Below are 241,996 nucleotides of genomic sequence, written 5' to 3' on the forward strand. Positions count from 1 at the left end.
TTGTGATGATATCACCTTCTGGAGTCTCAGAAAGCTTACATATTACTTTGCCTTGCTGGGGGGCAGGTTTTTATCCCAGCAGGCCAGGCGGAGGTACAGGATGTGGCTACTTGTCATGTCTGATCTCTGCTCCGGTTGGAAGATTCCAGATAGATGAAGGAGAATGTAGAGCATTTCCTGCTATGTGTCAATGTCAGAGGTGCAGTGTTAAGCACTGGGAACCAAACAGTGGATTAAAGGAAACTTTTTTGAACTAAGGGAAGGTGCTGGTTTGTTAATTAGTTTAAATACTAGAACTCGTGGCCATAGGTGGAAATTAGCGGGAAAACATCCATCCATCCATCCATCCATCCATCCATCCATCCATCCATCCATCCATCCATCCATCTTCCAAACTGCTTATCCTACTGGGTCATGGGGGGTCTGGAGCCTATCCTGGAAGCAATGGGCACGAGACAGGGAACAACCCAGGATGGGGGGCCAGCCCATCGCAGGGCACACTCACACACCATTCACTCACACGTGCACACCTACGGGCAATTTAGCAACTCCAATTAGCCTCAGCATGTCCTTGGGCTGTGGGGGAGACCGGAGTACCCGGAGGAAACCCCACGACGACATGGGGAGAACATGCAAACACTGCACACATGTGACCCAGGCGGAGACTCGAACCTGGATCTACTGGGTCGTGGGGGTCCGGAGCCTAAGCGGAGAAACTTTTAAAATGGATTTGAGGAAGCACTTCTTTACACAGCGTGTAGTTAGAGTATGGAATAGTCTTCCTCCTAGTGTAGCGTGAGCTAAAACCCTGGGTTCCTTTAAATCAACTCTGAGCTATTAGTTAAGTTCTCCCCAAATGGGCCCAATGGCCTCTTCTCGGTTGTAAATTTCTTATGTTCTTATGTTAATGACTATGTACCATGAATATGACTATGTACAGCTAAGGGGGGATATGGACCATTTTGTGGGACATAAATAGCTGGTAAAGGACAAGATGAGTGTACAATCCAGGTAGCAGCAGTTTAGTTGAAAGTCGAACCGCAAACATGCTCAGTTGCCACAATGATCCGATTGTGGAGCAAAGTAAAGCAACCAACAATCAAAGTCCAGAATCTAGGACACAGAGGTCGGAAAGGCGAAGGCCAATGGAGTTTAAGTCAAAATACAAAGGCAGAGTTGATAAAAGAAACCGTCGAGAAAACAGGTGGGCAAAACAGCGTTCGAAACAAAATTCAAAATTAGAATCCGTTAGCAGAAACAGGTCAGAGAGCAGGCAGTGAGGCAAAACAGAAAAGGCTCAGTAATGGATGAACACACAGTACCGCACCAAGGTTTTAAGGCGAGGAAGTGGGTCTCTATACAGTATGTGTCGATTAATTAGAAACAGGTCATCTCAATAATCAGGTGAAGCACAGCGTGGGAGCACTAAGCTGGGCGTGATGGAAGTTCCGGGCTGGATATCGGATCTGGATTTTTGATATCTGTCTTTTCTCTGTATACTTAGTGCCTAGGCTATGGTTATTTTTAATGTCAAGCCGTCAATCTCCAAAATTCTATGTGGGAATCGGGAAATGTAAAGCTGGAAATGTGGCAACTTCAAGAACCTCCTTCTCACAATCTCACTTGCCTGGTAGTAAACATGACATACATGAATTTTGTCGCCTGCTTGGCCAGTGCATCGCTTTTGGCTCCAGTGTTCCCAGACTGTGGTCCACAGTAGCAGTAAAACCCAGTTAACGTCACAGCTTCACCTCTGAAGATCCTGTTTTTTTTTTCATGTGTTCCTACTGGGCTTTGTTTTCAATTCACTGAGCTGTTCAAGTCAATCAGATTCTTCACCCATTCTCCTAACTCTTTACACCACAAAACTACTCTGTACTCTGTCAGTTTATCCAGTGTTTATAGTTATTTTGCAGCTTTTGATGTTTCGAATTTATATCACATATCCTGAATAAGTCTAACTGTCCTCAATAGGCTGCATGAGTATCATTTGGCACAGTGTTTTCCAATCCGGCAAAATCGTGGACTGCCTGTGGGTCCCCAGGGACCGGATTGGGAAACACTGATTTAGCGTGTCAGCAGCTGTTCTCAGGATTGTAAAGTGTGAATACAGTTCTCAACAGAAGTAAACTATATATGTCTGGTCAGCACTACTGCTGTATGCAGTATATGAAGCTGTGCTTATGCTGCAAGGAAGTACATCAGATCACAAATTCAGGTAGCATACTTGTGGAATGTTGAATTTTGCTTTTTCCGTCAGGTAACTTTAATATAGTACCAGTGACATAAAAGTCATTTATGTCGCTGATAGATTTTCCTTAATGTCCTAAAATTTCTATTCCGGTTCACATTAATATTTGAACGAGGTAGTTACTTCCATTCTTTTTACAGCTGGCAGTGAAATATGATTGGTAAGCACGTCTGAGGTGATTGTGTCACACATATACACAAAACCTTGATCAGTATGTCTCCACCTGTTGTTATATTATCGCTCCATTATTCTATATTTAAAATCAATAAATCAATATTTCAAATCAAATGTGCTTCGTGGTTAGGAAAACACTCCTACTGTAGATGTCATATCCATGTTTAAGGTCACTGAAACATCCATACGTTTACTAATTATCCTGCAATTGTCATAATAAGTTCATAAAATGCAAATAAAGAACCTTCAGCTGGATGCTTGGAATTCTCTAAGCATATAGTTCATTATCATTCGCCCTCAGAACCAGTATCTTTTTTCAGAATAATTGCATGTCTGGAATCCCCTTAAAGATATTCTAACTCTCTACCACGTAGGCTAGCAGTCAGTGCATAACAGTGGTCACAATTCCACATCCTAATTCTTAATACGACTTGGACAATATTGATGTTTTAGGTCACTGTATATCAGAGAGATGCCTTTAAAACAGCCCTCTAAGGAAATTAACTGTTTTGGTGAGATGCAGTGGGTATTCATACAATGGGTGGTGCAGCGCCTACGGGTGTGAGATGGATGCAGTGCTCCAAAAAGCCGACCCATTTGGCGTCAGTGGTGACCTTTCGGGTCTCCCTGCTGCTCTCTGTCATGCCTCCTGTAACCCCTGGCCAAACCCTCCCCCCCATGCTTAGCTGATGAGGAAATGGCAGCTGCTGTTCATAAGGCCAAAGCGTCCACCACAGTGCCATAGGTGTGTTTGATTAAACCAGGACTCAAGTCAGGTAGCAGCAGACCTCATACTGCTCATGTAACCAGGGTGTCCAACGCCATGGGAAATAAAATAAAATAAATAAATAATAATGGATGCTTGGTTTGTAGCTCCATATTACTGTGAGGTGGCTCCTGCCATCTTGCGCAATCACCAATTTTATTGAATCTGGTTACCAGAAAAAGGCATGAAAACACTTAAGTGGCCTTAGATATAACACATGTTTATTGAAAGAATATAACACTGAATACATAACACTGAGTATAACATCTGAGCATATAACACTGAGTATAACACTGAATACATAACACCGAGTATAACATTGAGTATAACACTGAATACATAACACCGAGTATAACATTGAGTATAACACTGAGTATAACACTGAGTATAACACTGAATACATAACACTGAGTATAATATCTGAGCATATAACACTGAGTATAACACTGAATACATAACACCGAGTATAACACTGAGTATATAATGCTGAGTATAACTCTTTTATGGACAGACACTGACCAAGCTATATTATCCTGAAGTTCCTTTAGCCAAAACATCACTTCTGTACACCTTTTTAATAAAATAAAAACATATATATTATTAACATATATGTCTTTTCTATGAGGACACAAGGCAGGAAGACCTTTAACTTTTCAACCAATGAAAATAAAAGGTTTGTTATAATTATAAATAAATAATAATAATAATTTTTATTAAGGTGGATGGAAAACAATGCAATTTAAATAATGATGTTTCATTGATACTTAAATGGCCAAACGTACAGTCGAGCGCGTGAGTCGGGGGGGCGGCTCCGAGGCACGCGAGCGGAAGGGCCGGTACGGTGGGACATGAGGCAGGAGACGAAGTGCACAAAAAGGGGAGGAACCTGAAGGAGGCATAAACAATTACAAAACGAAACACCGCCTAGCCAAAAGTGGCAATGAAACGTGAATCTCTACATGCAGCAGACTAAAGTTGCTCATTAGCGAAGGAGCCATCGGGCCGCCGTCAAGGCGGAAAGTCCAGATCTGAGGAGCGCCTGTATCGTACAAGCGGCGCCACTTTACTTCTGAAGCTTCTGCTCGCTCCTGTCATCTTTAGTCTGAACACTGGCTTCAATAGACGAAAACTCTTGCTTTCAGCACCCGAAGTGCGGACAGTTCCCTTCTCTCCCTCGTATGTACCATAGACGAGCTTCTTCTTTGTTATTTTTAGGGCAGTCAGTTCTGACTCAGCGTTTCTCTTCCAGTTCAGAAAGACTTTGCACATATGAACACCTTCAGTGAATTAATGTTGAAAACACTCAAATAAGGGACATTTCCGACTGGAGAAGAACCGATCTGACTTTACACTCAATATGTACCAGGGGCACTTGCAGGTAAGATGTTTGACGAGTGTGTCGTGTCTTTGCAGAATATACGTGAATTGCGATTAAATTGTCGATGCCACGTTTAAATAAGTATTAAAAAATAAGCTTCGAGGTGCGTTTCAAGGCAAGGGCACCTTCTGTTGAAGAGTGTAAGGTAAACGGGATGTAAGCGAAAACTGTGAACCTAGATTTCCGCAATTAACAGTGAATTCGGCGCAAGCCATCTTTAATGGTACGTGTGTGTTAACGTGTGCGTGTTTATTCTCGTTATTCTGCCCCGTTTTAGGAATTGGCGAGCATCCCTGTCATTTAACCATTCTCATTTTTATTTACTATACCAATTTGTGTGTATAGTTTCAAAAGCGCACGCTTGCTATTTTAAACAGACCTCGGTAGCTTGACGGATTTCATTTGGGAAAATGATGCGACCGGCCGGAAAGCGCCTGAATGGGAATCATTCACTGAAGAAGTCGGCAGAGACGGAGCGCTTTTAACCGGCATTAGTTTGAGGGACGCAAAAAAGCTCGGATACTCTCATTATCTGCTCATTTCTATAGATCTTCAATAGATTCACTCACATTTCTGAACAAAATCAGCTATTACACATAGCATACATAGACCTATACACGCGAATACACACATTTATGGACAATGGAAAAATAGTTTCCCCCCCTTTAAAACTGAGTGCTTCACGATGTGGCAAGACATCAGTAAGCAGGCAAACCACGCAACAGGAGGGTTATATATCAATATACATGTCGAAGTTTAGGACATAGCGCTGTTTTCTGTGTTTCCTTTGTGCGTTACTTGTTCTAGGCTATGGATATGATTATATTTAATTCGTGGTTAATTACTTTATGTCCCATTCCGGTTTTAATTTGGTATTTATTAATGATATTACATATAAACAGCTGATATATAGACACACTATAATACTTCTGAGCTGATTCTTTATGGCACTGCTGACAACATTTATAACTGACAATTCACTGTGTTGGTTTAAAGAAAACATGTTAACATGCTAGATGGGAAAAATGCGAATCGTCCGAAACTCCAGCCGTAATGCATACATGACTAATTTATTTAATCTTGAAAAATCAATGCCGGTGCTTTAATCAAATGCCTTCCACAAAATTTCACAACTACGCTGTCTTCAACAACATTATATATGGAATACTTGAACTTCGTTGATTTAAATTGCATTAGGAATTTTTTACACCCAACGTTGCAAGTGGCGGCGTGGAAATTCCTCATTAATAGGTTAATTTTCTGTATATCTGTAAACACCTTCACAGTTAGTATAGACCTATACAATATTTGTTTTTGGACTTTTATTGGGGTGCGGTTCGGGATCGTATAATGAATTAATGGGCGGGGCAACATGAAGCGTTTAAAGTGACAGGTAAACTAGTGTGTGTGTGGGAGGCTGTGTATGCTCACTTGTGTTTTTATCACCAGGACTTTGCTTCCCTTTACAGCCGTGTTTCATTTAAAATTAATTGCCTAAATTTGACAGCTAAGTCAAAGAGACCTGTACATATCTGATTTACAGCGTACCATCTGTGAAGGCTTTGGTAACACTCCAGAACAAATGTGTACTCTTTAGAGTCATCGCTTCATAAAAGCTGGACGAGCGGATGAAAAGCTGGAGCCTCTCTCATGACCTAATTAATAATTGGTTCAGTTTGACAGGAATTAGACACAGCAGCACTTACACTGGTAATTAGGTAGATCATATTGTGTGTGTGTGTGTGTGTGTGTGTGTGAGTGTGTGTGTGTTTCCTTGCACCTTCTGCCTCTGCAGTCTTTAGAGCGAGGTCCCACCTTAAGGATGGACATGATCTCATCAGGATTGTCCTTTAATGGTTACCTTTATTCCCATCCACTTATGATTATTTATTATGGAGTTTAACTGAACATGAATAAAATCTGTCACTGCGAACTCTATTGCAGCCCTGAAACACTTATCTGATGGGTTAGAAATATGTGCTTCAATAGTTATGTTATATCCAGAAAAGCTGGGCCGTTACGATCACTGAAGAGCGGCTTTACTGCTTGTTATTCTATTGTAATTCCATGTATCAACACAGACTCAGAAACTGGCACGTTTTTGTATGGAAACTTAGCCACTGAATGTCGCCCTGTTTAAATACTTCCAGAAAAAAACACTGATGTTTGTAGAGAGTGACCTTAGATCTGAGTTAGTGTAGATCCAGGATTTCAATCTCTCTCTCAGATTATACATCTGCAGGCACTGTTTGCTCGCCCCCCCCCTCCCCCCCCACATCACAACAATCACACAGGAATGAAAATCCCCCAAGAAGCAGAATGATTGCGCGTATGAATTTTTTTAATAAATATATCCCATTGCCTTGTGGCACATCGGCAAATAATTGTTTCCTTGAACTTGGCGTATACATATTTCACAAATACGGAGGAACTGTTGCTGTCATCCATCCATCTTCCAAGTACGTATCCATTACAGCTTCCCGGGGGGCCTGAAGCCCTTCCCAGATGGCGTAGGGCGCGAGGCAGGGGAACAACCTGGCCGGAAGGCCAATGCATTAGAACACACAAACACTATGGGCGTTTCAGAGACACCAGCTCACCTGTTTTTGAACTGCAGGAGGAAGCCAGTGCCACTTAGGGAGAACATGCACACAAATGCAGAATGGCAGCGAGATTCAAACCCAGCCCTGGAGATGTGAGGTACCAGTACTAGCCTCAGAGCTAATGAGTATTTTTTACATTGTCTCTATTACTAGTTAGTTGGTTGCATAATGATGTGCATAATCTCAGCATCTTACATGTGGAGCAGTTGGCAGTGTAACGATGCTCCATGGATCTCTGGCCAAAACATCTGCCTTCTCCGGTTCACCCTAATTATCCAGGGAGAGGAAACCTTGTGCCCCTCTCCTTTGGTGTCTTTCTGCTGAGACGGAAAAATGACTTTCACGTTATGGGATCACGTTGACTGCTGGTCTGACTCTTACCCTGCAAATACGTTCGATCCACATGGAATAGATGTTTTTTTCTCCTTTTAATTATCTTATGGCCAAATGTAGCTCCACTAAAAGGATTATTTTGTTATTACAGTCAACAAACAGCCTTTATTTCTGTTAAACAAAAACGCTTTTCATAGAATTATCCATATCATAACTTAAGAATTATCTCATAATGTTACAGTATGGATCAAAATAACATGTAAAATTTGACTTCAGTTAGTAATTTAAATATGGTATTAAAAGTTCCTAAAGTCGCTTTGACTTCATTGGTTAAGTGGCCTGAAAGCAGAAACATACAATATACATTTTGGGGGGGGGGGGTAAGGTTCCCTGATTTCCTCTTCGCCAGCACTGCAAATACAAAAATGAAGTGTTCCACGAGTGCGACACAGCTGACTCAGGTCTCAGTAACTGGAGTAACAGGAATAACACTGGTCCAGCCGCGATGCTTCCGGGAAGCAGAGCAGAGAGGCAGAATGAATGTTCTGCAAGGTTTCGGTGCACTTTCACTTTTGGTTTATTATCTGTTACTCCTGTTTCCTGGAAAACTCTCCACCACGGCATAGTATCCCAAAATGTTTTGAATGGTGACTAGGACTTTAAACAGCTATGGTATCTAGTGTAGTAAATACCTTCATATTATTTTTGAATGTTTTAACCCGAAGCAACACAAAGCATTAATTTGTCCTTTTTACTGCAACAAGTCCTGAATAATGTTCTAATTTGGAAGATGCTCTAATTATCTCAACAGTTGTCACTTCACTTTTGCTTTCAGGAGATAAATATTAACTCTACTATCAGTTGACCCAAATGCATGCCATTGGTACGTCATAAACGTCTCCAGACATGTAATTGAATTACATGTACATTACATTGCATTAAAACAAGACCGTACTTGCAGTTGTATGCCGGACAATAATAGGCGATATGTACATTGAATGTGCACTACATTATATTACACTGTAAGTAATGGGTTCACCAATTCTTTTAGCTTTGCCCATTCGAATACCTGATGTATGACTAGATAAGCAAATTAGATCACAATCAACTTAATGTAAAAACCTCAGCTGCAATGCAGTAAGCTTAGCCTTTATCAAAGTGGAAGTGGGGCTCCACGAGGAGGGCTTTTCTCTTTATGTATCCTTGAATAGATTCAGCAACTTAAAAAGATCGGCCTTGCGGAAAATGGGATGAATTATCAGTCAGGGAAAAGCCTTTTATTACTCTCGTGCAAAGGCAAACCTCCAGTGAAATAAAGAGGTTTGCTTTTCACAGAGGTAACTGGACCACGATTTGCTGCACCGCAAAATTAATTTGGTCAACAGTGAGTCTTGCTCAAAGACCCAGAAAGAGCACTTTGCAATCGTGGAGAACCCCAGCATTGTTTCATCCAGCCGGAGTAATTTGATGGTATTCAGACCACAGCTGAAGGCCTGAGCTGCAATTCATTGGGTATTCCTAGTACGTTATTCTCGTGTGACTGCGTATTGCCATTTATAGTTTTTTTTTTTTTGAAAGGTCCTGCTCAAACCAGGTAAAGGAAAATCCATCCAGTTTTGATAACAATTACTGGACTGGAGCTCGCAGATGATGGCTTAGACATGGGCAGGAAGCCAGAGCACCTGGGAGCTCAGCAACCTCAAGTTCTCCTGAGCCACGTGAATCTGGAAGCTGGAAGACGGAACCGAACGCTAACGCTGTGCCTGTACATGCAGCTCGTACTTCCAGCTCATAAATACGTAGTAATACTCAGAATTAGGTAATGCTGGGGCAAACGGTGCCAGCAGAGATGTCATTTTTATAATAAGAAGTATAGGAAGGGACAAATACAGCTCGTAGACATATTGATGTCTCCCGTTTTGGCATCTATTAAATATATATAAATTACTTGTATACTTTCAGGTACAGTCAGTCCTGCGCCACAATACAATTAATGAGAAAAACATGACATACTGAAATACACATGTCCAATGGGCAAAATGGGATTAAGGGAATGCAACTCCAAAACAGTAACTAATGCAAAGTAAAATGAATTAAATAATGCAAACAGTGATACCAGTGGCCAATAATGTGATTATATGCATTTTAAATAAGAAATAAAAATAATACATTAACCAGTTTCGGGTCATGAGTCTGACGAGACGCGACTGGTAGCCGCTTCAACTGAACTTGCTAACTTTTCGATTGCTGAGAGCCAGGGGTAGTGAATCATAACAGCTAGGAATGCAGCAGATTGCGGTATGCGGAGTGGCACTGAAGGCAACACGGTTACAGACAGTTTACAAAAAGTAAATGCAAGATATTTTTAGATTTTTAGAATTTAACACTTTCACCTGTGCAATTCATGGATGCATCAAAAGTTAGATTTTTTTTAGATCTGAAAACCAGTTCGACCGATTCACTGAAAAGAATCGGTTCAAAAGAATAATTTGGTCCCGGATTGGACATCACTATCATACGCTTGGATAGCTGTTTTTGCATGCAAGTAGTATTTCTCACATAGATCAAAAAGCTGGAATGATTTCAGTTTAGAAACATATTGTTCTGTTACTTTTGTCAGAAACTGAATCATGAAACATCAAAGAGATACTGAATTACTGAGGCACTGAATTACTTTTAAAATGCTGCATACTCTTGTTTAAACAACAACGATTAATATTTAGAGTTAAATAATTGCTGTTTTGTATGTTATTAATGTTAAGTAAAGTAACTATGCAACCGTTCCGTGCTAAAATAACCACATGTCTTTCTTTCTGTACCCAAATTTATCCCCAGTCAAATGAAAATGCACGGGTGTTTTCACAGAACCTTGAAGTCGCTCCAGGGCTGCGGGTTCGAGTCTTGGCTCTTGGCCTGCTGATTTAGCATGTCCTCCCTGTGTTTGTCTGTGGGTTTTACTGAGGTGCTCTGGATTCTGGCCACCCGCCTCAGAGATACGCTTCAGGTGAACCGGTGAATCCAAGGGAAATTGTCCTTAGTGTGAGCAGTGTTGGGTGTGTTTCAATGCCCTGTAATGGACTGGCATCCCGTCCTGGCTGATGCTCTGCCTTATCCCATACAGTCTCTGGGATAGGCACTGTACCACAGCCCCTGCAATTAAAAAAAATATATGCTCTATAAAAAACACATCTATATATTTTCACATTGGGGTTAAGAGACCATCCCATCCCATTGGTGAAGAGATAGTATTTTGCCAGATATTAATAGTAAGTGGCAAGTAACTTTATCTAATATAGCAGAATTTTCTTTATTCACTGATCGAGCTTAATATGGTGAAGATAAAAAGGAAGCAGTTTTTCTTCCCCGATTCCCTCTTCATACCGCTTACATGACCCTCCATTACTCCATTAGTCTTTATTTTTATATCTTATTCAGGGCAGCAATTAATTAAGTAAATATTTTAGCCACAGTGTGCAGCCTTGCTGTCTCATCGTTGAACTTATTTCACTTGTGACTGGAAAGTTACCACGTTATTTGCTCAAGGTCCTAAACATATAACCTTTATCATTTGTGTTAAGAAACAAGCATGCAGTATGACACGTTGGCATTTAATATCTGCACAATGCATGTTTTCCCTGTTTAGACACTCCCCCTTTTATAGCAATTCATGCTAGAGAAGAGAAATAGGGGACTCGTGCATAAGTGGTAGGCGTAGTGTTTTGGTGGAGTCCGATCTTGTCAATGAACCATATTTTTCTCAGAATAACCGACCTTTGACCTGTAGTCTCCATGAACACGGTACCCATAATCATTACATGAGGAACTACATTCAGCCCTGACAGCGAAGTGTTTTTTTGTACACAATCAGACCTTAGCATGCTGCTTAATCAATCCCTGCCGCTTCATTTGCCTCGCTGCCTTTTCACGTAATGGGACGAGCTTAGTAATCAGCGGGATCAAGTCTGCGCAGAAATCCAGTCGCACCTCAGAGGTGACATGGCAGTGCCGGTTCGTGACTCTTTGAGACTGTTGAAAATTGGCTTTCCCCTAAATTCCAGTTATTTATTTTGCAGTTGTTCCTGTCCAGACAAAAACGTACCAACTCATCATGGATACCATAGATATAACAATACAAGTTACAACTTAATGAACTACGTGCCGAATCAGCATCAGAGATTTTACTGGTGTTAAAAACAACATTAGCATTATAACAGAGATCCATACAAAAAGGGAATATATGGGGAAAAGGAATATATATATATATATATATATATATATATATATATATATGCATATGTTTAATAAAAGTATTACTGTAGTTAGGAATTGGGCAATATTTTGTGCTTGGAATCATACGCAAGGAAGAAAATATGAACAAGCCAGTGGCAGAGAGCAAACTAATAGTCTAAGGGTTGATCATTCTATGCAATATAATAGATCTATACCATCTATATAATAATAGAAGAGTAACAGTGGACAATATGTGGTCTCCACATCTATGATACCAAATCTGTAGTCCTGCCAGTCATTTATTTATTACCCAGTGCACAGAACTAGACTGCCGGTTCAGTCACTGTTCTCTGTCCTCTGTTCCATGTCCATCACAGAATATCTTGCTCTGACAGTCTTGCAACATTTATGGTCCCAGTCAACTCCAGTCCAACGCACTTACACTCGCATGTAGCATGTTAATGAATGCACATGGCAATAGGTTCTGCCTCAATCTGTCTGCTCCCTGTTATTTTAGGTCATAAAAATAAACAGTTCACTTTTATTGAAACAAGTAAAGTATCACACAAGACATGTAGGCCACCCTCACACATCATCAAGCACGTCGGAACCTTATTTTTCCCAGGTTAACGGATGACTATGGATTAAATTATTGAGTGCTGATGTGAGTGGTTCTGCACACATCATAAATAGAGCGGCGTGCACTTTAAACCATCCACAGTGTCATTGTCGCTGATGCCCTGAGTCACGCTGCTCCTCTGAACATGGGTCCCAAGGACAGGATTTTATGTGGCCCTAAAATCTTAAATGTCTCTCGCTGCCTTCTAGCTTGTAATCAGGTATTAAATGGAGGAGAGAAGGGGCTGGAGTCAGCTGAGAGCATGTTCTTTAATAATCGCATATATGTGGCTGGGCATATCACTACTAAAATATTATGGTGCATAGCTACACTTAAATTAACTACCACATTATAATGTAGTATAAATGAATTTCTGGTAGGTCATTACTATCTTTTTCCCTTTCGGGCCATTACTATCTTTACTAACCATTGTGTAATATTAATATTTTACTATAATTACACTGTGTTTTTTTATTATTCTGGTTGTCCGTCCTGTGTGCCCATACTGCCTGCTGTGTATTTGTTTTTAACCTGTAATGATGTCGTACTTCATACAGTTTGAAGAAAGGGAATGGGGCAGGATAAGTTTAGCAGGTTGTCGATTTAAAAGTTAAAGAAATTGGCAACAACGTCTAGGGCAAAAGGAGGAAAAGACTCAACGCAATTCTCATTGCGCTCCTATGCGCTTAATCGCCAGTTTGCTTGGTATTCTTCCTTGCTTGCTCCAGCAGACTGGTCCCAGGAACAGAAAATCATGTGATTGTGACTCAGTATATAAGGCGTGCAGATACAGCTACAGTCGGGATTTTTGTGAACATTCAACAATGGATGGAATGGACAATCCAAGCAATTTCAAAGGTGTGATGACTGCTGGTGGCAAACATGGCGGACCCAGCATCTCTGAAACATCCGCCCTCCTGGTATCCACACACTACAGTGTCGAGTTTACAGAGGGATGGTGCGAATAGCAAAAACATCCAGTCAGCCGCAGTCTGGCTGCCGAAAACAGCAGAGGAGAAAAGGCAGACTCATTAAGGCCAACAGGAGAGCTGCTCGCGCAAAGACGCCATGGAGCTAACACCATCAGAACATTCTCCCACGTCTTGTTGAATCCATACCTTGAAGAATTCAAGCTGTTCTGTAGACACAAACATTCCTTCCCGGTACTAGGCAGGTGTAGCTAATACATTTGCCCAGAGGATTATATAAAGCTTACCTTTAGAACACAGTGTACATTTATTCACTTCATTAAAACTTTATATATATATATATTGTCTTACAACACAATATGTGGAACTTGGGGTGAATGTAGTGCAACAATTTTTAAGTTAAGATCTTTACCTTCATTTTCAAATGCTGGGAGAAATGAATATACCTGCTCCTGGATTAACTGGGACAGGAAGCCAATCGCTTTCACTTTTAGGGCTTGAGTATCCGCCACATATGCATTAGCTGCTGGAGTGATGGGAAGGGCGCATCGTTTAAGGAGGAGCGAGATGAGACCTGGGAACGAGAGCGTGGAAGAGAAACTGTCAGACAGGGGTCCGGTTTCAGTCTCTGTCTTTCCAGCGGGATGCCTTCAGGGGGAGCGGGAAAGCAATGAGCGGCAGTGTTTGTTTTAAAAGCTGCAAAGCTGAGCGAAACTGACCGATTGTTTAATAGGATATTTCATTTCCAATATAAGGAGAGAATCTTTAACAACGCTCTACAGAATGAACTACGGAACACTGCTGATGGTATGACAATTGAACATTTTATATGACTCTTTGATCACTTGTTGGTTTACTGCTGACCTCTTATGTATACATTTTGCTCTGAGCTGCAGTATAAATCTTGTTCAAAGTACCAGGTCAGACCTACTTATTTCTTCTGGGGGGACACTGATTCATTCATCTTCAACACCCCCATTCTTGAAAGCGAGATGTATGATCTGTACCCGAGCCAAGTCATCAGTGGCGTATGCAACCTATGCATAAATGCAGGTGAGATAAGAAATGGATGGTGCTGCTACCTATGGGGAAGCGTTTGGGGGCTGTTGCATGTTGCAGGCAGCGAGATGGCGGTGGAGATGTCCACAATGCTGCAGAGTGGATCAGTGATGGCAAACTCATGTCTCCCAGAAAACATTTTGGTAGTAGCTTATTGATGCTGAGGAGTAAGTACTAAACAGAGATAATGTTGCAGTTATTTGGTGAATGCAATATTAGTAGCCTGTGCAAAAGAAAACAGGAAATTAGATATGCATATTTTATAATGCCAGCTAAGGTTTTTAATGAGGAGCTGGGTAATATTGCAGTGGTGGCATTAAGTGTCTTGAATGGCGTATGGTAGCAAGTACATCATTTAAAGCACATATGTCACACAGGTTGAACAAGCACTCGACCCCATGTCTACAGCTGCTGTTTGTTAAGGGCTCTGAACATGACATCTAATATGTCTTGGTAAAAATATCCAACTGCATAAAAGAAGCCACTATTTAAGTTTAAATGGCCCATTTAATGAACACAAATATGCAGATTTGCATAGACAAAAGTCAAGTAGACTGTTTGATATTAAGGATGCATTAGCGCAAGATCTTCTGGGGAGTTAACAACGGAATGCTTTGGAGGATCGGCTGTCCTCTTTGGGGGGGGGGGGGGGGGCAGCTGAGCACTACCATGGGGGTTTAGGGCGCGGCCCCTGGAAAAACAGGTCAGGGTAGTCAGGGCGCTTAAACCCCAGAAAATACACCTGCTGGAGGGGGCCAGCTACTGCCCCAGTGATTAACGTCTAGGAAGGAGGGTTTCGCTGATTCTGTAAGATCTGGGGAGCTGGGGGGGGGGTCCGGACCCCTTGGGGGCTGTCCCTTTTTCTCTGTGATGAATGAAACCCCCCCCCCAGACATTGTGCCATGGGGAGCGAGGTGTCTAAGGACATGAGGTGACCAGCCATCCCCGTGACAGGGCTGGGGGCAGAGCCCTCAGAGGCTCAGCGGGGTCTGGCTGCTCGTCTGGGCACTGATTACGCAAACGGGTGCCCCAGCACTTACAGCATGTTCTTCTCTAGCCTCTTGACTTACACGCCAGGCCAGGCTGTCATGCCCTGCAGCATCCAACAGAAAGCCTGCCCTCATCACACAAACGTGGCTGATGTTGAGGGTAGCAGAAACCTATGATTGCAGCCACTTGTTTCCCCTTCTTTCCTCCCTGCTCCTGTGGTACTCGTGACTATGCACAGTCTTCCATGTCTTCTATACATCCGTAGTGGTATTGAACATGAAAGGCATTCCAGTGCCTCTTCTCAGCAGACGGAGCGTCGTCTTTATTGCTTTCAAAGTGATTTTTAGGCGTCAGGTCGTATTGGGTAACTTAACGGCGTACAGTGAACCCCGTCAGTTGTCTTAAGTAGTCGCAAATCTACGGCCACCAGACACTATGATATTAGAGCTTGATCCTCCACACGCCAGTGACAGAGGGAAGATGAAAAACAGGTATAATCCTCAGATTACAGTAAAAGCACCCAGTTATTTTATGGTCGGGTACCTTTACCAATGAGGCAACTCACAGCCTAGTATTTAAACTTCACCGACATATTTTATTTCCCGCACGCAGTTTTTTTTTTTGTTAATTTGCTTTCATTCCAGTCTGATGGCATATCGGAGACAACCTATTCAGTTCTGGCTGAAATATATTATTAAAACTCACGGTGTGATTGAAGACCCCACATTAAAATAACAAAGAGGGCTATAAGAATCGATTTATTCTTTTCTCTGGCAAAAGTTCAGTCCGTCCGAAATGCCGCCTGCTTCTGTGGTCATTAGAGTTCTGGCTGGGGACAAGTACAAAAATAGCCATGACTGGGCAAGTGAAAAGCACTTGCTGACCAGACACAAAAGTTTGTTGTAAGCTGGATTTTTCTGTGCTTATTTAACCGCTGTGAGCTGCTGCATCTATAGGGTGACGCAACTGAACAAAATCAAATTCCTGTAAATTAAGTGAATGAGTTTTGAGGTAAATAAACATGTAAAACTATCTGTGGGGTGTAAACCGATGGAAGCGAGAAGGAGGATTCTTGTTTGATTTGTGTTTTTTTTTATATTTTATTTTTATTTCGACGTACACTGTAGGAATGTAAGTGAGGAACTTGGCATGAGCCTGCATTTCTGAATGCATCCGTACAGAAGGCTGTGTTTTTGCGAGGGAGCATGTTTCCAAATCTGGGAATTAAGCTTGGGGTAGGGTCATTGCAAGATGGATGGGGCTAATGTGGAGTTAAGGCTAACCGTCCATCCATATCTGCTAAGCTTAATACGGAACAGTGGTGAGAGGAAGGCAGTGAGCAGCTGAGTTGGCCTTCCTGCCATGAGCCTTTGGCAGCTATATTACAGACAATCCCAGCAGGTCCCAGGTCACAGTGGTTTACGGGGGAATTACAGCAGCCTCACTCATCTCCTCGCTGAGACCATTCATTCTGCAAATAAACACGGCGACTACAGAGAGGGGAATCAATCCTGTCTTGTGTCACCCTGTGCAAGGTAAGCAGCCGGAAGATGGTTGGATGGATGATGGACGGATCGATGCTTTTGCTGTTTGTTATGTATGAGTCATGCTTTTCTATGTTTACGAAAACTGGTAAACTGAGAAGCCAAAAGGCAGAATTCCTGGACTTCAGGTAAAGATTATATACCATCGTGAGACTGGTAAGGTCTAATAGATCAAAAGAATAAAGTTTTTTTTATTTTTTTTTGTCAAATATCACCACGCCATTACATTGAACACCATTGAACACTTCAAAAAATTATGTGACAGCTATAATAGTACAGACAGTGCATTTTGAGAGTGCTGTGGCTAAACTGTGAAGTACACAGTGTACTGCGTCAATAAACCCTAAAGGCGATGGATACCTGTCAGAGATATAAATCTCGTTACTCCACACCTGTCCTGAAACACTATATCCCTATATACCTGTCGTATCAATTAAGCATTGTCCTTACCGGTGATTATTTTTCTTGCCAGAGGAGCATGCACGGAAAAGGTCAGTCCTGTCTGTAGCCTAGGAGAAAGATTCTCTTGTCAGAAGAGATAGACATTATCTAGAGAAAAATGCAGACACACTTTCTTACTTATTAAACTTTCCCCAAATCCCTGAAGTGATATCATTTGGAATCCCTGTGATTGGAATTTCAGACTATCTGTATTCCCTTTAATTAGCAATTAAAGGCCAAAATGACAGGGTAATAAAAACTTTATCAGTTGAGCAGCTGCTCTGTTACAATACTACAATACCCTGTCTTAATGCGCGTTCATCCTGTATGGCTGCAGAATTTCTAGCTGTTGCTGTGGCAATTTCAATAATGTTGTCATGGTATCCTTTTAAAATTTGCTTTTGTTCAGAAGTCCATTACCTAACACCCTATTCAGTGTTATGCTGGTGTAAACAATAAAGCAAAAACCAAGACAGACAATTGGTAATATTTTTAAATGTCTGGATTTTTTTCTTTGCACCCAGTGTCTCTTGGTGGTATCAGCTTGAGCAGAAATGTGAGCCGTCTGAGAGTGATCAGGACCGTCAAAGTCCCATGACCCCTTATGCAGTCGGGCTACAATTTAATCGGAAGTGAAGATGATCTTATTTATTTGGGATGAAAAATGAGAATGAATTTGTCAGTAGGGTGGTGTGCGTGTGGTGAATTACTCAGCAAAGCTCAAAGTGATTTTCGGAGGATCTCATTTACCCTCCACATCTACTTTGTTAGGACTGAATTGCTCTAGTTTTGCCTCTAACTCTGTTTATTGGTGCTTAAGTCAAAAATGACTCTTTATTCACTGATTCAACGTCACCCCATAAGGCCAGTTAAACACGGCCCAGCAGCAAGAAAAAATGTCCCTGTGATGATTTCCGAGCCCTTCAGGTGGGGTCCCGTGTGTGCAGCAGAATAGGCGAAGAGACCCAAGTTCAATATCGCATTTGAGAAGGTGAAAGCCATTTAGTACCTGTATTCTGGGAGGTGGATGTTTGGGTCGAGTCCAAGTACCATACTGGATCTACAGAAGCTGGTGAGGAGGGAATGCCGTAGACTAAATCTCTGCGCTATAAACAGATATGGTGTCCAGTTCCAGATACCCTTTAGCGGGAGGTTATTGGCAGAATATGTCAGTCAAAGTCACAGTGCAGGGGTAGATGAGGGCTGTGCGTCCCACAAACGCGGCAGTCATTCTCCATTACGGGAGAAGTCCTGCATTACATTACTGAGCTATTTTCAGCTGTTTAGGAAGCCTGGGGCTATCGATCTGTTGTTAAATCCACTATAACGGGGGAGCGGCATCACTGAACGGCTTCCTTTCCATCCCTGAGCATTCAAGAGTGAGAGAGAAGCATATTACAAGGAATGATGGGAAAACATTAGATATATCTAGTAGGCGTGATTACAGGGAGAGCAAAAGATGATGTCATCTGGATATTAAGCATAATTATGGGAGTTTTTGTACCTGCATTATCTGCGTAGCTAGTGTCAGCTTCTCTTTAAACTGGTAAACCATAAGCTCGCTGTTTGCTTATGTGATTCTGGGAGGTCAGTCTCATGGTGACTGCTTATAAATGCAGGAAGTGCTGAGTCACTGCTTTGCAGGGAAAGTATGACTGTGCGTCTCTCATATGGGAATAAATTATATGGTTATAAATAACGCCTGCATGCAGCTTTACCCCGGAGCGTTTTGCAATATCACGTATTGTTCTTTTTTTAGAAAAATCTATACATTGAATTTAGGGCTGTGATTCTCTGCATGTTTACATCGTGTTTTGCTTCTGTTAAGGCTCCCCTAAGTCCCTGATAAGCTTTTGGGAGGCAGCTGTGTAAACATGAACCCGCGTAAACAGATCTCACGACACAATTTGAGAATTTAAGGGGATGTCACTCTGTCCAAGGTGCTGAAAAGCTGCCATCAAAGTGTGACACGACACTGACATTCCGTCCGGTCTGTTAATCATCAGATATCGTTTCTTCTGCAGAAGAATATTTCATGTTTCTGACTGAGCTGTTTCCAGGACTTGTTCTGTTGATCAGTGTAAGAAAAAAATATTGTGACACTTTTAACATATTGTTTGTCAGAGCTGCTATACCTCTACAACATGTATATTAAAGTTATTTTGCTGAAGATTAATTAGCGAAAGTCTTGAAGTTTTTGTACAATAGTTGTAACTGAAGACACTGTATGGGAACACTGTCTGTAGTGCATCAGCATGTCTCTGTCTGTAAAGGAACTCTTCCTATTTTGCTTGCAGTGTCAATGTTTATCTTGTTTTATTTTGATGTACTAGACAGGAATATAAATTTGGAGCCGGGTACCAAATCAGCCAGCTCTGTTCCCTCCTGCTAATTCGGAACTTTTTCAGCACTTTGTGGCTTCACGCCACACTACACTAATCTGTCTAATGATTTAACGTAGCTAAGATGGCCATTCATAAACCGTATGGAGAAGATCACTGAGAATATCCTTTTGCACTTTTTTTTACCATTATAGTAGCTTCGGTGAAATAGATAGGGGACTCGTTTTGACGGGGACTTCCTGAGCACTGGCTGAATCCTGACAAGAGCAGACGGTGACCTGCATCAGCTTCTGAAATTCCAAACAGCTTCCCAAGTGGTGTGCGGGATGCCTTCAGTGAAGGCACCTTGACGCAGGGTTCCCTGAACCACCTCCAGTTGCTGATGGTAAAAGGACCCGGCAGTTCAAAGTGTGAGTTATGCGCCATATGAATAATAATAGATTACAAAAAAAAAACAAATAGGAAAAATTAACTGTTATCAGGTGACTGCGCTCCCACAGATGCATTATTCGCTGTTTAAAAATAAAATTGGACTGTTTGTGTTCTTTTTATACTGAGCCAAACTTGGCAAGGTTGGGCATTTAGCAAAGAGCTATGACTGTGGACCATTAGCGTCTGGCATCCTGCTTCCGAGCTAGCTGATGGGTTTCAGTAGTGTTTGCTTAATCACTTGGATCTGGCTGCAGTGTCAGAGTCCAAAGTCTATTTGGGCAGATTTTACATCTGCTGCTACAGAGCATTATTGCAAACGTCAGCAGGAGTTCATCTGCGATTACTAAGAGGGTAGTAATGGGACCTAAATGGACTGGGAGGGAAATGCGTTTGGTTTGACAATTACAGGTAGGGGCGATTTAATGTGTAAGTGTTTTAATTTTGAGGAAATGGAATGTTAACCTTTAAGCAGTGTTCAATGTGTTAAAACAGGAGTGAGTCACAGAGTTTCATCTGAAAAGCAGAACTGTTATCCGTGGTAGCTGTCCCTTCTGATTTGTATTACGGATACCTGGTCAGCTTTTGAATTCAAATAATCATGGTTAGTCGCCAGTATTTCATACGCTGCAGCAGATTACTCGAAAGGCAAAAGGCTGAGAATATTTTTGCTTTTCTAATACAGTATATTTACAGTACCAGTCAAACGTTTAAACACACTTACTGAAAATCACCTGCTGAAAATCATATTGACCCTAAGCATACCCTGAGGTTAATATATTATTTTGTGAAGAAGGATAGAGGTGGAGTGCTATGACAGATGACCTGGCCCCCACAATCCCCTGACCTAAACCCTACAGAGCTGGTTTGGGATGAGTTGGATCGAAGAGTAAGAGCAAGGCAGCCAACTTGTGCGCAGAACTTGTTGAACATTCCTTCAGGACCATTGGAGAAGCATTCCAGATGGCTACATCTGGGAACTGGCTGAAAGAAAGCCAAGAGTCTGCAGTGCTGTAATCGAGGCAAAAGGAGGCTATTTTGAAGAGTCTGAAATTTGAGAAAATGTGGAGATGTTGACCACTGCTCTTGGTCACTGCAATATTTCATATGTATTACTTCATTGCCTCGAGGCTTTTTAGTCTAAGGTGAATATCAGCTGAAATAGAGACAACTGTATTAAAAGCAGGTGTTTCCAAACTTTTGGCTGCTACTGCATATAACAGAGGCTGTGATTTCAGACCCACAACTAAAAAGCAGACAGCAGGATTTATAATTATTCACTGGAGTCTTATGTACAAAGCCACGTCTGCATATGGTTTCAAAACTAATGGAGAAGAGATTCACATCATTGCATCAGACAGGAGAACAGGAGAAGAGTCATGAATGTGGATAGATGGGCAGCCCAAGCACTGTCTGCTTCTTCAGGGCCACTAACAGCAGGCTGCTACAGATAACGCTCAGGGCTACTGTCTCTGCTCCACGGCCTAATTGCATGATGTCAATTCAGGTAACCCAAGTCGGCCCTTAGCCCAGGCAGCGACAAGGCTCCAGGTGACACTGGGATACCTCCCAGGGGCCGCACGTAGGAGGGCCAAACTGCACAGGGTTTCCCATGTGAAATCCCACGGGCAGACTCTCTGGTGACCCCAAATCCAAACTCGAAAGTTCACGCCCCACAAAAGACGTTGTTCAGTCTAGCTAAATTTCATGAGATATTTTTTGCTTTCTGAAAAAAAAAACTATTTCCATTTAATTAATTAAAATGTGACATAGATAACTGCAAGTGACATCTAGATGGTTAGTTTTCAAAATGGAAACATTTAATAAAAATATATTGTGGTATAGTTGTTTCTTTGCGGGTTTAAAATGAATGTCAGTAAACTTTGTCTTTGTTTAGTTTAACTAGAGCTTATTTTTGTTCTGGTGCGACCCTGCATTATAAATAATGGATGATTTTATTTTTCTTCTCTTGTATTATTTTTCACCAGTGTACAGACATATTTGTACTTCTGACAGTAGTCTTACGTATTTTTTACCGAGTCATTTTCATCACATGCGGAGTTTTAATGCACATCTGTTGGGTTGATTTCACTATCAAAGTGACAGGAATTGTTGGCTGGCATGGTCGCCTGTGGAAGGGAAGGGCCGGCGTCGCACGACGGGATGCGCAGGATGTTTACCGCTGGTGTGAGAGAGATGCACGGCGGAGCTGCATGTGCATCGAGTGCGGAGCGCAAGTGAGCAACCCAATCGCTGTGTGGAAGTAGGACAGCGAGCGTTAGGTCACTAATGAAAATGAATTGCCATTTGTGAGGGGAGGTAATCAGGTTACGCCCGGAGCTGCCGAGGATCCCTCCCCCCAGAGCAGTTTACGTGGCCCAGCTCTGCGTTAATATGAGAAGCTGCAGCGTGAGCAGAAACAGGAGCTACTGGTAATGAGCCCACTCCGGAGGAGCGGAAAGCACTGTCTTAGGGCGTGTGATCGCCGGAAAAAGGCCTTGATGTGACGATTGGAAAAGGGGGTGGGGGTGGGGGGTGATCAAAGCTGGGAGACTCCTGATGCAAGGGGAGAATCAGCATATGGAGGAAGGAAGTGCTTCTCCATCCGCCATCCGCCACCCACCCCCCCACCCCCCCGGCTCTCGCCACCAAACTCCCATGTCCTTACTCTTGATCCTCTGTGGACGATAATCCTAGCAACCGTTTCCGAGCTAAAAAGGCACAGAGGAGTGATGTGCAGAGATGCAGAAGCTACTCACAGGGATCCACAGATGCTGCAACAACAAAGGCACAGAGAAAGCAATTAAAAATCCAGCTCTTTTGGACCGTTATTAAGGTAGCTAAAGCCAAATGCGAAGATGAAATGTTTATTTACATTACAGCACAGTGTTTGTATGCATTCGTTAAATGAAATTTGTTAATCTACTTGGTGAATATAATTTGCAAAGATGAGAGGATCTTTCAATCGACACAGGAGAAAGATTATCCATTAGACTTGGACCGCGCAGAAAAGATTACTTTGTTTTAAAACTCTCGTGCTTAATCTTGGCTGAGCTCAGACATGATTGTGAGTTACAATGGAAATATAAACGGAATTAGATCCAAGTAAATCAATAAAATTACTTCATGTAAAGCCATTATTCCCTTGGCGGCGATGAATCGGTGAAGGTTCGGTGTGATTTATGAACCTCCCGGTGGCAGGTAGTATAGCATCACGGCAAGGTCAGCCTCGTCCCTTCATTGTGTGTCAACAACTTCATGTGACGTACAGGGTCAGTTCAGTAGTGGGCGTCGTGTCAATCACAAATCAACAGCTGTGATAGGCCGAGACACAGGCGAGAAGCTACTTCCTGTGTATGGGCTCAAAGGCTAACGATCACTTACTGTATTATAAGCCCCCGTTTCCTGGAGACTCCCAAACCGAGGAGAGACGGTGGACAAACCATTAGAAAATCGCTCGTTGGATAATGGCACTCTGTGTGTTATAGACACTTCATGTTTACCTTCCGTAATAAGAAGAGCAAGTGAGCTTGCCTAAAATATTCCCTCCATTAGCCTATTTACTTTGTTTATATCTCACTCCCCCCCCCCCCCCCCTCAACCGGCCTCCGAAAGAAGAGCAATGGCCTTCCCAAATAGCACTTCCTATTTAAAATTACAGACCTTTGCATTTTTCATTGTATAAGCCTGTCTAATGGACTTTATGCTTCCTTGTGGTTAACAATTAACTTCGGAACCCTTCTTAAATTAGGTTCTCAACCATCCCGCCGCTCTTCAGAATTTGCTGTTCAGATACTGATATCGGAGTCACTGTCGGACAAGGGTAGACATTTATCTACTGATCCTGTGGTTAAGTAGCTAGAATCCAGAAGATTCTCGACAAAGGCTAGTGCAAGATACTGGAGACGGGAAAAGTACGCTGTGGAGGAAAAGGCCATAAAAGGTTGATGTTGCTTGGATCACATTAGGCACATGTGGGGGGGGAGTGAGTCTATGTCACTGGTTCAAGTCCTAGCCTCAGCAGGACAGCCACATGTCCACGGGCCCTTGAGCAAGGCCCTTAACCACCCCCCAACCCCAGGTGTGCTGCTCATTGGCTGACCCTGTGCTGTAACCCCCACACTATGGAGAGCAAGTACTTGTGCAGATGGCAAATAAAGCATATTCAAGAAATTCAGCATTTGTGCAACTCACTAATATTACAACAACAAGTTTGGCCCAGCATTTGACTCTTTGGAACACTTACTTACTTCATGTTAAAATATGCATATTTATTAGTGCCGATTATCACATCTCTTTTATAGGTGACACATTCTGCCATTTGTCATTCATGGTAAAATGACTCAGCATTGTAGCTGTGTTTGTAATTGTGATTTAGTTACTTTTTTCATTTGGTGTTTCCGTTATTTTGTCCAACTCCCATATTTAATGTCCTGCTATATAGCTAAATTGGTGGAAGTGTTAAATGCAAGCTATTTAATTTGCTTCCAATAAAAGCTCCTTCGAATGCAATAAAGTTATAGAGCGCGCCAGCACCCCCTACTATACGGATGCAACCATTTGCTGCTAGTGCCTGGCTGTAAAGTACAGCACTGCGCGTTAGGGGTGAAGCAGCTCCCATATGACCAGATTCTTCAAAAATAAGTGCCACAGACAACTATCATTTTCATCGCCACAAAGAAAATCATCATGCTCTCCCTTTGTCTCACAATCACCAGTCAAAATGCCTTTTACTAATCAGCCTAATGTCAGTCTTGATCTCCCTCTCTGGGAAGAGATGGGGCAAACAAGATGAGGGAAAGCATTCTGGCTGACCGTCTCAGTAATAATGAAAACAAACAAGGAATGAAGAAGATCTGCTGTGCAAGATGAAGTGTAGTGATGATATACACCCACCACGGTGATATTAGCTCAGAATATGGGAGCATGTTCAGCATGCATGGAGTCCAAGTCTTCTTCCAGCAAGACCCTTACCTGTATATGTTTTAACTGGGAGATTTTGTATTTAATATTTCCAAGGCTGCTTCTCTTGCTGTTTGCTGTGGGAAGTGACTACTCTTCAGAGCAGTGAAGTCTAAGATCTCAGAATGATTCTACAAACATCTACCTATGGGAAACTAATTCCCTGCATTTCAGTGTACAGTTCCGGAATATGGACCCTGGTGCCTTTGGTACACCATCTCCAGAGCTGATGTCCAGTTTGTTTCCCTGAACGTTTCAGTTGTGACGAGGTCAGAACGGCTGAATGCTTCTTTGTTAAGCTCACCTCAACTCACCTGTCGCCCCAACCCTGTCACGTGGAATATAGTGTTATAAACTTCTATAACTGACTAAAAGCTGAAGAATAAAACTGTGAAGGTTTTGTATATGGTGCTTTTTAAAAGATAATGTCATTTGTGCATCATGGCAGCATGAGAATGCGCTCAGGTCATGAAACCTTGAGCGTATCACGTCTTGCTTGTTTAATAACATTGAATCTTGTCATTTGTGTCACAGCAATTTGTCAGCCATTCCTTTGATTACCAGCAACAATCAGTCTGATTAACAGCAGCATATTAAAGGCCGAGAACATGACATTGCATTAACTAAGGACAATAAAATCAAGCCTTGCATGCCACTGTCAAAAGGCGGTTAATGTTTAATACACAGCAGCTCAAATTCAAATACTACAAGCTGAAACACAAGAACCTTGTGTCTTTGGTTCAGGAAATTCTAGGGTTGGCTTGATGTGCTGAGTGGATGACCCACACACCCCCAAGTGTAAGGAATTGCACTCACACTTTTCCTGGAACCTTTGCTTTAAATGCATCCAGCAGATCTTTACTCTGGTTCGAGGAGGGCTTGAAATGTCAATGTCAGGTTTATGGCGGAGAGTTGAAGTAACTGGCAAAAAATAACAAAACTAAATAACTAGTGTTACCACTATAGCAGGATGAGCAATAATGCACTTTTGCTGGAGTTCAACAAACTCCACAAATAACATTGCGAGTGAACCTCATATGTGGTGCTGAAGGGATTCTTATTAAACTGTTGTTGCCTGGGCTTGTTTGAGCTCAAAGATGGTCTGTTTTGCCCATTTCCGGTTCCACAATATTTACTCCATCCTCGTAGAAGTCCCTAAAACTTAGGTGAAACTGATAACGAAGCTGATTACTGACCAGAGGTATCATTGTCTGTGTTATGGTAGCATTTTCGCCTTTTTTATTTTGCAAGCCTTAGACCATTCTTAAAAAGATCAGGTTATGAAAAGATCAGGAGCTCAGGATATGATCCGGAAAGATCAGGTTATGAAAAGATCAGGATCTTAATTCACGATGTGATATTTCATTGTGACATGTAGTTAGAGCCAGATGCCTGTGTAATTAACTTAAAATAAATTAGATTTAAGGACGCACTGCTCATATTCGTACTGAAAAATGTTGCATCGAATTCTGATGCAAAAGTTGAGAGAGCTGTTTAAGGACATCAGTCCGTCAGTGCGGCAGAGTTATCAAGATGAGTCCTGCTTTATTACGGCCCATTGTTATGCAGATTGGAAATTCTTCACGGGACTTCCAGGCAGTCTGTATGTCCCGATGATTCTAATGCGATCCTCGCAGAATGGCTCGGTGACTCGAACCCTTTGTTTAGGAGGTGGCGGTGCCAGTTTTAATAGCTGCAGCAGAAGCAGAGTGCCCCACTTTGAGATGTGAGACAGCCATGTTCTTTCTAGATCTTTCTCTCTCTTCCTGTCTTTGCTTGGCAAAATATCACCAACTATAATCCATCTTGTAATTTAGAGGTTGTATTACTTTAAGTCTCTTTTTTTCATCTTTGCTACATACAGTATGATACGCTAATGTCGTTCAAGGGAATTTTTGCACTGAGCAGGGAAAATCGTCGACGCACACCTCCCCCAGCACCATTTATAAAGCTCCAAGCCCAACCTTTGTCTGTTGACTTAGACAAATGGGTCTGTGCAAAGTATTTCTGTTATTAAGATGTGTTTTTCTAGCATCTGTCTGTTCTTTATTTGATAACAATTGATTTAATCATTTGTTTAATTTCCCCCGATCGATACGAAGGGGAAGCCACTTGAAGGTATCGACTAGGCAGAGCGCGACATTATCACACAATTGAAGTATTCTTTGATTTTGTGTCAATCTGTAAGATTAAATAACTGCAATAACGGTGTCGGTGTACCTTTGATGCAAACTGATACTTGTTTTGCTGAATTTTGAGCAGCAAATGAACTAATATAATTTAATTCTCATAAAATAAAACCAGAGGCTGTTCTGTGTTGTATATTCAATGTATATGAATTCTATCAAACGTTATACTTTTACCAAACTTAAGTAGTGTTTTTTAAAACGCTTTGGTATAAATATTTCTGAAGTGAGAACAGCACATGCTGGCATAATCACAGGTACCCCGGCTATCGTTTGCGGAGTCCAGAGTACGGATGTACTTCTTATATTCGCTGCTCTTTCTGAGCAGAAACTCTTAGAATTATCCTTTATCCTTTCGATTTGACACAATTGTGGCACCTGATTCAGCGTATGATATTCAACAGACAGATTGTCATATATATGTTTATATGTACAGACTCTCCTCTACTTAGGACGCTCCTCTCTACTGGCAAGAGTCGCCAAATATTTAGCTACAGCTGCCCGACCGTGAATATTGACCCTGTCTATCTCCTGCTGAACAGTTTTTGTGGAAACAGGAGAGCTGAGGTGCACATTTAATTCTGCAGCAAGATGGGCAGCTGTGGTTTTATGTTTTTTGGATACAATCCGGATGAGTAACCGGACATCCCTTTCTGACAGCTTGTTGGATGCGGTCTATGCTTTGTGGTGGTATGCCAACATTACCCTGGATACTGTAGCTCTTGATACACAAGAAATAATTGCTGTCCTGGTCACAGATGCACCAGCGAGATGCACATCTACAATTTGTCCTCTTTTGAACTGTGATATGTCTCCCATTTTGCTGTGTGGATTTGCAATATTTTATGTACAGCTGTGCTATTTGTTACGCCCCAACCCTAGACTGGGGCTCGTAACAGTATTGCTCTGCTAATTGAACCTTCGCACTATGCTCTTACTGATTGAATGCGCAATCAGTGAAGATTGGCCACCAGGCTGCGCATATGTAAACGTAAAACTTCACACGTTTTTGGCCAGTGTTTCAGTTTCATTCAGTGCAACCCCTGTACACACAGGCACACACACACACACAGGTTTGTAATGTGAGGACTCTCCATATATTTCTGTGGGGAAAACTCTAATCCCAACATGATGACCTTAACCCCTACCCAGCCCTAACATTAACCATGAGTAACCAAATTAAGTATGAAACTTTTAGCTTTTTGACTGCATTCACCGATCTTTGTTGGGACCTGAAAAATGGCCACCACAGTGTCAAAATAATAGGTTTGATCACACTGAAGGACATTTGGACAGTGTAATATTAATCTAATCCACACACACACACACACCACACAGACACACAGATAGATAGATAGATAGATAGATAGATAGATAGATAGATAGATAGATAGATAGATAGATAGATAGATAGATAGATAGATAGATAGATAGATTGATTGACTGATTGATTGAATGATTTGCTAGTGTGATTATTGAGAAAAACAGGATCTCCATCTGGTCCATTTTATGACATTCCTGTGGGGGCCTGATATTTCTCTAATATCCATGAGTATATATGACATACCCAGGCCTTCCATTGAGCTTCCCTCATCTTCATGTTCTACTGATCTTCCATTATGGGTTTACCTAGAAAGTGCAGCACCTAACTAATATTGCTTTATTAATGGCCAGTAAGGTGCAGCATACTGGCATTTACTTTCCCTTAAATCAGGTCTTGATCTGGATTTTGTGGGCCGGTGTGGAAACGCTAAGACCCGCAACTGCAATACAAATTAGGTACCACACATGACAGGAACATTCGATGCATGACCCTTCTATCCTTTGATCTACTGCCCGTCGAGTAAGAATCCTCAAATAACTGTCGCCACAAATGATGGGTCCTTGACAACGTGCCACTGACCCGGAGCAGGACGGGGCTCACTCGTGTCGCTTTAATTCGAGTGCGAGCGGCGCCTCTGTGCCCAGAGATCCGAGGCCTCCTTTGGGGCCGGCTGGCTTCCGAAGCTCCTTGTTATTGCCTTTTATCCCCACTGTGTCAAGCGGCTTGCTCAGCTGTCCTCAGAGGAACCAATTTCAGTCTTACTCCCTATTATGGAGCATTACTGTCTGCTCTGCTGTTAGTGTCAACAAAAAGAAGGAGGAGGAGGAAGTGCGTTTCCTGTTTGCAGCCACAGAATACGTTCAGATGTACAGTGGAGCAGAAAACGCAGCCCTGATGAAAGGTCGGCACTGCATGTTACGCGTCCCAAGCGCATGGTGGGATATGTCACGATACTTCCAGCAGTGCCCTAAGCAGCAGTGGCTCACTGCGCTCCAGGGAATACGGTGGTAATAAATTGCACATTGCTTGCCTGTTGTTTAGAGTTTACATTTACCATTTATTTATATATGTGTATTTTATATGCCTTTTGAGTAAACTGCAAAAAACTGGAGCCACGTTGTTTTGTCTCGCCGCATGTTAGATGACACTAAAATGGCACAACACACAGGTGGCACTGCAACCACGGTGACTTACAGGGAATCCAAAAAGTTCAGTGTTCATGCAGATTTTATCATAAGGATGCACGGGTCCGCTCGCCGCCTTCGTGCTTCAGCAGTCGGGCCCCGTGGCTTTTTCCAGCTCACTGGTCTAACATTTGCACCACACTTGATCAGCATGCAGAAACGCTTTATAAGGACTTTGTTTGCACTTTGTCTGCCAGCTCTCCTTCTGCAAATAGCTTCACATCAGCCTCGAGAGACTTGAACCCTTTGGACACTGAGACCCATGGTTAGTTATCCCAGAGTTGTATAAAATAGATTTCTCAGCCCACCAAGCCATTTAATGTGGGGAAATCCCAGGATGCTTTTTGACAAATGGCCCCCAAGCCTTTGTTGACAGAGGGATTTAAAACAGCCCCGAAGCTTATCGCCATAGCACTGCCTGTCCCAGAGGTCTGCAAAGCATTCCCGTCAGGCAAACAGCATTCCCTCCATTCCACCGAACATTCACCCACTTTGGTAGCAGAAACTGGTGAGCTGGGTAGCAACATTTCTTCTGTGGAGTGTAAATATCTATTGACTTTTATATTAAGTTTGGACAGTCTTAGGTGAGAAGTAGAAATCTTTTAACCCTGACTGCTGTGGAATTATATCGAACAGCAACACAGACAATCGGTCTGGTAACCAGTGTAGTTGAATTTAACTGTACAGCATACGGCATGGACACTTAATAACTGGCAGTAATATCATTTATTATAGTTATTGAAGCAGGGTACCAGAAGTAATAATAAGAGTTTATTTCCATACATAAATATTTTCACGATATTGCATGACTTCTTTACTTTAAATCGCTGGATTGTGCCTATTCCTGAACGCGACTCTTGGGTGCTCATCAGTTCTTGCTTTAAACCAGGTCTTTTTTTTTTTATTGGAAACTGAGGATGATAAAAATATTCACACTTCTCTGCTCTCTAAGTGGCTCAATGCCCCTTGTGGAAAGCCTGCTAAAAGGATGTGCACCAGGAGACTCTGTCGTGAGATGTGCTGTGCGTCATAAACTCCCAGCCGTCTGTACGGGCGGTCCCGCTGCTGTCAGAGAGAGCCCAGCTGGTTCCGTTTCTCTGGGCTGCATCTGGATCGATCGGAGAGAGGCATTGGACTCCCGTTATGCTACGACAGAGGCCCAGGTGTGGCGGGCGAAAGCTTGACAGATTCAGGCGGCAGCTCAGGTGACGTTCTGGCTCCCATTAGACAGCTGAACTTCGTAGCTCAGCGGGGTTGTTCCCAGCACCCGTCTCTGCAGGACTCATTAGCTCTGCCTCACGTAAACTTATAAAAGGGGAGCAGCCGGCTAAGAGAATCTAAAGCTTTTCTCTAAAAGGCGGAGGAGATGCTCAGCAGGGGCGTGTCACACCACAGGCTTAGCCTGTGTGGCTCAGCGTGCAAAGCCCTGAGTCAGACCGTGGGAAAAGAAAGCGCCAATAGTTTTCAGTGAAGTGCATAAGCCAGACAGCAGTAGAATGATAGAAACAAGTTTCAAGAGTGTCCAAGGCCAAATGGCTGAGGACATTTCTGAGCCTCGCTCCAGAGCCCAATGGTGAAACCGCTCTGCCGGCACCAGGATTCGAACCCGCGACTTTACGGTCATGGCACAGAGTCACGCAACACACCAGACATTAATCTGATAGACCAATCCTGTGGTATGGTCATCTGGCCTGTCCTATACTTCCTTTTCAGGTGCATTTCTCACAGTAAACTACTGTTTATAGTACAGCTTGAGTCATCTGTTTGAATCCAGGGGGGTGTTTCACAGAGCAGGATTTCTCAGTCAGATGGGTTAACTTAAGCCAGAAATCGTTATTTTCCAATAAGAGTTTAGGTAAGTAGCATTCCTATTGGACAATCATAAGTTTTAGCTTAAGTTAATCCAGCTAACTGTGAAATTCTGCTTTGTGGAACACCTGGCTGGTCTAGTTTCTTTGGTATGGGAAGTTGGAGATTATATATGTTCTTTTCTCAGTACTTCAGACTTTGGGTGAGAATATCTATGATTGCGGTTTCCTTTAAGATCTGTTTGAGGCTTTGGGGCTGTGGCATGCTGGCCTACAGTATGTAATGCCAGGCTGTATTAGCTTGGGTGGTTCCATTCTGTTCTGTTACTGAGCCCTGTAATATCAGCAATCAAAAGCAACAGCATTACTTTGCTCTAGGCTGGAAACCCAGTTTTTTCATTAAATTATTTTCATACAAGCTCAGTTACATTAAAAGTTAATCACTAAATTATCAGCTAGTAAGCATTTCGTTCGTCACACGCATGGTTTGATTTTGGTTATTAAATTGCTCATTATAAGTCAAGACATAAATTTGTATTGATGCTCTGAACGTTTAAACATGAATTATTGTGCAACAGTTTGGTGCAATTAAAGAAAGCAGTGAAAAATGCACCATATTTATTGGTGCATTAAGTTCCTGCACAATAATGAACTTTCAAATAACTGGAATTGAAATGAATGTGTACAGCGGTGGTGTAGTGATTCAGTACGTTAACGTCTCCCCTCCCGGGATGGGGGCTTGGCTCTCTGTCTATGAAGTATGCATGTACGTCTGGGTTATTATCTCACACTCCAAATTACTGGGTTAGGTAAAGTCTTTGACTGTAGACCTTGCGTTGGGATGGCGCCCCCTTCAGGGCATTCCCTGCCTGCGTGCTCCGGGGTCGGCCATGGCGCTGTGCTGGATAAGGAATACAGAAGATGGATGGATGGCTCAGTACGTACGAGAGCTTTCTACCTCAGACCCAGCAGCGACCTAGACTTTCTGCACCCTTTCAGGAAAGACGCTTCCTCCACAAAGTTTTATTCTGGTATGGAGCAGGAACCTTGAGCTCTTGCCGACTGTCAGCCTGATATATACTTACTTTAAATAAACTTGGCTGACTTTGTTTGAACGCGGACGCAGGTGGCTGTTTTGGTCTATTAGGTCCAATAACCTCAGCTGAGAACCTCCCTTGAGGCTCGTCTTAGACGTCTGCCACATGATCAGAGGAGACAGCTGAATGCAAACTAGAAGAAGAAATCTGTGCGTAAACATCCAAGATTACCTTGTTCAAAATGTTGGACTATTGTAACATGTTTGCTAGCTATCTGTGCTCTGGGTCTCCTATCCCATATTATTCCGCCGTAGCATTAAGTTTCGTAGCTTTGTATTGTGTGGACTGTGCGCTTACATTCACTTAAGGATTTTTCATAATATCACGCTTAAATGATGTTCAATAAGAACAACTGATACCAGTGGTAGAACTTTATATATTAGATACTTAGAAATTAGATGATTCCTTTAAATTCCATTGGGGTAATTGAGTTAAATTAAGAGGCAATGAGCTTTTAATGTGAATCTGATTTTTTAAATAGCCCTGTAGAAGTCAATTACACTGGCCCCTTCTCATGAGGAGGTTTACATTGCGAAGTAAATCACTAAATCTCCTCTGGGGAACCTCCACTGCAGTCACAGCAACGACTAAAATAAACAAGCAGAATTAACCTTTTGTGGTAGGCCTGCCTTTTCTGCCTGATTGTGGCCTGTATTGTAATGCATCCAAATCACTGAGCTGGGGCCTGTGTACTTTAACCCATCCATGATGTTTGTTGCGTCTTATGAATTTTTGAAATGGATATTGCTGTGTTTTAGCCTATTTGGCATTTTACTTACGCAAAATAGTTCAGAGGGCAGAGCAAATGTTTGGTTCAGAGACATAAAGAATCAGATTGTAGAGAAGGTGGATCCAAGCAACTAGAGGAGGCAGAATCAAGACATTAGTTGCTTGGAGCCACCTCCTTTACAATCTGATTGCTTAGCTCTCTGAACCAAACATTCTTCCTTCTGCCCTCAGAACAGTTTTGTGTAAGTGAAACTCCCGTGAGTGTTTTCTGGATGGGAAAAAGTAGTAGCAATTATGAGATTCTGTTTTTAAGTTTAAGTTTCCTTTCTTAGAGGGAAGACAACTCTGAACAAATGAACAAATTGTCCTGACACGAGTCATTGTTGATTTCACTGTTGTAGGGAAAAGACTCTAGAACGACAGATAAGGGCGTTGCCATGGTGCTGAAGGAGATACCAAGTAAAGCGTCTTCAGAAGGAAGACCCCTCCTCACAGTGACAACCAAGGTGGGCGGAACCACTGCCGAGAACCAGCAAAAAGTAATTCCTTGTTTGATAGCTAAAAAATCGATAACATAGCCAGTAAGATTTTCAAAAACCATTTTCAAAACTCCATTATAGCACATATGTTGAATCACTCATTGTAAAAAAACACTGTTAAGTTTCATCAAAACACCTAAATATGTTTTAAACGGACTGATGTGGACATAAAATGTCTCGGTGACATTCCAGACTTTGTTGCTGGTAGAGCTAAAGCCGGTAAGTTAGGCACTGGGCAATATTTCATGGCATCTTCCCTCCCACCAGCATGCAGCTGATATCTCTTATGTGCCAAACACACCAAATCTTACAACCATCTCTGATAATGCTTTGGCCTTTTGCTTACTCATTTTAATAAGAGCACTCCTGGCGTGTCGATTTGCGATGTAATTTCTGGCACTGTAGCATAATTATGCATTGGACAAACAGGTAAAACTGTTTAACACCTTTCTGTGTGAAAGCCTGAAATAAATCAATTACACCCATCCTATTTATTACAGTATCCAGTACTTTGCTGTTAAACTGTCTGTCATTTTTGAGGCTGATGTGTTTTTCATTCATTTCTGCACAGTTCTATGCATTATGTAATGTAGTGCTATAATATATTACTTTGAATGTTAAAAGCTGCTTTATTGTTATTTCCTGCCTTTGTTAGACACACCCTTTTCCCTCCACGTTGCGTTATGACTCGTGTGGCCTTCTCTGATTGAGATGCTTATCTAGCTTCCGCCTCTGTTCCCCTGGAAGCTCATCAGTGCAGTGCGTTCCCTTATTAGTTCAGCCAGCTTCCCCACTATCCTGTGACTCTTTGCTCCTCATCTAGGTCTTTATTTCGCTTTCAGCGCCTGTTTTGTGTCCCCTCCCCCCTTCCCCCCCTCTGTCCATCATTAGGCATTCTGGATATCGACATGCGTGTAAAGGTGCTTGTCATGTGAACAAAGGTACGGACGGCCGCTCTGCCCAGTTCTTTGGCTTCTGATAAAGGACTCCAGACTGAATCTGGGCTGTTTTTCTGCCTTTTTGTTAGGTGACATTTACGACATTGTGTTATTCCTTGTCAGGGCTATGGAGTCAGCTATGGGTAAATTAGATTGGTGCCCTATGACGGGTACGGAAGCCCATCATTTAGAGGATTGACTATAAAAGTGTAACACCCACAAGGGCCTAATTATAAATGCATTCCAGATGTCCCTCATTACATAGGGCTCTGCTTTTTACCCTCCACCCCTTAAAATTCGTGTGAATGTAACCAGTTCAGGGCTCCCTCGACATCAACATCTAAGACATCGCACTTGGAGTCATGCCCAGGCAGAACAATTATCCGAAGTTTTCCATGACATAATTCCAGGGTTACGCCTCAAGCCCTTGTAAGCTGAGTGCCACACACAGGACTAGAGCATAAAGTACAATGAGCTAAAATTTTTGCACCCAAAGGGAAAGCAGGGGCTGTAAACAAGCCCATTATATTATAGGCTGATACGGGCCTGAGACTCAGGGATTTTGCAGTGCTCTGTAATGGTCCACGGAAAGCACAAAACACTTTCACTTAAGTATTTCCTCCACGTTAACGAGATGGGCAACTGCTAACATGAGGAATTCATGCATGCAAATGATGCAAATATGTGTAATGTGCCAACAGTCTACGATCCACCAGGGATTAGGACTGGTTAATGCAAAAAGTCACCAGTTACGATTGCTACTGGTGATTTTATTTTATTTTGTTTTGTTTTACTTACCTGTTTACTGCTCATTGATTTACCAGTTGAAAACTACTGTTTTCATTGTCCATGCATGTTTAACAGTTTAGGGCAGAACAAAGGCACTGAATTTGAGTGTTTTCTCCATGCTGTTGAGTTTCCTGTTTCCCCCTACAGTTCAACAATGTACTAAGGTAATTGTAAATGGTGTGTGTGTGTGTGTGTGTGTGTGTGTGTGTGTGTGTGTGTGTGTTACCCTGCAATGGGTTGGCACCCTGTCCTGGGTTATTCCCTGCTTTGTACCCGTAGCTTCCAGCATAAGCTCAGGACCCCTGCACAGAACAGGAGGGTTACGGGGAATGGATGTTTAATGCCTTCTCACTTGTGCTTTGAAATAGTGTAAAAGAACTTTTTAATGTAACCTTTAAACAGTTTATCTCAGAAAAGTTTTTTTCAAGAGTGATTATATTAGCATATGTATTTTCTCACACATGCTGCGGGCAGATTAATATATCGCACACGTGCAGAAAACTGGGAATGACAACTAGCATATTTTTGTTAGAGAGCCTCCAGAAAGCATTTTTTTTTTTTTAAACTGTTTTCTGTTGGGTTCTGTTGTGAACTTTCACCTCACTCAGCACCCTGAGAAGTCTGAAATGAAAAAGTCTGTATGAAAAATAAGGTTCCAAAGTTAATTTAAAAGCCATACTAATCAAATGTATTGTACACTGCTAAACATTATTGCACTTTATTTATTTTTTTATGCACTCTATTACAAATACTACAAATGCTTCAGTCTGTTGCAGTTTAATCTTTTATTCAATATAAATTTATTGTTGCATTTATTCCAATTTGACATTCTGAACAATCGTGGACAGTCATTTTGGCTAAAATGGAAGCGCTGTGTTAATTATTCAACTTTTAATCACTGTCTGAAATGTGTTATGTGATCTGTGACCTGCATTGTGCTTGCTATAATGTATTTATTCTTGCCTCTTTGTAATTTGTGTAATTCCAGTATGAGTGAAGGTATACTGACATTACAGTATGATAATACGCTTCCTTTTTCAATTCATCTTCGCCATTTGCAATTGATTATCAAAAGATTGCCCATATGAACAGATGTGCAATCAGTGGTCTAGGATAGAGTTTGATATTGGGGGGGGGGGGCACCACTCAATAATTTAAATACAGATGTGTACTTATAGGGGGAATGTCCTCCCCATCCAGCCCAGTCTGGGGCAACATAAAGGTGGGGGGAGTAAGGATAATTTCAAGGCCCCCGGAGTGACAGGAATTGTAAAAAAAGATTTGAAGTATGAAAGTTTATATATGGAAATGCCATAGACATCAGTGGTTTCCGAATACAGGCTTCGTAATTGTGAAGGCACAGTGATAGTGTCCATAGGTAAATACAGTGGCATGAAGTTACAATAATTGCTAAGGGAGTCATTTCGCTTCTCTGAGATACAGTATTAGTGTCTATAAGATAAGTATTAGTGTCTTTAGGTATTAGTGTAGATAAGTATTAGTGTCTTTGCACAAACATGAGACGTGACGCGTACGTGACACTCTTACGTCAGCGGTCCAGCTGCTCGTTCTTTTATCTAGCTATTTTACTTTTGCGCTTATTTTCTGATCTACACACATGTTTTTATATAAGGAATGCTTAATAATAGCATACAATAAAGCCAAATGGGATCTTCATGTGCTTTTGTAACTGTTCGTTTTTGTGCTCACCTGCTATAATTCATTACTGTGATAGACATTTTAAATGAGCCTGTTACCACTAGATAGCTATTGATCAGTTGTTGAATACAATCAGTTAAATCAATTAAACTACTGTACAGGTCATTGGTCTAGCATGGAAGTTTCAAAGTTAGTAATGAAATTTAATTTACCTGACATTTTTGGAGGTATGCTCTGTATTTTATCATGCAGTTACTTTCATTCATCCACAGAGAGCAGGAAAATGCCACCTGTGATGGAAATTTCCATCTGTCTCCATCGTTTTCCATAGCTGGGGTAGTAGCGGTGGAGGCAAGGGGGTGGGACCCTCATGGCAGAGCGCCTATGGCAGAGGGTCTGCAGCAAAATATACCAAGAGGACCCCCCCACCTCCCAGCAAATTTTACACAAGTGCCCTTTTTGATACCTGAGAGTCATGCAAAATTTGTGTTTTTAATCGAGGGGTTCCCACCCCCCTCCCTCATGAGACCCCCTCCCTGCAGCCTATCCCAGAAGCTATAGGTGCAAGACAGGAATCATAATGATTTTATTTGTAGCGCTTTTCAAGATCTCAAAGATCCTTACTAGAATAATGGTGAAGTGACACTGGATAGGGCGTCTACCCATCGCAGGGCACCCATCGCCTTACCATGTTTTTGGACTGTGAAAATCTATTGGCAGTGCTAACCACTGTACCAGCCTGCCACCCTGCTTATGGAAACCTGGCAGTGCTAACCACTGTACCAGCGTGCCACCCTGCTTATGGAAACCTGGCAGTGCTAACCACTGTACCAGCCTGCCACCCTGCTTATGGAAACCTGGCAGTGCTAACCACTGTACCAGCCTGCCACCCGGCTTATGGAAACCTGGCAGTGCTAACCACTGTACCAGCGTGCCACTCTGCGTATGGAAGCCTGGCAGTGCTAACCACTGTACCAGCATGCCACCCTGCTTATGGAAACCTGGCAGTGCTAACCACTGTACCAGCGTGCCACCCTGCTTATGGAAACCTGGCAGTGCTAACCACTGTACCAGCGTGCCACCCTGCTTATGGAAACCTGGCAGTGCTAACCACTGTACCAGCGTGCCACCCTGCTTATGGAAGCCTGGCAGTGCTAACCACTGTACCAGCGTGCCACCCTGCTTATGGAAACCTGCCAGTGCTAACCACTGTACCAGCGTGCCACCCTGCTTTTGGAAACCTGGCAGTGCTAACCCCTATACAAGGACAAATAAATCAGCCGTAGGGGACCCCGTCAAAATAAAGTTCCAATACCACTGCCTTAATGGCTCTCCATTCTTTATTTTCTGAATTTATAAATCAAATTATATTCCATAAAATCTTCCTTCAGCTGCACATTACTACTTCAGACATTTTTGATGGGAAAATATGTAAGACTTTCTTAAATCATGTGTTTCATTGTGTCTGAAGCAGTTGATAACTGATGAGGGAAGGAAGGTCAACTGTAATATTTGTGTCTACAGAAAGTTCATTCTATAGAGAATGCAGTACTATGTATAAATCACCACGTCTGCTTTCATGCTGAGTTTATTCCCCACTGATATTTTCATATTCGATGGTTGTTTATCTAATCTGAGATATACTTTTTAAAAAATGTTCGATGAATAAACACGTAAGTGTTATTGTATAGGGTATAATAGGGTGCTTTTAGCTCAATGGAACTAAAATAAAAATTCATGGGTTGGCTTGACCTGAATTATGTTGCATGAAGCAAATAAGCTAAATTTATCAAAATACCAAGAACTGGTATAGGTTTCACTGATAGCAGAGAATGATTTATTTTAAATTGTTATATTTTTCATTGTAGATGCACATATGTTTATGTATATATCATACATTTTGTAATATTTATGCTATTTGGAAATGCTGAATTAGATTGTCCTCCAGAACAGTAAGATGATGGGAGAGATGCGTAGGAGAAACGCATGAGTGACAAAAGATGTGAGGACTCCTTTCAGGCAACAGGTGTCATATAAAAAGACTGAATTTTAAGGCCTTCTGTATGGCCTACTGAGCACGAGAAGTGGTAGGTGGTGACTGATGGCTTTCTTGTGATTGTAGGCAGGGCCCCAGCTGCAGGGCATCTTCTCCAGCAGTTGCAGTACCTCTGTGAGCCCTTAACAGTCGATAGACAGATGGTCTGCCAGGACTGCGCTCGTATTTTGATTGTGTCTGCAAACTGGTTGTGTTGACAACTTTGGTCAGCTGACTGGCGTGAGATTTTCGGTTTGCATGAGTTTTATAACCTTGTAAATGGTATGTAGGGTTTGCCAACTACCCCAATGCTTTTGATGTAGCTACGTTTAGGTCTATGATGGAATAACAGAGATTTTTGCCATAAGATTTTGCGCGTGAACGTGAGAGTCAGGAAGCGCGTCACAGCAGATGTGTGTGAGTTGGCAACGCTGGGTTAGTGAGGTGCATGTGAACATCACCGTAAGGAAAGTCCCCTTAAACTTGCTGTTTTCACTGGGACCTGCTTTAAAATTGAGGGAAGAAGAAGCTACGGTGGTGGTTAATGGGCTGAGTGCTGGAAGCAGAGCAGTAGCTGCAATGGCGGGAAGTCACCCGAACCGCTGTGCAATCTGGTCATTTTTCTGCTCATGCAGAGAGGAGGAATGGTGCCACGTATGCTAATTTATGAGGAATACCCTTGTTCGGTTCCAATTTGCAGCTGGTGACTGAGCAGCAAGAGAGCCGGCCCCTATTGAGCCCCTCCATTGATGACTTCCTCTGTGAAACAAAGTGCGATGCGACCACACGTCCTGTGACGTCCAACACGGCAGGTACCGTGCCTGCAGCTCCCCGTTTTCTTTAAGATGTTTCTCTCCCCACAATTTTCCTGTTGTTTCTGTTATGGTCACGATTGCTCTTTCAATAACATGTAGACCAGGGGTTCACAGTCTTTTTCATTCAAAGAAGCCTCCGATTTTTGTTCAGAATCAAAGATCCGGAACACTTTTCAATAACAAGACAGTATCTTACAAATTTTTATGAATTAATAATGACTTTTGACATAAACATCAATATATAACAGAAACAATATATAAAAGAAATTTTAATGCTCACTGATCATTTGGGTGGGGCGGCAGGAAGGGGGATTATGACCTTACGTTACTCGCATTGATTCATAAGGTGCATTATTGCTTATGGGAGTTTTACACAAAAATATTCTGAGGGCAGAAAGAAAGATGATTGGTTCAGAGAGATAACCAGTCATATTGTAGAGGAGGTGGGCCCAAGAAGCTAGATGAGGAAGGACCAACCAATCAGATGTCTTGGTCCTGCCCCATGAAGTTGCTTGGACCCGCCTCCTCTAAAGTCTGATTATCTCTCTGAAATAGTCATTTTTCGTTCTGCCCTCAGAACATTTTTGTGCAAGTAGAACTCCTGCGAGCTGCGTCACTGGCTGGGTCCAGATTAAGTAATGCAACTGCTGGAAAGAAAGAATCTTAGCACTGTTTGTGACCATCTGTTTTTAAGGCACGATGAAAAGCTCAGCTACTGATACGTGAAAAACCAAGAAAAGACATTGATTTCTGGCTGTTCTACTTCAGGTATAAATACAACATATGTTCCTTGTAAAAAATAAATGCAGGTTTATAAAAAAATAAAGCCTAACAACAGCCATTTTGGACCACTATTTTGTTTTGCGCATGCTGTATTTTTCAGTCAAAAGGCCAGCTGCAGCACTGAGAAGTTCTGCAGTGATATAGACGGTATGAAGTGGAAGTGTCAGCTTTAGAATTCTTAAGGCTGTTTTTTTTCTCCCTCTCAGCTCTCAGCTTTCATGTTTGATGCCCTGCTGTACCAGAGGTAGACTGGAATGATTTGATATGACAGATATTTAGATATTCAGTTACAGGCTTCGAAGGTCAGCTCTGCTCTGGGAAAAAAAACCTCAGCTTCAGTAAACAATGAAAAAAGACTAAATCAAAATAAAAAGTCATTCAAATACCCCAGGAATACATATTCACAAGCAATATATTAATATTGGAGTTGTTCCTAACGTTTGTGTTGTTTTTAGGTAAATGAAACCATAGTTTTGGTATTGCTGTTATTGGCAGGTAACACGTGGTATAAGATCATGGGTGGCATTGTGGGTGTCCTGAGGTTAATTAGAGCTGGCAAATTGCCCGTAGGTGTGCTTGTGTGAGTGAATGGTGTGTGAGTGTCTGTTCCCTGCGATAGGCTGGCCCCCCATCCTGCATTGTTCCCTGCCTTGCACCCATAGGCTCCAGACCCCCCTCGACCCTGAATAGAACAAGCATTTTCAGGAAATGGATATCATCTGCAGGAATATATGTCACACAAAATACCTATACATAAGGCAGCTGCAGATTTTAAATATGCTCTACACTTTTGGTGTGTCACAAATTGTATCCGCTGGCATTATGAAAAAAAATCTGATTTTGTCATAAATTTCTAGAGCAAAATCTGCAAATCATTTATTATATCGCAGGCTAATTTTGCCAGTAGTGTGTCACATGCTTGTTTGTTCATACCTGGGTTATGATTTAGGTTTTAAAAAGAAACAATATTAGTAATCTAGCAGGTTATATGTACAATCAAATAATCTGAACTAGATTATCTTGAACAGCTATTAAGCTGCTATGGATGCTGAAACTGCCATGGCAATTTTCGAGTATTACAGACCTCAGATTTACTGTTTACGTATCATGTGGGGGAGTGTGTTTGTTTTAGCCCATGAGTCGACATCGAATGCATTACCCATTTATATGTAATTGCACAGATCTGTGGTCAGACTTCGGCAGGGGGATCTTATTTGCCAAAGCATTTTAACTGTAAGATCAACTCAAGAACAAGAATAAGGCTTCTGAAAAATGCACCAAGTAGATATTACTGTATCTATCCGATTTCTCTTTGCTAATCCAGGGTGTCCAGCTCTCACACATCTGGCGTAACACTCACACTTTCAAACTCTGACGCTCACGCAAGAAATCTTATGGCAAATCCATATTATTCCATTATAAACCATTAGTTACATCTTGGGCAATGGGGCAATTTTCAAACCCCACAGAGTAATGAGCATAGGTGAAAAATGCATGAAAATGCGTGTGCATGTGTGTGCAGACTCTTCTGGAATCAAAACTCTCACTCCAGCCAGCTGACCGAAGTTGACATCTCTGCAGTCAGAACCACACAAGCCACCGCAATGCGAAGCTTTAACAAGCAGAATTTCATTTTGTTGCAGTCAAATTCAGTTTTCATTTACTTATATTTATTGACTTGTAATCGAGTGAAAAATTAAGGAAAATATCTCTTAAAATATATATCACTTAAAATGCAGCTATCAAGGCAGAGAGATCAGTTAGGGATTAGCTGTTAGCCTTGGAATACAAACCTCCTGACTGGCACGTTTTGAAAAAAGCTAAATACGCTAATTTGCAGTGCGTGGTCTGGAAAGTACAGCCGTATTTCCAAAGCATACAGTCCTGCAGTTTGAATTACATCAGTTAGCTCTAAGGAAATTTAATATTGCCACAAGTGCCAAGGCTCTGGTATTTATTTCCTAATTTGGACGTGATGCTTTAATGCAGAGGCTTATGATGATGAAACTTGTCTAAAACTAATGTTTGCTTGTAGAGCAGTAAGGGATAATGTTTTGCTAAAAATCAATTAAAACATGATAGAAATACAATAAAAAAAAAGAATACATGATGGTTAAAGAGACACCATCTTAGCCAGCTTGGGGGATAAATTCCCCATTGGACCAAGATACCCTTTTAACATTAAATCTCTAATGTCTGTCTATTTAAAGAGACGGCGTAACACCGCTGACCTTCAGTACAGGTCATATGGTCATTTATCACATGGTTACACTGATGACGGCGTCATTAAATGCCGCCATTAAATCTGAGGGGGACATTTCATAATTATTCGTTTGGACCCCCTCCCATTTAACATAAAATATTAGTTTTATGCCAGTGTGTCCCTCCACATTCAGAATGCTTCTGACAACCATAATCCACATGGTTGTGGTGTGCTTCAGAATTCAAGGCCAAATTTGGCAGCATTTGGAATTTTTTTTTTTATGTATTTCCTTGTAATGCTAAAAGGCTATATTCAAAATCCACGAATATTCCTACAGTCATTTCATTTCTTGTGTCTAGTTCTGTCCTCAACCTTGGACTTGCTGGACCTCAGTGATCCCAACGAGAGGAAAAACAGCAACGAGAGGAACAATCTAATGGCTATGAGCGGAGAAGGCCTCAAGAGCGCCCCCCACAGGAAGAGACCCGATGAGACGGAGCTGATCCAGGTGGACGTTGAACAAAGTGCCACTTGCTGCCAGACACCTGAGAGGATGGCGCTGGACTCAGGTGCTGAGTCTCTGCACTGACGCCGAATGGTGCAATCAAAAATTACTCAGTCTTAATAAGTAACAAAGGAATGACTCAGTGACAGTTACAGTCCGCAGAAGTTTTGGATTTACTTTCTGTAGACTATATAGCGTAATGTTTCACCATTAGCGTTCAGCTTGAATGTCGCAAAAATACTTTTAGAGCTGTGAAAGGGCTGTCGTGCTATTGGTTGTACGAATAAATTTAAATAAATAAATAGGAGCTGTCTAGATTTACTTTTTTTAATTGAATGCGTGTGTGCTTGCATATGTGCCTGCTTGTTAGGGACTGACAGGTCGGAACTTCAAATAACAGGTAATATGGGTTCATTTAAAACTGTCTATGCCAGACAAAATGCATCATAATAAGAAAAAAATGTAATAAGACATTATATCTCTTACAGGATACTGATACAGCAACTTTATACCGATGTTGTGGGTCTTATAACTTGAATGATTGTCCTTTTTCAAGGTTTTTGCAGAAGTTAATGTCCTATCATGAATCTTGCATGATGCCACTTGGACTTGAAGTTTCAGCAATAAACCAGCAACTTGATTTCCTCATGGTATATTTCAGTCAATAATTCCTGTCCCTTGGAGAAATGGGAGGAGCTGAACCTCTACCCTGAGAGGAACAGCAGCAGGAAATGGAAACTGGAAAAAAGGCATTCATCGAAAAACTCCTCAAACGAATTCCTTTGGTAAGCAGTGCTCTCCCGCACAGAATTTCAGCCGGCAGGTCCTTCCCTTAGTGTCTTGTGTTCCTTTGCGATTACAAACTCACACCGGCTTCAAGTAAAATGGCACAGATTTGTATTTATATAAAAGCTCAAAAACAATGAATTGCAGAAATAATGACCTGTACTAGAGAGTATGTGTAATTTGTCAGAAGTAACACATATGGTTATGACATATATGGTTATGACATATAACGTTCATTGTTCTTCATAACTACTCATGATGACTACCTGCCATTCTGTTTCAGATGATTGTATATATTTGTTAAGCATTCACACAATACTAATTCCCATAAACTGTGTATATGTAGATCAAATATAAGTGTAATATAATAGTATGATTAGTACGCAATTTCCTCTTATTCCTATTATATATAACTTTTCCCTTTTAATGTCAAATAGGACGTGTATAATAATTAGTACAGACACTCCTCTGCTTACAAATGAGATACGTTCCGAATGGCCGTTCGTAACTTGAAATGTTCGTAAGTCGTTATTCAACATCATTTTAAGGGCATATGCAAGTACAAAGAACTAGGATGCTGGGAGTACGCACGCTACGCTGCTGCGCGGCAGGAGTAGCAGCCAGAAGTCGTACTAGGAGGAATTGGCACGCAGAAAAAAAAATGATGTCGCGGACAGTGAACGGGAGCCCAAGGAACACAATTTGGACTTACAGTCCTCTTTGTTTGTATGTCTGAAAGTTCGTAAGTTGAAAGTTCGTAAGTAGAGGAGCGTCTGTATATTGGATTGGATTGGATTGGAAAAGCCCTTTATTGCTGATGCAATATACCATGGCACCAGTCACAAGTACCGGTGAAGAGCAGGCCATCAACCAACCTTACATATACACAGACATCACAGTAGGGGGAAGACCGGCCGGGAGACAGGGGAAGTGAGAAGAATAGAAACAAGATAACATGGTGGGAGAGGAGGAGAATAAAAAAACACCCCCCAGATTGCACTCCAGTAGGGAGTACATTGTGGGAACCGAAAAAAACACCTCAGCAACATAAGCACATGGGCACTACACCTTACATAAAAATGACACGACTTGCAACGGGTAGGGGAAAGGGGGTGTGGAGGTGACCCAGCAGAGACAGACAGCCATCCGGTCCTGCTGCCATAGAAACGGCGCTGGTCAGACCCGCCTGTTCACGCTGGGGGTATGAAGCGGCGGAGGCGTGGGATGGGGGGAGGGTAAGTCCTTGGGATTGGGGGAGAGGAATGCAAGAGAGTCTCACTGCCTTGTTCTTCTGGGGGAGTTGTTAGTTCCAGCAGCAGCCTTGGCCAAGGCCAGTGCTGATATGGGGGAGCCAAATACTTGATAGAATAAGGTTGTTTGGGTTTCCATGCGAGGAGCTGAAATTTCCAGCTCCTCTAATGTCCACGCTGATCTCCGCCATCCAATAATTTTTGCAAAGCTGTTAGCTTCTCCACGATGTTATCCAGTTTGCGATCCATTTGCACAGTCTGCACAGTCTGAGTGCTAACAGCTCTGCCCACTCCATCAATCATTCCGGCCAGCCTAGTGGGGCTTTGAGAGGCTGTCAACGTCTTCTTCAATCTTTGATAAACCAGGGCAATGCCTAATCCAATCAGCATAATACCTGTAATCATGGTTCCGAATAAGTAGATGTCTTCAATGTCCTCCACGGAAAGAGCTGCCAGGCACACGACCCTCCACCGCTCCCATCCGTCCATCGTGTAGCCAGCTGCGTACGTTCCTGCAGGACAGTCAGGTTCCCCCGACCCTAGGCTTCTCGTCGAGAAGATGGTGTCATTTTTTTTTTTTTTTTTTGTATATAATAATCTCTTGAAAGTTTGAGCAACCTAAACGATTTAATAAAACTATTAAGCAGAAGCTTGAACAATCTCTAAAAGTCTTTAATTTCCAGGTTGAATATACCCAGACGTGAGCGAGAATCTGCAGAGATTAACATCTAATACCCCTGAAATCGAACATTTCTTTCTGTTCTGAAAACTCTAATTTCACAATGGATTTTACAATTATAAAGGTGCATTTGCACCTATGAAAATGTATGGTGTCCCCTAAAGTGTGGTTACAGAAATATGGCAGGTCGTCGCTGAAAGCAATTCCACGCAGAAAGAGGCGATTCATGATTTTATTTTATTATTTTTGTGCAGGTCCTCAGAGTACAAAACTCCATCAGATTCAGCCACAAGAAACACACTTGAAATTAACGCCAATGCTGAAGCGGAGCCTCTACATTTTTCTCAGGTAAACACTTTTCTGGCATGATCTGCATGGCCATTATTTATGATAAATAATGAAACACCCACTCTGAATAGTGTCACCTCATTATTTTAAAATGCATTGAAAATCTCCCCCAGCTTAGAAAAAAGTTTAGGTCAGTGTTTCTCAACCCGGTCCTCAGGGACCTCCCAGGCGGTCCATGTTTTTGCTCCCTCCCAGCTCCTTGCCAGACAGTCTTACCGGGAGGGAGCAAAAACATGGACCATCTGGCGGGGAGCTGGGAGGGGGCAAAACTGTGAACCGTCTGTGCATCCCTGAGGACTGAATTGAGAAACATTCGTTTAGGTAAATCTAGGCCTTCGGTTCTGTACCCCATGTACAATTGTCTTCTGTTTGGAACCTATAAGTCATGTATTGAGAACCTTGAACAAAGTAAGCAGCCTTATCAGAAAACCTGTCTGACACCTGCCAGGGCCGCTTGAGCAAGGAGCAAAGGTGGGGCAGCACGCTACTGTCCCGAAACCAGTCCTTGGAAGAGGAGTTTGAGCGAGCCAAAGCGGCAGTAGAGGTAAGCGTCCCTTTGGTCGTTAAGGCGGTACTTAATTACATTAATCCAGTCTGATATTCAGCAAACATTTAGACAGTCTATAAATACAGATGGCCATTTTTAAAAATAAGGGTTATTACCATGCTTGAGGGTATTAATGGAAAGTGTTTCTTTCTAAGGAAATTTACTGATCATATAATTAAAGCCAGAAAGACCATACTTTTTAGAGTAAGTGCTATGGTCCAGTGTGTAATAGTGCTTCCCTCCCCAGGATTAGTGCTTCCCTCCCCAGGATTAGTGCTTCCCTCCCCAGGATATGCACCTCCCATATTTCTTGCTATACTTGTGATACCCTTTCTTTACAGTCTTTTTGGCTTTAATAACACCTGGAACTTTTGTGGGAGGAATTATTGCTTTCGGCTGAATTTCCGGCACTGGATGGAAATATAAATAGCACATAGCATGAATGATCTCACATGACATCTGAAGGGAATGGGACGCATTTCCATCATACAATAACGGGAGGGTTAATTAGGTCCGATATATCTGTACCGAACATATCAGTTTCAGGCCCTGTTCCAGTTACAGTAATCGGACGCCACATACTTGTTTATCGCAAGGCTCTGGTCCACAAATTGCAGCTCTAGGTTCTAGAACTTATATTTACTATTGAGCAGAGTAGCAGTATATAAAAATCTGATGTGAAATACACTTGGATACAAACTCCTTTAAAGTGTTTTTCACTGCGTTTTTATTTTCTTTCCTGTACACATCGTATTTGCTACTCGCATTCTTATTGGGCTCCTGCTCTCCTGTCCTTCGAATGCGTCTCCATTCACGAGCACTGCTATCGTTCGTCACGAGGGCCGGTGAAAATGAAACTGCATGGATGACATGGGCAGTGGGGCCCTGCTTGTGAAAAAGTGCTGTTGCCTGAAATTTTGTCATGTCATGACTGCACCAGGAAGCATTCACCAATGCTTTATAACTTTCTCCACAAATCTTCGCAAGACTTTTACATCCGTTGCTTTTTCTTGTGACCAAAACTGGAAATAGATGAAGTTCCTTCTGTGTTCGCCGTAGAGGAAGCAGGTTGCACAGTGTTCCATGCTCCTTGCTGTAGCCATGATAAATCACCTTATGCTGAGCACCACTGTGCACGGAAGGTACAGGCACCGGGGTCCTGGAACCATGCTAGAGCAACATTTGAAGCTACCTGTTCAGGTCCAGGTTTGTGCAAAGCCTGGATGATGGCCTGCGTCCTTTATCGTCACAGACTTCTCAAAATAACATGCTCTGCACAGTACCTTCGTCCATCTGCTTGCTCCATACAGAGTTATCATAAGCCTGGAGCCCTACCCAGGAAGTACATTGGTAGGGGGGTTCCTGAATGGGAGGCCAGTTCATTACAAGGTTCAGAGACATCGATTCACCTAAAGTTTTTGCACAGGGGAGATGATCTCCTTGGAGTACTGGGGACTTCATAGCTCAGGGTCAGCCAGTATACAGCATCCCAGTAGCTGAGGGGGGGCTAAATGGGGCATCGGTCTGCCAGCCCCAAGATTCAACCCACAAACCTTCCAGTCAGGGGTACAGAGCCCAAAGCTACTGTGCCATACACTGTTGCCGAAATTCAAAGGTGATCTTTACAAAGGCAGTGCATCTGCCGAATGGCCTTTAAAGTGAACATGTAAGCTCAGAGCTGGGAATCAAACACAACCTCGAGATGCAAGGCTACAGCGCTACCCACAGAAGCAGCGCGCCACCCCTGCCTACTTATGTTTAATGTGTATTTTACAACAGTGCAACTGGTAAATCTGTCAAAGACCTGCCTTTTCTCTTGGAAACTGAATACAGAGGCATATGTAGATATCCATCTACTGATTTATTCATTCATTCACCCTAATTACCTTATGAATGGAGTTTATAATATTTGAGTAGCAAGTTTAAATTCCCAAAATGTCCATCATGTAAGAATAGTTACAGTTGCTATCCATTTAACATAGAAATATTAACAGAGGAAGATAACATAGAAATTACCTCTGAGAAAAGACGATCATAGCATTTCATTTACAGTGAAACTGAGGGCAAGGGGAAGGCAGGGATCTCACTGGTTAAACTATTTGGGATTATGGAAATTATTATAAAGAAGGAAGTCATTCTATTTAAAAAAAAAGGACATGAGGGGTTATTATAAAATCCACGAGCTTAGCTCAGTGGATGGGTGTTTTCTGGCGTGTAGAGATAGCATAGAAGTATTCGCGGCAAAGGCAAGATGATCTTAAGGCTGAGCCTCACATTCGATTAAAATAGTAGGAAAAGGCTCACCTTTTGGTACCTGGAAGATCCTTACTGAGTGCTTAAAGGGGGCCACCACTATGTCAGCACATGATTCACTACAGCAGCTGGTTATTGGCCTTTATTAGGAAGGTGGGGGGACAGTGGAAGAATTCTTTCTAGGTAAAAAGTTAGATTCAGGAAACTGAGGGTAATTGAGCATAAGTGGATGTTTATCCTAGAACCAAAAATGCCAAACTTGTTATTTTTTTTATGTCTGAGCACTACGGAGATCCAGCCCATATCCGACTTGTTATTCCAGTGACAAAGCTATGGTTAAGTACTAAAAGATTTATCAGAGACTGGAAATGCGCAAAAACGAGACTCTAAAACTTATTTTGTCCTTCTTCACCTTTTCTGTTGAACATCCAAATACATTTGATACACACAAATGTACCTTCAAATATTTATTACATACTATAAATGACTGCAGTTATTCTTATTTTTGCATTACTAACGATGCTGAACTTGAAAGGATATGTTGAATGAATGATTGATAGCGCCCCCTGCAGGAGAGACCTCTCGTTCCATGGAAGAGCTTGCCACCAAAAAGCAGGCACAGAAAACATGGGGATGGTCGGGTATATCTATGTATATATTTTTTGCAGATGGAGAGAACATGTGGAGACAAATGTTTATTTAAATACAGTGATTTAGAGATTTACCTTTTTTTACCATGATTCAGAATATATATATAGAACTAATTTCCAAATAATTACAGTATATCAATGTTACTATTAAAATGACTTATTGTATTTTCATGACATTTTTTAGAATTCAATATACTTTCTTTTGGACGCTGTGCACCTAGATGGTGTTAAATTAGTTTAGAAATGATAGCTGAATCTGTTTCATTATGTAACTGCCTCTTTCATTTAATTAAATCAGAACTGCATGTGTTCCAATCTGCTATGCTGCTGTTAATATGCAAGAATCTACTTATAGATACACACAGACATGGGCTGTGGTTTGACAGTGACACCAGGGAACACCTATGAACCTATGCAGGTTCCCAAGAACACTGATCATTCTGTGTGTGTGTGTCTGTGCGTGTGTGCATCTGTGTGTGTGTGTGTGTGTGTGTGTGTGAGGAAATAGCCCATGTTATGTTTCCGTTCTGGCTTGATTGTCACTTGCTACTTGTAAATTACTGCTTTTCACGGCCAGACATGATCATTTGGGCAAATAACATGTGCTACTAAACATTTATGGTGTAAATTTCTGCCCATTTTGCCAAATTTCTGATTGCTGAGGTTCGCCTCTGCTGAATACACCAGCCGCAGAGTTTAGAGAAAATGTAATTAGGACTTCAAATCAGAAGCACTTCAGTTATTTTTGTGAACAGACATTTTCCCCTCAGCTTTAGCATATATGGTGAATGAGTGGCAGGAACAGCATCGATAGACTTTTTTATTAAGGAATCGCCTGTAGAATCTTGATTGATGATGTACTTATTTCCTTCTGTTATGGGTGCTGAGAAAAGCACATTAAAACTGCTGTCAGTGAGGTTTGTGTGAACGAGGCATTGGCAGGTACAGACAGTACGTGGCACACATCACATCTCACGTTCACACATCAAAGGTGTGATGGAGGTCAACCTGTGGATGAGTGATGGGAGGCTTTGGCTAGAATAGGGCACTGTGAATATGACACTGTGAACATGGCACTATGAATATGACACTGTGAATATGACACTATAAATATGACACTGTGAATATGACACTGTGAATATGACACTGTGAATAAACAGTCTTTTGTTGGAAGTGGTATGGTTCATTTCAAATGTATTTGTTTATTTTTATTTTTATTGCGCAAAGGTGTAAAAAAAAACATTTTGACCAGGTTGCAGTTTGTTAAGTTTGGTGATCAACTGTGATAAAACGGCGCACTCAAGAACAACAAGAAGGAGGCACTGTCTATCGTTCAGGGCAGAAGGGGTGGGTGTTCAGGGACACACAGTAATCCCCTGCAATTCCCTGTTTGTCGCTACAACATGAAACACTTAGGCATTCTCCCAGAGTCAAAATATTGGCATCCCATACAGGGTGTCCTATGTCTCATCCCGGGTGAAAAAGATGAGTGTATGAAATGCTTGTCATGTTTAATTTTTTTAATATAGCAACTTAAACTACAGTGTCGGGTTTTAGTCCCATTGGCTGTTGATCTATAGGCTTCATCCTCCATGTGGAGCCGTGGGCCAGGGATCACTGCAGTCTGGCCCCATAAGTCCTCAACTCGCCATCACACTGGGGAATGCTAACGCACCTCATGAAGAAGCCGGCAATTTGTTCCATCTCGCAGCTACCAATTAAGGGGCAACTTTCACCCCCAGTGTGAGAGAGCTGCCGGGCTGTAAGTCACAGGGCCCCAAGTGCAAGGCAGTGATCCTCGGGGCACCACTGGCTAAGCAGACCGTTATATCCAGGCAACAGCTCCGCATCTCTGACTTTCTCAGTGTGATATTCCTCTAATCACACACGGGAAGCCCTGGCTGATTATGAGAGAAAGGAAGAAGGGAAACAGGGTCTGTGACTGTAGGAATTGAACAAAAGACATTAGTGTGGTAGCTTCCTTGTCCAGTATCAGCTCTAAATCAACGTGATGGTTAATGGCAGGACACTAAGCTGGAAGACTGGAGATTTGGGCCTCTACCTCAGTCGCGGTTTATCTTTCTCCACCGGCGATATGTTTAGCGAAGATTTCAGTGTGGAATGACACGTTACTTACAGTATTGTCCTGACTGACACTGCTACGGCTTTTTAATACGCAGAGCCTCCCGATCCTGGCCTGCGCTGGGGGCATCCTGCATTTTTATTTAAAATGAAACCCAGCAAAATAATTGATCCCTTAAGGGGAGCAAGACATTAGATGCCTGGCAGTATAAAATGGAAGAATTTACACTGTGTGCTCCCTGAAACTGTTCTTCAAAGGGGAATAATTCTGGAATGAACCGCTAATCTGTGCATGAATGCATCTCTTTAAGAAAAGACAAATTGAAACTTTAATAGCTAATGGAAATAAAAGTGGATACATTGTTCTCTTGCTTAAACAGCCATCACTGGAGAGTACCCACTGAAGCCCTGCTATATGTTACAGAAGCTAATTAAAGAACATACCCAAGCTCACAATGCTGGTTTCCAATGATAACATTCTAAACTCCAATATCTCCCTCCTCGGTTTTCACCACGAATGCAAAATTTACGTCATGTTACTCTGCAGTTCATTAATCTAATGGTTTTTAGCACTGAGGGTAGCGCATTGCCTGCGATCAAACACTTACTAATTATTTTCTTAACTCAAAGCTGTAGTGAAGAAATTATCCACTGGACCACAGGCAAACCTGAGGAGAGTCATACTAAATCATTTTCATGTGACAAGAGTGTCAGACATGCTCTTTTTGATAAACCATGATCACTGATAGAGGTCTTCAGTTAAATTTATGATTAAGCCGTACAGGCCATGCCGGCTTTTCAGCCACGTTTACAGGCTTTGATCTCTGTGTGTCTTTCATTACGGTGCAATTGAATTGTTTCGCAATAAAAAATCAATCGTATTTTGTGCATCTACAAGCCTAACACTGCCCCTCTATGCACATGTAGAGCTTAGCATCTTAAAAGCACAAGAATTATTGTACTCTATGTAGTGTAAGGTAGCTGGTGGTACAGTACACCAGAGGTGGAGGACTGGATGTTCTGTCATTAAAACAATTGAATGCTGCCTGCCTGCCTGCTCATTGGTCGTTTTATAAAAATTAATCTCAGCTGACTTTTACTGGATTATATTATCTGGTGACTATTTGTACCAGCAGGGAGGCATGGAAGGTCACTTCCCTGAGCAAAGAGGCTGGCTGATTGGCCTTCTGCCTGCAGTTTGGGTGCTACTGGTCTGTTACTTATTGTCCATTTCTTCATTTGATATAAGCAGTTGTCTCATGCGCAGCAATCAAAGCTTCTATGATTCTAAGCATTTTAACAATAACAGCTTTGCCGCGTGTTAATACGTATGACCCTCCCAACATGACAATGATCCATCGTGGGCCGCCATTGTTACCTCAGAAAAAAAACGCAATATAACAACAGAACACCAACATTTTTTTCTTCTCTCTGAGAAGTTACTAATATCTTGTTTGATGCCTATATGTCACACCGTTTCAGTTCCCAAACCTCTCCTCAGGGGCACCTCAGCCATTCCATGTTTTCGTTGTATTTCACAACCAGCTCACTTAATTAAGATCGTTTAACAAGTCAATGAGATGTTGATTAGCTGAACAAGGTGTGCTAGGTGTCAAGTAAAAAAAAAAACTTGGGTATATTGGATAGTTGCTGCAAATACTGGGGTGACTTTAGGAGAGGTCTTGAAATGGCTAAGATGACACAATTTTAAAGACATATCAGTTTTACACCAACATGAAGATAAATTAGACATCTTTTTTTATTGATTGCTTGAGCCTTATGAAACTAAGGGCTTTGCTCATTGTAAAGTTGCATGTGTGAAATATCTCTCAGTACACTGATAGTTCCGTGAAGTGAGTATGGTTGCAGAGGGTTGGATTTTGGAGGTTTGGGAACATGTGTATTGGATGCTCACCATTCTAGGGAGTGGCATTCCCCACAGAACAGCGTATCCCATTGCCTTCTGCTGCCTTTTCCTCCACCCCCCCCACCCCCCCATACCACTGTACAGTCAGACACGGAGTTTTGGGACAAGATGCAGGCTGAGTGGGAGGAGCTGGCTCGCAGAAACTGGCTGACGGAGAGCGACCAGGCCCAGATCCCTTCCAGCGTCTCACCTCACGAGAAGGTGCCTCTCTCAGCTTGCTGTGACACTCTAAACTAGGGGTTCTCAAATTTTTGATCAAAGGACCGGAGTTCCAGAACATCTTCCAAGAACAAGCATTTGATGAGCTTTAATCAATTAACAAAGAGCTAACTTTTGGTATAGACATCAACATATATTAATAAAGGGAACTTAAAGATTAGTTTAATGTTCACTGATCGTTTTGACTGTCATGGGGGTGGGGGCTGTTATGATGCGTTATGTGTAAGTTTGATAGTTCTACATTGTATTTTTGTTATTCAAGCCCCGTAAATCCTTTTCACGTTAATCACATTGATTAATAAGGTACATTACCAACTGGATCCAACTTGTGGTTCGGTGCGCATCCAGACTGCGGTCCGGACATTGCGAACCCCTGGTCTATACAATGCATAGTGTGTGACAATGCAACCTCACATCTCCCATTCACACACACATCACCAAGCTTATCACTGTACAGTCATTGCAGTATGTAAACGGCATACGCTGAGCTGATACATTAAGCTGGGTGAAAGATGCACTAAATCACATGTTGAGTTGGGGGTTCACTGGGAATATGTCACAAGCAATGAGTGTCTCATGTATTACTTTTAATATTTATGTTTAACAGTGGAATTAATACTGGTTAACTGTAATAGCGTTTCATGTCAGCCAATCTGAGATGTAATTGGGTGGAAAACACTGCTGAACTAATCATGACTGGAGTATTTGGGTGGCACGTAAAAATTAAAAAGTCAAATATTTGAAAATGATCCTTGACTCTCTTAGGCTTTGACCCGAAGTCAGATACTTTCGGCACGTTGAATTATACGCTACTGTTCCCACTAAGGTTTACCAGGATTGTTGAGTTTTGTTTTGTACCAATTCCCTGTGGGTTGCTAGGGCTACTATTTCCACACGGATAATCCGTACAAAGACTGGCCCAACGCGTTTGAAGATGGGATGAAGAAGGCTCACGAGGGGGACCTGCCCAACGCGGTGCTGCTCCTGGAGGCTGCCGTCCTGCAGGACCCACAGGACTCTGAGGTGAGCGGGGGACCCGCACCCTGCTGAGGACACGTCCCCTCTGAGGACACACACCCCCACCATTCAGCCTTCCTCAGCATGCCTCTGGGCACAGACCTGTTCCACTTCAATTTGGAGCAATATGCACTGATAATACAGCAGCCTGGAGACTCCTGGGACAGGGAGAGGGACAGGTGACATTCTCTACAGATTTTTACCCTACCACAGTGTTTCCCAGCCCTGGCTTTGGGGACCCACAGACAGTCAATGTTTTCGCTCCCTCCCAGCTCCCTGCCAGACTGAAATGTCTGAGGGTCCCTGACCACCGAGTGGAGAAACATTGTGCTGAGTCAAACACTGCCCTAGCAAAGACCGATCTGGATTTATTTTTCAATGATCTATTTACAGTGATAAAACTAGCACTTTCTATATTATATTCTACAAAGATGTTTTTTCTACATTAAAGTTTACATGCACATTACAGTGACAGGGTGGCTCGGCGTGTATCACATTTGCCTCACACCTCCAGGATGGGGGGGGGAGGTTGAACCCCAGCTCTGTTTGGTACTGATGCCCAATTGAAGCTTCATGAACCATTTGCTGTATTTATAGACCCCACTAGATGGTGGTCTTGGCTTGCTTTGGGCCATGCTTTGAGCCCTTTTTTGAACAGAGAGCACCATCTAGTGGGGGCAGAAAGTACAGCAAATGGTTCATGAAGCTTCATTTGGCCATTATCACTGCTTGGTGTGTGAGGTGTTTGCAGGTGCTCCCTGTGTGACTCAGGTTTCCTGCTGCAGTTCTGAGATGTGCAGTTAGACTTAGAGTTAGAGTTGGCATTTATTATAGTATTTTCTATACTCTGTGTCTGGGTTTGGAGCCCATGAAGCTCTGTCATTCAGGTGACCCCCAGGCTTGTTCACTGGGCTCCCTGGGATGGGCTCCAGGTCTATCTGTGACAGGATAAATGAATGGATGGAGGTACATTACAGTTTACACCTTCAAGAATATTTAGTTGAATATGCTCTTTTTCTAGTAAAGATGGTACATCTCCCAAGGTGAATAATTTGATTTGAATCATTCTCCTGACATGATTAAGCAGCAGTCTATACTCTGTTAGAGACCTTGGGGAGATTTCGTAAGCCCCTCGTCTACGCTCATCTCAGGAACGTTTCATTAATAGCATTTTAATGCATCACTAATTGAATCTGAGAGTCGCAACATGGAATCATGTGCCGTCCTGATTAGCTCATGGTGCGTAGCTGCGGCATGGAGACGGCTCAGAATTCCCCGTCATTCTCCATCAGAGCCTTTAGAGTTTGTTCCAGACCCAGACAGAGCTGCCAGCTGCATGGTCCTATCTTGCGAATATTGTGCAATAATAAAATCAAGAAAGAGTTTGGCTCAGCTTTTGCAGCCACCAAGTCCTGCTTACTGAAACATTTTCACTCGTCCCCACACCAGGTCCCATTAGTCAGAGATGCAGAATCATACGCTTCCCTGGCAGATTTTTATGGCAGTTCTAAAACAATCAGGCTAATTTTAACTTACAATAGCAGACCTGCAGACACAGGAAATTAAGCTTATTACTTCTCTTCCAGTTTGTCCATTGTTTCCTGAAATATTGCTCTATGCTTTTGGAACGCTTTATTCAGTATTATGTATCCTTGAGGTTGTATTTTTATGTTGTTGCATAGCTAGGTCTAAAGGACAGACATATACAAAATCAGAATTTATTAATATCGATTTTGGGTACATGTAGCGTCTCAGTGAGTCATATATAAATTATGCTGTGGCTTGACTTTGCCTCCTGGGACATGCCACCAATCTTATGGGTCACACCTGGGTGATGACCTTATCTTTCAGTCCTACTTTCTCCCTAGGCTTGGCAGGTTCTGGGAACCACACAGGCGGAGAACGAGAACGAGCAAGCAGCCATTGTCTCCCTCCAGAGGTGAGAAGGTGTTACTGCATAACATTCTCAGCACCTTGAGATAAAGATCAGTCCCATCAATCTGTTGTTTTGCTTAAGTATAATTTGGTCACAACCAAAATGGGAACAGAGTGTGATTGAATATGATTTTTTCAACAGAAAGATTTGATTTGCCTCATGACGCAAACAGAATGCATGATATACTCTTGTTCAAACATCCATCCTTCCATCCATCCATTATTTGCTGCTAATTCAGGGTCGGGTCACAGGGGCAGCAGTCGAAGCAGGGATGCCCAGACCTCCCTCTCATCAGCCACTTCCTCCAGCTCAATACCAAAATGTTCCCAGGCCAGCCGAGAGACAATCTCTCCGGCGTATTCTGGGTTTGCCCTGGGGTCTCCTCCCCCCGGTTGGACATGCCCAAAACACCTCCCCTGTTAGCTGTCCATCAGGCGTCCTAGATAGATGCCCGAACCACCTCGACTGGCTCCTTTCGATGCGGAGGAGCAGCGGCTCCACTCTGAGCCCCTCCCAAATGTCCGAGCTCCTCATCCTGTCTCTAAGCCTGAGCCCAGACACCCTGCAGAGGAAACTCATTTCTGCCGCTTGTATCTGAGGTCACCACCCCGAGCTCATGACCGTAGATGAGGGCAGGAGGGTGTTCACTTGCTGCTGTTCAAAAATTCTATCTGTAATTGAGGTGAATTCATGTCAGTAGATTCTGATATAATAAAAATAGATTATTGGTGCAGTATCAATAGTTTTTGATTCCAGCAGTTACACCTGCATCTATACCCTGCTACAAGTCATTACTGCAGTCACCGCACGGTCCTGTTCCACGCTTGAGTGGAAATAGCACGTAATGTAACGTTGGTACTTGACGGCTGTCTCTGAGGAAAGACTTGTTGATAACGTGATTAGCCTCAGCATGAGTCAGTTCCCTGTAACACTGCCCAGCAGGTTAGCACTGAGTAATGGTGACAGTCACACATCACGCCAGAGAAGGCGAAGCCTTTGGGCGTTAACATCAAAATGGAGCTGGAGGGAATTGTGTTGATATTCGAGATTCACAAAATAGATCTGTGGTTTAGTAACAGAATGGACCACTCTTTCAGAGGCTTTTATGGTCTCTGAAGCTTGCTGTCTAGTCAAATATTCTAGATTCAAAAGAATAAACAAAAGATCACATTAACTTGAATTTTCTAGGATCATACATGATGGGCCGATGGATGCAGTGACTTACAGAAAGTTACATTCATAGCCACTTGATCCCTGAAGCACTAAACTACCTCCTCAGAGATTTTTTTTATATGACTTCTAAAAAAAAGATAGTACTTCCATGGTGGGCTGGTCTTAAAATACTGGTGTACAGATTACTGATCTGATGTATTCTTCCTTTAAAATTTTTTTTTCTTATAATAACATTACCTTAGCAAGGTTGCAAGTTTCAAGAAAGTTTGGACATTTAATAAATCTGAGGCACATCATTTATACATGGCAAAAGGCTGGCTTGGATTCATGTGCTTTCCTTTGCAATACACTGGGCATGACCTACAAACTGTATCCAATATCCAGTAACAGCTCTGAGTTCAGGCTCATAGAACTTGCTGTAAAACACAATTGTTGTTGATTATCATCCGGGAGGGGACACTGCATACTGGAAACGTTATGGCAGAGGAAAGAGAGGAAGGCAAAGGTGAAAAGCATGAAGCAGACTAAATGTCTCAGCTTTTCATTTAATTGGATGTTGGAATTATCACTGATGTATGCAATATAGCTGTGCGCTGTCAGATCCTCCACCGTGTTTACATTATTAGTTTTAATCTAGCACATAAATCACGTAGATCATGGCGACGGATTCTTCTCTCAGGGTCCCTGGGGGAAGCGGTCGCCGTGACATTATTTAAATGCTAATGAAAGCTCTTACACAGCACCTACAAACAAAGGAGTGAATATCAGCGGCAATATAAGAAGCCTTAGGAAATCATTTGTGTAAAAGCTTCATCATGCCAGCTGATGTATTCTGTTGCAGTGGCTGTGTTCAAAGATAAGAAGGGAGGAGTCTCCCTGGCCTTGCTCTCGAATAATGAGGGACAACGTAGCAGTAAGTCTTATAGAAGTGTCCCTCACCTGGTTCTGCTTGCAGGTGTCTGGAGCTGCACCCCAACAACCTGCAGGCGCTGATGGCGCTGGCCGTGAGCCTGACCAACACGGGAATGCAGCAGGAGGCATGCGAAGCCCTCCTCAGCTGGCTGCGGCACCACCCCAAGTACAAGTATCTGCTGAAGGGGAGGAGCCATGTCGGGGGCTCACCAGGGTCCCAGCGCAAAATGCTCTCTGCCTCCAGCACGAGCAGGTACGGGGTCAGCGTGCATTTGACCGCGTGGTCCCCGAATCCTGCCAATACCGGGGGCGTCCCCAGATTTATGCCAGCTGTCTTTTAATAATGTTTCGCTTGACTGTACTGCAAATTTGCAATGGCCAAATGAAGCTTTTTGAACCACCTGCTGTATTTTTTTGTGCCACTAGGTGGTGATTTTCTCTTGTTTTGGAGCACGCTTTGTGCCCTTTTTTGGCCAGAGAGCGCTGTCCAGTGGGGTCAGAAAATACAGCGAGTGGTTCATGATGCTTCAATTGGGCATCGGTACCAAGCAGAGCTGGGGTTCAACCCCCCCCCCCCCATCCTGGAGGTGTGAAGCTTTACTTGGCCATTGCAAATGTCATATAGGAGTTGTGTCTCGACTGTGAGATGCCAGGCAGAAATGCTTTGTCTGTGTTTTAAAGTGTTACGGGTATCTTTGTGTAAATAAAACATTTACTGTGTTATGTTGCTTCTTGCACATCAAAAGGTCGGCATAATTAAAAATGTTTTATTGTTTAGTTAACTACAGGATGCTGCAAATTTAAACATCTTAAGCAAGAGTTTGTAGGTAATTAAATTACTGGTAGCAGTGTGATAGTACAGCTAAGGTTTTGCTGATCTGCCTACCATTTTGCTAATCTTCCCGTCTCTGCTCTCCTCCCCAGCGCCCTGCTGGTAGATGTGAAGGAGCTCTTTTTAGAGGCTGCCCAGAAGAATGCAGATGTGATTGACCCAGACCTGCAGACCGGCCTGGGTGTGCTCTTCAATCTCAGCTGCGAGTTTAACAGAGCCGTGGAGGCCTTCAATAAAGCGCTGTCTGTCCGACCACAAGTAAGAAGTGGCCCTCAGGCCAACCGACACTGCCAGTCAGTGTTTGTCGCATTTGCATAATACGATCTTGTGTTGATCAAATCAGTGAACCACGTGGGTGTTTCTCTAGGACTACCTGCTGTGGAACCGCCTGGGGGCCACGCTGGCGAACGGGGACCGCAGTGAGGAGGCCGTGGACGCCTACACCAAGGCCCTGGAGCTGCAGCCAGGCTTCATCAGGTCGCGCTACAACCTGGGCATCAGCTGCATCAATCTGGGGGCCCACAGGTCAGTGTGGTCAGGGCCGCAGGGAAGCATGGGAATGCACAGCGGCACATCACTGGGGATAACGCGCAGCTCAAGGCTGCGGCAATGCATGTCCTGATTTTGCAGAGTTCGATGTGTCCCTGTGTCAACAAGGGAGGGGCTTGTGTTTCACTTACTTAACCAATCACAGTCATCATCAGATGACAGCATCACATTAAAACCAGTGTTTCCTGTTAAGCGGCAAGATGCACAGATTTGTAAAGTACCTGTTTTATTTTGTCTGCCTTTTTTTAAGGACATAAACATAGACACAAGATAGGGGCATGTTTACCTGCAAAGGCAGTACGGGCCAATGTAAGGGTCTGTCTTTGTTTCATGATGGTAACAGTAGTATTGATGGCCAAATGATGCTTCATGAATGAGGTTGGCTGAATTTTTTTACACTACTAGATAATGCCCCTGGCTTGCTTTGGGACATGCATTCAGCCCTTTTTTTGAATATGAATGATCTAGTGCAGGGGTCTCCAACTCCGGTCCTAGAGAGGTACCATGCAGGAGGTTTTCTATCCTACCTGGCTTCTGATGAGCCACATTTGCTCTCAGGCAAACACCAGGAGCAGGGTAGGATAGAAAACCTACTGGATGGTAGCTCTTCAGGACCGGAATTGGAGACCCCTGATCTAGTGGGATCAGAAAATACAGCAAGTGGTTTATGAAGCTTCATTTGGCTCTCACTAAATTATAGTAATAAAAATATCAGGGCTTGAACTAACATCCTTTTGATCGCAAGCACAGAGGCTTAGCCTACAGAGCCACACAGTACCCATGGCTTGCTGGGTGCAAGCGATGAGTTCGAAAATGAGAAAAAAATGGACCAATCTGCAGATGTTACGCAATGACGACTGTGATTGTTTAAAGAAGTGAAATACAAGCCACTCTCTTGTTGACTCAGGGATGCGTCAAACGCAGCGAAATCAGGATGTCCCTGCGTCAATACGCAGCAAAGGATAATGGGGAGTGAATTATAAGTCTGACATAATACTTTTTACCGCCGTCTCCAGAAGGGTCATGGAACTTTTGCTTGTCTTTGACAGGGAGGCAGCCAGTAACTTCCTCACAGCCCTTAACTTACAGAGGAAGAGCAAGAGTCGGCAGCTCTCTCACCAGGTCATGTCTGGCAACATCTGGGCTGCCCTTAGAATAGCTCTGTCCATGATGGACCGGCCTGAGCTCTTCCAAGCTGCCAGTATAGGGGACCTGGACCTTCTCATGAAGGCCTTTAAGCTGGACATATGAGCTGGACTCACTGACTGCTACAGGAGCCAAGCATCCAAAGCTGGATATATATTTAAAGGAGATATATCAATTCTTTTTTTCATATTAAACCCGACAGTTTTGCTGAGCACTTTTTCAGTCCTAGATACGTGCTTCAAGAGAGTCATTAGTGATGGATTTACACTGTTTTCTTGAAGATCACAAATACAGGTGGGAATACATTATGCCTTAGATAATAGACTAATAAAGTACAAAAAAGACATTCTTACAAAAAACTGGGCATTCTGCAGTTCTGACTTTTTATGACCTGACATCCAGTTACTTCCAGTGTGCTTTGGTAATACAATAAATGAGAAGGAATGACTACCCATGTAGCGCAATTACATTCTGCCTATTTAAATTCTCATTTTCCTCGCTAGGACCGGCAACTTCTTGTGCTTACAAGGTGGTCAACATTTTTATTTCTGTGACCTGTAATTTTTTTTTTCACATCAAAAAGTTAACTCCATCTCTCTGGGGACAGCAAGCTCTTTCCTCTCCATCTCTGCACTTTGCATCTCTGCCAAGAGCCAAATTAATCGTCTTCAGGCCATTTCTTCAGCCCCCATCTTTCTTTGGATCAAGCAGGCACCTTAAGCACCTCTGCAACAGCAGGCCAGTTCTTGGCTAATTTGTTACATTAATTCCAGTCCAGGCGTTAAGTGGCTCATTTTTTTCATATACTCTTTCGAAAGGAAGTCTTTCCTATCGATCTCCTCCTCGGGAGCTTGAGTCTTAAGACACAGGTTTGATTTTTTTGTCAGGCACACAGCTAACAAGACGGATGCTGAGCTTGATGGATTACACTGACTCACAAGCCGCTGCACCACAAGTAATCGCAACCAACCTGTTACTTTCAACAAACTCATCAAGTGTTGAGTATCGGAACTATAAATCGGTTTGAAATGACCCCAGGTCATCTCATGGAACTAATAGTCAAAGGTATTCTGTACCGAAACAAAAACGGTCAATGAAACGACAACAGAAATCGTGTTTAGGCTCGTTCACAATTTAGTAAAACTTCCCAAACAAATGAGACACATGCTGCAATATGACTACAATTCAATCAAGTTACTCTACCATGTTAGGGATAATGACAATGTAATGGATAGAAAAATATTCTCTGAAAAGGAAAAAAACAACACAGAGCCTAATTTTTCTGACAGTTACTCACTGGAATTGAGATGTAGAGATGTACAATTTCTAGATGTAGAAATGGCTGAAATTGCATTTATTTGTCAGCTTCTAGGCGTTGAAAATGCACATTAGCAATAGCTTTCCACTTGCATTTTAAACTGCATGCCCAGATGGAGAAGGTAATATGTTCGATTTTAAGAACCTATGCAAAAGATCGCGTCATGGTGCAGTCCTTCAGCTTGAGTCCACTAACCAAAAAGATTTTTTTTTTCTAATAAGCTATCCTAGCAAATCGTAAAATGTTTAGCTTTATTTTTATAGTTTCTACATGAACGTTGAGCTCTCCAGAAGGAGAAGGAGTGGTTTTGTCAGTGTTGCTGGAATGTAAGTGCTTACTGATTACTCATTATTTATTGCAGGGGTGTCTGCTCTGTTCCCTGTGTCCCACACGGTACGGTATCAACCTTTTTGCTTCAATTGAGCTGGATGACTATCATTTGAAGTGATGTTAAACTGAATTTGTGCATTTTCTGAAAACTGTTACATGTACGGTTTTCTTAATCAAATGAACTCTGTGGTAGTTACTTGTGAATAATAATATGTATTATACTTGATTTTGTGGAATCAAGTATTTATTGAGTATTTGCATAGTTATTAAACGGTTGAGAAGTCAATATTTTTGAAACATCGTTAAAGTTTTATTATTTTAGGTATAATTTTGGCATTAACACTATAGAAACATTATAGCAAGTCTGAAAACACATTTAGTTTAACATGATTTACTATAGGCAATTTGTTGAGGAGCTCAATTAAAGCAAAAAGATTAATTAAGAGTTTTTCTGGTTCTCATTCCAGCACAAACTTCCACGCAGGAGGACCGGAGTCTGTCAGCCTGATGCATTACATGAATTCTCTGTTAATGATGGTGGTGCGTCAGCAAAAAAAAACAAATGACTTAGCAATATGATGAAAGCAATTTCTGAGCACTAAAATACGGAGGCAGATTGTGCACACTTTTTAAAATAAGTGGAGCCTCCATATTTTGTAAACTTTCGGTCTGACACAAAATCTATGGATGCAGTTTGGATGGACAGGGGGTGAGACTGAGATTTATGTGGCTTCTCTGAACACCGGTGCTGTTTACAGTCAGCATGCTGAAATGAATTAATTCAACCTGCTTTACAATGACCATTAAATAGTCACCGAAGTGGAAGCCAGCTTGGCGTGAAGGTTTTGGGCTGAAGACTTCAAACAGCCTTCTATGGCAGACAACCACTGTGGTCACGTTTAAAAATCAGAACGATGAAGGTGTGTTTTGATCATAGAAGATATGAGGACCCCGACCCCCAATTCACATCAATTCCAACTCCAATATAATGTAACTGTAAATTAAGAACACTAACTGCAGGACAAAAGCAATTAATCAGTATGTGATCACATCACAGAAATGTGCGCTTTGCATGCCCCTTAGAGTAGATCAAACCCCATCCAGCCCTTCTCTTGCCAGTAGTTTCCGCACCAAGCCGGCATGCTGCTCTCACTGTGCATTAAAGAGAAAGGTGTTACTGCCGACGCAGCCCGCGGACCCTCTGCAAGTCACCCTCAGATCTCCCACGGGCACATTTATGAATAGTTTCTAGATTTTAATTTCTAATAATAACACGGCACCTGAAAAGAAAGTTATTTTTTTAAATATAGAATTTTAGGCTTAGTCTTGAATTCTGCTGTAGAATAGTGATGTCGATTTAGAAACCGAAAGACCTTTTTTCGTAGAACTTCCCTTATACTGTCTCAGGTGTGGTAACTTACCTGTAAGCATGCTCCAAAAAAATTGGGTACCATGAAGGCTGCATGCCAGATGTATATTTATTTTTAAAATCCAGTTCATTTATAAGCATGGAGTTTCTTTTTTTTTCTCTTTGTATACATAATATTTATCTATAACAAATTATAATATTTCTCATAATGCACTTTTGTTCTTTCAGTATCTGTATTGAATTACCTAGAGTGAAAACTGCTTTGATGAACAAAATACCTACTGTAGATATAGAAAACTGTAAAAACTTTATAATCTGCGTATAATGGATGCTCTTTATTCTCCCAAGATACATCAAAATTATAGGTTTCAGGTATATTGTATGGATAAGACTTTTAAAATAAAATGTTGCAATACAGACAGATTATAAATGTATGTCTTTAGTTGCTTTGAGCTGTTTGTGCCTTTATTATTGCATTTGGCTGTACTTATGGAAAATGGTATGCATAACAGACTTATTTGTATAATCTAATGCGGTCCAGTTCCCTGGCCCATTCACAGAACAGGGCCATAAATACCACTGGACTGATATCCAACGAAAGTTTTTATTTTTTTCTCCAGTTACTCAGGATCCAATTTTGCATGTCTTTGTTCCACTGAAATTATTATATTCAAACTTAAATTGTTTTAATCAAAAGTGTGGAAGGCCACCCTGAATCCATCCATTCATCTATCGATCCATCTTCTGTGCCCACTTATCCTATTCAGGGTCATCGGGGGTCTGGAGCCTATGGGCACAAAGCAGGGAACAAGCCAGGACGGGGTGCCGGACACACACACTTACTCACACAAGCACACCTATGGGCAATGTGGTAATGCCAATTAGCCTCAGCAAGTTTTTAGACTGTGGGGGGGGGACTGGAGTACCTGAAGGAAACCCCACAACAGAAGAGAACGTGCAAAGTCCACACACCAGCAGAGATGTGAACGCAGGTCCCAGAGGTGTGAGGTGACAGCACTTACCCACTGCACCACCATGCCACTCTGAATACTTATTAGATAATATTTTTTTCTTAAATTATTTTTACTTTACGCATATTATAAAGTAATACAAAATAAATCCAGTTCTTATAATTAGTAAATGTATTCTGAATATTTTTGGTACATCCCACCAAAACATGTCCTCCTCACTTTAACGACAGGTTTCACTTTAAAGAATGACTGATAATGTCAACAGTTTGCAGTTTATTGATCCATCCCAATATCGCAAGTAAGCAGCACCAAGGGTTTGATTTTCTTTCAACATACACCCTCCCAATTAATATGCATAACTTTTCAACACTGAAACAAACTAATTTCCATCAGCTTGTCGCACAGCAGACTGTTGACAATGATTAAAAAAAATTTGGCATAGTCACGTTTGAAAAAAATATGGTGAAATAAAATAGACAGCAAGTGGTGCGTTATGGGAAGCTTCAGTTAAATAACCGAATCGACAGAAACACGTCAAGATCGCTGCAGAAAAAAAACATCACAGTAGAGTACACAGATAGAAAAGATCATTTTGTAAAAGAGAAAAGTGGTGTGTGTTTGTGCGTGCAGGCCAACATGACGGAAGGCAGCCGTTGTCAAAAGGGGCATCAGTGTGAATCTGCCATAAAAAAATGTCATGAATTAAAAGTAGAATATATTAAGGTACAATTGCACATATGTAAGTTACACTTTAGTCTCAGATTGCATTTCATATATGACATTCAAAATTCAAGAGGCCAGAATAGTGACACCACAGAAATTCTTGACTCCGTCAGATTTTCCGACCCTTAAAGTAACCTGATTTACTTTGTCCCGCTGGGGAAAAAAGAAAAAAACATAAACCGTACAAATGTCCGCATTTAATTTGGTATGAACTAGGGACAGTGCTTATCCACAATTATATAAAATAAACATGGCCACAAAAATCCATTTGCTTTAACAAAGTCTGTCGTGCCAAATATATTGTGCAAAATGAAATATATACACGTATGAGATGAATTAAAGGTAAACTAACATGGCAGCACAATAAATAACTTCAGGATTTCCTTTGAGAATAAACTGTCCAGCAATGTCTTATAACAATGAGCACCCAAAGCAATACATTCAGTGGATATGTCTCTTACAGACTGTATCCGTACATAGATAAAGCCTCAGTTTGAGTAATGAACTGCATATTTGTCAGAAGAACCAATGTCCTTCTCTTGTCATGGCATATTGCTATAGTAATTAACAACAAAACACTGCTCATTTATGTATGGTAACGGTTTCATTTTAAAGGCTTTTGGAGAAGATGCATCAATGCAGTATTAAACAGTAGCACTCCCTGCTTTGAAACGATGTGCAGTTACTTCAAATATTAGTCTAGTAACTACAGGTCGTCACATTTTGTATACAGAGAACTGTGACCAGCAAAAAAACTATACGAATAAAATAACGAACAAGAGGGATTGCACTTATAGCAATGCATCCCGCTGTACGGCCGTTATAATAACAGGTAGTCATGTGACTGCCTCATTCGAAGGGAAGCCATCTATCCTCTGCAAAAATGAGCTTTTGTTTATTTATTTTTAACTGGTAAATATCGGTGTAACTCACCCTTTGAAAATGATTCTGCTTGCCATCTCTTTGTTATTAACTCATTTTCTCCTAGCAACATACTAGTGGATAAAGTTTGAGAACGGAATAAAATGCAAGACTCATTTAGTTCAGGTGTTTAAGATAATACTGCGCTTATTAATATTTAGGACTTCGTCCGCAGAAATTTGTGTGTGTGTGTTTTAAATTTATATTTTTTTATAACATGGACTTAGGAGAAACTGGAATTTTGCCAGTTCTCCTTAATGATACATTTTTTTGTGATAAATCATAAAGTTTTTTTTTTAAATAGGATTTCAAAAATGAGATGAATTCATTATCAAAATGTTGGTTTTAAAGTGTCCATTTTTCATTAAAAATAACAGGGCAACTGTGCGCAACAATACTGCAAACAAAACTAAATGCTTTGGTTTGAACAAAATTGCTTAGATGCAAAACAAACATGCCTTTGAAATCAGTTCAAGAAATGCATCCGAATGAATGATGCAGATAATCTGAATGAAAACCAAACTGCAGACATGAGGACGTGGGGAAGTGAAAGTCCAGCACACTGAATTCTTATGCCCAGTTGATGTGATACACCCCCAGCAGAGGTGGAGTGTTCAGGTCCAGAGAGTACAAATCCAGACCAAGATTGTGCTTCAACCAACCAGTTGAGTCCTCTGTCACTGTGAGTCTTTATACGCAAATGGTTGAAGCAAAATCTTGGTCTGGATTTGCACTCTCTGGGCCTGAAATCTCTACCTCTGACCCCCAGTACCATTTAACGTAAATGTTTGAATCCCTCTGTTTTTCATGTCTCTCTAGCATAACCAGCCTGAAGTCCCCCCTAGCCAGCTTGCTAAATATACATGGCTCCCACTAGCGAAGGCGCGGGAAGACGTTTTGAGCTAAGGGTGTCGAAAGGACAGTGCTTTTGTATCGACAGTTAAAAATGGCAGTCTTTTCGGAGGAATACTCACAAAGTTGCCTTTGAGCAACTGTGAGATTAATACAGACCTTTTTTTACCCCATTGATGAAACCGATTATCAGCATCCCTACTTCCAGCTCTACCGCCCACTAGTGTTCAAAAAGAATAACTTATTCTGGCAAGTACAGAAAATGCACTCTTAGTCCACTTCAAGAGCTGGATTGTTAAACTGGTGCGCTCAAAATTAGTCATATCCTCAAGCATGAAAATATCTTTCCTATAGATTTGAAGGCATACAAGATATGTAATACTGTAGAACTTGGGATACCATTTCAGTAACCCAGATCGCACACTGGGGTCTCACCCCAATCCATCCACACTATTAACAAAAACACAAAAAGAAACCAATGAACAAAATGACAGGTACCATACTTTCTCCTTTGACTATGTATGTTCGGCAGCGTTTGACTTCAGCCCCTCGTTGTCCACAAGTCCTTCTCCTTGCTGGTTTGGTTTTGACATTTTCATTGCTTTCCTTTGTTACATGTGCTCATTTGGGGTAGAAGTCGGTGGTACTTTTTTGAGGTTAGTGCGTGCAAATTTGATCTAGCTTCTAGACAGCCGATGGTAAAAGTACATGTAGGCCATGTCCTTTGGAGGTCTTTCTGACAGACAGACTTTGTGGTCGTTGTATATCACCCACCTACAGGGGAAAAAGGTCATTATTTAAAGACCAATTTACAATTAAAATAGCTTACTTGATTAATGTACTGTAACATATAGAGCAGCATTTCCCAGTATAGTCTACATTTTTGCTCCCTCCCAGCTCCCAGCCAGACAATCCACTTTTTTGCTCCCTCCTAGCTCCCAGGAGCAGAAACATATACAATCCGCGGTTCCCTGAGAACTAAATTGGGAAACACTGATATAGAGTTTTATAAATTTGGATTTCTGGAGATTAATAACTTAATCTTTGCAGTTCTACATATGTGAGACTGAGTTGGATTTTATCAAATCCCAAACCGCCGAAGTGCTGCTTGCTTACCTTCCCTCCTTCTTAATGTGACATACGTAATGCCCAGACATTGTTGAAGTTCCCATGTGACTTATAAAAGCGAAAAGTTCATATCCTGTAAAAGAGAAAAAAAAAAATGAAATTCATAAAAATTTAAAATGCAGAATATAAAGCACCATCTGGTTCCAAAAATAACTGTCCATAAAAGCATAATGAGATATTTATGTTTGATATTTCATAAGCGGTTCCACATGCAGATCCTGGTAAGGGCAAGATGGGCAGTCGCCCAGGACAGCGAGCTTCACTGCGGGCTACTACCATCCAAGACAGTGTGGATTTGGGCAATGGAGGGGGAGACGATCACACCAGCAAATCTTAACCCCTTCAAGGACACATTTAAAGTCAAGTTCATTCAGTAAAACAGCCAAGTGTACACGTTCACTTATAACAGTCCTAGTTCACCTAGTAAACACTATCCAGTGATATATGCTTTAAGGCCAGTTGTGTGATCAGGGTTGATAAATTAAGGTGGTAAAAATCAGTATTGTGCGTGTTAGTGGATTTCCTAATGTACCTTGTACTGTTTGTGGCGGTTTTGAATAACACCAGCTGTGTTTAGCCTATGAAGAGAACAGCTTCGTCTCAGCAATTATTCCTTCTTTACAGAACCTGAAAGGCCATCAGCCTAACAAGCTAGCATTAGCTAGCACAGTCTGAACTCCCTCTGAATTTCTGAAAATCGGCGAGTAGGTAAAACAACAAACATGTTAACATGTGGAATACCATTTTTTTGATTCGGACAGATATTTTCACTCATCATTAACCTAAAAGGGCAAATGACTACTGGAATATTCTTAATCGACACCAATGATAAATGACTGTGCCAATGACTGTGCCAATGACTGTGTCAATAATCAGGCTATGTTAGGACTTCTTCACAGATGGTCATTATAACAGCCTGGATCCTGCAAAGTGCATTAAGATGTTTTTAAGCACCTTGCTATTGGACAGAAGCCTCACTCAGGTGATATGAATCCCAAATCCCCAGCCAACAGGCATTAGGCATTGATTCTATGAGAACTTTTAAATCATTATGGTCTTGATTTCCTTTTTAATAGCAGCAGTTTTTTTCAGCCATCTACAGTACATCTCCAGTTCCAAGAAAGTCCATAGCAGGACACTCACGGCCAGGTCCGTCTTTGATCCTGGGCCCAGCCGGGTCCTGATCAGGGGACAGCGTGGAGTCGCTATGTGCGTTGGCGCTGGAGAAGGCATTGTCATTGGGTTCTGTGTCGGCCATGTCAGACGCAGACCCGCTGTCCTCCTCGCTGTCAGGGTGCGTGAAGATCCAGTCCAGAGCTCGCTCTAGATTGTTGTTCTGAAAAACATCCAGTAAAACTGCTGTCAATGAAAGCTTCTGAAGTCCATCCATGCAGGGTCCCCAGCCTAAGCGCCACACTTCCTGGAACTGGCAACCCATCACAAATTCATCAGAATAATAGAGATCATTTAGGATTCTGATTAAACACAGACACTAAGCCTCAAATGGTGGCCAACCTGTCTGAGTGATTTGCTAAACAATCAGACAGTTTCTCCTAATTCTTGTAAATCCAATGTAACAAACACCTCTTGGACCAGGATTCGAGTCTCTGCCATGGCTCCGAGGGTGGAGTTTTCACGTTCTCCCCATGTCATCTTGGGGTTTCCTCTGTGTAATCTGCACCCCTCCCCCCCAAAATCCAAAAACATTCTGTGGTATGAACATTTGAGTGACTGAATGTGTGAGCGTGCTCTGTGGTGGGTTGGCACCCCCTCCTGGGTGGATCCCTGCCTTACACCCCCGCAATCCTAAATAGGGCAAGTGCTTAAAGAAAACTGATTTAAGGCAGATTAATGCAAAATGCAATAAACAGTATTCCATGAAAATCTGGATCCTCAGATGTTGTGAATCTTGGACTCAAAGTTGCACAAATGTTTTATTTAAATATTATCGTTTTAATATAATTTCATAAAACTGCAGAAATATGCATTACCGGTGAGATATTGACAGAATACAGGTGTGGTGGTACTTTGGCAGTCCCAGACAATATGTATTTAGAGTGAAGAACACAATCTGTCCACCCATTTTCATAAATGTTTACTCAGTACTGGGTCACACTGAGGCAGGAAGTACAAGCATATCAGTCCACCGCAGCACTCAAATTCATGCCTTAGAACAATGGTTCTCCAAGTGCGGACCAAACTGCAAGTTACTGTGGACCCAGCTGGTAAGTACAAAACTACAGTGTAAAACCATCAAACTCACACACATCGCTCATCACGACCAAGCCCCCCCCCCCCCAAACCTGACAGAAGGCATTAAACCAGTTTTTCTGTTAACTTTCCATTTTTCTGATATGTCTGTATCGAAAGTTATTGTTAATTCAAGTTCATGAAATGCGGTTTTGTTTCTGAAAATTGTAATGAACTTCTGACTTTGAGCAAAAATCTGATATGGACCTTTGATATAAAAGTCGGGGAAACCCCTTATGCAAGAGACAACTGTATGTCTTTGGACTGTGGGAGGAGACTCATGCAAACTCAGGCCCAAAGAGCCAGGGACTGGAATCAAACCTACAACCCTGGAAGTTCTTAGCCTCAGCTCTTCTCCTGATGCATCACATTCACGTCAGCTGTCCTTTGAGTTTTTAACCCATAGTGGACAAAAATTAGACTAAAAAGTCTATAATAAGGTAGAAATGCAATAAAAAAGATCATAAAATGTATCTCTCAGCAGTGTAATTTTGAGGAAACTCACTGTGGCTTTGAGGGCGCGGACAGCCTGTCTTCTGGGAAAGCCCATGGAGGTCAGGATGGCCACACTCTCCTCGGGGGGCTGGCTGTCCGCAGAGGGAGCCTGACTTGCACTGGAAGGACCCGAATCAGAGAGGGAGGGCGCTACTAACGGCTCTGCAAAGTCTGCAGGGGAGACGTGGAAATTCCCCATCAGCACGAGACCTTCAAGGGCACAGCAATAAGCAATGAAGAGTGATCCATTAGCTGCACTGCGGTACCAGCTTACTTAATACCACGAGCGACGCCATCAGAAACACAAATGCAACTTCAGAAAAATCCAGCAACAGGACTTCATAATGAGAGCGACACCAGTACAGTGGAGTTAAATATGCCGCATAAATCCAAAACTAAGAAGTTAACTAGAAATCAATACATGGAGTTCTTACACTCTTCTCTACCCTCATTATCGAATGTCTACACCCAGCTGTAACTGCTCACACTATAAATGATATGAGAAAAGGTCACTGTTGTTTAACACTAACATCATCATTTCAAAACATTGTCAAATTAAGGGTTAAAGTTTTTCTGAAAAAACTGTGAGCGGAAATGGTGTAATCTGGATATCCCACGCTCACTTCCGGAGTGTCCGACTTCGGCTCTCGTTTGATGGGAAGTGGTAAAACTTAGGTATGGTGTTTCTTGTTCTAGGTGATGCGTTAAGACTGAAGACCTGGTGTCACATTTCCATGCTAACACAACTTGAGGTGCTGAGATGCACCGAGTCTGAACTGTTTTGTCTCAAAAATGAGACGTTATACCATGTATTGTTATCAATCCTCTCGGGAGTTAGGACTCCGTATGTGGCTGAAGGCACAAGATATCGATATAATCTCAAAGTACAGATTTGTTCGGGTAGGATAAATGTCAGCCAAGGCTGTGCAATTGGAGAGTGAGATTCATGCAGTCAGTTAGAGATTTCTTCAAACCATCCCAGTAAAATTCCAGCAGAGCTGAACTGGCCACCTGGCTTAATGGCATTTTCCCAGTGGAAATGCATGTATGGTAACCTTTAATGGACAAAAGTCCTGGGCTGATTTTTAATCCCAGCCTGCATTCTAGTGAGAACCAGTAACCCCTGTGTCACCCACTGCTGATGGCGGTAAGCGATGTACTGGACCTCTGTCACCAGATAGAGTCAAATGTGAATCATGGAAGAAGACAAAAACGTGAGCAATTTCATCTCCCGTTGACAGAATTACTGCAGTGACTAAGTAAGCTAAAGGTTAAATGGTGTTTAAATCGGGTTTAAAATATACTCATGGGAGTTTTACTTACAAAAACATGTTCTGAGGTCAGAAGGAAAAATGATTAATTCAAAGAGATAACCAATCAGATTGTAGAGGAGGCAGGTCCAAGCAACCAGAGCAGGCAGGACCTACAAATCAGATGTCTTTGTCCCGCCTCCTTTAGTTGCTTGGACCCGCCTCCTCTACAATATGATTGGTTCTCTCTCTCATTTTTATTTGCAAGCTGTAATGTTAAAAACATAACCTACACAGTGTTTTTGCTCCATAAAAGCATTTTGCGACAGACACCATGATCCACGTGTGAACAGGCTGACGATCCCTGGTGATGCTGCTACCCGACATGGAAGTGACTGCACTCCAAAACCAGTGTATACTGTTCCATGAAAACAAACTCTGCATCCCAGTGGTATTTATCAGAGCCGCTTATGAGGGAGGAAGAAGAGCAGATACTCGGCTCCTAGGTGGCTTGGCCTGGTTGACAAGACCCCCCACCCTGACAGTCTCCCTGACAAATGGCCGTGGTTCTATCACACAAGCCTCGTTAGCATGATGCATGGCACCCGCAGGCTCCTTCGCAGGCCGGGCCGCGTTTAGGGAGGTCTTACCGGGCTCCTCCATATGGGCTATAATCCAGTTGAAGGCCATCTCTGCCCCCATATTTCCTGTGTAATACACGGCTTTCCGACAGGCTTCCAGGGGAAAGCCCATTTCTGCCAGCTGCATCACGGCAGACTCATCTATTTCTGGAGCTAAGACAGACATAACACACACACACACACACACACACACAATGCACTACTATCAGACACAGTATTATTAACGTGAGAAAGTTTGCTTTCTAATTCTGGGTACTAGTCAATGTGAGAAAGGCCTGACACTGAATTATTATGACTGATAAAAAGGAAAATAAACATTTTTTTTTAATGTGAAGGCATGCTTAAAATGTATATAATGATTCATAGGACTAAAATAATAAATGATATAACAATATATTAATACTTACAATCTGTCATTGAACTATCTGGGAATAAAAAGAGAAAGTGGATGTGATTAAAACAAACAAAAAAAACTTTTAAAAAGCATTTGTAATACAATCATTTTCTTTTACTTAAGTCAATATGAGGTAAAACTAACCCTAAATAACAGCGAGGAAAGTGGAAACAAAGTGATTTCAGAGGGAGGAGCTTGAATGCTAAGAAAGTTTATTACTTTTCATAACTTTATTCCCTGTCCACTGCAAGAACAATAACGAATTTCTGCACTGGCAAAAGGGAGCTCATATCGCACTACTGCAACAACAGACCGGTGGAAGAAGGACAACACTGCAAATTCACACTCTTCCTAACATCTGCTGCCACCATTTTAAGGCATCCAATCTGTATTACAGATGTCATTATATCCACAAATGCATCTGTATTCCTATCCAGTCCTGCAGTACCTGGCCGCAGGGCACAAGGCGGTGGGAGTGCACCATGGACGGGATCCCCAGTCCATCATAGAGCTCAAATGGTCACTGTTACCACTCTTTTGGACTGCGGGGAGACGAGGCTACGTGTAGGAATCCCAGAGGGTGACAGTGGGAACATGCAGACTCCCCAGACACAGGGCTGGGGTGAGATACGAAAGCCAGTCCTGGGGGTGTCAGGCTACGGGGTGACCTACTGAGCCACGATAATGATATGAACACAATAGATATATCCAGGTGTATAAGATTCTAACAGGTCGAGATGCTGTTCAGCCAAATGGCTACTTCAATATTAGTTTAAATATTAGAACTCGTGGCCATAAGTGGAAATTAGCGGGAGAACATTTTAAAACGAGTTTGAGGAAGCACTTCTTTACACAGCGTGTAGTTGGAGTATGGAATAGTCTTCCTGCTAGTGTAGTGCAAGCTAAAACTCTGGGTTCCTTTAAATCAGAACTAGATAAGATTTTACCAACTCTGAGCTATTAGTTAAGTTCTCCCCAGACGAGCTTGATGGGCCGAATGGCCTCCTCTCGTTTGTGAATTTCTTATGTTCTTATGTAGGCCCATTCAGAATAAAACAGGAAGTAATAGCAGTATTTCCTGATATCAAACCAGAACAGGACTGACAAGGAATTGAATATATTTAGCAATGTATGCCTGTAGCTAAGCGTGTACAATTGGCATGGCATTCAGTTGCACTTCTGGCTTTGAGATGTTAACTTATAACCTTGCAGTTCCGCTGAGTGAGGTTAGGGTTCAGACTGACCAGTGGGGTGACAGGCTCCTACCTCGAGTGTCTTCAGGAAGGACGATGGGTGGCATGAGATCAGGAAGCTCCTCTTCTCCTGCTTGCAGTCCCGTGGCACGAAGGCGAGTTAGATCTAGGAAGTCTGGCATGTCTATGGAGAGGTCTGTAAGGGCAGGAAACCACACGCACACGCATACACACACACACACACACACACACACACACACATGCACACACACGAACACACACACATACACACACACAGCCACATTCAGTACGGTCAGCAGGATGGCCTACACACAGAAAAATGCTGATGATTTAAAATCATATTTATGAATTATGAACACTGTCATCTTCACATTCAATTGCATTTAAACAAAATGCAAGGCAGGGCTTATTCTGATTTTACACAGTTTTCTGGAAGGAAAAAAATCAGAACAGCCTATTTTTTTTGTAATTAGATGAAAGATGCACAACCAAGAAATACTATTTTTAAAACTCACAAATGAGAAATCACATAGTACATACTTGGTACTTCTGCTATGAGAATATGTTGTAGTCAACAATCTTTTCATTTTTCAATGTTGATAGCTTAACAGTCTACTGTAATTCTGTTCTGGCAGAGCTACACAGGAGTTGGTAGGAACACGAATGCAGTGTTAGGGGTTTATTTTGTGCCAAAAACTAAAAAGCATCATAATCTCCCTTGATCCACCTTTCTGTTTTAGAAAGACTTTTATAAAGAACGTTCCTCGGCACGTTTTTCTAAATTGCCTTGTCTAGTACATTTCAGGACGCGGAGACTATGAACTGTTACGTCCTTGTGTGTTGCATTAGCCCCCTCTGCTGGCCATTAGAGTTACTAGCGCTGCTCAAACCGTGGGTTTTGACGCTTTTTAGCCAGTTATAAAAATTACTTCGAGTACAAACCGTACAACTACAAACCTTAAATACGGCTTTTATAAAAGCTCTACAGTAATAAGGGCGGTATGCTTTAAGAATGCTAACTTGCAATAAATCTATGCATTAATTATGACGTGTCCTAGAACATTACGTTCACATTGGTTGGCCGTTATGTAGCCCAAACGAAACCATGGCACCTTGCCACATACTCACCAATTTTCTTGGGCACCCAGTCAAGCCCAAACGTGAACTTCTTGATCTGCAGAACCAGATACTCAGGGAATGACACAAATCGGGACGTCCTGCACAGAAACAGCGTTTGTAGAAGCTGAGCAAAGTGTTCATAGAAACGCCGCTCAAACTAACACTGACTACAAACCTGGTCTGTCTGGCATTATAGGCATATGCTTGTTTTGATCTTGCTGCTGTTTGCACCAGAAATTCCCCACTGGGAGCAGTTAAGTTAATCTTAATTTTAATCTAAATGTTATGTAAGGAAATTTGAAAGAGGGAGGAAAGCCTGACACAGCAAAAGAAACTTAAAGACAATTAACATGGGCTTCAGATTCTCAGATGCTCCCCCTACAGTCCTACATTGTGTGCCCAACCCCCCCACCCCCGCATAAGGGGGCCCTACACACCATCCCACCATCAGACTGCAAGCAGACTGGGTGTCTGACTGCCCATAAACCTTCGAATGCCGATTACCTGTCTGGGTGAATCCGTTAAGCATCAAGCAACTGATTTACACACAATGTCAAAACAACAGGTTTTTTTTATGACATTGTGGAGACATTTGGTCCCCACAATGTAATCTACACGTGACCCACAAAAAGTCATCAGGATCATAGGATGTAACTTCCTACTCACCAACTGTAAAATAGGATTTATTCAAGTATTGCAGTAATAAATGTAGGCCAAATAGGAAATGTAGACCTGCCAAAAGGGAATACCTGCCAAAAGGCCTGTGTCTGGGAAGTATGTAACTCCAGCTCTCCCTCTGCCTCTCTCCCCCTTTCCTTACCTTCACTTCATGCTCTTCCCTGAAGCTCATAATATTGGACAATGCCCTCTACAGACCAAAAGCTACACAAACAGCATGTGGAATCTTTAAAGTAATTTGACTGGTGCTTCTAATATTATATTTCAAGCTGGTAGAAACTAATTCATTCACACTGAACGCAAATCGATCATAGCAATTTTATTCACTGCTGCTTCACAGACAGCAGCCGAACTCTTCCCGATAATCGTGTTTAAGCGATAACACACTTCTAGATCCATCCCGTTCCACGTATCACTTTGCTCGTGCCTCATATGTGTCTTACTCTGCTGTTTGCTGTGACTGGTGTATCACTGGTGTATTACTTAGGCTAGGCTTGTAAGCTAGCTGTAGTTGTTTTTAAAAAATGTTTTGTAAGTTTGTTATGCTTAATTTTCTTTGCATTGTTGGAATATGCACTGTTAACTACCGACCTGTACAGTAACCACTTTGCCCCAGTTGGCCACCCAGTTGGAACTTGTAACTAGATGTAAGTCACTAGACGGGTAAGTAATCAAAATATGTAAAATAATAATCATTCTTTCCTCTTTTATTTAAGTAGTTACTTCTAACAAACAACCAGTTGAGTGCTCTGTGACTGTGACTCTTTATACTCAAGTGGTTGGTTGGAACACAAATCTTGGGTTGGACTTTTATGCTATGGACCTGAATTAGCCAACTCTGACAAACGCATATTTGAAAGCAGTTGCTGACCATTACGAGAAACTCTTCAGAGCAGGAACCCTCGCTTACTTCACTCCGGCCGATTTGGCCTGCAGGGCGGAGCTCCAGAAGTCCGGCACGTTCTCCGGCTCGGAGAACGCCTGCAGGCAGGCTGTGAAGGGGACTCTGGCCCTCACCGGCTCCGGAGAAGCTGTCATCTTCTCCTGCGCTTCCTGCCGCTTGGCTTCGTACGCAATCAGCTCCTCTGGGATAAAATAATAAGCGGCACGCCTTAAAATTGCTCCAAAGCCTTACCTGTCCGCATAGGAGCTATTCTGGGGGATATTTAGAGGAGAGGTGCTGGGGGGGGGGGGGGGGGGGTGATGCCAATGAGAAACACTTACATCTGTTTCGCTTCAGGTCACGTTTCTGTGGTGTCCCTCATTTTAAATGACCTGACCATTAAATCAAATTAAATAACAATCACTGATCACAGACCCAGCGCGTGACTGGATTACATTCCAACAGATGGGTCCCATGTTGAAATGGACGTATGCTGGGATAACATGACCGTATGTCATGTTATATTTATGTGTGAGAATGAGATGGGAAGAGGCAGGGATGGTCGCCCTGTCTTACAGTACAAACAAACAAACGTGCTTTATTTGCCATTTGCACAAGCACTGCTTCTCTTTGCCAAGCCCAGCTTGCCCTTCATAGCTGGGGGGTCACCGTGCAGGGTCAGCCAACGTGCCCTTGACCCCAATTGCTGCAGGGACTGGCTGACCCCGTTCTCTCATCCTCACTCGTGCGACCGTTTGAATAAGTAAATGTTTAAGTATATGACTGGCATCACTGAAATGCCCCCCATGGCCGCTCTGTCTGTGAGTACTTTAAAGGACGGACCCATACAAGGTTCCCCCGCTGGCTTGTGTCCCCTGCATGCCAGGACAGGTTCCGGCTCACTGTAAACCTCCACAAATAAACCTGTACGTGAAAGTGCCAGTTCAGTGGATACGGAGGAACTAAATACTGCCGATGACCTAGACCTCAGACTCATCCACCCGCAAGGCCACGGCACGTCAGCCGCACCTCTATTAGTGGCAGCCTCCACGGGGGCCGGCAGCTGCATGACGTAGTCCACCCTCTGGGTGTAGCGCACCTTCCGGGACTGGCAGCACTGGATCCTCTCCTCCACCAGGAAGCGGAACACGTCGCTGGGGTTCTCTGAGCCAGCGCTGTTCCTCTACAGAAACGCACCCCCCCCCCATGTCAAAGCCAAGTCACAGTCACACCCCACCTGCCCCATCTTACGGATTCAAACAGAACACGAGAAACAAATGGACCATGAAGGGTCAAATACAAAAAAAGGTAAATAACAAAATTAAGGCAGGGAGCAACACAGGAACAACCATAGGAACAGCAGCAAACAACAAACGTATCAACAACAGCTACAGACACAATGACCAACTAAGGACCAGAATGAGAGCTGGCACTTAAATTAACAGACTACAGACTATAACAAGGAATATATGAGGGGCAGGTGCAGATCATAACAATTAACCATTAACTGAACCTGATACCTGTACCCTTAGACATACTGTAGAGGGCACTGCACCAACTGTCAAGAGTTAAGTAGCTGAAGTATAGCGTTAAATTAAGGTCATAAAATAAATGGACATCAGGATTATGGGGAAGCGCAACGCTTGTTATTCCAGAAACAAATATGAATTATTAAAAAAGTTAGAAAACGGACAAAGAATAAACTGAGGACTGACTGAACAATTCAAAGTAGCAACTAAACCATTCAGATGAAGACTTTCCTGTTGATGGAGTTACATACAATCAACCGTCATGCAATAAGAAATGAATCTATATAGAGATGGGAATATGGATTTATTCGGAGACACTAAATGCGAGGACAACACAGGGGAATATCTGTGGACAGCTGGGATTATAAGTAGCCAGTGCAAATGCTCAAGTGCTTATTTCAGGAGTCTGCTGGGCGCGGTCTGCTAGGAAGCTCTCCTCCTCTATTCTCAGAGGTTCTGGAAACACTCCTCTCTGGCGTCGGTCATTCATTTGCTTCAAAAACACCGGCGTTCCACTAAGCAAATTTGCTAATGGATTCAAATCGCAAAGGCTTATTTTATCTGCCACTTTTCAATTTACCAGGCCCTCTACAGCTAAACCAGAACTTAGTAATCCTGAGAAGAGAGGAGCACAAACAGTAATATGTTTGTGTCATAAACTTAAAAATGTAAAAATGCAAAACATTTTGCCACAAACACATTTTTGCTCCCTGTCAGCTCCCTAGCAAAAATGTGGACTGTCTGGCAGGAAGTTGGGAGGGAGCAAAAACATGGACTGTCTGTGGTTCCCCGAGGTTGGGAAACACTGCAATAGAGGAAAATACAGAAGTGAATTCGGGAAATTCAAAGCAGCAGCAGGTTTATGTCTGAGCATGTTTGATATAACCAGGAGAGAAATAGAAAGTGCTAGCTATCTGCTGTGGGGTAGCGAGATCTTTTTTTAGGCCGGTGAGAAAGTCACTTCAGAGCATGAGTGCATGTGTGCCAGTGGCGGGATCTCTGACCCGAGGTTGACAGATTCCAATATGACAAGGGGGGGGCAGGCACGTCACCAAAACTGACACAGCAAGAACAAGCACCCCAAAGCCCAGTTCACCTCCATAAACCCCGACACCACTGAAAAAGACACCTTCTTACCTTCTGCTGCAAAATGTTATGAAGTGCACTCAAGAACTATTAATCAGCCTACTGTAGATTCAGCCTGTTAGTCTTTAAAGAAACACTCATACAGTCTAAGAACGATGCGACACACACCTCTACTAGATTGATTATGTGAAGCAGGAACTCGAGGGCATCTTGCTGTCTGTTGGAGGAGAATTCAGGGTGGCCTTTACTGACTGAAGCCTTGAACATCCGTGGACAGATTCCTTTCTGTTGGTGCTGGAATGAGAAGGTAAAATAAAATGAGGGAGTAGGGGTTTCATGTATTACACGTCAATGCATCATATATACACGTCATATGACGGAGCAAACCATAAAAACAATTCGGTATATATTAATTATGACAGATCAGCTCAATACACCAATAAGTGTTCATTATTTCTGAACAGTAGCCTACTTGATGAAAATCGGTCTAATTGTTTAGAGAATCAGTTAGAATTAGAACTAACTATATTTAATAAAACATTGAATGACCTTGTATTGATGGCAGCAAATGATTTATTCATTTAAACCTATATCATAATTTATTAAAGCTACCGATATTTTGGTGACTGATTTCCCAGGTGTCAGGACATCGTAATCGGTGCTGAACAAGTGGCGTCATATTACTGCCCAACGAACAGACCCAGAAGGGCGATTTCGAAAGCTCTACGATCCACTTTATGCTTCTCCATGTGTGTAGGTAACATTCAAAATTACAGTCTCAGCAAGGCTGAGGGGGCCGTTATTGGACAAGGCCTTTGCAGTGCTGGGTGCATAAATCACCCTGACCATCGACAAAGGAAAAAAAGCTGAACAAATATTTAAGCGCGTGCTCGCCCTACGTGGGATCAGAGTCAAAGTAACAAAAAGTTAAAAGCCATTCTTGTATTTCTTGATTTTCATTCATGTAAATTTCTCAAAGAAATACAGACCAGGCAACCCCAGCGGGCCAGCAAGAGAAGAAGCAATCATTTTAATGTGTGAAATCAGTCTCCCTTTAAAAAGAGAAAGGACCACTGAGCCATCTGTCAGGAAGGCTTTTACACAAACCCCGCACTGCACATACCCAGGCTACCACCTTGTGCTCTTCATTCATCACCTGTTCAATGAGTTCGGATTTCACAGGAGGCTTTGAGTATTGGCCTGAAAGCAAACCATGTCCCAGCTTTGCCCTGTAAAGGAGGCAACATCTAAGTCACCTTCATCATCAATTTCACTCCCTAGAGAAAGAACAATGTTCGGAAAATTCATGCAAGCATTAGTGAACTGGAAAATAACAAGAAATAACATTTTTGCACACTGAGGACATTTATCTATCAAATAAATCATTTGGACCATGAGTCTGCTTTATATATTGTGTATGTTTTACATTTGATGAGCTGGAAGAGAAGCATTCCAATGTACCTGTCGTATTTGTGCTAATGGCAAATAAACTATTTAATCATGGTCAATGAAACGCTACCTGTCACAGTAGCCAACATCCAGTACCTGCTGCGTACGTTGCATGCTTGCAGGCTTTTCAAAACATTTTCAGTCGCGCAGAGGTTAAAAAAATACTTACATCTGCGTGCTGAAGTCTTGCGTGGGATCAAGTGGTGAGTAATCAAATATTCTCTGAAGGTTTCCCACATACCTGGAGCAGTGCCACAGGAGCAGAGCGGACAGAGTAACGTGAAATGAGAGCAAAACAGGAGCCACATCTACCAGGAACTAAACGCATGCAGAAGAAGGGCGGGCTGTGTTTATGCAGGGAGAGTCTCATTAGAATTTTTGTTTTGATTTAAAAAAAAATAAAATAGTATATAGTTGTATTTAGCAATTTTAAATACATACTGTAAGTCAAATCACACTGCTTCAATTGTCCTGTATAAGGCTAAAATATCTTACAAACAAATATGAACTAATCTCAGACAGACAGAGGTACTGTACAGGGTTAGGTTTCCCAGTTGAGGTCCTGGAGGGTCAGTCTGTGACACAGTTTGCAGATTTTCCTGCTCAGACACGCCCAATAAACTTGGCAATTAGCTGGTGAGCTGAATAAGATGTGCTGCAAACTGGCCATCCAGAACTGGAATTGTGGAAGGCTGGTATAGGGGTACAGAGGGATATACCGCCAGTGCCCCAAAGGTGCCGGGTACTCACGCTCTCTGGAATTCCGGGATGCTGAAGAGGACTTGCATAGTGGTTCCTAGATAGCAGCAGTTGCCCAGGTTTTTGATCCCAGTGTAACCAGGACCGTAGACTGCTTTGAGCTTAGAGCCCGACTCCTGGATCACCTCCCACTCAGTCACGCGTGGCCTCGCCTCATTGTCCACATGACCGTTCTCCGTCTGTGTGAAACGGAGAGGCCCGGAAAGGCAGCGCAGGTCCTCGTGAAACATAGCGCCAAACACACTGATGCGAAGCACGTAACTGCTCTCTGTTTTTGTGGTTTGGAAAACATATTTCAAAACTGCATTGCAAGAGAAATGTAGAGCAGACCCAAATGCAGCTTTGACAGCTCCAGATAAGAACATTCAAAAAACACAAACCTTTTGCATTAGTAACATATCTATTCCAAAATGTGCTAAATGGTCGGAGATATGTGGATCTAAAACAGCCTCTTCTTCATCAAAAGAATAAATATCTGTAAAAAAAAACATGTCATATTATTCTGATACTTTTAACAGGGACGTTAAATGGATAAGAAAAGCAATGTAACCGTCTTTATGACATCACAGCATATGTCATCTGGATAAATGGACCTGCCCTGCGCAGTCAGCACCAGTGAACCACTGACCTGCTCCATCTGGAGTTATTGTGCCCAGCTTGACCGCCAAGGGGAAGCTGGTTTCTCTGTAGTGTTCCAGGGCGTGTCCATTACCACCATTACCATCAAAGAACCACTTCCCACAAAGCACTGACCCATCTGTAAGGTTCAGCCACAGGTTCTCCCTCATCTCACATTTGGTACACTTCCAGCCACTGGGGAGAGAGAGTGTTATGACATCAGATTTCACCGTGTCATGTAGTGCATGAGTGCCTTAGGACTTTAGGTCAGGGAGTGTTATGTTACTATATATTGTATACATTGTGTGTGCGGCTCTAGTTTCACACGCAGCTGTTTGTGTGTCTGCTTAAATATCAATAGCTATTAGATCTGGTTAGTCTTCAGTTTTAATGACTGATGTTTATGCGTCCGCGTCGTCACAAATTAGCATGTTTGCTACTCTACTCTGCTCACAAAATCCGACAGGCAACACTCATTTGCCAACAGATCAAAAATAATTATATATATATATCTTTAAAAACAATGTTTGCTTTAATGGACTCCTTTTCGAAAAAATGTTAAGTCACACAAAGAGAGAAAAGGTCTTTATGATTCAGTGCGGCACATCCCAGCTTAATGTGCAGTTACCTCATCAATGCATATTACCATAGTAACCCTATAACTTTGTGCAGTATTATATGTAGTTTTTACACCCGCTACACATTAGGCGTGGAGACTGAACCTGACAGGGTCTGGATGGAGACAGGTTACCTTGGCGGGATTCGAACCCCATTGTCCAGCTGTCGGAGACTCCTAGCATGCTTTGACACCTGGATCTCCTCCTCCCAGGAGTCTTGATCCTGTTTCCGGAATCCGCAGGGAGCGTTGAGCACAGCATCGCAGGCTATTGTCACCTTAGAGTGATGGAGGGAGCACCGGTTCACAAAGACTCAATACATTAAAGCCTATTGCCAATCGTCACGTAAAAAAACGTGCGACTGAAGCCTCACATCATACCGTGAAGCAGCATTGTGGTCATCGTTGTATTGCATAATAATATAGAAATAAAGTAGGAAACTACTCATAGTAAACAGTCGTATACTAGATGCACTATAGCACTAACAATTACATATGCAAGTGCTATGGTACATAAAAAGCTTTATCAGAGACATGGTGGTTTAAGTAGAATAGAGGAGAAGGCAACGCTTATTACAATGCTGAGCAAACCGAGCTGACGGGGGCATTTTCCACAGTGCAAATTAGAAAAAGTCTAACCTTAAACCCCCCTTCTGCATGCACGGCAAAGAGAGATTTGGGACACACTCACTGACCAGTGCAGGCAACTCCTCAATATTTGGCAAGGGGATCTCGAAGTGGTCTGGGAATATCACGAGCTTTGCTTCATCTTCGTATTCATAATCATCGCCGTTATAATTCTGGTGAAGTTCTAGATCTTACAGAAGGGGGCACAAGCTTCAGTTATAAGGACAATATCCCTGTGCATCAGATTTCGAAGGTTAAATGACTGGCAGGTGTGGGTCAGCACTCATGACCCCGGTCTGCATCAAAGGTCACAGCTGCTGAGTGTGTGGGCCGGATACAGTGTCAACATTACCATAGCAAGCATCCAATTATGCTGATAGGTCCTAAACACTGCAGAGTTCGTACTTATTTAAAAAAAATAGTGCAGTTTATAGTGAAGCAAAACCAGAACAGGAAGCAAGGACATTTAATACAAATCTTCATGTTAGAAAAGCATAGGCACAGCAAAACAATAAAACAATAGATGCTGATCAGAAAAATTTCGCTGGGAAATAATGAACTGATAGAGTACTCTGTAAGTGTCTGCAATGCTTAAGACATTATTTGTGTAGACATTTTACGGGTGAGTGCCAACGCGCTTGATAAGCCCATAGAAGCAGGGCTTGCAAAATAAGCACAACATCTACTGTACAGTTTTGTAGGGAACTGTCACTGCACTGTGTCTCTTCTGCGGATCCCCCTCACCCCATAGAGCCACGCCGCCCCAAAATCAGGTTAATCCGGATGCCCACCAGGCCCTGGTCTCGCCTAACGGTGAGCATGAGGAGAGAGAGGGCGTGAGGCAGGCAGGGAGCCACGCCACTGAGCAGCCAGCCATCGAGCCAGAGAAACGGCCCGGATCATTTAAGCCACCGTCAGCAAGAGTGGGTCCCGCTTGGCTCGGCTTGTCTGCAGCGAGATACCGATGCCAGTGCACTGGAGCTCTGTGGGGCTTGACAGAGCGAAGCAGCTGATGGAGGGGAAATGACAGGCGGAAGAGCCCACTGCAAGCCAAATCCCGCAGCCTACGAGCGCAGTGCGGCCGGCCAGGCAAAGCGGCTCCGAAGATTTTGAACAGCTACTAGCTGAGCAGTAAAGCTCTAAATTTAGCAGACACAGAGCAGACACTAAACAAAGCCATGTGTCACTTTCCAGATAGAGTGGCTGGGGACATGACACCCTTGGTCAAACTATGGCCCACTCATATCCATTCCTACAAATGGTAGTTCTGTGTCAAGTGGGGGCGTCGGAGGGGCATGGAAAACCAGGCAGACTCAGGGGGCCCAACGCTTGAAGACGATGCCTTTCTAGGTATGGCCTTAGGCCCACATGAGAGCATCTGAAAATGATCAGCCCTGCAAAACACTCTAGAGATCACAGGATTCTCCCGGCAGAATGACACAGAGTGACTTTAACTGTCTTACCAAGGAATGTCTTCCCATTTTGCCTCCTCGGCACAGCACCTCCAGTAGCACCTGTGGCTTTCTGTGATGAAAACGGATCCATATCATTCATCACGGACCAAGAGAACATACCATCACGGTTACATTGATGTTATGCCGATTACATTCTACAATACAGAAACACAATACGTAATATGACTAAAATGATAATCATTATTAATAATTAATTACCATTAAAACCATACCTCTGCAAAGAAATGCCATTTGTAAACAGCACTTTTATTCAGCATTTAAATATATCACTCTTTGAGCTATAAAATGACAGCTAACAAAACTAAAAACCATAATGAGAGGATTTCTATTATGATATGCAGCATTTTGTAACAGCCTCTCATTGAGTTCAAGGAGAAACACTTTACTATGATAGCAATGACACATTTCTCGTTATAATGAGGTAATTTTCACATGAAACACCTCTCATTATAACGAGAAACTGGGCAAATCTCCATATTCTCAGGAGTTTAATTGGGGAACTTAGAAAGGATGCCAACTACCTAACTGAGATGAGTGACTTAAAATAAAAAGGTGATTGTTAAACATGTAGTTTCAAAAACAGGATCTAACCGGTAATGCAGGACTGAAAAGCCCAGAAGCCAGAACAGGCAGTGAAACAGTGTATTCATTTAGAGCCGTAAAAACTGCTGCAGGTCAGACTCCTGACGATATTTAATCCAATCAGATCCAATCATGCTTTCATATTAACAGCTTTCAGCAAAGACGGAAACCAGGAGACGCAGGAATTTTCCCAGCTGCCAGAGGAGAATTCAGACATAACGACACTTACTGAGGCTAATCTATGGCTTATCTGGGGTCGGTTAGGATAAACAGTATTATAAGGAACACTTATAGGTAAACGTTTATTCTGTGTGTTGACTATTCAGAAAATGGGAGCACATAAATCATAAGAACATAAGAAATTTACAAACGAGAGGAAGCCATTCGACTCATCAAGCTCGTCTGGGGAGAACTGAACATAGCTCAGAGCTGTTAAAATCTTATCTAGCTCTGATTTAAAGGAACCCAGGCTTTTAGCTTGCGCTACACGAACAGGAAGACTATTCCATGCTCTAACTACACGCTGTGTAAAGCAGTGCTTCCTCAAATTCGTTTTAAAATGTTCTCCCGCTAATTTCCACTTATGGCCACGAGTTCCTGCATTTAACGTGAAGACATTTTACGCAGGAATCAGCAGCTGGAAGTAAACCTAAGCCAGCTGTCCATAACACACAGGAGAATAAGCTTTCAGTGTACCAGGGAGCGTCCTGACATGAAGCAGGTACTGAGTATTACGCTTAGTGTAAAAAGGCTGAACACACTGATGGGATAATTAGACATAAGACATGAGTAAATATGACCACGGTGAGTAGTGATGCAGCCCTCAGGGCCTTTAAATCCCCCTGGCACTGATTGCAGAGGGACTCTGCATGTCCTTTCTGTCTTTCAGCTCGTTTCCTACTGCACTTGCGCCATTAAGGTGAGCTGGTGCCTTTAAACTTCCCATAGTGTGAGTGTGTACCGTGCTGGACTGACATCACGCCTGCTTGTGCTCTAAGTCAACAGCGGGATCCTGTGTTGAATAAAGAGGTTGTGAAAAAAAAAGATAAAAATCAGCTAGACAATGGTCTGGTCCTAAAACCTCAAATGTTACGCCTCTTAATTTCAGTGTGAAAAAACAACACTCTCTCTGCTTTTGGTACTATTGAGTCAATCACTGAATTCCTGCTGTTTTCCTACCCTAGTACCTTTTAAATATTAAAGTAAAATAAGGCATCCAACATGAACCATTATATTCAATAATTTTTTAAATCATTCACTGACAGTCTTCCTTCTTGTATGGTTAAGACTTTTTACACCAGTTAAAATAAGATGTTATTTAAATGTATATATGAAAAGACAAGATGCTCTTTGTACGGAGCACCTATTGTATAACTGAGGGCGAGTAAGTTAATGTGCTGAGGCGTGCATGTTTCTCATGTAATACTCATTATTTCACTTCAGAAGTTTGCGTGCTGATTTAGTGTTGCATTAAGAGAATTAATCCAAGAATGGCCTGGTAGGATGGTGTCAGAGTATAAATATAAAACATAATTCTGAGGCAAACGACTATACATCAGTGACAGCAGGTGGCTTAGTGGTTATGTACACATAACAAGGCAATTCCTGAAGATGCCCTGTAGGATCTCAGCACCTCTGAAAATAGGTTTTCAAAATGGATATTTTTAAAGTATTATTGGTGCTGAATTTTTGTGCCGAATAAAAGCATATGTGACACTAAATGTTTTTTAGGCAGATGAAATATTTGTCAAAAAATGTCAAGGCATGTCATCCTACCTCAAAAGTGACTGAGAGGTCCCAGACCCCAGGAGGTTTGAAGCAAGATATTTAACTTGAATTTATAGAGTAAAAATTGCAGCCAAGTAAGAATGACTTGGCTGAGGATCTTTTGGAAAAGAAAACAGCTACGTAGGATGTAAACGACTGGAACGTCTGCGGAAGACAGAAAGCATGTGGCATGGCGAACCCCTGCGCCTACCTTCTTAACAGTCCGCTTCAGATGCATGTAAATGCTCTGCCCAGTTTTGCGGTAGTGCCTCTCCACATGTTCTCTGCCAAAACCCAAGAATGTGTTCATACACACGTAGAGGCCCCCATCAGACTCCTGGACAAATACGGAAAGAGAAATGATTGCAGTGCAGTCAACATCGTGACCACATCAGCGGACAAGTGTAAGAGCACGAGTTACCGATAGTTTTATGTTATCCTATAACGCATCGTTTCAGGTCTGTGTCTAAAACAAAAGGGGCGAGGAGCAGAAGACCGGGATGAGGAGCGAGGTGATGATGTTCCACTGAGGATGCAGGTCAGAGATACTACAATCGGGGGGCGGGGAGGGGAGGGGGGGCAGCTCTACTAGCCTGTGCCCATATGAAGCGAGCAATATGAGAGGGAAGGTGTCCAAAGCAGATTATGTATGAAGAATAAACTTCATTTGCCAATGAGCTAAAAATAACCTCAGAGTATTACTGCCAGAGATGGGGTTCAGGTGTAAAATTAACAAGCACGTATTTCAAAATACTACATGAAAGAGGGGTGCAGGCCGAAGGCCAGACTGATGCTGCTGTCAGCCTTCGGAGCGGCACATGGGACTCGGCACTTTGGTCCAGTGCATCAATCCTCTCATTTGTGCCCCTCGAGGAAATGTGACACGCATCCACACATCCCCACATCCTCACACCTATGAAGCTCATGTCACATTAAACCCATTCACAAAGTGCATGCAAATGAAATCTTTTGCAGACTGGAACATATCAGTTTCCAGTAAACGATGCTTAAAAGTGTGCAGAGTTTTAGTGTTACCTTTGTTGACATTTACAAGGTCTTTATTAGTAATGTTTTGGTTTCATACTTTTTAAGGGAATACATTGCATTAATTACATTCAAATGATAGGTAAATATTTCATAGACAATGTTTTATGAAGGGCTTTAATAGTGGAAATAGCAATAATTCCACCAGAAACATGTGACTGAAATTCTTCATGTTGGACAGCCGAATCTCTGAAAACATGTGAAATGTTACGTGAATTTAACGTTAAATAAATTACCGGTATTATGGACTGGGGGCCATTCTGTCCCCCCCACCCACGGTAAGACCTTAAGCGTGCGTGATTCTCGATTGCACACTATTATTTACCATAGCGTACCAGCAGCTTCCCAAGACTGATACAACTCGGCATTAAAGTAACTAAAGCATTTACTGTTAAACTGTATCATTCACATTATTTTATACTTAGTACAGACGAGCCCTAAAGGAGTTCAGTGTGATACACGAGCTCCCAGCAGCGGAGTAAAAATAACCCATCTTCAGTTAGATATGATGAACTCCAGACAGCTGAGTCACCGTTAAAATTACTACAACAGATAAAACATTACATGTGGATTTCTAGTCGTTAACGTAATTCCAAAAACACCCAAGATATCTCAGGATTACAACTATGCACCACCGCCATGAATTGTTTTATTTTATTTTATTTTATTTAGCCTACAAATCTACAATGATTATACTTGCAGCTTGAAAACCTCGGTGTGTTGAGTATAATAATTACTTGCAGGAGGAAAACGTAAAGGCGCTAAGGAGTAAATGTGAGCACAACTTTTTAAATGTTGATCGTGTCATATTGTATTTTCTGTGGGGAGTTAGAACATTCATATTGTCCAACATCTCCCCAAGAAGAGCAACGCCGGAGACCCGATCGGTATTTCCAGGTAGAGCAATGCGAAGGTGCCGGTCACTGTCAATGGAAAATCTCAGCTATCGGTTTGCCGTATAATTAGTTGCTGAATAATTAGTTTACGGAGGCTGTATATGTCACAGTGAGTAACTAATAATTCAATAATAAAAAGAATAGATTTCAGTGGCAAGCATGGATTCGCAATAATCGGGGGTAGCATTGGTCGATTACAAATGCCAGTGTGTGGTTTAAAAGAGAATTACATGCTTAACAAAATGAAATCTGATTTTTGGGGTTAACACGGCAGTGTAAACATTACATATGCCATACTCTCCGCAGAAGTACAAAGGGAAGGCGGCGTGGACCCCCGGCTGCCCCCCGGAACTGCGCAGCTTTTCACGTGCAGTAAAACGGCAGGCAGGGTCGCCCTGTACATGCGATACTTAAATCGGAGGCACTTACGGGGGAATCGTAGGAAAAGGCACATTCACTCTTGAAAACCCGATCTCCAGTCCTGGGAACCCTGATGGTGGGCATGTAGGGAACCAGTAGCTCTCCTAGATCTGCAGCCATCTTCGCATTCCTGCTTCTGTCCCCACAGCGCTGCTGTTTGCGAAAGAGTTACTGGAGCAGGCTGTCAGGAAAGAAGATGATGCTATTTTTAAATCACACAGTCCCGACATTCCTGCTGGATTCGGGGATGTGTCGCTTCAAAATGTTACGCACAATAAAAAAACATCTGTTTGATTCTTATTTGTAAACAATTCCGACCGTTAATTGGGGGCGATAAGGAAATTAAGGAAATAAACGCTGGTGTTGCGGTCGTAGGCGTTATTGACGATTTGCAGTTTTCCGGAACTGGAAGAATTTTCTTCTCATGGATTTGGGTTTTTTTTTTTTTTTAAGGCCCACGTTGAATGGTTTGCAATGATGTCTGCGCTGCTACATCTGCGCGCCTCTTACCCAGTATAACAGGACCACGCCTATTAACCCTCTTGGAAGGCGATGATAACACGGCAGAGCGGCTGCCTGCAACATCTGGAATCGATATCTGAATATTATTTGCAATACATCTGGAGGTCAATGCAGAACAGCCGTGAAACGAGATTAATAGCTCATAAAGGAATTGTTTTCCTACAGAGGGGAAGAAATGTTCAGTCACCAATGGTACTATAGAACTGTTTCAGTAGATATTAAGACACCCAGCAAAACTAGATGCAGTTTTTGGGAACAAAGTTTTCAAAAGTTTTATTTTTTATGTATGTTTTTTATTTTTGGATTATGCGTAATGCAAGATTATAGAATTAATTATGATTATTGTAATGGGGAAACACTGCAGTTTTTGCCAACTAAAAGCAATTATCACGTGTGATGTATCAAATATTATATTAACATATTTACTTGCTCCTTTGTCATCTTGAATGTCTAAAGATAACCCAGTACATTAATCTGCTCTGTACCAGATTATGCGTTATATACAATATCCAAGTGAGAACATATACATTTATTTTGGAATTTTGTTTTCCAAAGAATCCCTGATATTAGGGTGCATTTAATTTCCAGATTATATTGTGGTCCTATGGGTAGGGAAATGTATATACTGTACAATTAGTACTTCCCTCATCTAAATGTTTAACACTTGCTAGAGGTATTCATGTCGTTGCACAATGAGACGTGAATATTATATATTATTATATATAGAAAATGACTGGGTGCCCTAGTCCCTGGTGAAGTAAAATATGATGGTTAGTCTGACTCATGGAAAATTGTTCACTGAAAAATTGTAATTATATTTATTTAGCAGATAAATTCCAAATTTCACATTTATACAGGCCCATGAAACAACAGAGGAAAGCTATAATCCAAAGCCCTTAATTTAGTTAATGCAGGTAGTAATGGGGAGAACGAGAGAAACTCTCAAATAAGTTTCATATCAATTTCAGCTATCAGGAAGGTGGGCTGAAAGTCTATATGCTGTTAACAATCAACCCATCTTCTAACCACTTATTCTGAAGAGGGTTGCGGGGGGGAAGGGGGGCGGAGCCCACCCCAGGCAGTACGGGATACAACATCCGAAGGCTGGGGTACGTCAGTGATGGGATGCCAGTCCATCACTTTTCACCCACAGTTATACACACTGCAGGGAACGTAGAGGCTTTGAGTCTCCACCCAGGTAAAATGTGTGGTTTCTCTGGTTTTTCCTGCAGTCCAAACACTTGGTCTGCTGAGTTGGAGTTGCCATATTGTTGGTAGGTGTGAGACTGAGAGTGAGTGTGAACACTCTGTGATGGGATGGTGTCCTGCCCAGGGTTATTCTCCGACCCCCACAAGCCTGCACAGGACAAGCGCGTATGCAAAATGAATGAATACATATTGGTCATTAATAAATCTGTATTCATCATTTACTATTATAACAAAATATCAATCATTTCAAAATGAAATGTTAATGCTGGCTGTACAACATTTCCTGCACCTGAATCTAACAGACATTGGAGTGGCAAAGTCATGGAAGATTTACTGTACAATTACCAAGCACATGCCACAAAGGTCACTTATGTCAGTAACCGGTATAACATGAAATACAGAAAGGAACTTACAATTACTGTAAACCTATCTGATTAATGGAAAAGGGCGTATCTTTTATTTTAAGGAGGTCATAACTGCCATTAATATACCGTTGATTGCGTCATCTTTATTTATATTAATTATTATTTTATTCCATTGGAAACAGTTCAGATTCAGTTCTGTTGCAAGAGCATTAAATGCAGAAAAGGTTATACGTCTACTTGATAAGGTCAGGGGAATTGTGATTGGATCAAAAGAACGAATTATGAATGTATAAACCTGTGCATGTACGTGTGTATATAATATAATATATAATGTAATATTATATAATATGTGTGTATCTATAGCTTTTAACGAATCATCCATGCGAAATACGATTCTTTTCTAATGATAGAAAGAGTGAACCACCGTGATGCATGTTGGGTAAACGTCACAGATCCAAGATGGCTGCCATCAGTGGAGGACGTGTTTTGTCACTTTGCCGTCAGTTTCAGTCAGGATTTAGGATATCAACTTTACCTCTCCAGCGTCCGCATGTTTTGACCAAACTCTGTCCACTGAGGTAAAATATTGTTTTAAAAATATGTACATATTTATTAACACGTGGCATAACCTAACAGCTTTTTCCCTGCTGTTTTCTTTCACTTGTTCTTTCCCAAACGAAGTCCCTGTCCTCAGACTCATGTGAGGCTGCTTGTACATCAGTGCCGGTCACTGTACACGTCCAGCTGCAGAAAAGGACTGGATGAGTTTTTTGACATTCCCGAAAACTGGGGCGAGCCAACTGTCAAGTCAGGTAAAAATTCAGTGCTTCCATGTCGTATCTTGCATGACGTCTTGTGTATGTTATATTTGTTAAACCTTAAATTCTGCTAATTGCCTGGTTTATCTCGCTGGTTGTTCGCCTAACGGTCGATGTATTCTTCATAGGGGCACCTTGGACTGCAAAACAACTAAGGACTAAAAGTAATGAAGATTTACACAAGCTATGGTACGCTGCATACTTAATGTCAATAATTTGCCATGTGTTTGGCGAAAGTAATTCTATATGGATTCAGAAAGCAGTGCATTTCGGGGTAAGTGGACTGCCAGTATAACCGCAGATTTTCTCTGCAGGTACGTGCTGCTCAAAGAGAAGAACATGTTGCTGACTGTTGAACAAGAGGCGAAGAGACAAAGGGTCCCGATGCCGAGCCCGGAGCGTCTGAGGAAGGTGAAAACGGAGCGTCCGGGCTGCTTGCTCGGGTGACGCCTTTCCTGACAGTGTTGTCGCTTTAGAGAGCATAATGTTTGATACTGTGATTCTGTGACTTTTGTCTCTGAGCAATGGAAATGTTAAAAATATATACATTAAATGACCTGGTCATTTTATTTCAGGTGGACAGGTCTATGATAAGGCTTGAGACTGTAGTCAGGGAGAGAGAGGATGCCATCCGGTTGCTGCAGACTGGCCAGGAGAGAGCTCGTCCAGGTGCTTGGAGAAGAGACCTCTTTGGAAGAACTTACTGGTATGGATGGAAAATGCAGTTTCAGTTGTCCAACAGAATAGCAGTTTGCCTTTATATGGAAGAAATTGCCACTTAGAAATGTACACATTTTCAGAATTGGATTTTGAACAGGGTTAAATGTACATTTCTGGTAAACTAGATTAAATTCCTGGCTAAGGGCCATTGTTATGCCCTTGGGTACAAAGCATGAAAATATACAGCTTCCAAAAATATGCGTCCTCTATTAATTGCCAAATATTTCATTGCTCGCATTGGTTAGCTGCTGTCACACTTTATTTTTTCCCATAACTGTAAAATAACTCCCTCACAGAAGTTCTGAAAAGACCTGTGTTTGCATGGGCTGGGAAGTGCTACAGCGTTGTCATTTTGCAAATAATGTTCACCTGTTTATGTGCCAGCGTGTGAAGAAGCTGACGTTGCCTTGACCAACTTCTCAGACCTGATTATTACCCGATACATTAGTGAACTGTTTCTGTGGACTTGGCAGGTACAGATTTAAGGAGTACCCCATTCCATGGTACCTGAACACAAGATACAAGAGAAAGCGATTCTTCTCAGCACCTTTCGTTAACGACTTCATAAGGTGAGTGAGCATCTTGGTAATAAGGACCACACCTGCTAGACGTCATTAATTTTAATTATTACATTGATCCAAAGATTTTCCGGTATTTCTTTGGGAACGCTAGGGGGAAAAAAACTATGAATTTTATTTTACTTATTATGCATATGCAAAGGCTATTTCTTATTACATGCATAATAGTCACTGAATTTCTGTACCGTTGATTTAAGCAGAGTAAGAGTCAGCCATGTCACTTTTCAATCTATAAGCATCTTTTTTTTTGTTACACCAGTATCACATGTAAAGTCGCCCTTTAAATTATTCAGGTAATTGATCAGCCCATTGAGGTGTGTCTCTGGTGGAATCGAACACTTATCACTTGATTCTGTGACACACTAGTAGGTGCTCTCTATTCTTAAAAGGGCTCAAGAGCACCACCTATTGGGGTCAGAAAATACAGCAAATGGTTCACGAGACCTCATTTGCTCATCACTAGCAACTAGCAGTTGTGATTTACACAATTTCAATGAAATTTCTTTCAGTTGTTAGATTAAAAAAACCTGCAAGTAGCAAAAATATAGCTTGGGATAAGTATTCCTTGGTTGCTGATCTTTATAATCAGTACATTTTTGTATTTGTGACTCAGGCTTCGCATAGAACAACACATGCGAAGACAACGAAGGAAGCGGTTGGCCGAAGCCAAAAGGCACAGCAAACTGATGGAGAAATTCCCAAACATGGTCTCCAAAGCATGAGGCACTAAGAACATGCTTGGAACATCATGAACGTGTGACTGATGTATGCCTTTAGATAACAATGAAGTCTTTTTTTTGCTTTTTTTTTTTAATAGCCAAAACACACACATGAGATTAATTCTGCAATTCATGCAGTCTCGCAGCTCTTAAATCTCAAATAAAAATTTACCTCAAATGCAGTTCATTGTTTTCAGCTAGTTCTATGTCTTACAATAAAAGCACTGAATATCATACATAAAAGAACATCCTCTGTGAATATTCTTACTTTCACAGTCCACTAGAGGGCAGGTCATTCAACATATAATGCAGCTGTATTTCAAATCTAGACAAGTGAGGTGAGAATGAAATTCCTGTTAACAGGTGATGTTTTTTGATCGCATGTAATGCAATGTCATACAAAGGTATATACAATGCATTTTTGTCGATCACTGCTGTTTAAAATGAACATGGCATAATTAAAGACTGATTGTATAAAATGATTAATCAGTGCTTTATCAAAATATAATTATAAAAGGCTTACAACTCTTGAACTCTAACAGCAATTTGCCTGAGTGGGGATCTGAAAACTAACACCTCATAAAATAACTCGATAAAAGGAAAACAATTTTAAATGCCATTGGAGGGGGGGGAAAAGCCATTATAGGATGTTCCTGAGTCCAGAGGAAAGACTAGCCTTTTCTGTAAAGAGTGTTGCAGCCAATCAAGGACACTTCCTGTCCACACACTGCTTGCCCCCTTCCTCGTACTCCTGCTTTGAGATCCACATTTGCTGGAAGGTTCCCTGCAAAACAGCATTTAGGAAGAAAGCGGTAGGAAACACATACACACCAGCCATCCGAATTACTCCATAAAAAGTGTGAAATGCAGGTATATGAAGTAAAACTCAAACATCCGTAAGTATAACAAAAACCTTACCAGAGACGCAAGGATGGAGCCACCAATCCAGGCGCTGAACCTGCGTTCCACTGTGGTGTTATTGGCTATCAGCTTGAGACGCATACTCTAAACACAGAGAGGACATTTAACCAGAACGAAATAATATCCTTTTGGCTGATTTAAAAAAAATGTAAGTGAATTGAATTTTAACTGACTAGTATTGAGGCACATCACTGTCAAATTTCAGGTATGTTCCACACATAAAATAATGTGACGATATTCCTACTCAGAAGATGGACACATGAATCACAAAACAAGGCATGAAAAAAATAGTAAAAAATACACTAATTTTAGATGGTTAAAAGCACGAGTGCCGGAACTATTCTGCAAAGTGGTATTTGATGGACTACTTCTGGCTTTAGTGTACAGAAATGCATCCCAGGGTAGGGACAGTGCTCACTGGGGGTGTCTTCTGGGACAGTTCCCTGTTGAGCCGGTCGGTGAAGCCTTGGATCAGCGTGTTTCCCCCCGTGACGACGACACTGCCGTACAGGCCCTGGGAAGACAGGCAGGATCACTGATCTGTGTCTTTCTCCAGTGGTGGTTTTCCACTGCCACCGAGAACCGAGCCGCACCACAAACTAATGGTTTTCCATTGTGAATTATCTGAGCTGGACCCAGCGTGACCCTGCTTACTAGCAGTGCCAAAATTGCAACCAAACAAAGCTGGTTATGTTGCCACCAAATGACTGATTATTAGTAGTATCGCATGTGGCGATGCATTGATGCATTTCCAATGACTCGGAACCTGAAGATTTCCAACCTCTTACTTAAAAAAAAATTACTATAGAGCAGCTAAAAGGAATGGATTCCTAATCCCACTTACGCTAGCACGCTAGCATTTGGTGCTAACATATCATAGGGATTCTCACTGATGTACCAACAAAATTTATGACATAGTAAATTATGTGGTACACCATGTGAACAGTAAATAAGCGTCTCTTTAGGTTTATGTTCCTGTCACTCTCCAAACCCAGCGACCCCTTTAACGAGCCGACCCTTCTGCAGTGGAAAACCGAAGTGAGCTGGAACCGCACTGTATCCCACTGCACTTAGACCTGAACTTTTTCTAGGTGTGAGATGCGTCACAACCTCACTCCCTGACCTCACTAGGAACAAGATGGTCATAACACATCATCTCACATGTGAACCTACCGGTCGGATATCGATGTCACACATCCCTACGCTTGTTGTCACCACGTGACCCACGCCCAACATGGTATTCCCCGACAGACCCTGCAGAGAGAGATACGTGGGATCAGATAAGTGAAGGAGTTCCCCTTAGGGAGTTCAGCTTTCTTCAACACCTTCTGAGATGAACTTGGGTGTCAAACCTTGGCATTGGAGGGATCAAACAAACCCTCGGGGATCCTTAGCCTCTCTGCTCCAAAGTCACAGTTGTAGCCGTTGGGTAACTCGTAATGCACCGTGGGCATCTGGGCAGCCACCCTGCAGGGGAACAGGTCCACCATCATGCAGCACTAATACCATAAATGCAGGGACTCTTTTATTCTATTATCGTACCAAGTCTCCTGCAAAACCACAATGAAGTCCATCCATCTATCCATTTTCTAAAACCGTCCTATTCATGGTTGCGGGGAGTCCGGAGCCTATGCCGGAGGCTACAGGCACAAGTCACACATGCGTACCTAAGGATAATTTGGCAACTCCAGCTAACCTCAGCATGTTTGTGGACTGTGGGGGGGAAACGTGAGTGCCCTGAGGAAACGCCACGATACCACGGGGAGAACATGCAAACTGCACACACATGGAGCCCTGGGGGAGACTCAAACGCTGGTCCTGGAGGTGTGAGGCGACAGTGCTAATCACTGCACCACTCTCACAGTGACGTGATTCTGGGCAATAAGAATACCGATCGATCGATTAGACTTACTGCTCATCATATGGCGAATCAGAAACCTGCAGTACAGACGCTTGGAAATCCTGGATCACAGTCTGGGAAAAAAGAAAATAAATAATTAATACATGACATCACCATCAGGTGAGGTATGTGCATGATAAGCAACCAACTTGTGAAATAAATCCCCAGGAGGCTGGTCAGCATGCAGTTGGTCAGCTGCTTACATTACACATGTAGTTGTGCCAGGAACGCCTCACTTGCGGTAGTTTCTCCCTCTTCCTCCAGCTGGCAGATGCACCTTCACGGACCTCATCCTAAAACGTCACGGGGAAACATCAGACCGGATCGTGCAGTGGGACATAGGAGCACGGCTCGAACACCGAGGGGGGGGCTGCGGGCCGCACCTTCGCCGCGATCATGTACGGAGGGATTATCTCCACGCCCAGCTCCTGGAAAAGCTCCCTGCACTGCATGCTCATGAAGTCGCCGGCGAGGGGCGATTTCACGATACCTGAAGGAATAAGAGACGCGTAACACATACAGCAACCAGATGTGAGTGAGAATGAAATGAAATGAAAATGCAGATCAGGATTTTGTTTCAACCAACCAGCTGAGTACTCAGTGACTCAGTGCTCAACTGGTTCGTTGAAACACAATCTTGGTCTGGACTTTCGCTCTCTGGACCTGAACTTAACCACCTCTGAGAATAACTAAGCCGAGCAGGGAAAAAAAAAACAATTAAATTAGAGATAAGAGAAATAGCAGAGTCCTAGAAAATGAATTTAAAGGAACGAGCTGAGAGGTGGCCGACTCAGGTTGTTAGGGAGGATCAATACCTTGCTGCAGGACATATCCATCATGGACTGGGATGGCGGTTGTGTGTGTGGCGCCGCTGTCTAGCACCAGACCTGTGGATCGGCCGTTGGCAAATCTGTGGAACTAATTAAAGGTAACAAGGGTAACGAAGCTCAGAGGATTAAACAGCCGGACATCAACGGAAGGGTTTTATTTTCTCCCTAGTTCTGTTAATTGAGATTTCTAAATTACCGAAACTGTAATTCAGCACCTTTTCCACTTAAAAACTCCTCTCTGGCAGGACAATCAGAGGACAAATGCTAATCACACTCAAAAGAACTACATTAGAAATGACAGCAACCATCAAACATTTTTACAGCCGTCTTGTCAGGTGAATACTACTCTCTGTCTCCACTGTCAATCAAACCACCCATCCAGAAATCTCCAAACTTGTGGCTCCAGGAAAGGATACGCGGACAGGACAGCGGTTTTGCACAGAAAGAAGGCGGGGATGTTGTAGTGTTCGAACATCAACTCGGTCAGCTTCTCTCTCTTCACCCGCGTGTTCCACTGCACACAAACAACAAAAAAAAAAACTACAGATTAGACAGTGACAACCAGACTAGGGGCAAAATGTTCATCTAGAAAGAGGAAAGAAAAACATCTGCAGAAAGTGAGACACATTTGCACTCAATTATTTGCATGCATCCATGACTGAGGTGTGGCAGTCATATTTGGCAAATCAGTCAATTTCACTGTAAAATCTGAAAAGGCGAAGAACACTGGAAAGCAGCTCCAGTGAACTTTAGGGGTGATGGTTAACTGCTAGCACTGCCATTCTCTTTTTTTCTGATCATATAACTGCACTGGAGGGGAAAAAAATAGCAACATAACTGTCATGGGGATCAACGACTCACCGAGGCCTCGGACATAAGCACGGGATGCAGGCTTGGCTCAGACTTGAAGTGCATCTTGTAGGTATGATCCAAAACAGCTTGAAAGCTGTCCCAGTTGTCAACTTCAGTCAGTCAAGGAAGCAAAAGCAATTATTGGTCATTTTAGAGACACAACTCTAAAACTCACTGCCACACTCGACCGTTTCCCTCTCCAACTTGAGTGCTTCAAATGCCCCTAAGACACATAATACCTTTTTCTTGCTATAAAAGACAACCGTATTACACATTAGTGTGTCAGTTTTAGTTTCCTAGGTAAAACTATGACCACCCTATTTTTAATCCTGTTAAAACATGCAAATGATTATCATTAATATCCATATATGACCCGTGACATCTTTTAATATATGACTTAAAAACAATTTGGTTGTGACTTAAAGTGACAGCATGAGTCCTGAGACAAAGCCAGCTGTGAACCACTTCATCTAAATTCTACTGACTATCGGGTCAACCGGATCCCATCGTATACATACACACAAGTACACGCATACATGTTTGGGTAAGACACCATAACTTCGTGTTCTGATTACTCTCCTGAAACATAAGAACAAACTATTTGTGATCCAATCAGCCCAGAGCTGGTCAGGTAAACTCACATTATCTCGCATACAAGAACTTACTCATGCCGTTTTTGAGAGGGGACATAACTTCCATGTTCTCACGTGGAACCCTGAGCTGGTTTGTGTCTATATAGTATGTGTGGCCACTCTGCTTGCCCTTGTCCATGTCGGTCTCCATGGGGGTGGTCCCATCCTCCCTGTCCAAAGTTACGCCGATCACAGTGGGGAAGTCAGCCTGCGGACCAACAAAGCATTGCACACCAGCTTCTCGCTCTCAATTCAGCTACAGTCAGTATGGTCAAGGTCATTTATGGGGGAAATGAAGGGCGGGGAACGTAAAGATTTTATATTGCGGAGCTCACCTTGGGACAGTCCTCCCCAGCATATCCTGCCCTTACACTGTAAGATCCAATATCGAAGACCAGAGCTCCAACCTCATCTACAGAATAAAAGAAAAATTGTATGTCTTGTAAAATAACACTGCAATCACAGGTAGGATTCCAAATTCCAGTCAATGCTAAAACAGTAAAACAGTAAACACCATCCAATTAAAATAAAACCCGCGTCCGTTTCATGAATCTTAAAACTATCGCATATGACGTCTGAGGTACAATGCAAATATACACACAAGTGTTAAGTCAGCTAAATCTACACAATTTACAGATATGAGTTTAATGCAAAGCCTGCCCACGACTTCTTCGATGTTTATTTGGTTAAGATATAATGATTTTAAAGGGTTTAAACGTTAAAGCTGTGCCGATATCTGGGTCCTGCGAATACATCATATTAATGAGGGGGAAGCGAACGTGCGGACCGACGTCCCGTCAAGGATGCCGATCTCAGCGAATCGGTTGTTAAAAGTGGGCGGATGGATGGATGGATGGATGTGAACTTGCGAAGGGTCACAGTATCATAATATCGCCGTTCTTGGACTGAACGGGGTCCAGACGAACTGTGCACCCATCCAGAGACACTGACTTTGCGTTAGAAAACGTGGAAACGGCGTTCACGAACATGGATTTAGACAACTACCGAAACACGTAAAAGGACGAGACCGCTTCCGATTACGGACATATACGCCAAGTACGGAACATCTTTCCAGAGCAAGATAGCAAAATAAAAAGAACAACGTGGCAAGTTCGTTGATTCATCGCATCTCAAAACTAAACTTACCTCCTCCATACACCCCACCGCTCATTCTTGGTTTTGGTTATAATGATGGAAGAGAGAAAAGTAATGTTTTTATCTTAATATATATATATTTAAAACCACGACGCTTAACAATAGAAACTAGAGCGTACTCATCACATTGATGGAGCGACACCGTACGTAAGGCGCCATTGCCACACGTAACCAATCAGAGCATAGAACCTTTTGGCCACGCCTTCTCTGCGTAATTCTATTGGTGGATACCAGGTGCGTCACTAAGACAAAAAAAAACTGGAGTTGTAGTTTGCCCGGTGTTTGGAGGAAATGATGGAGATGTCAACATATAAGAAAACGTCCGACAACTTACTCTGTTCATTTTCATTTATTTATACTTTTAAACCTTTCGTTTAGTTACCTATCCGCTGTGACCGGCTTCAGCTGCAATAGGTCACGATAATTGCGAGACTGTCCACGGAGCTCCTTTGTTTCTATCATTTCTTAGTCAACACGTTAGTTGCACGTTTCGTTTTTTTACCCAGATAAAGCGTCAGTAGACGTAACGGGGTAAACTAACATTCTGCATTAGTACACCGTGTGCATATTCGAGAATATATATATATTTTGGGACACATGTTTTTAAGAAACATTTGAATTTTTCCTTTCTAGTCCTGTTCTGCCCCAGTGCCTTGTCGTGTATCTGCTCTTCATTTTGCTGCATCTCCACCGTGAAGAGGGAACTGAAACCGTTCATTTTGCAATGCCTTTATAAAAAGGCTTCCTGGGCATTCATTTGTTTTGGGAAAATCGTCTTTGGGTAAAAGGTTAGTCTTTATCTGTTCAAATCCTTGGGTTTGGTTAATGTGTGTTAATCAACACAGAAACGAAAAAGTTTTGAAGAACTGCACTAGTACGTATCTGAGGTGAGTACAGACCAGCATCATTGCCCCAACTACAACAAATTATAACATATGTTTTAGGAATAGGAAGAAGAAAAGGAAAATGCCCAGTTTTTTTAAAGACTACAGGTGAAGTTCATGAAAATTTGTTTAGTTTGTGAAACAAAGAAGAAAATGGTACATTTTCTACCTATGCAACCTTCTGTTTACATTCTGTGTTATGTACATTAAAACAATAATAAGGAAAAAGATGTATACAGCGCTGACAGAAAGTCTTGGGACACTTTCCTAATTCTATAAAAATGTTGCAAAGTCATTGCTTTTATAACAAAAGTCCTTCGATAAGCAATGTGTAACATATCTACACAAATCCCTCCAGACAATTTCTTAAGTGTCATTCAGTTGTGTTTTTGTCATATTGCTATGAATTACAATTATATTCTTTGGCTCCCAAAGGGAAACTGAACACTGATGTTTGGTGTTCGTTGTAGCAAAATGTTGCTTATTAAAAAGTCCCCAATGAGACTGCTTGTCAATGGACTTTTTTATCTCACAACAGCTCTTTTAGAACTGTAATTTGGGTTTCGTATAATCCGTATAATAATTTCTTTCCTGCATCTTAGAGAGAGTGTGATGTACGTGTACAAACAATGTGCATTAAGTGACACCTACAGTTTGTGGAGGTCGGTGGGATTCCCCTGGATTTCTGCATTGTGCCAGACTCTCACTTCTCTTTACAGTCGATCACCCATTCACAAATAAGTTCAAGCTTTCATTTATAAAAGCCCGCTGCATCAAACTTAGTGATTCTGTGATTTGTAAAAGATGGCCTTTTAGTATATTAATATTAATCAAGGTTGGAATAAATCTCGTCCTAGTTATGTGTGTATTTTGTCAGCACGTGTACAACTGCCATTACTGCCAATCCGCAATAGGCACAATCAATTAGAAGGGAACAGACCGTAATGGAATAATGTGTACGTGGACTATAATTGATTTTACAGAAACACATGGTATCCTGGAAATGATCAGATTTTGTTGCTTTTGTTTAGGCAAACATCCTCTGTGAATCGATTTGTATGCTTTATGCATAGCTTCTGTGTCATGGAGATTCGGTAAATGCCGGGGAGAGGGACACGAAGATGTGAAGCATGTCACTGACTGGTAGGAGGGTTGTAAAATAAACAGTTATGTGTTTACAGTAAATTTAAAGAAAATATTTGCTAATAAAAAAAAAATGCTTTATGCTTGGTGGTGCAGGTGCAGCACTCATGTCACCCCGCCAGTTTTGGGGGTTTGAGTCCCGTCTCCGCTGTGTGTGTGAGGAGTTTGCATCTTCACCCTTTGCCATGTGAGTTTCCTCCAGGTGCCCCCCAGTCCAAAGACATGCAGTTAGTTTATCCAGCCACTGTAAATTGCACGTAGTGTTTGAATCTATGTATGGTGTGTATGTGTGATATGTGCTGTGCCATGGACCGGAATTTCCATCCAGTGTGTGCCCCATGAAGCTGGGGGCAGGCCACATGACCCCCATCCTGTAAGCCTGTCCAGAATAAGCAACTGATGGATTAGTAGATAGGAGGGCGGACAGACTGTTTGTTGGATGGTTTTAAGATGACTTCTGCCATGAAAACTAGTAATGAATAGTATGTTTTATTTTTAAAAACGACGACATAGAAGTTTTACCTGTCGTGTAATGAATGTCATGATTGACCGTCACGTTTTTATTTGGAAGATCATCTGCATGCAATTTGCTTTTGAAATGCATATCTTGATTTAGGTGTTTACATGTGCTTGTATTTCTGTTATTTCATTAGTAAACATCTTGATGTGAATTGTCATTGACTTTGGATATTAATTAGAAAAACCTTTCTGGGTGAACCTTTTACAGAATAAATGTAATATATTGTCATATGGGATACCTTAACATGAATTTATATGTAGGTGCAGCCAGGATATGTATAGCTCATAATCTGTTGATGAATGTTACCTTCTACTTGACTTTGGTGTATTTTAAACATTAGCGTCGCTCAAGTAAGTCTGTTTTGAATGATCCATTATGCATAGTAGCTCCTGATCTCTGTGATATTTCTACCTTTTTGACGTCAGTTGCCATTTGTAATTGTTACCCAGGCAACGGCCAGCCTCCCCTAGAGATAAGTCGAGGGGATAAGACCACTCTGATTTTTTTTCCCTCCCTTTTTAGGTTTAAATCAGTTTCTATGTATCGGTAATTTAATTTCGTTTCACTTCTGTATTACATCTCCAATCTGATATCTACTCATTTTGTTCAGATCAGTTTCTTGCTAGTTCCCCATTTTAAGGTGTTGCATCCAACACACAGTATAGCATCTATAGTATTTATTTTTGTTCTGCTGAGTGCAGGAATATCGTAACGACATCTCAGTTTACGGACAGTTGTTGCCTTTATGTATGGCCTCTTACTTGCCCCCATTCCTTGTGTTTGCAAGCGGTGCTTCAGTAATGTCAGATTAACTTTTATCAGAAAACGGTAGGACCAGCCAGACCAGATAGCAGCTATGACTTTTTTTTTAATGCAGATGTTCCCCTGGTTGCACAAGCTGTTGTGTATAGCCAAAGCACCTTCACCTATGGTGTACGCTTAAGAAGTAAGCCAACACGGCTGTACACAACACCAAGCTTCGGGGCTATTTATAGCCTGTGCTCTATGCTTTTTTTTAGCAACCAAGCTATTGATGTGCTCCTCCCTTACAAATGTTTTTTTTTTTTTTTTGCATGACAAAAATTGATCTAAGATTAGATTAATAGGAGTTGCTGAATGCGCCTGACCAAAATAAAGGCTGTCTGATTCAATTAACTTTTTTTAAAGATTATGGAAGAAATTATACAGCCTCTCCCAAGGTTAAAATGGGGTTACGTTCCGATAAACCTATCGTAAGTCAAAAATATTGTAAATGCATTTTAATGCAGTTCACCTAACCCAACAAACAACATAGCCTAGCCGAGCCCACCTTAAACACTTAGAACACTTACATTAGCTTACAGTTGGGCAAAATCATTAACACAAAGCCTATTTTATAATAAAGTGTTGAATATCTCATTTATTGAATACCGTACTGAATGTGAAAAACATTTACCTATCGTAAAGTCGAAATATCGTAACACAGATCATCCTGGGGAACATCTGTGCCCTATAATTGCTTCATACCAAAATGCTTCAAGGATCTGCAGCACTGTAACTCTGATAGCAGTAAAACACCGTAAGGAAGTGGGATGTCCTTCAATGTACAGAGAACATGCATTCAAATCACATAGCATCAGGTGCATCGGAGGGGCATGGGACCCCTGACAGATTCAGGGAGACCAACATCTGACAGGGACCCTTGGATACATAAAGGTATTACGCAGAATTGGGAGGGGATCCTGCTTAGCAGATATCTATTTACCTTTAATATAGATGTATAAAGGGGTAGAAAATGTGTCATGAATATATCATAAATGTTGCAAATGAAAGATTGCATAGTTTGTATTGTATCACATCCATCCATCCATATTCCAAACTGCTTATCCTACTGGGTTGTGGGGGGTCCGGAGCCTATCCCGGAGCCTATCCCGGAAGCAATGGGCACGAGGCAGGGAACAACCCAGGATGGGGGGCCAGCTCATCGCAGGGCACACTCACACACCACCATGCCACCCCTATTGTATCACATGTGGGTATTAATCTAAAACTAAAATATAAATATGCAGTAAAGTTATAACACCAACTTTAATATTTATTATACTGTTTCCAGTATAGGGGCGGCATGGTGGTGGAGTGGTTAGCACTGTTGCCTCACACCTCTGGGACCCGGGTTCGAGTCTCCACCTGGGTTGTTCCCTGCCTCGTGCCCATTGCTTCTGGGATAGGCTCCGGACCCTCCGCGACCCAGTAGGATAAGCAGTTTGGAAAATGGATGGATGTTTCCAGTCTAACTCCACACATACTGGTAGGAGTAGTTTCATCCTAGTTTCATCACAAGCAGCATGAGGCGACAGAGCAAGAGAATGGGCCAAAATCTCACCTGGACACTCTGAGGCTGGCTACTGTGTACAGAAAGCATCTCCAAGCTGTCATTGTAAACAGCAAAGGCTTCCCCACTATGTATTATATATATTTTACTTACCGTTTCCATGAGTCTATCCACTTTTCTATGGATTGGAATGTTACGTTATTTCCCCCAATGTATGAACCAGAGTGATTGTGCGGTGATTATGCTATTTAATGTTTTTAAATACTTACAGTATTTACAAGTGTAGCATTACTGCTATTAATTTTCCATGTGTTGCATTTTTTTTCATATGCCTGAAGCATATTCAGTTATATAATTTAAGAGGGTCATGTTATAAATTGTATTCATGCATTGTATTGTCAAACAATGTTTTCACCTCTACATTAATATATTTGAATACAAGGACTATTTATGTAGTGCATTAATTAAACTGGATTATGTTGGGGAAACTATTTAGGTTGTTCTTATAATAATAAAAAAATGATTAAATTACGCTGGAAATACCATTCTAGAACTCTCAATATTTTGTGACATCAGTTCACAAGTAGGAACTTACTTCTCACATTTGGCATGCTCTGATGAACAATGTGACTGGAAAGCAGCTTGCCATTTTCAGTATTACGATGGTCAATCTGTTGCCACCTGCATTAAGCAAGATTTAATCTGCCCCCCCCCCCAATGGCAATTCAAAAGGGACCAACAAGAGCTGGCTCTCTTTCATCTCTTCATCATTGATTACAAGTCTCACAGAGATGAGGGAAAGACCCTCCCACTGTGCACTTTTATTGGCTGCATTAACAATTCAGGAGTTCCTAATGGGGGAAAAAGGAATAAATAAATACAAATATTATCACGTCCAGGTTTAAACTGTTTGATGTGGTGCTCTAATGTAAATAAGTCTATAAAATATTACTGTTTGTAACTTTGAAAGGCTCTGTGTTTCAAACAGGGTCGGATTCAAGTTTATTTCAGAGATAGCAGTCTCTCATTGGTAAATGGAGTCTTGATTTCTGTGTGTTCACACTAAATGTGTTCAGGGAGTGTAACTTCATGTTTTATTAGTTTTTTTTTTCCATTTTTACTGCTCTAGGTATGAAAACAAATGGGTAATACTTTACTTGATGGGTAATACTTTACAAATGGGTAATACTTTACTTGACGGGTAATACTTTACTTGACGGGTAATACTTTACTTGACGGGTAATACTTTACAAATGGGTAATACTTTACTTGAGGGGACACAAATCACGTAGTAGTAAGTTCACACCTAATGTATTAACCAAAAACGAAGTGATCTCATCTTTATTCATCAATCAATGATGTATTTCATACAGTTATTTTTCATGATTTGTGCTTGAGTAGTAACCGAGTTATTAAGTGTTACCAAGACATGTATTGTATATTTAAGAGAGTTGTCTCTGTATAATACTATGGACTGACCTCTTTTATTACAACCATAATGTAGTACCATTTGGCTTAATTATACTTCATAATTATACTTTATATGAAACAATACTTTTGAATTAACATTTTCTTGTCCCTTAATTTTCACACACACACACACACACACACAGTTTTTTAAGTTGTCACTGCTGTTTCTCAGGAGAGTAGAATTCTGTATAATGAACCACAAACTATTATTGTCAGCAGCAGCAGGAGTCAATAACTTGTGACATCAGAGGGCACTGCTTTTACGTAAAATTGCAAAACAAATATGTCAACTTGTTCGCCATTAAAGGTATAAAAATGTTTTTATAGTTAAATACAAAAAAAATTGAATGACATTAAATGTGATCTTCGAGAATATTAGATACTGAAAAAACGATTGCATGTAAGTGTGTATTTTGTAATTAGTTTGTACACTAAATGTAGATTGCATAGGGTTACCAACTGTTTGCATGTGAATCCAACAAACCACTTCCAATAACCAGTGCAGAATTACTCCTCACTTTCCCTGGCACGCGCTACGCTTTGCACGTTGCTCAGTTTAAGTGCAATAAGGGGGATGTTCCGATTCTACCCAGGGATGACACACAACTGAAGTACTAACACTGCCTGTGAGACTGACGATACTTCATAGTCCCGGAATGAATATACACACAGAAGCAAAACGTCTAGCACTTTTACAAAAACAGATCTTTCTATACTACCCCGGTCTTACTCGTTTCCTGTTTCCCGTCCTCCATTCTTTCTCTAAAAGCAGCTGATAGACGATACCATTAACTTTCAGGGTAGAGCAATTTATTTCGGCACAAAGACTTGTTTTTCTTCGCCATAAAGGAAGGGGAAACGGGAAACACCGAGAAAAGAAGTATAAATGATTCTTATGGCACCATTTAAGGTTAAGTGGTTTATAGGGAAAGGAGGTTTGCTTTAAAAAAATGGCACTATATTTCAGCCACCCCTCCGCGTAGGCTGTTGCTATGTTCCCAGTTTCTATATGGGTGTGGTGATTAGATAGCAGAGCGAAGATTGACTCAAATCCTGTCTGAGTCAATGTTGACTGGCCCTTTAAATCTACAAAGATTTCTTTAATTGGAATATTTTAGATTCTCGCTTATTATAGGGACCATGTGTGCAATCTGAAAGGGGACACTTACAGTGTAAGCTGAAAGGCTGTGGACCGCCCGAAAACTCTACTTCAGGTAATAAAGTACAATCTAGTATCTGTTTGCATTTTCTTGGCGCATTTGTTTCCTGCTTCGCTGCACAAAACACACTCAACAACAAAAACCTATTGTGCTTCACGGTATGATGAGAAAAGTTGTGTGTTTTTTATGTCTTTTGGCAAACCTTTATCCGCTTGTGTGTTAAACATCATTAGTTCTGAAAATGAGCTGTTGATATTGTTTTAAAGCCTTTTTTCAGCTTTTCATTGTCGTTGCCTTTTAATGGTCGGATTTCTCAGTTATTGTAAAGCAGGCTTGTGATTGTGACCGATGTTGCTGTCGGAGGCAACAAGTACATTGTGAGAGTAAGTTGGAGAACAAGCTGCCATTTCATGCGGTGTGTATGTAATATATATGTATATGTATATGTGCGTGTGTGCCCATTTGAGAAAAGTTGCTGTAAATACGTGTGTCCGACCGCCTATCTGGATCCCACCCCGCGCCCCAGACAGCCGCCCTCGGAGCCGCCAGCCTCGCGCCCCGCACAGCCGCCCTCGGAGCCGCCAGCCTCGCGCCCCGCGCCCCATACAGCCGCCCTCGGAGCCGCCAGCCTCGCGCCCCGCGCCCCATACAGCCGCCCTCGGAGCCGCCAGCCTCGCGCCCCGCGTCCCATACAGCCGCCCTCGGAGCCGCCAGCCTCGCGCCCCGCGTCCCATACAGCCGCCCTCGGAGCCGCCAGCCTCGCGCCCCGCGTCCCATACAGCCGCCCTCGGAGCCGCCAGCCTCGCGCCCCATACAGCCGCCCTCGGAGCCGCCAGCCTCGCGCCCCATACAGCCGACCTCGGAGCCGCTAACCTCGCGCCCCGCGCCCCATACAGCCGCCCTCGGAGCCGCTAACCTCGCGCCCCACGCCCCATACAGCCGCCCTCGGAGCCGCCAGCCTCGCGCCCCGAACAGCCGCCCTCGGAGCCGCCAGCCTCGCGCCCCATACAGCCGCCCTCGGAGCCGCCAGCCTCGCGCCCCGCGCCCAGGAGCCCGGGCGGTTCTCTCTCTCCCCTCCACATGAAGCCGCTTGTCGGGCAGTAACTCGGCGGCGCCACCTCTCCTGGGGCCGCAGCCTTTCTGCTTTTACTAAAGCTGCTTTACCGACATCCATCTGAAGTTGTGCTGATTTTTTTTTTGTTCGTGGGATAATTCATCCGCCGGAATTAAAGCCGCACACCGGTTTCGCACTCGGGTACTTCGGATTCATCTTAATTAATGGGGAATTGGAAAATAAGGATTTATTTCTGCATGTGGTCTTTTCCTATATAGGTGATAACCGTTTTAGCTTTATTTTGGGATTTCCACTTAGACACCTAAAATATAGGTGATCGTAAATAACCGCAATCAGTGGCGTGGGAGTGTCTTCGATATCGGGGGCACGACTTCATTTGGTGCGGGTGTGAGTGGGGCCAAATTAAATATTTGGGGGTGCACATCCCACCCTTCGGGTCCTATGCCGCTGATCACAACAGACCTGTAGCTTTTAACAGTAGTTTTCAAGTTGAAAACCTCTATACACACTGTGTCGTGCATAGGTCGGGGTTTAAAATAATTGTCCAACACTGCAGTGTGAGTTTAACTGGCAGCTGTGTTTGATGGGTCGTATTGAACAAGTGTCTGCAGCTCCATCGTCTTCTGCTGCAATGCAACGTTTAAATTCGGGTTGCGGCCTCTTATATTTGCCTTTTTGCCCTTCATGCAGGCTTCCAATGTACTGTAAAAATGCCATGATGTTCCTGCCTACAGAAGTTCAGGTCTCTCCAGTTTGAACCTATCCCGTTTTTCCCAGTTATTGGAGCTTTGAATGATGCCTTATGAACCATTGTACATACGTATAATTTGGCGTGTTCTCTTTTGTCCTTCAGGAGAGTGTTACTCACGTGCTAGTCTTAATGCAGCTTGGCAGTTTCATTGGAAACTAGTTTTTCTGGTATATTTTGATAAAACTTGAATTACGGTTTCACCATCTTGTACAAAAAGTACATTTACTTATTGCTGTAAGACTAGTTTAAAAGAAACCGTTCAAAAGTGTTTTAATTAAAATAAGCCCATGGCAAGTGCCTCACTAGCGTTCAAACTAATGGACCTTTTTGTTTTTATGATCACAGAAGATTCAGATGTGTACAACAGGAGCATATCTGGGTGAATGAAACCCTAAATTTAATGCGTTTTCTTTCTTAGTTTATGCTGTGTTTTATATAGTGATTCTTAAGCCATTCGGTTCACACTTTGCAAGACAAGTACTTTTTGTAATACGCTGCTCTTTTCATGTAAGCATTTATCTTAATATTGTGCAATCCGATATTCCACGTGCTGTAGATTAGAGGTGAAAGGGTGCTATTCCTTGTATTTTTTTTCCCTAACCCTTTCAGTCTTGTATTTCTAGATGGAGTGTAGATGTCAAATATTTCAACCAAATCAAAATCTTTCACGGTCAGAAATTGCCAATTAATGCATCGGTTTTAAATACACTGTCATGCTGTTAAATTCTGTTAGTCGCCCATTGAAATACTAAATATTTAAAACCATAAGAACAATCACGTCTTGTCAAGGTGGTATTAGTTTTTTTTTTTTTTTTGGGGGGGGGGGCGTATTTACTCCACAGTAAATATTCGCAGGTTGCTCTCATTCTAGTCCCTCATTATGTTCAGGATGCACTTCTCTTCTGAAGGAACAGTATTCCTACATCCTGAAATTACTCTTAGTTGGTGATTCTCCAGACACTGAATCTGGAGTTTTATGTACTGTAATATAATAATCACTGTAAATGTCTGTGTTGTGTGTCATAGTTTGGCATGATCCAGTCAACTTGTTTTTAAATGGAAAAAAGTGTCAGCATACACAAAATCCTCATGTATACTGTATGAATTAAGATATGTTTACAGTTAATGGTGACACATTTGGTTTTATAAATCAAAACATTGTATCCTGAAATGGTCAAATCTTATCCTTAGCCCCCCACACCCCCCCAGCAGGGAGCCAATGAATACCTCACATAACACTTATTATGAATCCAATCTTTCGGTTTATTTATTACTTTGTGTATATATGTGAATTTGAGCTTATCTCGGAAGATAATCACTGTCCTGTCACAGCAGGTTGTTGAGTGGATGTGAAAGGAGAACAAATGTCAACCCCCCCCCCCCAGATTATTTTCCTTCTAAATTGAGGATGGAAACCCCTGCTTTAGACGACCGCCAACAAACAATGGCACTCGTTTGAATACTAAAAATACACCAAGCAAACTTCAATAGTAACATGGAACATTTTGGCAATCAATATGAAGTGTCTAAACAAAACATCCATCAATCAAAGAGCAACACCAAATACTTCCTAACTAGAAGTAGGTTCTAGATTCCCTAGAACCTTCCTCAGTAAAATGCTGCAGACCGCCCATTTTTACTAGATGTTTATCTAATACAACTACAGTGCGATGTAAATTCAGTTTTCTGGGAGGGAGAGGAGACCTTTTGATGGACAAACGACAGACATAGCATTTCGGTTTGTAGCGCTGAACAGCTTTGACTAAGTGTTCCCTTAGTGTGGTTTCTATAGGATAGACCTTTTTTAGGTTTAATTTTCATCAGGCTACCAGTGAATGACCAGCATATGTTACTTTTTCAGGCAATCAGCCTTGAGTGATTTAGTTGCTGGTTTATTGGGTACACCAAGGACTCAGACTGCAGGGTACCACAGTATTCACCAGAGTGTATTTAATACTCGACTTTCAGTCTGTACCTTGTCTAATAATCCTGTTTTGAGAGTGGCACGCAGCCGGCATCACTGCACAGATGACACGTATAAAGCGATGCTCTCCTCTTCTTCTCAGTGTCTTTGACCCCCCCTTAGCCCGGCTGCTGAGCAGCTCAAAAAGGCTCTGCAGCACTTTGAACATCTTATCCCTGTGAGAGATGAAATTGTGATTAAGAGCCGCAGTGAACCAGGCATGTGTTTATCCTACCAGAAGGGAAACTACATTGTAAAGCACAATGCATCTTGTTGGGGAATTCCCTGCTTGTGAATGCAATTTCTGCTAGGCTTGAGCGTTCAGGAACCGTCTTTACGGTCATTGTTCAGAATGGCTCCACCTCCCAGGGAATCCATAAGTTTAGCGTGACCATTGGAAGGGTTTTCAACAAATGGCTCATTGTTCATCGGCCATTTCTTCAGCCGGTATCTAGATTAACTTGAGAACTGGCCCAGAGAGCTGCATACCTGTGAGAAAAGAACTGAGAATGAGGTAGAAGGAAGTGAATGTGTCTCGTATTCAGCGAGGCTACGTTGAAATCACATTAGGCTTGTTTTCAACGCACGCTCACTCTGTGTTTATGTTGAAATGTGGAGGTGTTTACTGTTCGATGTATGAATGATGGTGACGCTCTGCCTTTGGTATCTGTTCCGGGCGAAACAAGACTACTCTTTCACTTGCTTACATCTTTAACTCGTGTCTGTTGGTGGATTTTAAAGGCATAGGCTGTAAAATATGTTTTTGGGTTCAGAGATCATGTGATCAATTCTGGCCACTGAAAGTATAGGGTGAGCCCTTCAGTCTAGCACTGTGAAGTATCAGGATGAATCAGAATGAAGGCATATTAAACCTTCAGTTTTTCGTTAATTGACTCAATAAGACCGTTCGGTGAGGAGGTACTAAATTAATTTCTCTGTCTGTCTCTCTCCTTTTTTTGTTTCCTGTTTTTAGAATGTTTACCGCGCCGTATGGGCCTTGAACCCGCCACTTGTAGCGGAAATAGGAGGCCCTAAGCAATGCGACTTCTGGAGGAGGGCTCCTTCCTTTTCTCTTTCTCAGCCTGGGCAGTGCAGATTTAAAAGCGTTCATCCCCCCCCCCCCCAGCTTACTCTTGCTGCTGTGCCTTTGCCCCCTCGCTGCACAAGCATTCGCAGTATCGTGTCTGTCAGTCACGCAGGGCATCCGCTAAAGGAGGCTTGAATGTTTGCGCTATAGGTATTGGCCCGAAGGGTTTCAGAAACGGTGGGTGTCCCCGTAGGTCAGAGAAACCTGGGAATCTTTGGCTTTCTTGTCTGAAAGCCAGCTTCTCGGGAACAATTTGAGTGACGTGCTTGTGGCTGTGCCTGGTTCTGCATTCAGCAGGTCGCCAAACACATTTTACATTACCGTGCAATTTTTTACGACAGTGGTTTTGAGACGCTTAAAGAAATCACTGTATTTTACATGGAATAATGCTGGCAGAAGTGTCATTTTTTTTTCTATTTTAGCAGCTGATTGTACAATCGCAGTATGAATTTCCTGAGGCTTGTTTGTCCTCCATGCAGCCCAGCGGGAACAGTCGGAATATGGGGTGAAGCAATGCCCACTGTCGTCACCGGCAAGCGGACGTGGCGACGCTTAGCTGCGCGAGGCCGTGCCAAGCAGCGCTGCCACACACCACACAGACCCCCCCTTTGTGTGCTGTCCTGCAACAATGCGTTGAGCCAATTACCTCGCTCTCCCTGCAGGCTGGCTTCCCAGTCTTCACCCTGAAGAATTCCTCAGCCAGCTCTGTGTCGGGAGAAATTTTGTTGGTAGATTCTTTGTTTATACTGGCTGTAAGAGTGGGAGGGTGCACTGTTGAGGAATTTTTGGCTTTAATAGCGTTTTATTTCTGCATGAAACACCAGTATATTTCCTGCTTCCAGAAATAAAACCTGAAAGCTTATATTTTCAGAGCTTAATGTTTTGGATGCGCGTAGAAGGATTACAGGATCTTATTTGGTTTAAATAGTCGTTTCCTCATTCCATTCTGGTTCTGTGCAGATTTCCCAATGTGTGGGTTACGGGCTTTGAAAGGAGGAAGAAGGCATTTCATTACATGCCAGCAAAGGGCTTTTGTCACTTGCTAATCAGTAATAATGATGATAGATAATTAATTCATTCCCTGATTAGAGTCATCCCAGGACGCACAGAGCTGAGTACAGATGAATGACATGCCTGTTTACCACGTGTAGACACTGTTACACCTTACGCCTTCAGCTTTTTTGTAAAATAGCCCTAGTGAAGAACAAATCAATTTTTGCTCCAGTTTACGTCATCATACATCTCAGACATCCACATCTGCCACACCTTTTAGCCAGTAATGAAGGCCTCCCAGTCTGTGATTGTCTGAAAACCTAATCCTTTGTTTTGCGTAGAATAGCTTGCTCTTGTGATTCACTGTTTAATTCTCAGTCAGTTCCTGGCAGAATTAAAACCAGTGACTGCGGTGACAATTTTAAGATGTTATGAGGATTTACCAGTGCGTCAGTTCTTGGTTAATAAGCAAAGCAGTAATGAAATTTTGTCAGTAGAAGTACGGTCTTGATACAGAGCTGCATTTGTTTTGACCTTGTATGACGACCATAAATCTGACATTTATCGGGTTACTCTTCCACTGAAGATACAGTTACAGTAGCAAAGTGAATGATCAAACTTACTACACTTCATCTTCAAGTTGTGGGAGGTTATGGAGCTCAAATTGATCCTTGTCAGGTGACTCGATACCTTTTATCTCATCTTAATGTCAGAGGCTTCGAGGCAAAATCATTACGCAAACCGCATTGAAAGATGCAGTGACTGTATGATGGGCAGCCATCCTAAAAGCCAGGCACATGATCTCTGATCTCAGGTCATGTGCCTCTTCGGTGCTGCCTCCTTGCTATAAGGGGCCTCGGTGTTAACCATGCAGGATATCTGTGACGCCAAATGTCCCTCTTGGGGGTTCCTGTGTCCTGGTCTCCCTGCAGCCTCCTGGTCAGACAGAAACGCTGAAACGTTTTTCCTTAACGTGGTTCTGTGCTGTACGTTTTTAATTTATTGTTCATGACTGTAGCTGCTGTGTGTGTGCCTAAGTAATGATGGAAAATATTTCTCATGGCACGCATACAGTTTTAGTAGTTCATCTCACTGTGACTACTGCCCATGTTTGTTTTCAGCCAAAATCTTCCTAAAGTACTGCAAAAATAATTTTATTATCCTTTTTGTTTTTCATGAGCTGAAGCATCTGTTGCAAATGCCTATTTTTGGAATAACTTAAGGGTTTTTTACCTGTTTGGTCAAAGACATGTAAACTGTGCTCTTCATGAAAATAGGCATGAAACGGCCCAAGCAGACTCGATACAGTATGTATGGTTTACTCCCGTTCCCGTTTGTTGGTGGAGCTGCTTATTTTTTATTTGGCAGTGATTTCTGCATGTTTTTAAATTTTTGCAGGTTCAAAATGTTATTGCAACCACTTGGTCCAACCTGTGATGTGAGATTTGGGGCGTTTGCAGACTTGGTTTCATATGCATTTGGCTGACTTTTCACATACTTCATGTTGGCTTGCCGACAGGAATCTTCACTGGCTTTCGTTTTGAAAGGTGCCTGTCTGCGTTGCATGAGTCAGTCGGTTTTGCTGGCCGGACTAAACCATGAGTGAACTGGAACAGCTGCGACAAGAAGCCGAGCAGCTGAGGAATCAGATCAAGGTAAGAGGACTAACTCTGCAGATGCAGACCTACAATTACCTAAAATGATGATTTTAAATTTTTATATATTTTTCTTTTGATCCATTGAGATCCATTTTATGCAACCTGGCCTGCTTCCCTGTTGCTTTTAGGATGCCAGGAAAGCATGTAGCGATTCCACTCTTGCACAGGTAAGGACTTGGGGGAGGGATGTGGGGTATTTTTGAGGAATTACCTAGAGCAGTGTTTCCTGACCCAGTCCTTGAAGACTCGCAGACAGTCCACGTTTTTGATTATCGATAGCTGGGAGGGAGCAAAAATGTGGATATTCTGTGGGTCCCCAAGGACCTGATTGGGAAACACTGCTCTAGAATAAGCAGCTATGGTGCAACTGTCTTGCAGTTTTATGCTTCCTGGAACCAAAAGAACATCGTGTACTCGGGGGGGGGGGGGACACACTTTCCATACTGGCCTAATGTTGCCTTTCTGTAAATGGCAGATCACGGCTGGTCTGGATTCAGTGGGTAGAATACAGATGAGGACAAGACGTACACTGAGAGGACACCTAGCAAAAATCTACGCCATGCACTGGGGAGCTGACTCCAGGTCAGTATGACGGTCCAGGCTCCCATTCGACTGGCCCTCTCTGTCTCTGTAGGCCCTTCGTATGCAGATGTCAATCTTATCTTTCATAGTTTGTCAGAGTAAAATATTAAGTAGCACATATCAGTGAATCAGCCACACTTGAGCTGGGATTAAAATCATTAATTATTGATAACTATATCTCTTAAAGTACAGCTCTGCTGGTGATATCTTTTTTTTAATTATATCTCCCCGAGTGTGAAAATGGCTCGTGCTAAGTTGCCTTGCCCCAAGGGGAAGGATATATGAGTTTAGATGCCCCCTGGATGACCTAGAGGGGGAGAAGAGCCCCATGTTTGTTTCATATGCCTTGGCTGACATTTGGGCTCTGCCGTCGCATGCTGCCTCACCCCGCGGATGGGCTCGCTGCACTTCCTCCTGCTCGCTGTGGGGGAGGGCGGGGAGAGGCACCCCTCCTGCCTGAGTACGCGGGCCCCAACAGATCGCGCTTGTGAATATTGCATGATACGGCACAGTTGGTGTGGGTAGAATCTGTAGGTGCGCTGACTGCGAGGATGGCATGGGGGGGCAGATGAGGTCCTTAGCTGCTGCTGAACCTTCATTAAAAACCCAAGTGTGGTCTTTCCTGCAGTCTGCGCAGCTCTAGGGCACGGTGCAGTTTTGTGTAGGTGCTTGGTAATAAACCAGCAGCCTGATAAGATATCTTCTTATCACATAGGTTACTAGTCAGTGCATCCCAAGATGGGAAGCTGATCATATGGGACAGTTACACAACAAACAAGGTGAGTATTGGCTCAGTGTATTCTGTGACGTGTCTCAGATACCTGTGCGAGTTCCTGAGTCTCCTGTCTTTGGGCGCCCCTCTCGTGTCGGATGGCTCTGATGACTGTGCTCCACGCCCCCCTCCACCCAGACACACGCCATCCCCCTGAGGTCCTCTTGGGTGATGACCTGCGCCTACGCCCCTTCTGGAAACTACGTGGCGTGTGGTGGCCTAGACAACATCTGCTCCATTTACAGCCTGAAGACGCGGGAGGGCAACGTGCGGGTGACCAGAGAGCTGCCCGGGCACACAGGTGAGGGGCGGGATCTGGGGGGTTGACCCTCTGATAGTGTTTCCCAAACCAGCCCTCAGAGACGCACTGTGGATCCCCAAGGACCGGATTGGCTGCTCTATGATAATTAGCCTGTTTGTTACAGAGAGGCCTTTCTCAGGAGGGGAAAATGGTTCCTAATTAAAGACTTCTATTTTTTCATTCCCTGTACCCCCTTGCAGGTTATCTGTCTTGCTGTCGCTTTCTGGATGACAACCAGATTGTCACTAGTTCCGGGGACACCAACTGGTTTGTTAAATTTGTGATTTCGTTTACACTATGTGGTCATTTTTAAATATTTAACTTGCCCTAGTCATTTTTTTTTTTTTTTTTTTTAAGATTGCCTGCTTGGAAACTTATCAAAGATAGGATCGGGAATGTGGGAAGCAGTTCTGCATGTGCTCTTTTCATCTGAATGACATTCCCATCTGCCTTGCAGTGCATTGTGGGATATCGAGACCGGCCAGCAGACCACCTCCTTCACGGGTCACACTGGTGACGTCATGAGCCTGTCCCTGAGCCCAGACTTCAAAACCTTCGTGTCTGGTGCCTGTGACGCTTCTGCCAAGCTCTGGGACATCCGAGATGGAATGTGCCGGCAGTCCTTCATTGGCCACATGTCCGATATCAATGCCGTCTCGGTGAGCATGGGCAAGCATGCTCCCATCTGTGGCTTATCCATCAATGTCCCTCTCCCTCTGACGGCCCTCTAATGTATGGTGTTGCCACGTCTCTGTGTGCAGTTCTTCCCAAACGGACACGCCTTCACCACGGGCTCCGACGACGCCACCTGTAGGCTGTTCGACCTTCGTGCGGATCAGGAGCTCATGATGTACTCCCACGACAACATCATCTGTGGAATCACCTCGGTGGCCTTCTCCAAGAGCGGGCGCCTCCTGCTGGCCGGATACGACGACTTCAACTGCAACGTGTGGGACAGCCTGAAGGGGGAACGTGCAGGTCAGCGGCTGCCGACTGGGGCCGGGGGGTTTGGTGGAGATTAGCAGAAAGCTCACTATTCTGGGTAGTGGTGTTGGCGGTTTTTAAGAAAAGGGCAAAAAAGTTCACAGAGCATGCTGGATGTAAATATTTATACCACCTTCCATATGCATTTCAGAGGGTTAGGGTTGATTTTTACTCGCAGCACATTTTCCATCTCTTGTAGCTTTGTTCTTTTTATAAACCATTTTACGGTTTTCCTCCCAAAAACAATTTTTGTAAACAGTTCCACATGCTAAGAGTGGAGAGAAATGCGAGAGATGCTGGTCAGCCCAGAAACTGATCTTAATGCTATCACTCTCGATTAATATTAATAAGATTAATCTACAGATTAATCTGACAGTTGATCAAGTAATCCTGAAGGTTCTCATTGAGCAATGACAGAACTGAAATTCTTAAGCCAGACTTTATGAATAGAATGCTGTTGAACTAGAGTTCATTCAATGCCAGTAATGAAATATGAGCATGACAAACACATCTGATAGTCATGTACAGTACCAGCCAACAGTTTAGGCACGCCAAGCTGCCTACAAAGGCGAGTGACAGTGTCACATCACATAACCCGGCCTCCTGACATACAGTGGTTTTGGTTCTCTTCTGGAGTTTGACCAGAGAGTGAAGGAAAAGCGGCCAATGAGAGCTCAGCACATGTGGCACCTCCTTCAGGACAGCTGGAAAGGCATCTTAGGTGGCCTCTTCATGGACCTGGCATGGAGGAGTCAGTAGGGCCAGTCGGCTCCTGGAACAACCGGGGTTAGGGGCCTTGTTCAAGGGCCCACAAAGCTGCCCCCCATTTTTTTAATATACTTTTTTGGTCAGTGCATAATTTCATGTTTTATATTTCTGTCTTCTAAAATGGGGAGAACAATACAAATAACCTTTCTATGGGTGGGTGTGTCCAACCTTGACTGGTTCTGTACATATATCAGGGCATGTAGTCAAGTGATAATATTTAACTGTCATAATTAATATCGCATACAGTGTATTTCAATTTAAACTGGCAGCCCATATGTGTAAGCCTGCTTAAAATGCTTTGTCGATAGCTGTATCACCCAGCTATTAGTGTCTAACTGAACAACAAACTCGTGAATGTGCTGGATTAGGAAAATTAAAATATAGACTCAATGGACCCGCCTAGATATTGTAAATCGGTTTCGTGACGAGGATGCCATCCTAGGGTGGGCATTTGGATATGTTGGCTGGGCATCAGTGATGGAAATGAGGGCGGGGGGTAGGTGCTGACTCCATGAGTTGTTCGCTGGGGGTCTGTCTCTGTAGGGTGGATACCCTTAGCCACACCCCCCGCTCTATGTCCTGTTTGAGTTTCTGAAAAATCGATATCAAGTCCTGTTTTCATTCATGATTTTTGTTTGTTTTTTTTTTGGGAATAGAGATTGTAAGCATTAGTGCTGACAAGGCATAATGCGTGGGCTCCGCCCCCTCCCCCCCAGAAAAAAAGAATAACACACATGGCGTCATCCATAGTTCCCCCCAGCTGACCTCTGCTTAAGTTCCCCTAGAGCCGTCATGGGCTTTTACAGCTGGACAGTAGGTGGCAGAAGGAGACGATGAGACCGCAATGCACACAAACGCAGCACAGCCACCTGACGTAGGGATATGCACGTCTCTCTCGCTCCCGGTGTGTCTGTTTGGGTTTATTGCAAGAAGTCGATGAGGATTAGGATTAAATAATTGGGGAAACAAGAATAATTTGCCGGTACTACAGATGTAACATGCTCATGTTACGGAGATAATTGTTTAATTTTACAGGTGTGCTTGACGACTTTCTGCTCTTCTCCTAGGTGTCCTGGCTGGCCACGATAACCGGGTCAGCTGTTTAGGCGTGACAAACGATGGCATGGCCGTCGCCACCGGATCTTGGGACAGTTTCCTCCGAATCTGGAACTAACAGAGGGGAGGATTTTGGCCTGAGGGTGGACGGTGGCACCTCCAGCCAAAGGGGAGATCTTACAGCTGGGACATGATCGCGTTCTTATTGCCATCGGAGTGAAGTCATCCCCCCCAACCCTTTCCATCTCTTCACTTGACTACAGAGAGCTTTCAATGACTAGTTAAGTTAAACTGTGAGATCATATGTGAACCCTGGTGACCAGGCTTTGCTCGATATCATGGTCTTTGAGAAGCTAGGGGCACTATTTATTAATGGCACGTTATATGATTTTCATAAACAGGTGTCTGTTTATGAACATCATGTACTGTATTATACATACATTTCCACTGGGTATTTGTCAGCTCGCTGTTCAGTAGGTTCTGCCCTCCACAACGTTCCCAAACTTGGATTTAGGACACAGTTCCGACGAATCACGCCACTCCTACGTTTTGTGTATTCATGAGTCTATGAGCGTGCATGTGTATCTTTGTCAGGGTATATAGGTGTGCGTGTTTCGCTAATGTTTTGTTATTACATACAACCCAGTGACATTTACATGACTTTCTATGATGGGCTAATCGCCCTACTGGTATACTTTTATTACAACACGTTTTGAACTTTGTTTTACGGAACAATTCCATAAATGTTTTTTTTCTTTTTTTCTTTGTGGTTACAAAAAAACAAGGGTAGGTGTTCTGATGAAGGTCACAAAAGGTTAACTAACAAAATAACGCTGGATTCAAACCCCGAAGTCCAGCATCATGCATGGGTCACTTCATCTTCACCTTGAAAGCCTTTGAAGGTGACGTGGAGACACTTGGGGAGGGGAGCTGGACTGTGATGCTCCAGGCCGTGCAATTTCCGCCTTGAGGGAACCTGTTTCCGGGGGCTGTAGGCAGGACCCCTGTTCAGGGTGAAGTCCATAAATGCAGGAGAGATGCTGATCCTCATTATTCGGGGCCTAATTATTCTGACCCAAGCACCCATTTCAGAACCATGTAAATACAAATTCATGGGAACTGGTCCCAGTAGGAAAACCTACTTCAGCAAACTGGCTTAATTTAACCGGTTAATTTAACATGTTCTCGACATGCACGAGCAGCTTAGTCATCAGGGTGCGTCCATAAAAAATCCGAATTTTTTATTTTTTTTTACTGGCACTGTAACACCTCTCGCTGTCTGTTTTGGGCCTGTCTTCGTTCCTTCATTCTCATGGGCGTGGAACTTGTCACCGGGACTGTAACGGGACTCGAAGCCTGTGTGGTGCGTCTTGCTCTGGCTGGGCCTCACCGGCGGAGGCTGTTGTGTGTCCAGAAGGGAGCCCGTGAGGAAGCAGGGCCTTCGTCCCCCAGAGGGCAGCGGCTGCTTGCAGAGAGAGGCAGCCTGTGCTCACCGGCTGGACTTTCTTCGCATTGACTTTAACAGACCACATGCACACGTTATACACTTGCATGTTTTATGCATAGGATTTCGTTGTGATGTATGCATATCTGAACATGTAACTGGCTCCCACCACAGGCTGGGGTCTGTCAGGGCGCTGCCCTCTCTCCCCATTCAGAATAGCCTCACATGGCCATAAGCTTATATAGTGCATTTGTATGACAGTCAACCTCGACGGAAGACGGTTGGGTCCTGACTGCTATTTTGACCGCAAACGTGCCCACTTGGCTGAGTGTGCCTTGGAAGTGGACTGCCGGCCTTAAATGGCGTGAAGAGTCAGCCTACAATGTATTAAAATGTCTTTTCTTAAACAGAATGGGTTATGAAGTGGGAATTTAAACTCTGTCCCTTAAATGATTGTATTACAATGAAGTCGATCACCATCTCCAGTTATTGCCATTCATGCTGTTCTTCTCCGTGGATTTAACCTCTGTTCGCTGATGGCATGATAGTGTCAGAGAGTCTGAACACCACTGTGGTGTGAAATACTATGCGGAGTGTAAGCACCTGTATTACTGTACTTCTGAGACTCATTTTTGCATCATACTTTACCACATAAACTGAACTGTGGAGATCGAATTAAGGACTTTCTCTGCATGTACAGGTGCCAATACCAAGTCAGTCATTGTGCAGGTGAGCTAAGCACCGATTGGTTGGGCCAGCACAGCTCTCACTGCTGGTTGGTCAATAGTATTTGCAGCTTAGACTGATTTAAACGTACTTTCACATGGCACAATGCTGACATCCTCCACTAGATGTTCATAGTCAATCAGCGATTGATGCTACTACGTAGCAAAGGTGTTACACTGGTAAGTTGACACGCTGTGCCTGTGTATGTCATTACCAAAGATGCAGATAAATTGATTTTTTTATTTTAGTGAATTTTTTTCTGGAAGATGGGAATAGTCCTCAATTGAGATCCTCTAGTTTGTTATAATGGACAGGCCACAGAAGTATTGCTTTGGATACAAAGTGATGGTATTTAATGTAAAATCGTCAGTGTAAGGATGCCTGCAGTATGCAGATCATTTGCAAAGAGCTGGGATGAAATATAATGGTCCTGTTCCATTTGTTATTGTTTTATGTTTTTTTTTTTTCATTTCTTGTTTTAGTCAAACGTTGCCTGAAACTGCTTCCTGAAGAAGCATCGCAATCCTCACACACTACTGTTTAAACATTTAACTTGAAATTGAACATGGAGACATTAACGATCAATAGGACAGCGGGGAGCGAGTCTCGCTTCCCGTCCCGGACCCTGGGCGTCCCAGCTCTGCTTCCTGTGATTAGTGTTATTCATTGTTGCCATATCAACACTGATTTAGTTTTATAGCGCTCTGCCATTCGGCTCCTTTATGTATCCAGCATTGTCTATTTATTTTCTGTTGAGCCAGGCAAAACCAGGAACCATGAGGGCCGTGATTTTTTTAACAGTGCTATTGTGTGAAATTAATCACTTACTATGAAATAACTTTTATAGTCTTTTTCACACCAGATTTTTGTTTTTGTATTTGTACAGTGGCTCGATATACTGATGTTGCCATTACTTGACATTGTAACCAATAAAATCTTTTAACCAGGACTGCCAAATTGTCATTGTGATGGATTGTAACAGTCCCTTTCACGCAGGGCTCATTTAAAAACCGCGACACGTTTATCATCTCAGGAAACAAACAGATCTGCAGCAGAAGAAACTTGAAACAACTTTATTGCTTTTTTTCTCTCGAATCATAAATAATGAGGTAACTACAGTGTACATACTTCAAAAATATAGAAACGACTGAACTGTACAAATAGTAATGTCCCCCACCCAGATGAATTTGTAGAAATCGCCACAGGATAACAAATACAAATGTGTTAATGCACGCCTCTGTTTCACCGGAAATCACTGACGGGATTTGCGTTTCACCTCAGAATCAGGACTCGGATCAAGTCAAGTGCAAAAACTTAAGAGGCTGAGCCTCCAGAACGGGCCCTGATGTCGGTGCTGTCCACAGACCCGCTTCACAGCTCCTCCATGCCTGTGGGTCTATAGCTTAATACAGCTTGGTACTGTGTCACCTTGCAGCAGTACAGTCATTCTTCAATACTTCTACACGAGACAAAGATCGATGTGTTCTGCATGATTCACAGGTGATTCTCTGTTCCCCATTGGACCGCCGTACTCGAAATGCTTACTAAGAGTGGAAAAGGTGGACAAACGCACACAAGAGAAGGGGGTTTGAGTGCAGGGGGAGGGGACCGCGACGTGGGGGTTGCCCAGGCCTTAGTGCTGGGGCCGCAGGTACTCCTCCGTGAAGCTCTCAAGTTGATTCTCCAGCTTTGAAGCCTTGTGTCTGAAACACAAAACGGCCTTCAGCGCTCTGTGTTCAACGATGTTTTATGTATTGCAACACATCCATGTAAGGCGCTTTGGGACAACTGTTGTGAAAGGCGCTATATAAAAATAAATTGAACTGAATTGTGTCTGGCTTCCCATCCTCCTCCATTAACCCCACAGTATGGTTCTGAAGTACCGGCCAATTCACAAGGATTTTAAAAGCAAATTAAATGTTCCAGAGGTCAGCTCTACCTGAGGGTCTTGGAGTGGCTCTGTACGGTCTCCAGCTGCTCGATCTTCTTGCTCAATCTGCTGATCTCCCCTTCTAGCTCCTTCTGGGTCAGGTCAACCTGCTGGCAGAGCTGCGCGAAGGTGGTGGCCATCTCCCTGCAGAGCGACAATAAGCAAACGGTCAGCACCTTACACTGAAAAAAAAACAGCAACCAGAACCACAGACATAAGGACACCCGTGCCAAGACGCAGCATGTTGACGTCCACTAGATGGCAGCACTCACTGCTGGACCTGGTGGCTACAGTTCGCACTGGTGAAGCTGACGATCATCTGCAGCTTCTCCGTGGCGTACTCCACAAACTGCCGCTTCAATGCCCTCTCTTTGGCTTTTGTGGTCCATGTCAGCTTCTCGTAGACGTAGAGCAGCCCATAAAGACTCACGGACAGGGCAATAAGCCTCCACCCAATCGTGCGCCAAACCTGCACCAAAACGACGGAGAGAGAGTATAAAACTCTTGAGTCCACTTCAGACCAACAAAATCCAATCTTCTGCATTCTGCGTAACTTTGATATCATTAATATTCCTTTTATGACACAAACGGAACTAATCCTCAAATGGGCGATCCGACCTTGGCCTGTTTCAGCACTCACCACTCCGCTAATGATGATCACGCTCATAGAAGCGCGGGAGGTCAGGGAAGCCAGACTGGTAGTTACTGACAACATCAGATCCTCCTGGGATGCAACTCGGTCCTGCATCTGGGGTCCCAGTGAGGCAGATGGGGTAGCAGCCAGCGATCGAGGAATCTACAGATATTACGAGACCAAAAAGGTAAGTCTTCTAGAAGCAGAGGCTGAAAGAATCATCGTATTCATAAGAGGAAAAGGCACACCTGGAAGTTCTGGTCCACCAACATCAGAGCACGTTTTGCGTTGGTTGGTCCGAGAAAGCGGTGCACAAGGGCCGTCCAGCCCAAGGAGAACTGAAACTCAATGTTCTCCTGGAAGTCCGAGCAGAGGGTGGCGCAGTTGAGGTCATAGCTGAGGTCAAACTTTCGGCAAGGGATCAGGCAGTGCAGCTCAGCCTGGACAGCAGAGGGCAGCAGAGGCTGCAAACGCTCTGACCGCAACATAACAGAGGGATCAGCCGGATATTCCTCTTATTACATTTTCTAAAGAATTTAAAACTTTACCCGACATCTTGCAGAAATACCTATCATTTCTTTCTGGGAGGACTGAAGAGAAGCGTTGACCGCATTGGAGCAGCGGAAAGACAGGTTCTTTCCCATGCCTTCCTCCACATGTTTCAGCAGGTCCTTGTGTTACAGAGTATCACATGGCACATCATAATTAATAATGCAGATAGATCTGCCATCTTCTGGGCACCGAGCGCAAGCTCTGACCCAAGGGACAAGTCACTACACAGAAACATTTACGTATCTTTCCATACCTCAAAAGGTCAAAATACTAATCAAAGTACTGCACAATTTTGTGAAAAGACCATTTAGTGTCAAAGTCATTTGGGGTTTTTCCTGTTTCATGACAAACACGGCCACCAGGGGGCTTCAAGGGAAAAGAGTAGCGCGACAGTCACTTGGCGGCAGGCTGACTCACGGTTTTATAGAGTTTTAACACATGTGGAGAGGAGTGGAAATCGGAGTTGAACTCATTGATGAGGACCGACAAGCGGCAGATTTCTTCCGCCATGGCGCTGGAAACCTGGAGAAGAGACGAGCAACAGTGTGACCTCCGGAGCTGAAGGGATGCTGCACATACATAATGGAGACCAAAGACAGAACAGGTAGCTGAGACCGGCTTAGCCGGCATGGAGGCCCAGGGCATGGAGGCCCAGCCTGAGATCGGCGCCAGCTTTACCTTGGATTCCACCTGCTCCGTCACTGCCTTAATCTTCTTCTTAATGTCCTCAGTTAGCAGGTTAAGCTGACTGCGGACAAACTCCAGTCTGTCAATGTGATATTCCCTGTCCTCCAGGGAATGGACTCTTAAACGTACAATAAAACACAGCATGACAATCAATCCCTGAGCGTCAAACACTTCGCTTCATGAATGTCTTATACATCAGCAAAATCATCATAATCCACACAGATATAAAGATGGAAAGGAACAAACATAGCAGCCACAGACTTTATTGTGGCACAAGGAGAGTGAACTCGGCTCAAACCGCTGGTGGACGCACCCCGGTCATGGCTGCCAGAGAATCTGTGCAGGACAGCCGCACACGAAGAGAGACCTACCTCTTCTCGGCGGATGCGATGTTGATGGAGTCCATGATGCCCTTGACGGTTTCAGTGATCTGCTTTGCCGTTATCGTGTGCTGCTCAAACTTTGTTTTCACTGCTGACTGCGAGATACACTCCTGCGAGGCCATAACGCATTACTGTGACGGAATCCGCCGGGCCAAAGACGGGGCGGCTGCCGACCTACCGCAGAGCGAGGCTCACACGCTCTCTTTCTTAATAAGGATGCAGAAACCAAAACAGAGCATAAACCATGGCCGTGACACAAATGAAGAATGTGAAGGGGGAAAAAATAAATAAATAACTGCGGCAGATCAGGAGCCGGATCCCAAAGGCTTCTCCCAAACTTCACAGCAATGTGTGTATTTGGTTACAAAAAATAATGAGAAATGAAAAATACACACAACTGATAAATAAACTATGCAGTCTCACCTGTTACATTATCAATATTAATACTCTTATTAATGATGGGACTGTTGCTTATAGGCACTGAAGTTTCCATTGGCAGCCAGCTATGGTTAAATTGATCCAATTTATTATCAGTTCTCTCCAGTTGCTCCATAAAGTCCATTATGAAATGAACATTTCCTCTTTTTATGCACATTGATGAGGCTGTACAGGCTGAAACTGGCGGGAAAATAAAACACGACGGAGAAACAGAAACGCCAACAAAATGCGGAAACAGACGAAGGAAAGGAAGACGAACGGAGGAAAATGAGCCCTCGCCCAAGTAAATCTAGACTTCAGCAATGAAGACACAGATTGGCTGAAGAAGGCACACCGGCTGGATGTGGAAGCCTGGCCAAGAGAGAGACTCAGAGACACCAGCAGGGTTAGACTGACCCCAAGAAAAGCAGACGGAGCCATAGAGACCATGAGGGAGCAGAAGATCATGGGAGATGATGCCTATGAGCCAGCAATCACCTCGGCCAACTAGATTTCTGTATCAGTGGAATAACTGAAATCATTGCTCATATGGTGGGCTGGTATAATGGTTTGTGTGTTAATCAAATGTAGCCACACATTTAATACTAGTTAAAATTTATACAAGCAAAACAGCAATGGAACTTGTCAAACTTGCTGGACAGAGGAAACATTAACCTGTGTATGATTTTCGAAAACACGCCATGCCACAGCATCGGAAACGCGTGGCTGACACTAAAAACCTCCCCATAAACTGGACTGCAAGAGGAGACACACCCTCTTCTGTTATCAACGGCTGCACTTGCCTCAAACGTCCTCTCAAAGTTCTGGAACTCCTTCAGCCGGTCCTGAAATCCTTCAGCTAAAGCCCCACCTGTAATGGACACAGCAGCCATATGAATGGGGGGGGGGGCTGTATGAGAGTGTGAGCAAATATGCCTCCTCAATCACCCAATCATTAATGTTCATCAACCGTCTATCCATTTAGGTGAGTGTGTTGAGCAAAATCAGCTAAACCAACATTCAAAGGTCCCGTCAGGTCAGCTGAAGCAACGTTTGTTTTGGCAGCGTGACAAAGTCAATATGACTGAAGCTCGCAGCCAAAGTGGCTTCAGATTCCTGCTTCCTAACAGCCGGCAGGGCTAGCATGCCGATTTGGGCCAAACCCGGAACCCCGCGCCCTTACCCGTCTCCGGCATGCCCTGGGCCCGCTGCATGCGGGAGTTGAGCACCTCTTTAGCGGACACGAAGAAGATGTGGTTGGGAGCCTGCTGGTGGTCCACCACGCCGAGCTCCTCCACCAGGAAGCTGATGCAGCGGTCCGTGTGCTGCTTGCGCACCTGTGGGGGCAGCGGGCTGCCCGTTATACTCGAGCGACACACGTGTACCAAGCCACGTTAACCATAAGCAGAGGCCTTACAGAGGACACACTCATCATGCCCTGCCTCTTTCTGCACTGCAAATGCAGCATATTACAGCCAGAAGATAGTGCCAGACTCACTATTCATTCAGTTTGACAGAGTAACCCATGGAAAAAATATAGGCTTCTATAGAACACGATGGCATTATTATTTGTTTCAGATGAAGAACCAGCAACAAGCTGGATGTATTCAATAATCAGATCAGTGAACATGGCACTGGGAGGCCTGCAGTGCCAGAGAGAAGGCAGGAGGAATGCCAGGTCACTGGGAGACAACACTGACTCGACGGAACCTAAGAATAATGACAGCAACAGTAAGTGGAAGACGAAGAAGAAAGAAAAGGAACAGCCAGAAGCATGTGATGGGAGGCTGGTATTTGGGTGGGGGGGGCAGCAATTTCGGCAGCTTCTGCTTCTGAGTGAGAGCTCTGTGCGCACATGCAGCTCCAACCGCACACTCACATCCTCCATGTACTCCGGCTCCGCGGCCGAAGCATCCCACCGGTTGTTTAAGATGAAGATGTTCGGCTTCGAAAGACGACTGTTCACCTTGTGGAAGAAGTGCTTCTCCTATTTAAAGGGGACAGACAGACACACGCAAACAGAATGGTGTCACTAAGAGGCGAAGGCGCCTGTGTGTGCAGCGGACACACCCCAGTCAGAGATCCATTTGCGTGAGGGGGTGCTGGCTATTTCCGTGCGGCACTGAAAAGGTCATCAAGCCGTCGCACTGGAAGGTCAGCGGCTGCTGCCCCAGGAAGACAGCGGGGGAGGGCAGCTGTAAGTACAGCAGCCTAGACTGGCTCCGGACACGCCAGACAGAGCAGGACAGCGTTCACGTTACTCTAATCCTGCGTCACCAGAGGAGTCATTCCCAGGAAGCCGAAACACAACAGATCAGAGATTTATTTTTCTCTCCCCTTTCTCAAGAACTAAAAGGCTGCAAGTTAAATATATACTCTCGCTTGTCCGAGAAAGAAAATACCACACAGTAGCTGGTGCGCTGAAGGTTCATTTTTAGCAGCTGGCTGAACTCGCCGAACCAGGACAGGACGCGGCACCAGTCACCCATGTAATATTAGAACCGCTGTGAGGCACGAGTTTTTTTATTTAGCAGATGCTTTTACCCAAAGCAACGGAGTTTTTGTTGAAAGAGCAGCATCAGCCAGTCCCTGGCGCAACTCGGGGTTATAACTAGCTTCTTAGGGGCCCAGTGGCGACATCACTCTCCCAACCCTGGGATCTGAACTTGCGACCTTCCGATCACAGGCACAGGGTCCAAACCCTCTGAACCACGAGCCACCCCAGGGCATGTGGCGACTCCTGTCTGCCGCCCTACTCACTGTGTTCATCAGCGTGGACTCCGAGTTCGCCACCAGCACGAAAACATCAGCATCCAGGCAGAACTTCTCGATCCAGCTGTCCAGCTGCGTCGTCACATCGGTCCCCGGGCTGCGGGGCAAGACCACCTGACGTGACTGAACCGGCTACCACGATTACGGAACACGCAGAGTCACAGACCCTTCGGAGACACACAGACACCGGGCCAGCTCAGGGACGCCCATGGAAAGGGACCGGCATCACTCAGCCTGCATAGTACCAGTGTATACTAACATTAAAATGGGCCACTGGTCATCTGCAAACTTCATACATCCATAAACATTAACGCCATTCTGAGTCATATCATCTAGCAGCCTGATCAACAAAGCAGATGCACTACAGACATATTACATTGATAACCTGAATATGGGACGGCAATCAGTTCAAAGGACACATACATTGCGGAGGAAGGTGCCTTAGGACTTGGGTAGGCCCAGAACGGCCTTTAATTAGCAGCACAGCTGAGTGTGAGAAAGGTGAAACCCACCACTGGATCCACTGGATCCTTACAGATGTGAAGTCCATCACTTTCTCTGGCAAATCCGCAGTGGAGCCTGATCTCAGATTTGTGGCTGAATCTCTACTGCCCGAGAATCAATTGGAGATACTAATTCGGAGCACAGATGCTCACTCTTTCACCTTACTGTACACACACCACAATGGTCACACACCTCCGCTGTTCCCGTGCTCGACGGTCCAGTACCTGTCCAGAAGAACCAGGTCATCCCTCAGCAGGGCACACTTCGTCTTGGGCCAGAAGACCTTCACCAGACAGCCGGCGTCCAGGCTCTCGTCCATGTGCAGAGCGTGGGCAAGCTGGTTCACTGTCTGCAAACAAGAGAAGCATCACATTTCTGATGTCAGCAGTCCAGGGAGCGATCCCCATTCTGTACCAGCATTTCACTACAGCGCCGCATATGCTTATATAAATATTTCAGCATATGCTTATATAAATGTTTACTGTAAATTACACGGGGGCAGCATGGTGGTGCAGTGGTTAGCACTGTTTCCTCACACCTCTGGGACCCGGGTTCGAGTCTCCGCCTGGGTCACATGTGTGTGGAGTTTGCATGTTCTCCCCATGTTGTCATAGGGTATCCTCCGGGTACTCCGGTTTCCTTCCACAGTCCAAAAACATGCTGAGGCTAATTGGAGTTGCTAAATTGCCCGTAGGTGTTCATGGCCGGCCCCCCATCCTGGGTTGTTCCCTGCCTCGTGTCCATTGCTTCTGGGATAGGCTCCGGACCCCCCGCAACCCAGTTGGATAAGCGGTTTGGAAAATGGATGGATGGATGCAAATTACACAATGAACTACCGCAGAACAGAATTATTGTTAATCAGCACCCAGGTGTCTGATATCACAGAAGATCTTACAACTGAGCCTTTCGGCTGAAAGCAATAAACTGAAACTCCTTTGAACTTTGTTAGCGTGTGCTGAAGGATTCGACCAAAGTCCTGTCCTCAGCAGACCGACCTCGCAGTCACAGTCAGCAGACGACAGAATTCACGCTCAGCGCTGGTCACAGGACCAAACAGATAACCAACAACTACTGTCACTGGGAGAACAGCTGATCACATGATCATATAATTCACTATATTCAGGTCTAAGGGTGATGACACATACGGCAACTTTTTGAGCAATGTTGATGGGCAATGTTGCTGACCAGTGTTGCTTGATCACTTTCCCATTGATATTGGATAACAAATTTCCATTTGAAAACCTGTTATTGGCAGTGGGCAGCTTTTCACAATCATCTAGTTCCAGACGAGTTGCCCTTTGTCTCACACCTGATTGGCAGTTACCCGGTAACATTGCTGAAAAGTTACCCTGTGCACCATCACCTTACTCTCTTTATGAGACCAGTGATCACCATGAAGCAGCAGAAGCTCCCAGAGCAGGCTGTACCTTGACACTCTTCTCCTCCTCCGAGCCCTCGGTCTTGAGGTAGGCCTTGTCCTCATCTGTGCCCTCGACGCTCAGGAAGCAGTTGGTGGTGTGTCCGATGCCACTGGGCAGGACCCGGTCCCGCAGCATGGCATTGATCACGGTGCTCTTGCCATTGCTCGTCCTTTGGGAATGAAACCAGGACACCGGAGGGCAATTAAATTAATTCTCTTTTGTTTTCCCCCAATTTAAATTCAGCTGATCTACTCAAAGCCGAAACTTGCTTTCAGTAAAATTACCAAAAATACTGAATATAGTCCAATGCCATGGGCAGACTTTTCGATGGACAGGTGCTCAAATGGAGTGGAGTGGCTTATGGTAACTTTTTCAGATCAGGGCAGGGCTCTCCCTTGACAAATTTTGCATAATCGTCAATTCTGGAGAATGACGTGGAGAAGGGGGGCACTTTTTCAACCCCCAGTCCTCCCCTCTTGCACGAGCACCATCATTTTCACAAAAGGTACACCACAAATACACAGTAATATGTAATATAAACATACTGCGCGCAAAGGCAACAAAACATAAGATATCCGACCTTCCAAAGAAGGCCACCTTCATATGCCTTCGGGCCAGCACTTCTCTGATGACTTCCAGCCTCCTGGCATAGTCCTGTATCTCTGCCTGCTGGGCCTCACTGGCAATCTGCTCCAGGCCCTCATTCTGACACGTTTCTAAAACAACCAAGCAGAGAAGGGCTCAGCCAAAGCAGAAACAAACCACTCTCTCTTACCGTTTAGCCAACAGTACACATTCACTCACCCTCAACAAACCCGGCGCCTTCTCTCACATAGGCAAGAATGTTCTCAAAAATGGTGCCGATCTTCTTTTTTGCCAACACGAAGTGCTTGAGTGGTGAAATGTCCTTCTGGTCCATGATAGCTGTGTAACACACTACAGACATATTAAGGGAAATATGCTTTTAACATGTGTTGACTGAAAAAGAAAAATAAATCTGAAAAGTGGAGCTTTTCAAATGAGCCTATTTCAATTCAATTCAATTAAATTAAAATTTGCAACTGCAAACTTCTTTCATGTTAAATAAAATATCACTTGATTGAACTCAATATGTATCCACCAACATTTTATAAAATCCAATTAAACCAATAATGTCATCAAAGTGTATCATCAATAATTTTACGATTTTTTGTTTTTGCTACTTGTAAACATTAAAACCCTTAACCCCTGAAAGTGCATAAACAACTAGTAAAATAAAAAGTAAATAACTTCATACAAAATGTACTTCAGTAACATTTAATTCTGTTATATTTTCTATAAATATTCCATGGCTTTTCTCTCTCATTTAAAGAGTGATAACACGGGACTTTAAGGCCATGCAGGGATACGGCGCAGCACTGCTTTTCATGGCCGCCAAGTCAGAAGGCCAGGAATACCCAACTCTGCTTTGCTTTTCCTCTAGATACATCAACACTGCGTAGTTAATCAATATACTGCAGTACTACATTCAGATCGCATATTATAAACGTACATACAGCCATGTTCATCCTGCTATGACAGCAGTGTCTGTTTTAAATGTCTTAAAACGTCGTATTACATAGTGGCTTATTTCCCCGTAAACTAGCTATGCTACACGCCAGACACTGGTTCACGTAAATCTTGATATTAAGTTTAAAAAGTATTAAACTAAAAGAAGATAGTTTCCCACTGTGAAAAGGGTGACTGAAGAAAATATTTCATATTCACGTTTCAGCACATGCCCCTAATTCCCGGGGTTCCTAAGCATGTCTTCGGTGTAATGATAAGAAGGGCGGCCTGACCAAAGCCCCCGTATTGCGGCGCTCTAAGAACGAGCCACCACCATACCCAGACCGATCCGAATGTACAAAAAATAACCATTAACCTTACCTTGATATTAGCTCACATTTATTTCGCTCTCTCCATACCAAAGACGGGGTGACATTTCCGGTTAAGCTGCAATCTTATTGGATGAAACGCTTTCGATTCTCTCATTCGCTCTCTCGGGCGAATCACTGACCGGCTGCTACCACGTGACCACCCAAGAGGGGTAACTGTCGGTCACCGTGGCCAAGTCGCCTGATTATCCCGGAGCAAAGGATAAAGCGAATGATTGGTTAATGAGATCCAATGAGGAGTCGCAGAAGGGCGACGCCACACCATTTACGGTCTCGCGCCAGTAGCGCTGAAGTTACATACATTAAAATGTTAGGGACCATCCACATATTTATGTTTTCTGCGTATCCTGGATAAAGCAGTGGTGTGAGACTGAAGCCTGCGCTAGGTAGCATGAGGCAGTGTAATTCTTGTATCCCTGTAACCTGAAGCAGAAACCCTTCGGTAATCTCAAAACAAAAAACTTATTTATTAATATATTTTTGTGAGAGAGAGAGAACAATGGTCCAGGGATACGATACACGATAATGAGATTTTTTTTGCTTGAGTAGCTTGTTTCAGTAACTTTGGATGGCTCACTTTTCAGTCGTTTAGCAAGGTTTCAGTTATTATAATTAAAGGTTAAATAATTTATTTTCTGTGGTAATTTCATCTTCTGCCACCATGCGGCAGTATTGTAAAATTATGGATCTCAGCCGCACAAATTGTAGCGATGTCACAGGCGTTTAAATAAAGTTTTTTGAAAAGGAGCGTTTTGATTACGACGGGCTGTGACGTCACTTACGTGCTCCGATGTCTACACGTGTCTTGTTACGGGATTCATGAGTTATACTGCTGTTCTGTAAATATATCTGAATATTCATTAAAAACTTTGTTTATAGCCAAAGGCTTTAACAACAACCGACATGGGCAAAAAGTTAAAAGTTGGAAAGACTAGAAAAGATAAATTCTACCACCTAGCGAAGGAGACCGGTGAGTTATAATAACTTGACAAGCTATCTGCGACTTTCTTGCTGGAAGGCGAATGCTGATTTAGTGCACTGTTAATAGATATGAAATCAATTTTTAATATTAGTTAAAATGTCACAGTGGAAATGTAGCCCTATAAAACAAGACATTTAATAACCTCAACATTACATTTGTGATACCGAACTGAATTCGACTAGTTGATTAGTCTTGAATAAAATCATTAACCTTCGTTTATGTAGTTGACTTCCTGTTCATTATTGGATATCCGACACGATTTTAGAATTTGACTTGGTAGAGAGAAAACATTTATATAGGGCTGTAGCAAAATGTGAAAACTGCACATTCCCATTTATAATGCTGCGCTCAAAACATGTTTGGCCATTTTTTGTCCAGGAGCTTATGGGAGGCCAACAATTCATAAGCTTACCCAAACACGACATAACCCGCCTCGATAGTGCAGCTGTACCCCTCCAATAGCGAACGGTAGCTGGATAGCGTGCATGACCCGACTCGATCACGTTGGTGGGCAATGGATAGCGATGGACAGTTAGATAGGTGGTGTCTGTCTTGGGTAGACTTATGACTGGTTTGAACCGCCATAGGAGCGTACATAGCTGAGGGGAGAATACCGAATGTAAGAGGTGGAGGCTGACAGCGTTGTTATGCTGAGTCTCACTGGGAAGATCACATTGCTTTGAGACTGACGTTGCCTTTGCTCTTTATTAACAGGTTACCGGTCTCGTTCCTCCTTCAAGCTCATCCAGCTCAACCGTAAATATCAGTTTTTGCAGAAAGCGCGGGCACTCTTGGATCTGTGTGCTGCCCCTGGGGGTTGGTCAGTAGTTCAATCATTAATGCAAATTCTGTATCTAGCAATTTATCCCAGTCTGATTTAAATGACATAAATATTTACTTGCTGGAAAGATTGACACTGTACAAAAGAGAACTTTTTTAGGAAAAAAAGTTCATTCAAGCTCGTAGACCAATATGGCTTGTACATTTTGATGATGCATCTTGTGAACAGTCTCTGTGTTAACTGCATTGTGTGCATTCTCACCATAGGTTGCAAGTGGCTTCAAAGTTCATGCCAGTTTCTAGCCTGATTATTGGTGAGTGCTGATTTTGAGGATCACTTTTTGTCTTTGGGTCCATATTGGATGTACAGTAGATTTTTTTGCAGATTTTCTAAAACGTAGGGATGCACAAAGATAAAAAAAAAAACGATGCCTCCTCTTGGTTGGATTCGCTTGAACCACCTCCCCAGGAGGTGTCATACATAGATGCCCGAAACACCTCAACTGGCCCCTTTCGATGCAGAGTAGCAGTGGCTCTACTTTGAACCCCTCCCAAATGTCCACGCTCCTCCCCGATGTCCAAGCTCCTCCCCCTATCTCTAAGGCTGAGCCCAGGCACCCTGCGGAGGAAACCCATGCAGCTGCTTGTATCTGCGATCTCATCCTTTCGGTCACTATCCAGAGCTCATGACCATAGGTGACGGTAGGAATGCAGATCAGCTCAGCTCTCTGTTATCCACGACAGGACAGTAAAGCTTCCGCATTACTGTTGATGCTGCACCAATCCACCCGTCGATTTTCCGCTCCCTTATTCCCTGACTTGTGAACAAGACCCTGAGATACTTAATCTCCTCCACTTGAGGCAACGACTCATCCCCCTCCAGGCGAGGGCAATCTATGCTTTTCTGATTGAGAACCATGGACTTGGAGGTGTTGATCCTCAGCCCCGGTCACGACACACTCATCTGCAAACCGCCCCAGTGCATGTTGCAGCTCGCAGCTGCACGATGCCAACGGGACGACATCATCTGCAAAACACGAAGATCTAATCCTGAAGACACCGAACCAGATCCCCTTTTCGGTTTGGCTACGCATGGAAATTTATGGAAAGTTATGAACAGAATCAGTGATAAAGAGTCCAACACCCACCGGGAACGAATCTGACTTATTGCTGGCATGGCGAACCAAGCTTTCGCTCCATTTGTACAGGGATCTGATGGCTTGCAACGACCCCGTACCTCATATTCATGAAACAGCCCCCTCAGGACCCCCAGAGGGACACGATCATAAGTCCACAAAGCACATGCAGGCTGGTTAGGCAAACTCGCATAAACCCTCCAGTATCCCTGTGAGGGTGAAGAGCTGGCCCAGTGTTATGCGGACAGGACAGAATCCACATCTTCCTTGATCTGAGGATCTTGATCTGTTTGACCAGTGGGCAGAGCCTCCTCTCTAGTACCCCGAGATAGACCTCCCCAAGGAGGCTGATGACTGTGATCCCCCTAAAGCTGGAACATCCTCCGGTCCCCTCTCCTTAAAGACTGAGTCCACTACCCCAGTCTGCCGGTCCAAAGACACTGTCCCCGACATCCACGTGGTGTAGAAGAGGCATGTAAGCCAATACAGCCCCACAACATCAAGAACTCATGGCAAATCTCATCCACCACTGAAGCCTTACTGCTTACTCACTGACACTGATACTACTTAAGGCTGTACGATGTCAAAAAATAATGTGTGATATTTCAGTTTTATAATATCGGGATAAATGATAATATTGAAACCCCCCCTACCACAGCACTATTTAAGAGAACCTGAACTTACAGTGCTGTCCATTGTTTTCCACAAAGACCAATAAACAATGGATCAATGGTATAATTATGATTTAAAAACATATAACTCTAAAACCTCTAAAGGATTTGTCACAAACTTGTTGTACTGCATACCATCTCAAAGTATTACGCTCACTGCCACTGTTATGACGTTGTGTCTGATATTGAGTAATAGGTTCTGTTATATTTTCTGCTCAGGGTTTATCGTTTGACATTTTCTCTCACCATGCTATCTGTAAAAATGTCTTTGCAGGAGTTGACCTGGTGCCAATCAAACCCATTCCCAACGTAGTCAGTCTCCAAGAAGACATTACCACTGAGAAGTGTAGACAGGTGAGTAGTGGCCGTGGAGTTCTGCGTACTGCCGCCATGGGAATTTGCATCAGTAAGAAGGTTGATCTGGCTCTTGTAAGAGAGAAATTTAATTTCGAGTTACGTCTGTGTCTATATTTACTGACAAGATGCTTGTCTGCTGTGCCTGTGTTTGCAAGGGAGGAAGCTGTTAGTTTCAGTTCTAGCAGATGCAACAGAGGGCAGCAGAAATGCTTATGCTGGGGAGCATGTGAAGCAGCTTGAATCTGTGATAGCACCTTAGAAGAGGAAAATGCATGTGTAATATCATACAGTGCATTATTTTAATACAAATTAAATGTAATTACACTAAAGCTGGGACAGCAGAACAGAATGTGGTGATTTGTAAATTTACGTTGACTTGTATACTAACAAAAACTGTATAAACGCATTTCATGGTATTTCAGTATTTCATGGTTTACCTAAACGGCTGGGTTGTTTTTTTAAAGACATTTGTTGGATAAGTAGACACACATTTTTGGTGCCCACTGGGCAATATCCAGGTAAATTAATTTAACATCCTCGGAATAGTCATATATTGCATGGAACATACTTATAATGACTCATTAACATTGCAATCCTCGTTTGAAGATTGATGGATGGATGGATGGAGATACAGTGCAGTTCAGCACAATAGATGCCATTTGAAATATGTATGTACAAAATGCACTAAAATTATAATTGAACTTCTTGTCTAAACTGGGGATTCTGTGATTCCTGGATTTTACTGCCGTAGCGTTAACGTTGCTTGTGAAGATCCTTTGTGTTGCAGTGTTTATGGGCTTAATGGAAGCTGTTTAGTTGTGGTTGACCTGCCTTGTGTCTGATAGGCCCTCCGGAAGGAGCTGCAGACATGGAAGGTGGATGTCGTTCTGAATGACGGTGCACCTAATGTTGGGGCTAACTGGGAGCATGACGCCTTCTCTCAGGGTAATCACCTCCGCTGACAGAATTTGGGGAGTTTATGGTGTAGCTCAACACAACTGAAAGTGGATCTCATTGCAGCTCTACTTCGTTGTAAATAATAAAGGGTGTGTAGCAGGTATTGTTTCAAAGTCAAAACAATGGCCAAATGTCTCCTGATGCATGGGATTCTGTTCCCTTTTTCACGGCATAATTAGTTCTTTTTCCTGTTCTCATGGACGTACGTCGGCCCTCTTGCCATTTCCTCTCCCCCAACAGCTCATCTCACCCTCATGGCCCTCAAGCTGGCTTGTGACTTCCTGGCCAAAGGAGGCAGCTTTATTACCAAGGTCTTCCGCTCCAAGGATTACCAGCCACTGCTCTGGATCTTCCAACAGTTCTTCAAGAAGGTGCAGGCCACCAAGCCCCAGGCCTCACGGAATGAGTCTGCGGAGATTTTCGTGGTCTGCCAGGGTACGCCATGATTTATTTTTGCCTCCAACTGCACTTGTGGTTCCATTTTCTTCAGCAGGTTTCTCCCTCCGACGTCTTTAGGTTACCTGGCTCCAGATAAAATTGACAACAAATTCTTTGACCCAAAACATGCCTTCAAGGAGGTGGACGTTCAAGCCAAGACTGTGAAGGAGCTGGTTCCGCTGAAGAAACCTAAGGTAGGTTTCTGTGGGGGGGGCGATTTTTGACCATCTGGTGCATATAAACGTTTCCAGTCTAACGACACTTGTCCTTCTAGGCTGAGGGTTACGCCGATGGTGACCTGACACTGTATCACACCTTCTCAGTCACAGAGTTCCTTAAAGCTGAGAACCCAGTGGACTTCCTGAGCAAAGCCAATGAGGTAAAGACCTCGGAGCAGTTTAGTGCACATGGTATTTACACTATTATAAATGGCAATATGGTCTATGATTCCAAGTTTTCTTTCCATTCATGACCTTTTAAAGATCACCTTTGACAACGCTGAGTTGACCTCTCACCGAATCACAACCAATGAGATCAAAGAATGCTGTCGTGACATTAAGGTCCTGGGCCGCAAAGAGCTTCGGTAGGCATCGACCGCCCTCTGCTCGCCTCCTGCTGCTCTGCAGTTGCCCCTGGGATGCCGTGAGCCGTCCCCACAGCTTGACACGCAAACCGCTTTTGTTTCCTGCCATTTCTGACTCAGACTTCTGCTGAACTGGAGGGGAAAGCTCAGGAAATTCCTGGCCAAAAAACTGAAGGAAGAAGCTAAGGAACTTGAACAGGATATGAGGTACTTAAGTTAGTTTGTTGTTTGTAGCACATCATTACCCATCTACAGATTTTATCTTTGCGTGTGTGTGAATGTCCTCCACATGCATCTGGCTGAAAACGTCAGTGCATGTCATGAAACCACATCCATGTTCATTGTTGGTGTTGATAAGGCTAAAACTGCAGCACTTGCTATCTTGGTCCCTGATGTCACTCATAAGTGATGTGATCGACATAGTGAGCAGATATACTTAACCCACATGGTTTTGGTGTTTTTGTGGGGAGGGAGCTGTTGAAGGGCTTGAAAAGCTTGCATATAAATTGAAAAGCTTTTATATTTTTTATATATATATATATATATATATATATATATATATATATATATATATATATATATATATATATATATATATATATGTGTGTATGTGTTCAGTGAAGCACCTTAGCCTCAAGCGTAACCTGACTGGCACCTTCCACTATTTTATCCATCACTTTAAGGTCTTTGCTACTTTATAATGCTTTGTTAACAACAATTTAGCATTTATGAAGTCGCCCTGTGATATCTTTTGTGATGGACCTCCTCAGCTTCAGCTCCAGTGATGAGGAGGATGATGCTGAGAAGCAGAGCAAGAAGGAACCTAAGAAGAGCACAGAGGAGGATGAGGAGGAGGAGGAGATGGCGAAGAGACTGGCTGAGCTCAAAGAAGAGGAGGTGGCTGAGCTGCGGAGGTTGGTCTCCCGCTGCCTGGCTTCGCGTTTCCGGCCTTCATGCTTTCCATGTGCTTAGTGCTGCGAGTCCTTCTCCAGGAGATGCGGACATGAAGTTTACTCAAAGTTTATAGACCTGTGACCTGGGAAACGTAACGGGGCACACCAAGAATCAGATGTAGCTGCTGATTAAGTGGACCAATTTCTGTTTACAGAAAGAAGAAGAAGTTGCTGAAGGAGCGGAGGAAGCAGAGGGAAAGAGTGGAGCTGAAGATGGACCTGCCCGGTGTCTCCATCGCCGACAACAACGACTCCTCCATGTTCTCCCTCAACACAATCAACAAAGCCAAAGTAAGCCCAGTGCATGCTGGGAGTCCGAACAAGCCGGGCTTGCGGGAGGCTGTAATGCTGGATCAGAGTCCCTTATTGACTGATCCATTACCTCCCCATGCTGCTAGACGTTTTTACAATCCACTATCCATGGTGGTCCTGTAGAGTGAAGGCGGCCATTACTGCGATGGCATCTCCACACAGGCGTACACGGCATGTGAACGGCAGCTGTCAAAAAGTGTCATTTTTCTGCTTTTTGCCTGTAATGTACACTTACCGTTACTTTAACTAACATCAGGGAGAACTTCTGCTGTCATCGGATGCTCAAACAGCAGTGGAAAAGTCCATGTTTGGAGAGAGAGCGAGTGCAGGACACACAAGCCTTTGCGACACAAAGTGATTCTCTAATAGGGCTGGGCGGTATTTCGAAGTTTTACGATATATTGATATACTTTCAGAATGAGACATAGGATGACAGAATTAACTTTGATATCGATATACTTTTATTGTGAGGTAAAATTAGAAGTTTTTTTTATTGAAACCAATAGTATTCCTTCCTGGCTGTAAATGACTAGAGAGCCTTGGTTGTGACATTGCACAGAACCCCTGAATTCACAGCTACTTCACTCTCTCTGTGCGACCTGTAGTTGGCTTTTTGTCGCTTTTCACAGGCCAGACGATTAAACAAATCCTGTTAAATAACTATGAAAACATAAACTTGTTTTTTTACAGATACTCAGGTTTACCCCTTATTTGTACTGTAGAAATTACTTTGGGCTGGACCATAAGGAAAAGATTATAGCTGGGGGAGGCATCTTAGAGCAGGCCACCCTGCCACAGAATGCCCCCCCCTGTCTAACTCTGGCTGGGAAGATCCCACATGCACCAAACTTGCACCAGATATTCAGATTTACCCCTTATTTGTACTGTTGTATTTTATTGATATAATGGTTAGATTATGCTAGCTCGCTAGTACAGTGTATGTCGCATGGTGAAGTGTTTTTTCCCCTCTATTCTCTGGTTATTGTCATATCCAGTATCTGACTAATTTGGAAAAATCGAGTAATGTGAAGATCGCCTTCCATATGAGGTGCCCTGATCAGTAACTGGGGGCCGCTGTCGAACGTCGTCGTTCCAGCTATTCACGCTGCTGTCATTGTCCGTCGCTGTCAGCTACAAACTACCACCCCCCTGTAAGACACAGCATCAATACCCAACCTGGATTTCAGCAGATCCCACCAGCAGTTAATGGAAAGCCTTTCCAGAAAAGTACAGGCTGTTATAGCAGATAAGGGCTAACCACCTTCATATGAATACCCCTGGTTTCAGAATGAGCTGTTGGACAAGCTGGTGTCCACATATTTTTGCCATATAGTGAATATCCGTATGTTTAATGCATTTTGCACTTGTGTGGTCTCCTACACGGTCTGTCTTGTGTCCACGTAGCGTCCTGTTCCTGGGGGATTGTTTTCTTTCTGCTGTATGCTGTGCTCATCCAGGGCTTGGACTGAGCAGGTTCGTGTCACGGTTGCTCCACAGGCGCTGAGTGAGTTTTCCCGGGGAGACATGAAGGCTGCGGACGCAGCTGTCGACGAGGATGACCGGGATGACGACGTGTACCTGTCCGAGGGCGAGAGCGACAAGATGTCCTTGGCGTCTGACCTGGACCCTGACGACCTGGAGGATATTGAGCAAAGACAAAAACAAATGGACACAAAGAAGGGGAAGAAAAAGTACCAGTCCTTTTGTTATTGACCCCCATCTTTCCGTACGTATGGGGTCATGCTGATCTGTCTAAACATGGCCACCTCTCTCGTTGCAGAGTGTCTTTCAATGTGGAGGAAGAGGAGGAGGAAGGGCAGGGCAATGAACTGCTGGTGGATCTGGAGGGGAAAGATGAAAAGAGGGATTCTGAGACCAGCCTCTGGTTTAGCAAGGTCTTGCACAGATGGGCGTTTGCCTTCGTTTTTATTAATATTTTATCGATTTTTAATCCACTCACCTACCAGAGTGGCAGTGTGATGGTTCCTTGGCTCCTCCCACACAGGATATCTTCTCTGAGCTGGACCTGGACGCCGACGCCGACAGTGAGATCCGACAGGCACAGAGGCTGCAGTGCAGGCCGTCCGGCGGTGAGTGCAGCCGACGGCGCCGGATCGAGCTCCGCTGTCTCATTGGCCCAGGGCTCCAACCTACACCTGCCTCTGTGCTCACAGATAAAAGCAGGAAGCGGAAGGCGTGGGAGGAAGAAGCTGCAGCAGAACAGGAGGCGATAGAGGAGGCGGGGCCTTCACAGAAGGCGGAGGAGAGCGAAGGGAGCGGCAGCGACTCTGACGACAGCAGCGATGACGAGAGGTCAGAGGGCCCTGCTTCCGCGAGAACTGAGCTCCCCTGCAGGGCAGCAGAATAACTATTTCTAATGTCCAGATGAGATTAAACTTTTCTTGTGCTAAGTACAGGAATGGAGCCAATGAAATACAGTCACCATCTGACCATGTACAAATAAGATATATACAAATACAATAAGCTATACATTAATTATGAATATGTGTAAATTATGGTTTCGTGCTGTGGTAGAAAAATTATAAATCAACCTCTCTGATAAAACAGAGAATCACTTAAATCACCAGAATAAAAGTCTGGACCTCTGAGTTTGGTGACTAAAGAAAATCTCTCTTATTCCAGACACAGGAGTTGGGTACCTTTAAAATATGATACATTCTTAATGGTAAATGCCAATTCAAAGCCCAAAGTTGCCAGATGTTTAATTCAAACCCCTTGCATCACCAGCATCTGCTGACAAGGAAGAGCCTTGTGTTGATGAGCTGGTGTCCTTGCAGGGAGATCGCCCAGATGAAGAAAGCTTCTGGGAGGCTGGCTGGAGCCGCTGGGACTGAAGATGATGGGGACTTCCAAGTGGTACCAGTGGAGAGCACAAGTGAGTCTCCGTGGGTGGTGGGGCGTGCTTGGAGAGGGTGCTCTCACGGAAGGGGCCGCCTTGTCAGCTTTTGGGGTTTATCGGGGCCGTCCTTCTCTTCCACAGGTAAACGTGCTCGGATCCTAGACCCCGAAGGCCTGGCGCTCGGCTCTCAAATAGCCACGTCCAAGAAGAAGGAGAGGGACCTCATTGATGGCTCCTTTCACAGGTGAGACCTTCTCATGTTTCACTGCACTTGTCATCTGCTTACTCTCCGCATGCGGACCTGGGGCAGCCCAGTTTAAGCCTGAGTAACTCGTCCTTCAGAGTTTGTTTTCAGATCAGAACTTATCGCCATACATTTTTCCCGTTACTATTTCTCCTTTATTTCTCATGTTGATAGAAGGTCAGTTTTAATTTAGCAGAACTCATGTTGTGTACTGGAGTCACCCTTGAGATTTACTTTTGATTTGTGTACATCTGGGGTAGGGACAAAATAAAATAATCGATTTTCCGAAATAAAGTATTTATAAAGCCTCCTCTCCACACGCACCCACCCACCCACACGCAGAAGCACACAAACACCAAGTGAGCCATTGAAATATTTTTAGCCAAAAGACAAATGAGAGAGCATGAAAAAAATACACACCGATAAACCATTACACACACACACACATACTACGTGGAATTTATCAGCGGTTTTACGAACATCACGAGTCATCTAAATACATCTGCTGCGGCAGTTTAGACTTTTCACACCTCAGGCTGCCTCAAAAGGTGTTACTTTAGTGGTGAAGAAGTGTGGCCGCAGTAAGCTGCAGTGCACACCTGCCAGTACATGCAGTGTGTTTTTGCACACAATGTCGATAATCGCCAGTCACTGTCAGGTATCAGCACCAGGTTAGCGATAATCTGATATCGGTTTCATACTGCAATATCACACAAGCCTAGTCCTGGAGCATTACGAACTGGATCTGGGGTACAGCTTATTTACATAACAAAGGTTGGCTTTGTTAGGGGACAAGGACGGCTGAGCCTGAAGACCGGACTGCCTGTCAAATAAGGTGTCTGTGTCTAAGACTTCGCGTTTCATGCCACGCGCCCCCAGGTTCGCCAACTCAGAGGACATGTGCGACATCCCCGAGTGGTTATTGGAGGACGAGAAGAAACACCGGCGCAAGCCAGTGCCAGTGACCCCCGAGATGGTGGAGGAGTACAAGCAGCGCTGGAAGGAGATCAACGCCCGGCCCATAAAGCGCGTGGCGGAGGCGAAGGCTCGCAAGAAGAGGAGGGTGAGGAGGAGCAGAGGGAGTGGAGGGGGGCAGGATTGTGACAGAATAGGGGGTGGAGGGGAGACGAGGACTGGGCCCATATCAGGCATGGTGAAGGTCACAGTCTGACTGGTACGTCTGTGTGTCAGATGCTGAAAAAGATGGAACAGGTGAAGAAGAAGGCGGAGGTTGTGGTGAACACCGTGGACATTTCCGAGCGGGAAAAGATGGCTCAGCTGAAAAGGTGGGTGCCGCTTTCGCCAGAACATTCCTGAGCACATACGCGGATGTTTAGTCTCGTGTCTGCAATTGGCAAGTTCTGCGACTCGTCAGCCCTTCATTTCCATTCTCTCTCCTCGTCAGTATTTACAAGAAGGTGGGCATCGGGAAGGAGAAGCGGGAGGTGACCTACGTGGTGGCCAAGAAGGGGGCCGGCAGGAAGGTCCGGCGACCCGCAGGCGTCAAGGGATTCTTCCGCGTCGTGGATGGGAGGATGAAGAAGGACATGAGGGGCGAGAAGAGGAAGGAGAGGCGTGGAGGGGGGAAGGGGGGCAAAGGGAAGAAGGGGGGGAAGGGAACAAAGGCAGGGAAAGGGCATGCAAACAAGAAGTAACCCACCCCCCATGTCTGCAGTGTACAGAGGACAACAAGAGAGTGGAACTACGAGGCTATAGAGCCCCTCAGCATGGCTTGCTGGGACATGACACTTTGAGCAAGAGCACAAACTCTACTTGTCTTCTTGCCCCTGACGGTACCCCTAAGAGACCGGGTGATCGTTCCCCGTTTGCCTGACTCTCCGAGTCTTAGTCTCGTAACTGAGTGCAGTCAGTGTTATGAGTTTGTATGCTGGGTTTATGATGCATTGAAATGTCCTCCTCATTCATGCGGCCTGTCGGCCTGGTCTTCAGCTGTAAATTCTTTCTTAACAACTCAAACAATAAACTTCTCTTTTACATGAATTACTCTTTCTTTAAGCAATACAATGTATCATTTCATGGAGATTGTGCTTCCTTTGGTTAGTACAGTACGGACTTGGGCGGCGACTTGGAGATGTTTGGGGGACGCTGTGGGATAATGCACCGTTTGTGCGTTGTTTTGCCGTCTCTGTGACGTCACGTTACGTTTTGAGGATGCGTGGGCCTGGTGTTTTCTGGCTCTAAAATGGTGTCATTTTCGTTACACAGGATGGCAAGTACTGAACAACAAAGAGACGCAGCAAGCTTTGTGATTGGAGGACGTGTCGCTACGGTTTGTCCTTAAACAAAATTTTGGGTATGGCAGGAAGTGTTAGGGACCAACTGCTGACTTTTGCATTAATTCATCCTAGACATGAATTATTGACCAGTGTCACCTCCAAAGATGTTTAGCATCACACAGTAGAGAGTCCCACAACCATAGTGATTTGACTGTAAATGAGTGTTTTCTTAACAACTGTGCCATCAGGGTTGGCAGTGGCTGCTGTTTGGAGTGCAGAGATGCCGGTGTGCAGCCCGCAGATGTGTCTGGAATGGCAGGGATGATGATAATGGAATGACAGATGCGTCAGTGTCCCCCCCCCAGCCAGGGGCTCTGGCACAGCGCCCCAGTCAACAATAGGGGTCCTGTGATGCTGACCACTGCCAGTGCAAATCAGCGACTTTTTTATTTTTTTCCTTCCTCTCTCCCCTCGGGAATGAAGAGCGGGATGAGAGGCGAAGGAGATTGAGATGGGAGGACTCTGCCAGGGTAAACCAGGTCCGAGGAGCGAGTAGGGGGCCTTGGTTGGGGGAGGGGGGGCTGAGATGGTGAGGTATGTCGGGGGGAAGAGCTGCTGGCGTCCAAGGTGATGGGGTGGAATGAATAGGACAGCAGGGAGAGCCTCAGGGATTAGCATCCCTCACGTGTCGCCCTCGATCATTCCCCCCCCATTGTGACCAGAACAATAAGGGCATGGTGCGGGGAGCTTAAAAAGGATAGACAGAGCCAAGGACAGCCTTGGCGGCTGCGAGGAAGCGGCGGATCGGGGCAAAAGAGGTATTTCCTGACTTTTTTTTTACACGTGTGCAAGTCAGTCACAAAAGTAAATGCTGAAGGTCAGATTTAAAATGTTCTCAGTGCAAAAACACGTGATGCGTGGGCTGTAGGTCTCCTTCGCTGCTCACTCCAGCGTTTGTGTGAAAGTCAGCAAAAAGGCTAATATATATTTAGTTTAAATTTTATCTGCAATTGCTGGGTAAATCTCCTACTTAAATGATTACGGTAGACCAGGGTTTTGTATCGTAACAAACACTGGACTAGTTATAAAGCAAACTGAATATTTTAACAATACATTGCAAAATCTTTTAAACTATTTTTCCATGACTGGGTATTCTAATTTGCAAATGTCTTTCATGCTTTATTCTGGTTTATTTTCTGTTTTTAACAGCAGATCTTTCTCGTTTGATGAGTATAGTTTGAAAACATCTTTGTTATCCGTCTGGCTCATTTTGTTTTTCCTATCTGCTAGACAAGTAATAAAATTTTTGCAGTTTGTAGGCAGACCAGCTGCTTTGTTCTTTCAACCGATCAAAGCTTTGTGTTGATTCCTCTGATGGCTTCTTTCCATGGCATCGCTAATATCTGTGGGGTCCCACTGAAAATGCGTAAACATGCTTCCTGGAGTCATGTGCTCACTGCCATCCTAGCTGATGACATAGAGGCTACAAAAAGTTCACCATGGTTACAATTATGCAGTTATATCACATTATGGACATTAACTGTTATGAAATTTTATTGACATTAATTGTAATGAATGCTGGGGTTGAAAAGGATAACAGGTATTTAAAAGATTGATCGGGTCTGATCAGCTCTACATTGTATTTTGCGTATAAGATTGTGTGAAATTTGACTGAAAAGAAGTTGCTAAAATTCCCTCTGGATTGTCTTAATAAGGCCCTGTTAATAGAGATAATCTGGGGCCTCATTAAGACAATGGTCTAAACCAGTATGACATTTCTGGTGGAGAGAATGTGATACAGTGCCCTATAAGGTACCCTTACAGTGGTCTAAATGGCCCTATGGGTTCCCTTCCAGTGGAAAAGGGTGCCGTTATGAATTGCCCTTTGATGCCACCCCTACATGATTAAGTGTCAAAAAGGGTGCCCTTTCCGATAGAGCAAATGGGATGCAATGGTGTAAAGGGAACTCGTAAGTAGCCAAAAAAGCATGGTGAAGTGTCTGAATAGGTGCCCTTCTGTTGGACACAATGTGATGTGGTGCCATTTAAGGTGCAATTGGGTGAACCTGAGGTGCCCTCTGGGTGCAAGCAGGGTCTCTCTATGATCCCCTTCCAAGTGAGCAAACATAATGAAGTGCCCATGTAAAAGATATCTCTCATGCCTGCCCTTCCAGTGAAGAAAAAGATTCACTGCTCCAGTGTGAGATACAATTTCCCATACATGCAAGAACGACATTTCACAGTGTACAGCATATCATTGTACTACATGGGGCGCCACTGGCATGGATAGTACTGTAGAGGTTGCCTACTTAATTTGAGAGCTTGTCCACACTATATATAAATGTGAATATGCTAGCTTTCAGCATATGGTCTTGTGATCAGGTCTTCTCCCATAATCGGGATAGTCTAAGTGTACATCCGAATGGGAGGTCATTCTCTTCCCACATTTCTCCCTACTCAGGTCCTGCCCACTCTCTGGCTAACAGGTGCGGTGCTTTTAGGAGGACTCCTGGGGGCTCCTTGATGCTGTTCAATTTGGCAGGTGGGGGCACACTAAGTGGTGTGACCGCCCTTTTGCTACTAATCATCTCCACAGCGACGGACTATTGGATGCAATACCGTTACACTGGCAGCCCAGCAAATCAGGGGCTGTGGAGGTTCTGCATCAATTACAAGTGCCATGTCCACACCATCACTGTCGGTGAGTCTGACTGTCTTTCACCAACATGCCATCATGTACACCTTGCTTCCAAGATGGAGTAATCTGGTGCTTTCGGTTTTATTTCACTTCCACATTTAAATAACGTGAACGCGTTTATGGATTGGTATATTTTCCCGGGTGTGACGCGCCACCACGTGCCGACCCACAGGCTTCTGGGATGCGACGCGAACCTTCATGCTGCTGTCGATTCTGAGCTGCTTCGCTGGGGTGATCATGGGTCTAAGCGCCTTCTCCGATGGAACCAAGAACAAGCTAATGAGATCCGCTGGGATAGCTTTGCTGCTATCCAGTAAGTAGCCCAGGAACGGAAGTAGAATTACTAAGAGGAAATATTGCTAGACCTATAGAAACATGAAAATGAATCAGATCATAGAGAGACCCTGCTGGCAGAGACGGGTTTCACATACATTACTGGTTAAAATACTGACTAGGGCAGTGTTTCTCAAACCGGGTGCAGGGTCTCACAGACTATCTGGGAGGGAGTAAAAGTGGACCGTCGGGGGGGTCCCTGAGGACTGGGTTAGGAAATACTGGACTAGGGACAGCGCAGGTGCCATAAGAACATAAAAATACCAGAAGTTTACAAACGAGAGGAGGTCGTTTAGCCCACCAGGCTCATTTGGGGAGAATTCAACTAATAGCTTAAACTTGTTAAAATGTTATCTAGCTCTGATTTAAAGGAACCCAAGGTTTTAGCTTGCACTACACTAACAGGAAGACTTTTCCATACTCCAACTACATGCTGTATCTATGGTCACGAGTTCCTGTAGTTGAAGTAGTATTGAAATAATTATTTGGATGAACAGCATCCATACCTGTTAGAATCTTATATACTTAAGCTAAGTGGATGAAGCATGGTTGTGAAATGAAAAGCTGTAGACAGACACAAGTAACTGAGGCAGGACATAAACAGGGCTGTTTGTGTAAAGCAGGGGTGGCCGGTTTTGTCCGCAAAGGGCCAGTGTGCATGCAGGCTTTTGGGATAACCTTTCCAATTCGGGAGTTGCGGTGAAAGTCTGCATACATCACAGCCCCTTCTGGATAAGATCGCCCCCCCGTACAGATGGATGTTACTAACTAAAATATGAACTTACTCCCCCATTCCCTCCCTAGGTTTTCTTACCCTGTTTGCCCTGGCGATTTACACTGGGGTGACTGTTCAGTTCTTCGGAAAGCGCTACATTGACTGGAGTTTCTCCTGGTCCTACATCTTGGGCTGGGTGGCAGTCGTCCTGACTCTCACGGGAGGTAAACTGTTTATCTTCTGCCAGTTCTTTATAAGCCCAATGTATTCTACATGTACCTCCTCCCTCTGCCCTGACTCCACGCACCTTCCCCATTACCATGACTTCGAACCTGAGGGGGCGTATCAGTCACAGCTGACAGTGACCAGAGGCTAATTGCAGTTTATTAAAACTGCTGTTCTTGCACTGCGTGCTCTGCCCTGGGTATGCCGTGCCACTGCCCATTGCTGCACTTCCTGCTCTGCCCTGGGTATGCCGTGCCACTGCCCATTGCTGCACTTCGTGCTCTGCCCTGGGTATGCCGTGCCACTGCCCATTGCTGCACTTCCTGCTCTGCCCTGGGTATGCCGTGCCACTGCCCATTGCTGCACTGCGTGCTCTGCCCTGGGTATGCCGTGCCACTGCCCTTTGCTGCACTTCGTGCTCTGCCCTGGGTATGCCGTGCCACTGCCCATTGCTGCACTGCGTGCTCTGCCCTGGGTATGCCGTGCCACTGCCCTTTGCTGCACTTCGTGCTCTGCCCTGGGTATGCCGTGCCACTGCCCATTGCTGCACTGCGTGCTCTGCCCTGGGTATGCCGTGCCACTGCCCTTTGCTGCACTTCGTGCTCTGCCCTGGGTATGCCGTGCCACTGCCCTTTGCTGCACTTTGTGCTCTGCCCTGGGTATGCCGTGCCACTGCCCTTTGCTGCACTTTGTGCTCTGCCCTGGGTATGCCGTGCCACTGCCCATTGCTGCACTGCGTGCTCTGCCCTGGGTATGCCGTGCCACTGCCCATTGCTGCACTGCGTGCTCTGCCCTGGGTATGCCGTGCCACTGCCCTTTGCTGCACTTCGTGCTCTGCCCTGGGTATGCCGTGCCACTGCCCTTTGCTGCACTTTGTGCTCTGCCCTGGGTATGCCGTGCCACTGCCCTTTGCTGCACTGCGTGCTCTGCCCTGGGTATGCCGTGCCACTGCCCTTTGCTGCACTTTGTGCTCTGCCCTGGGTATGCCGTGCCACTGCCCTTTGCTGCACTTTGTGCTCTGCCCTGGGTATGCCGTGCCACTGCCCTTTGCTGCACTTTGTGCTCTGCCCTGGGTATGCCGTGCCACTGCCCTTTGCTGCACTTCGTGCTCTGCCCTGGGTATGCCGTGCCACTGCCCTTTGCTGCACTTCGTGCTCTGCCCTGGATATGCCGTGCCCATTGTCTTGCCTTGTTCCTGCGGCCTTGCTCTGTGCTGTTCTGCTCTTTGTCCTTGCCTCCCTGTTTGCTTAGTACTTGTGTTGTGCCTGGCTGCTGTAATGCTGCCGGTTTCAGTCTTGTCTTTGGCTTTCGTTTGAATTTTAGCTGCAGTTCCTGACTCCCTCACCGAAACATTAATACCTGCTTTTCTGGTTCTGGAATATTCCTGTGGGCAAAGGCAATATCACCAGGGAATCATTTCCTTAATATCTAGTATTGAATCATACTATGGCAAAATTGTCATTTGTTTATTGACTGAATTTATCAAGCTAAATAAGTATAGTTTGTCTTCTCTAGTGAATTTTTCAGTTAAATGTAATCTGAACCATCTCCAATAGCTCTAGATGCTGTAATCAAGGCTGTTATATCCATCCATCCATCCATCCATCCATCTTCCAACTGCTTGTCCTAGACAGGGTCACTTTTGGGCTTGGAGCCCATCCTAGCCAGCACCAGCCATGAGTCAGGAGTACATCCTGACGGGATACCAATCCATTACAGTTAAAATATTTTTATTTTAAAAAATTCTGTGAAAAAATACATCTTAATTTCTCATAAACCGAGGTCATCCTTGAGCATGTGACATGTGTGTTTTGTGTTACTTGCTTTTTGTAGGTGTGATCCAGATTTACACCTATCAGAAGAATACTGCTGAATCACCTGCTCCCAACATCCCAGACAGTGGGATACAGTAAAAAATAATTAAAGAAAAACACAACTGGGTTTGGAACCTGCAGAGGGAAACCCTACCTCCGCTCATATTTAACAGTATTATCAACACTGTTAAACGTCAGTTTTCTGGACACAGCAAATGATCTGTGTTTTTCATTTTTCCCCCTGTCTATCTCATTATCAAGTAGGTCCAAAGCTCTTAGGAGTAGTGCTTAGGAGCATGAACAGAAAACATGAAACGACATTAAGTCCAGACCTCTTGTATCGGCCATGTCCTCTGTTCGTATCCTCTGCTGCTTACAGATTATGTGCACACATTACATATCTTTCTGTAACACGTAGAAGCCTGTAACTTTCTTAGTTTCGTAGTTATCATATATTACTTTTCTAATGCATTACATATAATAAAATGCAAGCAATGATGCAGAATCTCCATGTTTTATGCAACATGACCACTACAAAAAGACTAATGTGAGGATTCACAGAGGACAATAAACGTACAGAAGAGAAAAAAGTTTTTTTTCCATGGATAAATTTAGCCAGGAGGTCTAAGTAAAATTTTTGTTTTGAAATTGAGACATGCCATATGCTGGATGCTATACATATAATGATAAAACAGTTTGAAATAATTTTTTTGCTGAGTGCTCATTAACTGGTAATCTTATTTACACACAGACTCATAACTTCATCAATGATGAGATTTAACAAATATCCTCCATCTATGGATCCATTATCCAAAATCCCCACACCCGGGTCAAGATCAGTGTCAACCTGGAAGCCCCCCCCCCCCCCCCAGGAAGCAGAGAGTGGGGGATATTTGCCAGTCATCACAGAGTACAAACGGGGACATACACACTATGGTGGGACTTGAATGAAGAACTCTTCACTGCAGTACGTATGACAATCTGAATTCATCAGAAAACCATGAGAAATACAACGAAACAACACACCCTTGCGTGAGGCCTCTGAGAAATCTAACCAAATTTTAAAGGTTCATTTAAAGACTTTGGAAATTAAGGCAAAAGATTCATTGAGACAATGTTCAGAACCTTGATGGGAAATCGCAGGGATCTATTCACAGTTTTTTTCCGATTGTCGTCAGCCCTAACCCTGATTTGGGCCCTTAAGGGTGAAACAACAGGCTGTGGAGAGTAGGAAATATGCTACTACAGCATGCTAAACTGTAGTTTCCCATCCTACGGGGGTCCAGACCTATCATAAAAACACATGTTGATGCCTGAAAATGCAATAACCCTAACTCTAGCCTTAGTTCGCTAACCCTAATTTGGGGTCTTAGGGTGATACATCACCTTGTTGGACAATAGAAAATATACTACTAAAGTATGCTAATCTGTAGTTTCCTATCCTACGGGGGACAAAACCAGTCATAAAAACCTATGTTGATGCCTGAAAATGACATATTTCTAGTGCAGGAACCTATCAAATGGGCACCATACTTACCAGGGATCTTCACCTCCGCCACTGCCGCCGTCTCTGCCTGGGATAGGTACATCCCCATCAAGGGAACCTGAAATTATAAAAGGAGGAAAAGGTTGGAATGTTGCCAGTGCACCCTGAGCATCAATGATGTACAATTGAACCTTTTATAAACCCTAACCAAACTCAGTGCCATTTAACTCTTTTCCTCTCTCCTCAACCAGGGGTGGGGGAGGGGCATGATGACCAAGGGGGAGGGAGGTGGACATCTTGCATCACATGACATGGTCACATGGTAATCACATATAGGGTTGCGATTGCGCTGGGGCTTGTTAATTTGCTCTGTAGAAGCACTGTTTCATGTGAAACGTCAGGACCTGTTGAGCATTGCAAAGCCATCATAAGACAGGTAGTTGATGGAGATTTTATGAGACAAAAAAAGTCTCTCATTTCGGTAATAAAAATTGTTTTTAGCAATAAAGTTTACAGTTTTGAATTCAGTTTGGGGATAGCTGAAAACTACTGCTGTAGTTGCTAAACCTCTCTGAGGAAAGCTGGGATATTTCAAGGAGTACAAGGACTGTATCACAGACTCATCCAGGAGATCCCTCAGTTTGTTTGCCAGAAAAACAGGAAGGACAACTAGGCCCAGAGAACAAGGCCCAAAGATGGGCCAATAGGCCTAGACACAACAAGTCCAGAAATGCCTTTTTGCTGGGGATGATTGGACTTCGTGGTGATCCTTCAGTGAACCCAAGACACCAGAACTAAAAAGGTGGGAACTGTTCTGATTGTTTTTGCCACCCATAGCTGATTTGATACTACTTCTTTATGGCTTTTTTCTAAACATAAGCATAGCCTCAGTTTGCTAACCCTAATTTAGGGCCTTAGGGTGATACATCAGGTTGTTGGACAGTAAATAGTATACTACTAAAGTATGATAATTTGGGGTTTCCTATCCTAGAGGGGAGCAGAACTGTCAAAAAACACATTTTGATGTCTGCCCTGCCACAGAATGCCCCCCCATGTCTAACTCTGGCTGGGAAAATCCCACATGCACCAGATACTCAGATTTACCCCTTATTTGTGCTGTATAAATTACTTTGGGCTGGGACATAAGGAAAAGATTATAGCCGGGGGGGGGGCATCTTAGAGCAGGCTGTTAGGGAGAAACAATAGGCTGTTGGAAAGTAGGAAATATGGGTTCCAGGTTGTTGGAAGGCATGAAATATGTTCCTATAGCATGCTAAACTGTGGTTTCCCATCCTATGGGTGCACAGACCTAAAACACGTTGATGCCTGAACATGCCAAAGCTTTTCTACATTTTAGACCTGTATCTATCCTCCCCACTGCCATATACTTCCATTATTAATATTCCACTTCAGAACTTAATTTTTTTTCATTTATTTCTTAACTTATTCTTAGATTCCACTGCCGTTTCTTCTGCACTGCTTTGTCCTGTATTGCACTGCCATTTATCCTGTACTCTTCTCTATTGTGCTCCTGTTTGCCCTCCACTGCCTTGTCCTGTTGTCCTACATGGTCTTATCCTGTTTTGTGCTGTTTTATTGTATTGCACTGCTGTTTCTCCTGCACCATCTTGTCTTGTATTGCACTGTTCCTTGTCCTGCACTGTCTTGTCCTGTATTGCACTGCTGTTTGTCGTTTCTCCCAATGCAGCCGTAGGATAAGAATTTTATTGCATTTCCTGGAATGTGTGACAATAAAACTTGAGGTGGGAGGTGTGACCAACACAGGACAGGGGAAACATGTAATGCTACCCCTGTGCTGCCCAAAAATTAGTTTAAAATGGTACTTCAAAGGAATTAAAACACATAAAACCCACTGTTCTGCACGCAATTGTGATCTCATAGTGTTGCAGATCTTTCTATAGAAGTCGGCTAGTAAATCGTTTAACAAATCTGCAGTTGCCTCATAGAATTAATTTACGAAGCTCTGTGTACATTTTCTGTAACTTGTTCCATATACTTTGTTAATCCAACACGTTATTTCAAAATCAATTACTGTTTTGCATGTCCTCACATGTCATTTTCTGTACTACCTACATATATTTCCGTGTGCATGATTACCACACAGTTGCCAAGAAAATGAAAGCATTTGGGTGAATGTAATAATGGGCAGGTCTGTTGTAGCTCAGACCCCGTATCCCCCTACTTTAGGTTTCTCCAGGTTTTCCACCCCTCCTCCCACTGTGTTCTTGATTTACCATTTCGTCCAGTAAATGTATAATTTACAGAAGATGGATGGATGGATGGACGATCGTGAGAAGCAACTCCCTGATTTTCACAACCTAATGTTGAAAGTATGATGCACAGGGCAGAAATCCAGAAGTTTCCAGTTTGGCAAGAATTAACACAAGAACATGAAGGAACATGCAGAATCACGTATGAACAATGCAGATGTGATGTCAGGCCATATGAGTCACATGATCAACGCGTCACATCATAAACAGAACCATTTGGAATCTCCCTGTGAAGGCATGCGAGTCATAACTCCTGTACATTAACGTGCTTACATGCAGTGTTCATTTTGACAGCGTATTTTAATTTACTTTTAGCCTTAGTTTTTTTTTTTAACAAAAATACTATTTAGTTTTAGTCATATTTGAATCATCTGAATTTTTTTTTTTTTTTAGTATTAGTGTAGTTTTATTTTGAAGATAATTACTGAATATCCATCCACCCATTTTCCAAACCGCTTATCCTATTGGGTCGCGGGGGGTCCGGAGCCTATCCCGGAAGCAATGGGCACGAGGCAGGGAACAACCCAGGATGGGGGGCCACCCCATCGCAGGGCACACTCACACACCATTCACTCACACATGCACACCTATGGGCAATTCAGCGACTCCAAGTAGCCTCAGCATGTTTTTGGACTGTGGGGGGAAACCGGAGTACCCGGAGGAAACCCCACGACGACATGGGGAGAACATGCAAACTCCACACACATGTGACCCAGGCGGAGACTCGAACCCGGGTCCCAGAGGTGTGAGGCAACAGTGCTAACCACTGCACCACCATGCCGCCCCTAATTACTGAATATTTAGTCAACTAAATCTAAGGAACAGATTTATTTATTTTCTTTTTCACTTCTCTGAAAATTTCACTGAATGTCCTGCTCTGTCTATCCTTTCTACAGATTCCTTCTAATCAGAGGCACACAGGCTTAGTCCCCTGAGCCATGCGCTCAGACATTATACTACAGTATACGGTATTTTGATGGTTGATCCCCCATAATATTTGCTGAGAATAGGGGTCGCCCTGCCAAATTTTTCATGATTTCTGCTTGCAGACATGGTTTATGTGCTAGTTAGACTGATATTATCCAATCATGCAGAAATTTCTAATTCATCTCTACCTGACAATTTCAGCTCAGTTTTATTTGTTGACGAAAACTGTCACATAATGTGAATAAAGTTATGCTCAAACCTCAGGAAGTAGAGTCACTGTTGCGTCTGTTTGACTGCCACTGTGATGGAGGAGGGATCCTCTGTGAGGATACCCAGAAACCTGAAAGCAAGGAACCTTTCTAAACTGCCCCAGTTAGTGTGCAGTGGCTTGTGGTCTGTGCTGTACTTCGACGTCTATTAGTTCATTTGTTTTGGAAGCTTATTATCCATGCACCACACTGCCATATTTCGGACATGATCCCTGTCTCGTCGTCTCTTGAGATGAGTTCTACCACGGTTATGTCATCCGCAAACTTTGTTGTTGGTGGTGTGGGTGGGGTTGCAGTCATGAGTGTAGAGGGTGTAGAGATGGGGGGGCTCAGTACACAGTCTGGCGGGGTGCTGGTGCTGAGTGTAAATGTGTAGGAGGTATATGGCCTAATCTAACCATCTGATGGTGATTTGTCAGGAAGTCCCTGATCCAGTGGCAGGTGGGTCTGGAGAGTCCTAGGTCTGAGAGATTTGTGACCAGTCTGTTGGGGATGACAGTGTTAAAGGCAGAGCTGAAGTCTACAAAGTGCATCCTCACAAAGCTCCACTGTTCCTCCAGGTGGGACAGTGCAGTGTGGAGCGCAGTGGCGAAGGCATCTTCTGTGGACCTGTTTGCTCTGAAGGCAAACTGCTGTGGGTCGAAGATGGCTGGGAGGCTGGCTTTAATGTACTGTTGGACTATCCTCTGAAAGCACTTCATGATGACCGGGGTGAGTGCAACAGGTCAGTAGTCATTGAGGCTGCTGACTGAAGGTTTCTTGGGTAGTGCGATTATTGTAGCAGTTTTCTTACCTTGTAAACAGTCTGTAGGGTTTGCAAACTACCTCAACGCTTTTGATGTAGCTAATTTTAGATTTATAATGGAATAATATAGATTTGCCATAAGATTTCTTGCATGGGAGTCTGAAAGCTTGAGTGTCACTGCAGTCGTGAGAGATGTGGCAACCCTGAGTCATGTCGAATCGCACTGCGTCACAATAGGGGTGAACTGTATTGTGTCACATTAGTAGTTGCTTCATTAGTATTTTTACTGTACGGATGACTGGCCACTGACTTGGGTGATATCAAATGTTTTAACCAAAGATATTTACTAAATCTAGTATTTTTGCCAGGTGTTGAACAGTCATCTCATCCATAATGTATCCTGCTTACAGAGACAGTGTTTATGGAAGATGACAGGACTCATTTAGTGTGCTGGCTGACAGCCCTGTCCTACAATCATGACAATGTGAACGTATGCAGATAAATGGCTTATGCAATTTGTATAACCCTTGTGACAATTCTGGGTTTAGGGATGATTATTTATTACATATCACCATTCAGTTGTACATTATACACTACTTCAAAAGTAATTCCTCCCATTCACTGTAGCAATTGCATCCATTTATGTTGGACAGCAGCCCAATACTAGATAAGGGGTTGGAAGATGGATAAATGGACATTTAATGCAGCAAAAATACAGATATGGCTGCAGCATAAAAGCCATCCATCTGCCTGTATAAGTTACGGTTGTCAGGGAGGACTGGAGGCTGTGCCAGGCATCACAGGACACATGGCGAGGTGTGACAGAGCCTACCAGTCCACTGGATTTACTGGTGTAAAAATGTTTTCATCAGGGACAATGACAAGTGGAGATAATTTCCATGTTTTTAAAGGCACCATTATGGGAGAACAAACACCTCCATGTGTTAAACTCAGTAATTGTCATTCATACAGTGCATTAGTAACAAGGGTTAAAGAGGTTGTCTTAGTTTGCTTTCACTCCAGCAGGATAACTTCTTGGACCTGAGGCCGAGGGGGGCTGTAGTTTCCATTTTATGCACAGTAATAGTGCTGGGGTGCCTCGTTATATTTACCACTTAAAATGACTGTAGGATATTTAACCTATTTAACAATGATGGATGGTACTGCTAGTGCATGATTAATTGATTATATTAGATTTTGTTGGGGTTGTCATTCAGTCTGGGGGGCTAACTGGTTATTTAAGGGAACAGACTCATTTCCAGTGCTGGGGGAAAACTGGCAATCTGGCATCCTGGGCATTTTCCCAGTGGGTTGATCGGTATGCAAAATATTGAAAATTATATTTCCCCTTTGGCGAAATTCACCGTGGGGGATCCCAGAGTCCAGGGTTGATTTCTAATCCCAGTCCAGTGCCATAACTCCAGTGCACTATTTACCAAAGCAGTCTTAGTTTTATTTTTGCTTATCTTGTCCTAGTCCACTCGAGTATTTGTATTTATTTTTCATTAATTCATTCCGTTAAATTCACTATTAAGGTGGGTGCGGTTGTCACACACTACAATATGCGGAGTTCACGGATAACGGTGCGACCCGGGCAGAGGATGACCTGCAGGCCGCAGCTGTTTTTCCTGGCTTCCGAAATCATTAAATGCTCACGAAAATCCCTTGAATAATCACAAATGTAACTGCTACTTCGATACAGGTATGCAAAAATGTACCTTGCAAAAAAAGATTCAGAATTTCTGTTTAAAAAAAGAATTTATGCAAAAATACTTTGGTATTTTTAGTTTGCTTTCTTCGGTTAGATTTTTTTTTTAGTGGCTTTATGGTAAAGTTTGTGGAGATGACCAGGTGTTTGCCCACAAATATATTTTCTTAAATAAAAATACACCGATTTCTGAATTTTTTTTTTTTAAAGTAAGTCTTCTATTGTAGCTTTCAATGGACATGAAAATAATCAGCTCCGCTGAGAACATTCCACAGAATAATTGCCCAGGACTGCTCCAGACAGATCATGCTTGCATAAGACATCTCATTTCTTGTTTTTCTGGTTTTTCAGCTTGCATAGACTATATTAATACACTAATGTTATTGTTTGGCTGCCAGGTGATGATAGTAGTGATACATCCTTCCTGAAGCCTTTGATAGAAAAAAAGTATGGCTGCCATGAAGACCTCAGCAATATTTCATCCATCTAATCCCAGAACATCTCCCGGTGGAGGAACAGTGGCCAGGATGCGCCTCTGGTCCGTCCTGCAGCTGGACGTAGAATCCTGTCTTTCTGCTGGTTCCACTTTTTCCAAGGGACTGTCCGCCAACAATCCCAGGGATACTCTTCGTAACACCTGAAGCACCTATTTCATTTCCTCACCCCTAACATAACTATACGAAACACACTTGGGGAATGACACCTTACACACTTACAGCACACCACGCCCACTTTCTTCTGCTACTAGCATGCCGATACATCATGGGCTGTCCAACTTCTGTCCTTCCATAACCAGAAGCTACCTTTCAGTCACAAGTATCACACAGAACACCAGCCTTGACTTTCTTCTCGACTTGCACAACCCTCTTCAAGTGTCAAATAATTGTAATGTTAATGTGTCCATCCATCCATCCATCCATTTTCCAAACCGCTTATCCTACTGGGTCACAGGGGGTCTGGAGCCTATCCCGGAAGCAATGGGCACGAGGCAGGGAACAACCCAGGATGGGGGGCCAGCCCATCGCAGGGCACACTCACACACCATTCACGCACACATTCACGCACACATGCACACCTACAGGCAATTTAGCAAATCCAATTAACCTCAGCATGTTTTTAGACTGTGGGGGGAAAACCGGAGTGTGTCCATCTATGACATCAGTAAAATATGGAGCGCCACAGTTTGGTTCTTGGTCCTTCATTATATTCTCTCTTCATGCTGCCATTAGGTAACATAATGAGAAAACACAATGTTAATTATTAGTCCTATGCCAACGACACCCAAATGTACATTTCAGTTACGGATGTTACTGGACTGAATCTGCTTTCTGGATTTGAAACAGATAAGGGCCATATGTGGGTCATATTTATGTTGAATGTCACCAATCTGGCATGTATCTGCACCAGAGTCATACTTTAATTCAGATCTGGCGCAAATCGGGGCAGTGAGTTGCATGGTGGGCTAAGTCTTTCTGCCTGTGATCAGAAGACTCAAGGACTGATCTTGCATAACTGTCATGTCACCACATCTATTGTCACTTTAGCCAATTGCTTTAACGAAGTAAAGACCTGAATGGCTGAAAACCATTTTATCACTAAATGCTCAGAAAACCAACTTTCTGTTTGGAGGCAGGTCTGTGGATAGGAATGCAATAATTTCCACATTCCAGTCCAATGGGATGAAGTTTGCCCCCAGCAGCTCAGCCTGACACCTAGAGGTCACCTAAGAACATAGGTGTCATACTCCAGTCCTGGGGGGGGCAGAGCCCTGCATATTTTTGGGTTTATCTGGGAAAACCCAGGGAGAATGGACACACTCGTCATGGCGCATTCAAACGTCCAATCTGAAGTTATAAGGCGACACTCCTACCTGCGTGCCGCCTCAGTTAAACCACGTACCCAGTAGTTAAGCGTATCTCAGCAAAAACAAAACCAAGCACACTTCATGATTAGGTTTCCTACCACAGTGTAAAATAAAAATTTGACTCTGTACATCACATCCTCATCACGCAAGCTCCATAAAGAAAACACTCAAAAATATTACTTTAAAGGTTGTTTAATGATTAATGCATGTCCTGAAAGTTTTGATGGAACAAATACACAGGCATACAGACACAGACAAGGGGGGGGGGGAATTGCAAAGATTTGTGTACATGGAGATACATGCATGTAAATGAAGACTTTAGAATATGTTTAGATATCTGACAAAACTATAGCTATGTGTACAGTAGCAGTCAAAAGTTCGGGCACACCTACCTACAGTAAGGGTTATTTGTACTGTTTTCTACATTTTATAATACACATGAAAACTATAAAACAACATATGGAATTATGCAAGGACCAGAAAAAGTATTAAACAAAGTGACTCCTCCATTGGGCCTTTGAGCAAGGCCCTTAATCCCAGTTTCTCCAGAAACTGGCTGCCCCTACTGACTCGCCATGCCAGTTCCATGAGGTGGCCTCCTGGGATGCCTTTCCAGGTGTCCTGAAGGAGGTCCCGTATGTCCTGAACTCTCACTGGCCACTTCCTTCACTCTCTGGTCAAACTCCTCCAAAACCATTTGTGCTGTATTTGAGTCAGGTGGTCAGGTCATGTGATGCGACACTATCAGTCTCCTTTGTAGGCGGCTTGGCATATCCATACTTGTTTAGTACTGTATGTGTGTATATAGCGCACACACACAAATACCAAAACATTGTGACCACCCCACGTGAAGCGAATAATGTTGACTATCTAGTAAAAACCGTGCTGTATGAACTATATATGCAGTATGAAAAGCAAAAATTGGCACAATTCTGATGATTCCCAATCAATGAAAGTTGAAATAGTGGGTTTTCTAATAATCCTTCTGATTCTACTTGTAAACTTTTGCCTCTTCAGTGACAGAAGTTTAGAGGATAGCAGTCACATCACTGTTGTTGTTGTTAAATTAAAAAAACGGTTCTGTCTCAGTTTCACTGCTGAAAAATGGGGTTAGCCCTGGCGATTTTCACATCCTTCACTGTGCCCTTGCAGTTTCACTGGCTTCATGACCAGCACAAAGCTGTTTTTATATCACTGAATTTCTTTTAAACCACGTCAGTCTTCTTACAAGGCTAGATAGTGATACATTCTTCCTGAAGCCTTTGATAAAAAAGTAATAGGTAAAAATATCCAGACAGCAGTTAGTGTGTGAGATGGCAATACTTATGTGAACAAAATTGTGCACAGATTCCAAAAGGTTGCACTTTTGGGGGCTGACAGTCTGCACGATGTACTTCAACAGGAACCCAAAATGAAAAGGCGCAAAGCTGACTATAAAGACGATCAAATTGGTGATGATAATGCGAATGCACTGAGTCTTCTCATTTCCAGAGTCTCCTTCAACCCTTTTAGATAAACATCTGACAATTTTAATAGAGCAAAACACCATACAGAGCAGAGGTAGGAGGAAACCTAAGATATCCAAAACCAGAATAAAGCTGAGCGGTAAAGGCTTGTTACCGAGTTGCTGAAAGCATTTCAATTTGGTGAAATTCGCAGGGAGTGCATCTACTCTGTGGAATAATGCACTCAGTGAGCAAACAAGCAGCCATATTAATACACACGCAACCACAGCTTTACACGGTGACATGATCTCTCTCGCTCGGAATGGGTACTTTATGGCAATATATCGCACAAGGCATATAGCAGTAGCAGTGTAGATGCTAACATACATGTTGACAAAGGAGGAAGAGACCACAACTAAACAAGATTCCATATCAAATGCCCAAGTCTTCCTTAAGAAATACATTCTGAATGGCAGCGTAAAGAGGATAATCCCATCTGCAAGAGTCATGTTCCCGATGTAGATCATCATGTAGCTTAAAGCCTCTTTTCCCTTACAGCACAATGCTATCAGGAAAGCCATATTACCCAGAAGTCCAAAGATGAACGTCGGAATAGTGATGGTCAAATATGCTTTTTCAACACCTTCGGTTATGTTGTAACTACAGTTGCTCATTTTTCACCCTGAAATTAAAACATTTATTTTTACTGTTATTTAGTTACTTCTTCAGACCTAAAGTACATCATCAGACCCAAAGTACATCAAGTTGCTTTACACTGGGAAAGAAGCTGCACAAACTGAATATGCACTTGTGATTGATTTATTGGTTTTTACACTTACCTCTCTCAAAGAGTTCAAGGCAAATGGATAACAGTGTTCCGTGATTTTCAGGGGCAGGCAGTGAGAAAGCAGATTCACTGGGGGCCCACGGAGAAACTCCAGTCAGATTTATTTTTACCTGTTTCGGGTTACAAAAAGACGGAATATTCTGAATTGACCAATTTTGAAATATAGTTATTTTTGTTATTGAATTTTTAATATTTAATCAGTTATTACATAGTAATTATTCAAATTGGGATGGCATACTATTTATTCAATCTATGGAGCTGGACAATAGCTGTAAAACAGTATAAGGGCTACTTCTGTGCAGCTTACATTGAGGTAAACATAGCCAGTCAGTCATAGCCACCCCTCAAAAAGCTTTGTTCACTTGAATCTCCCTCAATATTGATCCAAGACTCGCCCCATTTCAGTTTCATGAGTTTCTCATGTAACCAAATCAGCTGCCAAGTTTCATTAAAATCCGTAACGGTGAGGTCCGAAAGTATGACAATTTGACATGGAATGACCCAGCAGTTTTCAGCCGTTAATGTCATCAAGTTTACAAACCAAGTGGGAACTTTGTGTTTTTTAGACAACACTGTCAAGGAAGCAAAATCTGAAGGATAAAAAAGACAATCTATTTGGCAAACAAATGCAAGACTTGTAAACGAGAGCTAAACAAGTAGAGAATACTGAATTTCAAAAACTGTTTCATGACTTATTTTGGATAAGTTCTGATAAATGCCATCTCACTAAATCAATTTTAAATATTTTACATTTTTTTCTAGTGAAAACAAACAAAAAAAAAAACTAATACATGACGGTGTTTACGACCAGGCAGTCTTAAATATATATCTGTGTCATGAAATTGTTTGAAAGGTAGGTGGCATTTTATCACACTACGACTATAGCTTCTTGTTTCTTAAATGCAGAATTCAGTCAAACCTTTACCTCATTGTCATCTCCTCCAGCTTGCCAGAGACCTGTGCTTTCAGTGTTTTGTCATTCAATCATTAGTTTCTTTTGTCCAATAAAAACAATAGATTTTTTATAAACAGTTTATTCAATATCATTTGAACTTGTGTTCATATACATCTCATAGGCCCACTGAATATGCGGCAGACAGCAGACGTGGAAAGTCCAGATCAAGACTTTGTTTCAACCAAAAAACTGAGCGTAAAGAGTCACATTCAGAGAGTATTTAATTGGTTGGTCTGGATTTGTACTTTCTGGACCTGAACTTTCCATCTCTGGCAGAAAGTGTGCATGGATTTTCTTAGTTAAGATTGGACGTGCACTTCTTTCAGTATTTGCTTTTAATGGTTACGTGGCCTAAATACTTGTCAGGGTATCAATGTGATTTTACAGACTTGTTAATACAGGCCAGACGGAATTCCATTAACGAAGATTATGGACTTTTAAATTAAAGCTAAAAATATGCCGTCCAGAGGATTCAAAGTCCGACAGTGAACAGCACCTCAAGCTTTGTTGTAAAGTTATTTTAAAAGCACACGCTTTAAACAGCAGATCTTCCTTATTTTGAGTTTTAACAGATTTCTGTATGTCGGTTTCACTTCTAGCAGGTTTGCCAACCGTTTGTAAGTGTATGGATATAGGGTGTCGGTTAAAAAATGGCATGTCAACAAATCTTGTCAACAAAATCATTAAGATTGGCAAACCTGCTGATATTGAATTGGCAAATACAAGCTAAGAGACAACAGCGCAACAATCATGCACAGTAAGTCAGGATGAAGCCAAAGACATACCCTGCAGAGACGGTGACTCGGTCGCACCCCGCAGAGACCGTGACACTTAATAGTCCGAAGAGATGAAAAAGTGGCGCCTTATAACAAACCGCAGGTTGACTCACGCCCTGCCTGACTCCGACCCTCACGCGTGGCGGAGAGCATCCACATACTGTACCTTCCGGAACATGTCATCATTCAAGATCGTAATTTACTTATAGTTTACCTGAATGTGAAAAATCAATTACTTAAAAGAGAAAATAATGGTGCACATGGGCGTAGGAACCATATCAAACTCTCGCATTAAATTCTCTGCAAGTCGTCTGGTTAACTTTCACGTGTCTGTCTCTTTTTCACCAGTTTAATCAGACCGATCGAAAGGGGGAAACTGCGATCTAGTTGTCTCTGATAAAAGATGTCGGAAAACTCTGCGTATTTACGAAAGTGACCGACACGCGGCTCCGTCTGATGGGGGGGAGGGGCTATAGGGAGGGGCTATAAGTCCGCCAGCTGTTATTGGTCAGATGCATCGCCGAGACAACGCCCCCCGTGGGGCGCTGCAGCCTGAGAGTCACACCTGAGTCTCTGTCAAAGCCGCGTTTGAGAACTTAATGATTTATGAATTAAAGCTGTCTGAACCAAAGAACATTTTATAAAGAACTTTGCCATGGCCCTTGACCATAAACCTCTGGGCCACAGGTGTGCATGTGAATGAATTTGTGTGTGTGTGTGTGTGTGTGTGTGTCTGTGCCCTGCGATGGGTTGGCAGCCCCATCCTGGCTTGTTCCCTACCTTACACCTGTAGGCTCCGGGATAGGCTCCTGACCCCCCAGCAAACCTGAATAGGACAGGCGGTTACGGAAGATGAATGGGTGGTTATTGCTGATGTAGCATATGACATTACGTCATTGATTGTATGACTATTTTTCATTTTTTGTGTTTTTTACATTTTTTTGTCCTTGAACGTAAAGCGAGGTTGGCTGTGAGAAAGGTACTGAGTCCCTAAAGGAATATAGGTGATTTAAAAAAATTACGTACAGTATCTGGTGCGCACCAAATACGATACATTGACGAAGAATCAAACCGGGAAGATCGGGTAAATTGGATAGGGCTTCACTTGCAGTAGCCTAGCTGTCTTACTTAAAGTCACTGGCGATGAATGAACGTAGTGCAATTAATAAATGCGTATAAAACACATAGGCTAATATGAAAGGTACATTGTGTACATTGTTCCCCATAGTTTAATGCTCAAAGCACACTTTACAGGACGTGTCTGAATCACTTATAGGTTCATACTTACTCCATAAATAAATTCCACCTTTAATACTTTAGACGGCCGCAGCACAATTATTAATGTTAATGCGTTAATAAGTTAATAAGTCTTGCGAAATCTCGCAAACGTGCGTGTTTTTTTCAATCACCTTTATTTTCCTCCATGTCCCTTCCGGAGCTTCGAAGGTTTAACAGCCTCTCCTGTTTAAAGCAATATCAAGTCCTTTAACAGAAGTGGACATTCAATTCTATAAATATTTATTATTATTAATTATTCTGTTTTTCATAATTCATGCATACGAAGCATGTCTATCCCCTCGGTTCTGTAACTCTGGCTCCCTCCAGTGGTAGGTCGGCAATCTCCAATGTTCTTTAAAGAGAATTTAAAATATATATATATTCCCTCTGCTGTGAATTTATTTTTATGCAGTACAGTGGTTATCACTCGCTGTGTGTTTAAATTCAGTACAGTTCATAATGTCGCTCGATTGTGGCTGAGGATTACATTCGATTCTGTGTGTGAGATGGCGATTCTGTTCATAGCTTTTATGGACAGAATTTCTATGCGCAGCCAGAAACGCCTCGCAAAATTTGCTTGCTGTTTCACAGACACTCACACCCTTGGATTTTAGCTCATTGTTGGCACACCTGCCTCCCAGTCCAAGGTGCTGTGACCCTGGAGGGTCGGGGCTGAACCATACTGTCCACCATGCAAGTTATACAAGCACTGGACTCTCTGAAAGGCTCAGGTTTTAGTATGTACTGTATGTACCAAGATGCCCAGGTCTATGCTCAAAGTATGCACTCGGGCCTAGGGAGCTCAGGGAAATTCACAGTCTAGGTGCCGAGAAGCCCTAGTGGGTTGATCATGCTTTAGGCATTTGACCGCCCCATTAGAGGCACTCTGAGGCCCCGTAGCACTGATCCCACTGGCTAGGTGCTTAATCCAGTTTTGACTTTAACTGTTTAGAGCTAGATCGCTGACTCGGAAAGGTGGAACCGCCATATGGCATCTGATTAAAGATAAACACTGTTTTTCCATTACGACGGTACTTAAAGCAGTGATTATAGGTGTGTTTTAAATAGTATTACACACACTCCATAAACTTACTTAATAAACAAAGTCCTTCAAAATAAATGAAAGACATGGTCTGGCTGCTGGCAACCGGTAGGTATCAGAACTGTGTGATATTGCCCCCCCCCCCCCATATATTTCAGATTTGTAAAAAACTGGTCTCAGTCGTTTATGCCGGTTTGTGCTCTTGAAATGTTTGTTTACGCTGCTTTAGTTTCTGAGATAAAAAACGTTCAGCTTACAGTATATGGTGCCTTTTTCATACCAAAGATTACTTTACGTACAAGGACAAGAATAATAAATACATGTAAAAGACATGAATTAATGAGAAATAGTCCTACAATGACTGAGATGATGTCATAGGCTAAATGAGCAAAAAAGTAAAACTTGACAATTTCTGATTGACTAAGGCAAAGTTTTCTGACTTCCACTTTTTCCAGTGGACTTCCTGGGATGCTCTTCATAACACCAAAAGCACCTATTTCATTTCCTCACCCCTAACATAACTATACGAAACACACTTGGGAATGACACCTTACACACTTACAGCACACCACACCCACATTCTTCTGCTACTAGCAGGCCGATACATCATGGGCTGTCCAACTTCTGTCCTTCCATAACCAGAAGCTACCTTTCACAGTCACAAGTATCACACACAACATCAGCCTTGACTTTCTTCTTGACTTACACTTATGAAAACTGTTAGGTTGACCTTATTCTCCCCATACTGTATGTGTTATATAACTGCTGACATTTGATCGTATCTATCACTGCTTACACTTAGTTGCATGCAATTTTTTTAAAAACCAGTCTTGATGAGTAATCAATAAACTTTCTCTGCCCTGTTGATTTTACCCATAAGGTTCAACTTCCTGTTTCGCCCTGTGGTTTAGCTTCAAAGCCTACAGAACCACAAACCGTTTTGTAGATCATGAAATGACATTTGTTTTGTACTGCAGTATATACTTGCATATTTTGTAACTGGTTTCACTGGGGGGGCGGCATGGTGGTGCAGTGGTTAGCACTGTTGCCTCACACCTCTGGGACCCAGGTTCGAGTCTCCGCCTGGGTCACATGTGTGTGGAGTTTGCATGTTCTCCCCATGTCGTCGTGGGGTTTCCTCCGGGTACTCCGGTTTCCCCCCACAGTCCAAAAACATGCTGAGGCTAATTGGAGTTGCTAAATTGCCCGTAGGTGTGCATGTGTGAGTGCATGGTGTGTGAGTGTGCCCTGCGATGGGCTGGCCCCCCATCCTGGGTTGTTCCCTGCCTCGTGCCCATTGTTTCCGGGATAGGCTCCTGACCCCCCGCGACCCATTAGGATAAGCGGTTTGGAAAATGGATGGATGGATGGTTTCACTGGCTTAACGTTTACACACATTTCTGAGTCTGGTTATACAAATTATAATTATGCATGTTATAGTAGATTTTGGTTTTATGAAATGCATGTCTAAGGACACATTTACAGTCTGAGTATAACATAGTAACACCTCAATCTGTGACCACCATCCAAGGACAAGGAAAGTCAAGATTATGGTTCGCTAACACACACAAAATTTGCATTACACTTGTAATGGTGAAAAGTAATAACACGAATACTTTTGAGATGGTTAACGTTACATACCTTACTGATGAAAAATTACTCAACCACCTATCTGCTAATGGCTTATCCAGTACAGGGTCACTGGGGGGGATGGCTGAAACCCCCATGATGTAGGAGTATGTACATTTTGTGCACACAGGAAAAAAAAACAGGGTATTGGCAGCCACACAGTAAAATAATGGCTCTGACACACACCCCCCCCCCCCCCCCCCCCCCCAAATTTCTTGTTCCGGATCAGGCACATAGGGAGGCATTACGACGATGAGTTTGATCCTGCTGCGAAATGTGTTTCAGGCTCCCGATCGATAAAATCTTCAGAGGGAGAGTTCATCTCTCTCCAGATCGGCTAAATCCACCAAGGGGGATCCATCAGTGCTGTTGACAGTACAGTTCACACATGCATGTGTGGTCATGCACCAAAACACTACAGCTGTTGAAAATATAATAAGAAGAATTTACTTGGGGTTCGGTTAACCTATGAAACACAGCAGGAGACAAGTTGCAAATAGTTCAGATGCTTTTTCTTTTGTATTTATCATCCATAATATACTCGTTAACCTATTTCTTTACATCATTTGTCTGGTAGATGCTGCAGCAACATATGTATAGAATATTTCCTGTGATCTATAACTATATTATCACTGAAATATAAACTTATTACATGACTCAATACGTTACCTTTTGCTTAATGAAGCTTTAATCTATATTTGTGAGTGGTTACATTTACTATATTATACCATCTGTGCAGACAAACATATGTGTAAAGAGATACATTTTAATATTTTCACTTTATATTTAATATTTTCACTTTAAATATGTAGCAGTTTGGTTTAATCTATGATATAGGATTTTTATGTATATATTAGACTTACACTAAGTTAATTTAGGCAGCACAGTTAATATTATCAGCCAATAATGGTACTTACATCCAGTGAAGCTGTGTCAGTCTATGCCCTTTGATAATATTGCTAATTTGTGTATGCACATTCACTGTAACTGTCTAGCCTGTCAACTCTCCGTGCCTAGCTGACGTTAGCGTGTTGTATGGGAATTCGATATGGCCCTCTATAGGCATCTCAGTAAACTGGTGTGATTTTCAGACAGCAGCTGACACAGAAATGCCCAAGACGATGCATGGCTGCAGCATTTCGTGCATGCGGGCATGTGGTACTGCCCTTTCCAGCTTTCTTCACAGTGATGCTCCACATGGGTAAATTTGCTACAGGCTTTGTGCAGATTCCTCACATACTTCCTTCAGCCTGTGGGATGTGAATGTCGCCCCCGTGTTTACGATCCACGAGGAAGATGTGTCTCTTCCGTGGATCGCTAGTACACTACTTCCAAAATCTGACTCTCTGTGCTGACTCTAAGAAGAATCTTTAGACAAAGAAATCTTCCATTCACAGTTTGCTCTCCAGGAAATGATTTACCCTCCTCACTTGTACCTGTTTTGCAGTCATACTGTAGAGTAAAAGATTCCTTTAGTCAAAGCACTGCCAAGTCTTCCTAGTGGAGTCCTCACTGCAGGGCGTAAATACCGCATCACTCTTTTCAGATGTTGGCAAAAGCTGTGAGACATGTTTTCTCTAGGTTTTTGTAATTGGTGATACAGAAGATGTATAAGATAGATAGATAGATAGAAACTTTATTAATCCCTCGGGTAGATTCCTCTGGGAAATTCGGATTCCAAGAGCACAGCACCGACAGAAGTTACAAAAAAAAAATAACAACGTGAGCAAATGTTATATATATACATATATAGATGCAAAGAAAAATAAAATACAAAAGGGATAAATAGAATAAATAGGAATAAGAGAATACAAGGGAATTGCACATTCCCCGTATTGAACCAAAAAAACAAAAGTATTGCACATTTCCAGTATTGAACCAAAAACCAAAGGTATTGCACAAGAGTATTGCACAGTGAAGTGAAGAGGCACTACAGCTTAGTTGTCCCCCCCTCCTTTGTCCACCTGTTTCCCCTCCCTCTCCCCTCCAGAGAGGAGTTAAACAGCTTGATGGCGTATGGGACAAAGGAGTTTTTAAGTCTGTTGGTCCTTGTCTTTGGGAGAAGCAACCTGTCACTGAACAGACTCCTCTGGTTGTTTATGGTCGTGTGCAGAGGATGCCCAGCATTGTCCATAATGTCCAGCAATTTTTTTAGTGTCCTTCTCTCTGCCACTATCGCCATAGTGTCCAGCTTCATGCAGACCACAGAGCTAGCCTTCCTGATCAGTTTTTCCAGCCTGGATGAGTCCGTCTTTGCTGTGCTGCTCCCCCAACACACCACAGCATAGAAAAGTACTCCAGCAACCACTGACTGGTAAAACATCCTCAGGAGCTTCCTGCAGATGTTAAAAGACCTCAGTCTCCTGAGGAAGTACAGTCGGCTTTGGGCTTTTTTATACAGGTGCTCTGTGTTGCATGACCAGTCCAGTTTGTTGTCCACCCACAGCAATATAGTATAATTGTATAACACCCTAATAGCAAGTTATCTCTATAGTAATATTAAAATTAAATACTTAATTATTTATTTTACTTATTACAGAATTAGCTTTGGCTAAATATGCAGCATTATTCCTAGTTTTGACTGCTGTACTCAGTATTTCCCACGAGGACCTGAAGCTGCATAAACATCTTACTTTGTTAAATAGACTCCTGCACGGTCAAAGTGAGGCAGAGTTAATTACATGCTGGAAAAACTGCTTTGATTTCCTCGTACAAAGTGGTAGATGCTGTAAACAGCTTGCAGTGCCACGGGTTTGTGCTGCGGAAACCTCTTGTTTACAAATCGCAGATTTTTCACGCATTCATAGAGTGTCAGTGCCAGACGCACGCTGACAATATGCCGCATGATACCAGCAACTCTGACCTGCCTGCCCATTCAGGCAGCCGTTTGCTGAATAACTCATGCCGTTTTGTCCACTGACTATAGAGATTACTCCAAACCAAAGCTTGAAATTATCTGAATTAACAGAGAAAGCTCTCAGCCCAGATATATTAATCCAGAATTTATGAACAATTATTTCCAATTACAATTCCAGTAAAGCAAGCTTATATTCAACTATATATCCTAAAATTCAAATTGTTACCGAATTGCATATAATGTTTGAGGCCCAACGTTATTTCTTTTGATTTTATTAAACATTAATAATAAAAGTAGGCCTATATATGAAATAACATTATATTTAATGTCTTTCTGGCTTTATAGGCTACACTGATAGAAAAAGGTACCAATTCGTACCTTTGAGGGTACCGTTACTTTTCACTGGGGGCTGTACCCTCAAGGGTCTGCCAGTTGTATCCTACCTGTAGATAAATATGCCTTTTAAAGTACAGAAATGGACTTTGAGGAATAGTTTTGTACAATTGGGGGTACTAAACTTTAACAGGGCTGTACCCTTTTCTGACAGTATAGAACAACGTTTTATATTTCCCCCTACACCTAGCAAATTTTATTTAAAAAAGAGTGAAAAGAACGAAATTGCAATACCTACTTTTGACCACGAGATGGCAGCATGAAAATAGAAAAATTATTTTCCCACGGTGTAATAGCAGCTTTGTGTGGTAATTGTTTGTATTAAAAATACATTGGACCAAGTCAAATTATTTTAATGAAGAATTAACATCAAAAAGCTGCTAGTAGACCGTGGGAAAATAATTTTTACATTTTCTTGCTGCCATCTCGTGGCTGAAAGTAGGTATTGCAGTTTGAAAACAAATGATTTCTTGCCGAAATTGCAATACCTACTTTTGGCCACGAGATGGCAGCAAGAAAATAGAAAAATTATTTTCCCACGGTTTAATAGCAGCTTTGTGTGGTAATTGTTTGTATTAAAAATACATTGGACCAAGTCAAATTATTTTAATGAAGAATTAACATCAAAAATCTGCTAGTAGACCGTGGGAAAATAATTTTTACATTTTCTTGCTGCCATCTCGTGGCCAAAAGTAGGTACTGCAGTTTGAAAACAAATGATTTCTTGCCGAAATTGCAATACCTACTTTTGGCCACGAGATGGCAGCAAGAAAATAGAAAAAATATTTTCCCACGGTCTACTAGCAGCTTTGTGTGGTAATTGTTTGTATTAAAAATACATTGGACCAAGTCAAATTATTTTAATGAAGAATTAACATAAAAAAGCTGCTAGTAGACCGTGGGAAAATAATTTTTACATTTTCTTGCTGCCATCTCGTGGCCAAAAGTAGGTACTGCAGTTTGAAAACAAATGATTTCTTGCCGAAATTGCAATACCTACTTTTGGCCACGAGATGGCAGCAAGAAAATAGAAAAATTATTTTCCCACGGTTTAATAGCAGCTTTGTGTGGTAATTGTTTGTATTAAAAATACATTGGACCAAGTCAAATTATTTTAATGAAGAATTAACATCAAAAAGCTGCTAGTAGACCGTGGGAAAATAATTTTTACATTTTCTTGCTGCCATCTCGTGGCCAAAAGTAGGTACTGCAATTTCGGGAATAAATCCTTTTAATTGTTTTCAAACTGCAGTATTCACATTTTACCACAAGGCGGCAGTATACAGAGAGAAAAAAATGAAATTGCAATACCTACTTTTGACCACGAGATGGCAGCAAGAAAATAGAAAAATTATTTTCCCACGGTGTAATAGCAGCTTTGTGTGGTAATTGTCCATCCATCCATCCATCCATCATCTTCCACTTAATGTTTAATGTAACACCAACAGCGTGTGGTGCAGTGGGCTGTGCCTGTAATCAGCAGGTCGCAGGTTCAAACCCAGCCACAGCATGTCTGTGGGTCCATGAGCAAGGCCCATAACCCCCAGCCCCCTGGGCGCCATTGTGGGTGGCAGCCCTTCGCAGACAGCTTACTCTACATGGAGCAAGCTGAGGGAGGCGTGAAGACAATTTCCCCACGGGGGATCAATAAAGTATCAATTATAATTATTAATCCGGGGTCGGGTCACGGGGGCAGCAGTCTCAGCAGGGAAGCCCAGACTTCCCTCTCCCTGGCCACTTCATCCAGCTCTTCTGGGGGGATCCCAAGGCGTTCCCAGGCCAGCCGGGAGACATAGTCTCTCCAGCGTGTCCTGGGTCTTCCCCGGGGTCTCCTCCCAGTGGGACATGCCCGGAATACCTCCCCAGGGAGGCGTCCCGGAGGCATCCTGATCAGATGCCCGAGCCACCTCATCTGGCTCCTCTCGATGCGGAGGAGCAGCGGCTCTACTCTGAGTCCCTCCCGAATGACCGAGCTCCTCACCCTATCTCTAAGGGAGAGCCCAGCCACCCTGCGGAGGAAACTCATTTCGGCCGCTTGCACCCGCGATCTCGTTCTTTCGATCACTACCCATAGCTCATGACCATAGGTGAGGGTAGGAACGTAGATCGACTGGTAAATTGAGAGCTTCGCCTTTTAGCTCAGCTCTCTCTTCACCATGACAGACCGATGCAGCGCCCGCATGACTGCTGACGCCGCACCGATCCGCCTGTCGACCTCCCGCTCCATCGTTCCTCCACTCGTGAACAAGATCCCGGGATTCTTAAACTCCTCCACTTGGGGGAGGACCCCATCCCCAACCCGGAGAGAGCATTCTACCCTTTTCCGGCTGAGAACCATGGTCTCGGATTTGGAGGTGGTGATTCTCATCCCAGCCGCTTCACACTCGGTTGGGAACTGCTCCAGTGAGAGCTGAAGGTCACGGTCCGATGAGGCCAGCAGAACCACATCATCTGCAAAAAGCAGAGACCTAATCCTGAGGCCCTGGCTGCGCCTAGAAATTCTGTCCATTAAAACTATGAACAGAATCGGTGACAAAGGGCAGCCCTGACGGAGTCCAACCCTCACCGGAAACAAGTCCGACTTATTGCCGCCCATGTGGACCAGGCTCTGGCACCGGTCATACAGGGACCGAACCGCCCTTAAAAGGAAGCCCGGTACCCCATACTCCCAGAGCACTCCCCACAGGACTCTCCGAGGGACACGGTCCAATGCCTTCTCCAAGTCCACAAAACACATGTAGACTGGTCGGGCAAACTCCCATGAACCCTCCAAAACCCTGCTGAGAGTATAGAGCTGGTCCACTGTTCCACGGCCAGGGCGAAAACCACACTGCTCCTCCTGAATCCGAGGTTCGACAATCCGGCGGACCCTCCTCTCCAGGACCCCCGAATAGACCTTGCCAGGGAGGCTGAGGAGTGTGATCCCCCTGTAGTTGGAACACACCCTCCGTTCCCCCTTCTTAAAGAGGGGGACCACCACCCCGGTCTGCCAGTCCAGAGGCACTGCCCCCGATGTCCACGCGATGCCGCAGATGCGTGTCAACCAGGACAGCCCCACAGCATCCAGAGCCTTGAGGAACTCCGGGCGAATCTCATCCACCCCCGGGGCCCGGCCACTGAGGATACACAATTGTATTAAAAATACCTTGGGCCAAGTCAAAACAAAATATTAAGATTAAAAAATATATATGTTTTACAAGCTCATTAAAAAAATCTATTTTTTAGTAATATGTTTTGGCTGCCGGAAAATAGGGAGTCTTTTCTCCCTCAGGGATCTCAGAATGTTCGCTCAATGGCTTCATTAACAGGCATGCACTGCTCTTAACTCCCTGCCTGTCTACTTGTGGCACCACGCAGACCTCGGCCATGTGATCTTAAATCGCAGGCTGGATATCTCCCCATCTCTAGTTCACCTCTGGCAATGACCCAAGGCCTCTACAGTGGGACATCCTATAAATTGCCGAGTCACTCTGACCCTAATATTGCTGAGTGCCACCAGAAAATAGAAGCAACGGCTAGACCTAGATTATATGACAAGTGTTCAACTAGGGCTCTTGTGTAAATGACTTAATTCCCATTAAATCACTGAAGTCAAACTCAAAGTCTTCCAGTGAACCAAGTGGGCAATGTTTACTATTAAATGCGTAATAAAGCCATTCTAGTAAATAATATGATACGATAGATTCTGCTTCTGTCCTCTTCCTGCTGGTACAAATATGCCAAAAACCACAGATTCCCAACCTCCAGTTAAAGTCTGGCCTTTTGGCTATATGTATTTAAACAGGGTGAGATAGGACACTAGCAGCTGTCTTCAAGGAAACAATTAAAGTGGGTTCCCAAGCTGTCAGCGAATATCCCTCATTTGAAGTGCAGGCGTTTAATATCACATCTGTCCTCTTTTTGTCATATTTCTCGGTGAGGTCCTTTCTGACTCGGCTGTCAATTCACATAAAATCACAGTATTAATGTAAAGCACATATTAATGTAAAGACAGACACATTTGGTCAGTCTCTCTTTGTCTCTATTGGATTCCACCGACTCCTAACTTTGTAACACATGCATAATCACACCTTAGACTTAATTATCGCTCATAGAAGAGTTGTCCAAAATGTGATAATCTCGCCAGTAAATCAGTCCTTTTCCAGTCATTTTTATTGTAAAACTACTACTATTTCAGTGTCATTTTGCCTCCTTTAACATCCATCCATTTTCCAAACCGCTTATCCTACTGCGTCGCGGGGGGTCCGGAGCATATCGCGGAAGCTATGGGGCAGGGAACCCTCCTTTAACAATGTGTGCAATATCACAAGAAACAGCAGCATAACTGTGACACTATGCATGTGATTGCCAAGACTGAATGCTAATAATACATTTTTTTTTATCATAAATCATGAAATGCTAAAGCACAGTGAATGGAATGTAAGTGTAAATAAAGATAAATCATTATTTCTTTTAGAAGACATTGATTCTGAAATGCTGTTTCTTCTGACAGTTTCACACACATACAGACACACACAGACACACACAAATTTGGGTAACAATCTTTATATGTTTTGGTGTAGAAATATCTTTTGATCTCTCTGAGCGAAGGAGTATAGAATGAGATTCCGGCACCTGGTGACTGAGTCCTGAGAATGATGTTATATAATCTAATCGAATAAGACACTGCGAAACACTGGCAGCCAGTTAATTGCGACGTGTTAATACAGATTCCTGTTATCTCTGGGATTGATTCTTCTCTTGTTTTTAACCAAACTAAGTATACAGTGTGTCGAGAAGGTGATGCAATTGCGAGTGAAGAGCTACCGACAAACCCCAAATGAAAATGGTCATACAGACTCATGTGATAGTCACCAAAGAATGTCAGGATCTAACAGTTAACGTGCATTTTGCATGAAAACACCTATAAATACAACAAAATATTTTGTGAAAAGATTTTTAAATATTCAATCAAATCTGTCTCGTGAAGACGGCGGATCATAAGAAGTCGGAAATCATTCTTCTGCCCTTCATTCTGTGTTTGCTTCTGTGAAGAGACGATTCAATCCTCTATTGACCATTCAATAGAAAGGCTCAAAATACAAGTATGACAACTTTAAAGTTGCATTTCTCTAAAAAAGTCTCCTTAATGAGCAGATATGTGATTGGGTGGCATGGTTAGGATCCAGTTTATAAAGTTAAAAAACATGTACGTATGGGACAGAGCAACTTAAAATTGTGCATATTGTCTTGTGTGTGTCCCCTGAGATGCACTGGCATCCCATCTACGGTGCCCCCCTGTCCTTTCCCTGTGCTTTCTGTACTTCTCTGTGCTACTCTGTGACCCAGTACGGCATAAGTAGCTGGAATATGGATGGCTTCTGTGACACGTGGTATGTGCTCTTCAGTCAGCTGCCTTAATGACTTGTTGCCTATTATGCTTGTTCTAATTGGTCACTATTTCATTTCTAATAGTAACAACTGGGAAAATCCTCAAGGGTCAGTTCTAGGGCAGAGGTAAAATTTCATGAATATGTTTTCTCGTGGGCTAATATTAAAGGACTACAGCAAAGCTTTCGTGCAGATGATACATGCGTCTATATTCTTGTGAAATTTTCCAAAGTGTACCTCTTGCTCTGAAAATGTTGAGAAAAAGCACTAACAAAGTTCAACAATGGAACTGCTAGCTGGGCAAATTGGGTAACTGAGGGTTTTTAAGATGCTGATGAATTTTCTTATGTCTTTAGTGCTGGACTGGCCTCTCATGCAGAGAATTCAATTGCCTTGTGATCTAAGCTGCCTTGAATAGGCTCCAGACTGCGACCATATATTGGATAAACAGTACAAAGATGGAGGAATGGACATTGACCTGCAGCGATGACATGCAAAGTGAATGTTAAAATCTAAAACCTTGCATTTTCATCCAGCTAGTGGATTTATATCCTTTAAAAAAAAAAAGAACTACTGGTCAAGCAAGATTATGTAGATGAAACAGAGCTGAATTGAACTGAGACAATTATTATCAGACAATTTCTGAATAACTATAATAATAATTTTTCAGAAAGTCACAAGATCTGCCTAATACTGAAATCAGAATGTAATGGCAGACTGTGTCCTGTTATGTTTCCATGCACTGACACTGTGCTGTTGACAGTACAGTTCACACATGCATGTGTGGTCATGCACCAAAACACTACAGCTGTTGAAAATATAATAAGAAGAATTTACTTGGGGTTCGGTTAACCTATGAAAGACAGCAGGAGACAAGTTGCAAATAGTTCAGATGCTTTTTCTTTTGTATTTATCATACATAACATACTTGTTAACCTATTTCTTTACATCATTTGTCTGGTAGATGCTGCAGCAACATATGTATAGAATATTTCCTGTGATCTATAACTATATTATCACTGAAATATAAACTTATTACATGACTCAATACGTTACCTTTTGCTTAATGAAGCTTTAAACTATATTTGTGAGTGGTTACATTTACTATATTATACCATCTGTGCAGACAAACATATGTGTAAAGAGATACATTTTAATATTTTCACTTTATGTAGCAGTTTGGTTTAATCTATGATATAGGATTTTTATGTATATATTAGACTTACACTAAGTTAATATTAACTGTGCTGCCTAAATTATCAGCCAATAATGGTACTTACATCCAGTGAAGCTATGTCAGTCTATGCCCTTCGATAATATTGGTAATTTGTGTATGCGCATTCACTGTAACTGTCTGACCTGTCAACTCTCCGTGCCTAGCTGACGTTAGCGTGTTGTATGGGAATTCGATATGGCCCTCTATAGGCATCTCAGTAAACTGGTGTGATTTTCAGACAGCAGCTGACACAGAAATGCCCAAGACGATGCATGGCTGCAGCATTTCGTGCATGCGGGCATGTGGTACTGCCCTTTCCAGCTTTCTTCACAGTGATGCTCCACATGGGTAAATTTGCTACAGGCTTTGTGCAGATTCCTCACATACTTCCTTCAGCCTGTGGGATGTGAATGTCGCCCCCGTGTTTACGATCCACGAGGAAGATGTGTCTCTTCCGTGGATCGCTAGTACACTACTTCCAAAATCTGACTCTCTATGCTGACTCTAAGAAGAATCTTTAGACAAAGAAATCTTCCATTCACAGTTTGCTCTCCAGGAAATGATTTACCCTCCTCACTTGTACCTGTTTTGCAGTCATACTGTAGAGTAAAAGATTCCTTTAGTCAAAGCACTGCCAAGTCTTCCTAGTGGAGTCCTCACTGCAGGGCGTAAATACCGCATCACTCTTTTCAGATGTTGGCAAAAGCTGTGAGACACGTTTTCTCTAGGTTTTTGTAACTGGTGATACAGAAGATGTATAATACCCTTATAGCAAGTTATCTCTATAGTAATATTAAAATTAAATACTTAATTATTTATTTTACTTATTACAGAATCAGCTTTGGCTAAATATGCAGCATTATTCCTAGTTTTGACTGCTGTACTCAGTATTTTCCACGAGGACCTGAAGCTGCATAAACATCTCACTTTGTTAAATAGACTCCTGCACGGTCAAAGTGAGGCAGAGTTAATTACATGCTGGAAAAACTGCTTTGATTTCATCGTACAAAGTGGTAGACGCTGTAAACAGCTTGCAGTGCCACGGGTTTGTGCTGCGGAAACCTCTTGTTTACAAATCGCAGATTTTTCACGCATTCATAGAGTGTCAGTGCCAGACGCACGCTGACAATATGCCGCATGATACCAGCAACTCTGACCTGCCTGCCCATTCAGGCAGCCGTTTGCTGAATAACTCATGCCGTTTTGTCCACTGACTACAGAGATTACTCCAAACCAAATTAAAATTTTTTTCAATTTTCTTGTTGCCATCTCGTGGTCAAAAGTAGGTATTGCAATTTCGTTTTTTCACTCTTTATACTGCCGCCTTGTGGTAAAATTTGAATACTGCAGTTTGAAAACAATTAAAAGATTTCTTTCTCCGCTGCCTGCAGTAGCTCCCGAGGCTCCCCCTCCGTCTGCAGCAGCTCCCAAGGCTCCCCCTCCGCCTGCAGCAGCTCCCGAGGCGCTCCCCCAGCCTGCAGCTCATGGGCAGGCGCCCCCGCTGCAGCAGCCTGCAGCTCCAATCCCTGGCCCCGTTCCGGATTCCCTTTCCTTTATGACTTCAGCTCCCGACCCCCTTCCAATCCCTTCGGCCCTAGTTCCCGAGGTGGTCCCTGTGGACTCCACCGAAGCTCCTCCCTCTTCGGAGGTGGAGGAGCTTGAGTGGGACCCCTCGGGGACCCTGCTGGTGACTCTGATGCCCTCGCCTCGGCGAGCCCGGCCCCGGGGCTTCTGGTCCGTGTCCCAGAAGGGGAGGGGACACAGACGCCGGGCTAGGGTCCCTCCCGCCCTGCCCCCTGGCTCGCCCTCCGTCGCCTGCGCTGGGGCGCGGGGGGCGCCTGCGGGTCCTGGCCCTCCGGGTCGGACGTCGCCTGCGGGTCCCCCTCCGCAGTCAGGTTTAGTGCCTTTCTTCATTTTGCTCACACCTGTGTTTCCCCAAGCAGCCGTAAACACCTGACTGGTCGCTTCAGAGTGTGAAGGATATTGTGGCTGATGTTTTGAACAAGCATCTTCACATCTTGGTAATACCTACAGAAGTCCATGACGGCCGGTTTGCAGCAGTGGGAAGCAGTGAGACAAAGTGTTATAGACTGGAAATGTTGGTAACACTTTCAATGAATGCCATGTCTATAAGAACCTATGAATGCATTCATACCACATTATAATGCATTCATAAAACATTATAAACATGGCTATGACTATTTACTAAATGACACAACATATTATGCCATGTTTATTATACATTATGAATGCTTTATGAAGCTCTCATCTATAATGGACTATAGATACCTTCATAATGCAGTACAAAGCATCCTTAATTTTTATACCAACTATACCAACCATTACAAAGGTATCTATAGTGCGTTATAGATGAGTTTTGTTGAAGCTAACAAACTATAACAAACACTTTAATGCCTTATGACTGTCGATAGATGATTTAGTAATTATTAATTCTTATACCGACCATTACAATGCATTATGAAAGTATCTGCAATGCATTATAGATGACAGCTTCAAGTAAAGTGTTACTGGAATTTCAATAACACTTTCTATGATTGTCATGTCTATAAGATCATATGAATACATTCATAACACATTATAATGATTTCATAAAGCATTATAAACATGGCTATACATATTTATAAAATGGCACATATTTCAATCATGTTTATTATGCATTATAAATGCTTTATGAAGCTTTTATCTATAATGTACTATAGATACCTTCATAATGCAGTACAAAGCATCCTCAATGCTTATATTGACCATTATAATGCATTATGAATATATCTATAGTGCATTACAGATGAGCGCTTCATTGGAGCTTTTGGCGTATTATAACAATACTATAATGTCTTATGACCGTTAATAGAAGATACTGTAATGCTTTATTAATTCTTATACCATACATTATAATGCATTATGAAGGTATCTGAATACCAACAGACACACTGGAAATTGTACAGTACAGCTGAATGACAGAGATGAACCTGCTAGCAACCTGAGCCTGTGGGAAGATGCATTTATATCAGCTAAATTAAACCATACATTTTTTTGTACACAAAAATGGGCAAAATAATTTAAGGTTAAATAAAAACTGAAATACAAAACTGAAATGTATTCAGGCTTTTAAATTTGGCCTTAATATCATCTGGCTACATCAAGGGTACACAGACTTGCCATTTGCAAGGCAACGTTGAAAGTTTATTGCAGTTATGTAATTATGAATATCGTCTGCCGTGGCTGGAGAGGACATCTGCAGTGTGCGTCCGTCTCTTATGTAAATGAGAGCCTGATTCTCCACGATCTACTCTGGAAGTGGCTTCACAGCCGAAGAAAGAATAGAGGGAAGGGAAAGAGCAGGTCAGGTGCTGTTGTTCAGGCCTGTGTTCTCCATATACCAATATATATGACAAATGCTATTCTCCGCAGGGCGTAGTGCAACAGCAGCATAATGGTGACGCCTTCGCTTGTACTTTGCTTCCTTCCGTGGACTCCTGCCTCAGCACTGTGTGAGATTAAACAAGGAGTAAGTGCTGAGTAAGAGTTCTTTATTATTATCCAGAACATTCTATTATTTACAATCAATAGCCAATTACTTTGCAGGCGGGTTAAATATTTATGTCTTATAATTTTGCTGTAATGGTTTTGCTTGGTCCACCTCAGAGTGATGAAAGAAATGTTGGGGGCGTGATAGAAAGCTCTCGTACCTGCAATGGGAGGGGAAGTGTCCGCAATCAAACATGGACTCACAGGACACGGTGGCCTTACGCCTCCATCGTGGGTCCCTGGGCTGTGTCTGTGTAGAGCTTGCATGCTTCTTGTGCTTTGTTGATCCCTTCATCACTGTCATTTTCATAACAATAAATTGCTCTAGATGGCAGTCTGGGCCAATGGCATAAAATATTATGTGGTACATTGGGCGCAGCTTAATGCTCTCCCCTTCTATGACGTCAAAAGCGGGAGGGGGCGTATGCCTTATTCTGATTGGTTGAGGGGTTCACTCTATATATGATACATGCTTATGCAATGTGTTGCCTATAGGGGGCCAGATGGTTTAGGAGATAACGGTTGCCGATAAACTTTAATAGAATAAAAATACATTACAAGTATTTATGTGTTATTTTTAATAATAAGTTGAGTCTGAACCGAATCCGGGTAAAAAGTTGTTCAGAAATGGCCACAGATCCATAAACTGGACCTGCTCTGACCCGTACGTGTTTGAGAGTCAAAATCAGATCAGTGAAGATCAGCCCCAAATGGGACTGGTGAGTGGCTCGGTGGGCAAGTTGCTGTCCTTGAATGCACAGCGTGACCCTGCAGTGTGGTGTGTGTTTGTGTGTGTGTGTGTGAGAGAGAGAGAGAAAGAGAGAGAGAGAGCAGGATCATTCAGTGTGGAAAAAAAAATTGCAAATAAAAGATTCACACACACACCACCTGTCTCTGTGGTCCTTCCTCTAGGGTCTGTGCTGTGACTATTCTGCCAAGGCTGGGCTTGAACCAGCAACCTTCTGATCACAGATACTGAGGTTTAGCCTGCAGTGCCACTTGCCACCCCTACTTGTATGTATGTTTTTTTTTTCCCTATCCGACCCTGGCGGGCGTCGCGACAGCGAAGAGAGAAACTGCACCCAGTGAGGTTCGAAGCTGCGATCTGCCGATCGCAAGAATGTTGACTGGACGGACGCGCTGCGGGTAGTGCCACCCATCCATCCCCGACCCACCGTCCCTTATAGACCTTGTTTTATAAAGCCCTGGCCGGCGTCGCGACAGCGAAGAGAGAAACTGCACCCAGTGAGGTTCGAAGCTGCGATCTGCCGATCGCAAGAATGTTGACTGGACGGACGCTCTGCGGGTAGTGCCACCCATCCATCCCCGACCCACCGTCCCTTATAGACCTTGTTTTATAAAGCCCTGGCGGGCGTCGCGACAGCGAAGAGAGAAACTGCACCCAGTGAGGTTCGAAGCTGCGATCTGCCGATCGCAAGAATGTTGACGGGACGGTCGCCCTGCGGGTAGTGCCACCCATCCATCCCCGACCCACCGTCCCTTATAGACCTTGTTTTATAAAGCCCTGGCGGCCGTCGCGACAGCGAAGAGAGAAACTGCACCCAGTGAGGTTCGAAGCTGCGATCTGCCGATCGCAAGAATGATGACTGGACGGACGCCCTGCGGGTAGTGCCACCCATCCATCCCCGACCCACCGTCCCTTATAGACCTTGTTTTATAAAGCCCTGGCGGGCGTCGCGACAGCAAAGACAGAAACTGTCCCGAGCGAGGTTCGAAGCTGCGATCTGCCGATCGCAAGAATGTTGACTGGACGGACGCTCTGCGGGTAGTGCCACCCATCCATCCCCGACCCACCGTCCCTTAAAGACCTTGTTTTATAAAGCCCTGGCGGCTGTCGCGACAGCAAAGAGTCGTGACTACACATCACTGTCCTATATTTTCACCGATCTAAAGTTACACACACACCCCGGTGGTCAGGGCCTTTAGAGTTTGTGCAACATGAACATGAACAACCATTTACTGAAAAATGTATTTATTAAAATTACTAAAGCTTTATTCTGTCAAAATTCTTAAAAATAACGCCAGCGGTTAAACAGGTTGTTATAGTCAATCTGTAGTCTCGCTCCATAGTGGATGACCGCTGACACTGTTGAATTTGGACTATGTTTCATTAACTATCAAACAGGCTGCAGCTCAGTTACCATTGTCAACTTAACATGCTACTCCAGCTAGCATCTCAAATCAAGCTTGTAGATGATATAAGCTGGGGCCGTGGGACACCTTATAGGATGTCTTTATTAAAATAACTACTGTAAGGCATTATTCTTTAAAGTTTTTAATGTGTATTTGCTGCATGGTGGTAAATGCAGCTCACTAGTTCCTTTTAAATGTAACTGAATAATGATGTTCACCTTCTTTAAAATGAAAAAAATGTATCCTAAATTCTTACACCCTTGCCTGATTCCACAGTTCTTACCCTATACTTATGTGTCCCACCATCCCACCCTTCCATGGCTTGTGAGATAAGAAAAGCAGACCTCTGTCTGCCTGGTCGATCATTTCTAGCTGCTATTTAGGTTCTTCCTTAATTCTTATTGCAATTCTTAGTTCTTATTATTTATCCATCCAACCATCCATTTTCCAAACCGCTTATCCTACTGGGTCGCGGGGGCTCTGGAGCCTATCCTGGAAGCAATGGGCACAAGGCAGGGAACAACCCAGGCCCTGCCCCATTGCAGGGCACACTCACACACCATTCATTCACACATGCACACCTACGGGCAATTTAGCAACTCCAATTAGCCTCAGCATGTTCTTGGACTGTGGGGGGAAACTGGAGTACCCGGAGGAAACCCCACGACGACATGGGGAGAACATGCAAATTCCACACACATGTAACCCAGGCGGAGACTCAAACTCAAGTCCCAGAGGTGTGAGGCGACCACTGCGCCACCATGCCGCCTGTTTGTGCGCATGAGCGTGAATAAACATTTACCGAAAAAACTTATTTATTAAAATAACTAAGGCTTTATTCTGTCAAAGTTTTCAAAATGTGTTTTTGATGCTTGACACTAAATGCTGCTTAATAGTTCCTATCCAGGGCTGCTCCCCCAGAGACAGTTGCTAGTCCATATAATGCTAGACCATACAATTTCGCACCTAAAACATGATGTCAGATCTTTTGCCGTTAGAAAATAACACATTTACTTTAAATAACACATTAATAAACACGAGAAATGTTTGTTATCCCGTAAACTATAAAAATAACCAAGGCATTAGTCTAACAAAGTCTTAAAAATGTTTTTAAAGTACGTAGCTAAATACCACTCACTATAGTTCCTACCCAGGACTACAGTGTAGCTATGTTACAATCACCGCGTTCAGTGGGAGCGATTTTCTCCAGGTGGCTTGTTAACGAGGTTGGGTCTTGCCTATGAGTGTCCCTGAGAACACTCAGAGTTGTTTGAGGCGGATTTCCCAGGGAATCCCTGCTATGGCATAGAGGAAATGGCCATCTACAACATCATTTTCAAATTTTTCACATCTGTCAAGAATTTCCATTGATTCGCACGTACTGAAAATTTGTCTTGTATTCAGCCGGTTCTAACTCTCGAACGGTGTTTATAACACTATCCTAAGGTAAGTTGACATTTTATATTATGTTTAAACTATACACTGACAAAGTTTCATGAAAAATACATGTCCAGAAGGTACTTTTTTAGGGACCGAAAGGACTGGTGGTCCGATCAGAATCCACCATGGTGGACGAAAATCCTGCAAAAACGCCAACCATCCAGGCAGAAATAAAGCACCCCAAGGACATTTAATATTAGTTTAATCACAACATTATTTACCTCACCCAGAATCATAGTGTAGATCTCGATCAAATGTCTAAAATGTGATTTCTTTCCACTCTTTAAAGGTTAATGAGTACTTTTCAAGCTTTAATTATTCTCTTTCCCAGCTTAGAAATGAGATATAACTCTTACATTAACAAAGAAGCATGGAATTTCGTGGATATAGAGTAGAATCCTTCTGTGGTAAGCATCCGCTCAATGCCTCATCAACCTTGAAGGTTCTCTCAAATCATACTGTCATTAGAAAGGAAGGGGTTAATCTGGGTTAATACTATGTGAAAATACTCTAATTGTTGTGTCCTATTCATAAGCTGCCCAATGGTACCTCAGTTGTGCAATTTGGATAAGAATTAAGCAAGTTAGAGCATTTTGAAGTGAAGCGTCCAAGAATCAGATCACAGTCAAGTAACTAGTACTTGACTGTGATCTGATTCTTGGACGCTTCACTTAAAAATGCTCTAACTTGCTTAATTCTTATCAAAATTCCCTATTGTTTTTCAATGACCGAATCAATGGCTATTTTTCACTAATTAAAACTTCATAAAATCATTAATATTTGGCCTAGAAAATATTTTTTTTTACTGTTGGAAAGCTTTTTTTAAGACGGTTCCAATGAAGGTAGTGTCATAATCTATAAAAGTTGTTTTTTTTTGTAACATAGCTATACAGTAGCATCTGAATCGAAAGGACTCCTTGCGGTGCCTTGTTTTATGAAATCTACTTGAAAACTTTATCGGTTACCTTCCATATTGGAATCTTGAAGATGTTTTTGATGTGTGTTGCTAAACCTCGTTAAAATTATTGTTAAAAGTTTTACTATGCCGCTCACTAGTATAAATACCGCTCACTAGTTCCTACAGCTATTAAATTAAATACAACTAAATTGTTTTATTAATTAAACCTTATTTGTTTAAAACTTTATACTGATTTGTCATTCAGCCGTTTAAGTTACGGCACTTTATCCCTCTGATTAAACAATTGTAGTTAGATATTTCATCCAACCCCCAGGCCCGCAGCGTGGCGTCCGTGCCTATGCCAGAACTGTGGTGTTAGAGATCGACTTTTATTTAAATTAGAAATGTATTACTTACGAATAAGACAGAATAACAAATAGAGGTGATGTGCTTTCTGCCAGGGTGGGGCTGCTGGCTGTCTGCTTCTCACACTCAGGACCAACGGTTAAACGAGATGTTACAGTCACTCAGCAACAATTTGTCAACCGGCGGCCATTTTGTTTCATTGACGCTTCCTTCTCATAGGCTTATTGCTCACGACTGCAAAAGCTCTCGCGCCGACGCCCCGTTACCCACCGCCGTGGACATTAGCTGGCCGACATGTCTAGACATGCAATATGCATAAATCTCCCTAAAACAGGATGGCTGTGTTTTTACCGATATAAAATAGGACATTTTGTTAAAAAACAATTAACAATACACAACTACTACTTTTACCATTTAAAACTGCCAGACTGTCTTTCCTCTCCAGCTAGAAAAGCTCGACACGTCCGGTGACCCCGTTAAATTGTTAAAAGTATTATTATGCCGTAAAACAAATAAAAAATGTCGCATTAACAAATTCATGTAATATGTTTTATTATTTTAAACACTACTGATTCCAATTTGGTGCCATATGCTTTTCTCTTGTAGGCACCATTTCTACCAACTATAGGCCGTAGTACATGTGGGCTATTATGCTTAAATTCTTTATTATGGTTGGCTATATGCTTCATAAAACATTTATACTCATTTTATACACACTTAAAAATTCAGAAAACTACTTGCCTCAACTGTATTCAATAAAACATAGCGTTGTGTGGGGATCGTGGCTCTACGCACAGGCGCGACATGGAGAGAGAGTGAGAGTCAATTTAACAAGGATTGCCCGCGTTATTCCTTGATTCTTGTTGTCGAAATGCTTAGGATGCTTTGTTTTAAATAACACATTGGCCGCCGAAAAATAGTTTCATTACTTAAAAAACGTTATGGTTAAAGGGTCTTATTTGAAATAAAAGGGCGACATGTATCCCCGTTGTTGTCACCATTTTGAAATATGTGTCTGGGTGAGTGCGCATGCGCAAGATAGGTGCAGTCTCCGGCAATCATTTCAGCTGCGTTGTTCAAATGGGTCACACGTACCAGAGCTGCGCTGTTTGTCGAACCATTACTGAGGCTGATACACGGTTGTTTAGATTCTTCCTCAATTCTTATTGCATAAATGATTTATATCACACTCATGCTAATTTAAAATAGTTCTATAATAAAAGAGCTAAATGTGTCCTAAATTCTTGCCCGTTTCTACACCGCCCACCCGTTGCTAGTCTGATAAGAAAACCCCCACTGCCTATCTGTACTATCACATATAGCGTGGTGCTATAACGAAAGAGTTCATTGCAGTCTGAAGTCTTGGGCCGCTGTCCGTTCCTACACACAGCGCATTCAGCCTACTCAGTTAACAACCACGATTAATGTTTTTACCCCTTAAATTATTAAAATAACTAAGGCTTTATTCTACCAAAGTTCTAAAAATGTTTTTGATGCTATTAAATTAATAATAAACTACCAAAATACAACTAAAATGTTTTTATTCCTTAAATGTTATTGTTTAAAAATTTATACTAATGTGCCATACACCTTTTCTAGTTATAGTGCTTTATTCCTTTTGATTAACTAGACGTAGATAAATGTTAAATAATCCGGGGCTGTTGTGTTAGACATCGACTTTTATTTAAATTAGAAATAGATTATTTTATAGTATTTACAAATAAGCAAGATTAACATATAGAGTTAATGTGCATTCTTCCAGGATGGTTGCGTACTTCTCACAATCCAGGGCCAACGGTTAGCATCACGACAACAACTTCCGCTGGAAGCTATTTTGTTTGCAATTTGACAGCTGCTTTCCGCAACGAGTCGGCTCTTTAAAGAAAATACTGGGTACTGTAATGCTCTACGCGCATGTGCTACAGGTGAGCGAACCAGAGAGAGAGCGAGCGCATGCGCTCATTTAAACAAGAATTAACCGCGTTATTCATTGATTCTTGTTGTCGAAATGCTTAGAGTGCTTTACTTTATCCATCCATCCATTTTCCAAACCGCTTATCCTATTGGGTCGCGGGGGGTCCAGAGCCTATCCCGGAAGCAATGGGCACAAGGCAGGGAACAACCCAGGATGGGGGGCCAGCCCATCGCAGGGCACACTCACACACCATTCACTCACACATGCACACCTATGGGCAATTTAGCAACTCCAATTAGCCTCAGCATGTCTTTGGACTGTGGTGGGAAACCGGAGTACCTGGAGGAAACCCCACGACGACATGGGGAGAACATGCAAACTCCGCACACAATGTACCCAGGCGGAGACTTGAACCCAGGTCCGCGAGGTGTGAGGCGACAGTGCTAACCACTGCACCACAATGCCACCCCGCCTTACTTTATTATTTACTTTATTATATTTATATATATATACAGTGGCAGAAAAGTGCTGCGTTCCTTAATGTTGGAATCTTAATCACCCTGCTTACTATAATGTGAACTTTAGTGGAAAAACACACACATGTTTTACCTGATATTGTGAACTTTATTGTCTCATCTTTGCCTTTTAACACAAACATGATGCAGCACTGCCGCCTTTGACTGTGTTTAGCAGTACTCCGGAGTAGAATCAAGCAACAGAGGGAAAGGTTCTGCTCATTTTTTAAATATTTATTTAGAGTGGAGAATTTCTCAAGCGCGCAAAAGTAATAGAAACTCAGTCAAAAGGGTAACACTTAAAAGGGCAAAAATAATGTAGTATTATGATATTACTTATGTACTAAGGCTAGTTACATACTGATGATATGTTCGTTCATCATTAACGATGCATTTATGTCAAGCAGTTACTATATTTGTTATTCTATCTGTTAATTCTGTAAACTTTTGGAACTACTGAAGGAACAAATAATGAATAACAAGTGAAATACTAATCTCATATTTGTTCATTATTAATGATACTTGTTTATTATTAATGAATCATGATGCATCTTTTATCATAAGTGGCGACTATATTTGTTCTCAATTTGTACTTTGGTAGTGAGTGAGTTACTATGTATTTGTGCCCCATAAAGTAAAGTTTTACCATCAAAAGCTTCAGTTCTCCCGATCTGTGTGAACAAAGATAATGCATAAGTAGATCTCATTCAGTCAGTTTGAACGAAGGTGGCTTGGTGAATTCTACACAGTTCTGTTGTTCCTCTACTCTTGGTCATTGTCCATTATTTGAATCCCATTAAATCAGGCTGTGGAACGCTGCAGCTTGAAGCTACTATCATGATTTTGTGTCAGTAAGATTGCTGATTAAAATATGAACCTATACATCCATCTTCCAAAACTGCAATAGAGAGTCTCAGAAAGCCTGGCCCACTGGACAGTCCATGGCAGGGCACACCTGGGTTTGAGTCTCTGCCAGGGTTCCATGTGTGTGGACTTTGCATGTTCCCTTCGTGTTGCCATGGGGGTTCCTCCAGGTACTCCAGTGCCCCATCCTGGGTTGTTCTATGCCTTGTGTCCCCCCTCCGTGACCCTGAACAGGATATGCAGTTTCAGAAAATTGGTGGATGGACTTGTCCTGTGCAGTAATGTCGGTGTCCGGATTCTGTCCTTGAAGCAAGGCAGAAAATATACCTGTTGCTCACACCAGTCCCTGATTAGTAAACCAGGTAACTGTGCCTGCTCTGGGCTGGTGGCAGTTACAGCCCATTGCTCTGGGAGCAGTGGGGTCAGTCCATGCCAAATCAACCAAGGGCTCCATGGGCATCATTCCTGATTTTGATGAAAACTTGGTATTTTGATCTTTATAGAGAACACTGAAAATTCCCCAAGTTTTCCCCAAAGTTATGGCCCTTTCAAATTTGGGTGCCACGCCCCCTTTTTTGCACTCGCGAATCACGCATGTCATTTGTAAGGGTTTTCAGGAGACCATATCTTCGCTTCTAAGCATGCTAGAGAGCTGAAAATTGCTCTCCTGGTATACTTGTCCCTGCTCTTTCAGAATCTGGTATTAACATTAAGCTCAGGGGAAGCACTTCAAAGCTATGGACCCGCAAATATCAGTTTTTGGTTCACTTTTTTTGGATTTTGACCCCAAGCTGTGGGGTCACCACCACACCTACATCCAATATTCTTCTATATTTTGGTTATTTGAGGAAGATACTGTAAGCAGATGCAAATTCATTCTAAATAACCATTTATTCTTTGATATATTGCCATCTGAAAATGGTCACAGGTGAGAAATCCCCCACAGGACCCCCTACTTCGGGGGCGTGGTTGACTGTGTAGATAGTTAGTGATGGGAATGAAACTTATACAGTTGAAAGAAGCATATCTGAACTATAAATTCTGAAGATATAACTATCTCAACTCAACTCCTTCAATATAAACTCCCAGGGTCAAATATGACATTTTCAAGTCTTTCCGTTCAGCTGCGAAGGTGTCAATTTTGACAATACCCCTCTTGAAATGTGAATCTAATGAGAAGGAGCACTGTCAGACAGAGATACTTAAATCAGATCTTAAATTTTAAAAACCTACTAGTAGCATCATTGAATTAATGAGAAGCCATGATCACAATTCTTAGATATTCTTTGGTCAATCAATGAATTAATGAGAAATAGTCCTACAATGACTGATATGATGTCATAGGCTAAATGAGCAATATGGCAAGTAAAACTTGACAATTTCTGATTGACTAAGGCAAAGTTTTCTGACTTCCACTTTTTCCAGTGGACTTCCTGGGATGCTCTTCATAACACCAAAAGCACCTATTTCATTTCCTCACCCATAACATAACTATACGAAACACACTTGGGAATGACACCTTACACACTTACAGCACACCACGCCCACATTCTTCTGCTACTAGCATGCCGATACATCATGGGCTGTCCAACTTCTGTCCTTCCATAACCAGAAGCTACCTTTCACAGTCACAAGTATCACACACAACATCAGCCTTGACTTTCTTCTCGACTTACACTTATGAAAACTGTTAGGTTGACCTTATTCTCCCCATACTGTATGTGTTATATAACTGCTGACATTTGATCGTATCTATCACTGCTTACACTTAGTTGCATGCAATTTTTTTAAAAACCAGTCTTGATGAGTAATCAAACTTTCTCTGCCGTACCCCTGTTGATTTTACCCATAAGGTTCAACTTCCTGTTTCGCCCTGTGGTTTAGCTTCAAAGCCTACAGAACCACAAACCGTTTTGTAGATCATGAAATGACATTTGTTTCGTACTACAGTATATACTTACATATTTTGTAACTGGTTTCACTGGCTTAACGTTTACACACATTTCTGAGTCTGGTTATACAAATAATAATTATGCATGTTATAGTAGATTTTGGTTTTATGAAATGCATGTCTAAGGACACATTTACAGTCTGAGTATAACATAGTAACACCTCAACCTGTGACCACCATCCAGGGACAAGGAAAGTCAAGATTATGGTTCGCTAACACACACAAAATTTGCATTATACTTGTAATGGTGAAAAGTAATAACACAGTAAGTAAGTTACCTACAGTAAGGGTTATTTGTACTATTTTCTACATTTTAGAATTATTCTGAAAAGACTTAAAAACTATAAAACAACACCTATGCAATTATGCAAAGTATTAAACAAAAAACATTTGTTGGGGGGAGGGCAGTCCTGTTGGTTGGAACTCAGAAGGTTGCCAGTTCAAATCCCTGGGTCAGCAGTGTGATCTCACCACTGGGCCATTGAGCAAGACCCTTGTCCCCAATTGCTCCAGAAACTGGCTGCCCCTATGGTCTCCTCCATGCCAGTTCCATGAGGTGGCCTCCTGGGATGCTTTCCCAACTGTCCTGAAGGAGGTCCCACATGTGCTGAGCACTAATTGGCCCCTTCCTTCACTTTTTGGTCAAATTCCTCCTTCTACTGTTTAGTCATGTGATGCGACACCATCACTCTCCTTTGTAGGTAGCTTGGCATGCCCAAACTTGACTGGCAATATCTATGTTGGTATATAAAAATAATCACACACACCGATGCAACAAAACTCTATGACCACCCCAGGTGAAGTGAGTGATGTTGAGTATCAGTATGAAAAGCATAAAATGGCAGAAAGCTGATGTTTCAATAGTGGGTTTTCTAATAATCCTTCTGATTCTCCTTGTAAACTTTTGCCTCTTCAGTGACAGAAGTTTAGAGGATAGCAGTCACATCACTGTTGTTGTTAAATTAAAAAAACGGTTCTGTCTCAGTTTCACTGCTGAAAAATGGGGTTAGCCCTGGTGATTTTCACATCCTTCACTGTGCCCTTGCAGTTTCACTGGCTTCATGACCAGAACAGCTGGTTCAAATGTAGCACAAAGCAGTTTATATCACTGAATTTCTTTAAAAGCACGTCAGTCTTCTCACAAGGCTACATAGGTATGGGGACGAATAATTCCTTGGTGAGTCCAAGTCAAGTCTCAACTCATTTGCCCTCGAGTCCACGTGTTTCCATCCTGCGGAGTCAAGTCACAAGTCATCAAATTTGTGACTTGTCAGAGTTGAGTCGCAAGTCAGTGACTCAAATCCCCACCTCTGCTAGATAGTGATACATTCTTCCTGAAGCCTTTGATAAAAAAGTAATAGGTAAAAATATCCAGACAGCAGTTAGTGTGCGAGATGGCAATACTTATGTGAACAAAATTGTGCACAGATTCCAAAAGGTTGCACTTTTGGGGGCTGACAGTCTGCACGAGGTACTTCCACAGGAACCCAAAATGAAAAGGCGCAAAGCTGACTATAAAGACGATCAAATTGGTGATGATAATGCGAATGCACTGAGTCTTCTCATTTCCAGAGTGTCCTTCAACCCTTTTAGATAAACATCTGACAACTTTAATAGAGCAAAACGCCATACAGAGCAGAGGTAGGAGGAAACCTAAGATATCCAAAACCAGAATAAAGCTGAGCGGTAAAGGCTTGTTACCGAGTTGCTGAAAGCATTTAAATTTGGTGAAATTCGCAGGGAGTGCATCTACTCTGTGGAATAATGCACTCATTGAGCAAACAATCAGCCATATTAATACACACACAACCACAGCTTTCCACGGTGACATGATCTCCCTCGCTCGGAATGGGTACTTTATGGCAATATATCGCACAACGCATATAGCAGTGGCAGTGTAGATGCTAACATACATGTTGACAAAGGAGGAAGAGACCACAACTAAACAAGATTCCATATCAAATGCCCAAGTCTTCCTTAAGAAATACATTCTGAATGGCAGCGTAAAGAGGATAATCCCATCTGCAAGAGTCATGTTCCCGATGTAGATCATCATGCAGCTTAAAGCCTCTTTTCCCTTACAGCACAATGCTATCAGGAAAGCCATATTACCCAGAAGTCCAAAGATGAACGTCGGAATAGTGATGGTCAAATATGCTTTTTCAACACCTTCGGTTAGGGTGTAACTACAGTTGCTCATTTTTCACCCTGAAATTAAAACATTTTTACTGTTATTTAGTTACTTCTTCAAACCCAAAGTACATGAAGTTGATTTACACTGGGAGATAAGCAGCACAAACTGGAGTTGCACTTGTAAGTGATCGATTTATTGGTTTTTACACTTACCTCTGTCAAAGAGTTCAAGGCAAATGGGTAACAGGTTTCCTGCTGAATGCTGCAATGCAAATTAATGGTGAGAGATTTAAAATGAATCAAGACATGGCAAAACTACAGAACTGGAGTTCTGAACTATCCATTACCCCATATACATGCATATGGTAATTCGTAAAATTATACACAGTAAGACATTACCAACATTAAATACACTAATAAAACACATGTTACGTTATTATACAGTACAGGACTCGCCTGAAAGAAAGGGAGACGTTTTAGCCTAATTCCCAAGTCAATAGAGCAAGGAAAAGAAAAAGAAAAAAGTGAAGGGATGACGGAGCTCAGAAAATGTTTTTTTATATATCCCTCAGAGGATGACGGAAGAGTGGTTAAAAAAAACACTTTTTTGTACTGCGGTAAACTGCGAATTGGATGAGGGCGGACTGGACGACTGTGCATAATGGTACACAGGTGACATACCTTACAATGCTGCCTTAGATAAAAGTCCTCAAGCTTTATTCCTTTCCTGGGGTGATACAGTTCACATGTAATATTTCACTTAATGCTCCTAGAGGAAGGCTTCAAGTGATTAACTCATGGCCAATTAATAGGTTAATTTAAAAATAATAATAAACTGCCGTGTTAAGTGATTTTCATGGGCAGGCATTGAGGAAGCAGAATCACTGGGGGCCCACGGAGAAACTAAAGCCATTTTTTTCCTGTGTTGGGTCGGAAAAAGAAGAAATATTCTGTATGGATTTCCTCCGGGTACTCTCTCCCAAAGCCATGCTGAGGTTAATTGGATTTGCCAAAGTGCCCGTAGGTCTGCATGTGTGAGTGAGTGGTCTGTGTGAGTGTGCCCTGCGATGGGTTGGTGCCCCATCCTGAGTCGTATACCCTCTGGTATAGGCTCTGGACCCCTCGCGACCCTGCACAGGATAAACTGACGGTCCGTATTAGGCTAAATTCACACTATCCGTAAATAATTTCGACTGTCCTTAAAACTTAAAATACGTAGAATAACAACAAAATAAATTTAAGACTGGCGGCCCTGCTGACGTTGCGATTTTTCGTTAATATGCAAATACAAGCGAATTCAGTACATAAAAAAATAGGCTGAGACAACAATCATGCACACAGTAAGTCACGATGAAGCCAAAGACATACCCTACAGAGGGTATGTCGCACCCCGCAGAGACGGTGCCTCGGTCTTCCACTTAATGGTCCGAAGAGATGAAACAGTGGCGCCTTATAACAAACCGCAGGCTGACTTACTGTCCTGCCTGACTCCGAGCCTCACGCGTGGCGGAGAGGATCCACATTCCTTCCGGAACATGTCATCATTCAAGATCGTAATTTACTTACAGTTTACCTAATTGGGAAAAAAAAACAATAATTACTTAAAAGAGAAAATAATCGTACTCTTGGGCGTAGGAAACAAAGGGACGGGGTGGCATGTACATCTTAATTATTTTAAAATAAGCCTTTTCATTTAAATAATTGTTGTGTCCCCAGTATCAAACTCGCAATAATTTCTCTGCAAGTTGTCTGGTTAACTTTCACGTGTCTGTCTCTTTTTCTCTAGTTTAATCAGACCGATCGAAAGGGGGAAACTGCGATCTAGTTGTGTCTGATAAAAATTGTCGGAAAACGCCGCGTTTTCCGTTTGAATGGTAATCGAGCGTATTTCTGTTTGTTTTTTGACTTTCGGTTTTATCTAGGAACGCGGATCCGTCTGATGGGGGGGAGGGGCTATAAGTCCGCCAGCTTTTATTGGTCAGGTGCATCGCCGAGACAACGCCCCCCGTGGGGCGCTGCAGCCTGAGAGTCACACCTGAGTCTCTGTCAAAGCCGCGTTTGAGAACTTAATGATTTATGAATTAAAGCTGTCTGAACCAAAGAACATTTTAATCGTACTTATAAAGAACTTTTCCATGGCCCTTGACCATAAACCTCTGGGCCACAGGTGTACATGTGAGTGAATGGTGCGTGTGTGTGTGTGTGTACCCTGCGATGGGTTGGCACCCCCATCCTGGCTTGTTCAGCCGGTTACAGAAGATGGATTTATGGATGGATATCGCTGGTATAGCCTATGTCATTTATTGAATGACTATTTTTCATTCATTCATTTTTTTTACATTTTTAAAAAAATCTTTCCCTTGGCTATGAGATCGCTTTCACCCCCCTCCAGGCCACACTGTCGTTGCCACAATCACCCCCCTCCAGGCCACACTGTCGTTGCCCACGTGAGCGTTGAAGTCCCCCAGCAAAACAATGGAATCCCCTAAGTGTAAGAAGGCCAGGTACTCTGAACTGTCATTCGGCGCAGATGACAGTCAGAGACCTCTCCCCGACACGAAGGCAGCCCTCTCGTTCAGCGAGTTAGTTCGGTGCATTAATATCGGAGTCTATCAGGCCAATACAAAACATCAATTATTTATTGTTTCCTGGATACCGGCTGCCATGGCTTGAAAGTCAATTGTCTATTCCTTTATGTTTAGCTCATAGGTGCTAAGCTGTAGTATTTTTTTCCCCATATCTTGAATAGGGTGATGCTACATTTTATACTTCCCTGTTTGGAACATGTAATAAATTGAATGTGTAGAAAGGCTGCACAAATATAACAGCCAACCTTTCAGTTCAAATGGTACTTTCATAACTTACTTCTAACAGAAAAGCCATTAACGCTGTTTAGCAAAAAACAAAATAACTTGCTGGGCAACTGAAATGCGACTTGTTTGGATTTAATTTCTAACCAAGAGACAATTCCTGTATATCACCCTTTGAATGTATTAATTTCTGTTATATAAAATTATCCATATATGATCCATTATACATAAATATTCTTATATATAGTTTTTTTCTAGCTGAAATATTTTAGCCCTTATGGAGAATAATTTGTTGAACAGATCATTTACCAGTGTATGCAGAGAAGCGCGCTGTATTTTGTCCTTAATAACAGGCCATCCATGAATTATCTAAATGGAACACAAAACATGCCACTTTCTCCTGTTTTATTGGTTTGCCCACAACAACCAAAAAAGTCTCACAGAGACTGAATTAAAGAGAAACAAATAAATACAAGTTTTATTGAAGTGGAATTTACGGGACACATTTCAAATAACCGAAAAAAAAAACCCCAAAAAAAAAAACGGGAAAGAAAATTACAACACTGAAATAGTGCAAAAATACAAATGATGTACTCTTCATTGAGATTTTTGCTTTTTATCTTTGTAAAGGTTATCAGACTGATATGCCATAACCATTCTGGAGTGAACAAGCTGCAGAAAACATCAGCGCGAAGCCAGTGGGAACGTGAAACATGGAGCTTCTAATGAAAGGTGCTACCCCCAGACATGCCTTCCGGTCCTCTCGGGGCATAATGAGCATTCATTCCCAGGCTGACAGGCCACTCAGACAGCCACTATAGCTGGCCTGCTTAAGGTGCTCCTCTGACTGTCCTTCCTGTCCATATGGAAGGAGCAAATACAAGACACTCTGAGCTCAACTGAAGATCACGAAAGGGTCAAAAGCAATAGCAATTTATGATATGTATTTGCATAATTTAACGGTCAGAGATGTCAGTTATTAAAAGTACACCACACTATTGCTGTACCAAAAATATGGTTAAAAAAAACAATTAAGAGGTGACTATAATCCTTTACAGAGGGAGGTGAATTTCCTGCAGCTGATTAAAAAAAAGCATCCCATGTCAAGTCCTCAGCATATAGCATGTACTGTAAGAAGTGAAGGCTTATCAGGTTAGCAGCGAGCAATATACAGTTGCATCAGATTATCCTCCTCCACCTACAGGACTCACAGCTCCTGTAGCAACACCTATAGGCAATGTTCTGCAACTACAATCTCAGCCAAATGTTATTCCTGCCTTCTTTGGATCACAAACCAGATGAACAAGTTGTAAAGTGCGCTCAGCTGTAAGATCACATTACACTTCTTGACATGAGCTACTGAAGAATGATTAAATCTCCTCAAATTGCACATCCTCCGAACAGAATCTCTCCAAAGTATAAATACCACACAACCCCCATACTGAACTATTCACACATGCTTTTTGTGTTTAGTACAAATTCAATGCTCATGCGGAAATAGCAAACACAATGGTATACTGCTTTAGATTTTTTGCATTCATTCTATAAATGGCTACATTACCATTATGCCAGTACTATTAGATGTGCATTCTGTAATTTTAGGACCACAAATATTTGAAAGTTCGATCTCCATAATAAAACTGTCACCCAGTCAAAGTAAATGAAAGAGTTGATTTCAGTTGTCTACTTGGGTACCTGCTGAATCTAGGACACACATGCAATACTGTAAGACCTACGTTTTGCTCGTGATTTTGAAATGCATACTTATGAGTTGAGGTGTTTCTTCTGGACTGATATAACTGTTTGCTTCAGGTTACATATGGCATCAATGCATCAATATGCATCAATGATTGCATATACTTCAGTACACAGACACAAGACAACACTAATGTACATTTAAGTACTAAAATGAAAACTTCACAGAAGAACATACAAACAAAAACCTGATCGTGTTTACTTGTGCAGTGAATATTTTGCAGCCTTCGATAATCACGAGATGTACCTCTATATCAGAATCAAAAGTTCCTAGACATCATGGATGCAAGGGATGGTACAAGAATTATTTGACTACAGGAGTGATTTTTTTTTCTGAGGTAATACCCATACATTGCTCACTGAGCTCTGTTAGTTCACAATTAATTATCTTACTGAAGAGCAGGAAAACGTACTGTTTAAGACTTTTGCAAACCAAGAGATTTGAATAGATTACATACTGTACAAGCATCTCCTGCATACAGGTAGTGCTGAAAAGGTGAGCAAAACAGAAGATGAAGCAACATGAAATGCTGTGGCCAATGCATGGATCTTTGGCACTACAAGAAAGTACTAAAAATGAGACTGCTCACTACACCTGGTCTGTGTAGAACCTGCAGTAATAAAGATCAACATTTCTTGGCAAACGTCAGACTGAGTACAATTCAAGTACAGAATCTCAATAAAGATCAATCTACCGTAAAACCGGCACCAAAGGTCAGTGGTTCTACTGTTGTATTTGTGCAACCCACTGCTCCCTCCCAGTGCTGAGCCAAGTCTATAGAGTCAAATCAGAACATGCTGCAGACTGAGTGGGTTTGTGCCATTTGCCCTTGGTAGTCGTGATTCCTCAGGCCATATAGCGTGAGAGGTCTTTGTCTCTTGAATCCTCCAACTAGTTGCTTTCTGCTGCCCTCTTCTGGGCATTCAGAGTTAGCTGGAAGAAAAACGCCCAGAAGCTTTTGGACAAAATCATTCCTCAAAAGTACTAACAATCTCTTAAAAGTGGGACTCTTCGGTGTCCATCCTGGAAGAACACGAGGCGAGGAATCCAGTCATCAGCAGATCCACAGCAGATCGTCAGCTTCCATCATACCTGCATCCTCAGCATTTCATCCAGAAAAGGCTCCGGCCAAGACACTGAATTATGTGTCCTTGTACCTGAGAGTTAAAACAGAGTGAGTTAAATTCCTGTGTGTAGTTAACTGGCAGAAGTTTTGGCGAATGAGAAAACCAAACCACGCCTTTTACTGGAACAGTGAAGGTAATTTATAATGCAAGAAACAAGAGGTGGAAAGTTCAGGTTCAGAAAGTATAAATCCAGACCAAGATTTTGCTGAACCTGATCTTCTCACCTCTGCAAGAAACAAAGAGCAGTGGAAGTGGGTGGGAAACTACAGTGCTTGAAAAGTTAGAGCCATGATCTTAATACAAGTACATCATAGTGCATAGTCACTCAGGGATTCTCAGTGGCAGCGTATAGCATAAATGCTCTTTTCATGCCACAGACAACATCATGCATGTACAGCTGCATTCTCTTGGGGCATGAGCTCTGGCGTTCAGTAGATCCGGGCAGAGCCGCTTACCTGCTCTGTAGGGAGAACTCTGACAGGCTGCCAAGCGAGGTCAGCTGCTCCTCAAGGGCCACAATGCGCAGACCAAGGTACCCTGAAGACAGCAGGAGAAGCAGCACCCTGTGTGCAACAGCAGGAGAGCAGAGAGTCACTCCGTCAGAATGACACTCATCCTGTGAAATTTCACCATCTAGCTGAATGCTCTCATAGCTCCGTAATACTTTTTACCCCATCAAGAACGTGATAAATAACATGTCCTATTTTAATGCACACTCTCAGACTCAATTCATTACTCACTCTGCTAAGTGAATTCCTCTGTTTTGTGTTCCTGAGTAGTATGCAAGGCTCACTGGACTCCACACACTAATCGTATCACTGTACTTGTGCTTGCATCTTCTGCGCAGTGATATGATTGGTGTGTGGAGTCTGGTAGAAGAAAACAGTTCCTACATTAAACCACTCAAGGCTGGGGATTATCACGAGTAATCGGGCCATGGTTTCCGGTACGAGACAATGCTGTTGAATTCAAAGTAGGAAATTCACAGCAGGTCAACCTTAGATGGATTGACAGCCCAAAAGTCCCTCTAAAACATATCTTTTCAGTTTCGGGGTGAACTTCCCCTTTAACTAAACAAATTTGTACTCACAATATTAAGTAGATGAAGAGCAGCGTGCTGAGGCTACTGGAATCTCTCAGGGCGAGGAGAGACTGGACTCTCTCTGTCACTGTCCAGACCCAGTAAGCACCTTAAGAGGAGTCTTACATCAGTGTCAACAGCAATGACCAGTCGTCATAGTGATGAGACCGTATGGTTTCATGTTATCTGTTTGTGAGAGCAGTAAAACATACAAAAGCCCACACACTCCCAGCTACACCACCCTGAGCCTGAAGGAAATTATGCTAAAAGTACAGAGTCAATCAGGAAATTTACTCCACCTATCCAGTGCGGTGGGCTACCTGTCAAGTCCTGTGTGGAGTCATCCTCGTCCATATTAGTGTGCTCCGGTTCGGTGGAGCTCTTCTCATAAGGCACTGCTAAGAAAGGATCTGGCTTAGGATCTGGTCTAGCTTTCCTTGGAGTTCAGCTGGATGGTTGGGCAGCGAGAGGCCTGATTATCACAGCTGTATGCATTTACTCACCTTGTGTTGAACTAGGTAAGGATGACTCCAACAGGGCGCTGGAATCCACTTGGTCAAAGCTGTCCTCGAAGCTTGATTGACTGGAAGCCTGGTGGCAACAGGAGGCAAACGGTCGGTGTTACTGAGTTCTTCATACCAAATGTGCAAAAGGCCACCTAGCAAGGACAAAAGGCTGCACAGCAAACATGGAGATGTAGAAACGGCCTTACCGCAAGTCTGCCATGGTCAAAGCTCTTTTCCAAGCTACTGCTGGTACTAAGCTCCTTTAGAGAAGCACAAACAGTGTCCATCAGTAAACAGAAGTGACAGGTATGGCCGTAGCTTCGAAAGCAGCGGGCTGACAGTACGTACCTCCACCTGCGGACAAACAGACTGCAAGAGTTTGAAGCATATCTCCCGGTTCCTCAAGGACATGAAGGAGAACTGAAACAAAAATGACAGGATTTAGCAAAGGATGCCTCCCCGTCTTAAACAGACACACTAAGATGTCAAGCAATACTAGATCAAGCTGATTACCAAACATATTAAACTGTCACTGACTACAATTTCAGAAATGTACCATAAATATTACAATTGTTATGGTTTAACATCATAGTTAAAAGGTGGGAAATGAATGGGCATATTAAGGTGGCACACACCTTTTCTCCCTCGTTAGTGCGGATGGAGAGTGCATTGGGCACCAGGAGTGCTGTGTTCTGCTTCTTCAGTGTGTGTATGCTAGACACAGGAATTACCACCTATAGCAACACAAAAAGGTTTACAAACACTTCCATTGCCAAATGGGTCATGGAAAATACTCCTGCGTGAAACGAATACCTGTGGAAACACATTAGTATCATCAGTCAGTCAGAGAACTGACTGACTGATGTATTGTGTAGACAGGTGTTCCAGGAAAACGGCCGGATGTGAGACAGACATTGAATACAAAGGCCTGGCTCTTACCTTGGTCTCTTTGAGCAGCACAGATGAGTAGAAGCACACATGATTCTCAGAGACGTACAGTCTACCATGGTACGGTACCTCCTTCTGCAGGGCGCAGACAAAGGCTAGACAAGGAAAAACACACCTGCGTTACACAAGCACCGATCAGCACCAGCAGCCAACAATGATGCGTGACGTCAGGACGATATCGCCGTCCAGCCATCAGCTGCAACGCCTCACACAAGATCCTGGCTCGGCTCCACCTAACACAGTGTGTCAAAGGTCGCCGTGTTCGTGGGGTACATTAGGCGTCTATAAGTGCGTCCTATGTTTGAGAGGAACCCGGGAACTCACCATGTATTAAATCTTCAGTTTCAGGAATGTGTGGAAACAGTTTGTGGAAAGTTTTGTTGTGCTTTAAGAAACTCTGCAGAAAGGAAAAAATAAACAGTTTTAAATGCCTGAAAAAATGTTTTCCAGAATCTAGTTGTTACTGAGGGGCTCTATTAAAAAAATGATCTTTTTAAAACAATACAGTTACACAGGACTGCAGAATGTACAGTAGATTAGATTTTCTTCCCCTCCCTCTGTTTACTTTTGGTTTATCCGATAAAGAGGCAATTTTTTGTAGCTCTTTCTCGGGGTTAAACAAACATGAACATACGCTCCGTGTGACGCTGCCTTCGGTCTTTTCTAGGCTCCCATTGGAGTCGAAGGTCTGCGACCTGCGGGGGGGGGGGGGGGGGCGGGGGGAGAGAGAGTAAGACAGTGAACTTGCTGAACAATATTTCATGAAGGCTGTGAAATGACTACGGTTCTTCTGGCATGCAGTACCACAGACAGATGCACATGCGCATTCATATCTTCATTGGGACTCTCCATTTCTATGGGAAAAGCCCTAATCCAACAATGATGACCCTAACTCCTACCCAACCCTAACCATAAGTAACCAAATAAAATACACTTACGAATTTTCAGACATATGAACGAAGAGGACCAAATTGTGTTCCTTGGGCTCCCGTTTCCTATCTGCAACATCAATTTTTTTTTCTGTGCGCCAATTCCACCTAGTACGGCTTCTGGCCGCTACTCCCACCGCGAAGTAGTGTAGCGTGTGTACTCACAGCATCCTAGTTCTTTGTAGTTGTGTATACCCTTAAAATGATGTTGAATATCAACTTACGAACATTTCAAGTTACGAACGGCCTTCTGGAACGTATCTCATTGGTAAGTGGAGGAGCGTCTGTACAAGACTTTTGGCATTTTTAATTTTCTGATTGCAGTCACAGGTTTTTCTAAAATCGAGTTAGCGAAAAAAAAAGGTCCCCACAACATCAAAATAACAGGTTTTTAATCACACTGCGGACATATTTGGTCCCCATAATGTAATATATACATAAATCACACACACACAAACCTGAGTGGAACCTGCTTTGTGAGGTTCTTGTTCTGTTGGGTCTCCAGCTGGGTTTCATCCAGACTAAAGGCCTTCTTCAGTTCCAGCTTGCGCTTGCTCTTCCACTTCTTCTCCTTTACTGGGAGACCTCCAGACTCTCCCCCACCCTCCACTGTATAGCTACAAAGAGAAGCATCATCTTACATAAGCATTAGCCCTTGACCTGTTTTAAACAAACCAGATTATCTCCAATATATTATGCATTAGTTCTTTATCTCTAGAATCAGTGCGACAGCTTTGTGATGTAAATCTGTGTGGTGTAGATCTGACGCAAATGTCAGTGTTTTAGGGAAATTCCTATTTATTCTAACAGCTATCCTAAAGCAGAAGAGTTTAAAAATTACCTTGTGTTTATGTTCCAGGAGTGACTTATTTTACTAGACTAGAATGAGTGTTGTAATCTCACTGAGAAATGAATGCCTTATTGTATAAATCAAGAACGGACAATGTCAGATTCCGGTGGCATGACATTTAAGATGATTTTTTTTTCTTGCCTGGATTTTTTTGGCCTGAATCTCTGAACTATGTGAGTACTACTGTCCTCTAAACCAATTACCAACAGGACTACGAAAACTGGTCATTTAATTTGAAATTCCTAAACAAATTTGTAATCCCAAGAGGCAATTGTATAGCTTCTCTTGAAGGGACAGTGCAATGTGCAGAAGATCTCAGATTGTCAGCTATGGTGTTCTGTTACACCGATGTCTGTTTTCCGTCCCCAGCATACTTGGTCATGTACATGTATCTGCATTGTTTATCATGAGCAACTTAAAATCCCATATTTAAGCATTAAAGTGAAGGGTAGCATCAATAAACATTATATAAGATGTATTTCATGCCCAAATAAAGACCACAGCTTAAAACTTTACTTATAAATTCCAAAAGGGTAAGTTTCATAAAAAAGACAAAGAATCCTTCTCTTTAAAACATATCATAAATATCCCATACTTACATAAATCTTTATCCTTATATTAAAATATTATCATACCTTTCGTAACACTTTCCTTTACCAGAGCGAAAACTGAAGCAGCTCTCCATAGCAATTCTCATTTTTGTAAAATACATGTAATTCAAATAAAATATTGACCACAATTCAAGCCATTATCCCCTTGTCTCAGCTCCGGATTCAGTTTTCTGATTGTGCCGTCAAAGGTGGCTCTTACAAACACATAAAGGATTCGAGAGTTTTCTCCACATCCTGGAACAGAGCCACGTAGTCCCACTGAATGAACGTAGATTCCAAAAAGGAAAGTGTCAGATGTGGAGTGGCGATGCAGCGGGAGTGGGTTATGATCCAAGGGCACACCTCCTAGGGGTGTGAGCTTAACATCAGTAAAGTACACACCTGCCTACACACACCACACATTGGGCGGATCTTTCCTATATGCTCTACAGATTGAACAGAATGACGGGGGGGGGGGGACTCAAATTTTCTTTTACTTCTGTATTTTTTACAGAATAAATTGAACGGTCTGGATTTCAAAAATTAATGGGCTTTGTGTCGGCTGGTGCAATCGACATGGCAGAAACCTGCACAGACCTGCTTCTGCTGTGGGTGGGGCCACAACAACGCACCGCCCTTTAGCCATGGTCTGACACGGTGTAATTCTGACGCAATCAAGGGAAGGCCGTCTCAACTCCAACTTGAATAGAGATAGGCCAAACTGCTCTATGGGGATGCTTAGTGAACAATTCTACCCTAAATGCTGGAAGGGCAGCACCACTCACACACTTCATTGACTATGTTCTGACTTTAGGCTAGTCTGGGCCTGCAGACAGATAACGACCTCACTATTTGTCCTTTTCCACGTATGAGTTTGCTTCTGAGCGCTTGTCATAGCTGAAGCCCTGCTAAGCAAATCTTTTTATACTAATGCTGATACATTGCTCATAATAATGGATGTCTGGATATGTTAATTAATACTAAGCACTTTAGTATTAATTAATCCTCATATGAGGAGTCAAGGCACAGCGTATATGATGAAGAAAATGCAACAAAATTCTAACAAAACAATAAACAAGCATAAACAAGCCTCATTTGGTGTGCCATCTAATCTCCATTCATCAGTCTTACACCCACTTATAAGAAATTTACAAACGAGAGGAGGCCATTCGGCCCATCCTGAGCAGGGCTGTAGATGAGCCTGTCCCATGTTCGGATCTCCTTAAACAAAATAGCCATAGAAATTTGCTGGAATTTCCCTTACTGCAAAACAGGTACTGAAAAAGGTATGCTGGCCAAAAATGTATTTTTCTATAGGGAAGCGAGACATGGATTAAAGGGAGTTGGCTCATTCGGATCAGTTATCCTGCCGGCTTTCTGTCTGTGTGAACGGTACACATTCATCATAGGATCTCTCAATGACTTGAACAAGCTTCACAACTTTTAGAGCTCCTCTTCCTTCCAAGATAAGAAATCTCTAATACCGGAATTTGAAACACATGATTGTGTAAGACAAAATTAGGGATCATATCTTGTGAACTCAAGTACACAGGAAATTTACAGTATGTAAGCGTGCTTTATAAAAAGTACTGTGGCAATCTGCTACCTTCAACTGAACATTATAAGTGCATTAATGTGGAATTGGCAGAAACTGGAAGGTTTTACGTCATGCCAAGCACAAGATTCACCTATGCTGTCTTTTTATAACAGCAATGCGGCATTTCTGTCACGTGGGGAGACAAAGACGTCTCGCATGCCTTAACCAAAGCACCAAACATTCAGCTGACCCAAGGGTTCCTGCCTACAAGCTCCGTTCTCCTGAAATTTCAGCCTACAACCTTCTGTCAGCTGGACCAGTCAGCTGATCAGCAAAAGTACGATCAGAAAGACATGGAAGCCTGAGCTCTCTTAAATCACATGGAAAACTAGGAAAGGCAGCAAAGCTAAAGACATACACAAACAGACCAAACTGAAGACATATCAGTTCAGTAACACAAACAGACTCGAGTCTGCAATAAGCATTCAAACTGGGTAATTAGCCCAAGAGTACATTAGGCCAAAGGCCTTGAATTACCATGTATAATTTACTTTGACCTTATTGCACACAATACAGATGTGATACCAAATTAAAGGCAAAGTTCAATCTTTTTTGTTTTTAAAGTAACACCAGACTTGAAGAAGAAACTACAGGTCTATGATTTCAGAGCGATTAGCGCCACCTAGCAAAGACGTCTTCCTTTAAGAGCGGGAAGTTTTTATTTTTAATTCTGCTTCATACTAGTACTATGAGTCTTGTGCTGAAAGGCCTGGGAACCCACGCCCCTGCATAGGACAACTGGGTCCATAAAATGGATGGATGGATAGACGGATGGACTGGTACTACTGATGGATCTTAGCAATATGTAGTTACTCGTTCCAAGGAGCTGAAAGTGGATGAGTGGATGTTACCTGCTCAGATACAGCCTTGGTATTCCATCAGACAGTTTCCAATGTGGTCGTAACATAATCCAGGTAATAAACTTTATCAAGGCTGATATGAGTATTGTGGGTCAAGGTCAATGTCAATGGAAGTTAGAAGAGCTTTCATTGCCTACGCAGATAAGACTATCTCTGCCTACTGCATCAGTGACTTCACGAAAAACTTGGCTGATGCTTGGCTGAAGAGGACGGCCATTTTCAGCACCATTTTTAAAAATGTCAATGAGCCACGGAGCATACTCAAATCTGCAATTTGTTTTTCTAATTTTGTAAGGTATTTACAAATGAAAATTATACAAATGAACGTTTAAACCTCAGGAAAACGGTTAACAAAAAAAATCTCAAATTCAGTCAAAATGTTATTCCTGCAAAGCAGATGTGCGACAAACTACTACACTGACAAATCAGAATACAATTTTTGAAAACTGCTTTTTCTACATAGCGTAAAGTGAAAAAATACTCGTGTGTTGCTTTAAAATGTTTGTAATTTGAGATATTCTTATGATACTCTATTAGTCCAGAAAATAAAAACAGTATTTTAGAACAATAACAGAAAATACAGGCTTCCACAAAAAAAACTGAGGTTACTTTGATGGTGTCAAACTTTCCTTAAGGCAGCATATTATGAAACAGCTATGAACGTTTGATGAAATATCTTAATGTCTAAATTAATCACCACTGAATGTTCAGCATTAACAAACACCACATCGTTAGTGGTTTGTTTTAAAAAACAGGTATAAAGTTCTACTTTTACATATACATATTTCACATATTCACATTTTGTCCAAAGTGGTGCTCAAGTGAAGCAAATAGCACATTTCAAGAAGTCAACTAGGCATAAGTGCTGCTGGACTGATCTTCCAATGAATGCCCAGGTATCCAAACAGTATAGGAGCAGGAGCTACACAACAGCTACACAACCACACGTATAAGTATTAACAAAGATCCTGTGCCAAAAGTCCAATAGATCCATCATGTACTGTCACAAAACTAAAAACAGAGCCGTCCCCCATTTTACCACGATAAACGTAAATATGACGGGCTACAATACTGTTTATTATAACAAAAACTGACAAATATAACTGCATTCCTGATATATGCAGGTTTTCAACAAGTTTATAAAAAGTGAAATATTTTCTTACATTACTGATGAATTGTTTCTCTAAATACTTCAGCTGTTGGACTGATGGTTCTACGGTGACAAAGCTGAACATTTGCATACTGCTGCTGGTTAAAGGGAGCAGTAGGTATCAAAGTAAATGGTGTGGAAGAAACCAATAAAAGTTATGCTGAAGGTCATGCATTACTTAGAACAGCAGAGTAATGGAACCTGTGAAAAGCTTGTACCAGGCAGCTACATTAATGCCTCCCTAGTTACAGTGGAATGATTGTTGCTCATAAAGAGAGAGTCCACTAATTTCCATGATTTTTATTTTCCATTGATATGATTAATTTTTTTACCATCCATCCATCCATCCATCCATCCATCCATCCATCCATCCATCCATCCATCCATCCATCCATCCATCTTCAACCTGTTTATTCGGCAAAGGATTGTAAAACCCAGGAGCCTATCCCAGGCAGAACAGGGCACAAGGCTGGGGCCTGGATAAGATGTGAGTCCACTGTATGCCGTGCTTTCACATAATGTGGAAAATTCATAAATGCCAGTCAACCTACATGCATGTCTTTGGACTGTGGGAAGACTCTGCTGTACCTGGAGAACTGATACATTTTTAATATCGTTTGTTTATCTGCTAAGTTACAAGACTGCATGCCGTGACCATGTAAGCAATACTGATGGATGATAGATGATTAATGGTGAACAGTGACAGTTCCTTCTTAAAATCTACTGCATGAGAGTCCGAAAAACTGAGCTAAATACCACAGTAGCACAGTTGAGGTAGTGCAATAGCTAAGTCTATCGAAAAAAATGGCCGTCTCATACAGAGGCATGATATTACCATGAAATAACTTTATAGAAGCAAGAAAAACTGGATGACAGCACAGGTTTCTCTTCACATTTCTGATTTATTGTTTAATAAATGAAGATGCATTAATATAAATCTGTGAGCTAGTGAATGATTCGCTGAATTAAGCCATGTTTTACTGACTCACACTGTAGCACAATGTCAGACAGGAGCCCACAATCAATGTATCCACAAACTACTGAATTACACAATTTACTGGCCCTTTCCTGTATTTAGCCCTTAGGATCTTTTACTCGTATTTTATTTACATCCACAAATTTCATTCACATTATGATAACTTGCCAAATCCTGCATTCTTCTTTTCTGTAGCATAAGAAATGCCCGTATACATTTCCAAGAGATACTCCATAAAGTAAATGAATATACTCTTAGCACAAATCATTCTGCTATCTGTCTGCGGTCTGTCTCCAAATCCCTGTCCTTGTGGTACAGAAACTGCTATACAGTTACTGCCACAGAAACCAACATGCCAAGAAAGAGTTTGTGTCTCACCGTCTCCATCTCCTGCATTAAAATAAGACAAGGGCTGTCCTACCTCAGCATGTCACCCGAAGGAGAAGGGTTTGCACCATCCACCTGACGGTAGCACAGGCTTTGCCCTCTGTCCATGATGAACACCGCAGAGCGAGTGCTCAGGGCAGGGGCTCTATCCGCACCTCTGGGATCCAAGAGGCTGCTGGGCAGTCACGGTCTAAAGTCTGCTTTTTACAGCCTGACTCCAGGAAAACAGCAAGTGCGGGGCAAACGGCCACCCAAAGCCTGACTGGTTCTGTCTGCAGCAAAACAAACTCACATCTCAAAGTGGGTCATGTGTGCTGCTGTTGCACTGGACAAGCAGATTGCATCACTACTGAGAGTAAAAAAAAAAGACCAAACAGCACTTCATACTGCAGCATTTGCTAAAACAACCACATTAAGTTAAAAGCACAGTTGTAAAAAAACACAGCACAGCAAATGCAAAAGGCTTGAGAAAGCTACTGCATAAAACACTGCAATGGCAATTATCCAGAGTCAGAAAGCATGTAAATTCATCCATAAATTAAAGACCTTATTATATAAAGCTATATATTTACTAACTAAATCTATCTATATCCAGGCAGCTGCTTAAGAATAAGGCACTATTTTTGTTATGTTTTAGAAATGCAATCATTGGTAATTCTGAATACTCATCTACGGTTTCTGAAGCTACTTTATCCTCAAAACATATAGAGGACTACAGCAGTGACAGTAAACATGGTAACATTCTGTGATGCTCAGTGGCTTCCTTGCCTCTTAGCTGGCATAATATTACATAAAGGAAACTTTAACTGCTACCTTGTTCATCAATGATTTCTAATGTGTTTCCATGCTCGGATTACTAATCTTAAATTACACATCACGAAGGCACTTAATCAGACTCAGGAGACACCGGTGTTTTCTGTGTAAGGGGTCTTAGGATAGATGTAAAGTCAGTAAAACAAGCATTTATAAGAAAGTAAACTAAAGCATGAATATCTGGAAATGTAGCAGCATACTGCGAAGGCTGAAATTCACTAATGTTGACAAATACAAGAAAGACCAGTACTGTAGATATGTAGGATAACTGAATACAAGACTGGCATGAAAAATGCGGGATTTTCCCTTCTGCATTTTTCCATTTGCAATGTGGTTTCACAGTATGTGTGCTTTTTCCTATTTGCAGTTTTTAGACTGCGTGCTACTGTTGGGAAATTTCCCCAATGTGAATTCTGACAGTTTTCTTGTTAAATGAAAGAACAAGATAAATTTAACCTACACTAGCATTCCTATGAGACAGAGCTAAACTGAGCTGACCAAGCAACCATCTGGAGCAGCTAACAGCCAGCAACCAGATATACAGACGCCTACCTTTAACTAGCCAGATAAAAGGAACGCGAGGAGCTTCGGTAACCAACAATTTCATCTTTCGTACTGCTACACCTCCGCAGTGCAGGCAGACCCTCCTTCGCTTCGCTTACAAGCATCTGTAAATTCACTAAAAAGCTTCTATAATCAGCCAGCTTTGGAAACTGAGCTGCTTGGAAGTACTTACACTTCACCGAGAAAAGACAGGATGGGGTCATGCCCAGGGTCACGAGAGAACATTTAAAGCCGTGCAAATCCTGATAACCAATCAGACACTAAGCCAGCTAAACATCAGTCATACACCCAAAAAGGCCGATACATTATTATTTTTTTTTTTTAACTACTGGATCATGTTCTCGAACCTTTAATTTTAAGTAGGCTGCTGCCTAATCTATTACCAATAATGATATATTAACTTTCCTAGGGCTTAAACCCAAAGTATCCCATATAGATTGACACTGGATTCCAACATAATTACAGTGAGGTTGCCCACCCAGGTGGTTCCCATTTGACACTTAAATATGATTAGACGATGGTAGACAGTTTTCGAGGAATGGTTTGCTTTCGGTCCTACATGGCTGACCCCACACCAAATGCTATTTTCAAAATGCATGATTTACGGTGGGCAGCACAAATGCTGCATGGCCACACATACTCTTAAGTGCTTTGGGGCAACAGTACTGTGAAAGGAGCTATATAAAAATAAACTGAAGTGAAATGCTGAATGACAAATGCAGAGGAGGATCAGTGGCTTAGCTGGAAAACATTCAGAGAACTTAACCAAAACACTCATGTTCAATGCACTGCTTGAACAAAAAAAGCAGAAGTAAAAAAGGCATTAAAATGGCAGGAGTACATAACCACTGGCATATTAGCATGTAGGAATTAGCCTGACTACATTAACTTGCATACTAAAGAATGTAAAAATAATTAGAAGTGAATTTCCTAGACAAAGTACACGAATTTGTGCCGCATTCTCTCACCTGTTTATTTTTGCCTGTGGTGAACTAATCTGGTAGAGCAATTTGTGGCGCCAGAAAAAAACAAGAAGCATGTCATTTCTGAGATATGACGAAGCCCCGAGCACGAGTTCAGCCTGTGTAGATCATGTGGTCCATATACTACAGACAGATCCTCAGGGAATACACAGAGGATGCCTGTCTCCACAGACACTACGCTAATAGACAACTGTTCCCTAAATGGTCAACTTCTCCCTTCCCAGAAGGGTTAGAGACAAGGTAAATATGAGAATTCACTAAAAATTCAAATGTCACCAAACATGATTTGGTAACAGAAGTCACTTATATTTCACCCTGTTTAAGCACCTCTGCCATCCGCAACCGTATGTGCTGAAATTTTCTGTGAATAATCTGGAATAATTTTCACCAGTGCCATACCCTAGATGGTTCTGCATGCAGTAGTTTGAATGTTAAAGTGCACTCTCATTATTACTGCCTGAAAACACTTACTGCTCAGGTTTCCAAAGACAATAAAAGAAAATATAATAGGGAGGTTTCACGCACATAGTTAATGGCATAACAGTGAACACCCTATGGTGAAACCCTGAAGGCTTCTGCAGTTTACTAGAACTCAAGCAGCAAAAAATAAGAACAGATTGGTAACATTATATTACTGCCAGATCTTATGCTGCCACAATTAAACAAGTTATAATCTAACTCTGCTCACTCTGATTATCTAACACCCACAACAGTGTATTTGGGATAAATAAACAGTGTCAATCTCACCCATATAAGAACCCATCCATTTCCCAAACTGTGCATCCTTCTGGGTCATGGGGGATCTAGAGCCGATCCCTGAAGCTATGGGCACGAGGTGGGGAATGACCCAGGACGGGAGGCCACAGCCCATTGCAGGGCGCACACACACACCATTCACTCACACATGCACACTTATGGGCAATTTAGTAACTGCTATTGGCCTCAGCATGTCTTTGGACTGTCGAGTATCTCGAGAGAACCCCACGATGACATGGGCAAGAACATGCAAACGCTACATACAAGTAACACAGGCAGAGACTCGAACCCTGGTCCCAGAGGTGTCAGGCAACAGTGCTAACCCTGCCCAGGTAAGTAAATTATATAAGTAAATGTCCTTCAATACAAAAAAAACCCCTGTTGATTTTGATGCCGTGTATTGGTATATGGCTATTTAAAATGAACTTTGAATGAAGAATTGGCCCCTTCTTTTGAGTTGATGGTAGTGGACTTACATCTAGATGGGCATCACTAGATTTAACTCATATCATATCAGAGTATCATCTTTCAAAATGAATGTGTTTCCTAAAACTACAACTCCACTGCCAGAGTTCTTTTTCCACCAGGAAAAAGCAGTCAATTCATGAATGTAGAGACTGGGAAAGAGAATAGACCATAACTTTCTCATTACACTTTTCACGCCGTTCACAAAAATAGATCTTCCTCCTTGTATGTGTCTCTTTTACACTGCGGTTTTGATATGCAGACTAAGCATACACCCTTTAGTACTCAGCAGTATTTTTCAGAACCTTATAACAAGATTACAAGCATTTCTGCATGTCCTTCTGTTGTAACTTTCCTAAGTTATGATAGTTAAGATAAGGAAACAAAATGTCCTACTCCTTACATATGTAATTTCTTCTGTTACTACATGTATACTCATGCTACAGCAAATGAGAAGATTTCATTGTATCTTCTTGCTAGCAAACTTTTTTATTTTTAATCACCCATCACCATCTTATAACACATGCATGAACGTATGTATCTTTTACAGAAGTGCCACTTTGTTACTGCGGATAAACAACACCAAACATTGAACAAAGAAGGACAATGATGTTTTCAATGATTTGCATAATATTTACGTCAAGTTTCCACCTCTAACGAGATGTAGGAAGACACCGCCCCTTACGGCTGGAAACTCCTAAGGACGTGTTAGGGAAAACCCATGACCGTAGTGGACAAGACGACCCGGACTCCATGTGCAGTTTAAATGTCGGATGTGCAGAGTCAAGGTCTGACGTCATCAGCTCGAGCACTAGATCAGTCCTCATCCCGATAAGGCCTCAGTAACGGCTAACTCTCTCTCCATATCATTGACCCGCTTAAGCCGGGTGCCAGGCCTATCTTTTACCCGCAACAGCTATTTTAATTACAGAAAAAGATATTTACCGTACCCTATTATTAGGCTAAGCTGTGCCGTTCACTTTATGACATGCATAAAATAACATCGCAGTGCCCCTGCGTAGCTTCTTGAAATACAGAATTCCTATAATAAACAATTACAATGAATTCTGTTGTTGTATGATTTCAGTGCAGATTAATTATGTGATCCGCAGACAGCAATGACAGGAAATTGCCAACGTGTACATTAAAACCCAGAACTAATACCTATACGTGGATTCCCTTTCAATAAAAAAGATATCGAAAAACTGCTATTAGTACTACCACCGCAAAAATATATTTAGATAAACTGTAAGGTAGATTTTTTGGAAATATGACACATAGGTATGCATTGCTACCCAGCTAACGATGGTTAAAAACCATCCTGGCTACCCACACATCAGTCCCGGCGCGTAACGGTTTATAGGGGGATATGTAATCTGTACCTTTCTCTCATGAAGTGCTTTATCCTGAATATGGCTTTCTCGTCTATTTTCCGCAAAAACGTTTTCAACCTCTCCCTCTTGTTTTCCAGCATTTTTTTCCTGACGCCGGTGTCTACACACCGCCGTTCTTCATCCAACTCTGCGGGACAGTTTCGCTTTTTTTCTCGCCCTACTCCATTGATGCTGATTAAGGAAATGAGTCTGAATCGGACCAAGTCCAGTAGCCAATGAGAGGCCGCCTCATGCCGGGAAGAGCCAGTCATGTCAGGCGCGCCTTTCAATCAGAAGATCGTTCCCGACAATTGGCTCCGCCCATATCCATATAAGGGTCATTAGCAATTTCCCTTGCGGTAGTGAAACAGATGAATAACAAGGCTGGGTGCAAGGCGAGGTTATAACATTCGGTTAACGGTCAAGAATGAATAATTTATTGTTAGGTGGGAAATGTAAACATGACGGTGTAATATCGTTTATATGCTCCATGTACGTATTTTTATACTACAAAGAATAATTTACCTTACATGCTCAGTAACAGAATACGTATTTTCCGTATTTTCCTGTAGATGTATTGGACGTATGCTTGTATGGATATTTATGATTTCTTTTGTTCAGCACTACTTTACTGTATAAAGAAATGCAATATAATTATTTTATTACATCTTACATACAGTATCTATAATTCACTCATCCTGGATAATTCAGTTAATAACAGCGGGTTTCTCATATGGTTCCTTGGAGTTGAAGGAATGAACACCAAATGATAGCTTTTTCCATTAAGGATCCATTCATGCTTATTCGGTACAAGGTCACATGCAGCCTGTGTGAGGCAGGGCAGGGCCCTGGGCAGGGGTTGTGGGAAGGATCTCACACTGACGCCCTGCACACTGTGTACACAGACATGCCAGGCCACAGTGCGATTCCACCCACTATTGAAGACCAACGAAAGCTTATCACTGTGCGAAATCATGCATATAATTCACATCAATCTGTAATTCAGAGGTATATTCATTTCTCTATTGAATATATAATTTCATTAATTTTTTATGCATATACTTGCAGTGCTTTGAGTGGTACAGCGTTTCCACAGCATTGATAACAGCAACGCAAGTTCATTCATTATAATATGGTTCTGTATTAAATAAGATTAACTTTATTTTTCCCAGGGGGAAATTTTGGTGCATACAGCAGCAGGAACATAGTGCACATACTGTAAGACCATATACGTATAACACCAAACAAACGAGGTACAATAACAGTGCAAGCAAATGGTGCAGACAGTTACGAATTGTATGACGATTGTAAACTGAAATATATAAATAATAATAATAATAAACAAAAATTATAAATAATATTAATACATTTTATTCATATTGCGATGGGCTGGCCCCCTGTCCTGGGTTCCGGAATAGGCCCCCAGACCCTCCACGACCCAGAAGGATAAGCAGCTTGGGAAATGGATGGATGGATTTTATTTATACATTTTTTTGTTCTTAATATTCAAAATGTGTTCTCAGAAATATTTGAAATAGCAGATAGAGAAGCATAGGCGATTTCCTGGATGACGGTAGTCAGGTCAATGTACATACTGTAAGCAGATTCAGCTGATCAGTTGACCGTATGTGATTGGATGTATTTCTGAGGTCCTGCTAGCAAACGGCATCACCAGAGCACGCAGGCCATGAAATCTTGTGTGCAGACAGTTTGGTAATCAGGATATTACTTGCTTTTGTTATTAAACTACTATGTTAAAATGTCCAATCGGGATCATTTGACAATGAGATTGACTTTTCCAGTCGGTCTTAACATTACTGTAATGCCTAGTCTGTCCTATGCCTGTCCATGCTTTGGTATATCTTCATGTACTCAAGAGAAGCAGTCCTGCATGTCTTTGATTTATAGTGTGAATACCTACAGATTTACACCAAAATCAAATCAGATGGAATTCCTGTTCGAATAATGACTTCAATCTCAACACTGAGTGCCAAGACTAGCTGGTCATTACACTCTGTGGTCTTTGACAGTTTTATCTTGATGCGTCCATGTCTCTTATACGCACAGAATTGACTGCTTTGCTGGATGCTTATTCAGGCCACTTTCACATTTATAGATGAATTAGTGTGTGTTCTGTTTTCAAGCAGTTTTCACTTAGTGTCACCCGTGTCTTCAAAATGTTAATTAAATGATGATTTTGTGGCATGGATCCTCGGAATCCCCTCCGGTGCGGCCCGTCTTTGGGAATCTGACGGCGTGATGTGTTTGTTGTCCCCTCCAGGCTTCTGCACTTGTCTCCAGTGTCACAAATAAGATGGGCTCCTTCGGTCGTGTTGGGTTTCCCTTCCTTGTGAGGCTAACCCTAAAATGTATACTGTTACCATGCCACTCTCATCATTAATTCAGCAGGTAGAACCCAGCACCAGGCAACTCTCTCTGTCTCACCTGGCTGCATGTAGCCAGAGTCCTATGAAGAAGAGGAGAAATTCCAGGCTGATGCAGGACGGAGAGCCCATGAGCCCAGAAACGCAGGGCCTGAAGAGTACTGCGGAGGAGGAGGAGGTCCAGCCAGCCTTGCCCTCTGCGCCACCAGTACCACAGTCGCCCCCGCCACCCCCGCCTTGTCCCCGGCCTCGGCTGGTCTTCCACACACAGCTGGCCCACGGCAGCCCCACCGGACGCATCCACGGCTTCACCAATGTCAAGGAGCTCTACGCCAAGATCGCAGAAGTCTTCAACATCTCACCTTCGGAGGTAGGTCAGCGTCTTTTGTCAGGAAGAGGACGCATGTGCCTCTAGCTTAAGGCCCACTAGTAATCAGCAATACCGACGGCATGCATTTGTCAGCTTTTTCTGTATGAATGGGCCATTGTACGCTTTATTTCTCTCTTTACATTTTTCGATCTATGATGTGAGCTGGTTTTACTTGTGTTTGCACATAGCTGCCTTGCTGTTTTCTGGCATTTTTATCCTTCCCAGTAAGATGATGAAAAAACGCTACTTTGAACATAGTTACTACGTTAAATATTCAGACAGTCTGTGAATGTATCACTTTGAATCCAATGACAGAGCTACATGTTTACAGTACAATGACCTGGCTTGTGACTGCTTATATTTTAAGGTAGCCAGTGCCTGTTTATCTCTCTCAATGGGAATGTCACCTTTTTGCATTTGGCACAGGTACCGGTACATTGGAATGCTTCTTTTCACATGTCCCATCTTGCTGTCCCTTGACAAACAGACAGACACACAGTTGAGAGTAAAGCTCGGGGTCTGAGCTCAGGGTCAGGCCATTTACCCAGCAGCCCTGGAGTATTTTGGGGGGAAATTGAAGGCCCTGCTCAAGGACCTAAGAGACATGTGACTATTTTGTCAAGACTTGAACCAGTGACCTTCGAATGAGCAGAGAGGCTTAACCCGCTGAGCAACACCCTCCCCCCGTCTTGGTGGATCAGGATTTTGTGCTACTGTTTAGATTTTCCCATCTCCACTGATGCTCACTGACCCGTGGGTTTTTTCCCTTGGGGACCAGATCCTGTTCTGTACTCTGAACTCCCACAAAGTGGACATGCAGAAGCTTCTAGGCGGGCAGATTGGGCTGGAGGACTTCATCTTCGCCCATGTGAGAGGGGAGACCAAGGAGGTGGAGGTCACCAAAACGGAGGACGCGCTGGGCCTGACCATCACAGACAACGGCGCTGGATACGCCTTCATCAAGGTGCCACCCTGATCTCCTGATAAATAGTCAACAAGCGATCACCAGTAACAGAGGTTTCACAACAATAATGATTATATTATTCAAGGTTGATATATTAAAGTCAGTCTTACTCCTCTGTGATAAATTTATGGAAGCCAGCCAAGATACGTCAGTGTAATAATTATCCAAAGTGCTGGTATCAAACTAAATTCCTGGAGGCTCACATATATGCAAAATATTCCAAAACGTTCCCTTAATTGTAAAAGTGACATTATAATATTATTAGATTTTCATGCCAGTTAGATCCAGAACAAATTCCGAGTTTTGCTGGAAACAAATCTGACATATTTGTTAAAGGAACCAGTAAGAGCGATGAAGCTTCATGGCCTGTCAGGAATGGGGTTCATCACCCTGATATAAAGTGCTGAATCAGAATCTTCTTGTTTTTAGAGAATTAAGGAGGGCAGTACTATAGATCTGCTGAAGACTGTATGTGTGGGTGACCACATCGAAGCCATCAATGATCAGAGCATCGTCGGCTGCCGGCACTACGAAGTGGCCAGGATGCTGAAGGAGCAGACCCGGGGCGTGCCCTTCACACTGCGGCTGGTGGAGCCCAAGAAGGCCTTTGGTGAGTGACTGAGCGTCTTCCCAGTGCAGAGCCACTGACCTGCTTTGGTTGGTATGGCTCTATACAGCGCTCACAGAAAGTCTTGGGACGCTTAATTCTGTAAAAATGTTGCAAATTCATTGGTTTCTTAACAAAATTCCACTGACAAGCAGTGTGTGATCTACACGGACATTTTCTGTTTATTGTCATAATTTTTTGAGTGACTTATTCAGTTCTTTTCTCAACATTTAGCTATTAATTGCAATTGTAGTCATTGGCTCCCAAAGGGAAATTCGACACAAATATTTCCTGTTTTATGTTATTGCAAAAGTGTGACTAATTAAAAGCCCAATGAATTGTCAATGAATTCAGCACCTTTAGAACTATCATTTGCACTTCAATTTATTTCTTTTTGAAATGAATATTTTACTTAAAACTACTGGTTGTTTATAATGTGATTTGACTTTCTGTGAGTGCTGTACATAAGAAATCAGGTAATGTCAGAGATTAATATATGGAGTAAAAATATAATCTGAAAATTACAGCTATATAAAAGCCTCTTTAGTCTATTGACTAAGCAATAATGATATAATCTATCCAACTTCCAACCGCTGATCCATATCAGGGCTGTAGGGATGTCTGGAGCCTATCCAGGCAGCATAAGGTGCGTGGAGCGATTGAACATGCATGGGATGCCAGTCCATCACATATGGAGCACCATGGGGAAACTCACATGACACGTGGAGTACATGCACATGTACAGTGGAGGTGGGAGGCAAAAGCATTACCCGCTAATAATAATAATAACAATAATAACAACAACAACAACAATAATAACAATAATAATAATAATAATAATAACAGCAATAATAATAATAATAATAATAATAATAATAATAATAACAATAATAACAATAATAATAATAAATCATCCTAAACATCATCATCTAGAATTCCACATCCTTTTAATAAATGTTGCAATAATATTAGACCTTAGAAGTTAAAGCAAGTTTTTGAATTGTGCAAAAACAGTGCCATGCTGTGGCCAAATTTGGAACATCTCCACCGCGAAAATGTAGTCCTCCATTTTAGGGAGGAAGTGGCAGAAGCGCAATGTTGCGGATCTGTCAAATCTGATAAATGACGGCGCTCCAGACAAAACGGTTTTTTCCACGGTTCTTCACACACTCGAGGTTCCTATAAATAGTCCTTCTGGGAAACGTGTTGTTGTGGAGAACCTTAATCTAAACAACGTGGAACAGGCCGGTTCCACAATTTGGCGTAACATACATTATGACAATTTCCTAAATGGAAAATAGAAACTCCCATTTTCAAGGATCAAATATATTATCTTTTTTGTTAATGTTTGCTGATTGTGTATATTTGTGTAAAGAGAAATAAATTATTTCACGTAGTTGCTCCTAGTGCTAAGTCTTGTCTTTCAGTTCAGCCTTAGCAGTATAAAAACAACCAAAACGCCATGGCAAATGCAATTACGCTTTATCTCAATACACATAACACAGGTATCTCCAGCTCTCGTCCTGGAGAACCTGAGCCATGCAGAGTTTAGTTCTCTCCCTGTTCCACCACACCTGATTCAACTCAAGAAATGGGTGGTAATTAGCAGAGAACTTCAATCAGGTGAGTAAATTAGAATTAGGGGGGCACCCAAACGTATGTGGGGCTGGGTCTCCCCAGGACTGGACTTGGAGTCTGTCATTCCTCACACCTTTTGATGATCTCATGACCTTACTCTTCTAACAGATAATGTCAGGAACCTCCTCGCAGATGCACATGTTAAGAAACATACATGTTATGGCATGTTGTAAATCGTAGGTTACCATGCAACATATATTTCCTTCTCAACAGGATACAATGCTGTCTTCTTTAAATAATTTGTTCATCACACTTAAGTGGGACCTGTACCTTTATAATGTGCACATTGCTAATATCCTTTACTTTACTTACTTTTTAAACATGTTAGTTTTATGTTTAAATATCATTTAATTTATTTTTTGCTCTGTTTTTATAACAATGATACAGTGTATGTGGTACATGGTAACATTTACATGTGATTTGTACTGAAATCTGTATTGTTATTGTCTGCAACAATGTATATAGATTTTAAAAAATTCAAATCAATTTAAATTCTGCTTCCTTACATTCATATCCGGAATGCAATTCTGCATCCTGTTTTGAACCACAGTTCCAGTTCAGTTCAAATTCATGAATTCTGACCTGTGCACAGCCACGTTTCAGATCATTTATCCAGGACCGGGCGTCTGAAGCCAGGCGAGTGCCAGACCTGTGTTTCCCAACCTGGTCCCTGGGGACCCCCAGACAGTCAGGCTTCTTGCCCCCTCCCTGTGTCTCGCGGGTTCCCTCCCATCGGCAAGGCCGTGCAGTTAGGCTAGTGTGTCTGGATTGGCAGGACAGGATGATTGTGTGGGCATTGATGTGGCCTCTGACTGACTTGCACCCCAGCCCTGTGCTACGTGGGAACGGCTCCCCAGCGATGCTGACCAGGACATAATGGTTGCGGCTGTTTTCAATGAAAGTTTTTTAATAAATGGGCAACATGCTCCAGTGTCAAGGAGATAGAATATAAAGGGAAACAAAATGCAATAAAGGCAAATAGCTGCTTGAAATGATTTAAAATCCCATAAGTGCTTGTGTTAACCAGGTTTTATATATGTTCTGAACATGCACTTGTCAAAGGAGACAAGCCCGCAGGATGCAGGAAGCGTCCCACAGAGTGCTTAATAAGATTATGTGATCTTAGAGGGAAAAGCCGGCTGAGGTAGTTTTGGCGTACAGACAGCGGCCCTTGGGGTGCTAACGCTCGCTTTCGCTGTCCTTCTCCTGGGCATATGGCTACTCCAGCTCTGCATCCTGAAATGGAATATGCTGCCAAGTCTTGCATATGTGTTCCCAATCCCACCATGAAAGGGAATTATTCATGTTTGGATCCATTGGCCGGTATTAATACGAAACACATGGGAGAGAATTTTTTTGATTCCTAGCGATTTATTATGCAGTAATTAAGACAGTGTTCGTGTCACAATGATAAAATCACATTGTACAATACAACTGAATCCCTCAAAGGTGAAAAAAACACAAGAGAGCAGTGAGTGGGAAGGTTTTAAGAATTTCGAGGTAAAGCCGCAAGAAGTTGATGTCGCTAGAGAAATATTATGATCATATTTTTGTATTTAAATGTACGCAGCTTCTTAACGTCATGTGTCTGGTCATGTTAACCCGTTTTTTTTCAGTAAGAGCATGTTGCAAAATTAGCCAGACCTTTTGGAGCTCCCCATGGACATCAGCGAGGCGACGGGCCGCTCGCTGTAACACCTTGTACCTTCGCCCCTCCCCGTCGTTTCACAGACATGATTGGCCAGAGAACGAGGGCCCCCAAATCGAGCGAAGGGAAGATTGTGAGCGGAAAGGAGACCCTGCGGCTGAGATCCAAAGGGACAGCTACTGTGCAGGAGGTGGTGAGTCCGTGTCAGGGACACGATGGGATCACATGGAGCAAATAGGATTGGACCTTACTTTGTTCATCACTGGTCAGTGAGCACTGTCACCTCAGAAGCTTCAGTTTCTAACAGAAGCAGGTTCAGCAAGCTTGAGTAAATACTATTGAATATCGCCACCTGTATCAAAATGGCACATTCCCTTGTAATGGCACTAGTAGTTCCTGTAGCCCAACAAGTAAACAATTTTGCGAACATTGTAAAGGTTGTGGGTTCAAATCCCAGGGAGTGTGCATAAATGGTAACCCTTTGCTCTATTGTAAGTTGCTTCGGATGAAAGTGGTAGTTAAATGTGAACAGGATCAGTAAGGAAGGTTTCTCTCTTAGCCTAATGAGTTTGAAGAACGAGCCACTAAGAAGGTCGACGACTTGCTGGAAAGCTACATGGGAATCCGCGACCTTGAACTCGGTGAGATCACAGCAGAACTTCTACAAACACGGCTGCTTTCCGATGCAATCAGACATCCATAAACAACAGCTGTATCCTCTTCCATATAGGGCAGTAAAGATCATTACCCTTTCAGGAAAGAGACAGAGAGAGAGAGAGAGAGACAAAGAGAGAGAGAGATTCTTTCTCACAGATTTATATACCAGTGACATTAGTAACTCTTTTCCCAGAACTTGTTTCTAATCACAGGAGCCATTGAACCATATCAAGTAGTAATTATCTACTTAAGTGGAGGACTGCTCTTCACTGCCAAAGCAAAATATCTCATTCTAAAAAGGGAAAAAGATGACAGCTCATTTCGCTTTCACACTATTCGAAGAACTGCCTGAAAAATGTTAGTTTTACTGTTGGAGAGTTTAAGGCAATTATGTACTTAGTCATTCCAATAGAAAATCACTTACATTTGTGCAGTTGTTTTTGCAGTGAATGTTACCACCCGATTAAATTAGTCGAAATGTGTTCTGCATCAGAAATAAAAATCTGTACTCTTAATGTCCTCGACGTACCCAGGCGTAGATTTCGCTTTCTGCAGGACTCTTCATTTACAGACAGTAATATTTCCATACAGAAACAGCACTTTGCAAATGGTCTTTGGTTTGGCTTCCTTATCTAATAATAAATTGCAAGTTTTCTTTGTTTTTAGATTCAAGGAATCCGCATAGTGATCATATTTTCCAGACACTTGGTCTTGAGACTGGACTTGGTCCAGAGTAAAAGACAGTATAACGAAGTACAATTAGGGACAGTGGTTACCTGCTTCCATAGAGGAAGCTCTCTCATGCCATCAGCTCTTTGTTTTGTAGTATTCAAGTGACACCAAGTGGTACTTTGTCCTCCAGCGGCCACTATTGTGGAGGCGGGCAAAGACAAGAAGAACCCAGATGATTTCGCAGAGGCTCTGGACTCAGTGCTGGGTGACTTTGCCTTCCCGGATGTCTTCCTGTTCGACGTGTGGGGCGCTATTGGCGATGTAAAGAACGGAAGAGTGTAGAGGTACAGCGCAACCTGCCTGATTCGCCCATGTGAATGTAGCAGAACCACCTTTTTATCCCTTTACAATCGTGAAACATCTTCAGTAAATGTAGGTGACTTTTTGGCATCTGAACCAAATCTAACAAACAAAGGACAGGACTATATGTAAGTGCTTTTCTTTTGACAAACTTACTAATAGACTCACATAGCTGATCCCATACAAACTCCTACTTGTATCCATATATAACAGGAAATGCTTAATGTCTGCATTATATTTCAGAGTTAAATATACTTAAAAAATTGCCTACTGTACTTTTATGCCTAAACAAATGAAGGTCTTCTCAGTCCATCTTCATGCCTAAGAAAATGAAGGTCTTCTCTGTCTGTAACAAAAAATATAATGTAGTTTTATGGGTTTTTTTGTGTTAAACTGCTTGTAAATACTGCTTTGATCAAAGCAGTGAGATTGTATTTAACGCAGTATTTTGCATGTTTATCTTTATGGAAGGCCAGGGACTATATCAAATGAAATCTGAAAATCTGGGTGTGATAGTTTAGCCGTTCATTGCTTTGTTGCATTTTGAGCCTCATACCCTTGTGAAGACCTGACAATAATGGCGACATTTTCACATTAATTGACTGCGAATAAAAACATTAACATTCAGATACATGTTTCTGTATTACGTCTGAGTCATAAGGTAATGGGTAGGCTATTAAAACAAATATAGGCTCATATAAAAGGATTTTTATTTTTAACACGAAGAACAAAGGCATAAACGCATGAGAGCTAAAGTAATCCTTAAAGCTGCCTGCCTCATCGAAAAATAGCAGGTAAGCGTTAAAATTGATTGGTGATATGTGAACATAACTTCTGGCTAAATGAGGGATATACTCATCAAATAGTTACACAAATGCCCATCTAAAATGAATTCGTGCTGTCACGCCTGTTAATTCTCAGCCAGCAGGGGGAGCTACCACATGCAAAATGTGCATTCAGACATACAAGCATTGTCTCTCTAAATAACATTACTAGAATCTGTACAGTTTTGTTGTGTGTGATGTGCCGTGCCAGTTTACAAAGTTATTGCTTAGAAAGAAACATAGATATGAAAAGAATGCATGCAAACGTATAATTATATTCTCCAGATTTTGTGGCCAGTGACAGTTACAACTGGACACATAACTATGTACTTACCATATATTAGTCATATAATATTTCATAATGACATTTGTTTAGCATATATATGCTGCTACCTATGAAATTCTCCCTATGTCCTTGATTGATTAGCTATATGCAGCAGTGGCATTTACAGCCATTCAAACCATGCAGTAATATATGGCCCCCTGTTGGCCACAAACAGTCACTACACTAAATATTACACAAACATGTTCCTTGTTCGGGAGATGTTGAAGCAGCATGTTCTGCTAACCGGCTGGCTACCTATGCTCTTAGGCTAAGATTAACGTTATATGCAACCTTGAGGTGATTGTATCCCAGCGGCGCCATGAAAGAGTGAAAACCAAAGACAGACAGTGTCTAACTAGTCAGCTGAAGCTGAAGCTGACCCATCTCTATACCACAAACAATGAGAGAGGGCTTGGGCTCGAGGCCCCATAATGAATGTTTAAGTGGAACCCTAGAAAAAAAACCCATGTTTTATGCCCACTTATCTTATTGAGGGTTGCAAGGGGGTCTGGAGCCTATCCTGAAAACTACGGGCACGAGGTAGGGAAGCCAGGACGGGGCGCCAACCCATCGCAGGGCGCGCTCACACACCAGCAGGCAATTTAGAAATCTGTTCAACTCAGTACATTTTTGGACTGCAGGGGGTAACTGGAGGAAATTTCATGACGACATGGGGAGAACATGCACTAAACCTGCCGCTGGATGTATGAAACACATTAGATACACATTGGAACATCGACTAGAATAAATCCCATCGTCACAGAACCCAGCAGGGAACCAGGTCTCGTTCTCTGGAGAGGTCTTCTTAGGTAATGACCTGGCCGTCTTTCACAAAGCAGAAGACATCCAGTCATATACATGTCCCGCATAAACAATTCGCTTCTGATCTCTCGCTCCATTTCCGCGCTGTGCAGAACTCGAGGTAAAGCCACTTCACATTGTAGATGTGTGATCCTTTGTGGAAACACGTGGCCGATGGTAGTTTGACGCTTCTGGATCAGAGTAGTCGGTGTGGTCAGGAGGACAGCAGGTGGACAGGAGTGGCTGATTCGTTGGTCGACTCTGAGGGCCTGTGTTTGGGGGCCTCGTCAAGCCCTCCTCCCAGGGATGCGCGCGTCAGTTTCCTTACAGACACCAAGAAGTTGGGGTGCATGGTCATGATGGAGTCACGGGACCAGTTAGCCCTGGGGTAGATGCGCTTAAGGATGGAACGGCGGAACAGGATGTAGACCCAGGGGTCCAAGATCTGGTTTAAGGTCGCGAAACGGATCCCCAGCAGCAAATACTCAATCTTTAGCTGGCCATCTGACAGTACGGTCCTGGCGATGAAGACCTGGTGAAGAAAGCATGGGTTAGGGCAGTACAGCAGTCTGGAATGCACACACAATCTGTGATCTTAGTCAAAAAGGAGCACATACTTTGGTGGGAAATCTGCCCAGGAAGTGTGAATATCAACTCAGCCTCACGGGCACCCTGTTAGATATCGTGATAAGAAGCTCTCTAGCCAGCCTTCCCACATGTTTCCGCATGCACGGCATGAATTGTGGTACAACAATCATATTCACTAAACACGAACAGCATCAAAAACAGAGCGAATGTTTCAACAAATACAATGTTCCTGCTTTTACTCAGAACCAGCCCAACCCAGGAAATAGCACGTCTTCCTCTGTCTGGGGTGGCATTTGCTTTTTCCCCCCCATTAAGATTTTGCCAGGCAGCAGGGGGCAGACTTTGGAGAATATCTCCATGGAGTACATATGCTCCACATATGCTCAGCATGGGCGTGGAAATATTTACCAAAATTACACGACCAAATATAGAGCGTAGGGCTACACATGCATTGCTGCTATGGGCTCTCTTGACGAACAGGACTTTTTTTGGGGCACTATAAGGGTTGCATTTCAGGACGGTCAAATCGCTAATGCTAATTCTGAAAGGGGTGTGCAGGTTCTGTATCTGCTGGTAGACAAACTGCATTAACAAGTATGTTGCAGACTTTTCCTTTTCTGGATTATTCTGAGGCTGAAGAAGTCAGTGGGTCAATGAGCTGAAGGGCAACTGCATAAATAACATGACAACAAATTTAATCGAGTGAAACTTAAGAATTTGGGTGCAGAAGATCTGAGGGGTGGGTCGCCTGCATCTGTGATGAATCACATTGGTGATGAATCACCATATTTGGGGAAAAGCTCCAGAACGTCCCACTGCTGTAGATACTGGAGATTCTAAAGGGACAGACCTCTAGGCTCACAGGAGCAGGACGTTTCTCCGGACGTCCCGACAAGACTTAACCACACACATGGTCATAAGTAGTTAATGCAGGAAGAGCCGGAACTAGATGAGGTTTTAATGTAAAATGTAAAAGGGCTCAATGTAGAACCATCAAACTTCATACATCTCATCATAATCTCTCCCCCCTGAATGACAGATATATATACATCTGACTTTGAACAAAAATCTAATGCGGACCTTTGATCAACAAGTTTGAAAACCCCAGTTACAAAGGGTCAACAGCAGACAGACTTCATTGCTACGTGGACATGCATCCAAAAGAGCCCGGCAACTTCACGCCACCTCAGCAAGCTTTGTGAGGTCGCCCATTGATACTGGAAGGGTGTTGCTGAAATGTAACCCCAGTTCTCTATGGGGACGCCTCTGTGAAATACTTTTACCACCATGACAGTGGGTCACTGAAAGACCTGTCTGAGCTTCCAGCCACGTTGACCCCCCACCGAGTTTAGGAGAAAGAGCGTGAAGGGTGAGGGCCAGCCTGAGAACGTATTCGCGGACGTTCCAGAGGCCCGTTATCCTGGGCTGAGGACATAGCATTTCCTGATCTTCCCCCCCCAGTCTAAGATCATGCGGTCAGAGCACAGCAATCAGCAGGCCGCAGACAGCTAAGGGCTAATGCTGCAGGAAGGGGAGACAGCAAACGCTTCCCGGATGGAGCTCAAAGCAGCCGCTAAGCTTATTTACACAGAAAAACATGCCCGGCACCCCCCGATGGGCCATTAATGATGGAATATTGAGCTCTCAGCATCATAAAAGACTGTAATGGTGCTTCTCAGCATCATAAAAGTCTGGAATGGAGCCTCATGTTATACTCCTGTTAAATTATTCACATGAACAGGTTGATAAAAGAGGTCTTTGTTTGGTGCAAATATTAGATATATTACAGACCTTCAGTGAATGTCTTTTGTCTCTTCCCTATTGGCTATTGATTAATACATATGGACAAAGCCTCATGAAGATTATTATCTTCATTAATTACCAACAGATAAAAAAAGGGGCTTCACAAATGTATTAATATGAGTCGGACACGCCCTGCCTTACATTAAATACATAATTATTTGAGTGCTACATTTTAGTATGAAAATGATAAATCTTAGGGTTACTCCTTAGACAAAGAGCAGTTCTGGGAATGAATCTGCTATCGGAGCACAGGTACTGAACCTGAAAATATATTATTATAAATGGACAAAGTGTTTAATGTGTGAATGTTTTTTTAATGAGATTTGGGGGTATAGTTAGAGAAAGTCATGGCTGATGCAGTGCTTGAGATTAAGAAGCGCGAGGATAGTCACCAGTAGGGGGCACCAGCAGATGGTGGCGATGATCATTATGCAGATGAGCTGCACCATCATCTCCACCTCATGGTCCCTCCGTCGCATGGTGGCAGCCTGTCCGCAGCAGATGCGGAACAGCGTCACCACGCTCACGGTGTTCAGCACGAAGGACACGGCCAGCGACAGCAGTCCCAACAGGGAGAAGATCAGGCAGAAGGTCAGGTCCAAGGGCTGGGAGCTAATGCTAAAGAAGCACCAGGAGCCGGGACTTTGCAGGCGGTAGCTGCTGAGCCCCATGGTGGGAAGCAGGCCAATGACCCCCGCCACCCACCACACCATCAGCAGCGTGCTCAGCACGCGGCCCTTGGACATGTGTGTGGAGCGGGCAAAGGGCCGGTTGATGCCCACAAAGCGCTCCACGGCCATGGCAGCCCCCAGCAGCAGGGGGCAGAGGCCATAGAAGACCATAGACATGCCCATGAAGTTGCAGAAGTGGCAGTGGGGGTCCAAATTGCCCCAGTTGAACTGGGTGATGCGGAAGGAGACCACGATGGAGCCGGTCACCAGCAGCCCCATGAAATCGGTCACCACCAGGCCGGAGAGGAATATCAGGAAAGAGGAGCGCGAGCTGCTCCGGCTCCGCTGGTAGGTCTTCATCAGGACCACAAAGGCGAACAGGTTGGAGCTGAGGCCCAGTGCACTGAAGACAGCAGAAAAGTAGGCGGATGCAACCACTGTCGTGTTGCTGGTGGGAGAAGGAGGTCTGTAATCGGTGAAGCATGTTGGAGGGCTGGTGGTGTTAGAGGGGCCCGGAACCGTCATGGTGTCCTACGGGACTGGGACTCTTCGGTCTTCAGCTTTTGCAAGTATTCTCTCCAGATCCGCCTGCCAAGGGAGAGAGCAGGCAATGGCCGTGCTTAGCTTTTGCATTTATTTAGCACATGGAAAGAGAACACAGTCACTCAAATCATATTTTAGAACGTGTCTTCATGTCTGTTTTTTTTTCGTATCACATTTCAATACGATAAAATATGAACCCTTGTTTTAAATGCAGTAATCAGTTGCAAATCAGTCAATACAGTATCATTCGGGAAGCCCATGCATATCGATTTGGCAACACAAATTTTATTCATGTCCCACATTTAGTTTCAGGATATATATCAGTACACTGATGGACTCATCCTCCATTTTACACTGTAAACATGACCCATGTTTGGGGAACTCACACGTAGCAAGCGACTTCTAGGTTGTGGTGGTGTAAATGTTAATTAATATGCATTTACAGATCTGAGTTTAAGGCCTAACGAAGTTGCTCATGTCGCTTTCATCTTGTGGCTCAGTGCGTTACGCCTCCATGCTGGTGATTGTTAGGTTACACCTTTGAGTCCTGGCATCGGCAGAATATCCACACGTCTGAGGCCCTTGAGCAAAGTCCTCAGCCCCTAGCTGTGTGTGGGGGGGGGTGCTGCTGTGGGCGGCGGCTCTCTGCTCAGCTGTGTGTCACTGGGAGCAAGATGGGGGAGGTGAGAAGAGAATTTCCCCACAGGGATCAATACAGTGTCATTATTATTAATGTCACCTGGTCCAGATGAGTGTGGAGCATGTGCTGTTCCACATACACACCAGTCATGCTTCCAGAACCTTCCTCAGCATTTCCACATTCTGAGTAATTGGGTTATTAGATTAGGTATTAGAGTAGCTGTATACATGTGCTTGTTGACTTATGATGGGGTTACATTCTGATGAAGTGGAAAACATCGTAAGTTCAATATTAACAAATAACTACAGTCATTGAACAAGTAAACACACAGTTACCATGACTAATTATCAGTAGGTGACAAATCGATTTATTTACTTATTTGGTTAAATACAGTAAAGCATGGTACAATACATGGGTTAGATACTATACAGGAGTTAAGCATTGCTGACAGCTGCTACACTGTCATATTCTATGTATAAGAAAGGAACCAACTTCGGATAGAACATAACCAACCTGAAATGAAGTTCATTTGTTTATTTATGAATAACACATTTTCTCATTCTATCTCTCTCTTCGTCTTTATTCCATTTATCGTTTTCTGTATTTTTAACTGAATATTTAAATTATATATTCATACCTCCACCAAAACAAATCCCATGTACACGGCAAATACAAGGTTTCTGACTCAATTTCACTTCCCTGCTGATGTTCCTGCGTGCACTGAACTCTAAAATCCTGAGGAGACAAATTTGTATGCATTACAGACTTCAGGGCTCCCTTTCCACCAGGGACATCTGCGTCCTCAGAGGCAAAGTGAACAAATAAATTATGATTCTTATCCAAAATTATTTCCATGATAAACATTACTGAGTCCCTTATCAAAACTGAACTCACGAACCTGCAGTTTTTTTGTCAACGAAGAATGCATAAATAGATTTGATTCAGAGCAAAAGGAAATCGTATTTAACTGCAATTTGAAATTTTTTTGACATTATATGCAGCAGATTGTCACACTCACTGTTCTGTTATTGTTGATGCATGTAAATGCACACACACACAGGTTTGTAATTATATCTTTGTGGGGACTCTCCATTCATATCTATGAGGAAAATTCTAATCCCAACATGACGACATTAACCCCCACCCAGCCCTAACCTTAACCATAAGGAAACTAAATACGAGATTTTTGGCATTTTTAGTTTTTTGATTTCTTTTACAAATCTATGTGGGGATTTGAAAAATGATCCCCACAATGTAATATAAACATTATATTACATGATTCCCCCCCCCCCCCCAAAAAAAAAAAACACACACACGCTAGCAACCAACATTGCAAAAACACCTAGCACATTTGGCATTATCCATTAAAATTACTACAGGAGTATTGGTGGTAATGTTTATAAGCAATCAAAGAATGCTTACAAATATCATACACTGCATGATTAAATAAGTAACTGGAGTAAAGTTCAGTAATCTATAAAAATTGGAAGCGTTTCCACAATTTAGGCCACTGCTTTGTATATATATATGTGTATTCTATGTATATTTAAAGATCTCTCTCAAAAGTTGGAAGGTCGCCTACTATCTGAGCATACAGACCACACCAGCAAAAATGCCAGTGATCCAGCTGGAACTGGCAGACGGGATGCAGAATCAAGCATGTCACTATCAGACGGCACAGACAGGACAGGCAGGCCAGACAGCCAAGGGGTTTTGTGTTTTTAATTACTATGAAGTGTAAGAAATTAACACAGAAGTCTACATGTGGAATTGTAGATAAAAAAAAATACGGGGCATGCAAGCTAAAAACTTAACAAGGGACCGGTAAACCGACTGACACTAAGGTCTTGGTAAAGACAAAATGCTTCATATTCATATTAATAACGGCCTTCTACGCCATGTCCCGTTTAATCACTGCTTTCATAAAATACTTTAAAGATGGGCCTACTCACTGTTTACAATTCTTTTCTTGACCCGGGGGAAAATACCCAAGTAACAGAAAAAGAAAGGAAAAAATCAAGGGCAGAGTTAAGACATTAAACAGATCTTTCCTCAAAGGACTGAGTCTTCGCATAGCTGGAAACAGCGCAACGCCCTTAAACAAACCCAGAGGGACTTATCAGCACCGTTACGGCTCCCGATACACTAGCACTGGTATTCATGTTGTGTAAAAATAAAATTACAGACGTAGCAAATAAGCTTCTTGTACAGAGAATATTTTCGTTTATTGGAGTTCCGGTGCTCATGCATACGCGTTTTAATGTGCAAAGTTAACCATTGTAACAATAGTTGCTTTCGCTTTTTCAGCTGTGTTGCCGGGTTGAATATTAATTTCTTAACCCGAAAATCCACTTTAGTATTTCCCTGTTATTCATGCGTAAACAATAAGTATTCTAATGCATTTGTTGCCTGTGGCCGGTAAAACGTCTCTAATCTTTATCTTTGATCGTTTAGAAATGGCATAGGCAACCTGTGGATGATATTTCACTTAAACTTCTATATATATTCACTGGATTAAAGTTTTGTATAATACAAATACTGGTCATTATGACTATACACACTATATATATGGTAATATAACGCGTTACTTTGCATATACGTTCGCATAAGCGTTATGCTTTTTTGTGCAGGTTTTTAATATTTATAATCGGACATTAAAACGATTTAATTAAACTAAGACGTACCTTGTAAGCATTCATTCATTCTTTGTTGCACTTTATCGGCGTTTTCTTCCCTAGCATTGCTTGACATCACTACCAAAGAATCAGTATGAAGTGAAAAGGCGCAGCTGCTCAACGCTCCTGCGGTCTAGACCCGGTCTGGGCTGATGCATTTCGGCCCTTTCCTTGTGGGAGGACCCGGACTTCCATGTAGGGTTAGGGGGTCCTGGCACAGGTCCCAACAGTGACCAAGATAATCATACACATACATTAAAGGCTCTTTAAAAGTGCATTTTCTCGTAAGTCCAACCCTGCTCGTTAAAACGTTGACTCTCCAGTCACATCATTGTGTGACTGATGAATGTGTATATTCTCCTTGCTAAAGCAATAGAATTGAATTCTAATTAACTCTTAGTAGTAAGTTTTAATGAACAGTTTGTACTTGGCCTATTAATATCAAAATGGTTCAGTCGAAACACAGCAACTTCAGAGCAAAATGCTTATTACTAAAGACTTAAACCATGCCATACAACTTTCTTTGCCACATCAGTTATTTCCACATAAATTATTTAGAAATACTGAATAGCAAACTCATTTATCAGGTATTTAAGTTTTCCACTGACAGCTGCATACTTAGAGACGAATTCTCACTACTTGAGCAGACTAAGATAACAAAGACCATCAGCTAGTGTTAAACTGGGATGCAAAACAGCAGCTCAACAAAACAATCAAGGATCCAAAGCTGCAAATAAAAATAAAATAAAAAAAAAAACAAAAAACTACTACACAGATTTCTTCATTACAATAGTCAGACTGTCTGTAACTCTGGAGAAATTTAGCAACTTCAAACATGAGAACGCCCCAAGTCTCCGTCTCCCTCACCTTGGCCAATCAGCACGAGTCTTACTGTCGGTTTGACCTCAACAGTCAAAGAAAACCATTTGCCACCTGAGCGATGGTAAACAATGGCCTCTTGTCACACCCAGTCCTGCTCCCGGACACCCCTGTGCCCCTCACCTCCACTCCTGTATTCTCTGTGGAGGACGAAAAGGAGCAAGCATGGATCTCTCAGCAGACACGGTGCAGATCTGATTGTGGATCTTTAACAGAACTCCGCAAGCATGCAGGGCCCCTGACTCTATCAAAGTGGTTACAACTGGTCCAGTTTCAAAGAAAGATAAGGTCACTGGGCTAAATGACTGCTGGCCTGTTGCTCTGACCTCAGCGGTTATGAAAACCTTTGAACGTCTGATGCTGCTCTGCCTTAAGTTCATTACAGGCTCCCTCGCTCCTTGACACTCTGCAGTTTGCATATAGGGCAACTAGGTAATCTCAGTAATCACACTGCCCAGGTGAATTCCAGTTATCCAGGGGCACTGCCCGATTTCCCTTGCCTGACATCACACCCCCCCCCATCTTTGCCTAAGTACTCTATAGTTTAATCTGCACTACAATGAACAGCTGTTTTTGTACTAGTTCAATTATCAGTCTGTTCTGCATCTGTGGAATTTGCAGATTGATCCCTGCATAGTCGTCTCCCTTTGCAGTTTTACATTCCGATGTTAATTTATTGCCTTTAGATGTCCTGCACGTGTCTCTTCTGTAAATTTGTAACTTCCATTGCAGTATCTTTTTAATTTTTGCACTTATTGTGCTATGAATTGTTTCTCCTGTACATTTTGCAACATTATGCTGTAGTTCATGTTTAGCACTTAAGCTCAAACACTTGTGGTATGTTTCTGCATAAAGTGCCTATGCCAATTAGCCTGGATGTTTTTGCACAACATGAGGAGAAAATTAAAACTCCTCTCCCCACATAGACACTAACCACTGAGTCACCATGCAGTCCGGGAAAAAAAACTACTCTATATAATTGCACTGGCCTGTAATGTGATGAGGTATTCGACAGAAGCGCGCCCTCTGGCGTTCGGAAATGGCAATTCACCCCAGAGACGAAGACTATGTGCCAGCTTCACTGCATGGAAAAAAACTCTATATACGGCTCACTGTTTCATCATTATATTCTGTTTATTTTGTGATGGAAGAGCAGTTCCATTTCTTTCTCAAATTCTTATAATAATTACATAGATTGACCGAAATCTTACAAAATTACTCCAGTTGTTTTTCTTCAAAGAATAAAATTTGCGGTCAGTCGCGTAGATAAAATTTTATTAAATCGATACGAAAATAAAGCACAATACCCCGTGAAATATGGAACAAGCAGCAAGTTTAGATGTACAATTGAATTAAGGCAGGTTTTTTGGAGCCCCTCCCTCATCGCAGGCTGCAGCCTTTTAGCTTGACTGCGCAACCTCACTGACATGTCACGGCATCTTCGCGCTTACACACGTAACGGCGCACACCAGCACTGCGAAGTTTCTCCTGCAATTAGGCGCCGCCTGTCATTCACCCAGCGAGCAGGCAGGCTCCGCTGTAAATCACAGTAAGGAGATAATTGTGGTGATTAATCTGCGGGCCTGGAGCCAAACCCGGCGTGAAACTTGTCACCTCGCGTCTCACCTGGAAGCGGCAGCATGCAGCTGAAGGCGACTCTGTGCCTCCGCGACAGGGGACCGTCGAGAAGGGCTCTGATTCACGCCAGCGCACAGCCGAGGAATGGGATCACACTATCCAAACAGGAAGTACTGGGCCTCCCGATGAATCAGTGATAAATTTAGAAAATCTGTTTTTAATTACATTGGTGCAGCGCTCAGAGTAAACATGAACCATCCACATTTCAATATATCAAAATGTTTTCAGCACTTTGGAAAACTCTAATTGTAAAATACACATATTGGTAATAATGCAATTAGAATGAAAAATAAACACATTTGAAATACATTATATTGTCAAAAGTATTGGGACACCTACCTTTACACACATATGAGCTTTAATAACATGCCATTCTTAATACATAGGCTTTAAAATGGAGTTGGCCCACCCTTTGCAGATATAACAGCTTCAGCTCTTCTGGGAAGGCTGTCCACAAGGTTTAGGAGGGTGTTTATGGGAATTTTTGACCATTCTTCCAGGAGAGCATTTGTGAGGACAGGCACTGATGTTGGACAGGAAGGCCTGGCTTTCAGTCTCCGCACTGATTCATCCCAAAGGTGTTCTGTCGGGGTGAGGTCAGGGCTCAGTGCAGGCCAGTCAAGTTCCTCCACACCAAACTTACTCATCCATGTCCTTATGGACCTTGCTTTGTGCACTGGTGTGCAGTCATGTTGGAACAGGAAGGGGCCATCCCCAATCTGTTCCCACAAAGCTAGGAGCATGAATTTGTCCAAAATGGCTTCGAATGCTGCATCAACCCCTGAAAAACAACCCCATGCCATAACCCCCCCTCCAGAATTTATACTTGGCATAATGCAGTCAGGTAAGTATTGACTCTGCAGACCGTTGGCAACTTCCGCACACTGTGTGCCCCAGCATGCGCTGTCCCCGCTCTGTGATTTTATGTGACCTACCACTTCATGGCCGAGTTGCTGTTGTTCCCAATTGCTTCCACTTTGTTATAATACCATTAACAGTTGACTGTGGAATATTTAGTAGTGAGGAAATTTCACAAACGGACTTATAGCACAGGTGGCGTCCTATCACAGTTCCTCGCTTGAATTCACTGAGCTCCTGAGAGTGACCCATCCTTTCGCAAATGTTTGTAGAAGCAGGCTGCATACCTGTGGCTGTGGACAGGGGCGCTGTAAAGGGGGGGTAAACAATGACGATTCTCGGGGCCCATGACTGAGAGGGGGCCCAGAGAAGCCCCCAATAAACTGTGTTGGGGGCCCTGTCAAGATTCTTTTCATGGGGCCCAAAATCCTTAGCAGCGCCCCTGACTGTGGAAGTGATTGGAACATCTGAATTCAATGATTTGGAGGGGCGTCCCAATACTTTTGACAGTATAGTGTATCTACATAATCTCCCTCCATCTGGGTCTGTAGGTAAGATGTTCAGAGAGCTGACCCTGGAGTGTGTAAGGAAACGAAAAAATAACATGAGGTGATTAGAAAGAGAACAGGGATTCCATTAGGCATCGTTAGGGTGATTTGGAAGTAAGTGAATTGCCTCGTCCCTGTGACACACTCCTCACACTATGCAAATTCACTCACAACACGTACACACAGTGCACAGTTCATTGCCATCGGCACCATAGTTCGTACTGTATTTCAGTGTGTTGTCTACAATCTCATTAACCCAAATAAACACAAAACTTTCAGCAAAGCAGAAATACTTGTGGCTTTGACTGCAAAAACACACACAAAGAATACGTATGAGGATAATGTTCTTCTTCCGTTCCTGCTTGTCTTCAGCCTTGTTTCTGTCATTGTGCTCCTGAAGATGGTGTCTCCGATCAGCGCACTTTTTAATTTTGCGATTGTCTTGTGGAGGAGACGAGCTGGCTGTGGTGTGAGCAGGTGGACAATGACTGATTTCAGATGATTTATGAGGGAAATCAGCCTTTATGAGCAGAGACTGAACTAATTTGACATTTCATTCCATTTTTCTAGTCATTGCTCCGGCCCAAGAGACTCCGTTTTAACTTTGGAAACAGGTTCTATACTTGTATAATAAGGGAGAGAAAAAAATTCAATTACAGAACAACACGTTATATCAAAGAAGTAAAATTAATGGCAATTAAAAGCCGAAGCATTCAACATCAAGGATTGAGATGGAGTATCTCTAAAGATCTGAAATTGTGGAAATTCAAACGCAGGTCGGAGGGATTTCTTAGTTTGATCAAATCAGCGCCATCTGATATCTGCAGCTGCAGGAGAATCAGGATGTATCACATCAGCTTTATGGGCAGCTTGTTTAAGTATGGCACCGATTAAGGCATCACGCAAGGTTCCTTACCATTACACTTCTTGTTTCTTCTCGAAGACGTTCTTCTCAAGGAGGTTTATTACGGCTCACAATGTTTGTCTGACTGCTGTGGAATTATAGGACAGCATATTGTTCTAGACAGTGTTGGGGTTATGTTGTCTGGGGCAACGAGATGCTGTGTGAAATCGCTGTAAGTGATGCAAACTGCTACGTGAAATTGTTCTGAACTTGAATACCTCACAAGGACACAGACTGGAAAACACAGGCTTTAAATCGCCGTCTTTTTGTGTTTGACTCCTCGCTACCAAAAATGATCACAGTGGAGCAGCTTTAGTGATTTGATATCTTTCCTACGGCGCATAAGTATACATTTAAATATTACGTAAAACAAATTAATGCTTGTGTCAACAAAAACATGGATTATGATGACTGGTATCGCAAAAACATTTAAAGCGTGAGCATGTTAATTTGTTTCTGCTGTAATAAATCTCTTTGTCATGCTTTTCTTCTTGTGGATGTTTGCAAAATTCTGAGAAACTTGGTCCAAGCAGATTCTTAAATGCACTCAAAGATGATGAATTAGCAGTCCCAACATGTGGGGAATGAATTCTACTCAAATCTTGCAGCACCAAAGCGCTTTAAATCATAGTAGCTCGGAATGCACCCGCTAATTTCCTTTTTTGGAGTCTTTTTTCCCTTCAGCCACTTGTTACTAATACTGTGGAACCGAATGACTGCGCTCAACGAAAGCGCTAATGGGAGAAACCAGGAAAGACGAGCTGAAAAAGCCGCCTGAAGGTTGTAAATTTGACTCATAAAGGCTGGGTTAGGGAAAAGGAGGAGAAGAGGCACATGACAAATCTCCCCTTCACCAGCATTATCTGGTCTTAATCACGGTGATCTGTCAGTACTGTCCCTTTGCACAAGAGGAGCTGACAATGAGGCGAGATGGATGAGTCTGGAGGTACTTCAGCAGTGCTTTGGCAGAGTCTCAACCTTTCAGTCAGCTCGCTAGAAAACTGACTTACATGTGTGAGAGAACTGACATTCCTTACAGGATGCACCAGCGAGATGATGGATGGATGGATGGATGGATGTGGGAAAGAATGCAACTGGATAAAATACCAAAGCGTGTTACTGTTTTACTGTTTTGATGCAGTACACAACACTCTGTAGTGAGACTGCACTCTAGACTCTATCAGAAAAGAAAAATAAACTACAGAACTCAGTTTTATGTTTTTTTTAAAAAGATGATCGCAAACATCGTAACGAGCTGCGGTATATTGACATCATTGAGAAGTAAATTCCCAGATGACCACAAGAGGGCAGCATTGCTACATGTGCGAGACCATGCTAAACCTCATGAGTAATACAGGAGAAACAATTGGAATAGAACCACTTCAAGAATTACATATGAGATAAGAATAAATTAACAATCCTTACACAACAGGTTATGTTTCAAGTATCTAAGAGGAAATGTATAGCACAAATTAAATGCTAATTTTGAAACCCGCTAAAACGACCACTCAAATCAGTAAATGCGTTACTAATATTTATCACATTCAGTTTTTAAGCCCATTTCTAAGACACGTGACCCATCACTTTCTATAAATCCGAATCACTGCTTTGATTTTTTATTTTTTTTGGGGGGTGGGGGCGACTGTTCAAATCAACCCCTTACTTTGTTTTAGTGATCTTCTGTTTCATAAAATCTTTGTTCCTTTATCTTTGCCTTCTTTTATTTGATCTTGGCATCAATGCTCTCGTTTTCCGGGTGTGCCCTACAGTAAACCTGCATTGAGATCTGAATATATAATCTGAAGCTATATCATACATGTAAAATGATGATACTGAGTGAAAAACAGGCATAATAATCAAG

The 241,996-nt window shown here is 42.8% G+C and overlaps 13 protein-coding genes and 2 long non-coding RNA genes across 43 annotated transcripts; 8 read left to right on the forward strand and 7 right to left on the reverse strand.

The window, feature by feature from the left end:
* The first annotated feature begins 4,049 nt into the window (after nt 1-4,049).
* Nucleotides 4,050-65,814, forward strand: pex5la (peroxisomal biogenesis factor 5-like a). 8 transcript variants are annotated; one of them, XM_048976976.1, is made up of 14 exons: nt 4,050-4,569; nt 33,780-33,917; nt 40,039-40,150; nt 43,499-43,708; nt 44,306-44,429; nt 46,614-46,707; nt 47,156-47,251; nt 54,251-54,367; nt 55,265-55,408; nt 57,271-57,341; nt 59,467-59,676; nt 60,348-60,513; nt 60,623-60,780; nt 61,854-65,814. In XM_048976976.1, the coding sequence occupies exons 1-14, from the start codon at nt 4,549-4,551 to the stop codon at nt 62,053-62,055; spliced, it is 1,863 nt and encodes a 620-aa protein (XP_048832933.1). In that variant the 5' UTR covers nt 4,050-4,548; the 3' UTR covers nt 62,056-65,814. The 8 variants fall into 8 exon arrangements, with proteins under 8 accessions (XP_048832933.1, XP_048832935.1, XP_048832936.1 ...); XM_048976978.1 differs by having other exon boundaries at nt 33,780-33,884; nt 61,854-65,813; XM_048976975.1 differs by lacking the exon at nt 4,050-4,569 and adding an exon at nt 13,880-14,090.
* Nucleotides 65,815-66,196: 382 nt separating this feature from the next.
* Nucleotides 66,197-91,841, reverse strand: LOC125708997 (ubiquitin carboxyl-terminal hydrolase 13-like). Of its 3 annotated transcripts, none has more exons than XM_048976969.1 (21): nt 91,364-91,841; nt 89,206-89,331; nt 86,634-86,694; nt 85,239-85,360; nt 84,679-84,821; nt 83,938-84,122; nt 83,690-83,784; nt 83,301-83,488; nt 82,720-82,791; nt 82,258-82,330; nt 81,270-81,395; nt 79,516-79,669; nt 78,514-78,688; nt 76,935-77,023; nt 75,859-75,981; nt 74,606-74,623; nt 74,208-74,351; nt 72,318-72,478; nt 70,706-70,898; nt 69,551-69,635; nt 66,197-69,208 (listed from the first exon to the last, which is right to left on the reverse strand). In XM_048976969.1, the coding sequence occupies exons 1-21, from the start codon at nt 91,472-91,474 to the stop codon at nt 69,112-69,114; spliced, it is 2,541 nt and encodes an 846-aa protein (XP_048832926.1). In that variant the 5' UTR covers nt 91,475-91,841; the 3' UTR covers nt 66,197-69,111. The 3 variants fall into 3 exon arrangements, with proteins under 3 accessions (XP_048832926.1, XP_048832925.1, XP_048832924.1); XM_048976968.1 differs by having other exon boundaries at nt 82,225-82,330; nt 85,239-85,354; nt 91,364-91,840; XM_048976967.1 differs by having other exon boundaries at nt 82,225-82,330; nt 91,364-91,840.
* Nucleotides 91,842-93,648: 1,807 nt separating this feature from the next.
* On the forward strand, nt 93,649-96,767 carry mrpl47 (mitochondrial ribosomal protein L47). Its single transcript, XM_048976986.1, has 8 exons — nt 93,649-93,695; nt 93,903-94,028; nt 94,132-94,262; nt 94,397-94,457; nt 94,583-94,679; nt 94,844-94,974; nt 95,462-95,557; nt 96,180-96,767. The coding sequence occupies exons 1-8, from the start codon at nt 93,664-93,666 to the stop codon at nt 96,286-96,288; spliced, it is 783 nt and encodes a 260-aa protein (XP_048832943.1). The 5' UTR covers nt 93,649-93,663; the 3' UTR covers nt 96,289-96,767.
* On the reverse strand, nt 96,755-102,869 carry actl6a (actin-like 6A). Its single transcript, XM_048976983.1, has 14 exons — nt 102,567-102,869; nt 101,756-101,832; nt 101,454-101,628; nt 100,798-100,898; nt 100,353-100,450; nt 99,922-100,016; nt 99,490-99,596; nt 99,310-99,399; nt 99,119-99,180; nt 98,559-98,673; nt 98,380-98,460; nt 97,625-97,720; nt 97,204-97,290; nt 96,755-97,069 (listed from the first exon to the last, which is right to left on the reverse strand). The coding sequence occupies exons 1-14, from the start codon at nt 102,589-102,591 to the stop codon at nt 96,989-96,991; spliced, it is 1,290 nt and encodes a 429-aa protein (XP_048832940.1). The 5' UTR covers nt 102,592-102,869; the 3' UTR covers nt 96,755-96,988.
* Nucleotides 102,845-108,987, forward strand: LOC125709009 (uncharacterized). The gene is made up of 3 exons (XR_007382572.1): nt 102,845-103,462; nt 104,491-104,602; nt 104,699-108,987. It is a non-coding gene; the product is annotated as an uncharacterized LOC125709009 (long non-coding RNA).
* Nucleotides 108,988-109,921: 934 nt separating this feature from the next.
* Nucleotides 109,922-125,172, forward strand: LOC125709004 (guanine nucleotide-binding protein subunit beta-4-like). Of its 2 annotated transcripts, none has more exons than XM_048976985.1 (10): nt 109,922-110,117; nt 117,480-117,587; nt 117,719-117,757; nt 118,066-118,172; nt 118,888-118,951; nt 119,083-119,245; nt 119,446-119,512; nt 119,703-119,904; nt 120,007-120,223; nt 122,065-125,172. In XM_048976985.1, exons 2-10 carry the CDS (start codon nt 117,531-117,533, stop codon nt 122,169-122,171), a joined length of 1,023 nt encoding a protein of 340 aa, XP_048832942.1. In that variant the 5' UTR covers nt 109,922-110,117; nt 117,480-117,530; the 3' UTR covers nt 122,172-125,172. The 2 variants fall into 2 exon arrangements, with proteins under 2 accessions (XP_048832942.1, XP_048832941.1); XM_048976984.1 differs by having other exon boundaries at nt 109,923-110,117; nt 117,452-117,587.
* Nucleotides 125,173-125,281: 109 nt separating this feature from the next.
* On the reverse strand, nt 125,282-135,585 carry mfn1b (mitofusin 1b). 4 transcript variants are annotated; one of them, XM_048976971.1, is made up of 18 exons: nt 135,432-135,585; nt 134,328-134,459; nt 134,104-134,239; nt 133,530-133,692; nt 132,327-132,451; nt 131,587-131,695; nt 130,706-130,813; nt 130,010-130,163; nt 129,630-129,697; nt 128,398-128,519; nt 128,018-128,144; nt 127,757-127,861; nt 127,356-127,458; nt 127,036-127,262; nt 126,794-126,949; nt 126,426-126,622; nt 126,163-126,297; nt 125,282-125,926 (listed from the first exon to the last, which is right to left on the reverse strand). In XM_048976971.1, exons 2-18 carry the CDS (start codon nt 134,440-134,442, stop codon nt 125,857-125,859), a joined length of 2,220 nt encoding a protein of 739 aa, XP_048832928.1. In that variant the 5' UTR covers nt 134,443-134,459; nt 135,432-135,585; the 3' UTR covers nt 125,282-125,856. The 4 variants fall into 4 exon arrangements, with proteins under 4 accessions (XP_048832928.1, XP_048832930.1, XP_048832929.1 ...); XM_048976973.1 differs by having other exon boundaries at nt 134,328-134,447; nt 135,432-135,566; XM_048976972.1 differs by lacking the exon at nt 135,432-135,585 and adding an exon at nt 135,270-135,421.
* A 148-nt stretch (nt 135,586-135,733) lies between these two features.
* ftsj3 (FtsJ RNA 2'-O-methyltransferase 3) lies at nt 135,734-147,713 on the forward strand. Its single transcript, XM_048976970.1, has 22 exons — nt 135,734-135,881; nt 136,319-136,409; nt 137,136-137,241; nt 137,469-137,515; nt 139,283-139,362; nt 140,211-140,310; nt 140,563-140,757; nt 140,839-140,954; nt 141,035-141,139; nt 141,243-141,343; nt 141,464-141,550; nt 142,114-142,257; nt 142,452-142,587; nt 144,106-144,299; nt 144,389-144,503; nt 144,614-144,698; nt 144,783-144,921; nt 145,407-145,504; nt 145,610-145,712; nt 146,592-146,775; nt 146,904-146,998; nt 147,118-147,713. The coding sequence occupies exons 2-22, from the start codon at nt 136,343-136,345 to the stop codon at nt 147,365-147,367; spliced, it is 2,547 nt and encodes an 848-aa protein (XP_048832927.1). The 5' UTR covers nt 135,734-135,881; nt 136,319-136,342; the 3' UTR covers nt 147,368-147,713.
* Nucleotides 147,714-148,552: 839 nt separating this feature from the next.
* On the forward strand, nt 148,553-154,439 carry lim2.2 (lens intrinsic membrane protein 2.2). The gene is made up of 5 exons (XM_048976987.1): nt 148,553-148,767; nt 150,411-150,650; nt 150,820-150,960; nt 151,785-151,919; nt 153,754-154,439. Exons 2-5 carry the CDS (start codon nt 150,473-150,475, stop codon nt 153,831-153,833), a joined length of 534 nt encoding a protein of 177 aa, XP_048832944.1. The 5' UTR covers nt 148,553-148,767; nt 150,411-150,472; the 3' UTR covers nt 153,834-154,439.
* A 1,424-nt stretch (nt 154,440-155,863) lies between these two features.
* Nucleotides 155,864-161,132, forward strand: LOC125709013 (uncharacterized). The gene is made up of 3 exons (XR_007382573.1): nt 155,864-156,022; nt 159,268-159,418; nt 159,821-161,132. It is a non-coding gene; the product is annotated as an uncharacterized LOC125709013 (long non-coding RNA).
* A 2,068-nt stretch (nt 161,133-163,200) lies between these two features.
* On the reverse strand, nt 163,201-167,496 carry LOC125709010 (G-protein coupled receptor 55-like). Of its 2 annotated transcripts, XM_048976988.1 has the most exons (3): nt 167,057-167,496; nt 165,309-165,426; nt 163,201-165,151 (listed from the first exon to the last, which is right to left on the reverse strand). In XM_048976988.1, the coding sequence occupies exon 3, from the start codon at nt 165,141-165,143 to the stop codon at nt 164,211-164,213; it is 933 nt and encodes a 310-aa protein (XP_048832945.1). In that variant the 5' UTR covers nt 165,144-165,151; nt 165,309-165,426; nt 167,057-167,496; the 3' UTR covers nt 163,201-164,210. The 2 variants fall into 2 exon arrangements, with proteins under 2 accessions (XP_048832945.1, XP_048832946.1); XM_048976989.1 differs by lacking the exon at nt 167,057-167,496 and having other exon boundaries at nt 165,309-165,888.
* On the reverse strand, nt 163,201-198,534 carry LOC125709011 (G-protein coupled receptor 55-like). 2 transcript variants are annotated; one of them, XM_048976990.1, is made up of 4 exons: nt 197,986-198,534; nt 196,831-196,879; nt 194,763-196,692; nt 163,201-163,416 (listed from the first exon to the last, which is right to left on the reverse strand). In XM_048976990.1, the coding sequence occupies exon 3, from the start codon at nt 196,682-196,684 to the stop codon at nt 195,773-195,775; it is 912 nt and encodes a 303-aa protein (XP_048832947.1). In that variant the 5' UTR covers nt 196,685-196,692; nt 196,831-196,879; nt 197,986-198,534; the 3' UTR covers nt 163,201-163,416; nt 194,763-195,772. The 2 variants fall into 2 exon arrangements, with proteins under 2 accessions (XP_048832947.1, XP_048832948.1); XM_048976991.1 differs by lacking the exon at nt 197,986-198,534 and having other exon boundaries at nt 196,831-197,696.
* Nucleotides 198,535-199,817: 1,283 nt separating this feature from the next.
* On the reverse strand, nt 199,818-217,349 carry si:zfos-943e10.1 (GRAM domain-containing protein 2B). 4 transcript variants are annotated; one of them, XM_048977087.1, is made up of 13 exons: nt 217,148-217,349; nt 206,233-206,391; nt 205,480-205,540; nt 205,170-205,242; nt 204,837-204,940; nt 204,533-204,631; nt 204,246-204,317; nt 204,104-204,157; nt 203,895-203,982; nt 203,712-203,786; nt 203,401-203,500; nt 202,766-202,873; nt 199,818-202,340 (listed from the first exon to the last, which is right to left on the reverse strand). In XM_048977087.1, exons 1-13 carry the CDS (start codon nt 217,237-217,239, stop codon nt 202,325-202,327), a joined length of 1,101 nt encoding a protein of 366 aa, XP_048833044.1. In that variant the 5' UTR covers nt 217,240-217,349; the 3' UTR covers nt 199,818-202,324. The 4 variants fall into 4 exon arrangements, with proteins under 4 accessions (XP_048833044.1, XP_048833043.1, XP_048833046.1 ...); XM_048977086.1 differs by having other exon boundaries at nt 203,712-203,789; XM_048977089.1 differs by lacking the exon at nt 217,148-217,349 and adding an exon at nt 212,219-212,676 and having other exon boundaries at nt 203,712-203,789.
* A 2,237-nt stretch (nt 217,350-219,586) lies between these two features.
* Nucleotides 219,587-227,065, forward strand: gipc3 (GIPC PDZ domain containing family, member 3). Its single transcript, XM_048977278.1, has 6 exons — nt 219,587-219,892; nt 220,671-220,856; nt 221,286-221,466; nt 224,833-224,942; nt 225,309-225,390; nt 226,269-227,065. Exons 1-6 carry the CDS (start codon nt 219,608-219,610, stop codon nt 226,418-226,420), a joined length of 996 nt encoding a protein of 331 aa, XP_048833235.1. The 5' UTR covers nt 219,587-219,607; the 3' UTR covers nt 226,421-227,065.
* Nucleotides 227,066-227,126: 61 nt separating this feature from the next.
* Nucleotides 227,127-237,926, reverse strand: tbxa2r (thromboxane A2 receptor). 11 transcript variants are annotated; one of them, XM_048977274.1, is made up of 5 exons: nt 237,814-237,926; nt 237,657-237,724; nt 232,532-232,656; nt 231,172-232,038; nt 227,127-228,920 (listed from the first exon to the last, which is right to left on the reverse strand). In XM_048977274.1, the coding sequence occupies exons 4-5, from the start codon at nt 231,973-231,975 to the stop codon at nt 228,603-228,605; spliced, it is 1,122 nt and encodes a 373-aa protein (XP_048833231.1). In that variant the 5' UTR covers nt 231,976-232,038; nt 232,532-232,656; nt 237,657-237,724; nt 237,814-237,926; the 3' UTR covers nt 227,127-228,602. The 11 variants fall into 11 exon arrangements, with proteins under 11 accessions (XP_048833231.1, XP_048833232.1, XP_048833233.1 ...); XM_048977275.1 differs by lacking the exons at nt 237,657-237,724; nt 237,814-237,926 and adding exons at nt 232,733-232,815; nt 235,318-235,603; XM_048977276.1 differs by lacking the exons at nt 237,657-237,724; nt 237,814-237,926 and adding exons at nt 233,271-233,368; nt 235,318-235,603.
* Nucleotides 237,927-241,996: the final 4,070 nt, after the last annotated feature.

The sequence above is a fragment of the Brienomyrus brachyistius genome, chromosome 15 (assembly GCF_023856365.1).
Source record: "Brienomyrus brachyistius isolate T26 chromosome 15, BBRACH_0.4, whole genome shotgun sequence".
In the NCBI taxonomy this organism is placed as follows: domain Eukaryota; kingdom Metazoa; phylum Chordata; class Actinopteri; order Osteoglossiformes; family Mormyridae; genus Brienomyrus; species Brienomyrus brachyistius.

What these genes read in the sequence shown, in the direction of transcription:
- lim2.2 (XM_048976987.1), top strand. Translation starts at nt 150,473, where the DNA reads ATGCTGTTCAATTTGGCAGGTGGGGGCACACTAAGTGGTGTGACCGCC. An exon ending in GATAGCTTTGCTGCTATCCA is followed by an intron (nt 150,961 to 151,784) that starts GTAAGTAGCCCA and finishes TTCCCTCCCTAG; the next exon opens with GTTTTCTTACCCTGTTTGCC. An exon ending in CGTCCTGACTCTCACGGGAG is followed by an intron (nt 151,920 to 153,753) that starts GTAAACTGTTTA and finishes TGCTTTTTGTAG; the next exon opens with GTGTGATCCAGATTTACACC.
- tbxa2r (XM_048977274.1), bottom strand. Translation starts at nt 231,975, where the DNA reads ATGACGGTTCCGGGCCCCTCTAACACCACCAGCCCTCCAACATGCTTC. An exon ending in TCTGCTGGTGCCCCCTACTG is followed by an intron (nt 228,921 to 231,171) that starts GTGACTATCCTC and finishes TTTCTTCACCAG; the next exon opens with GTCTTCATCGCCAGGACCGT.
- LOC125708997 (XM_048976967.1), bottom strand. Translation starts at nt 91,474, where the DNA reads ATGGCTGCAGATCTAGGAGAGCTACTGGTTCCCTACATGCCCACCATC. An exon ending in AAATGGGAAGACATTCCTTG is followed by an intron (nt 85,361 to 86,633) that starts GTAAGACAGTTA and finishes CCCTTCTGTAAG; the next exon opens with ATCTAGAACTTCACCAGAAT. An exon ending in CTGGGTGCCCAAGAAAATTG is followed by an intron (nt 75,982 to 76,934) that starts GTGAGTATGTGG and finishes CTGCCCTTACAG; the next exon opens with ACCTCTCCATAGACATGCCA.
- LOC125709004 (XM_048976985.1), top strand. Translation starts at nt 117,531, where the DNA reads ATGAGTGAACTGGAACAGCTGCGACAAGAAGCCGAGCAGCTGAGGAAT. An exon ending in GCGATTCCACTCTTGCACAG is followed by an intron (nt 117,758 to 118,065) that starts GTAAGGACTTGG and finishes TGTAAATGGCAG; the next exon opens with ATCACGGCTGGTCTGGATTC. An exon ending in CCGATATCAATGCCGTCTCG is followed by an intron (nt 119,905 to 120,006) that starts GTGAGCATGGGC and finishes CTCTGTGTGCAG; the next exon opens with TTCTTCCCAAACGGACACGC.
- si:zfos-943e10.1 (XM_048977086.1), bottom strand. Translation starts at nt 217,239, where the DNA reads ATGCTGGAAAACAAGAGGGAGAGGTTGAAAACGTTTTTGCGGAAAATA. An exon ending in AAGGCAGCGTCACACGGAGC is followed by an intron (nt 205,243 to 205,479) that starts GTATGTTCATGT and finishes TCCTTTCTGCAG; the next exon opens with AGTTTCTTAAAGCACAACAA. An exon ending in TGCTGCTCAAAGAGACCAAG is followed by an intron (nt 204,632 to 204,836) that starts GTAAGAGCCAGG and finishes GTGTTGCTATAG; the next exon opens with GTGGTAATTCCTGTGTCTAG.
- gipc3 (XM_048977278.1), top strand. Translation starts at nt 219,608, where the DNA reads ATGAAGAAGAGGAGAAATTCCAGGCTGATGCAGGACGGAGAGCCCATG. An exon ending in TCAACATCTCACCTTCGGAG is followed by an intron (nt 219,893 to 220,670) that starts GTAGGTCAGCGT and finishes CTTGGGGACCAG; the next exon opens with ATCCTGTTCTGTACTCTGAA. An exon ending in AATCCGCGACCTTGAACTCG is followed by an intron (nt 225,391 to 226,268) that starts GTGAGATCACAG and finishes TTTGTCCTCCAG; the next exon opens with CGGCCACTATTGTGGAGGCG.
- mrpl47 (XM_048976986.1), top strand. Translation starts at nt 93,664, where the DNA reads ATGCAGAAAAGGTTATACGTCTACTTGATAAG. An exon ending in ACCAAACTCTGTCCACTGAG is followed by an intron (nt 94,029 to 94,131) that starts GTAAAATATTGT and finishes TCCCAAACGAAG; the next exon opens with TCCCTGTCCTCAGACTCATG. An exon ending in CTCTTTGGAAGAACTTACTG is followed by an intron (nt 94,975 to 95,461) that starts GTATGGATGGAA and finishes TGGACTTGGCAG; the next exon opens with GTACAGATTTAAGGAGTACC.
- mfn1b (XM_048976971.1), bottom strand. Translation starts at nt 134,442, where the DNA reads ATGGACCAGAAGGACATTTCACCACTCAAGCACTTCGTGTTGGCAAAA. An exon ending in AGTCCACGCTGATGAACACA is followed by an intron (nt 130,814 to 131,586) that starts GTGAGTAGGGCG and finishes CCCTTTAAATAG; the next exon opens with GAGAAGCACTTCTTCCACAA. An exon ending in ACTTTGAGAGGACGTTTGAG is followed by an intron (nt 128,520 to 129,629) that starts GCAAGTGCAGCC and finishes ATGGCCTCGCAG; the next exon opens with GAGTGTATCTCGCAGTCAGC.
- ftsj3 (XM_048976970.1), top strand. Translation starts at nt 136,343, where the DNA reads ATGGGCAAAAAGTTAAAAGTTGGAAAGACTAGAAAAGATAAATTCTAC. An exon ending in GCATGACGCCTTCTCTCAGG is followed by an intron (nt 140,311 to 140,562) that starts GTAATCACCTCC and finishes CTCCCCCAACAG; the next exon opens with CTCATCTCACCCTCATGGCC. An exon ending in TTCCGCTGAAGAAACCTAAG is followed by an intron (nt 140,955 to 141,034) that starts GTAGGTTTCTGT and finishes TTGTCCTTCTAG; the next exon opens with GCTGAGGGTTACGCCGATGG.
- actl6a (XM_048976983.1), bottom strand. Translation starts at nt 102,591, where the DNA reads ATGAGCGGTGGGGTGTATGGAGGAG. An exon ending in CGGTGGGGTGTATGGAGGAG is followed by an intron (nt 101,833 to 102,566) that starts GTAAGTTTAGTT and finishes TTTATTCTGTAG; the next exon opens with ATGAGGTTGGAGCTCTGGTC. An exon ending in AAAACCGCTGTCCTGTCCGC is followed by an intron (nt 100,017 to 100,352) that starts GTATCCTTTCCT and finishes TTAGTTCCACAG; the next exon opens with ATTTGCCAACGGCCGATCCA.
- LOC125709011 (XM_048976990.1), bottom strand. Translation starts at nt 196,684, where the DNA reads ATGAGCAACTGTAGTTACACCCTAACCGAAGGTGTTGAAAAAGCATAT.
- pex5la (XM_048976975.1), top strand. Translation starts at nt 14,067, where the DNA reads ATGAACTACGGAACACTGCTGATG. An exon ending in ACTACGGAACACTGCTGATG is followed by an intron (nt 14,091 to 33,779) that starts GTATGACAATTG and finishes TCACTGTTGTAG; the next exon opens with GGAAAAGACTCTAGAACGAC. An exon ending in TCTGCCTCCAGCACGAGCAG is followed by an intron (nt 59,677 to 60,347) that starts GTACGGGGTCAG and finishes TCTCCTCCCCAG; the next exon opens with CGCCCTGCTGGTAGATGTGA.
- LOC125709010 (XM_048976988.1), bottom strand. Translation starts at nt 165,143, where the DNA reads ATGAGCAACTGTAGTTACAACATAACCGAAGGTGTTGAAAAAGCATAT.